Below are 288,358 nucleotides of genomic sequence, written 5' to 3' on the forward strand. Positions count from 1 at the left end.
CCCAGGGCCTCTTTCTCGATGTGAGAGTAATTCCTCTCGGAGGACGTTAAGGTTCGGCTGGCAAAAGCGATGATCAGGCGCTTCCTCTGTCGGTCAACTTGAGTGAGAATGGCGCCCAAGCCGACAGGGCTAGCGTCGGTGTATACTTCGGACGGTAAATTTGGGTTAAAGAAGGCCAGGCTGCGTGCGGAGGTCAGTTCGGCCTTTATTTGCTTAAACGCCTCTATTTGTGGTGTCTTCCACTCGAAGATGGCTTCTGCCTTGGTAAGGCGTCGTAGAGGTTCAGCCAATGTGGAATAATGTGGTAAGAAGCGAGAGCAGAATGTTACCATCCCTAAGAAGCTGCGAACGTCTTTCGCTGTTTTCGGGGGAGCAGCATGGACTAATGCTGTTACTTTGCCAGGATCCAGTTGTAAACCTTGGGCACTGATGATCATGCCAAAAAATGAGAGTGAGGTCTTGTTGAACTCACATTTTTCTGGGTTTAGCGTTATCCCGCTTTCCGAAATAGCCTTTAGGGTGTCATCCAAGGTTTTATCATGAGCGGCCTGATCAGGTCCACCCAAGACAATGTCGTCCGCCAGATTTAGCGTGCGAGGTATGTGTCGTATGACTTCGTGGATGGCATGTTGAAAGACCTCGGCGGCAGATGAGATGCCAAAATTCAAACGCTTGTATCTATAGATTCCGTTGTGAGAGGCGAAGGTGGTTATGTGCCTTGATGATGGGTCTAACTCTAGTTGATGATAACCACTGCGTAGATCCAATTTGGAAAAGACTTTACATCCATTCAGAGTCGCTACTATGTCTTCGATGGTTGGTGTAGGATAGCGTTCACGGATTATTGCAGCGTTCGGTGCTCGCATGTCAACGCAAACTCTTAAGGTATGTCCGCACTAGGCGTAAATTCTCACTCGCTACGCCACGTACGCTACGCTCGCCAAGTACGCCGGCAAAATTCCCTGTCCGCACTAGGCAATATTTGCCGTCGAGTACGCCGGGCGCGAGCGGCGAGAGAGAAAAAAAAGTTAAACCTGTTCAACTTTCTACGCCGAGCAAGCCAGCGTAGCCGGCGTACATCCAATAAGCGAGCTAGGATCCGTCACGTGGGATATTGGCAAATTTCGTCTGCTCCACCAAAATAAAAATAGAGCCAAGGCCCTGTCTATTCTAGTACTCGTAGATTTTCAGTCTTTCGGCTTCTTGATTTTTTATCCATAATGTCTAATTATTTTGAGTTTAATGATGAAGAATTGATTAATGAAGTTTATTTGAGACCAGAATTATGGAATATTTCACTCCAAAGTTATAGAATGGCTAAAATGAAGGAAGTCTCTTGGAGAAGTATCTCGGAAAAGCTGGGAGCCTCTTGTAAGTATTCCTAAATTAAATTATGTATTAATATTTGCTTGTTTATAATATAAGTGATGTTTCTAGTGAATGAGACAAAGGCGCGTTGGAAATCTATAAGGGACAAATACAGCAGAGAAAAAAAAACGACAAAAGGGTCAAAACAAGTGGATCAGGACGATCATTTAAGAAACCATGGGAATTGATGCAATCTCTGTCATTTTTAGATGATACTTTAAAACATAGACCGTAAGTTTATTTGTGTTTCCAATGTAAATAGTGTACATCTATGTTCACAAGCCTTGTTAACATAGAACCTGTAGTAATATGTCACGAGAAAATGATAACGAAGACCATGTGAACAAAAGGGACAATCATAACCAAGAACATGTGATACCAAGAGACGTCCAAGGGCACGAAATATTTGTCACAGACGGTGGAGAGTTTACAATCTCCCAAGAAGATCTGCTTTCGGCATCAAGCTCAAATGAACATGTTAATTGTGATTCACCATCGACCCCACTGGAAACCCCAAGTTTTGGAGGCGAAAAGGAAGGAAGTGGATCTGCCAAATCCAAATATGATGGCAGTGAATCTTCTAGCCCTTCGCTGAATTCTAAAAACAAGGACAGTGACGAAATCAACAGGAAAAAAAGGGGTCGAAAAGATACAACTGAAGCTGTGCTGTTGGAAATGATGAAAACAAACAACGAACTTATTGAGAAGAACGAATGTTCGAATAATAGAGGAGACTCTGATGAACTGTTTTTATTGAGTTTATTAGATGATTTTAAAAGTTTGCCTGCCAAAAAAAAACGTTCTGCTAAAATTTCTTTCATGAATATTTTGAATGAACTACACCATGACACTGAATCAAAATGTACCGGCACTGCCGATTTAAATAAAGAGTAGATTAATTCTACATTTGTTTTGAACGTCTATGAATTGTACCGATCTTGCCATTGCACCTTACCATCACCCATGAAGAAGACCTTCAAATCATCTCTTATTGCAGCCGCATTTCTTTTGTACGTATTTGATCCTTGTTGATTTATTGTACGTAGAACGTTGCCTTGTTCATTGCGCCAACGGCCATTATGTAATATACCTTCACCATCAACATAATCGGCAAAATCCTTAGGACAATAAAGTCTTTCTTCAAGATTTCCATCTTTGATCATCAAGAAATTATGAAGAGTCACAGCTGCTTTCACAACTCCTTCGGCATTTTCAGGTTTAAGAGGGATGCTGTTGCGGAGTACTCTAAATCTTGCGCATAAAATGCCAAATGCGTTCTCTATGCACCTCCTAGCTCGTGACAGTCTATAGTTGAAAATAAATTTATCTTCTGGTAGGTTTCTGCCAGAATATGGTCGCATGAGGTTCGGCTTCAGTGGAAAAGCTTCGTCGCCAACAAAGGTAAATGGAAACTCCACCTGGCTTTTGTCAACTTTTCGTGGTGGTGGGAAAAACTCTGGATTGTCTATTGCATTTCCTAGCTCGGATGCTCCAAAAACACCACCGTCACTGATTCTACCAAAGTTGCCAATATCGACAAATGTGAACACATAGTTGGCATCGCAAGCAGCCATAAGGACGATACTGTGGCACCCTTTGTAATTATAGTAGCGGGATCCACTATTGGAGGGTGCAACAATGTTCACATGTTTCCCATCGATGGCTCCTACGCAATTGGGGAAATTCCACTGCTTGTAGAAATCGTCACCGATGACCTTCATAGTGGACTTCGTTAACGGACGCATGAAAATAGGCATCAACACCTTCCAAATGGCGTTGCATGTTTCAGGAATGATTTCAGCGATAGTAGATTTTCCTAATCGGAACGCTAATGACAGAGATCTATAGCAACAACCTGTTGCCAAGTATCTAAAAAAGACATGGTCTATACTTTCCTGCAATCAACCAAACGAGAAACTTTACCTCAGAGTTACGTAAAGTCGTTCTTCGGGTGATATGCATTCACGAAACTGAGTTGACTCTTTCTGTAGTTCACCCTTAACCAGGTTCAGTAAATATTTGAATTGGGATGGTGTCAACCGGCAGTATTCAACATAGAGCTTGTCACCAAATCGTTCAAAATAGTATTTCAACTTGGGGATAAGATTTGTAAAATCACCGTCTTCATTCCTATCCTGGAAAACTTCTCTTATCCATATGCGTCTTTGTTTTTCTTTTTTCTTTTTATTTCGAATCAATAGCATTGAAATAATTAAATTATTCGCGTGGGCTAATCTCTTCACTTTGGAACATACGGGCGCCATTTTATTTTGGTGGAACAGACGAAATTTGCCAACATCCCACGTGACGGATCCTAGCTCGCTTATTGGATGTACGCCGGCTACGCTGGCTTGCTCGGCGTAGAAAGTTGAACAGGTTTAACTTTTTTTTCCTCTCTCGCCGCTCGCGCCCGGCGTACTCGACGGCAAATATTGCCTAGTGCGGACAGGGAATTTTGCCGGCGTACTTGGCGAGCGTAGCGTACGTGGCGTAGCGAGTGAGAATTTACGCCTAGTGCGGACATACCTTTATGTTTGGTTTTAGGGAATCGTTCCGCTGCGGTTTCGCTGCGATTACCAGTGGCGATATCCAAGAGGTCGGGCCGGTAGCCTTTTCAATGATATCTTGGTGTTCTAGGTTCCAGAGTTCTTCATCCAGAGCATCCCTTAGGTGAAAAGGCACGCGCCGTGCTGGTTGAGCCACGGGCGGTATATTGGGATTAATGTGAAGCGTGATCGGCCTGCACTTGAGCTTCCCTATGCCTTGGAATACTTCCGGATATCGTGACAACAGGATCTTGGTAAAGTCGATGAGCGTATTGTTGTTCACCACAAAGACTAAGCCCAGGTCTACACTGGATTTGTAACCCAGAATTGGTTTGGTATGTGGTCCAACAGTGAAGACGACCATTATCGAGGTTTGAATGGTTCTCTCTTTGTGCGTCAGCCGGGTACCAAAGGAACCTATTATGTTCTAGGCTGTTTAGCACCATAGGCAAAGATCTTGGTAGTCGGTTCGTGTAGAGGTGGTACAGGGTCGAGAGAAAGATAATCAGCTCGATCAAGGATATTAACCGTGGCGCCGGTGTCTACAATCCATTTGATATTGGTGTTTCCGATAGCGATCTTGACTTGTGGTGGATCCCAGATAGGTTCGGGTTCGTTTAGAACTGGTGAGATAGTTGTTTCTGGGGTTTCAAGATAAAAGATGGATTCATCTGAATCTTCTCGGTTGTGGGAGGCGGAAGCGGTTGTTTCCGTAGACGCTGGTAAAACGGATCGAATTTGTCGATGTGGTAGTTGTCGATGTGGTTGCTTTTTCTGATTGGTTCGTGTCGGTGCAGAAACGCTTGCGCTTTGGTACGATGGCGGTTTGCCAGAACGACAGCATTGAGCAAATTGGCCTACTCTCCCACAGGTATGACAAGTCTTGCCATATGCTGGACAGCCTTTTCTGCCGTCTTTGTGTGGATAGGTGCCGCCACACAATCCGCAGACTCAGGTTGGCTGAGCGTTGGTAGGCGATGATTTGTGCTTGGTTTGCGTCAGCGCGAAAAGAGGTTTCTGTGCCGTCTGGTGGAGGAGCGTACTATCTTCGATACCTTTAGATTGGGCAGATGCCAGTTCGTCAGCACCAGCTGTATCGAGTACCTGAGTTAGGGTTAGGCTTGCATCCCGTAAGATTTTGTTTCTGAGAGTTGATGATCGACAACCCTGGATGATTTGGATCTTGAGTTCTCGAGCGATATCCGCAAAATTACACGTGGCAGCTAAATGACGTAAGCGGGTATGATATTGGTCTATGGTTTCGCCTTGTCTTTGTTTAGCCGCACGGAAAACTATGATTTCATAATCATGATTGCAAGCAGGCGCAAAGTGGTTACTTAGCTTTGATTTAGCCTCTGGGTAGGTTTGAGGATCGGTTGGTACGTTGATATTTTCAAAGATCTCCTCGACTTCAGCGCCAGCATAATGGAGTAATAACGCTTTCTGCTGCGAATCATTGGTGACAGCGGTTGCCGTCAACAAATTTTCGAATCGTCGGAGCCATGTTTTCCAATGAGTCGCCGTTTCCGCGGCTGCGCCATAAACGGCGAAGGGCTCAAACAAAGGTAAAGAGACAAAGTCCTTCGGAGGTGGTGGTGGTGGTGGTACAGACATAATTAACTCCGTTAATTATCACGAGGTACGAAAAAAATAAGAGGGCTATCGCGATCCCATCTCCGTCGCCATTAATGTAATATCTACCTTCCGATTAATGAGATATGAAAGAGATATAAAAAACGTATTTATTGATACACTTTGAGAAGGTTTGTCTACATGACTATTGAGATCGCGTGACGATGACTGACTAAAATATTTTCCTCGGGCTTGGCCCTTACAGTTTCTTTTCTTTTACATATCTTTGCCTAAATGGCGGTATAGTACCTATGTTATTGCTTTTGGCGGGTGTTTTAATTTTACTGATTGAAAATGCTACACCGCGTTTCGGACTATAATTTGAACGGTTGACCTCAATTAACGAAGGAGGACGTCGAAATGTAGTTTTATTTCTCCAAGCGAGATGATCTTACAGTAACCCACAATTGCTTGTTACATGGAATGCGTGTCATCGTTCCGGCCAAATGTTGACCACAAGTTTTAGAAGAAATACACAGAAACCACGCGGGTATTTTGAATATGAAATCGATGGCCCGAAGTTACGCCTATTGGAAGGGTATAGACAAAGACCTGGAAGCCTAAGTTAATCTAGCCTGAATGTAAACTTCTACAATGTAAAAAAAACGGTTTTGAATTTCAACCATTAAGGGATATGTCAGTTTTGTCAGAAAATCATACCCCAAATGGTTTTGATTTTCACCGTTAAGGGAGTGTGATAAAACAAAGGGTGTTCATTGAAACCGTGGTAATAGCCTTTTCTTCTTTTCTGTTGTTTATGTTACTCTTTAGGGTTTAATCAGTGGTTGCGGTTAAACCATTTTCGGAGTAAATACGGCACCTTTCCGGTTCTTTATTGAACTCTTTGTGGTTTAAAATCGGGTTGCGAATAAACCTTTTCCGGTTTAAACACGGCGCCTTTCTGGTGCTTTATTCCTCTCCTTTGGGTTTATTCAGGGGTTGCGTTTAAACGATTTCAGTTTTAAACACGGTGCCTTTCTGGTGCTTCATTACACTTTTTGGGGTTTAATCAGGGGTTTCATTTAAACCATTTCAGGTTTAATCACGACGCCTTTCCGGTTCATTATTGAACTCTTTGTGGTTTAAAATTGGGTTGCTAATAAACCTTTTCCGGTTTAAACACGGTGCCTTTCTGGTGCTTTATTCCTCTCTTTTGGATTTATTCAGGGGTTGCATTTAAACCATTTCAGGTTTAAACACGGCTCCTTTTAGGTGCTTTATTCCTCTCTTTGGGGTTTAATCAGGGGTTGCGTTTAAACTATTTTCGGTTTAAATGCTGCAGATTCCCGGTGCTTTATTCCTCTTTTGGGATTTAATCAGGTTTTGAGTTCAAACCATTTCCGGTTTAAGTGCGGCATCTTTTCGGTGCTTTATTGCACTCTTTGGGGTTTAGTCAGGGATAACGTTTAAACTATTTCCGGTTTAAATGCAGCATCTTTCCGGTGCTTTATTCATCTCTTTGGGGTTTAGTCAGGGTTGAGTATAAACCATTTCCGGATAAATGCCGCACCATTTCGTACTTTGATAAAGAAATAGACCTGGAGTCAAAAATTTACCCATAAACATAAATTATTTAATAGATCCTCGTTATTTTTAACATCAATCACATTTTGACTCTTTAATGCATCTGGTGTTTAATTTTTTAACTTGGAAATTGCATATTTTAAGATTTAGTTCCAAAAAGCAAGCTCCTATAAAATTTAAGGTTTTGAAAGATCCAGAGAAATACTGCACATCAAAAATACAATAAGTTGCAATTAGAGTCATCATGGTGTTTGCGATGTTTGAAACCTGTGTCACTTCTGTTCCACCAACAAAAATTTTGTAATCCGAGCAGAACCAAATTTTTGGCCCAGAATGTACAATGAGAGGAATCTTTGGTATTCGTGAAATATCATTCTTGTCAGAAAAAAAAACATTTCATGATTTTCTTTAAGCAGATTAGGTATTAATAATATGGAAAGCCAATTTTTAACACCTAGAGAAACTAGAAAATTGGTACTTAGAAAAGTGTTAAGGTTTAATTAGTATTCATTCAATTACTTCTTTTTTCTCTTCTGCAAGTATTTCAGATTTCATTGGTGCCACTTTCAAAAATTTCCAGATTTTTTCTGAGTATTTCTCTAAATCTGATTCCAATTTTACTTCAATGTTAATTTTGGTAATTCTTTCAAATTCGAGATTATCTATCGGAAAGTTTTTTATAATAAAACTGACCAATTTAAAGAACCGACAATTATGCGTCAAACAACCGGTATACAAAAAAATCCTCACTTTTTTACATGTGATAACTGATTAAATAAAATACATGTACTATATTTAACCAGTTATCACGTGTTTTTTACGTAAAATACCATAATATTTTTTATTCTAAATTAACGCCTTACAAATTAATCATCTTAAACATTTTTTACTTACTTGTCTCATATCAGAAAGTGCAGGATACTCATTTAGTACTCCAGACACACTACTCTTTCCAATTACTTCCCTTCTGCCACTCATTGTTTTATCCATTTTGGAGTCGATTAAGACCCAGTCAATCTCGGATTTTTTCATTTCTAAGGCCATCTGCGATTTATGTGTGGCAATGCTTTCTTCGTCTTCGAATGTTGGAAAATCTGCCGGCTATTTAAGTTCAAGAGAAAATTTTAGATAATTTTTTCTTTTCAATTAGGTGTCTTCACAAATGTGAAAAAGATACATCTAACAGAAAATTTACTTTACCTTAATTCTCACTATGTTCATAATAGAATAATCTTCAGAGCCTTTGCAGCAGGCTCTTTTTTGTATGAGTCTTTCCCGTATTTTTTTTTATGCTCCGCTACGATTGCAACATTAGTCAAACTTTGTCGAAAATTCTTGAATTTGGAGACCAATGTAGTGTGCCATTCTACAACATGAGACAATAAGGCAAATACACAACGTCCATCAAGGATTAACAGCCTGCCTAGCGAGAGCGAAACTTAATGTATATTGGCCTTCAATGACCACGGACATCACAAATTTCGTCCGAAACTGCACCACTTGCAATCAAAGAGCACGTGCCAATACCCCCCAGCCGCTTCGACCACTGGAAATTCCGCCTCATCCTTGGCACACCATTTCGTCGGATTTATTCAAATTCAAAGCAAAGGACTACATTTTGATCATCGATCATTACTCCAAGTATGTTGAAGCCCAACAACTGACCTCAACCACCGCTGAAGCTGTAATAAAGTTCATGACTCCACACTTCTCACGCCACGGCATACCAAGAAGGTTTCTATACGACAACGGTCCACCCTTTTCATCCTACACTTTCACGAAGTTCCTGCAAAATTGGGGCGTCCAGCACCTTACGACGCCGGACTCCTACGTAATTCAAACGGAACAACACCAAATATTCAGACGGACACGAGTTCAACTTCGACCTCGAAACTGTGGTCGAAAGCAACATCAGGAACGGCAGTACAATTATGTGGGAACAAGACACACTCTCAAATGGCAGCCACCAGTACAACAGTGTGACGATAACTCCGGAATGGTTCAGCATTCCGGATTCACTATACGATGCATACCATCAGAGCTCGCATCACTTCCCCGTTAGTCGCAAACTGAGACCGGCTCCACCATTCAACCAAGTCACACACCAAGAAGTTTTGCCCAATCAACATCCGACCAAGAGCCTACTCAAGAAAACTTCTCTCCAGGAGCCACCTTAACCTCAACATCGACTTCAAAGGACATGGCCCCCATAACCCGCGTGTCATCCTTCGGCAGACGACTAATGAAACCAGCATGGTACTCCCCTGCATAAACCACTACAAGTATACCTGGAACTACGAAAGAAAAAAAAAACTTGTTGTATAACAAAAAACTATTTACCTACTAACGATAGCTTTTGTATAAAAAAACTAGATATTTAGATAACGACGATAACGTGCGCTATATAAAGAAAGCCATTTCGTAAAACAAACACATTTTAAACTAGTTGGCAGTTGCTCTTGCTCTGCTGGATTCTCTTAATAAACATTGCTTTTAAAACTATTACGTTCAATCTAAGTATTATAACATAACAGTGTATAAACTTTGCTTGACAAGGCTTCACGGTTTTGTACCGTTGCACGATCACGAAAAGCAGAGAATCTTCTAGCATCAGTTCTGAACCGGAAATGAGAATAGTCCACTCGCTCATGGTTGTTACTCGAGCAGCCAACGTGATCGATTAGACTATGCATTAAAGAAATCGTAGTCTTTCATTCGTTCTGGCGAGATTACTTAGTAAATGACGTCGAGGGCAACATTTTCTCAATAAACTCCTCCTATTTTATAAAACCATCTATTTTTGTCAAAAAAAAAGAGAGAAATAATTCCATATCCAGGTAAATAAGTTTATATTATTTTGGTTTTCTTAACTGGTTTATTTATGTGCAAAAAAGAGCCTTTTTACGTCATCGAGTAACGTACGTCACGGAGATGACGTTGATGCCTGTGCGAGTACTCGATAGGACTCGAAAGCTCGATCGAGCCTCGAGCCGAGTACAGATTTTCTCCCGGTGCCACAGTCCGGAATCGAACCCAGGATCCTCTTGCTGGGAGGTGAGAGCGCTAACCGCTACGCCACCCCACTCTAGCTAGCTATTACTATTACTAGCTATTTACTAGCTTCGAGACGCTGTTCTATGACTGTGATTCTACCCTGGCAGTTGTTATTAGCGTTCTAAGTGACTACGAAGGGTCTGATCACTATCCTCTCCTCGTGTTACAGTTATCCTTGCATAAGAAAAATAAAGTAAAAGCGCAATACATTGAATTATCTAACTGAGCTGGCCCAATTAAATTGGGATTTGATAAATTTTGCAGACACTTGATACTAATTTCACGCATTTCATGGAAACATAACCTATATATAAAACGAATGCTTATCCACAATTGACGTGTTTTGAGAGAAGTTTACACAATTGGATTAATAGTACCATCAAACAAGCCACTAAAATTAATGAAAAACAAAGTACGCTGAACCTAAAAATTAAGGTTTCCCACAGTTCGGTTCAAATCGGTTTTGGACTAAAACTGAAACTGAACTGAAACTTTTCGGTTAAGATTTTCAAGAACTGAAACTGAACTGAAATTATCAGTTCGGATCAGCCAGGAAACCCAATTGATCAGTTCAGTTTTCAGTTATAAATGAACTGAACCGAAAACCCCTTCAGAGATTATCAAGAAGAAAAATACGGTGTCAGAGGCCCAAGATACCCAGATTGTAACTATTAACCGCTAACATTTTCTACTACTACTAAGTATTTTGGAATCGTGAAGTGCCATACCTTAAGATTAAGAGGCATGTTTATTTCATAATTACTAATTACTAATTATTAACATTGATCAATTTAACTTTGACTAATTAACTAATTATGATACCCTTTTTAGTTACTAATTATTGGTTTTCTTTTAGCCTGTGTCTCTCTGCAGAGGGTCCCAGCTAATCACGGGACTTTTTCTATGCATAATAAAATCTACACGACATAAATGATGGAATATACGAGACACTAATAAGGTAACTTTACGCGACACATCCCCCAAAATATCATACAGCATGCAATACTAAACGATGTCTATTTTCTATTGTTCTACTAATGTTTGCGGGAACGTAATGATATCGTTTATCGCGATAGATCGAAAGAGTACTGAACTATCTCTTCAGTTCAGTTTTTATAAGTTCAGTTTAAGAAATAAACCGAACCGAACTGAAAACTGATCAGTTTGGAGATGTGCAAACTGAAACTAAACTGAAGCAATCAAATCATTTTAGTCCCTAAACTGAAAACGAAAATAACTGAACTGAACCGAAAACTGAACTGTTTGAACTTAACTGTGGGAAACCTTACTAAAAATAGCTTCCGAGGCAAGCAAAGAACACTATCAACAAGCCAGCAGCCCCTGCAATAATCTTACCAGACTCTCATATTTAAAGACTCCCTCCTACAGACGCAATCCCAGTTGGGAAAATCAAAATATTACTTCTCCGAGCTGAGAGGAGAGCTATACTTAAAACTTATTTACCAAATTTGCAATTATTGCTCTTTATTAATAAACGATTAAAGAAGCTACAATTAATAAATTATGAAAGCATTAAAAAACTTTGAAGATATTTATTAAACAGACAACATTCTTCCACCAATTAAGTATATGTCTTGTACAGAAGGCAGGCAGGCAGTGGGATAAAAGAGGACATGACCAGCTTAAATTTAAGCGACATATTCTCGAATTCAAGTGTCTACTCCTCAACTATATGATCCTCTATGTTCGCCTGTGCAAATTCTCCTAAGCTCTCATACGCTTTTTTGTGAACATAAACTTTGATTCTATTCTATATTATATTAATATTTAAATTAATATATATCATTTTATTTAAATTTATATATATAATTTTATTTATATTAATGTATATCATTTAATTTATATTAATATATATCATTTTATTTATATTTATATTAACATATATCATTTTATTTATATTAATATATATCATTTTATTTATATTTATATTAACATATATCATTTTATTTATATTAATATATATCATTTTATTTATACTAATATATATCATTTTATTTATATTAATATATATCATTTTATTTATATTAATATATAACATTTTATTTATATTAATATATATAATTTTATTTATACTAATATATATCATTTTATTTATATTAATATATGTCATTTTATTTATATTAAAATATATCATTTTTTATATTAATATGTATCATTTTTTATATTAATATATATCATTTTATTTATATTAATATTCTATCCTATTATTTCTTATTATGCTAATAAAATGTATTTTAAATTATATTAGTTTCCCAGCTTAATAGAACTAAATGAAGATACCCAAGAAGTCTCTGGATTACTTATGGGCATAGTGGGAATTTTTACAGACATGATTAAAAACAGACTTGGGTAAAACACGGTTTTTTAAATATTTCTTTAAATTATAATTAATTGCGAGTTCGCGAGTAAACTTTTAATGATATTAAGTATCATCATCTTTTTTTAGATGGAAGATTCAGTTTAACGCTTCTGAAGTTACAAAAGTGGAAACTATGCTTGGACGTTTAGCCAATAACGTAAGCATAATTTATGTAGCTCCCGCCAGAGAGACAGAAGCATCATAGGCTTGTGAAGTGGGCATTATTTATATCCTTATAAATTAAAGTCCTGACTGACTGATAATCAAGGGCCAGCCCAAACCGCTTACCCTAGAAGGCTAACCATTTGCAAGAACGTGCCTTCGCTCCTAGGGTGCTATAAAAATATTAGTCATCAGTAAAGCCTAACCATACTTTATTTCATTTTGATGGAAGTTCTTATTGCAAGCGAGCGACTCCGCGAGTAATAGCTAGTTGATCAATAACCGTTAAGCGTACTAACGTTTTTCGAAACCACGCTATATAGCCATCCGTTTGACCGCTTTCTTTGGACAGTTAGTTCTAGTGACTTTTTTTCGAATTAAACCCTACTCGTTCTCAACCAAATAGAGGCGCGAGAGATAATAAAATTGTTTAAAATTCTAATTATTAGTAAACGAAGGTTTTTAGGTTGAAAGCAATTCTTGCAATAGTGTGTGCCAAATTGAAGGGTTCTTATAACAGAAATGACCATTTCAACCTCAATCGTGCAAGTTTCAATTTTATGTTTAGCTACAATATTTGTTTAAATATACTTAATTCAAAGGTTTCCGATATTGGAATGATATTTTGTATGCCAATCCCGTCATATTTCAACGTCATTGAATTTTCGAATGCCATGGGTGTCGAGTCAACACATCTTTTTACGGGATCACCTATATCGAGGGAAAAGCGATATTTCGACATATTTCGGTCTTTCAGCAGAGGAGTAAGATTTTAAATCCAATAATTTATCTTACAATCTTTGAATTGCTAAGTTGTCCTATTTGACTGAAGCAACGTTTTTTTTTGGCGGCAATGACTCTTCGACTGAAGCCGCAGCAAACCCTTTGTTTTTCAGGTTTGGATATCAATATGTTTAGCGCTACTAATAACACCATTTGTGCTTGCTGCGTCGTTTGCATTATATTTAAAACAATCACGGTCATTTAAATCATTATACTTCAAATACTTGAAATGTATTTTGAAAACCACAATTAATGTGGGAAGTAAGTTACGCCAAGAATTATTACGTGAATACAAAATCTACAATTTTTATTGGAATTTAGATGATGTTTCAATTTTTCGAAATAAGACTCTTCGGCTATTCTGGGCTTTTTGGATACTTGCAATTTTTAACATATCCATGTCCTTTACTGGTCTGCTGCTATCTAAAATAACAGTACCGGATCGCGTATCGTACGTTGAAGATATCTCAGACATTCTCAAAGTTCCCAATCTTGAACTATATGATGGTAGAGCTCCAGAAGAAGAATGGGTAATTTAAATATGCTTTTAAAACATTTGCCTGAAGGGAAACATAAACCGTTTGAAATTAAAAAGTTACATTATTTTTTAACTTTAGTTTGTTCCAATTAAGTCAGAAGTGTTGCCAAGGAAGAAAAATGTTCACGAATTATATAAATTGGAAAACCAAGTAGATAGTTTGTCGTGCTTGGAAGATTACCTGGAAAAGCTGCCAGTATGCTATCTTCATTATAAAACGATGGTCCAGATATATGTTTATCTATTAGATCTATCCGAAAAAACAAGAAAATACATATATGTTTCGAAAAACCCGTATGGATCCATCACGGCACACGTTCCATTTCGTAAATCTCTACATCCCGAAGCGCGGAAGATATTAAAACATATGTAAGTATTCAAACCATGGCGACTTCCATATTGACTGTGAAAGAGGTGAAGTTGAAACTCAGTAGCTTGACTAGAATGGCTTTAAGGATTCTGGGTTTAAACAAGCCTCAATATTTTTAAACGGAGGCGCGAAACGTAGCTAACGGGAATTTCCATCTCCTAAGCCTGCAACTTAGAGAAAAATTTAAACGTTTGGATCTATGGGATTAAAAATATGGACTACAAAATGTAGGTTTTAATGTGGGTTATGTTTGAAAAAATAATAAGGTATTAGCTAAATTTCAATTAAATATTTATTTTCATATTGACTTTTCAGTTTTGACTTTAATGGCACAATACCTACAGACCCTAAATTAAACTTAACTCTCGCATCCTAAACGTGTTCGATCGATAATAATATCTTCGATTCAAGATCTAATTATAGATGGGCCCCTGTTCTATTATTGAGCTCGCGCAAGATCCCTCATTCAGCATCCCTCATAACTTACACACAAGGACTTAGTATCATAATTCAAGTCACGTTTAGTCTCCGTCCCTGTACCCACATTTTTTTCGTTTTATGGCAAATCTGTCACCAAGAGAGTCCGTCTACCAGATTTACGCCGCCTCGAAATCCCTTCTAACTTTCTATGAAGGTTACCATCGGCATCGTTCGTGTTAATAGCGGTATGAAGAGCGCTAAGCTTATCCTCATTAAAATTATCAACGAAAGCAACGAGGTGTAAAGTTAACAGAAACGAATATAATGAACTAAAGATGTACATGTCTTGATAGGAAAACAGTTACAGAGCGAGGCTAGCTCGCGTTAGAAAAAGTAACTAATTCTAGGAAATAAATGCATTACCAGGAAAATCAGGTGATTGAATTAAATTCTAAAGAGTTGTAAAATACGGATTGTGTTTAAATTTCTTTGGAAAAATAATATCCGCGCTTCAGTCAACTGGAAAAACTCTTATCGTTTTGTTTTTTAGGCTTAGGCAAACCAAGTCTTTTTAATACTGTAATATCAGAGAGGTGAAACAACGCTGCATGCGGGCCAACACGCTCTGATCTGTTACGGGTGTGCTACTTGGGAATCTCATCTGACCTAATTCTATTCGGGTTTCAAAAAGAGATCTTTAGTCACAGTATCCTTGCATAAAAATTGGAAAAAGCACAAAGCCCTGGTCTAATTTGACCAGAAGTTTGAAGTCGATACAGCAAAAATTTACTAAATTAACACTAAAATTAAATAAGGACCAATCTAATGAACTGAAGGAAATGGTTGAGTTAATATCAAATAAATTGCCAGATAAGCTTAACGAAGTTATAAATGAAGCGCCTGATTTTGAAACTAAAGTAGCTTTAAGAAGAACTTGGAAGAAGGACCGCGAAAAACAACATGAAACTGACAAAAAGGAGTTTTTAGAAGATCAAGCTAAAAATGGTAGGTGCAATTAAACGGGTGTACCTCATATGAGCAGTTCCCTGTAGAGCAGTTCTCGAAATAGCAACCGCAATTCCAAAAAACAGCGGAATTTTTCAAAACTGCTGCTTTAAAATAGCAGCTGCTATTTTGGGAAATAGAAGTGTTTGTCTTGAATTTCGAGCTATATTCGTTGGTTTCAAATACTACCTTTTCCGTGATCATTTAATCAGGAATATGACCTACTAACGGATCGTGTTTTTGAAGTACACTTAAATATTGTACTGTTCTTCAGGCTGTATCAGTTTGAAATTCTCATACCAGGATAGAAAAATAATTCGAGAAAGGTTATTTTATTTCAGAAGTAGATATTGTAAACAGTAATTTTTTGGAAAAGGCGTAACATTTTTACACAAATTCCAAAATATTACTAACCTAAGTCTAACCAATCGAAAAAAAACCTAACCTAACCTGACCTAATACTATTTAGTTGAAATAATCAACTTTAACCTAACCAAATTATCCATATCTGACCTAGTTCTTTCTGGGCCAGCTTACACCATAATAAACAACTATAGTTTTTCGCATATCTGTTTTTCCGCTCTTTAGAGAACTGCTGTAACGGTACGCCGCGTTTACGAGAACCGCTGTATCGGTAATTGCTGTAATGGGTAAACTGCCATTTCGGGAACCGCTATTTAGAGAACTGTTGTTATGGAGACCGCTATTATGAAATCCGCTCATGAGGGAACTGCTCTTATGAAGGCTTCCCCAATTAAACTGGGTGGAAGGTCGCTCTGCTCCTCCAGTTTCCTCCTTATAACTGCATTTATAAAAAGGAATGCACAAGCCATGTGTTTCTGATTTGGATCCTTCATTTTCCTACTGAACAGTTTCGCAATTTTTCCCATGACACCTCCAGCTAGTGCTATTAGCCTACTATTAAGAGGGGGAATAACATCGCTAGATTGGGATATAGCTTGTATTGTTTGGTTTTCTATTATAGATATGGAAGTTGTTGGAATCTCTAGGTTTGATGTTTTATTCTTGGCTAAATTAATACTGTCAGAAAAATAGTCGTACAATGTCTTAAAAAAAGCATTGTTGACTCTTATAATATCACAAACATATTTCTCTGCACTAGGCACACAGTGATTGGCAATTGTTTGTGTTTCATAGATGACTGTAGAATGTTCATTTAATTTCTGCAAAGTTCAAATATCAGCTCTTGTATCCGTTCACTTGTGCTTTCAGAGCAAATACATTTGTTTGAGACTAGGAGCCCACTCATTACATAAACATTTTTATTTAGAATATCAAGTAATTCATGCCATTTTCTCAGAAGAAAACAATGAGAATCATACGTATTGGGTTTAGCATCATCTTCATAGATAATTAATTAAATCGTGAGAAATGTATGGCATATTGCGAATTTTAGGCAAGATAACTCTTGTTAAATTTTCATTTGCCAAAGACTTTTGTTCCAATGCAATGTTTCTGTATCCTTTATTCCAAGTTTTTTCTTACTAGTAGTTTCTGTTACTTTGTTCCTAGGTTTCCGTTTTCTGTTTCTGATTCTTTCTTCTTATTAGGCTGTGTCGTTACATTTTTTGCAGGCTCTTTCTTCTCAGGCTTTGGCTTTACTATTGGTTTTGAAATTTTCTTGGACCTTCTTGTTACATTTTCGGCAGCTTTCTTCTCAGGCTTCGGCTTCACTACTGGTTTTAAAACTTTCTTACACTTTGTGACTACATTTTTTGCAGGCTCTTTCTTCTCAGGCTTTCGCTTTACTATTGGTTTTGAAACTATCTTGGACCTCTTTACATTTTCGGCAGCTTTCTTCTCAGGCTGCGGCTTCACTACTGGTTTTAAAACTTTCTTAGACTTTGTGATTACATTTACTGTAGTCTTCTTCTGAGGTTTTGTCTCTTCTGTCCCTTTAACTTTCTTATTGCGACTTTCCTTAACATTTTGGCTACTTTTCTCTATTTTGCCAACAACCTCTTTTGTTATTTTTATAAGCTTTGGCTCTTCTTTACCATTTTCTGAATTTTCCTGGGTTTTCTTTTTAGGGTTGATAATTCTTTCTCTTCCATTATGACTGAATTAGAATTAATATATTAACCTTTCTGAATTTGAATAAAACATTTAGGAGTTACCTGTATCTAAGTCGATCTTATATCATCTGTTGAATCATGGTTCCATGGTTGAATCCTCAAGTTTTTCTCATCTAAGCCTTGGCTGGCCGGCGCTTAATAGCTAGCAGACTAGATTCCTAGAAATGGAAGTGGGAATCGCGAACTCACGTGACGACTGAGGAGAGGCGAAATAGCCCGGCCTCCTTTTACGTCCTCCCTTGTATTTTGAAAGGGGGACTGGGACTATGGCGCGCGAATACAAAGGCATCTTATACCTTCTCTCTGAGATACTGATATAACTTCTTGGTATAATAAGGTAATTGTTTCTTGCAACTTTCAAGGCCACTTCTAAAGTTAAATGATGGATATATACATTGTGTTCAATCAAGTTTGAAAAGTCGAGTAAACTGCGACATTTAGATTCCTGTTGGCATATAGTTATTAAGGGGAAGCTCCTTGGTGGAAACACCTGTTTATTTCACGATTTACCCCCTACTGGCATCGTAAAAGAGAATATGGTTGAATTCGTCTTCGATATATTCTCTATAGCTATGAGTGATAGCAAGATCTCATTCACGTAAACAGGGCTCCCACCAGGTCCCTAAAAGTCCCTAAAGTCCCTATTTTCCTAAAAGGACCTTAATTTACCCTAAAATTGGTATTCGGTCCTTAAATCACCCTATTTTTATAAACCTCAGAAAAAGTATAAGGGTGACCTGAAAATGTCTTGTCTGAGATTTGACCAGAGCCCCAAATTTGCGGAGCTCGCTTCACTCGCTCCGGTTATTTATGATTTACTTAATATTAAATTTAAACGAATTAATTGGCTAATTTTTATAACAATAAGAACTCGTGCAAAAATTATTCGACTGAATTTAGACTGGTTTTCATATATTTTCGCCATGTACGTTATTGCAAATGGTCAGAGAAATTTGTTCAAGCTAGTCAGGGAAAACCTGAAAAAGTCAGGGAATTTCATTCCAAAAATTTTGTACGAACCCTGTAAAGGCCCAAATTCTAGTTCAGTGGATTTTTTTAAAATCCAGTAAACATGATACGAAAATAGTTACTTCTAATCAGAAAACCTTCCTTATACATTAGAGCCAGTATCAAGTCTTAATACCTACCGCTCCCTTAGAATAAGAATATAAACAAAAGAAAGTCAGAAACAATATACTATTTTGTCGAAAAAAAAGAAAAGAGTAATAGGTTCCTAACTGTTTGTGATATTTTCACAGAATAGATATCATTTTGTTTTACCAGTGGTCCCTATTTGGTTCCTACTTTTAGAATTTAGGTCCCTATTTTACACTATTTTTATCGTGAAAAGTCCCTTTTTCCCCTATTTATTTTTGAGATTTTGGTGGGAGCCCTGCGTAAAGAGAAAACGTTCGAGTTTACCTTCACCTTCGCTACCATCAAGTACTAACTAAGCCCCTCCCTAAAAAAAATCCCGCCATTTTATTGATACACTAACACCACCAGGTGGACTATCCATTCATTATTTATTGAAATTGTCGTTCTCAATCTCGATGTGAGGGAGACCGACTTCAGAATTAGTAGAAATGTTTGTTAGAGCAACAGTTGGTTATGTCGATATAAAAATAGACCGAATAGTAAATAGTGAAAAAGACAATATTTATTCGATTATTATAACAAGGAATGGCCACAATTATTTTCCTAAAGTGCCAGAACAACCAAGGCTTACGTTTGAAACTTCAGGTAAATAGCCATATTTTTATATAAAATCCACGTTATTTTTATCTGTCCCTACCCCGATTGATAATAAATATATTTTTCATTAGGCCCATCCGATGTTATTAATCTGGATCTTCTTCTAATACTTAACATTCTTGTCAATATCTCCTTTCGACTTCTCTCCTAGGCCGACTCTCGAGTCGCTACTGGCCGCGTCCATTTTAACATTTTATTGAGTAATTTCTGGTTAGTAGGTGGCGCGCTTAACCATAGCCCACTAGATCAGGCGCGTCACGACGCAAGCTGCCTCCGAGAGCGCGGATCGAAAGGGCTATGGCTAAACCGACTTAAACTAGGCCCCTCCCAGAAAAAAAAGATAACTCTAACTTCATGGAAGCGGATTAGACTGACTCGAACGTTCTGTCTTTACTTGAATGAGATCTTGGTGATAGGAATTATTAAACTGCAGCAATTGAATTTTTAATGCAGGTTTTAGTGAGATTTAAAATTGTCTTATGTATAATAAGGTAGTTGTTTCATGTAACTTTCAAGGCAACTTCTAAAGTTAAATGATGGATATATACATTGCGTGTAATCAAGTTTGAAAAGTCGAGAACACTGCGACATTTAAATTCCTGTTGGCATATAGTTATTAAGGGGAAGCTCCTCGGTGGAAACACCAGTTTATTTCACGATTCGCTTCAATTGCAGATTTTTTTCACTTTGTTGTATGTCGTGTAGCCGATATGAACTGGGAAAAAACCACTTATATTTCCGCTCTGCTAACTTTTTCGATTAATAAAGTTGGTAATTCCGGCAGTTTAATTATTGATCTTACTTAAAGACGCGTTAGATTTATTTTTTCGGAGTAAGTCAAGTCTTGAAACTTACAGGAGTTTTAACTATGTATACATCTTTATTATTCATGCTTTTATCCAAATCATGCGGAGACTACTATTTGCTGCAGCTAAATTGAAGAATAATTTCGCCTAAATTTGTTCATGCAAATCGACACCCTTGAAGTTCCACGATTAAGGCCTACACTCCCAATTCTTTAGATTGTTTCAGTGACGTCGAAAAGTGCGTGTAGTAAAAAAGAAACTTTATGACATGATTCCTTTAAGTAATTTTCATAGAACTTCCGGGCTAAAACACTGCAATTGTCATTTATACCATACACTCTAAGAAATTGGAGTGTCATTTAACACCTTTATAAATACTTTATATGGGTCCAAATTTGACACCGTTACAGGTGTACATTTACACCCCTGAAAGGGTTTAATAACACTTATTTGAGCAATTGGTGGCAAAGATAAGTATAAAATTGTGCAACAGAGGTGCAGTTTAACACCTTTTTAACTCTTATATCGCACTGAAAGTGAATTTTTACTCTCATATTAGAGTTGTGCAACTCCGTAAAGGGTGCGGCATAGCACCTTTCAGAGTGTCGCTTCACACCTTTAAGAGTGGGAGACTTTTTGTAAGTTAGTAGTAGAAATTCTAGTACTTTTCCTAGACTTAAGAGCAAAACCGATGACGTAAAAAACACTATAGTAGCTACATTTTGACCGCTCATGAGACATAACTCAAATATCGAGTATGGTTTTCTTGTTTTATTAAATTTTGATTATCCGCCATTCCGCAGTATTATTAGCAATCAATGCTTTATTCATAGCAGGGTTCCATCTTGAGAGAACTTCATCACCTATCCTATAGGGAGGAAAGTTCTCACTATACCTCTTTAAGCGAGGGTTGTTGCGTATAAAGTCATTTTTACGGGTTTATAAACTTCTGAAAAAAGCAGAAAGTTTTCAATTCGTGCAAATGCATAAGGTATTAAATTAGTTTTGGAGGCTATAATATTCAAGCAGTAGATATAGACGTTCTTGTTAAATTTAATAATCTCTTTTCACTAAGAGTTTTTCGAGCACCAGAAACGCGTTTAATCTAATTTGCGCTACAGATTTTACAAAGAAAATCCATTTAGTACTCTAATTTTTCTCAAAATAATGATAAAACATGTCACAAAAGCAAGTGCCCCACTTTGGCTTCTCAAGCTGGCCCACTGTGAGGCCAGTACCTACTCGTTTTTTAAGAGTATCGCCTTACACTAATAAGAGTGTCGCTTAACACCTGTAAGAGTGTCGCCTAACACGTTTAGCATAGTTTTATGAAGGTACAACACCGCCAGATTATCAATTTCTTTGTTAATTTTATTTAAAGGGTAAAACTGTTTTCTTTCATGAATATCATCTTTAAAAAAAGGTTTAACAAGTACGTTTTTCAATAATTTTTTACTGTTTGTATTGACTTTAATATTAAAACATTAATGAAAAATAAATAAAAGACCTTATTTAAGAAACCAGCAGTATTATAATTTTTCATGTTTAATTTCGAACGGTGTTTTAATAGTTTTATTTTACACCGAATTTGCACTTTAAATTGGCCTCTAAAAACTCAAGGTAATAAAACACTCTTTTGGGTGTTTTTACGGTGTTTACACCGTTTTAACACCTTTTTAACACTTCCATTTCTTAGAGTGTGGGGAATTTTTCCACATTATAGAAGTATAATGCTTCATTCACTTTCTATGCCTATTTTAACTTTGGGCCAATTGGTGCGAATTTTGTAGCATTGCACTTTGTAGCACTTCAGTTTAAAATGTAATTTATCATTTAATTACATATACTTCATTCTTAGGTCTAGGGGGTTGATAAAGTGTAAACATTGGTAACAGATAAAAATATTAATTTAAAGAGTACAGCACATTACGTTGGAGGTCAATATCACCCGGTCAACTTCAACAGACACCGTCACCACATTGCACGTTTTGGAATCATGCGAACGCTAATGACCGACAATGGGTCCTGTTTCACTAGCATTGAGTTCCAGAATTTTGTCACAACGAATGAAGTTGCTCAAATAACCTCTGCTCGATACCATCCCCAATCAAACGGACAAGCTGAAACAGTACTGAAGAAACTTGACCACCTTGTGTTTTATTAGCACGAAAGAATTTGTGAGGCATCCGCCGTCTTTCGTTCAAGGTTTGATGACACCTAAATCACCTATTTTAATATCTCGCTCTCAAAGAACTCATGAGTTTGACAAACACCCTTTAGACGATCGTTATCACTTGCGATAACTCGCTTCAAAAGTTAGAGACTTGCACCAATAAGTCTTTATCTAAATATTATAACACTTTTTTTAATTTCAGGAGAAAAATAGCTCTGCTATTAGTATTACACTCGAAAATTACACTAAGCCTTTTCTAGGTATCAGCGGGTGAGCCTGAGCGGCCGGGCCAGCTGCAGAAGCGAGAAAAAAAGTACCTCGTTAAAAAACAGATAAACGGCTTCTTAAATACTCCAAACAAAAGTTACCCAGATTTGTAAGATGCCTTACTCCAAAATTATCTTTGGTATTGTGAATAATTTTATCTATATAATAGTTTAGACACCCTACTCAGTTTTTATAGTAGTTCTCGAATTTCTTTACCTGATAAATCGGTTCTTAAGGTAGAGACAGAGGGAGGAGCCGCGTTAGCGAATTATTGTCCTCCGAGTGTTGATGTGTTCTTTTCTAGGAGCTTAGAATATATCGTGTATCTCGCCCAGACATATGTTACGCACTTCATGTGTAGAACCTAATCGGCTTCTGATAATAGTAGCCTTTCTCGCCCAGTAGCGACTAAAAAAAACTGGAACAACTCGGTAAAATGAATACAATTAATTTATCCATCTCAATTTATAGTTGACATAACTTATTGGCCAGAATAAAGTCGAAGTTTTCCAAATCTACGTCGAAATGGACTGTTTTCCCAGTGAAAATTCCAAAAAGACACCAAAGATCGAGAAATCTTATGAATCTCACAATGTTGCCCGAAGTTGTACGCTATGTTTTGGATATGTTTCCAGAAGACCCTACCATAACGATGAATGGGAAGGGCATTGCTAAGGTTCCTTAACCCTCTCAGACATGAATTGCTGACTGACCGTGCTAGGCATCGTAAATTTGTAGAAAAAACTCATCAGAAAAAAAGAGGGCCGAGCAAAATTTAGTCGTTGTCTTCAAATTAGGGTGCGGAAAATCATTGATTCGCTTACTTCCCATCTAAAGGCTCGTTTACATGTGAGCGAGAATTAAGCTTAAAGCGGAGAGTAGAAGTTGAAATTCGAATCTTTTTCTCGCGCCTAAAAAAATCGCGTCTGAAAAAAGCGTTTGTTCCCGCTGCTCCACCTGCTCCTTCGTTTACATACGAGCTGGGCGGTAGCATGAGCCTAGATTGCAGAGTTGTCTTTCAGTCGGAAGTAAACAACTAAAATGGCGTCGACTGTCGTTAGTTTACTTCTGCTTAAAAGGAAACTATTGCTTTTGAAAAACATTCGACATTTATAACAAAAAAACAACAGGAAATTAGAACGGAACGTCGTTGGTGGCCACATCCTATATGGAGAAATAGAAACAAAGAAGGCTATTTTCGCCTTTTGGAAGGTTACTTGATGTAATTTGTCAAGATGCATATATTTTCTCTACTTGAGCTTGAGAATAATTTTGATTTAATTGTCGAGCTTGAAAGGATGAGGCAATGTGATTACACGTATTTCAAGAATTTTATCTTGTTCTTTTAAAGACATTCTCAATGGTGGTGCCTAGGCCTATTTCGCGAGATAAACAAACGCAAAAATATCAAACGATATTCGGTCCTTGGATATTATTGGCTTGGAAAATCACGTGACTCTTTGCGAGAAGCAAACACGAGCTGAAGATTCTACTGCGGCAGATCGGAGCTTATTCCGAACACCGGCTTCATCTATGAGCAACAAGCGCGACTTAAAAAGCTTTCGCTTGTTTGTAAACGGTATGCCTAGGGAACGCAAACCCCAATACGCCTCATCTCTCAGCTTTACGCTTCGACTTTTTCCATTTCTCGCGCTCATGTAAACGAGCCTTAAGAGAATACGATCTATCTGCGGGTTTATCGAATATAAGTCCAGGATATTTGGATTTTGTGAAAGTTTACTGTTAGCCACAGTCAAATGTTTGACAGAATTAAAAAAAACTAATGAACAAGAACCTCCAAATCAAACGTTTTAATTTTCCAAGATGAGTGAAAGGAAAATTTGGGTAAACCACCAACAATTAACCCCGCTAAAGATAACGGTTTTGCTTATAACCTGTATAAATACTATTTTTGTTTGGGATACCTTACTCCAACTTTCCCTACTACTCAAGAAGGTATAACGCGCCGATTCCCTTCGCCAAGCTTGTCCCATTAGCAATAAATATACTGCCTATAAGCAGACTAAACTGATTCAAAACAATAAAGTGCCACACTAGGCGATTTTCTTTGGGGGAGATTTAACCGCTTACTTTCCTTCGCCTTCTCCCCAGAGAAAAGTACGCCGTCTGCTCTACGCCTCAACTGTTAACCCTATATCGCTGCATTCACAACTGGTTAGCAGTACAAACACTACTGTTTCGTTTCACCTGAAAAATTTTCTTAGTTTGCCAACATGAGTGTGCCAACGTTAAATATCACCATAGCTGACTTGTGGTTAGACGCACTGAAAGTCAATACGCACCACAATAAGAATGAAAACTTCTAAGCCATAACCCGATAACGATTAGCCCTTTCACTGATCTAATTGCCACCATGATGCTTTCTTCTATTTTAAAATCTAAACCTGATTATTTAAAGGTATAATTAACTTTCGGCTCACTCTGAACGTTAATGCCCCATCATTACAGACACGAAAATTAAAACCCAAAGTTTAGTTCACCTCAGGTCTCAATTATTTTCTTTTTGGTTCTCTAAGCCTGTTGCGGATAATAATTGATTCACCTGACAGGGTCCAGGCTTAGCTTTCTTCTCGAAATCATTAAAGCAAGGATTATTCTATATACAGATGTAGTATAGCTTAAGTAATATATAAACAGCCATTTCAAATAACAATGTTAATAAAATGTCCTTGGAATAGCAAAATGAAACAGAGCTTTAAAGCTGCAGAAGTACTAAATGCATCGTAATTACGAAAAACATTTCAACATATTCACTTTATATTATGGAAAAAGTGACTATTCACTTTATATTATGGAAAAAGTGACTATTCACTTTATATTATGGAAAAAGTGAATATTCACTTTATATTATGGAAAAAGTGAATATTCACTTTATATTATGGAAAAAGTGAATATTCACTTTATATTATGGAAAAAGTGAATATTCACTTTATATTATGGAAAAAGTGAATATTCACTTTATATTATGGAAAAAGTGAATATTCACTTTATATTATGGAAAAAGTGAATATTAAGGTTCTGTAGGATTTCTTTACACATCAAAATAAAGCGAACTGCTAACGCAGCGCAATAGAGTAACAACGGACGGACACGCACAGACAAAAACATAGACTACTTTTTAACTCTTTCCGTATTCATTTTGAATTGAGAAAAAAGATTATCTTAAATATTAAAATAAATATAATTAATATAATTAATATTTAATATGTTCTTCGTTATTTGTTCGCCTTATTGAGCGTTACATCGTTTTAAAAAAGAACAATTAAACATTCTTGAGAGGGGGTCGCATAATAGTATCGAATGGATTAATGTCGAATAGAGAGTTGCTACCTCAATTTACTAATTTAACCTAGAGCCGAAAGGAATTGTATCGAACATCCTTAAAGTCGAAAAAATTCGCTTCCTGAGGATTAGCAGCGAACCACATTTTGACAAATTTGATTAGTATCGAATGGAATGAGGATGAAAATAACAAAATCGGAATACGGTTGACACGGAACTATGTCGAACGTCATTATAGTCGAAACATAGTTTGTGATGGGTTAGTGACGTATTAGGTTTGGTTAAGTTGAGGTTAGGCTTGGTTCGGTTAGTTTCAGATGAGGTGAGGTTAGGTTCAGGTTATTTATACTCAATTATGTAATAGGATGGATAACAACGTAGCTTTTAATGACGTTGAGTCCTCATTAAACCTTAAAAAGTGACGTAATTAGACCAAGAATTGGTAGGATTCTACTTCATTCTGATTAATTGGACCACGAGGAGTACGAAAAACGTAGTGAACAAATTCTAAACCGGCCGAAAGTTGATCAAAAAAGTTTTGAAAATTTCAAAATTGTATGCACTTACCACCATTAAAACCGCTGAGCGCCTAAACGCGTTCTGCACTCAATCTTGGAAAAATTACTAGGGGGTAAACATAATAACAAAAGACTCGCGACGGAAATAAAGCTATGAAATTATTTCGGAACGTAATGAAGACAAAGAGAATATACCAAGAAGAGCGGAAGCTCTAGCATTTTTTGGTAGCCCCGAGTTTTAGGATTCTAGTTCTGGTGAGTGACGTGATCGCGAAATTGGCGTCGTCTATTCCGTAGTCTGCTAAAGTAGGGTTAGCTTCCTTAGATCAGACAACGATGTCGTTAACACTATGGGATGGTTTAAAAAATGTTGAAATAAATTGCTTAAATAACAAAGGTATCTTATTACATAGAAGACAGATTAGGGATTGAATTGTTCTTTGAGGAAGTTAATAAATCAAATGTCTTTAACCACGGTAGTTTAGAACACATTGATGAACAAATATCCTCCTTTAAATTACTCGAAAGCACCTCAGAATCAAGCTACATAAACACTAAGACTCGGCTCTAAAATTTTGTCCATATGCAGACGACATATTCGAACCAATGAGAGGTGTAGCGAATAAGCCAATCACGAGAAACCGGATGTAGTTCCCTAAAACTCAAAGCCACCAATTTTAGAAGCCTTGGCAAAGGCTAAAGCTTCCGCTTCTCTTGGTATATTCTCTTTGATGAAGAAAAACAACAATATTTTGCAAAGGCGTAATATTATTTCGAAAACTAAATGAAGATAAACCAGAAAATATTGAAAAAGGTGTAATTTAATTTGGGAAATTATTTCAGAAAAATGTTTTGTTTACTTCCCAAACAATATTATGCCTTTTCCAAAATATTGATGTTTATCTTAATTTACTTCCCAAATTATGTTTCGCCTATTCCAAAATAATGTTGTTTATCTTCATGTACGTTTCGAAATAATATTACGCCTTTTCCAATATTTTGTTGTTTATCTTCATTTACTTCCCAAATATTGTTATACCTTTTCCAAAACTTTGTTGTTTATCTTCATTTACTTCCCAAATATTGTTATACCTTTTCCAAAATTTTGATTTATTCATTTATTTAGTTTCCCAAATAATATTACACCTTTTCCAAAATATTTTTGTTTATCTTCATATTTCCCAAATAATATTACGCCTTTTCCAAAATATTGTTTACCTTAATTTTATTCCCAAATTATGTTACGCCTTTTCCAAAATATTGTTGTTTATCTTCATGTACGTTTCGAAATAATATTACGCCTTTTCCAAAATTTTGTTTGTTATCTTCATTTACTTCCCAAATAATATTATCCCTTTTCCAAAATTTGATATTTTCATTTATTTAGTTTCCTAAATAATATTACGCCATTTCCAAAATATTTATGTTTATTTTCAAATATTTCTCAAATAACATTACGTCTTTTCCAAAATATTGTTTTTTATCTTTATATATTTCCCAAATAATATACGCCTTTTCCAAAATATTGTTGTTTATTCTCAAATAATATTAGGTCTTTTCCAAAATATTGTTGTTTATCTTCATATATTTCCCAAATAATATTACGCCTTTTCCAAAATATTGTTTACCTTAATTTTCTTCCCAAATTATGTTACGCCTTTTCCAAAATATTGTTGTTTATATTCATGTACGTATCGAAATAATATTACGCCTTTTCCAAAATTTTGTTGTTTATCTTCATTTACTTCCCAATTATTGTTATACCTATTCCAAAACTTTGTTGTTTATCTTCATTTACTTGCCAATTATTGTTATACCTATTCCAAAACTTTGTTGTTTATCTTCATTTACTTCCCAAATATTGTTATACCTTTTCCAAAATTTTGATTTATTCATTTATTTAGTTTCCCAAATAATATTACACCTTTTCCAAAATATTGTTGTTTATCTTCATATATTTCGCAAATAATATTACGCCTTTTCCAAAATATTGTTTACCTTTATTTTATTCCCAAATTATGTTACGCCTTTTCCAAAATATTGTTGTTTATTTTCATGTACGTTTCAAATAATATTACACCTTTTCCAAAATTTTGTTTGTTATCTTCATTTACTTCCCAAATAATATTATCCCTTTTCCAAAATTTGATATTTTCATTTATTTAGTTTCCTAAATAATATTACGTAATTTCCAAAATATTTTTGTTTATTTTCAAATATTTCTCAAATAATATTACGTCTTTTCCAAAATATTGTTGTTTATCTTTATATATTTCCCAAATAATATTACGCCTTTTCCAAAATATTGTTGTTTATTCTCAAATAATATTACATCTTTTCCAAAATATTGTTGTTTATCTTCATATATTTCCCAAATAATATTACGCCTTTTCCAAAATATTGTTTACCTTAATTTTCTTCCCAAATTATGTTACGCCTTTTCCAAAATATTGTTGTTTATATTCATGTACGTTTCGAAATAATATTACGCCTTTTCCAAAATTTTGTTGTTTATCTTCATTTACTTCCCAATTATTGTTAATCCTTTTCCAAAACTTTGTCGTTTATCTTCATTTACTTCTCAAATATTGTTATACCTTTTCCAAAATTGTTATTTATTCATTTATTTAGTTTCCCAAATAATATTACACCTTTTCCAAAATATATTTGTTTATCTTCATATATTTCGCAAATAATATTACACCTTTTCCAAAATATTTTTGTTTATCTTCATATATTTCCCAAATAATATTACGACTTTTCCAAAATATTGATTACCTTAATTTTCTTCCCAAATTATGTTACACCTTTTCCAAAATACTGTTGTTTATATTCATGTACGTTTCGAAATAATATTACGCCTTTTCCAAAATTTTGTTCTTTATCTTCATTTACTTCCCAAATATTATTATACCTTTTCCAAAACTTTGTTGTTTATCTTCATTTACTTCCCAAATATTGTTATACCTTTTCCAAAATTTTGATTTATTCTTTTATTTAGTTTCCCAAATAATATTACACCATTTCCAAAATATTTTTGTTTATCTTTATATATTTCCCAAATAATATTACGCCTTTTTCAAAATATTTTTGTTTATCTTCATTTATTTCCCAAATAATATTATGCCTTTTCCAAAATATTGTTATCTTCAATTACGTTTCGAAATAATATTACTTCTCTCCAAAATATTGTTTACTTTTAAAAGTAGAGCTTTCTTCAAATATTTTTCTATTCTGATATGAGAATTGTAAATGTTTCAGCGGGTGTTCAAAATTGCATTGCTATATTTCCGTCGCGAGCCCTTGTTATTATGTTTTTCCCCTAGTAATTTTTCAAGATTGAGTGCAGAACGCGTTTAGGCGGTCAGCGGTCTCAATAATAATATGCAATTTTCAAATTTTCCAAAAACCTTTGACCAACTTGTGGCGGGTTTAGAATATTTTCACAATTTTTTTCGAACTCCCCGTGGTCTAATTAATCAGAATCAAGTGTTGTTTGGATTAAAATCCTACCAAAGAGTTACAAATTGGTATTCTAAAACTCTGCACAGAGGGAATTTTTACGCTGGAAAATTGAATCGGACAGTGGTCGTGAAAGCTTACTTTTCATTGATGAGCAAATGTCAAGTATTGGCTTACTTAAATACAAATCTTTCCGATACTAATCTCATTCACATAAATTCGACGATATTCCTTTCGCCATTAATCCAAATTTTCCAAAATATTTTCGACACTATTCCAATGGCGGGCTTGACGCCCTCGATGCTATTCCTTTCGACACTATTCTATTCAATGCCAAGATTTTCGATTCACTTCCATTCGGTGCTATTGCTCCAAAATGAAATTTTCCATGCTATCTTCATTCGATGTTAATCTTTTCGACGCTAATAGTACGTCCCCTTGAGAGACTTGACTAATATTAACGTTTGAAATTAAGCATACGCCTGTTGCTTCGCCTTACTCAAATAGGTAGTATGTATAGGATTCACCCAGTATGTACAGACTGGTGTCCATGTGGGATGGACAGGGACCAGAGGCTTGTGGTATTAGACAGGCAATAAAGTAATAGCCTGTAAGTGGAATACAATTTCCGGGAGCTGTACATGCGGTCCGGAAATTGAAAACACCTTTGCTCCGACTTGCAAACTGCGAACGCGGTCACGTGGGTGTAACAACAGACAGACAGACACGTCGAAATTAGAACCTCTCTGTGACATACAAAGTTTTCCACTTTAAACCAGTTAAGCTTTATTATTTTTTAATACACCATGGATTATTTGGTATGAACCTTAGAGACCAGCATCTTCCATGCTTTTAAGGTTGTTTGATTTAAATTAGTTTGATTTAAATCGCTGATTTAAATCATGATTTAAATCAAGCGATTTTTTTAAAAAAAATCATTTGATTGAAATCAAGAATATATTTTTATTTTTAAAAAATGTTTTCTAAGATTCCAAGAAGTAGGTTAAGAAACTCGAGAATAAACTTAACTAGAAAAGACCTAAAATTAAAAACAATCATGGTTTTGGTATATTTCAGTTCAAGTTTTTCCCAGAACTCCAGTTTGTCTTGCTGAAAAGGCTAGGAAATGAAATAGCGGTCAAGCTAGTCTTTTTATACAAACATATGAATAGCAAAAATATTCAATAGCTGCTTAAATGTCATGATTATTTTGCTTTTGGTTAATTTTGACTCAAAAGTTTTCATGTTGGTAATTTACTATCTAGTAGTTCAATAAAAATCAAAAAAATCAAATAAATCAATTAAAATCAAAAAAATCAACAACCCTGTTTAAAACCAAGGGCACAGATTCAGAACAAGTATGTGAATATATATTGAAAATTAAATCTATCTGTTATAGGCATTGGTTTTTTCTGAATCTTTTTATATAGTATAGTTGAAACTTTCGAACTGCTAGGTTTCTGTTGAAAGGGTACATTAGTCACTTTAATTTATTGGATCAGTTATTCACTTATGATATGACCTGTTTCCTATTTAATTGCTACAATCGCTGCGTGCCGTTCTAATAACGAAATTTCCGTCCACCATGGAAAAATTTGACGCGTGAAATAGTTTCTCAATCGATGTGCCTTTCAAAGCCCAGCTAAATAGGTCGATGATTAAATAAAATAATTCAGACAACCAGTCCAAGGTCAAATATTCAGCGCAATTTCAAGTGAATCTTCGTGTTTTGTTGGGCGCTACTTGAGTTACTGCTTGGTAAATAAGTTCGCCAAACGAGATGACGAAACCCGCTACGCATGACGACAGCAAAATTAATGATGGAACAAACAAAGTGTCAAGCGTCAATGGCGGTGTTGTATCTACGGGCTTCTCCCAAACATTACGTCGATATACATTGTACTTGCATTTGAAATGATGGTACTCGTATGGAACCGAATCCAACAAGACCCCCAACCTGCGAATAAAATATTCAATTCGCAACACGACACGCTGTTCAAGCGCAAATTAGGTAAAAGCTAAGAAGATGTATAAGAAGGAAGACATGTTCCGCAAGGATGGAGGTAAATAAAACAACCAGGCAAATACAGCATGCAGTTGTGCGCAAATTCGAGAAACGAGGTACGAGCGCATGCGCGAGAATGTACGCACTATTGCCGTTAGGTGGTAGCGGTAACCATGGTAGCAAGGAACGGCACAGTATCTTCTTAGGAACGGGAACTAGGTGCATTTTTTCTGACTCCAAGTCTCCCCTCTTATACCTCCTCCTTCTTAAAAGCAAGTGCCAAACGCTGGTACACCAAAGTTCAGTACATGATTTGAATTCTAGTGCAATTACGTACTTTTGGTTGATAATTTCTTGAAGGTCTGCGGAAACGTTCCGATAAATCATGAAGAACATGGGCGCTTGTAGAAAAGGCTTCCTGGAAAAATGAAGTTCCACTTTTCCTCGCGGTAGGAATTGCAAGACGTAGCAACATCCATAGAGAAGCAATTTATCGTTGGTCAGCAGGACTATTTTCCTCTTAGACACGTCAGTGTACAAATCTTCATTCAGGATTTCGTCAATCGATTTTAAATAGATTTCATCCAACTTCATCGTGTTGACCAATTTCTTCCCTAGCAAATTGCTTTCAACCTGGTTCGCGATGAAATGGGGAGTTATTCAAACTGATTTACCAATTTGAGGCAGTATTATTCTCCTGTGGTCTCAATCGTTCATCATAACATTCCCTCATAATGGTAGAGTTGGACGCGGTATAATACAAACCTAATTGCTGTTAGTTCAATATTTAGTGAATAATAATTTATTACGAGCGTTTGAAAGAGGCGATGTTCCATGGCATTCTTAAGTAGTCTGGGCTTCACAACTTCCTGTCGTTCCAAATCCGCCAAAGTTTCAATTTTGTCGTAGACATTAGTGGAGGCGTCGGCGCTGTAGTTACTCGAGACATACCACATCAAGATGGTTTGACCAATCAGCCAGGAGAAAAACAAAAGTGTAGAAGGCAAATTTCGAGGCCATAACTGAGGAATGCCTAAACCCGAGGAAAATAATGCATAACTCTATCAATACAGAAGAGATTTGCTAACTTTTCGTAATAAGTGGTGCATTTAATAGAAGTAGATCGGTCAGGAATCGAAAGATGAACCATTTGTTCGTGTTTAATCCAACAAAATTCCGCTCTCCATTACGAGATAACATTCTTTCAATCAAGGTGTTCACGAACCACATTCCAACAGTGGTAATTGCCAAAGCTGTCAAGAGCTACAATTACAATCAAATAGAGGAGGTTAATAGATTAAATACCGTTTTACAATATCTGTAATGTTAAAAATTTTACAGAGATTTAAAATGGCAGAATGGTGTTCGCTGAAAAGACTTGTCGAGCTTGTGGAGCACCGGAAATGATCATACTAGTAGCGCTACTTACTGCTGTGGTAAAACTGTAAGACTTCAGAAATTTGAGTCCCACATTGCCAATCATCATCAGAACGATGTCCGATCTCTATGATTGTCCTCACAAAACATCAATTACTCAAAATATCTGTGGAATTGCAATTAATCCGAAGTATCGAGAGGTGTTACTGACCTCTCCTATGTATCCGGATCCATTGTAGTCGAAAAGATCATCGCTGCTGAACTCGACTAGTTTCTCACTAATAAAAGTTGAAAAATCTTCAAATTTTAATTACAATAACCAATGTTAATTTCAAATTGACAAAATGACCTGATATTTAAGAATTTGCGCAATCTGTCGGCTGTTTCCATGAAAGTTTCACCGATAGTGCCACTCATGCTCGTCTAAATCATTGATCCAAATTTCGAAGCAATTAATTTAAAAGTTTAATTATTTCCCCGAAAAATCAGACCCCTTTCACCAAAAAACCCCAATATTTACTGAACAATAGCAAGTGCCTCGTTAAAAATTACTCCGTAATGTAAAGAATTTTTCTTCTCACCGAGCATCAAAAGTAAACACGAATATTCAAGACCATGATAGCAAAACGAAAGATTCGCTGCCGAGAAAATAGCGGATCTGTGTCAAAGTCTTTGCGCGTCGCGTTTTGAGGCACGTGCTATTATTTTTAAATCAGCATTTTTTTCTGATAAGTTAGATCAACTTTACGTCTAGAACTCCGATTTTGAGAGCCATTTTTGAAGAACTCCTTCTAGAATCCGAGAGAAGAAATAAAACGACTTCACAGTAAAATATTGCATAGCATCGATTCGTTTCAACAGTGAACGCGAACAATTATTAAGAACACGCGAGTTGCGCTTATTGGAAAATATGCGCAACCTAAAAGCCTACATTTATTCTTAATCGAAAACGAAACCAATTTTATTTGCATTAAAAATAAAGACGACGAAAATTGTTTTTCGTGCAAAGGAAATACTAAGGAAGGTCGAAAAACAAAGTAACCTTCTCACAGCCTCGACCATTTTAGCGTTATGTTTTCAACAGTAATAGCATGCCACTGCTTACTGAGAGCTACCTACGTAGGTGAAACATCATAGAATCTCGTTACGCATGGTTAGGCGCTGTCAAAGGCTTAGTACAGACTAAATAGGAACATGGAAGTCCTGCAATGTTAATCGAGTGTAGTGAACTCTCGCTTGTCGTTCTCGAACTAGCTCTCAGTAGCGCTCTAGCAATATAAAGTAAAGGTAGTTTCTTAACGGTCCGTGGCATTTAGGCGCCGCCACTTAGGCGCTGGTTATTTAGGCACCGCCATTTAGCCGCCGTGACAATTAGGCGCCGTGACATTTAGGGGCCACGACATTTAGGAACCGTGACATTTAGGCTCCGCGACATTTAGGCGTCGAGACATTTACGTGCCAATAATTTTTCCATTATTTTTTCTAAAATCCGTAATGACCTCTCAATTTGGCAACCCGTGTATTGTCCCTGTGCGTCACTGCATGACTATGTTCGCAATCCCCATTAAAATACAGGAAACCTTTCTTGTTTTTACAAAACATATCCTAAAATAATAAAAAAAACATAACCCAACCTAAGTTGGGAAGTCAATGAAGATAAACAACAATATTTTGGCAAAGGCATATTATTTTGGGAAGTCAATGAAGATAAACAACAATATTTTGGAAAAGGCATATTATTTGGGAAGTCAATGAAGATAAACAACAATATTTTGGAAAAGGCATATTATTTTGGGAAGTCAATGAAGATAAACAACAATATTTTGGAAAAGGCATATTATTTTGGGAAGTCTATGAAGATAAACAACAATATTTTGGAAAAGGCATATTATTTTGGGAAGTCAATGAAGATAAACAACAATATTTTGCAAAAGGCATATTATTTTGGGAAGTCAATGAAGATAAACAACAATATTTTGGAAAAGGCATATTATTTGGGAAGTCAATGAAGGTAAACAACAATATTTTGGAAAAGGCATATTATTTTGGGAAGTCAAAGAAGATAAACAAAAATATTTTGGAAAAGGCATATTATTTTGGGAAGTCAATGAAGATAAACAGCAATATTTTGGAAAAGGCATATTATTTGGGAAGTCAATGAAGATAAACAACAATATTTTTGAAAAGGCATATTATTTTGGGAAGTCAATGAAGATAAACAACAATATTTTGGAAAAGGCATATTATTTTGGGAAGTCAATGAAGATAAACAACAATATTTTGGAAAAGGCATATTATTTTGGGAAGTCAATGAAGATAAACAACAATATTTTGGAAAAGGCATATTATTTTGGGAAGTCAATGAAGATAAACAACAATATTTTGCAAAAGGCATATTATTTTGGGAAGTCAATGAAGATAAACAACAATATTTTGGAAAAGGCATATTATTTGGGAAGTCAATGAAGATAAACAACAATATTTTGGAAAAGGCATATTATTTTGGGAAGTCAATGAAGATAAACAACAATATTTTGGAAAAGGCATATTATTTTGGGAAGTCTATGAAGATAAACAACAATATTTTGGAAAAGGCATATTATTTTGGGAAGTCAATGAAGATAAACAACAATATTTTGGAAAAGGCATATTATTTGGGAAGTCAATGAAGATAAACAACAATATTTTGGAAAAGGCATATTATTTTGGGAAGTCATAGAAGATAAACAACAATATTTTGGAAAAGGCATATTATTTTGGGAAGTCAATGAAGATAAACAACTATATTTTGGAAAAGGCATATTATTTTGGGAAGTCAATGAAGATAAACAACAATATTTTGGAAAAGGCATATTATTTTGGGAATTAAATGAAGATAAACAACAATATTTTGGAAAAGGCATATTATTTTGGGAAGATAAACAACAATATAGTTGACTTCTGATGTCAGTTGCATAAAAAGAATATAAGCATAAAAGTACTTGTCTTGTTCCTTCATTAAATATCTCAAATCTTTCACGAAAATTATACTGCAATGTCGCGGTGCCTAATTGTCTGGGCGCCTAAATGTCTCGGAGCCTAAATGTCACGGTGCCAATTTGTCGCGGAGCCTAAATGTCTCGGTGCCAAATTGTCGTGGAGCCTAAATGTCGCGGCGCCTAACTGTCCCGGCGCCTAAGTGGCGGTGCCTAAATGACCGGCGCCTTAGTGTCGGCGCCCAATTGTCGGGTTCCGCCAGCCACACGTGAGACGAGTGTAAATTGAGGCAGAAACGATAGGTCACGAAATGATAGAAATTTAAACAAATTTCGAACACGCGCTGAGAAAAAAAAATACGAATTTCCCTCCTACTCAGAAGTGGAAGGGGTTAGAAGCTTAATTTTTCCCAGCTGAACGGACGCTTAAGCGAAATGTCTTGAAGGTCGTAAGGCATAACTAAATGGTCTAGCCCGTAATTAAGCCTCAGAACTAACGATAACCCATTCATCTACCAGTGCCACGTTTGTGAAGTAGAAATAGTCGAAGGTGTTATTGACTCATAAATCAATTAACTGAATGATTAGATTTAGTTTTCCGCCTCAACGAACGAAGGCATACTTCTCTTAACAATATTCTAACACGCTAGTACCTTTTTCAGGTCCGTAAACTTCAACCATAATGCATTTCGCTTTCCGTCAATACACCAGTATAGCTAAATAAATAAAAAACCAGTTAATATTTGAGAGTCATTTTAAATTCTGGCTATTTACTTGACGTTCATCTTCGATGGAGTACTTTCAACCAAAACTTGGTAGTTTCTATCGATATCAGCGGGTTTCATTTCCATCCGGCTACTATACAGTGTTAAAACCTTAACATGTCCGCTGGACTTATATGTCGTTCAGATATATTTGGTACTTTTTATGAGATCTCTGACGTTAAGAATCAGAACAACGCTACTTTAATCGACATGCTACAAAAATCGATTTGCTATTTCGATACTTTTTAAAATATCTATATTTGCACCCGATATCAACACCCTTAATGACAAGAACAAAAACTACGCACTGGCGGTTATCCAATGTATCTCTGTATTTGATCTGTTATAAGGATTTGAGTCCCATATAGAATCTATAACTTTCACTTTTCGGTGACTTATAGAATAAATTATATACTTACGGCCGTATGGTCAATACCGACTTAATGACCAAACGAACAATTCCGGACACGAGCGTCTATAAATTAGAAACAAACATGTTTTTGCCATTGTTCTCTGTTCTCATTGTCACGTGATATTGTCACGTCGATATTTTTAAGGGTTAGTTGGAACAGGCTGATTCCTAAATGAGACGGTTGGTAGGTACGTTTAAAGTTAAATTAATTACTTTAATTTTTAACGTGGCATGAATTTTGATCCGCATCTCCCACATGGAATTATGTCATCAATTCCGGTTTGTGCATTAAAATTAAATTTTTGCAATAATTTTTTCTTAATAGAAAAGCACACTATAAACATATTTGTTTGAAAACTTAGCTTAGCTATCTGGACTAAATATTTAAAGTTTTATAGCGTTATGGAGTTTTTTTTTCAAGTATATACTTCACAATTTATGTACAATTTTAACGAAATATTCCACAGTGTTAAATCATTGATTGCCATAATATCAATTTTCTATAATGTTAGCTTTACCTTTATAAGTACGGTTCATTTTCTCATCAGGAGTTCATACCGGAGTGAAATACATGCCACGCGGGGGGATTCCCATTCAACCGAATCTCAATGGACAGAATCGCATTCGACAGAAAATGTTTGGCTAGAATTTCAAAATCTAGCCCAATGGCTATATTCCCGATGGACCGAAATCCCAATCGTCCGAATATGCCCTAAAAATACATCAATATAACTTGAAACACGATAGCCGTCAGCGATTCGGTGGTGTAGTTTTAAAATATATAAATTAATTGTTTCGTTATACTAATTAAAACGCTCACTTTCATTCCTTTCAAGGCAAGAGATATTTAGAATTAATAAACAAATTGTGCTTAAAATGAAGTATAATCTTAATGGTAGTTCCATCAATTTTTAAGTTTTAAATTAAAATTTTAATATTTTGGTTTCGGGTATGTTAGGTTCGGTTCGGTTAGGTTATTTTCCTATTAATAAGCTACCACCTTTTCCATAACATTCTCCTAATAGTTAGCTGCCACCTTTTCCAAAACAATGGTTCCAATAATTCGTTGCAACCTTTTCCAAAATATTCTCCTATTAATTAGTTGCCACCTTTTCCAAAATATTCTGCTATTAATTAGTTGCCAGCTTTTCCAAAATATTCTCCTACTAATTAGCTGCCACCTTTTCCAAAATATTCTCCTAATAGTTAGCTGCCACCTTTTCCAAAATATTCTCCAAATAGTTAGCTGCCACCTTTTCCAAAATATTCTCCTAATAGTTAGCTGCCACCTTTTCCAAAATATTCTCCTAATAGTTAGCTGCCACCTTTTCCAAAACAATGGTTCCAATAATTCGTTGCCACCTTTTCCAAAATATTCTCCTATTAAATAGTTGCCACCTTTTCCTAAATATTTTCCTATTAATTAGCTGCCACCTTTTTCAAAATATTCTCCTACTAATTAGCTGCCACCTTTTCTCTAATATTCTCCTACTAATTAGCTGCCACCTTTTCTATAATATTCTCCTACTAATTAGCTGCCACCTTTTCTATAATATTCTCCTAATAGTTGGCTGTCACCTTTTCCAAAATATTCTCCTAATAGTTGGCTGTCACCTTTTCCAAAATATTCTCCTACTAATTATCTGCCACCTTTTCCAAAATATTCTCCTAATAGTTAGCTGCCATCTTTTCAAAATATTCTCCTAATAGTTAGCTGCCACCTTTTCCAAAATATTCTCCCATTAATTAGCTGCCACCTTTTCCAAAATATTCTCCTAATAGTTAGCTGCCACCTTTTCCAAAACAATGGTTCCAATAATTCGTTGCCACCTTTTCCGAAATATTCTCGTATTAATTAGTTGCCACCTTTTCCTAAATATTTTCCTATTAATTAGCTGCCACCTTTTCCAAAATATTCTCCTACTAATTAGCTGCCACCTTTTCCAAAACAATGGTTCCAATAATTCGTTGCCACCTTTTCCGAAATATTCTCCTATTAATTAGTTGCCACCTTTTCCTAAATATTTTCCTATTAATTAGCTGCCACCTTTTCCAAAATATTCTCCTACTAATTAGCTGCCACCTTTTCTATAATATTCTCCTAATAGTTGGCTGCCACCTTTTCCAAAATATTCTCCTACTAATTAGCTGCCACCTTTTCCAAAATATTCTCCTAATAGTTAGCTGCCACCTTTTCCAAAATATTCTCCTATTAGTTAGCTGATAACGTGATAAATATGAATTAAAATAATAAAAAAAAACTACAATTCCCTTTAAAAAGTAAATTTTCGGGGATCTGAAGGTATTTGGTTCTTCTAAACTAAAATAGGTACTTAATATTTTACAGAATGTTCGCGTATGGTGCTCAATTTCTTTGACCATTATTGCAATCTTATGATAAGATGCAATCTTTGCGCTCCCGGGAATTAAATTCATTTTAGTTCCATCGGGTGTATATGCGAATGCATTCTTGTCCCCATGGATCGAATCCGAAACCCAGAGAAGTGCGGGTTTTCGCTCCAATGGGACTGTCCCATTGGACCGAATCCACCAAAAGTGCGGGTTTTTCGGTTGATTGGGACTGGTTTCGACCGAATACGATTCGGTCCAATGGGGCAGAGCCCCGGTGCCGCTCCACGGACCACAGTTTGAGAAGCGCTGATAATCAACGCCGAGCCCAAACCGCTTTGCACTAGTAGGCTGAAAATTTGCAGGAACGTTACTCATAATTAGTAGGCGCGTACTAAGATAGATTTCCCCCCAATCCGCCGCCATCTTAAAAAATCGCTCCCAGAAATGTAAAAAATCTTCTTTACGCAACAAAGTCTGCGCGTTTCAACCGATTTCGCAAATATTTAGTTCACTGGTTTCCTTTAACCTATAGACGGGCTGAATTCGGTCTTTCGGGTCTTTTTAAATGGCGGCCAAAAACTAAAAAAAACCTTCTTTATCGAATAATTTCCGCGTAAAAAGTAATAAAAAAATGCATCCCTAGCATGCCTTGGCTCCTAGGGTGCTACCAAAATATTAGTCAGAGTAAAATATACCCATTCTGTATATCACTTTGATTGAAGTTTTTATTACACGCGAGCGACGCCGCGGGAATAACAGCTAGAATCTAACCTTTTCGTTAAAATTTCTGATATTTTGGATATTTGAAAAATGTCCGGAAACTGGGCCAAATGTAAAAATTATGGAATAGAATTCCTGATCCGCATTAGGGAAGATTTTGGCGTTTAATCATGGTAAAACAATTTTCCTATTGGAATTGTGAATAAATTACCCCTTCGACACTAATAGTTGAGTATAGAACTAATTTTGCATGTACAACAAAAAGATGAAATTGAGGACATTTCATTCATTTTAAAATATCGGGAAAATTTGCAAAATATCCGATATGACGATATTTTCAAATCGTACTTACGATTTTATTAATAATCGTGTTAAACCTAATATTACAAATAATTTCATATAAAACTATTAAATTTGTAGACATACTCTAACTTTCTCATATAAAAGTTGTTGTGCTAACTTAGCAAAGAAAATAATTGACGTATCCCTCCGCGTATGAGACGAAAGTCATTCATTTCTCTATTTTCTTCCCCTCTGCACACGTGAACTAATTACGTATGTTAACCAAATCCTTCATTTCTTGTTGAAAGTAAATATCGATTTCTTTTGACCGATCTTAGGTTAACGAAGAAATATTAGGTTTATCTATCATGAAGGATCTGCCACGTTTTTATACATTTGTACATTTACTCCCACCATGGTCAACAAGTTCAATTTATATGATTCGGCTACAGTATCCAATCAATGTATCAGAAACAAATTTACTTCCTATTGGCATAACAGCCTAAGCAACTTAAAGGAAAAGAGCGGGTAAAGGGAAAATATTACATAATAATAGCTGATATTTTATAACAAAATAAATTGCATTTAATTAGTCTTAAAAATACTCAAGGACTACTGCGCCATCCGCCATTGGTTTAGTGCAGGCGTCTGCTAAATCGAACCTACCTTACGCCTACGGGATTGGTTGAATTGTCACAGGCTGAGAGAGGTAAAGGCCAAGGGCTAAGACGTTCAAATTAGCAGACGCCATTAAAGCGATGACTTTGATATTTTTAAGACAAATTAAATGCTATTTATCATTTGTGATATGACATGATTTCTTTTTATATATATATTTAATTCCTTGTATATTTAGAAAAAGGCCATTATTTTAAGGTGTAATCAGTTATGTTATGTGGTCTTTTCCTTTAAACGTTTTGTCAGTCTGTTTAAGGTGTTTAAAATTTCAATAGAGTTTCCTCATCTTTATAAGATATCAGATATTGAACCGATAGATTATGGAGATAATAAAGTTAGGTCTGTCAAGGTAATTGGGCTTTAGCGCCGAAATATTTATTTTGTTGTTTTAAGTTAATATTATCGAGGCATCAATTGGTGAAGCTAGCTTTTCTATCACAGTATTATTTTAAATAATATTCAAATTAGAAATTAAACGTATATTCTTACCTTGAGCGGTGTTAAGCGCAATTATCAGTAAGTTATCGAGGACTAGAATGATTCTAGTCCTGGAGTCCATCGTACCTTGTTAAAAACCAACTTCAGTGAACGGCGAACGAACCTTTGCCCAACTAGAATATATAATCCGAACCCGAAACGCTAAATTCTACGGAGTGGCATTAACAGGCTAGAGTTGCGTTTAAAGGAAAATTCGATGCAATCGTAAGGGGGCTTAGTAATGCAGTGACTAAATAGGAGCTAGATGGAATTCCATTAAAATTAAGCACCGAGTGTAGTCGACTTCAATTGACTCCCTTGCGTTGTTCTCGTTCTCGAACTAGGTATCTCGAGCAGTAAGTCTCTCAGTAGCATTACCAAGTATTTGTAGTGTCATTCTTATGGAACATATAAGCTTATGGTACATTACACATCGTATGTACATTATACATTTTTCACTCAAAATCTCTCACTGAACTCTTGGTACTACGATTCTACCACACTGTCCCTGTATATAGAGCTATCTCAGAAGCCTTAGTGTGACGTCACCCATGCTATTTGCTCATAGAACCAACCAAAGCGGTACCAAACATGGCCACCGCCCACTGCTAATGTTCAGCCCGTGACGTTTTACCTAGGTACTGACGTCACAACTGAGATAGCTCAATATTATTGTATGTATTAGTATCCTTATTTTAATTTATTGGCTGTGCCCCTGACCCATCCCGGGTTCTCATTGCTTATAAAAATTGAGCCAGCTTTTCATTCGCATGAAATTAAAATCGTTTATCAGATTGGATGGGTAGTTGAAGATAGTGTTAGTGTTAGTTGAATCTTCGTATTTTAATTTTGAGTTCATTTCATACTTTTATTTGCTACGCTATTTGTGAGTGATATTATCTTTTTGTCGCTCGATGATCTCGAGGGGAAATCGGGGATCGAATAATCTTTCTCTGTCGTCGTCGTTCGAGTTTGTGCCATCAATTGAAAACACTTTAAGGAACCTCCTTATCTTTAAAGATTTCGAGTATTCGTAAGAAAACCCGAACGCCGTTTTGGTTCGCTTCAATTCTTAAGGCTCTGTCAGACGATCCAACTTTTTGACGCATGAGTTCATGGTATATGTTCCTTGAGTTTATAGCATATGTTTCATGAGTTTATAGCATATGTTTCATGAGTTTATAGTATATGTTCCATGAGTTTATAGTATATGTTCCATGAGTTTATAGTATATGTTCCATGAGTTTATAGTATATGTTCCATGAGTTTAGAGTATATGTTCCATGAGTTTATAGTATATGTCCCAGCCATATTTTCCGTGCTATTTCGTGTCAGTATTTGATTACTTCGGCAGTAATTGGTAACTTGAACTCGCGGGGGCTCACTGCAAGTGGCGTGCATTTCAGGTTAACGGGGTAACGTCAAGCGGGGAAGGGTGGCATTTCATTTATAATCTACGGGGTTATCGAGCCAAATCTAATGGACTTTCCAAATTGATCGCTTATCGATAAATTGAATTATAATACATATATCGAATTCGTCATGCCATGATCTCGTAAAATATAATCCATCAGTTTGATTGCAAAATATAAAATGAATTAAGTGAATCACAAAGGCCTCAATAACTTCCCAAACTTTAAGAGGCTTTATTTGGTGAAAAACATTCTGCGATTTTACCATGGTGACTTATTTTACTTTCGAAAGCCAATAGATCCGTAAGCGAATATGACTTATAATTAAAGAAATAAATAACTACGACTTAAAACAAACTTAATGAATTATAAGCAGGTTGATAATAATTTATATTGCAATTTTATGATTGACTACACTCACTTGCTCATTCAGTCTATTTTAGTGTTCGTATCTCAAACTTGTCTCTTGCGTCTTAACTTGTGACCATTTGGATCCGCTTCCAATTCAGCACTGATATTTCTAATTTAACAAAAGATTTGTTTTTTAAACATTTTGAAAGCAAAGTTTTTATGGTTAACCTTCAATCCTTCGAATAAAAATAGAGCAAATTCTATTATTTTTTATAAAATATCTTAAATAACGTGGATAGATAATAATACCACCACCAGGATTTTTAAAACATAATAGCTTTTAAATTCATTCGAAATTTAACTCAATTATAATAGGTCTTTTCATACATAGGGTTTTTGCTAGAAACGAGATGGACAAGTTTTAGCAATATTGCTTCTTACTATTGGATTTCCCTCACCATGCTTCAAGGAACTTTTGAGGAATAATAAATTTTTTGGTGGAGATCAAGTTCTACTCTAAAACATACCTCCTTTAACAAATTTCATTGAGAGCTTTAATAAATGGCGTTTACCATTATCTGTTAGCAATCTGCCAACATGGAGTAGTATTCAAGGATACATAGCTGCATTGTAATACTTTTCAAGGAAATCGTTTAATCTCTCTACCATAATATTAATCCATGCTAAATGCCAAGAGAAGGTTTGAAATAGGAAACGCAATGAATTTCAAGTCTCCTAATTTCTGTGACCTTCCAACCCTGTCCTGAAATTGTGAACACGTTTACTCCAATTTAAACTGCAAAATCGGTAACAGACACACAGACACGTCCAGTGTAATACCTCTCCTTGATGGTAATATCGGAACACTAAAAATATATTTCTGATCCCAGCTAAAATTTCGCATTAATAGTTTCACGTAAACCGTATTGAAAAAGGAAAAAAACCCTATTAATTGAATTATTATTGAATATTAAATTTAATTAATTTTCTTACGGAAAAAAATTAATTTACGGATATTTTTGTATTAGATAACAAGTTTAATTTTAAAGGAAGTTGCATCATATAAAGAATAAGTATTGTATTGAAATATATTTTGAAAAGAAAGTAAAAACCCTTGATATAAATTTAGAAAAACGTCTATTATAAAAAATTGCACTACGAAAATCTTCAACGCAGTTATGACGTCACCTTGTGGCAATATCCACGCAGCTTTGGACTTATAATAAAAACGAAGACATCTATTATTAGTAAAAGCTACAGACATGTTTTTCACTACACACTTATGACGTAATCCTCCAGCAAATTGGATTATTTCATTTTCAATTTTCGAAACATTTTCGATTTTCAAACAGCAATTTTTTATAAGGACATAATCTTCACATTTTCAAATATTTAAATAATTGTTTTAATAGAATTCTAAGCAAATTTTAATTAATCTTAAAGGTTGCACATTGGATTTTAATTGCAAAGTATTGGCAATTATTGAAGTATTAATTATAATTATAATTTCATAAAACCCCGAGTTATAAACCAGTTGCCCCAAATAGAAATAAAAGATTTCACATTATGTAAATAATTAAGAATAGTTAAGTATCAAGTAGAAAAAAGAGGTCATAATATATATAAAAAACAAGAATGGTTAAGAAAGAAGCGCAAAATTGCCAACCAATTGTCATATGAAGAGATAATTTGCAATATATATCAACAATTAGTTAAAATCAATTTATCCATTTCCCAGAATTATTTTGGAAACCCATACCGTTAACGAATCACCAATACCTTAGTAACAATTCCTCATATTCATCCTAAACATTATTTCTATATTTTTAGTTTCAAATTTGTTCCAGGATTCATTTGAAGTTTTCAATATTTTAAGCTAAATGATTGTCTTTAGTCTTATTAATAGTACTTATGTCAGGTGGTTTAGTGGTTTGAACGCACCGCCACGATTGTTTTTAACTGACTTGGAGTGCGAATGTTGGCTTGGCTCCCGAATTGCCGGTGGCGGTGTTTAATTCCTGATGTAAGGCGAGAGTTTGTGTCCCGAAGGGGCCTCTTATCAGGCCATAATTTTCATGTTTTCAATTATTTTATTTATTATTTTAAATAATATCATCGGTACTACCGTTTTAATAAAACAATTAAGATTAAAATTAAAATTAATGCTTGTGCACGACTCCAATTTCAAAAGTGTATGCTAGATTAAAAAGTAGAAGTTCTAATTTCATGAATAACCCGTTGTGGAGAAACAACGATAGTTAGGAATTTCCTCGCATTTGTCCGAAATCCCATTTGACCTAACTCTAATAGTGAGGTCCCATTCAACCGAAACCCCGCAACAATGGGCGGTTTACGAAAAGTATTAAACTCGGGGACCAATGACAGAATTATTCTTTGAAGAATTTAAGGATTATATAACTTTTTGGGTGAAGCAAAATAAGCCGTACTTCGAAACAGTTTATTCGATATTAGGCTTGCATGGTAATTAAGACGGTTTAAATGTACTACTTTCTAAGCCAATAAATGTACTTCTTTCTAAGCCAATAAATGTAATGAAGAAAGCTGTTGAACTTGTCTCTAATTTTTGTTCGAGACCTTCAATCTTTATAAGGGAAGCACTATCAAGCAAAGATAGCACCGAATGTTCTATATTTTTCTAGATTTAGTGGTATATGCTAACTAAAGCTCCGTATCTTTCATAAATTTAAAATTACTTATTTCACTATGTGTTACGTAACCAAATGTAATTTGAGCTTACCAACCATAACCTAACTAAACTAACCTAGATTATCCAAGATTGGCTAAAACAGCGTCTTTTTGAGGAAGCAAAATTGTGGAAAGGTAGCAATAAACAAGCAAATTAGCAATCATTTCTAAATACTAGAATAATTTTGGTGAAAATCCCATCTTAATGTTTTTAAAAGGTCTCAATTTATTATGTTGATAGCAACACAAACATGCGCGAATTTAGCCGCTCATGATAATTCTACATGAGAACTAAATTATTCTACCCTAGTCTAATCAAAACTAGATTATTCAAACCAGGTCTAACCAAGCCTAGATTAGCCTAACTTAAACTGAACTGACCCAACTCCAATAACAAATTATTTTTCAGAATATGATGATTCAGTTACTTCCGTCCCGGGCGTCACCCTAAATGCTATTCTCGCATGTTCAAAAGAAAGAAACCGATACAAGATCCCATAATACGGTGATTAGTACTACCAGGAGTTCATAATAACCCCCCTTCGGGGGGAAGTACGAAACTGGTTAAAAAGATCGTAACAACAAAAGTTCGCCGTAAAGCTCAGCGGATTTATACACCGCTTAACTCTCAAAGAAATAGTTACCCCAATGTTTAGCGCCCACGCGCATTAATTTCCCATATTCCGGGTTAGCACTATTTTTATCTTGTGATTTTGGGAGCGAAAATAGCTCGCGACGCGAGTCGCGTCTCACGTCTGTCGGCGCGGCGCGCGGGCAGCCGCGGTGTACATTAAGCCTTGGCTAAGAATTGGCTTTGCGATGGTTTCTAGTTTTCTACAAAACAGTTAAACGATAGTCATTATTGTTTTCTTGTGATATTTGTGAGAATTCCGTGGTTAAATTAAAACGGTATGGACAAATTGATTCCCAGTATCTTTAATATAAGAATTCCATCGTGTTTCTACGTCCACATACTCGCCATTTATTTTAACGACGGAGATCCCTGCCAAGTTTTGGAACGAAAACCAAGGAGTATAGATACTACTACAATCTATTGTAAAGTTGTATGTCCATCAACAGGCTAGTCCTTTATATGCGCAACGACAAAATCTTGTTGTTCGCGATTTTTACCATTAGCTCTATGGCAAGTTTCGTACTTCCCCCCGAAGGGGGGTTATTATGAACTCCTGGTACTACCATTAATATCGAATCAATGTTTTAAGTGCATAAATCTCATTCATTCGATTGAGTGGGATTTCTGTCCAATGGAATTCCGAACGATGTGAGGATACCGAAACGATAAATAAATATTTAAAATTATATTGTAATACAGTAGAAGGATATTAGACATACATACGGCCAGAAGAAAATGAGCAGAAGTTTACAGTGTCCCGTAGAGCCCTTTGTGCATGCAAGTACTTTAAGAGAGGAAATATTTTCTCCCCTACCCCTCCCTCGGTGTGTCTCCTCTCTGGTTAAAATTACGCTACCTAGCGGCAGACACGGAAAACAAAGTTTAAAAGCTCGAGCATCTTTTCGCGGCTGGTTCGGTTAAAGATGGCGTCTACCAGTGGTGTTAATTCGGATTTAAGTAAAGTTAACGATGCAGCCACTCAAGTGTAATTTTTATTTAATGAATAGGCCAAAAATAAAACACAAATCAGTAAATTGCAATATTTTAAAAGAAGTAAAACTTCGCGATACTTGTACAAAAACAAAGGTTGATGATAGTAAACCATTGAAGAAAGATTCTTCTACTCAGTGTTATTTGGAATTAGAAGGAATTAATTTTGCAATTAAATCAAATTTAACGAAGTTAAATAAATCTACGAACACCGTACAAAAACCAGTATTTGATTTGTACACTCGGACTGGTCAACTTAAGCCGCTTGCACCGTTTATAGAGGAAGTAAGGCAAATTGTGGAAAAAGATTTTTCCTCCGAATTACAATATGAGGTATAAGTTATATATTATTAATAGTAAATTATGAAAATAATAGTCTTTTCCATTATTGTAATTACAGATTAAAGAATGCCATAACAAAAAGGGACTATTATCCATTAAAAGGATGAAAAATATTGGTTTGATAAATTCTCATTACTATCAAGATCCGATTGAGTTAGTCGTGCATGAAGATGGGCTATGTTATTTGTATGTTATTTTCAAACCAATGAAAATAATTGAACTTAAAAATGACGATAAGATACTTGAAGAAAAAAGCATACGAAATGTTTTACTCATGATTAGTGGTTACTTGGGCCATGTTTTTTGTCCTGGTGTGAATGAAACTAAAGTCAAGGATGCAACCTGTACTTTACCCAAAAGTTTAGTGTCTTATAACTATCCTCATACTCGATACCAGTCAATAAGGTGTGAGATTTTCTACAATCAGGGCGATAAAGGACTTGAGGAAAAACCCAAAATTAAAAGTAAACAATGCAAATTTTGTGCAGTATTGACCAATGAAATATATAGAGCAAAGAAGAGAAAAGCTGAAGAAACCCCAACAAGAATTTTTAAAAGACAGTGTATCCGCAGCAATTTTCCTGTTAAATTCTTAACGCCTAGCAGTAAAAAAAAACGTAACTCTAGAGTTCAAAAGGCCAGATTTATGATGAGGCGTAAAATTGCAAAACTAAGCCAAGAGATTGAAAAGAGACAACTTGACTTGAGATGTTCTGATTCAAAACAACTATCTGAAATAATTTCAAAAATAAATGATAGCTACAGCGAGGAACTAGAAGAAACTCTGAATACCACCAGTGGATTCACTAAAAGCTTACTTAAAGCTTCCTGGGAGCGTGACTCTGAATTAAAACATAAGACCAAACTGAATTTCTTTCCGATCAAGCAAAATCATTGAACAGTAAGAAAAGAGGACAATGGTCTTCGATCACTCTGAGAATCGCTCTAGCTGTAGCTAGCAGAAGCAAGGCTGCTTACAGAGCATTGAGAGGTTTCAAAATCCTCAACCTCCCTAGCGAATCAACTCTAAGAGATAAAACAAAGAAATTTTACCATCCTCCAGGAGTGGTTGAAAAATACCTAGCTGAACAAGAAATTAAATATAATAGTTGGAAAGATGAAAAGGTACAACTGGGTGAAGAAGTTCCTAAAGGGGATGGTATATTAGTATTTGATGAGGTAAAGGTCATTGACAAAGTCATATGGAATTCGAAATCCCATGAATTTGTTGGCTATGCAATGGACGAAGAAGACTACCCACAGCTGACTGATATCTACAAAACTACTCAGAGAACAATAGCACCAGCACAGTATGTCCTTCAATTCCTATGGCGGGATATGACATCAGGATATGATGTTATTGGCCCTTACTTCACATCAAGTTTCCCTTTCCAACAAAAACTACTAGTAGCCTGTCTTTATCAAACTATTGAAGCTTTGCATGCATACGGTTTCAAAACCTTGGGATTGGTCTGCGACGGAGCTAGTGAAAATTTGGCATTAATGAAACTAACTATGGGTGTTAATGGAGCATTTGGATACAAGAAAACTGATGTAGGAGGTTATGATTTCTTAATTGAACCAAAATTTAGGAATCCTTTCTCTGAGGAAGATAGATATATATATTGGATCATTTGTCCCTCACATCAATTAAAAAATATGATTGGCCAGCTGTTCGCTTCTAGAAATGATGGCCCTAAAGAGTTTTCACGTAATGGCACACAATTTGGATGGCGCAAGTTGGAAGAAGTTTCAGAGAGAGATAAGGAAAGAGTAAAAAATGGTCAATTACGAAGAGCTCGGTATTTACTAGATAGTTACCTAATACGAGACTCATGGACCAGACTAAACGTTCCCCCATCCAAAGTAATGCAACAAGAGGATGTTTTGTGCGAACTTTTTGGATACGCCAATGGATCGGTTGGTTCTACAGAAAGTAAACAAAGTGCCTTTGAAGCCTATAAATATCTCCGAGCTTGTAATCAACTTTTTGAAAATGGATTTTTATCACATAAGAGGATTAATTGTGAAGATTCTAGTGTAATGAAATCAATCATAGAGGGTTATAATTACTTTGAAAAATGGGCTGTAGAAATATTAACAGAAAATCCAGAAATCAATTTAAACAACCCAAGACAAGAAGTTTTTCTTTCTTGGCAAACTTGGGACTTGTTAAGAGTGTCAGTTTTTGGTTTAAAAGGATTTGTGGAAGATTTTTTTAAACTTTACCCAAAAAACTTTCTTTCGCCTATTCGAATCAACGGGAGCTCAGTCAAAAGTCTGTTTTCTCAATTAAAATATTCCTCTAATGGAAAACTGTCATCATTAAACTATCCAACTTCGTGCAAAGCTATTTTTACATTAGTGAATGTGCATGGAAGCCATCGCGGCAATAGGCAGTACAGGGATCAACCACTATGTGTTCGAGAATCTAAAATTTAATCTAAGACACCTGGCAATTATAAATATGGAAATTCTGATTTAATGAATGTAAATTTTTCTTTAATGCACTGCACTTCTAAAATAATTGAGCTAATATCTTTATAAAATGACATTTTTCATATTTCAACAGTAAATTGTTTTATTTGATTCAAGGGACTAGTTACAATAAATTGAAAGTTTTAATACTGATTTTGTTATTAGGAATGGGTCGCTTTTTGGTTGGCATATATCACAATCTTATTAACATTCAAATAATTTTAATTTTTTTTTTTTTTTCATTTCAATATCACATTTCACTAGTTTTGGAATAGTAAATTCTTGCCCTTTTTGGTGGTTTTATGCTACTCTTTTTTGGAGACTCCCCTAACACACAACACTCACTACCTTGTGAACTTCTATCTACTTCTGAACCTAAAAACTGACTAGATGTGGAGATATTTTGATGTAAAAGGCCATGAATTTCTTTGGATTTTTTGGTACGAGCTCTTGTTTTACAACCTTGGGGCGACTTAAGAGAGTTTTTAGTATCACATTTCTGACTAATTACATCCGTTTTTGGTTTTCTACGAGTACTTATTTTTGTACTTTTGGTTTGGGACAATTTCCCATCTGATTTTTCTTTAGCTGCCTTTCTTGGCTTTCTTTCTTCCTTTATCAGTGGAAAACATACCGTGTTAATAGTTTTAATGGAATCATTCTGTTTAGCACCGTTATTTGAGGTTCTTTTTTTCTTCGTGGATTGCAACATTTGAAGTTTTGATTGAGATTCGCAAGCAACAGTTTTTCCTTGTTTCTCTTTGGTTTTTCTTGCTTGTTTAATTTTTGGTTTGCGTTCTTGTTTTCCCCGTTCTTTTAGAGCAAAAAGCTGGTCCCTCAAAGTTTGCCCGCCTTTTCTGTTTTTGCGGTTACTGGAAACGAACTCCTGAATTCTTGCATGTACCATTTTACGACTCCACTCTCGGTAAAAATGCTCCAAAACTTCTTTGTCTATAAAGTTTTCTGGAAGAGCTTGATAAAATAGTTTCCTTTGCTGCTCTGATTTTAAAAAGGCAAAACTTTCTTCTGCACACACCTGCGTCAAAATTAAAACTGTAATTAAGATTCCAAAAAACTCATTAAACATGCAGATCACTTCCTTGTTTAACGTCCTCAACGGACTTAATCCTATTTATTCATGTTTAAATTGATTTAATTGCGCTTAGATGGTTTTAATCGTGTTTATATTGAATAAATCATGTTAAGATTGATTAAATGGTTTTACTTTGATTACAACACACCCTAACCAGAAGTGACCTGCCCTGGTTTAATTACCATATTTAAAATGACCATACCTTTATCATTTTTGTCCCATACTTGATTAAAGAATGTTTATTAGCAAAACTAGCCACTATTTTGTTAAGACTTTTGATAAATGGCAAAAAACTGGTTTTTGGGTAACACATATTGCCGTTGTCTCTATTCTTGAGTTCTATAGGCAGATCTTTTTCTTTTTCAGAAGCTGTCATTCTCAACAAAGCCGTGCACTTGTTCAATGCATTGTCTGCTAATTGTTGTTTTAAGTTTCTTTTTTTGTTTTTGTGGCATAACGTTCGTCTATAAATCTCGCCCATGGCACCTCCTCCAAGTAAATATAATCCAGTATCAGGTTCGTTACCCCAGTTTTCATGTAGGTGTTCTGGTATTGGAACTTCATATTGACTCTTCTTTAATTGGGTATTCTCAATGTCATCAAGATTTTGCAGCTTTTCTGGAGATTTTGAGAGAATTTTGCAAAAAATGAATGTGTTGGATGTGATAGTATTAAGGACCTTAAAAGCATCGACATGGTCAAACTGGGTTAATTCTACTTCTTTCTTGAGATTTATTGCTTCTTGAAAATAAGAAACTGTTAAACTGGCCATAGCTTTATTTGTACGCAGTTTTGATAATTGTTCTTCATTCTCTACATTTTCCCCTTCTTTTTCTTGAATTACCTTCCTTTTTCTTGTTTTTGGCTCTGCTGGCTTAAATTCTTCTTTTAATTTATCAAAAAGCGCCGTTAATTTACAAATAAACGTATTAACACTCTCTGACTTAAGCATTGTTGCATGTAAATTAAGTCTATCCTCTGATGATTTTATAAAATTACTGACATTTGTCATTAGGAACACCTTAAGCCTAGGCTTAATCGTTTCATTCATTGTTGGACTAAATTCAGGATAATCTACCAACAGATAAAGAAATAAAATAAATATTAATTAAACACTACAAACTTCAAAAATAATAATTTTTACAACTAAATCATTATAAAATGTTAAACATACCTTAAAAATCGGAAATGACTATCATCACACAACGTCGAAGCAGAATAGCGGACGACAAAATAAAAAAATTGCCCAATACCTTGAAATCTGTAAAACCCATAGACGTGATAGCTAAGCTAAAAGCTTTCATTTAGTCTTTGCCGCGAATTGGAGACGATCGAAAAATGTTTTCCTTTAATCTTGTATTTTCATAGATGGCAACACGCGCAACCCGTCGTGCCTCGCAAATTTCTGTCCTTGAAAGAGAGAGAGAGATACGCTAACCGAATTATAACAAAAACGCGTATCCCCGTTTTCTCTCCGACTGTAAACTTCTGCTCATTTTCTTCTGATACGGCATGTGAAAAGATGATTTACCAAAAATCACTAAATTTTAAATTATCACTCTCCCTGTGACATGTAGACCCGTTAAATGAACGTTAGGGTTCACAAATATAAAATTTGGGAAATTTATTGACCGTTGGTAAATCATACAAAGCTTAAAGGAAAAGTTTCTAAATATGAAAAGGAAAAATAATTAAAAAGAAAATAAATGATCTCTTATTAGAAAAAATTAACATTTAATTAGTCTAAAAAACGTGTAACTGCTCCGCCATTGGTTTAGTGGCCTCTGCAAAACCGAACCTGTTACGCGCGTGATCGAGTGGCCTCTGCAAAACCGAACCTGTTACGCGCGTGATCGAGTGGCCTCTGCAAAACCGAACCTGTTACGCGCGTGATCGAGTGGGCTATGCCCACCCTTACCTCTCACAGGCTTTCAAAATACAGCCAATCCCGTTAGAAAATCAGTTCAAATGGGGCAAGGAAAGGGGTTTTGCAATGTTCGTAAAACCTGTTTCCGTTATTTCAAATGGTTTAAACTTTCAACTCTCCTACTATTTTAGTTAATCTTTCCACTTTCTAAACCATCAACAGCATCAAGGCACCACTGCACATCTCTTTAAAAAAAATAGTTTAGTCCGAGGGCGTTTCACTATGCTTAATCTTGAACAGGCTATGAGGCCAGATTGGGGAACGTCAATGGAGTTCACATTATTATCTAACTCCGATAGCGCTGTGTTTTCCGGGAAGCCTTCATATGAGCAGTTCCCATATGAGCGGATTTCAAAATAGCGGTCCTCATAACAACAGTTCTCTAAATAGCGGTTCCCGAAATGGCAGTTTACCCATTACAGCAATTACCGTTACAGCAGTTCTCTAAAGAGCGGGAAAATAGATATGCGAAAAACCATAGTTGTTTATTATGGTGTAAGCTGGGCCAGCTGGGTTATATGAACTAAAAAAGAACTAGGTCAGATATGGATAATTTGGTTAGGTTAAAGTTGATTATTTCAACTAAATAGTATTAGGTCAGGCTAGGTTAGTAATATTTTGGAAATTGTGTAACAATGTTACGCCTTTTCCAAAAATTACTGTTTACAATTATCTACTTCCGAAATAAAATAACCTTTCTCGAATTATAATATGCCTTTTCCAAAAAATTACTGTTTACAATTATCTACCAAAAAACATGATGTTTTATTAGGTCACATTCCTGATTAAATGATCACGGAAAAGGTAGTATTTGAAACCAACGAATATAAGTGTATTGTTAAGAAATGCTCGAAACTAAGGACAAACACTGCTATTCTCAAAATAGCGGGAGCTATTTCTAAAACAGCAGCCGCTAGTTCTAAAACAGCAGTTTTGAAAAACTCCGCTGTTTTTTTGGAATCGCGGTTGCTATTTCGAGAACTGCTCTACAGGGAACTGCTCATATGAGGTACTCCCGTGTTTTCCTAAAACTTTCGCGATATCAACGTGCCTTTTTAGTTGCAAGAATTATCGGCGTTTCACCATTGATATCCTTTAACTCGTAATTAGCGCCGTGTTCTAGTAACAATTTCACGACTTCGCTGTGGCCCTTCCAGGCGGCGAAGTGCAATGGCGTTCTGTAATGCTCAGCTTTTAATTCGTGATCAGCGCCGGGTTCTAGTAAAAATTTCACGACTTCGTTGTGGCCGTTAGCAGCGGCGAGGTGAATTGGCGTATTGTCATACTTATTCTTTAACTCGTAATTAGCGCCGCGTTCTAGCAACAATTTCACGACTTCAATGTGTCCATTGAAAGCTGCAAAGTGCATTGGCGTTTGATCATCTTTATCCTTTTACTCGTAATTAGCCCCGTTTTCTAGTAACAATTTCACGACTTCAATGTGGCCCTTCCAGGCGGCGAAGTGCAATGGCGTTCTGTCATTCTCAGCTTTTAATTCGTCATCAGCGCCACGTTCTAGTAACAATTTCACGACTTCGTTGTGGCCGCTAGCAGCGGCGAGGTGAATTGGCGTATTGTCATTCTCATTCTTTGACTCGTAATTAGCGCCATGTTCTAGTAACAATTTCACGACTTCAATTTGTCCATTTAAAGTGGCGAGGTGAATTGGTGTATCGTCATTCTCATTCTTTGACTCGTAATTAGCGTCGTGTTCTAGTAACAATTTCACGACTTCAATTTGTCCTTTAAAAGCGGCGAGGTGAATTGGCGTATTGTCATTCTCATTCTTTGACTCGTAATTAGCGCCGTGTTCTAGTAACAATTTCACGACTTCAGTGTGGCCTTCTTTAGCGGCAATGTGCAATGGCGTGAAGTCATTCTTAGCTTTTAATTCGTAATTAGCGCCGCGTTCTAGCAACAATTTCACGACTGCATTGTGTCCATTAAAAGCGGCGAGGTGAATTGGTGTATTGTCATTTTCATCCTTTAACTCGTGATTAGCGCCGCGTTCTAGTAACAATTTCACCTGTTCAGTTTGGCCTATAAAAGCCGCGATGTGCAATGCCGCTAAGTTATTCTTATCTTTAAAATCTTGATTAGCGCCTTGTTCCAGTAACGATTTTACGACTTCGTTGTGGCCGTTAACAGCGGCGATGTGCAATGGCGTTCTGTCATTCTCACCCATTAACTCGTAATTAGCGCCGCGTTCTAGTAACAATTTCACGACTTCGTTGTGGCCGTTAGCAGCGGCGAGGAGAATTGGCGTATAGTCATACTTATTCTTTAACTCGTAATTAGCGCTGCGTTCTAGTAACAATTTCACAACTTCAGTGTGGCCTTTAAAAGCGGAAAGGTGCATTGGCGTACAGTCATACTTATTTTTTAACTCGTAATTAGCGGCGCGTTCTAGCAACAATTTCACGACTTTAGTGTGGCCTTCTTGAGCGGCAATGTGCAATGGTGTGAAGTCATTCTCAGCTTTTAATTCGTAATTAGCGTCGTGTTCTAGCAACAATTTCACGACTGCAATGTGCCCATTAAAAGCGGCGAGGTGAATTGGCGTACAGTCATCCTTATTTTTTAACTCGTAATTAGCGTCGTGTTCTAACAACAATTTCACGACTGCAATGTGCCCATTAAAAGCGGCGAGGTGAATTGGCGTACAGTCATACTTATTTTTTAACTCGTAATTAGCGCCGCGTTCTAGTAATAATTTCACGACTGCAATGTGCCCATTAAAAGCGGCGAGGTGAATTGGCGTACAGTCATACTTATTTTTTAACTCGTAATTAGCGCCGCGTTCTAGTAATAATTTCACGACTTCAATGTGGCCTCCATCAGCGGCGAGGTGAATTGGCGTACAGTCATTCTTATTTTTTAATTCGTAATTAGCACCGCGTTCTAGTAACAATTTCACGATTTGAATGTAGCCTTCTTTAGCCGCAAGATGCAATGGCGTTTCAATATGACGTGATGGAGGATCATTGCCGGTGAAAGTCTGATAATTGACACCATTATAACAGTCTAACAATCTCCAAATGGTTTCTTTTGCACGCGAATTGCAATGGTGTAAAGTTCTTATGATCTATTGCATTAGCGAGAGCTCCACTTTCAATTAAAATAGTTGCGACTTTAAGGTGGCCTTTCTCGGAGACCAGGTGTAACAGCGTTCTATCTTCGCTCGATCCACAAAAATTAACATCTGCACCGGCATTAATTAAATAATGTACTATTTCAGCGGTTTGGTTTGTGGAGGCTTCTTGCATTGAAGTGCAACCTAGTCAAAAATTAGGATTATTAAAATTAGGTATTGTGTACTCAATTGTATTGTCAAAAACACTTGATGGAGTGGATTCAGAGACATTCACCATTACAAAATTTGAGTAATTTCTTATCTCTTCACGGAAAAATAGAACTGACCTTGAAAATCTTTCTCTCCTCGTCACCGGTGGGTAAAAATAGTGGATACTGTAAAGCTCACAATGCTAGGCCTTATTGATTGATTCTTCTAAAGCCACGTTCACACAGACATGGGAAACCGATTCGAAGGTACTCAAAACGTTCCTAAGTTAATTGTGAACAAATCTGACACTCGAGAAGCTAATTACAAACGTGGTTTCTTGAAGTTGCTTCGCGAAACCAATTTAAGGCGGATGCCGGCCGGGGCCGCTCGAAATTTCGCCTTCGCTACAAGGTGACTTTCCTCTTGAACTCCGGGTTTGGCTTGGCAAAGGCTAGTGGGCGAGATTTATATATGCACGTATAAATCCCGCACACAAATGCCTCTAGCTTTGCCAAGCCAAAACTGGAGTTCGTAAGAAAAGTCACCTTGTAGGGGATCGACTGGAGCCGCGCTATGCTTTAAAACGCGTTAGCGCTTATGTAGTTCAAGCCTTTCACGCGACAACCATTCACACTGGAATTTTGCTTCCCGCTGGAGTCGCGCGAAAAAATAAGTGTACTTTTAATTTTGAATGAAACAAGATGACCCAGTCATATAGTTTTTACCGCCTTCTAGTGACAAGAATTAGTATTACTATATGCATTAAAAGATGACCCCAGCTAATTTAGCATTTCGGGTTTTTTTTTTCATTGTTTGTAAAATAGCATTCCTATTATGAATAAAATCAATCTAGTAATAAACTACAGTAACTTACTCATTAGGTTCATTTTAAACTTAACCTACAGAACTTTATCTTAATTAAATTACAGAATAATATTTTTTAAACTAGGGTCGGTACTGGTAAATGTGAACGATTCTATTTTTTCTTTAACATTTTGTAGCTAATTTTTGGGCGGCTTAAATTCCTTTTAAAAGGGCTCTATTTGTAGATTGAATATTGAGGATTACGATAAAAATGGTATGAACATTGTAGGAATACGTGGATGAAAGATACGAACCTATATACACACCTATATATACTCGGACTAATCAACTTAAGTTGATGCCAATTTTAGGTGTTGCTTAATACAATACCATCGGGGAATAAGCTCTAGGAAGAGTTAAAATAATCCCACGATAACAAACCTTTAATCGTTAGATAGATCACGTTTTTCACTATAAAATTGATATTATTATCTGTGGTTTCGATTCGGAATTCGATTTTAGAGTTGGAAAAAACTCTAAAAAAAAAAAAAAAAAAAGCGTGCAAGGTACCAAGGCTTAACAAAAATTGTAGGATAACATATTTATAGAGATAGATAACAACTTTTATAATTAAAATTAGAAAATAACATATCTCTTAAAATTCTCGCGTGATCAACTGGTTTCACGCCAATTAAATAGCTATAGTCCCATAAAGCTATTTGTATTAATTCCTCCATGGTTTTTTCGCCAAGCTGAGAACTACGCGTTTTACGTCACGTTATCCAAAAAGCCGACTGTTTTCTTTGAAGACCACGCTAGCTCAGCGCTAAGCACCGTGACGTCAAAATTCAAAAGCAAAATCCCGTTATGTAGGACACTGCTAGCAGCGCTGGGCTCTACTGAACGCGGCCCAGATTTCCACCATGATTATAAAATCTAAGCCTAATTATTTAAAAGTGTATTTAACTTTCGGCTCACTCTGAACCGTTAATGTCTCTGCATACAAAAACGAAAACCAAACCCAAACGTTTACTTTTTGGTTCACTAGGCCTATTGACAAATAAAAGTTCATTTGACCAACATAGCAGCGTTGTGCTTGTATTCACTGTGACTTTAGAAAGGATTATGCTATAAACAGATGTAGTATAGCTTAAGTAATATATAAACATCCATTTTAAATAATAATATTAAACAAAATCTTTGGAATATCAAAATGAAACGGAGCTTTAAAGCTACAAAAGTACTAAATGCATCATAATTACGAAAAATATTTCCACATATTCATTTTATATTATGGAAAACGGGAATATTAAGGTTCTGAAGGATTTCTTTACACATCAAAACAAAACGAACTTCTAACGCAGCGCACTAGTGTTACAACGGACGGACACATATAGACAAACACATAGACTGCTGTTTTACCCTTTCCGTATTAATTTTGAGTTGAGACACATGATTATCTTAAATATTAAAATAAATATAATTAATATTAAATATTTTCTTCGATAGTTGTTCGCCTTATTGAGCGTTACATCGTTTTGAAAAAGAACAATTAAACATTCTTGAGAGACTTGACTAATATTGGCGTTTGAAATGAAGCATACGCCGGTTGCTTCGCCTTCATCAAATAGGTAGTATATAAGGGTGTCGAATCGCAGCTATGGTTAAGAACAGCGCAATTGCGTGAACCTTTGGTGGAAGCCCCACCATTGGGAGGCCGGACGTTTCTCGTAACCCTGGCCGATCGCCGCGTATGTCTTAACCTTAAGGAGTAGAAGCCAGGTGTACAGACTGGTGTCCATGTGGGATGGACAAAAACAAAGACCAGAAGATGGTGGTGTTAGAAGCCAGGTGTAAAGACTGGTGTCCATGTGGGATGGACAAAAACAAAGACCAGAAGATGGTGGTGTTAGAAGCCAGGTGTACAGACTGGTGTCCATGTGGGATAGACAAAAACAAAGACCAGAAGATGGTGGTGATAGAAGCCAGTAAGTACAGACTGGTGTCTATGTGGAATGGACAAAGACCACAAAATGGTGGTGTTTGAAGCCAATAAGTACAGATTGGTATTCATGTAGAATTGACAATTGACTAGTCAGATGAAGTAATAGTGGCCAGTTGATTTGTGGATAGATTCAAGTTTTGAAATTTCCGGGAACTGTGAATACGGTCCGGAAATAGCGAACACATTTGCTTCAATTCGGAAACTGCGAACACGGTCCCCTGGGGTGTAAGTCAATAACAACAGACAAACACACACACACACACAGACAGACAGACACACACACAGACACGTCCAGTGTAAAACCTCTCCGTGACGTCATCGTCACTCGGAGAGGTAAAAATATACGTGTTCTTATGGTTTGTGTTTAGTTTCAAAGCACGTTTACTTGCGAAATGTTTGGGTTTGAAACGCTTTATCTTGCGAAGTGTTTGGGTTTGAAACGCGTTTTCTGGCGAAGTGTTTAGGTTTGAAACGCGTTTATTTGCCAAATGTTTGTTTTTGACACGCGTGTTCTTGCAAAACGTTTACTTTTAAAACCAGTTTATTTACCCAGTGTTTAGTATCAAAACGCGTATTTTTTCAGAAATGTTTACCTCCCACACGTGTTTAATCTTAACCGTTTAGCTTTTTAAATAAAATATTTAGGCATTTAACACGATTAATGTCTCAGGCGTTTTGGTTTAAAACACGATTAATGATCCAGTAGTATAGGTTGGAAACACGCTTAGTGTCTCAGGCCTATAGGTTGACAACAAGTTACAGACCAAATGAAAAACAATTTTCTTATTTTGATTCAACACAATACTTTATTCAATCTCTTAAAATGTTGAGCTAGTTGTGGAACTCAAAAGTTTCTCATCAATACAGAAGTCTTGAATGAATTTCAAATATTTCAAGGTTTTAACGAAGTATGACTTTGGCGAATTATCTCGTAGGATATATTCTTGCCCAAAGCCGAACACTTGTCCCAAAAGGACAGGATAACTTAAGTCAAACACGTAGTAGAACGCCATCAAATAAAATACGCCATATTTAAGCGGGTACTGGCAGTCAATTTCTACGTTCTTGTATTTTATAAACACTACTTTTTCGTCATTTTTCTCACAAACAACAAGCTGAGGTGCTTCTTCAAGTGATAATGTTGGTCCCTGTTCCAAATTTTAATAATAGGTCATAACCTTCCTATTTCTTTCATGATAGCGAAACTTACTTTCGTCACGTTAATTATAGAGAATGGAGCAAATTTCCTGGCTTTAGACTTTTCACCCTGTATTTATTAACTTTTCAAGACCTTTAATCACAGCGAGTGTATTAAAAAATTCTTCTCCATCTGCATCCTATCATAAACATTGTTGAATAAGTAATTATTTAGAACGTTTTCCCATTACTTTATGAGTTTGAATAAAATATGCATACTGTAGCTAGCTCATTCGCCAAAATTGACGAAAGCTTATCGAAATTTTATAAAAACACTTCTTTTGAATATGGGTGCAACATCAAGTTAAGTGCTTCAAGCTGCGTAGAACAAAGAACAAAACTTACTTCTTATGCTACAACATAAATTACATTATTATACTTACAAATCTTATATCAACGAAATAAGGAAACTCATCAAGAATTTGATCAAACGTAATTGTCGACTTATTAATCCAATTTCTCCTTCTTTGAAACGTTTCCCTGTTTATTTTTAATATTTTTGGGACATCTATGTCAACCTCGTTAAATTCATTTTTCAGAACGCGCAAATTCTCCTCATAAGGGACATCCGTTTCTTCAATAACGACACTGCAGGGCGCCATGCTTTCATTGGCCATTTTTTGGTTGAAAGCCGGTCTGTTAAATGCTTCTGAAACGTATATAGAATGATGAACTGAAATTATAATATTGGGCCCTTTAACTCTGAAATTATGACTCACCCATGGTATCGGATCCTGTTTACCTAGTCTAATGCTTGGATACTTTTGAAACATCAACTGCCCGACTATCTGGTATTCTCGTTGGGTTCGCGTTTGATATTTTGATAGAAGGCCATAAGCTAATTCTTTCATTATCATGGCAAATATTGGCAGTGCTCGCCCTTCTTTCAGCTTATTCTCCACATAGTCAGAAAAAACAGGAAGTGTTGGCAGAATATCTTCCATACTCTAAAAAAATGTAAAATAAGAGCTTTTAGCAGCAAATAAACCTTGAATTCTCCTCAAATGAAAGGTGTGTACTTACCGGTAGACTTTGGCATCGCTGCAATGGCAAAATCAAATTTGACGTTGTTGATGTTTCCGCCGATGACGAGAGAGCAAGTGACTGCGAGGTGGTGGTTATGACATTACAAATTTCTGGCATTGTATCGTTTTCTACACTTAAATCTTTCAGAAGTACTTCCTAAACAACAATAACGGGATGAGTTCAAAAATGTCTTGGGTCAAAGTTTTCTTTTAAAATAATATCAAGAGTTGAGCATTTTTATAGTACCTTCACATCCAGAATTAATTGATTCTAGTGAAGCAGAAACACTGCTTTTGCTTTTTCTAATTTCATTGGAATTGAGAATCATTATGCTTTCTCCTACGAAAGCTCGAAGTATTTCCCAATCGTCGATTTCTGTTCCATCACTCTCTAAGAGTGCCTTCACATCATCATCACTTTGCAAAATGCAAAGTTTAGCACATGCTTAAATAGAAGAACAAAACATTTTAGTGAAATTAAAAATATCAAAAGCTATTTAAAACTAACCAGATCTAATGAAGTCTTCGTAACTTGTCGCTATAACTGCTTTTCGTAATGTTCCATTGCGATTAACTATTTTAAATACCGCCATTTTATTACCAGAGATAATGGTATAGTAAATATCGTATAAAAATTCAAGATATACCTGAAATATCAAAAATTAAGTTTGAAACCTCTCTATCTATAACCTAGAGTTATAGAAAGAGATCTAATGTTAACACTCGTTAACAAAAAGGCTAGCGCTATAGGACCAAACTCAGTTTTTTTTGTTATGAATCAACTTATTATTAAACTTTTAGATTAAATAAGGTATTTAGGACTTATTGCATAGGTATGATTTGCTAATTTAATCTTTCCTAATGCTTATTATCAAGGTGTTTTCTTAGAACCATAAAATTATTAAGTCTGCAACTATGCAACTTCTATGGATGGGGTGTTATAGATCATAACATACAACTTTCCGTTAAGTTTATGGTAAATTTGGGGCCATTTGTACTTCAAATTCTTAATTGGAATCATATGTTTTTGGTCGCAAATAACTTACTTCAAAACATAACAATTTAGATGTCTTTCAAACCGGTCTACCTCGGCACTTACGCAAATAACGTATGAAATGAGGTTTATGCAAACTGCATTAATAACAATTATGAAAGTGGGCCCAAATTCTATGTAGTAGTCTTTAAGTAGCACAGTGTTTTTTTATATACATGACCATAGATAGTTATTGCTAGGCTCACATGCATTGTATTTGCCAGATCTGCATTTTCGTCGTAGTAAAGTAGTAATTCCTTGATATCAGCTTCTATTTCGATGTCGTATCCTTCTTTGACCTGATCAACATTGCCAAGAAAATGCTGGTTCCCCCCCCAGTGCCATTACTATGCTGCAAACATAGCCAGCGCTGATGCCTCAGCACCATAGTTTTTGCCAAAGCCTTGAAACATCTCCATTTTTTCCCTTTAAAATAAGAATGCTTGCTTTCAAATGTCATACATGAATGATATCTCAGGGGCCCTTGTCTGGCTTCTACTCCATCATCATCCTTGAGGTTAAGACATACGCGGCGATCGGCCAGGGTTACGAGAAACGTCTGGCCTCCCTAAGGTGGGGCTTCCACAAAAGGTTCACGCAATTGCGCTGTTCTTATCCAAAGCTGCGATTCGAAACCCTTATATACTACCTATTTGAGTAAGGCGAAAAAACAGTCGTATCCTTCAATTCAAACGTCAATATTAGTAAAGTCTCTCAAGAATGTTTAATTGTTTTTTTTTAAACGATGTAACGTTCAATACGGCGAATAACTAACGAAGAAAATATTTTATATGAATTATATTTATTTTATTATTTAAGATAATCTTGTTTCTCAAATCAAAATTAGTACGGAAAGAGTTCAAAAGCAGTCTTATGTTTTTGTCTGTGTGTCCGTCCGTCCGATGTTACACTAGTGCGCTGCGTTAGCAGTTATTTTCGTTTTGATTTGTAAAGAAATCCTACAGAACCTTAATATTCACTTTTTCCATTATATAAAGTGAATATGTGGAAATCTTTTTCGTAATTACGATGCATTTAGTACTTTTGTAGCTTTAAAGCTCTGTTTCATTTTCATATTCCAAGGACATTTTTTAATATTATTACTTGAAATGGCTGTTTATATATTACTTAAGCTATACTATATCTGTATATAGAATAATCCTTGGTTTAGTGATTTCTTAAAGAAAGCTAAGGCCTGCACTGTGTCGGGTAAATCAAGTAGTATCCGCAATAGGCTTAGTGATCGAAAGAGTAAATAATTGAGACCAGAGGTGAAGTAAACTTTGGGTTTTGATTTTCGTGTCTGAAATGAAGGGACATTAACGGTTCAGAGTGAGCCGAAAGTTAAATTCACGCTTAAATAATCAGGTTTAGATTTTATAATAGAAGAAAGCATCATGGTTGCAATTAGGTCAGTAAAACGTCTAATCGTTATCGGGATATAGCTTCGAAGTTTTCATTGTTGTGATGGTGAGCATTGACTTTCAATGCGTCTTACCACAAGTAAGTATTGGTGATTTTTAACGTTAACACTCATGTTGGCAAACTAAGAATATCGTTGAGGTGAAACGAGACAGAAGTATTTATACTGCAAACCAGCTGTGAATGTAGCTATGAGAATATAGGGTAAACTGCTAAAGCGTAGACAATTCCGCCTTTACAAACACATAAAGGTTATATCTCTCGAAAAATTATATACTTCATTTCCTGTTCTTTTCCCCATTGACTGATTTCCGTGTGTCCAAGATTTAAATTTATTGGATGTAAAATGTCGTCTGCTTTACTGTATATTCGCAATGCTTGGAATACAGCTTCAATAATTCATAAATTTTAACTTCAAATAGAGAAATAATTTTATGTCTAGGTAAATAAATTTGTAGTAGTAGACCTCTTGACTCGGAGAGGTAATATTTTGGTTTTCCTAACTTGTATTACTTTGTCAACGCCATTTATACGATATACGATACCAGATTCCAGTTTCCAAATATCCATCTTTAAGTTATCTAGCATTTATCAGAACCATATTTTTTCACATCCTTTTGTTTTGCAACAGCAAGAAGATATATTAAAGTCAGTTTCGAGCATAAATGAGGAGGAATATTTAGAAGTTGCCAGTAGAAGACAGTTACTTTGTGCTTTTTAGCATGGGCACCAATTGGATTTGCAATTTTTAAGTCATCCAGGTATAGAGAAAATAGGTGTACTCATTTTTCTTTGCTTCAGTGGAATATTTGGCTTTTAATTCAACGCTATTAATGACATCCGTTATGATTTTATTGTGACATTCGCGATTCTCACTACCTTAAATTTCTTGAAGCTCTGGCATTCTTAGAAGTCTTTTGACTGATGTAAGCAAAGGAATATAATAACCCACAGCGGATTTAACTTTCTCATTGTTCAGGCCGGGTTGACTCAAAGACTGTATACAGTTGTTCAAAAACGGAACGGCAACTGGAGCGATATAGCTCATTTCAGTTTCAGAGAATTGTTTCCCTTTTAAAAGGGGTGTCTAGACCCACAAATGGCCGCTTTCTGTTATTATTAGTTTGTTTTGCGAGACTGTATGTTTCTATTACGTCTGCGGTAGTAGTCATGATGTCTTGAATAAGTTCATCCGATAAACCATGCTTTTCTTTTAATTTCAAAATATAAGCAGCTTCCATATATTTTGGCTGTGAGGGCTAGTCATTATTATCCTCATCAGATACGGCTGCTGATGGTTGAAAAATATCATGGATCACATATGCAATAACTACAGCATGTTTTCTAAATCTATGACTCCGGAATGAGTTTTTACTATTGAATACTGCGCCACATGTGTTACATCGAAAAGAGATCTTCACAGAATGTTTATGATTGCGGGCAGTATGATGTAAAAGAGTTTCTTCACGCCTGGTATAAAAACTACAAAACTGACAGACTTTGAAACCTTCACGATCGATGACGAAAAGATTTCCTGTAAATATAAGACAAGAAACTATCTTGTATCTTATATTAGACAAGTTATGCAAATGTATAAACACAAGATGCAAAACATTTTCTCTCAATACATCGGCTGAAGTTTAGTTCCCTTTCTAAGACTGCTAAAATACTTCTTATAGTTCTCTTTCTAAGACTGCTCAAATACTTCTTATATCTTTTAAGAAGCCCAATTTTCAAATATTTAATGCAAAATAGCGATATTATAAAGTTTTTCTTGATTTTATCTTGACTTTTTCTTAAAAGACAGATCTTATTAAGTCTATCTTGAGTTTTTCTTAATAGCACATCGGATGAAGTTCGCTTACCAAGATTGCTTAAATACTAATTATTTCTTTAGAAACCTAATTTTTAATTAATTAAAATAAAACAAAGATCTTACTAAGTCTATTTTGACTTCTTAAAAGCACATTGACCGAAGTTTAGTTCGCAAAATACTAATTATATCTCTTTAGAAGCCCAAATTTTAATTATTTAACGCAAAATATCGATATTATGAAGTTTATCTTGATTTTATTATTAATTGCACATCGGCTGAAGTTCGGTTCCCTTTCCAAGATTGCTTAAATACTAATTATATCTCTTCATTAGCCTAATTTTTAATTAATTGAAACAAAATAGAAATCTTATTAAGCATATCTTGATTGTTTTTCTTAAAAGTACATCGGCTGAAGTTTAGTTCGCTTTCCAAGACTGTTTTAGTACTAACTATCTCTTTCAAAGCGTAATTTTTAAATAATTAAAACAAAATAGAGATCTTACTAGGTCTATCTTCACTTTTTATTATTAGCACGTCCGCTGAAGTTAAGTTCGCGTTCCAAGGCTTAAATACTAATTATATCTCTTTAGAAGCCCAAATTTCAAATTACTTAAATAGAGATCTTACGAAGTTTATCTTGATTTTTTCTCAGTTGCACATCGCTTTCCAAGATTACTTAAAAACTAATTATCTGTTTTTAGAGATTGCTTTCAAAATTGGAATGGAAATAATAGGGCCAAGGCTTAAGTAATGAATTTTGGTTTCTAATGCTTTCTGACTTTAATACTGTTAAGGTTGAAACCAGAGAAATAACAAGAAGAAATAGGAAAATTTAATACTTACGCAAACTTGAATATAATTTTCGATCAGTTTATTTCTCTCAAGTTAACTCGATTAATGTAAAGTGCGGCGACCGGCGTCCACGTTGAGGAAAATGGCGCCCAAGGAAGCTTTCAGACTCGTTTTCAAGATAGCTTTGTTGAAAAACTAAACATCTCGATGCGTAATAGTTAGGATCACTACGCCACCTATATAATTTCTAAACCCCAATGCTAGGGTTCCGTGTAGACCACCTAGCGTTCAAATTTTTTACGTGTTTTCAAACCCTTTACCCCTTGTTGTTTGTGTTAACTTGAATACGTTTAGAATTTAAACGCGTTGGTGTTTCAAAATTAAGCGTCAAACCCAACAGTTTACGTTTTATTTACGTTTTCAGAGAGTTTGGAGTTGAAAACCTAAACGTTAATTTTTCTGTGTAGTGCTAGAAAGTCCAACGGACGATTCCTTGAACTACGACACTGACCTTTCCACAGACGTCTACGATACCGAACTCTTTGAAACTGTAAACAACGAAGATTCGGCCTTTGGCGCAAACCACACGTCCACAGTGTCGTGCAACGGTAACCCTAGTCTTCAAATTGGATACTTTTCGGCCGAATGGCTGGTTCAATATGAGAGGCTCGCCACCCAACTAAAATGGACGGCCGCCGTCTGGGGAGAAAAATGTGCGGACTTCGAGGAATGGAAAAAGAGTTTCCTAGAAGCGTTCCCCGATCGTTTTTCGGAAGAGGAATGGCTCGTACAGATGAGAGCCCGCGGACAGCAGCCGAGCGAAAGCGTTGAAGCCAAAGTCGATCTGTGTAAAAGAAGCGGCCTCGACCCTGACGACCAGGAGAAAATCCGACATGTCGTAATTCGACTCGCAAATCGTAACTACGCGGCGGTTATTAGTTTGTCTAATTCCAAGAGGTCTGGAGAGATTTTGAAGCTTGCCAAGGAACTTGAGAAATCGGACAGTTTTCATAACGTAAATGTAACCACAATAGCTACGCCCTTCCCGTGCCCGCCACGTGGCGTCCCTCTGGCCGCCTCCTTCGCGCCGCACATGGCAGCACCGTATAATTATTGTCAGGCGCCCACGTCTTTCCCATTATATGGCTATCAGCCCTTCCCGATGATGGCCCCTATCGCCCATCCGTAGCTCTTCAGCACCACGAAAGCGGACCCACCAAGCAATCCGCCTGAAGATACGAGAAACAAGCAGTTAACGGAAAAAATTGAAAAGCTAGAAGTTATGATCGAAAATATGGCGTTGAACCAGGAGAAGGAAAGACGGGAAGATGAGTATCACCGGAGCTACTCGCAGTCCAGGAATAACCGGCAAGACCCCTTTCCCCGGGGCCGAGAATGCTATAATTGCGGCAGGCTAGGACACATCTCGCGCGACTGCCGGCAACCCAGGAATACCGACCCGAATAGTGCCGCGCGGAACAACGCTCATAGTTCGGGAAACGAGAGGTCAGCTTCGTAGAGAGCGGCTCGCAGCTGTCGACCGCGTACATACCAGACCCCTCAATAGATGCTAGGAACGAAGCCTCTGTCGTGCCTGTGTTGGACGTTTCAGTTAGAGACATTGGCCTGATTAAAACTCTTTTGGATACAGGCGCCCGGAAATCGGTCATCGATGAGTCTTACGTAGCGCGGAACAATTTACTCGGAAACGTGAAGTCATGGGATGGCCCCCCCTGTCATCGGTTTTGACAAGCGACTCGCGATGCCGAAAGGAATGATAGATATTATAGTTGAAGTAAGCAGGTTTTGACGCGGTGCGCGTAGAATGTTTTTTTTTGGTTCCAAACGCGATCCTACCCGTCGTTCTGGGTGTGGACTGGTTCACGTCAGAACGAGCTGGAATTATATTCGACGGAAGGCAGTTTCGTCTGATTTATCTGGATAATAATCATCAGATGAAATATCTCGACCGCGTTCATCGTAGCGGAAAGACTCATTTATATGCGGACGCCCTCTCAGGAGCCCCAATCCTTCCGCATGATCCCGAGAGTACTGCGGATCAAATCCCCACATGCACCTTGAACTTTGAAGCCATCCCCATTAATGACCTAGCCCTTGCTCAACAAAGCTTACCTAAACTAAAGGAGATGATGATGATACTGTACCGGCAAGAAGAAGAAAACCAAGCCGAACCCCGAATAGCCGAGTACACAATGAAGAACGGAACCCTCTATAGAGATAACCCTTTCGGAGAAGGCCAGGGCAAGCTTCTGGTCGTGCCTCCATCACTTCGAAAAACCATTCTCGACTTGGCCCACGACTCAGAAACTGGAGGACACATGGGAATAGAGAAAACACTCTCTAAAGTCCGACTACGATATTGGTGGCCAAGACAAAGGAAAAGGGTTCAAAGGTACGTCGAGTCATGTCAAACCTGTCAATTCCGTAAAGTACGCCCAGGCACGTCAGACGCGTCCCTACACCCGACAACACTCCCCACCAAACCCATCGAATTAGTCCATGGAAGATTACCGGTTCTGTCAGGCGAAGGAAAAATAATTGGACCACTAGAAGAGCCGGTCAAAGTTGTGACCGTCTCGAAACGTACCGAAGACATCCGGAGTGAAGCGCGGACAACAACAATCGAGAGTCAAGCCCATCAGAAACAGCGTATTGACGAGAAGAACGGCAGAACTGCTACGAAAGTAACGGGACCCGTAAAGCCATTCCAGGTTCGTAACCTTGACGAAGATGGAGACGCGCTCGACGACAGTTGGGATGACGAAAGCGAAAGTGACAGCAGCAACGACGAAACAATTAGTTTCGACCCAACCCATCTAGATGACCATGCGGTCAAGACTAATCCCACTCCAAACTGGCCACAACGACGGAAATCGTTCGCTATGGAAATCCCATTTGCTGGTCAGCCCAAACGCTGATGGTAACGATCTGCGTGGTAATGCTCTTTATGTTACTAAAGTTATGTACAGTCGCCGCAATTAAAAACTTTCTCTCATGCGACGTCTTGTTTCAATCATAAGCCGCAAATTATTGATCTGATACGATGGGTATAAAAAAACGGATCTTATACTGTTGTTTCAATAAATTTTTTACTAAGCGTTTTTTTACACTCTCCGCTTTCCATTTCCAACTGCTAAATAGGGGGTTTTGAATGATTGGGATGATTTTAAAGAGAATGTGAACATTTCAGCATAGCTCGTCCGAATTACCGAATGACATTCCAGTAAGGGGAGAGTGATTTTAATTGCAAGTTTCTGAATACACGTCCCCCACGGAATCAATGCCTTGAGCCATATTCTTACGGATAGAGATACCCTTTAATGTTGCACAAAGATATAATCAACAATTGTGGAATGAAACTTCAAATCTTCCTCCGTTGAAGATATGGCCACGGGTGCGACATTCTGTTCCACTATGGTTCGCAAATGCCAGGGGGTGGACAAAGTTTTCTATCTAGATTAGTGGGCGATTCTTGATGTCAGACTCAACATAAGTCTGCAGGAACGTTTGGTTGAAAACGGCGCATTTCGGAGAGAACCATCTAGAAATTCAATGGCCAACCAATTCCCTCAATATGTCACCCATTGAAAACCGCTTGGTGGAGGAAATAAAGGTTCACTGAAAGGAGAATACCCACATTCAAAGTATAGCATGGGTCACAAAGTGGTGCCTACATTTGAGAAAGTGGTTGTGTTCATTGTCTTCAACTAATTGGGATTCGCCATAATCAAGATGACGAACCTTTCTCAAGAAACCCTTTATTTACAATTCCAAATTAGTATTATACTAAAGTTCCACTTGTCTTAGCAGTGTATCCGATGGCAAATTATGGTCTTTTTGACAATCAATGGAATCTGCTGAGCTGCACGAAGTATTAAATCCTTGAAGGTTAAGTAAGGACGCAATTAATGCAGAGTGTGTTTATATTTTATTGAGAACAACCCAACCAACATAACAAGTTAAATAAAGAATAAAGACACTTTGCTAATTACTATCCAACATTTATTCTTAATTATGAACATGGTTAGGATAAATACATTTATACGTTTTCATTTTTAATTTCATTATGCGATTAAAATTTGATCATTTTCTCGTTGGCGTTTACAACCTGCTGCAATCTCTGCGGCATTGATGAAAACAGATTGCTTATATAATCGGGCCGCTCACCAACCTCTTCCCATGCGACCTGGATGATGGTGAATAGTTCGTCCTTATCATTGGGAATTATAATGTTCTGGGATACAATCCTTTTCATAATCGCCCAGACGTTTTCGATTGGAGATAAGTCGGGTGAATTTCTTGGCCAGTTCATTAGATCTATTTCCGGATGATTCTCATTCAAATACGCCATGGTTGCACGTGACTTGTGTATACTCGAATTATCTTGATGAAATATAAATTTACCGTCCGGAAAATGATTGTCTACGACATGAGGGAAAAACGTATGTTCCAATACATCAATATATTTATCGGAATTAAGGTGCCCTTCTATTCGCGCTAAGGTGCCAATTCCATGTTTTGAAATATAACCCCACAATGGCACAGAAAACCGTCCGCTATTCTGCATTGAATGAATGTTAGTCGCATCATATCGGCTCCCTTTCTCTCTCCACACTCTTACGTGATGGTCCGTAGATGAAAAAATGTTGATTCGTCGCTGATGACAACTTCATTCCATTCGTTCCTCCAGTGAAGGTGAGCGCGCGCAAATGCTAGGCGTTCTTGTTCGTGTTCTGGTTTGAGATATGGCTTCTCCGCGGCGATACGACTGTGTAGCCCAACGTCACGTAATCGGTTTCTAATCGTTGTTTCCGACGCTTCCAATTCCATGATGGATTTTACAGATCGAACAGTGGTGGTAGTATTATTCAAAACAAGAGCAGCAATAACGTCGTCTTCTTCTGCAGTGGTAACGCGTGGAGTTTTAGGTCTTGGTTTTTCTGTCAATCGCCCATTTTCACCATAAGCGGCTAGCCATGACATCACGGTTGGCTTTGAACAGCCCAGTTGCTGCGCAATAAAAGGAATACCCCTACCAGCCTCATGTAACGCAACGAGCCTATTGCGTTCTTCCTGTGATAATCTTGGCATACTGACTGGTGAGAGAGTGAGACAAACTGATAGAACAAATATATGTTAGAATATATTTCTTACCTTAAATTGTTATATAAAGACTATCAGTTTGTCTCACTCTCTCACCAGTCAGTATGCCAAGATTATCACAGGAAGAACGCAACAGGCTCGTTGCGTTACATGAGGCTGGTCGGGGTGTTCCTTTTATTGCGCAGCAACTGGCCTGTTCAAAGCCAACCATGAGGTCATGGCTAGCCACTTATGGTGAAAACGGACGATTGACAGACAAACCAAGACCTGGAACTCCACGCGTTACCACTGCAGAAGAGGATGACGTTATTGCTGCTCTTGTTGTGAATAATCGAAAACGTCTGGGCGATTATGAAAAGTATTGTATCCCAGAACAATATAATTCCCAATGATAAGGACGAACTATTCACCATCATCCAGGCCGCATGGGAAGAGGTTGGTGAGCGGCCCGATTATATAAGTAATCTGTTTTCATCAATGCCGCAGAGAATGCAACAGGTTGTAAACGCCAACGGGAAAACGATCAAATATTAATCGCATAATAAAATTAATATTGAAAACGTATAAATGTATTTATCCTAACCATGTTCATAATTAAGAATAAATGTTGGATAGTAATTAGCAAAGTGTCTTTATTCTTTATTTAACTTGTTAAGTTGGTTGGGTTGTTCTCAATAAAATATATACACACTCTGCATTAATTGCGTCCTTACTTAACCTTCAAGGATTTAATACTTCGTGCAGCTCAGCAGATTCCATTGATTCTCAAAAAGACCATAATTTGCCATCGGATACTGCTAAGACTAGTGGAACTTTAGTATAATGCTAATTTGGAATTGTAAATAAAGGGTTTCTTGAGAAAGGTTCGTCATCTTGATTATGGCGAATCCCAATTAGTTGAAGACAATGAATACAACCACTTTCTCAAATGTAGGCACCACTTTGTGACCCATGCTATACTTTGAATGTGGGTATTCTCCTTTTCAGTGAACCTTTATTTCCTTCACCAAGCGGTTTTCAATGAGTGACATATTGAGGGAATTGGTTGGCCATTGAATTTCGAGATGGTTCTCTCCGAAATGCGCCGTTTTCAACCAAACGTTCGTGCAGACTTATGTTGAATCTGACATCAAGAATCGCCCACTAATCTAGATATAAATCTTTCTCCACCCCTGGCATTTGCGAACCATAGTGGAACAGAATGTCGCATCCGTGGCCATATCTTCAGTTTTCTTCACTCTAGGAAGATTTGAAGTTTCATTCCACAATTGTTGATTATATCTTTGTGCAACATTAAAGGGTATCTCAATCCATAAGAATATGGCTCAGGGCATTGATTCCGTGGAGGACGTGTATTCAGAAAATTGCAATTAACATCACTTTCCCTTTACTGGAATGTCATTCGGTAATTCGGACGAGCTATGCTCAACTGTTCACCTTCTCTTTAAAATCATCCCAATCATTCAAAACCCCCTATTTAGCAGTTGGAAATGGAAAGTGGAGAGTGCAAAAAAAAACACTTAGTAAAAAATTTATTGAAACAACAATATAAGATACGTTTTTTTATACCCATTGTATCAGATCAATAATTTGCGGCTTATGATTGAAACAAGACGTCGCGAGAGAGAAAGTTTTTAATTGCGGCGACTGTACTCAACTAAGAACTGAAAGACTATATACAATTAATGTTCTAATATTTATCTCTAATTATATGTTTTGTATAACCTGTGTGTTTTAATTGATAATCTTGCGAATGAGGGCATTCGTATTACAGGATGGCCGAGAAATGTTACAATAATAATAGATACGCTTCGTATTAGTTAGGCTAGCCTCGACCTTTAACCTCATGGACAATAACAACACCTGCGCTTTTGTCAAGCGAATGAGCTCGTGGAAATGCGAGTTCAACAACACCTAGGATAGCGAGGATAAGAGAGAGGGGAAGGAAGCACGGGACCTCGAGGGGTCAAGAAGAGAAAGGATGAAAAAGGGAAAGAAGGGGAGAAGCGCGCAAGATGTGAAAGTGAAAGGTCGAAGTAGTTTTGAGAGGTTTAGTTTGGCGGGAAAATGGAAAATACGGTCGAATTGTTGTAAACGGAACGGAATAAACTTTATTTTATCTTTAACTTTAAAGAGTTGTCGTATTTTACTAAACTATTACTTACCACACGAAACCCACCCTAACAGTATTTAAGTAAATTCATTGTGAGTTTCTTATAAAAATAACATTGGCCCTTGGGTGATAAAAATAACATAAGGTGCTAATTTTTAATGTTTACTTTGTACGAGAAACGTAGAAAATAAATTCCAGTTCGCGAAACCTCGGTCAATCCGCCTTTTTTGCGTAGGAAAGGTTTCTGATGACCTCATCTCGGAACGCTTCTATTTGCGGTCTGGGAAGCTGGGACTGAGTCGAGTACTTTCCCACCAAATCTGAGAAGGCCCCGAGTTGAAAATGAGGATGGCCGATACTGAAATATTGCGAGCCTATTATCTTAATAACCAAATTAAGATAATTTAACCGTTAATTTTTAATTGTTTTGCGTATTTAGAGTTCATTAGCCTTGTAAACTTAATAATTAATTATGATTTAAACTTTTAGGAGCTATTTTGCTGAACTTAACTTGGGACTTCGAATGAAAAGATTCGGATCGAAATTACTCCAAAAGCACCTTAGACATTATGCACCTAGATTCGGGGTCCCCTGCAAAATGACTATACTTAATTAATAAATGAACAAATTATGTCAAAAAAATTTTCTTAACTTTGATGCGGCAAATTTATCAATTATAGCAGAGAAGTAAATATTTTTGACAAATTCGTGTTCGATACAAATAAGATTAAGCGCGTTATGTCGTTCAATTTCGAAAATGATTTCTCAACTTCACAGACGGCATTGAAAGTTATATTCTAATTGCAATTGAGATATTAGCGAAACAGTTTCCATTCAGTACATCTCTCATAATGCTCAGGATTAACGAGCTTCTTTCAAGTTCATTTAGCCTTTCTGCTCTTGAGCTTCAGGTACTTCCTTCACTTACTCGTGAAAATAGATTATTCCATTTTCGAGCTCTTGACCAAGGTCATTCTTGTACTTTTCAATAAGATCGTGCGACGCCTTTCTCTTGTAAGTCAAGTCATATCTTCACTTAAATAGTCAAACGTAAAGGAAAAATCTTTATGAACAAGCTTGTACGCATGAGCACGTTTGTTTATAAACAATGGGAAAAAAACCGAAAATTTTAAATTTGCCGGGGTCAATGAATATAGTAATACTAATTCTAGTCACTAGAGGGCGCGCAAAAGTGTAATCTGGCCGGAGCCATCTTGTTAATTTTAGAATAATTTTGAGAAGTCAACCTATTTAGAAAGTCCTATTTTGTTACTCTATCTCAAATAGGAACAAAATGGCAGCCAATTGAAAATGTCCAGAAACTTTTGTCCTAGACTGTACCACCTATTTTTATCTTGCAGATAGTGTCCTCTATTCTTTTCCCATGGTTAGAGAAAACAATATATTCTGTTTTTAATTTGTTTAATTCTAGACCGTTTTCCTCTAGCATGAGTTTATAATTTGTAAATACGTGTTTCCTTGCAATATTAGAGCAGGTAAGTGCTTATTTTCCATTAGCAAGACGATGGAGCTCTTTGGGTCGTTTTTCAACTTATTCATTAATATATAGATTGAAAAGCAGTGGGAACAATACCGCACCTTGAGGAAACCGATAGTTATGTCCTGCGAATCTGATATATTATTATTTAATTTGGTTGAGTATTTCCATTTTGAGAGGTAACTTGATATCCATTTCAGAGACCGTCCTCGTATACCTAGTCGATCCAGTTTATCTTATAGTCTTTTATGTGGCACACTATCGAAAGCTTTTTCAAGGTCAAGAAAAATCCCTACTTGTCAAGTGCATTCAAAATTGACTTATATAAGTTAGTAGTGGATAGCTCGGTACTACTATTCTTACGAAACTCAAATTGGTTTGTCGATAAGATATTGTATTTATCACAAAAAGAGCTCAGCCTATTTAAAAAAAATGTTTGTCATAAATTTTAGCAAATGTTGAGAGTACAGATATAGGTCTATAGTTACTAAGGATAAGAGAATCACCTTTTTTTAAAATTGGTGTTATCAATGCATTTTTAGCCGTCCAGGATAAACTCCTGTTGCCAATGAGAGGTTGATAAGGAAGACGAGGGGACCTATTAAATAGTTTGCTACAAACTTTAAGGGTTTTTGGGTGTATTTCATCTTTTCCTGGTGCAGATGATTGAGGTAGACCGTCAATTACATTGTTTACCTCAAGTTCAAAAGTTTTAAATAGGGCAACGGTTGATGGGTTTGATTTAAACATAAGAGGTACCTTAAATTTTCGGGTTGAATCAACAACTGTCGTAAAATGTATAATAATAGCGTAAGGTTTGATACCACCAGGAATCTTTGAATTCGATTTTAGCCTGCCGGTTGCTTCATTTATTATTTTCCACTTGGATTTATTCTATGAGAGCGGTAGCTCTCTTAGATAATACTTCATACTGCTCTTAATTTATAAGGAGGGTTTTTTTTGGATGTAACTTTTTTCCTATTATGTTTACTGTTTTGAAAACTTTTCACAGATCTACAATCCAGGCCCTTAATATGTGGTTGAATTTTCAAAGAGATCCATTAATTAGTTTATTTTATAAAAAATAAAGTTGCTAAGGGTGGTTTTCATTTCCATAAAAAATTAAAAATTCAGTCATTTTGGCAAAAAAAGGGAAATTTTCCCATAGGACTTTGATATAGTTATTAAAGTCGAAAAAATCTGTACCTTGATCGTGATCTTTTGAGAGCTGTACAACACGTTCATGTTTGGTACTTCGAAAACTTAAAATTAACGAACACGTTTTGTTAGGTCTCAATACTAAATATATTCTATCAGTTATCAACGATTTTTATTACATTTTATTCTTCTTGTAGAGCCGAATACTCAAACCTAACTTTACATTTTTAATGGAAAGTATAATGCACATTCCTAATGTTTGTAAAACGATGCAGATATTTTATAAATATTTTTACTAAGGGTATTTTGGTGAAAAACTAAGATAAGAATTTTTTTAAAATATTAAATGTTTTATAATCATGTCTTCAAAAGTCAAAATTTTAATATCTGTGCTTCAGGCAATTAATTTATAAACTTATCTCTTACTTTTTCTAGTCTTTGTCTGCAAAGACAGTTTTTATTAATTCGATGTGGCCTTAGATATCTTATTTCTAATGTACGTACTTCTAGCATTTCGTTTTTGGTTATTTAAAGAATTTTTGTAGGTGGTATATTCCTTATGGTTTTCTAGGGTAGGTTTTTTTCTGTAAATTTTAAACAATTTTCTTTTTATTCTAATAGATTGTTTTATGTTTTCTGTAATCCAGGATTCGGGGGAACATTTTATCGTTTTAATTTTGAAACTGTTATTATAGGTGGCGATTATCTTGTCTTCAAAGAAGTTATAAGCAAGGTTTGAGTCTTTCTGGCTGCACAGATCAGTCCAATTAATATTACTGACAATGTTGGCAAATTTTTAAAGATTTGCTTCACTTAAGTCTCTGATTTGCTGGGATTTCCCGGTTGTGTTTTTATCATAAGTAAGGAGGATGGGTAGGTGGTCTGAGACATCAATATCAGTAATTATTTCAGCATTGGCCTGAGCGCTCGTAAATATATTTTCTATACAGCTCGGGGTATTTAAGGTTACCCTAGTTGCGGCATAAATCATTCTCTTGAGACCGTAGCTAGAATTGAGATCTATTATAGATTGTGGGCAGGGAGTATCTGAATTAAAATCGAAATTACTCCTCAAAACTACACGCTTCTCTAAAATACTCAATTTCTAATGAGTATGCTGATGACTCTGCAAATAAAAATTTAGCCGAGATTATTGATCATATGGAGACCGATATTGGAAATCTTATAAACATATTACATACAAAGGGTCTAATTTTAAGTGAATCAAAAACTAAATTTATGCTCTTTAGCCCGAATAATAATATGAAAAAACAAGCAGCCTACACCCAAACTTTGTACAATGGTACAATTGACAGAGTTGTAACTTTTAAATACTTAGGAATATGGCTGGATGAAAAGTTAACATGGAATTATTTAATTGACTTTGTCATTAAGACACGTATATGGCTCCTAAAACCATCCTCCAGTCACACCTAAATTTTTTTGCAAAGAAATTAGTCTATTGCGATTCTTAAGGCTCGTTTACATGTGCGCGAAAATTAAGATTAAAGCCGATAGTTGAGTCTTTTTCTCGTGCCTAAAAATCACGTCTGCCAAAAGCGTTTGTTCCCGCTGCTCCACCCGCTCCTTCGTTTACATACGAGCTGGGCGATTGGATGAGCCGAAATTGCAGAGTTGCCTTTCAGTCGGAAGTAAACAATTAAAATGGCGTCGACTGTCGTTAGTTTGCTTCTGCTTATTCGGAACACCCGCTTCATCTATGAGCAGCAAGCGCGACTTAAAAAAGTTCTTGCTTGTTTGTAAACGGTACGCTTTGAGAACGCAAACCCCAATACGCCTCATCTCTCAGCTTTACGCTTCGACTTTTTCCATTTCTCGCGCACATGTAAACGAGCCTTTAGATCTCACCTTCTATTTAGATTGTGGAACACTTTTACGATTAATATCTTCCCGATAAAACCCTTTTCGAAGGGATGATTATAGGACCGCTGGGGAAAAGGAAAAAGCGTGGACTTTACTAACCAATAATAAAACCCAGGTTTTTTTTCCTTTTCCTCAATGGAATAGTGAAGAGTTTGTAAAGGACTTAATTAGTTACCTTGAGCACCTAGGATTAGAAAACATAGATAATGGTGTTTCTTCTTTACAAAATAGTATAAAAGCACACTTGACAAGTACGCCCCAGTATTATAAAAAGGCAAATTCATAAATAGCCCATCTTGGCTTTCTAATGAGATAAAACATGTTACGCACCTTATGGATATGGCTAAAAAATATTTTTTAAACAAACAATATTTATAGATAAATATAAAAAATTACTTAATTTGACGAGTAACTTGGTTTAAAGAAGTAAAAAAGATTATTTTCATAATAAATGAAAGGGTGGGGCTAACTTATGAAACGTGGTAAAGCCCTTCATGAAAGCCAAATCTAGATCTATTGTCATGATACGTAATAATGGAATAGAATATACAACTCAATTTGAGATAGCAAATAACTTAAACAGGCATTTCACGAAAAATCCATGTACAATTAATCCACAGTTAATAGTCAAAATGAATGATGTATGCAACTTAAAACTAGTAGAAATATTAGAAAGTATGATATTTACCTATTTGAAGAATCTAAAGTCTTCAAAAGCAACAGGGACAGACGGATTGTCGAGTGACCTGATAAGGGGTCTAGCTATAGTAACTACGCCATACTTAACTAATTAATTTATCCATAAATAGTCACACCTTTCTGTTACTTATTCTTGACTATACATATCCATTCTTGTTCATATATAATTTATCTATAAAAATACTCTACTCTAGATGTCACTAGAGAGTGACTAAAACTAATCTAAAACTTAATAAATGGAGTCTGAATTGGCTTGACGTGTTATTATTGACTCTAAATTTAACCCTGACTTTTAATGATCTAACAAGGACATAACATGGTGTCAGATTGGTTTTCAAACTCTCGTTTTCCGCTTTAGCACTGTTTATTTTCTCTGCTGTCGTCGTTCGTGGGGAAATAGGGCCTTGGAACTCTAAACCATTGCTTCCAATTTACCGGCTCTACAACCTTTTCACGCGGGTTCTAACCCCTCTGAGGCCTGGCGCTAATGGAAACAAGATTATCAAGATTATCTCGCGGCGCTTAAATATACTGGAGAGAACGACTCAACAAAAACTGCCCTTTTTCGGCAAGTCTGCGGCGATGAGCTGAAACAGCAGTCACGTTCGTTTACTCTACAAGCCATAAGTCCAGCCACTACAGTATCATTACAACAATACTTAGATGAGTTTGACAAGTTATATCAAGATTATCAGAATGAAATCTTTGCGGCCTTTATATTCTTGGAGATTAAACAAGCACCAGGTGAGCTTTTCCAAGATTTCTATGCACGATTACGATCAGCAGTCGAAGAATTCAACTACGGTACTATGATAGACCGAATGCTACGTGATAAAATAGAACAAGGCTTACAAGATAAACCATTACAAGAACGTTTACTTCGAGAAACTAGTAAGTAAGCCATGACCTTAGACGCCATAATCAGCGATTGCAAATCAGCCGAGCTTTCTAAGGCACAAGCCAACGCTATGCACGATTCCCAGTCAACTGTCCCTACAATAGGGCGAGGCTACTCCAAGCAAACGAGTTCTAATAGAGATACTAGTGGTAAGGCTCGTACCTTACCAACTAATTACAACTCTAACCAACAAAGCAGCAAAAATGGCAACTGTAAAGCATGTGGTCGAAACCATGAGCCACGAACATGTCCAGCATTTGGCACAGTATGCGCAAAATGTGGCTTTAAAAATCATTGGGCAAGCCAATGTCAGTCAAAGCTTAGACCAGGGAACAAGAAGCAAAAGCATCAATGCGTTCAAGCCGTAACCAATGAAGATGAAAGTGAGGTATACATAGGTGAGCTACAAACCACCAGGCCCACATCTGCTATTGAGGAAGAAAATTACATCTGGTATGACGCGCCTTCACCAGATCTTGTCGTCCACACTGTTGGAAACGAACACAACGATGAATGGTATGAAGATATCAACGTAAATGGCCATAGAGTCACATTTAAACTTGATTCAGGAGCGCAAGTCAACGTCATCCCAAAGGTAATTCTTCAACAGTGGTCAAACAACAAGCCAGTCGTAAAGGCGACAACTCTTATGTCTCGATTATTATTGCAATAATGCCATATCCATTATTGGAGCTTGTAATATGACCTGTTCCGTCGCGTTAACTGGCCACAGTGCAGCTTTTCGCTTTGTCGTTACCAGTGTAACAGCCACACTAGTATAGTGTTTAAAAACCTGCGTAGAACTTGGGTTGCTATCGAGATCTACTTGGATTCACGGCTTACAGTCGCCACAACCTATATCTACGAAACTAGGCACACCTGATGATATTTTGAAAGAATTCTCAGATGTATTTACGGGTCTTTCGTTTGAACCGAAAGGTGAAGATTCGTCTCAAAGAGGGAGCAGTTCCCCATGTTGCAGCTTCTCGGAAAATACCATTAGACTTACATGAATCAGTGAAGGATGAACTTACCCGCATGGAAGGCCTCGGAGTCATTGCTAAGGTGGAAACGCCAACACACTGGGTAAACAGAATGGTCGTAGTTCACAAACCCGATAAAAACCGCATTTGTTTGGAATCAAGACCACTAAATGAAAACGTCCTCACTACCCAATACCGACAACTGATCAACTATTTGTGGATCTTCAGGGATGTACATTGTTTACGTTGTTCGATGCGAAGGATGGCTTCTGGCAGCTACCATTAGATGAAAAGTCAAGCTACCTCACTACATTTAGCACCCCCTGGGAAAGATATCGATTCCTGGTTCTCCCTTTCGGGCTCAATAATGCTCCAGAAGAGTTTCAAATGGCTTTAGACGAAGTCTTCGAGAACGAACTGCAAATTAAACCATATTTTGATGATTGCGCCTTGGGTTCACAAGGAGGTCTATCAGATCATTGCGAACTTCTGCGACGCACCCTAACAATCGCCAGAAAAGCGAATCTGAAATTTAATCCTAAGAAAGTTCAATTGGCGAAAACCAGTATCAAGTACGTAGGACACGTAATATCTGACAAAGGTATAGCGCCTGATCCGAGCAAGATCCAAGCAGTTGTACACTATGCAGTGCCTCAGAGCAAAGATGACCTACATCGATTTCTAGGAATGATAACTTACCTCGCCAAATTCGCACCCCAACTTTCAAATATGACACATTCACTCAGACAACTAATGAAGAAAGACTCTGCCTGGATATGGGATGCTAATGTCCAAAGGGATTTCGACAAAATCAAGGCAACTCTGGCCAATGCCCCTTGTCTCAGGTACTTTGATTAGACGAAACCCGTTATAGTTTCAGTTGACGTCTGTAAAAATGGACTCGGAGCAGTATTGCTTTAAAATGAAGGACCAGTAGCTTTTGGATCAGGGTCGTTGAACGAAACTCAGAAACGGTACGCTTAAATAGAAAAAGACCTGTTAGCGGTAATCTTCGGGCTAGAACACTTTGACTATTACACTTATGGTCGTCCAGTATTAGTGCACACCGACCACAAAGCCTTGATAGGTTTGAGCCAAAAGCCGTATGAAAAGATTACACCCCGTCTGCAAAGGTTTCTATTGAGACTGAACCGTTATGATGTCAGCCTTGAATATGTTCCAGGGAAAGACCTTCTCGTAGCCGATGCATTGTCTCGAGCTCAACTACAGGATGTGAAGATCGATGACAAAGAATTAGCGACCGCCACTGCCAAAGTCTGTCTCTTGGCTCAGGCCTCACAAGGAAAATGGCAAGAATTACGAATCTTGACTGAGCAAGATCCAGAAATACAGGACGTCCTTCATTATGTACGTGAAGGTTGGCCTGATGTCAAAGCGACGACTAGACTTTCAGCAAGACCATATTTTCATTGTAGAGACTAGCTCTATGAAACGGCAGATGGACTGTTGTGTAGGGGTCACCGTCTCGTAGTGCCTCAACAAGGACGAGCTAAGATTCTTCAGACCACCCACATTGCTCATCGCGGAATTGTAGCAAGTAAATCTAAAGAACGCGAATATTTCTCCTGGCCGAGACGTACGTAGAAAAATACAAGTTATGCCAGGAACAACAGAGAAATAACGCACATGAACCACTGTTAGATTGGGACCTTCCAACTAGACCTTGGAAAAAGGTTGGATGCGATTTCTTCGACATACAGGGTAAGCATTATATGCTCATTGTGAACTACTTTTCGAAGTATATCGAAGTCCAGCTAATGCACGGAACTACTGCGGTAGCCGTTATCATGGCTATGAAGGCCATTTATGCCCGACATGGTATCCCGGAAAAAATCGTCAGCGATCGTGGACCGCCATTTGACTCTGAAGCTCTCAGGCAATTTCACAAAGAATGGGACATATTCCATAATATGTCAACTCCCCATTACCCACGTTCAAATGGCCATGTAGAACGATCCATACAAACTCTCAAGCACAGTCTGCCTAAGGCGTTTGAAGAAGGTAAAGACCTACACCTCGTCTTACTTGACTACAGGGTAACACCCTCTCAGGGACTTGCTTCCCCATCCAAACTATTGATGGGAAGAAAACTCAGATCTCTGCTTCCGGGACAGCCGAAAATGTTGGAACCAAATTTTCCGACTAAACACACAGCGTCAGCGCTTAAACTACGTCAATCGACCCAAAAGAAATTCGGCAACCAGCATACAAAACCCCTGGACCCCCTTAAAGAAAAAACCAACGTTTGGTTTAGGTTAAACCCTAAAGAAAAATGGAAACATGGAGTCATTGAGAAAATAGGACCGCAACAAAGATCGTATGGAATCCGTTCAATAGAAGGAAAAATCTACACACGAAACAGGTTTTATATTCGTCCTGATAACACCGACAATCACAATGCTGAGGATCTCCACTCCGTTCCTGACACCCCACATGTGCCAACTACCACTCACTGTCCCCAACCTGGAACACCCATTCAGCTCCCCGTTCCTAACTTACGGCGCAGTGAAAGAATTCGCAACGAACCAATTTGGCTACAAGATTATGAACATTGAAATAAAAACAATAAAAAGCAAGACGTTTAAAAAAACCGGCATGTTACATATTTGAGACTATACATATCTATTCTTGTTCATATATAATTTATCTGTAAAAATACTCTACTCTAGATGTCGCTAGAGAGTGACTAAAACTAAACTAAAACTTAATAAACACAGTCCCAAGATGGAGTCTGAATTGGCTTGACGTGTTATTATTGTCTCTAATTTTAACCCTGACTTTTAATGATCTAACAAGGACATAACATGGTGTCAGATTGGTTTTCGAACTCTCGTTTTCCGCTTTAGTACTGTTTATTTTCTCTGCTGTCGTCGTTCGAGGGGAAATAGGGCCTTGGAACTCTAATTAAGCTAGATTACCGGCTGCTCGTAATTAAGCTAGATTACCGACTGCTCGTAATTAAGCTTGATTACCGACTGCTGGTAAATAAGCCATATTACCGACTGCTGGTAAATAAGCCATATTACCGACTGCTGGTAAATAAGCCAGATTACCGACTGCTGGTAAATAAGCCAGATTACCGACTGCTGGTAAACAAGCCAGACTACCGACTGCTGGTAATTAAAATAGATTACCGACTGCTGGTAATTAAGTTAGAATAGCGACTGCTGGTAATTAGGCTAGATTACCGATTGCTGGTAATCAAGTCAGAATACCGACTGCAGGTAAATAAGCCAGAATACCGACTGCAGGTAAATAAGCCAGAATACTGACTGCTGGTAAATAAGCCAGAATACCGACTGCTGGTAAACAAGCCAGATTACCGACTGCTGGTAAACAGGCCAGATAACCGACTGCTGGTAATCAAGCCAGAATACCGACTGCTGGTAATCAAGCCAGATTTCCGATTGCTGGTAAATAAGCCAGAATACGGACTGCTGGTAAACAAGCGAGATTACCGACTGCTGGTAATAAAGCTATATTACCGACTGCTGGGAATTACGCGATGAAATAATAGCTAAAATTCACCGCCTAGCTAACATAAAAATGCATTAATAAACATTTAAGACTGAAGTTGCAGATATTAATCAAAAATGTCTTGATTAGAACCAAGAATTCAAAAATTATCGATAAGGCGAAGGTTATCACTTGACTTAAGAATCAGATAATAATTTTTCTTTTTAATTGAAACTTAAAGGCATGCTTAAGAAAAAACAACGTTGAAATAACTTATTTTACAGGTAATCAATTTCAAAAATTTACTTATCTCGGGTTTTAGGGCACAATTCCATTCCCCAAAAACATTTTATCATAACATTAATTACTTTTGAGAGAGTACGTGTCAAAATAAGCTTTTAAACAATAAAAGAGTAAAATAGCGGTTCGTTTAGCCATGACCAAAACTTTAAAATAGTGTTGCCAATGTTTGAAAGTGGATTTTCCCACTTCCATTTGAAATATTTTCCACATTTCCTACACCCCCTTTTTAGCCCCGCCCCCAGCTGAAATATGAAAGAAAAGTTAGTCATATTTATCAGGATTTTTTTCCTACTAAGTTTAATATGGAATATCACTCCGCATGGCTTAACAATATGTATAAGTGCGCCAAAATGCTATAAAGCTTTAAAATTCTCAAAATATGCTTCTTTTTTATCAGTGCCAAACCGAATTTATTTCAAAATGCCGCTTGAAATTATTAAACCGGGCAATATGTTCGAAAATGCACTAATTTTAATTGCACAGTCTGCACTATTAATCCTATAACAGGAAAATTTCGACATTTCACCGATTTCGGAAAAATATTACCTTTTTCCCACAGAGCCTAAAACCATACCAAAATTTCCCACTATGTGGGAAAATACCCACACATTATCAACTCTGCTTTAAAAAGTTACAATAAGCACCCTTTCGAGACATGTCCTTAACAAACCCGCTTATAGTACGATCAGGGAGAATTGATGTAAGCTGTAGTTGAAATATCATCATGTCCGACCTTCGGCACTGAATAGTCTTACCATTGTTTGAAACTAGAGAGAGAAATAGGTGAGTAGCATTAATCATGTCCTGAACTATGAGAATGAACAGTATGACGGTTTTCTGAAGTACACTAGACATTACATCAATTAGCGTAACCACTAGTAAAAATCTTACTGTCCCTACTGAATGTTCCGCCATTGTTTTAAAATATTCCACTGCGAAGCATGTTGGGCACAATTGGGGGGAACCTTTTAAAACGCAATGCCATACACGTACTCTCTGAAAAGTAATTAATGTAATAATAAAATGTTTTGGGGGAATGGAATTGTGCCCGAAAACCCGAGATAAGTAAATTTTTGAAATTGATTACCAGTAAAATAAGTTATTTCAACGGAAAACGGTAATGGAACGTTGTTTTTTCTTAAACATGCATTTAAGTTTCAATTAAAAAGAAAAAATAATATGTGACTTTAAGTCAAGTGATAACCTTCGTCTTTTCGATACTTGTCTTGGTTCTAATCAAAACTTTTTGATTAATTAAGGGTTGATCACACACTATCTCCCTCAAAACTAACAAGGAAGTGATCTCTGATGCCAAGGAACTTGCTTCCATTTTCGGCGATCACTTCTCTAGAATTTCCACTTACAGAACTACTTCGAACAGTTCCTACGTCGCTCAGAGCTCTAACCTACCTTACCACTAGCTTTCCTGCTTACAAATAACGCAACAGGATATTGCTAAGGCATTACTGAAACTTCCCAATAAGCTTTCTACGGCTTTCAACAATATTCCAGCTATTATTATCCAAGGTTGCGGTAATGTCCTACTTCCCGCTCTAGAGCATATTTTCAATGTTTCGATTTGGAGGGAAGTATTTCCCAAAATATGGAATAGGGCAATGGTAGTACCAATATTTAAATCTGGTGCTGCCTGCGATATTAAGAACTGTCGTTCAATCTCACTACTATGCACATTGGAAAAGTTGTTCGACTTAGTTGTTCACTCAAAATTTCAGGCGTGGTTTCAGCTCTTCCCTGACGTGCTGTTGCGGGCTAGAAATATCTGGGATTTGAAACTTGCCGTTGGGGGCTGGAAATATCTGGGATTTGATACCTGCCATGGGGCTGGAAATATCTGGGATTTGATACCTGCCGTTGGGTTGGAAATATCTGGGATTTGATACCTGTCGTTGGGTTGGAAATATCTGGAATTTGATACCTGCCGTTGGGGGATTCTTATATCTTGGATATGATCACCCGTTGATTGTGGCTTCTAATATCTGGGATTTGATCACCTGCCGTTGGTGGCTTCTAATATCTGGGATTTGATCACCTGCCGATGGGGGCTTCTAATATCTAGGATTTGATCACCTGCCGTTGGTGGCTTCTAATATCTGGGATTTGATCACCTGCCGTTGGGGGCTTCTAATATCTAGGATTTGATCACCTGCCGTTGGTGGCCTCTAATATCTGGGATTTGATCACCTACCGTGTGTGGCTTCTAATAGCTGGGATTTGATCACCTGCCGTTGGTGGCTTCTAATATCTGGGATTTGATCACCTGCCGTTGGGGGCTTCTAATATCTGGGATTTGATCACCTGCCGTTGGTGGCTTCTAATATCTGGGATTTGATCACCTGCCGTTGGGGGCTTCTAATATCTGGGATTTGATCACCTGCCGTTGGTGGCTTCTAATATCTGGGATTTGATCACCTGCCGTTGGGGGCTTCTAATATCTAGGATTTGATCACCTGCCGTTGGTGGCCTCTAATATCTGGGATTTGATCACCTACCGTTTGTGGCTTCTAATAGCTGGGATTTGATCACCTGCCGTTGGTGGCTTCTAATATCTGGGATTTGATCACCTGCCGTTGGGGGCTTCTGAAATCTGGGATTTGAACACCTGCGGTTGGTGGCTTCTAATATCTGGGATTTGATCACCTACCGTTGGTGGCTTCTAATAGCTGGGATTTGAAACATGCCGTTGGGGGCTAGGAATATCTGAGATTTGAAAGCTGCCATGGGGCTGGAAATATCTGGGATTTGATACCTGCCGTTGGGTTGGAAATATCTGGGATTTGATACCTGTCGTTGGGTTGGAAATATCTGGAATTTGATACCTGCCGTTGGGGGATTCTTATATCTTGGATATGATCACCCGTTGATTGTGGCTTCTAATATCTGGGATTTGATCACCTGCCGTTGGCGGCTTCTAATATCTGGGATTTGATCACCTGCCGTTGGTGGCTTCTAATATCTGGGATTTGATCACCTGCCGATGGGGGCTTCTAATATCTAGGATTTGATCACCTGCCGTTGGTGGCTTCTAATATCTGGGATTTGATCACCTGCCGTTGGGGGCTTCTAATATCTAGGATTTGATCACCTGCCGTTGGTGACCTCTAATATCTGGGATTTGATCACCTACCGTTTGTGGCTTCTAATAGCTGGGATTTGATCACCTGCCGTTGGTGGCTTCTAATATCTGGGATTTGATCACCTGCCGTTGGGGGCTTCTGAAATCTGGGATTTGAACACCTGCGGTTGGTGGCTTCTAATATCTAGGATTTGATCACCTACCGTTTGTGGCTTCTAATAGCTGGGATTTGATCACCTACCGTTGGTGGCTTCTAATAGCTGGGATTTGAAACCTGCCGTTGGGGGCTAGGAATAACTGAGAATTGAAACATGCCGTTGGGTGCTTTGAACATCTGCGATTTGATACCTGCCGCTGGGGGCTGTGAATATCTGGGATTTGAAACCTGCCGTTGGGGGCTGTTGATATCTGAGATTTGAAACATGCGAGTTGGGGGCTGTGAATATCTGGGATTTGATCACCTGCCGTTGGTGGCATCTCATATCTGGGATTTGATAACCTACCGTTTGTGGCTTCAAATAGCTGGGATTTGATACCTGCCGTTGGGGGCTTCTGAAATCTGGGATTTGAACAATTGCGGTTGGTGGCTTCTAATATCTGGGATTTGATCACCTACCGTTGGTGGCTTCTAATAGCTGGGATTTGAAACATGCCGTTGGGGGCTAGGAATATCTGAGATTTGAAAGCTGCTGTTAAGTACTGTGAATATCTGAGATTTGAAACATGCCTTTGGCACTGGGAATATCTGACACTTGAAACGTGCCGTCGGGGGCTGTGAATATCTTGGATTTGATACCTGCCGTTGGGGGCTGTGAATATCTTGGATTTGATACCTGCCGTTGGGGGCTGTGAATATCTGGGATTTGATACCTGACGTTGGGGGCTGTGAATATCTGGGATTTGATACCTGCCGTTGGGGGCTGTGAATATCAGGGATTTGATACCTGCCGTTGGGGGCTGGGAATATAAGGGATTTGATATCTGCCGTTGGGGGCTTGTAGCGAAGTTGTGCGACGATAAAATATTCGCTTAGCATATTGCTAAGATCGCGATTAAAAGGGTTAGGGAAAACCTCACTACAAAGAGGAATAAATATAAATACTTGGTCCGGGCTCGTTACCCTTACTTTCTCTAGCGGGGTAGCGTATAAAAATTAAAATAATAATGGTCAGTATGTGTCTAGGGGATTTTTATAGAGGGAATAATAAACGACATTGAGAGTTACCAAGGTCATAACATTTAATCGTAATCAATCTCTAACAAATTAATAATCACTAAAATATTAAGCATGCACGCGATAAAGAAAATAAAAATATTCATGCACAATGAAATAATAAATTTATAAAAATAAAATGGTCATGACCCATTCTTGGATTTCTCGTTAAGCGAGATAAATTAAAATATTGTATCTCGTTAGGCGAGATACTCTATACGAATTCGTAATAATAAAAAAATAAAGAAATGCATTAAATTTTTGTAACGTTACGGTTTTGGCCATAGTTCGAGGTGGGGTACACCGACGTCGATAAACACGAACAAAGAGCTTTCAATGGTCCATGACGCGTCCGCAGAGAAGACGGAAGGCGCGACTCGTGAGTACGAACGCCGAAAATGTCCGACGACAGTTTATTAAAGTTTTATCCTAACGTACCGCGCCCGAACTTAGTAATTAACGGCCGGTTAGGGCATCATTGTTTCTGGGTAGCTCCAAGGGGCAGCATTTCCAGTGGCTGGAGCATCAGCTGGTAATTCGGGACGGGCAGCGTTTCCTCAGGAAGGTCAGGATACGAGTCTTGCTTTTCAGAAGCCATGGTCGAGCTTTTATAGCCGGCAGGCGGTAGGCTTTTCAGTGCCATGAAGAAAATGACGTGGTGTGGCGCTCTCAGATAGAGTTCGGGGTTTTCGGGGGTTTCACCCTCGCGCCTGGTGACGTGGTGGCGACGGCTTGACAGCGTCGCGTTGGCGGGGTATCCCCGCTCTCGGACCGTTCGCGATGTCGGTAAATTACCGTGGGGTGAACCCCAGTCCGCGCGCGTTCTTAAAATCTATTTACACTAAGTTATACTACAACTATACATTATATACAAAACATAAAAATAAGAAAGACATCGAAAAATAAAAATACCTGGCAACTCTCAATAAGCGAGGGGTAAATAACCTAAAAGGGATGAAGCGAGGGGAACGCTATTTTTCCCAGATAGAGAAGTTCAGAGAACTAGATGGCCGGGGCTTCTTGTGGCCACAAAGAAGCCGGGTTTTAAAGGGTTTTGGGGAAAGCTTCTGAATCGGCAACCAACGCCAGCATTGGGATTGACCTTTTCAGATGTTTCCCCGGGAAATTTATTATTTTCGGTTTAAATATATCAAGTGTTGGAAATTTTCTTTAAGGGATAGTGAATAAAATAAAGGGATAGTGGGGAAATATAAATAATTCAGATTTTATCGTTACAGGCTGGGAATATCAGGGATTTGATACCCACCGTTGGGGGCTGCGAATATCTAGTTTTTGATTCCTGCCGTTGGGGGCTGTGAATATCTAGGATTTGATCACCAGCCGTTGGTGGCTTCTAAAATCTTGGAATTTATCACCTGGCGTTGGTGGCTTCTTATATCCAGGATTTGATCACCTGCCGTTGGTGGCTTCTAAAATCTTGGAATTTATCACCTTCCGTTGGTGGCTTCTAAAATCTCGGAATTTATCCACTGCCGTTGGTGGCTTCTAATATCTGGGATTTGATACCTGCCTTTGGATCTGGGACTATCTGAGACTTCAAACGTGCCGTTGGGGGCTCCTTATAGCTTCGATTTGGAAGCTGCTGTTGGGGGCTGCTTGTATCTTAGATTTGAAACGTGCTGTTGGGGGCTGCTTATATCTTAGATTTGAAACGTTGTTGGGGGCTGCTAATATCAGACATTTGGAACCTGCTGTTTGGGGCTTCTAATATCTTGTATTTGAAACCTGCCGTTGGGGGCTGCATATATCCTCGATTTGATACCTGCCGTTGGGGACTGCTAATATCTGGGATTTGAAACATGCCGTTGGGGGTTGTGAATAACTGGGATTTGATACCTGCCGCTGGGGGCTGTGAATATCTGGGATTTGATCACCTGCCGTTGGTGGCATCTCATATCTGGGATTTGATCACCTACCGTTTGTGGCTTCAAATAGCTGGAATTTGATACCTGTCGTTGGGGGCTTCTGAAATCTGGGATTTGAACACCTGCGGTTGGTGGCTTCTAATATCTGGGATTTGATCACCTACCGTTGGTGGCTTCTCATAGCTGGAATTTGAAACTTGCCGTTGGGGGCTAGGAATATCTGAGATTTGAAAGCTGCTGTTAAGGGCTGTGAATATCTGAGATTTGAAACATGCCTTTGGCGCTGGGAATATCTGAGACTTGAAACATGCCTTTGGCGCTGGGAATATCTGAGACTTGAAACGTGCCGTTGGGGGCTGTGAATATCTTGGATTTGATACCTGCCGTTGGGGTCTGTGAATATCAGGGATTTGATACCTGCCGTTGGGGGCTGTGAATATCAGGGATTTGTTGTTTTCATTTACAATTTCTTCCCAAGGCTTTTATTTTAATATTTCCCATTTTATAGCAGAAAGTTTACAGAACTGTTGATAGGTTGGATTCTGGCCAGAACCAAGGGCTTGCCTGTGGCGGCTAAACTCATTTTCAAGAGGATCTTGGTTAAAGTTAGCAGTTAGGATGAACTTTGCCCCTTTTGATAGCAAAAATGGAATAATTTCTAACATGGCTTTTGCTACAAATAAGATTTTTAAATTTAATATATCAGTTATAGTAAGTCAGATCAGTAGTCAATGTAAAGCTGTATCACGAACTTGTTTGTTTCAATCCAAAAAATGTTTCCTGACTAAGTAACATTTTTTTTCTTTCTTGAGGTTTGAACGGCTAACCCATTCTATTTTTTCTGTTTAGCACATCGTCTTCCCAATCATTAAGATACTTGAGGAAATCATTTTTCAGCCACTGTTAAAAAATAAAACGTTTGAAATAAAATAACATATAAATTATCAAGTTTACTTTTAAAAATTTTCTTACTGTTAGTCTTGGGTCATCTGGTCTTTCAAATGCTTTCGCCCAAGAATTACGCGAATAATGTCCATCTTTGAAGTTTTTACCATTCATACAGTCAAACCAGTGGTTAAAGGTTCTCAGAAATAGTGTCGTTTCTGAAGCCGATTCACCAAACTCTTGCTCGAATGCGTTTGCTACTGACTCGTTCAGTACCTGAGTAGCTAATCTGACCTTCATTTTAGCTTGGGATTGCGGATAAACGTGGTCATCACTTAATTTATGCGCTTTTTTCAGAGTTGATCGGCTTCGCTCAAGCTCATATAACTTCATGATCGTAGTCCACACTAGATTTTGGCCATTTTTAAACATAAACCGGATTTTGCACCCATCTCTACTAATTAAAAGACAACTCCGAACAGTTTTGATTAAATGTGGGGGGTCAAATATAAAATAAATGAACCGCTCTTCATCAAAAGCTTGAATATTAGGACACTTATAAGATTCTCCTCCTCGTTCATGTTTGGTGAAAACCTTTTGATTTGTGGAGGCCCCATCTCCAATAACGGAAATTATTTTGAAGCCCTTAAGTTCAAGCAGGGCAATAGCTCGCCATACGAGAAATTTTCAGTTGGAAAATGAGCCAGAGGAAGCTTTATATTCAAAGTCGTTCCTCGAACCATAAATGCTAATACATGTGTGGCCATCGGTTTTTCTTTTCTATCAAATAACTCTTGACAATTTTATCAATTTTATCAAATGGATCACTTATTTTAGTGTAGCCAATTAAATCTCCTGATTTTTTGTTGTAAATTAAATCTTCTTTTATCTTCATCTCGTCTATCAGTAACGAAAAATATTTTTGGTGGTCTTTGAGCGGGTCTATCTTAATTTCAGATGCAAGTTTCTTAAACATGGCTGGTTGGAAGTTTGGTTTCCTTCCCACATCAGGGAACTTAGTAAAGTTGAATAACTTGGTAAATGAAGAATGCCGGACGACTCTAGAGAATTGTATAAAGTTGGTGATTTGTGATACATGTATTAACACCAATGAACTACCAGTGGATGCCATCGCCTAGTTTTTTTACTTAATAATTTGCTCATTTTCAGCTGAGTTCCTAAGAAAAGCTTTAGAAAGTCCAGGTCTTCAGTAGTTTGATTAAAATTTTTGCTAAGAACATCCAATGGCCAATCGTCAGCTTTTTCACCAGTCAACTCTCCCGTTTTCATAATTAAACGACGTATCTTTCTCTCTTTTCTGCCTAGTTTAACCTTGACCTTTTTTAGCTCTGTTTTAGTCTTTCTCAGTTCACGTATTAGTTCATCATTAGTTAGGTTTTAAACGATGATATTCTCCTTTTTCCCTTTTTGTTTCGAAACATCTCGCAACGAAAGAAACTTCGTAACTTGATGCAGCTTCCACATCTCTTCATTTGTGGAAACATGTCTGATGGAATTAGTAAACCAACAATTTACAGCATTAGGAACGGTTTTCAGTTTATAAATATCTTTATACGCTTCTTCTTGATTACCGGAACACACCTTGAGTTCATCAAGCTTTTTCAATAACTTTGACAAATCTTCTGGGCAATTCATTTTTGTGGGGATTTCCGGTAATAGTACGTGCTCTTTTATGGTATGATTCAAAATTCGAAGGGTTAACATAAAGTCTAAGTTTATAGTAATGGAAACTAGCACCGATCCTATTTCGTGGTTAATTTTTGACATCGTTAAACCGCCAGAATCAAAGACAATAGACCAATCCTTGGGGAAGTCATATGACTTAAACATATCTTTAACAACATTTATACTAATAACTATTTCTTCATGGGCAAAATACTCCATAGGGTTTGAAATGTCTAACATCATGCTATTTGCAACATATGGTTTAACTTGGTTATCTTCTAACTCAACTAACAGCAGTAACCGACTAATTAGACCACGGGGAGTCCGGAAAAAATAGTAAAAAAACTCAAGTTAGTCCGAAAATTTTAAATTTTTTGAAAATTTTAAAATTGCATGTACTTACCGCTATAGACTAAACGCATTATGCACTCAATCTTTCAAAATATGCCGGGAGGAGGGCAGCTATAAGAACTTTAAGGACTCGCAACGGAAGTATAGCTATGGAATTTTTAAGACCTACTGAATTTAGCAAAACCATTAATTTTTAGTACTGTGATCGTAAAGTAATCTGAGAAATTTTCAAAATATTGCGTAAAAAAAAATTAGAAATGCCAAAAATGGCGAAAATTACAATAGCGATATTTAAGTTTCTAAAAATAGCATTAAACTTTTGGGAAGTATTTAAAAGTTAACTAGGCCTAATCGTGAACAGAAATTTTGGAAAAGGTGGTAAATTACCTAATAAGTAACCTAACCTAACCTAACCTTACCTTTAATACCTTTGAAATATGTGGTATTCCTTCCCCGCTGAAACTCTCACTGAATCCGCTGGCCGCCCTTAAACGCCTCCCCTCGATTCGCGCCTCTTCGCGCCTCGCAGGTTGCCATGGAAACGAGAACTTACTGAGCAGAGACTCGTTGATTTTCAACGTGATTAGACGTGTTTTTTTAAAGAGGCTTTCTTGAGAGATAATTATTACTGCTGTCAAATTATATTTTCTGGGGTTTATTAGGTTTAATTTCTAAATGGCTCATGCTAATTTGGAAAACGAGGCGTATGAAAACCCAAATTTTGGGAATGAGGAAAATGTTTTTAAAATGGTTTCCTTGAAGAATTGGGGAGGTTTTTTTTCCCGGGATGGATGATGGCCTAAAGGCGAGGTCAGAGTGGGATGTCATTGCCCTAGTACTTTCTTTGGAGCTTGTCCCGCGTCTTGAATCCTTCAATGAAGGAAAGACACCTTGCGGATGTGGGAATAAAAACGATGATGGGGAATTAAATGGATTTTTTGTTGGGGTTGGCAATGCCCAAAGCCGATTTGGCTATTCGATAAGATGTTCCGCAGCCCAGTCTCGCGCTAACAAGCACAAGGCCTTAAAAGCATCCAAAAAAGGTACCAGCAGAGTATTTGGCGGTCGATTACACGAAGGTTTTCGTCCCCTCAAAAAACACCTGGTTTTACAATCAAAACCTGTTGGTTACCGACAATCTCTTCCTTGTGTTCCTGTGGGTTTCCAAAATGAGCGTATCTGACGCTATAATCCACAGTGAATGTGCCAGCCATACCGTCGTGGACTACATTTCCATGTGTCGCTAGGTGACTGAGATTGTCATTTCGAACAGGGCCGACAAGGTGCAGATAGAGCTCGGAATTTGTATAACTTCTGTTGCTTAGGTACGATCTCTTGAATATCAATCAGATCTATCCATTCAAATAATTTACGCCTATTTATATTTTCCAAAAGCCTTATTCGAAACCAAAACCATAAATGTGTAATTTTGGATTCGTAAAGGAGTTGACATAATCTTTTGCGTACGTTTTTACGAACACATTAATTAACAGATAAAATAATTAAATAATAATCTGCAATTTAAGTAGGTGTATATAGTTTGATAAAAAAACCAGCAACCTTATCCAATCCGATTTTGCAATACAATTTTTTATTCAAAGTTAAGTTAATGCTTTGTAGTTATCCCTTTTTAACCGTTCCTTAATCCGTTATCTGCAAGCTGATGCATTAACACGGATTTTCAACTGTCAGTTTATAATGATATGGCGGGTCACTCGGGTGGTCGTGGACGGTGGTACTAGTGTTTCGGAGTATGAGTGCATGTAGACCCTGGTTAATGGCTATAGGTTGTTCTTCAGAACTCGGTTTACCCGAATTATCGCAACCTGACGTTGCACAAACGTGATGTGACTGTTGGCGGCATTTCAACATCTGTGTGTGATAAGTAAGTACCAACATCTTATTTGATGTATATTATGTGCAAAAATAGTAACTATTTCTTACGAAAGTGCGTCTTATACCCTAGGATCCAAGACCAACTTAAGCACTGGGAACTTAAAATACCACGTTGAGAAGAAACATCCCAAATATATTACTAATCGCGACTATAAATGGTGAGTTGCAATAGCTTATACCTATAGATGAATAGAAATCATACTTTTATATACAGGAGAAATCCATGTCCATGTGCATAAACAGGTTTAAAAAAAGACGTCAGACTTCAAATATGGCAATTTTTTCAACAGCCCGCATATTATCTTCACCTGTTTTTCCGTTTCCGTGGTATCCGTTTTGAGGGTTGTTTTGTTCCTGCAAAAGCGCCTTCAATGTCGCTGTTTATCAGGATCTCATATCTCTTGATCATGCTTCTTGAGCTAATTTTAAGGTGTGTTCTTTCCCTAGTAGCATTTTCTATCCGTTTTGTAGTCGGATTATTGTGGGTGCAGGCGGTTAGTTGTCCGAATTGGTTAATTGTCGGTAAACGTCTTCAAACCACCTTAAGCCAAATACACGACTCAAAACACGACGAGGAATGCACCTTGCCTACTGAATGGCTCTGACATGAATTATTGTAGAACGACAGTCCGATAATTCTTTCGGGCCGTATGATCAGGTTTATTGTCGGCCCGACTAGTTTTCTACTGGGTTCGGTCGAACTGAGTGCAAAACGTCCTAGAACCTGGCGCCTACAATATTTAATTACAAATATACGGGCACCCCAACATAGGTCCCTAAAACAAGGAAAATGTTTCAAACTTGCAGTAATATGTATTAGCCTGCCCATCTTGTTTAGAAGAGAAAGAAGTCTTTGGAAGATGTTAAAACACTGTAACACTTTCATTTAGCTTCATTTTACCTACTCAAGCACACTGCAATCCAATTCTTTCTCCAATATAAAGGTTCAATAACATTGTAGCGAGAGGCGAAAAACGTGACGCTGCTCTTTATAACTACTAGCAAAGGCGCGGTTATAACAAAGACTAGTTTGCAGTGGCCCGCTGTAGCGCAAAAGGTAATATCGAAGTGCTGTATTTCTTCTAAATCAAAAGGCCAGGATGATGTCTTGCTTCACGTCACGGACTATTTCCTTATTTTAAGGGTCAAGGACTTTCTCGTCTCGTTTTAATGAAAATTAAACTAAACTTGACGTACGATGTTCTTTCTACTGTGTTTAATATGTCTGATACCAGTTGCCGTAGATACTTTAAACAAACAGTATTTATTGTTGCTGATGTTTTTAAGTGCGCAATCAACTAGCCCTCTAGGGAAGAAATCATTAATTGCATGCCGAAATGTTTTAAAGGCTTTGAAAAAACTGTGGTGCTATTGGAATGTATCAAAATTACAATAGAAAAACCTAAATGCCTTAAATGTAAAATCTTGTCTCATAAAAAGGGTAACTATATGGTTAAAATTTTTGTCGGCGTATCTCCTGCTGGTTTGATTACATTTTTGAGTAGAGCTTATGGAGGAAGAGCATCTGACAAATTTTTACTTTTCACAGTAAAGTATTGGACAAGTTAACACACTATGTTGACGCATGCATGGTAGATAAAGGATTAAAAATAGAGAACGAATGTTTAGAAAAAGGAATTGAAATTTTTATTCCACCATTTCTGAAAAAGTCTAAACAGTTTGCAGAAACGAAATCACTCAAAAATAGCAAAAGCAAGGGTGCACGCAGAGAGAGCGATAAAAAGATTAAATATTTTTCAATCTTTAATGAAACTCTAGATTGGGAGATGACGTATTTCATTAACCCTTTGTTTTTAATTGCAGCTGGTATTGTAAATATGTCATCACCAATGTAAATTAGATGAAGTTGCATTTTAATAAAATGGATATTTGGTTTTTGAAAAAATTTAAGTGACTCAGTTTTACAATTTCATCACATTAATTTATGTAGCAAAAAGAATAATTTTAACCAATTCCAAAAAAATATCTTTTTTACTACAGTGACTAGTATGTTTTTGTAATTTTTGCTATAAGTGACCATGTGACATTGTTCCAAACTTTGAAGTGCTATCCCCAACTGAATCCGTCCATTAATAACCTTTGTTTTTTCTTAAAAAATTACTTTATTATTTTCTCCTTCCGTTTTTAAATATGGAATCTCCTTAAGTTCAATTAACTCAGGGATTGAAATGGTGGCTCCTTTAGTGGGACACTATTTCCAATAACAAAGTATGTTTACTGATGTCGTGTCATTTCCTAATTGAGAATTTTGGTGCACCTAGAAATTTAACTTTTTAAAAAAATTTCAGTTTATAGTGGCCAGCTGAAGGTTTGCAATGCGGCCTATCTTTGTTATGAAGAGCCATAGCAGAACATGAAGCTCTGACTAAATGTTTCTCTGTTGGTGCCTTATGCACAGGCTTGACTTCTTTAAAATGGGAAAACTCTTGAAATAGTATTGGTTCATGAGATTTTTACTATTCACTATAAGTTTATCCCAAATCAGTTGCAGTTACATCCTCACGAGATTCTACACCATTATTTTTAAGTAGCAAAACAGCTAAACAGTGTTTACATTTTCTGATTAATCCTGCAGCACAAGAAGACTCAATAGTGAATTCTCCTTTCCATCAGAGGTTTCAAAGGTTAACGGTAATAGTATATGCCCTGCACCTACTTTACTCATTGTAAAGGCACCCACCTGTAAACAAGCCACATGCTTAGTGTGGCCATTATTATTATTATTATTCATCTTCATCTTTCAATTGACACATTATTTCATAAGGCTGAGCCCCCTGAAAATCACTTTTTTTTAAACCATCGCTCTCTACGATTGTTAGGCCTCGGTCGTCTCTACTTAGTATGCTGCATAATATGACGTGCTTGCACTTATAAAAATATTCTCCTGACCTTCCATTAGACATCGTTTTCAATCTCCTTCGTTGTAATCCGCGTATTTATAAAATCCAAACAATGATATCTTAAACTTGTCTACTTTTTAAATACTTTATTCTTATAATTGCGCAATTATTGTTATTGATAAACACATCGTACACCGTTGAAGCGGCCATTTTGAAAACCCTACAGCACCCTTACATTCAGTGTCGATACTCGATAGAGAATTAGTTCAGTTCAGATTTTTACCGTTCGTAACCAGATCCTAGTCAAGGACTGTAGAACTGGTTGAACCGAAGTGAACCAAACATTGCAGAAAAATTAGCCCAAGACAAGATTGGGCCAGAGTTCACCTCGTGGATTCACTTTCACGGTTCACCCATCAAATTTGACCAGAAGAACCCTATTTACTTCTGATTTAACCCTCATTTCCGTCCGTATGTTCCGTTGTCCAGTCAAGGACTTTGCGCCGGTTAAAGGTGATCTTCAAGGAAGTTTTATTAATCTTGATTACATTTAAAGCCGTATTTAGGCTTCTCACTTTGCAGGCCTTGGCCTTCGGTGGTTACTAAATAACGTATTATTAGTTTTTGTTATCCATTTTTGTACATAAACTGTACTAATAACTTTCACTTTCATTATGGTATTTTTTCATATAGTAAGAGTATTTCTCATTTTTTATATTATTTAATAGCTTTTTATGTATATTTCAATTAGAGTATCTCATTATTTAGACGTGATTTTTATTTATTTTTGTATATCAAATAAATCTGGATGTACTTTGGATTCGCAGTTCTGCGTGTGAATCGTGTACCCAATTATTTCGTATATTTTGCAGATACAAAGTGTTTGTGTGAATAGTATATCTTTGTGATTTAAATGAGTTCTGTGTGAACCAATCTATTAAATATCTTTGTGATTCCAAAGTGTTCTGCGTGAACCACTATATTGGATATCTTTACGATACCAAAGTCTTCTGTGAGAAAACCTTAATTGGATATCGTTACGATAACTAATTCTTCTAATTGGATTCAATATTTAAAATGGTTTATCAAAAGAGAGCTAAGAGACAAAAAAACCAACAAGGTTGGTTAAAACGGACTCACGGAGTTAAGCTTTGAAAAAAAAGAAGCTAAACAACTTGTGAATATGAAATACTACTTTTTATCATGCCCCGTGCTAAATTTGCGGTAACGTGAAGATTAACAATATAATATGTTGTAACGGGGAGCCCGTTACAAGGGATTATTACAAAGGTTAAAATGTTAATGAATGATGTGATTGCATAGTTTCGCTTAAATACCAGTAACTAAATCAAATACCTAAACAATTCATAGCAATTCTAACAAATAAACAAACGGCAATGAGAACTCAGGAAATAGCGAACGTAACCCTCTTTTTTTTGTTCCTGGGAGGAATGTCGAGCTAGGGTTTTTTGAAAACCTTACAGCTCCGAAGAATATAGAGATAAATATGGGGCCTTATAAGTAGAGGTAATTTTTAAGTGCCGACTTAAATTGAACAATAGATTTTATTGATATAATCTCACGAGGAAGTGAATTCCAAATGGGAACCGTTTTACAGAAAGAAGAGTGCTTTAGCTGGTTTTTACAGCCATGTCTATGAAATAATTTTTGACCGTGACCCCTTGTGGGAGCAATAGAGGAGGCAAGAGAAAAATAAGTTTGATTAGGGGGTTTAGGATTATAAACAAGCTTAAGAGGTCAAACTATTTTCGACGCGTTGTGAGGGAAGACCAACCTAGAATAGATAGTCGAACTTCCCTTGATAGGTGTCGCAGTCTAGGTGGGATACGTGAGAGACAACCCTGGATTCTGTCTAGATTAATAATATTAGTAGCTGAATGGGGGTTCCATATTTGGCAATCAAATTCAAGAATGGAACGAATATAACTTGTCTAAAGTCTAGTAAGAAGGTCAGTTGTGATTCCCGAAAAGTTTGCTTTAATAGTGGCTATCAAGCCATGAGCACGACAACAGATTTTTTTAATATGGGAATGGAATTTTAGGTTCTGGGCTATTTGAACACCTAAGTCACGACATTCATTGACACGTTTTACATTTTGGCCGGAAAGAAAATAAGGGGACGGTAAAGTTAAATCTGACGGGGAATTTTGCAAGGTAAGGACTAACGATATAGATTCATTAAAGAATAGACCTTTACGAGACGACCAAACCTCAAGCTTAAGTATATCTGATTATTTGTGACCCCGTAAGCTTGTAGTTTACCAAGGAGTCTACGGTAGGGGACTGAGTCGAATGCCTTGGCTATATCCAGATAAATTATATCAACTCTTTTGGATTGTTCTATAGCTTCTATTTAGGTGAAAAGGGCTGAAAGTAGATTAGATTCTACTGATTTGTCATTTAGAAAACCATGTTGGAAATTGTTAAAGCGGGGGCGAATTTGGGAAAGTAGGGAGGAGTATAAACATTTCTCAAAAACTTTGCAGACTGCCGAGGTCAAACTGATTGGGCGATAATTTATCCCGTGACATTTACTTTCCTTACCCTTATAAATGGGGGTAACATGGGCTGTGCGCCAGTCGTTAGGAAGGAACCCAGTAGTTAGGGAGGTACAAAGAAGGTAATAGAGGGGAAACATAGGCTTGAAGCACAATTTTTACGCAGACGCTTGGGGATCCCATCAGGTCCTGAGGCACATTTTATATCTAACTTGCGTAGGATCGCACGAATTTCATTAGGATGCGACCTGGGAACCTATTCTTTAACTGCATTTGGATCGTTCCTAATCCAAATGATTTGGATTTGGGGTCGATTCATCCCCAAATGACACTAATCGGTATTCTGTAACTCCAAATCCCTTTTCATTTAGTTCAAACCCTATCCAAACATTTGGCCAGCCAAATGGCCGGCCAAATCGTCATTTGTATAGCTCTTTTCGCCTTTTTCACCCCGTTTGTGGCCGCCAATTTTTTTAAGGGGAAAAAATGTGAGCGTGGGTTCATTTTCGTTGTCGTTTTCCTATTTTTCGAGGATTTGCTTATGGGTGGATTTTAAATATAATATAAAGTAGGTTTCAAGCTTAAATATAAGCCTAGTGTCATAATTTTCCACCTTTTTATTGTCCCACAATCTATTTCTAAACTTGGCACCTTTTAAGGCAGTGAAATTGCGCTAAGCTTTGGCTTACCGTTAATTTTTGCCAGTTAAAAAAATGTTTGCCTCTCGTTGCCCGTTACTTCGCCTTCTCGTCGTATTTTTAAAGTTTGGACTTTGAAAGTGGTGCTTTGTTTTCTTAAATTTAACTGAATTGTATAAGATTTCAATATTAGAATTGCGATAAACGTCGGTATTTACGAATTCAAGGGACGCGCCTTGCATTTGAATTTCGTTCCCTCGAAACTACCCCCTTTAACGGGCCGGAGGCTTATTCTTTATCGCCCTCTGTCAGCCCCGAAAACAGCTGTAGTGAGAAATGTTATTTACTAAAAATGTATGCGATCAGTGTGTTGTTTTGCATTTTAATGCTACTAATCGTGGTGCGCGTCGAGATTTACGAATCCAACGTGTGTTGCGAAATGAAAATCAAGGGTGGATACTATATCATCTACGATTTAAAGAGAATTGGACGGCGACAGTCAAGCAAAACGGTATTAGGCCTTGGCAAAAGTTGACTGAGCTATGGTAAGCCTTTGTCAGATTATCACATGTCAATGATATAAGAAATTGACCCTCGGATATGCTGTGATGAGATGAATGAATGAATGAATTGTTTATTGTATATTACAACAGTACAATCTACCTGATAGGTAATATACATCTTAAATTAAATAATAATATAAATAAAAAGGAAATTAAGTTCTTTCTAATGAAACAGAAAGCGTCAAATTAAAAGTTTTTAAGATTCAAAATACGATCAAACGAATTAATATTGGAGAAAATCACGTTGTAAGTTTTCATAATACGGTTCAATGGGTTTTTTTCAAGATTGATATAAAACAGTAAATAATTACTTGTATTTCTTTGTGGAATGTTAAACTTGTTCAGAAATTTTACATCGAATATGTTTATTTTTCTATTAATGATTTTTGTCAAGAAAATAATATCTATTTTTGAAATTACTAGTGATAATCTGTCCAGTTTAAGAGACTGCAGTAATTCATCATAGTGATACGATTTGAATTTTGCGAAAGAAGTCTTGTATTACAAAATGAACTTTCTTTGTACAGATTCTAGTTTCTCTATGTTAGTTTTACAAGTCTGACTGTAACCAGAAATATATTACTTTACACGAAGTTCACTTCTCCCTACCTCGCGCCGGCCATCATCTATGAAGTATTTTTACAGGCTAGAAACGGTACCGTTTCTCCCGAACAGCGAGGCAGAGAGGTGAAAATAAAAACACTTGAGTCGCGTAGTGAGAAAAATGTGCTTTTTTTACAATCGTATCATGGTTGTATCTTATGCAGCGGCTTCTCACTTGCGCGAAATACAGTTGAATCCCGCCGTTTCTAGGAAACGTCAGATTATCTTGGCAGTGGCCATTTATCACAGTTCTCTCTCGAGAGAAAAAATTTTTCTCTTCGCGACTAGCGCGCGTCGGGAGGGGGAAAAAATTCACGCCTCTTCACTCTTGCAAAGTTTTTTTCGGGTTTTCTCTTCATAGATGATGTCCACGGTACTAACCATTATTGAAGTGAACTTCGTGTAAGGTAATATATTTCTGCTGTAACTTAAAGACAGCGCCAGTTCTGCTTACCAAAAGTGGCCCACTTGGCACTCGCATCCAAGTTGCCATCCGGGCTTCAGTCGTGCATACCAGACTTCTCACCCATTTAAATTTTGAGAATAGGTTGAGGTCTTTTCGACCCCAAGGCCTATAATCATTCGCTTTACCGGATGAGACTGCTTTCTCCGAGTGCCAGCTATCCTGAGCGAAACTTCGGAGGGAACCAGCTTTTAGATGGATCGATTAGAATTTCGCCCCTATGCCCAGGTCTGACGATCGATTTGCACGTCAGAATCGCTGCGGACCTCCACCAGAGTTTCCTCTGGCTTCGTCCTGCCCAGGCATATTTCACCATCTTTCGGGTTCAAACGTGTACGCTCTTGCTCCGCCCCGTCGACGAGGCATCCGGCCGAACCGGTCTTCACTTTCATTTCGCCTTTGGGCCTATTCTAGACCCAATGACATGTTAGACTCCTTGGTCCGTGTTTCAAGACGGGTCGACTGGGTTACCGACCTACTCGCTGCTGACCACCTGAGCATCGACGAGTGCGAACGGAAACCAGCGGAGATCACCGGCAGCCGCTCACGCAAAGGTGAAACGACAAACCGAACGAGAACACCTGTCCCACCGTTTCGTTCCCGGTAATGGGAGTGCTCGGCGTATCCCGCACAGGGCTAAAATCGTCCCAGGCCTGGCGAACGCTCACTCGTGAAACGAGCTGGCTAAAACACCGGGAGAAACAACCGGTCGCAGCGTAGTTCGAACGGAAGGAAATGCGCTAAACGGCCCGCAGCAAAGGCCCGCCCGGCCGAGTAACTTTTATTTTAATAAGAACTCGTAGTCATACAATGGCGCCGGTTAAACCTTTTCGAAACCGCAATTTTTCGATAGTGATCCTTCCGCAGGTTCATCTACGGAAACCTTGTTACGACTTTTACTTCCTCTAAATGATTAAGTTTGGTCATCTTTCCGGTACGTCGGTGCGACCCGAAAGCCGCTCCGAGCACCAGTCCGAAGACCTCACTAAATCATTCAATCGGCAGTAGCGACGGGAGGTGTGTACAAAGGGCAGGGACGTAATCAACACGAGCTTATGACTCGCGCTTACTGGGAATTCCTCGTTCAAGTGGGACAATTACAAGCCCCTATCCCTATCACGAAGGAGGTAAATCGGTTTACCCAGTCCTGCCGGACAGGGGTAAACACACGCTCATTCCTTCAATGTAGCGCGCGTGCGGCCCCGGACATCTAAGGGCATCACACACCTGTTATTGCCCTGTTTCGTGCGGCTAAACGCTAAGAAGGAAGACCGACACAATTGATCGGTCGCCTATTTAGTAGGCTAGAGTCTCGTTCGTTGTCGGAATTAACCAGACAAATCGCTCCACCAACGAAGAACGGCCATGCACTACCACCCACGGAATCATGAAAGAGCTCTTAATCTGTCAATCCTTTCGGTGTCCGGGCCGGGTAAGTTAGTTTAATTTTACCATTTCCAGTAATGATATCTGACCCAAACTTTAAAATTCAGCTTAATTCACTGAAATTAAAATTGCCAGTTTCCGAATGAACCAATCCGCAAAACAGCGCCCAAGTATTATTTTAATACATTTTTTGAAACAAAATGACTTTACTTGTAAGTACGGATTGTTATATTCGGGTGACTAAGAATAAAGTAGTGTTCGAAAACTATCCAGATCGCATGATTACAATGGAAAAGTTAACACTGATTTGGCGGAGACTGATTACACGGAATGTCTCGTGTTTTTGCTTCGATCGTTAATCTTTTTCAATATTATCTCTTAGTCATTCTTCCTCCACCTCGGCGCACTGGGTCGGGGGATGAAGCCCCATATTCCTCGGGGTCATCCCCTCAATCTAGCGCTCGGCGCGTCTGCTTCTTTTCAAACGAACCGTGCCGCGGTTTCCCCTCATCGTCGGAATTAAGAGAGACTGTGTAGGGGAACAATGAAAAAAATCCTCCCTGTGAGGAAATACTCATCCGTTCGTCTCGCCGTTTTCCCCTGTGGACCCTACGGGGACGGGACTGGTCGAACTAACACAAGGCAGGACAACTAAATCGCACCCCTACCTTATTTCTCCTATTCTCCTTGGCATTAGTGGTTAGTTATTAGTGGGAGCGAGAAAAAGTCCCAAGTTTCTACCAATTGAGGGGGAGAAGGTGAAGCTCCTTTGGTAGAAAAACGTCTATCGGTATTATTAATGGGAAAATGCTCCAGTGGAAATGGTAACGCGGATTAATACGTAACGTTAACCTAACGTTGTAGTATATATTTCCTCATTGTTTAAGACAGTAAACCGAGGAAAGCAGTTTTTGAAACATTTGGTTAAACCATACTGTAAGGTTGGATCTACCTACACTATACCTTCGCACTTAAAATATAGTCGCCACACATAAAAGTAGTTCCAAAATGGCTGGTAGGACCAAAGTACTGTAGGTTCTCTGGTTGAATTTGAGTCCAAATGGTTCTTAATTTCCGAGTACTGTTTTCACGATTAATATTTTGGAAGCTCTGTAATTGTTTGACCCCAAATATCAAGACATCATATTGAATATAAATGCTAGATTAGGCATATAATTTCTGCAAAACTGGATATAAATTCCCATTCAATTTATAGCTGACCTTAAATTCAAAACTTCAAAATTTATTTTACAATTAACGTAGATAATTTTTTCTCAATTCGAACCTCGAGGTTGACCGACATCTTTATTAGAACTGATTCAACGTAGTGTTTTTGAGGCATTCGCTGTTAGCTGAGATGGATATTAAATATATGTAGCTTAGTAAGCCTATGGACCTTTAACCCTGAGTAGGTCGGGGCTGGCACCGCTTGATTACGGTCGGCAACTCCTGCTTAGAGAGTGGGAGTGAGATAGATTTCTACATGCACCTCACCCGAGCTGGTATACCTTTAGAAGGATCCTTCGTTATTAGCTCGCTATCGATTATGAGCGACATCCTTTGCAATCAGATGCGCCTCAATTGAAGTTATTTCTCCAAGGAGTGTTAAACGTTTTGAAATCATGTTAAAAATGGTTTTGGGTTCATTTGTTTTGACGTAAAAATTTCCGTTCCGTTTAAGACATGAAGCTCTCATATAATCAGTTCCCGTATTAATAGATCATATATTACCATGGCAATTTACCGATTAAGAACCCTAGATACCCCTGTCAAATACACTTAAGGCTCTTTCAGACGATCCAACTTTTTGACTCAGCTTGATGGGTCAACCCGAGTTTCATGAACTATTTGGATCGTGTGAATAGACGCTGCATGAGTTGAGCCATACAAAATGAATTACAAAAAAGCATTTTTCAAAAAAGTGCCAAGGTAGGTGGCGCTTAAAAAGTTCCATTGGGCGGTAAAAGTTTAGTCGTGTGAAAAGGAAGGATTTACTACACTTTTCCCTTCAAAAGTTGGGCAAGTTGATACAACTTTTTGACCCATCGAGCAGAGTCAAAAAGTTGGATCGTCTGAAAGAGCCTTTAGTGTCTTTACGACTAATTTGAAAGTGTTCCGGGTATCGTGCAAACGGTTTTGCAACCGTGTTTTACATCGATTGATGGTCTTTTGAGTAAATTATATGAACTTATATTATACGTAGCGGCTGCTACCAGAGGCTCTTTAGGATCTGAAGAAGAATCCTCCTGGTCGAAAACCAATTACCCCAGGAGAAAGACTTGCGGTATATCTTAATAATAATTTTAATCGACATTGTATTAATATATAGTGAAGTCCACCCATGTAATAATTTGATTTCAAAATTAGATATTTGGCTACTGGAGATGGATTTGACTCCATGGCATATGCCTTCCGCCTTGGAAAAACTACAACTCACAACATCATTAAAGAAACCTGTCAGGCCCTTTGGGATGTTCTCCAACCTTTGTATTTAGCGGTATACGGACTAAATACCCCGAAGACAAAAGACCCCCGGTCATAATCCCCCCATTTTTAAAAACGTACAAAATCCCCCCTCTCTCAAGACAAAATCCCCCGGTCATTTTCCCCCCATCCAAGTTAAGAGTACAAAATCCCCCACTATCAAGACAAAATCCCCCACTCTGTAGACAAAATCCCCCTACTCTCTAGTCAAAATCCCCCTACGCTCTAGACAAAATTCCCCGGTCATAATCCCCGGTTAGGTTAGGTTAGGTTAGGTTTGGTTAGGTTAGGTTAGGTTTGGTTAGGTTAGGTTAGGTTAGGTTAGGTTTGGTTAGGTTTGGTTAGGTTTGGTTAGGTTGGGTTGGGTTAGGTTAGGTTAGGTTGGGTTGGGTTGGGTTGGGTTCGGTTCGTAATATTTTGGAAATATTGTAACAATGGTACGCCTTTTCCAAAATATTATTTTTTACATTTATTTTCTTCCGAAGAACACAGTTTGGGGGGAATTTGTCCTGGGGCTGGGGGTATTTTGTCTTCGGCATCCATTCGTAGGGAAATTGTCCGGGGGATTTTGTCTCCTACCTGAGGGGATTATGTCCTTTTCTTCTCAAATGGGGGGATTATGTCCGGGGGATTATGTCCTACAATCGTATTTAGCAGTAAGAATAGTTTTGAATATAGAAATCCCTTTTCAAAATTATAATTATAATAAAATCTTTAGCAACCCACGGAAGATATTTGGAAGATGGCCGAAGCCGAGTTTCGCACACGATGGAATTATCCTACATGTTGCGGTGCCGTTGACGGCAAGCATGTAATGATTCAACAACCGTCAAACAGTGGAACCTTGTATTATAATTATAAAGTAAGCCTTTCAAGGTGGTGAAAAGTATATGTAGGCCTATATTCTAAATTTTGTATAATTATTGTGATTCTTTTGGTCAGAGTTTCAACTCCATAGTTTTGATGGCAGTCGTAGATGCTAAATACAGGTTCCTCGTTGTCGATGTTGGTGGATATGGGTCCCATTCTGATGGTGGCATATTTAAATTGTCCTCTTTTGGACAAGCTGTTGAGAATAACGAAGCTGAATTTCCACCGCCAGTCATTTTTCCAAACAACAACATAATTTCTCCTCACGTACTTGTCGGAGATGATGCATTCCAATTATTACCCAATTTCATGAAACCCTATTCTCGAGATGGTCGTCTTTCAAATTCTCAAATGATTTTCAACTATCGGTTAAGTAGAGCTAGGTATATATTATATTAATATTTAAATATTTTAGTTTTGCATTAAATATGTCCACATTTTCAGGTGCAGTGAAAATGCATTTGGCATACTAGCTACACGTTGGAGGGTCTTCCGAAGACCCCTTCTTTTGAAACCAACAAATGTTGATAAAGTTATTCGAGCCTGTGTAGTTTTACACAATTTTTTGCTAATCGAAGAAGAAAAGTTGCAACAAAAACAGTATTGTCCAAATGACTTTGCCGATGTTGTTGATAAAACAGGAAAAATTGTTAAAGGCAAATGGCATGATAAACTGAGAGCTGACCCAGCGAAAGCATTTCAAATGCCAAAGGCTACATCAGCAAGAAATTACAGCAGGAAAGTGGCCGAAATTAGGAATAATTATGCGAAATATTTTGAAGGAGCAGGCAGCGTAGACTGGCAATGGGATTTGAAGGGTGTAAAAAAACCGACTGATGAATGAAATCATAAAATTTTATTAAAATATTTGCTAAACTTAATTGTTGTCTTCAATATAATTTATTATGATGTCAATTACATCTCTTTCACCTCGGCGTCGTTTCCTGGGATCAACATCTCTCAATAAACTTGCCGCATAATCAGCGAATGCTGTTGCTGAATCATCAGGCTTATTCAATTGTCTGAAATTAAACATATATTAATGGACGAAGGAAACTTGTCAATTTCTTTGGGTAATAAATCACTTGGATAAACCCCCATGAAATGCGGCGTGAATCTTAGAAATCGTGTTATCTGTTCGGCATTCATTATATCTCTTAACAAACGATTGACACGTTTCTATTTTTATCTATTTGTAACAAAGCCTGGAATTCGGATAGTACGATGCAGCTTAGTGTAGTGGGCGTGGGTTTTTCAAAACCCAATTCTAATCTTAACTGTCCCTGCTTCGTAGGACTCCAATGATCGGAATGACTCGCGCTACCGTCAGGTGTCAGGTCTAAACAGTATATGGCGTAACCCGAGGCAAAGTCATCCATAGAGATATTGTTCCCCTTGTCGTTGTAGTGACTGTTTGACCCCGAAAATAAAGTGTAGTAGCTTCGGACAAATTGCTTTTTACTGTAGTGGGGTTTTAAGGCTTTCGAGGGGTATTGTTCAGAATTGATGAATGCTGCTAGATGATTGACATTCCAATGTCCAAAGTCAAAGGGGTTACTATCCAACGTTCCATTGTAAGAGGTGTGTTTTACAATAGCGATTGTAACCCGTGAAGGCTGGGTACCTAGATAGATGTTTCCGATTGATGTGTTTAAGATATTTGGCGCAATTGTGAATATTTTAGTTTCCGTTCTAGTGTAACTATATTGGGCGGCTTTAATGCTTAAAGCTTGTTCGTGAGCAAATAGAATTTTAGGAGCTAATTGAAGCTTTAAGACGTATAATACGGCTTCAACGATTACGGGTTTATAACCGTTACCTGACGCGTTAAGTTTACCCATAAGACAAAAACTAGCTTTGCTTCTATGTAATTTTAATTTCATAGAAACGCCGTTTATCAGGTATCGGGGGATATTGAACATATCTACGTAAAGGCTGGAATACATTTCAATTTCCTCGGATAATGCTGCGAGTTTCTGGCGTTTAACAAAACCCATATTTTCTGTAAGCGAATCCATGCTTCCGCCTGTATCCTTGTAAAACAAGGAGGCACCCAAATGGGATTCTTTAGCCGCCGGACCGTATGACGTCATGGCCGAGAGCAAAGCAGTGTACGCGTAGTTACTAGCAGCTGGTGTTGTTGCGCAATCGCCCAACTCCAAATCGACACGCTCAAATTGACTATGCTGAAAATTATTTACGGGTCCAACTGCGTCAGTAGCTGTTAAAGCAGTTCCATCTTCATTTACAATTTTAGTTCTGGTGTACAGCATTGTTAAGGCGGTATCCACGTATTCGCTACCGCTAGACGTTACTTCAAATTCAATAGGTTGGTCGCCTTTCAAAGATGTCAAAGGTTGATAAGGAACCCATTTGGAATTTTCGATGGCTGTTTGAAGGGGAGGGGGAGCGAAAATATCGAAACCCGTGCTGCAAGCTTCAGTCATTTTTTAGGGAGAGAAAATATCACGAACCGTTTTGAATGAAAGTTTACGTTTATCTGATTTAAATTTGTTTGTGTTGTTTTGTTTTATAGATTTCTTTCTCTTTGGTGTTTTTTTCTTTTTAGCTAGTCTTTTCTTTGCAACCCCTCTACCGTATTGTTGTTGCACATCATCCAAAGTTTCGGTGAACCTTCTTTTAGCCGAAGTTTTCAGATCTTTTCCAGAGGCGACGTCGCTTATGATATTTGAAGATGTGCCCAGAAACTGTTTACCAAGGAACTTTGCCCCTTTAATTAAGAAAGGTGATACGTATCTACCGAAAGATTTCAAGAAAGACCCTATTCCCTGTCCATTTTGTCCGTGTCCGTGTTGTCCTTGTTTCCCGACGTAAAAACTCAGACCACCACCTGACTGCGCTTGTTGGGTATAATAATCCGTGTAAACACATCTTTTGTTATCTAACGCGTTGGACTTGCGCATCTTAAATGAACTTTACAGTGCAACAGTCCAAACTGAAATAAAGCCGGTTCACCCATGTGGTCCTTTATATGGATGCCAACCTCGCTAATATAATGTTTTGACAGAGGGACGTAATGGGGTGAGACAAACGTAAGACACACGGTATCCCCGTGTTTCTTGTCTTCGATGGGTATAATACGTAAGAGGGGGGCGTGGGTGTTACCGACAATTTGTCCTTCAACCAGATCGCAATAAATATATAATTGAGATGGTACGTGGTAGTTTAACCTGGCTGGTCTATCGCTCAACCCTTGTATATTGAGAGGGTTTCTATACCCCAAAATTGCAGCTAATGATTCGTGTGTTTTGAAGATAATTTTCGTATCTTCAGTGGCATCGGTTTTTAGTTTTACATGCCCCGTCGTCTCGTTAATATGAAATAAAGAAGCGGTTTTTTCGCATACTTTGGAAGTATTGATAGTTTCCACAATGTGGTTAAGTGATTTGTAATGGCCGGCCGGTATATTATGTAGATGGTAGCTTTCGTAGCTGGTCAGTTTCCCATCTTTTCGTTCAACAAGGTCGGTTACGTCGCATTCCTTGGGGTTTTTAAATTTATTAGAGCTACTTTCTTCGACTAAATCTTCAAGTGTTTTTCTCTTGCTCGCCTACCTCTTACTCGTTTTGTATATAACATTGTAGAAACTGCTTGTATATATTACTTCTACTAAAGAAATTTCCCATTGTCCTTGTAAATTAATAGGATCGGGTAGTTTAGTGATGTAACTACCCATAGTGTTATTAGGGTAGACATCCATACTAGCGTCGCTGGGTAGAGTTAAATAGAATTCAGATTTTCTCGACATTGTCGGCTGTTACCCACGAGTTCTGCGATTTAGGTAGACCGATAAACGATACAAAATATTCTAATTTCCCTTTATGTTTACGTTTCTTGAGTATAGTGTCTATCTTAAACAGTTTGGGTTCCACTGTTCGAATGAGCTGATCAGAGTAAAACAACCCGGTTATATGCTTGCTGTCCAAATCTTTCAAACGATATAATACGGGTTTTCTGAAGTTCAAAATAGAGGAAATGACAAATACTTCCGTTGAAAAATTTGGCTCATAATTTTTAGAAAATGCTGGTTTAAGTTTGCTTATTCTTACGTAATCTCCGACACGAAATTTGACGTCTTTTTTAGTAGGCTTAGTACTCATTTCCGGTTTGTAAATGTTTTTGTACACTTCCAGAACGTTAGAGGGCGAAACATTGTCGGGTGTCATTTTTATTACGGAATGATAAGAGGCATTGTAGCCTTTAACTATGTCTGTCAAATGATCTATATATCTATGAGAATTGAAATGAGTCAACATTTTGAATATTCGATGTTTCAAAGTTTTAATTAAACGTTCTACAAATGGACAGTGGAATTTTTCTGACGTCATAGAGCCATATTTGATTTTATTTTTCTTAAGAAGTTTTTGCGTCTGTGAATTAATAAATTCTTTACCTAAATCAGACCAGATGGCTTTAGGTTTGCTTTGTTCGATGATAACCTCGAGAGCTTTCGTAGCCTCGGTCGCGTGTTTTCTTTTCATGGGTACTACAAAAGCTTTTCGGGAGAAGCAGTCGACGCCCACCATCAGGTATCTGTAGTCGTCATTGTATTTAGCGATTGAACCCAGATCAGCCAGATCTACTTCGACTCTATCCGAGATGTTAAAGACGGGGATTTTACGCCTTTTGAATTTATGTATAGCTGTTTTATGCAGTGTGTAAACGTCAGTGGTTTCTAGAAAGGCTTTGACTTCGTTTCTCGAAATACCTTGAGATTTGACAGCCTTGTACAATGGGTTTAAACCAGTGAACCCTGACCGGTGTTTGGTGTTGAGATAAGTATTCTTTAAAGTTTCTACTTTTTGGAGCTTCGATAAACCTCCCATAATGTATTCTTGGCTTTAAAAGGTTGTTTCTTCGAAATTAAAGGGCTCGTTTTATTGTCAAATGTTAATCTCTTCTTCGCTTTTATATACGTTCGGGGTCGAAGCCGATTCTTCAGCGGTACAGAACTGGGCGATGCCTTGGTTGAGGGGGGCGGTGCTAATGGAGACGTTGATTTGCTTTTTGGCGCTAGAAAGTTTAGCACAAAGGGTTGAAATTCCGTCCACCCCGTCGGTGGAGTACCTACGAGTGAAGGGGCTACTCCGTACTTATTGAAGAAGGTAGGTTGTATAGTAAAATAAACTAGCTGAACTATATCTGAATCTGGGATCTTAAGGCCGTTCACGAAGAGAACCCCCGAGTCATCCCAACGTATACTAGGAGCGTTACTTGCTAAGTGGTCGAATATTTTCTTCGCCGCTCCTCTATATTTCAGGGGAAACATATTAATCCAGCTGTCTTGTTTATTCGATGGGCGGGGCTTGGAGATGTTCAGGTAGCGCTTCATCGCCTCTTCATAAAAAACCCATTTGGTTCTTTCATCTAAAGATTGATTTGAGATAATCGTGCTCATCTCCTTATCCAACTCCGATAACACTGTATTGTTTTTTGAAATCTCATTATTTGATGTTATTAATTGATTTGATGGGCTATGACTTTGTTCAGGTTGTTGTTGCTCCAAGGGTACTAATGTCATTTTATTAGCGTAAACTAGTGTTTTATTCATTTTGAGAATAAACCGCCTAAAAGGCTTGAAATTATTGGAAAGAGGACACTAAAGAAACCACTTCCTGTTTGTTTAGATAATATGGTTCTTTTGGCATTCCAATGAGTATTTTTGCAAGCAATTTTACGAATATGTTTCTTGTGCTTACACAATTTATTATATACGTCGGGTTTCAGATTGACAGCTCCTTGTAAGGCGTTGTGACAACACTCGCTGATTGAATCAATAATTTCTCGATTAGAGTTTTTAAGAATAGCTAATCTTTGAGGTTTTTTTAATTGCCCCAAAGCGGCTATTAAATTGATGTTTTTAGCGGCTAAACTTTTCTTTTTAATACCCGATGTTTTCTTGACCTTTCTCGGTGGTGACATCGTAAAGAATGATTAAATTTTAGTAATGTCGTTTAATTATATCGTTTTCTTCTTGGGAGCATAGATGACTATTTGTTCTCCCGGTAAAATGTTTGTCCTAAACCTTAAATCGGAATGACATTTCTGGGTTAAATCGCAAAGTAAATACCCGTAAGGTTTTTCTGTCGCATCCAGATAACATTCTACAATAAATTTAGAGTTGTTGGGAGCCAATTGTTTAGAGAGAGCCACTAATTGCATAAGATCTCTCACAGTTTTCATAAGAATCATGTAATGCGCGTTTAAAGAGGCTGTTCTCAAGTTTTTTTCAAATATGTTTTGTAAAAGGGTGATGACGAATAATTTCCTATGGTGAGATTGCTAAGTAAATATTTCTGATAAAATATTATTTTTATTTTCTAACATGAGATCATCTAATACGATTAGTATTGTTTTAGAGCCATCGTATATAGTAACGTCGGGTAAACCTTGACGCATTATTACGCCCATTTCTTTCAATTTATCGTAGCAAGGCTGATATATACTATAATGCCAAACAACTAAATCGACTTTAGGTTCAAACATTTTGTCCTTATTTTCAATTATTCGTTTGCATAAAACTGTTTTACCTGATCCCGAAGGACCGAAAATAATCAAATTTCCAGGTGTAGTGAATGGTATCATAGCTAACACTCGAATGAAACTTATTTGTAACTATCATTCGTACTCAAACGTATTCAATTAATACGCGAACGCGCGCAAACCCCGGGTCGCGAACCCCAAACGCGGGGGGGTAGGGGCCCCAAACGACACGCAGGGGGAGGGGGGGAAGCGCGGTTGACGCGGGTAGGCCACCGTGAACGCGTAGAAATAATTTTGAAAAGTAGGGCCATCATGCTGCCTTTCACTATAGGGGTGAAGTTTTTAACATGGACTGTCACTATTTGAGATGGTAAATACGGTTAAACTAAAGACCCTTGTACGGTCAATCGAAGAAACGCTGAAGGGGTTTCTCTAAATGTCCCCCCCAAAAAAAAGTCGCCTGAAATACATTTTTAGTCCAATGGCAAGGTTTCGTATAATTTTGCCCGCGAAAATTTTCTACCCTTGTACGTTCTAAATACCTCGAAGTCATTTGTTTGCTCTCGAACACGCCTTGACCCTAGTAAAAAGTATAAAATGAAGAACTTGAGACCTCAAAGTTATCATTCTCTCTGAACCATGAACCACCACCACCACAGCCAACACGGAGCGATAGACCTCTCCTCAACATGGTAAGAAATACTTTTATTGAAACTTTGTTTTTTTTAAGAAAATACTTAGAAAATCTTTCTCTATAGCTACGTTCACGGGGTTGATACCCCCTATTCCCCCGTCGAGTTTTCGGACTCGACGGTTTCATCCCGCTCTGGGACCCCCGAGTCCCTGGAGCTAGCCCCCTCGCCACCACCTCCAAGACCATTCTACGTGGTAGGGCCTTGGCCCAGAACACCGCCGCCACCGAGACCACTTGGCGTGGTAGGGCCAAGGCCCCGAAACCCGTCACCACCACCGAGCCCACCACCGTGCGCCCCCTCCCCTGAACCTCAACACGAGTATCAACCTCTCCCGGCCATATACTATCCATGGCAGGCTATGCCCAAGCCGGGAGAGGCTGACTTAAACGTCAATGGGGACTTGTAAGTGAATCTTTTGTTTTACGTTACACTACAGTATTATAATTTTTATTTATTTGCAGCTTGGTACATGAAATAATGAACTACCTGGCGGGACTAGCGGAGGTCGTGGCGGATGACGACTTTATGCACGACCTGCTTAATCAAGTAAGGCAGGTCGTGTATAATAACTGCGTTTTTATACCCCACGAGTAAGTTTTCATGCATTATTTAATGATTCGTTTATCTAAATTTTAATTTTTCTTTTTTAGCCTCCTGGCCCTCAACTGTCGCGGGTTCCGGTGAGTTAATTTCTTTATTATTTGTTGTTATCCAATACTTTATTTATTAACGTATAAAATAACTCTCTCTCTCTCTTTCTCTTTCCCAACAGAGTGACGCAGGAGCTCGCCCAGTTGTCGACGTACCGCCGGGTACGTTTTCTCGAAGTCTCCCCGGGCCACGCACGAGTGTACGAGAACCGGGACGACGTGATGTTCGAGGGGGTCCGTACACTCGTGCGAAACCTCTCAATCGATTGAGGTGGGGGAGGGGGGAAGTAAAAAAAAATTGTTGTAAATATTTTAAATAAAATAAATTGTTTTTGCCTTATTTACTTCGTTTTATTTAAAATAAGTTCCTATCAAAAAATCGACAAGTTTTTCCTACACTTTAGTTATATCTACATTTATATTTCTTAGTCTTAAAATTTAAAAACTAGAAATTTATATCATTTCTGTGTTGTATTAGTTATATAAAATGGAACAGTTTTTCAGTTTTAAATTCAATTTATTTTTGAAACATCAATGAAAAAAAAAACAAATTATCAAACAGACATAAATTTAAAAATGCGTTAACATGTGCATTCTCTCTTTTAAAAATGTTATTTGACCCGAAATTACCGAGAATACATTATAGTTATAAAATTTACTTTCAAGATTTTCTTCTTCCAGTACATTATGAAATTTCATTACCACTTGGTACGATGTTACGAAATTGGTGAAGTATCCCACCACTGCATCGAATTTTTCGGGCTGCCCATCTAAACACGGTATGCGATCGTGTTCGCCGTATAAATTATCATAAATATCATTATAAAATTCTATAATAATATCAGCCATGTGCGTGAATACAATTTCATGGTTACTTAACTTAATAAGATGCTCCTTAACGGCGTTCGAAACTCGGTTCAATGCCGCTGTTTCCATACTGTCCAAAACAATGGAGTCCTCATTTAGAAGATCTTTAATGTGACACGTATTATGATACGCCACGACAGTTGTTTTTTCATTTGCGTTATCGATCAAAACGATTTCAAAGTTATTGGTTTCGTGGCCCGCCGTCCAGCCTGCTAATACGGGTAAACGCGGGATCAACTTCTCCCAGGTACTTGTTGAAATGGCGAAACTTTTTACCGACTGCTTCTTACATAAGCAAATCTCGGGATCGAGGGTGCCGTTCACGAAGCCCGTTGTCAGGAACAACTCTCTAGAAATGTGGAATCTACCGTTGATTTTTCGTTCGTTAGTTACGCCAATCTTCCTCTTAACAGCTTCTTGATTTTCCATGTTGCACGTTTAAGGTATTCTCGAATAATGATACTCTCCTCTGTCGTGTTCCACGGTTTTTATACTAAATTTCCTAAGTAGCTATCGCGAAATATCTATTGTCCTTGACTGTTCCGTTGTTAGATTGTAGGCGTATTTTTATGTCAAAGTTCTGAAACCAAATATTAAGGAATTCTAACATTCCCAAAATCAGTAATATAAAGAATACAATAAGTAGTTTTTGAGGGTTAACCTCCAAGATCCGACGAATTCTTGACAACCTTTGTGTACTTGCCTCCATAACAGCTGACGAGTAAGTAAATAACACAATAGTAAACTTGACCTATTTATCTATTATGACCCACATTCCTTAGCTCGACCTGTCAATATTTGATTGACGAAATATTTTCCTAACATCTTCAAAGACCTAAGGTCATTGTTGAAGAACCCTCTCCCCTTCTTCGATTATAAGCGTATTTTTAGGTGCGTTTTTCAAACCAGAGATTAAGGAATTCCAGCACTCTCAAGACCAATAAGATAAATAGCACAATGAGCAGTTTTTAAATCTCCAAGATCCGACGAATTCCTGACAAGCTTTGTGTACCTGACAGTTGAGGAGTAAATAAATTACACAATAGTAAACTTCACCTATTTATCTACTATTCTCAACATTCCTTAAATAGAACTGTCACAATTTGATTGATTGAAGAAATTCTTTCCTAACATTTTCTCAATGTCATTGTTGAAGAAGTCCCCACCTAGTTGAATGTCGTACCAACTCTTTTGTTATAATTATTCCTTTTGTGGAATTATAAAATCTATTGCAAATTCGTTGTTTTGTTATACGACTATTTGACACCCTGTCAAGCCATCGTACGTCTATCTTATATCACCTATTGTTCACTGTCAAACAATGTTAGACGTGTTTAAACATGTCGGAAATCAGCTGCGATGGCCTTTGCTAGTACCCTGTATTGTTAGTCAATAATTTCGAAAAATCAACTGTCCTTGACCCCCTTGAGAGGAGGAAGAGAAGGGGGGGTAGGAATCTAGTATAAAGAACGTGAGAAAATAACAGTACTTCACAGTCGAACATCAATCGTCAAAACCTCAACATGGACGCTGAAGCACTTCGCTGGACACTTGACGAAATGGCCGTAAATAAGCCTTGGAACATAGTCGAAATATACAAGTTTTATTATTTTCTATGCTCTTATTTACACTTAGATCCTGCTAATATACCTTCAACATTACCCGGTTTTATCATAAATGGCGGCTTAAATATTATTCAAACGTTCCTCGATCTAATAGACTATATGAAGAACGTTCCTCGTACACCTGAAACCTGTCAAACACATGACGAATTGGAACATTTATATAATTTAATTCCTACCCCTTTAAAAATTTCTTACTTAGACCGCGTGAAAAGACGGAAGCAAGAAATGGAACGTAATAACCATGAATCTTTGAGACCCAGTTTCGATAATTCACAAACTGGCAGGGAGATTCTAGATAACGCGTGTCAACAAGACGAGACGGAGAACGACCCTTTTGAATATATGTCTCTGAACTTTTCCGATTACGCCCCCAGCGAAAAGAGCTCCATCGTAGATTCGGAGGAGGCCGAGGCGAATGTTTATGATCAATGGGGTGGGGGGTGTCCCCCTTCGCCTATAGAAGATGTACCATCTTGCGAAATTCTAGAGCAGAGCGAGTGATTTTTTGAACATTTTAATATGTATGGCAGGGAAATAACTCTAAATATAACTGATGATCCGGTGGATAGTATATGTTCTATTACGGAACACGTATTAAGCGAATATAGAGCAACAGATTACGTGCAAATAACTTTACGAAGTCTGGGTATAAACTGTCGTTCGGAACTTGAATTATCCTTTAAAAGACTCGATCAAGTAGACCCTTCTATTCTCTTTGATCAACTAGCCGAGTTACTTTATGATGATGAGATCGAACATTTTTTTCAAGGACCTATAAAAATGATATTCAGTATAGTCAGAATACCAGAAGGGTATGGACGGTCTAACCGGCGTCAACTTAAGCCCTTCAGTATTTTTTCAAAGGATCAAAGGGGGATTCGACGAATACCAAACACTGATAATCTCTGTTTAGCGCGTAGCCTTTGTGTGGCTGTCGCTCATCGTGTCCACATGAACAATAAAAACAACACAGAGTTAAAAAACCGTTACATAACCATATCACGAGTAGGACCCCGATACACAATCCAAAAAACAGAGGCTTTAGATCTTTGTCAAATGGCCGGAGTTTCTGTATCCGAATGCGGTACCCCCGCTTCGTTCCAGAAATTTAAAATTTATTTATCCTCCTATTCTATATTCGTCTATAAATTCGAAAACAGAGTACCCATTTTAATTTTAGGCGAAAACGACCCTACAGATACCCGACCACGTCTCTTCCTACTTAACGAGAGTAATCATTATAATGTCATAACAAATTTAAAACCATTGTTTAGTCACGAACACTTTTGTGAGAAGTGCCTCACACCTTACTGGCGTGTTCAATCGCATAAATGCAATGATTTTTGCTTTAAATGTATGCGTCCGACTGTTTGTCATGGACGTGAAAAAACATGCGACTCCTGCCTACGAAAATTCTGGGGTGACGATTGTTATAACAGCCATTTGGTTCCTGTTGGTAACAAAAAAGCCCTTTGCGAGCGGCTTTACCATTGCAAAAGTTGCTTTAAAACAATTGATTTCGGAAAACGTACTACTAGACATAGCTGTGGGGAGATGTTCTGTCCTATATGTGGGAAGCATCAACCCAGCGATCATTTATGCTACATTCAAGTGATCAAAGACAAAACAATCAATGTTAACCCTGCTAAAAAACCACGCCTTAATTTACCAGAACTCATGTATGTTTTCTTCGACATTGAATGTATACAAACGAAAAGATGTACGGACAAGTTGGGAGCGTACGAGCATCAAGCCATCTTATGCGTGAGCATCTCTGTTTGCGGAGACTGCATTGACGAAACGTCCCTCGATTTTAATTGTATTAAATGTAATCAATTTGGGCCTCGCAAACAACGCTTCACAGGTGGCAAACCCATAGCTGCCTTCCTCGACTACTTAGTCCTCTTATTCGACGTGAAGAAAGTCATCGTGGTGTCTCATTTTGGTAGTAACTATGACAACCAACTATTAATTAGAGAAATAATTAATCGTGACGAGAAATTTGTACCAGAATCATTGAAAATTAACGGAACTCGGATTTTAGAAATGAAACTATCAAATATATTATTCCTTGATTCATATAATTTCATCCCAGTCGCTTTATCCAAGTTTCCCGCTACTTTCGGTCTCCCTAATGCCGCTAAAGGGTATTTTCCTCATTTCCTTTTCAACGTAGTGGATCACGAATTCGATATAGATAGACAAGAGGAGACTAACTACGTATTGGAGGACACTCTACCACCGACAGAAGCTTACGGGTGTCAGTATTTCACCAGGAAAAACTTGGACACTTTCTTAAAATGGCACCCTTCAGAAGTCAGTAAGGGTAAAGGCTTTAATTTTTTAAACGAACTGTATTATTATTGCGAGAACGACACTTTACTCTTATTTTTAGGGTGCCTAACTTTTCGGTCGCTCCTACTTAAAGTTACTAGTGTAGACCCATTTAATTGCGGATCAGTTACCCTCCCAGGCGTTTGTTCCTATGTCTATCGTAAAAATTATCTCAAATCCAACACCATTAGCATCATCCCATCAAACTACTACAGACTTGGCGAAAATCAATCTTTCGGCGCTATTGAATGGCTAGAATGGACGTCTCACGAGAGAAACATTCTTATTCTATCCTCTTTTAGAGGTAGGGAGGTTAAAATCCAAACCCTAAAGGTAGATGGTTATTGCCCCACAAACAAAGAAGTGTTCGAGTACATGGGATGCTACTATCATGGCTGTAAAGTTCACTTCCCTATAAATAGGAACATGATTTTACATGGCGACCCCACTCAAACATTAAATACGAGGTACACAAAAACCGAGAAAAAAATTTGTAAACTAGAAGCCCTCCACTACAAAGTGAATGCCAAATGGGAATGCGAGTGGCTACAGGACAAAACAAATAACACCGAAATAAATGATTTTTTAAAACGCAACGACATTCGTATTAAAACAGCCAAAAGATTGCACCCACGTGATGCTTTCTTTGGAGGTCGTTGTAGCACTAACAAACTATATCATAAAACAGCTGGTACAGAAAAAATGCACTACGTTGATTTCACCAGTTTATATCCTTTCGTGAACAAAACGGGTAAAATTCCTATTGGACATCCACAAATTATTTTAGATAATTTTCCTGACATATTTTCTTTCGATGGCCTTCTCAAATGCGACATACTACCGGCTCAAAATCTCATACATCCGGTTTTACCCGCTCGGATAAATGGTAAGCTCACCTTTCCCCTATGTTACACCTGTTGTAAAACTCAATTTCAAGGTGACTGTTCACACACACCTGATCAGAGGGAGCTGCGGGGTACCTGGGTTACCGACGAGTTGAGATACGCCGTAGAGCGAGGATACAAAATCACGCGCATGTACGAAGCCTGGTCCTACAAAATAACGCAATACAACACAGAGACTAAACAAGGCGGTCTTTTTAAAGACTACGTAAACGCCTTTTTAGAGTACAAAACTCTGGCTAGCGGTTTCCCTGCCGATTGTATCACCCAGGAGGACAAAGAAAACTATGTCAGGAACTACAAAGAAGTTGAGGGGATAGATCTAGATATAGATAAAATTGAAAAGAACGAGGGGTTAAGATGCCTCAGTAAGCTTATGCTTAACTCTTTTTGGGGGAAATTTGGACAGAAAACTAGACACGCCTCAACAGACATCATAAAAGACGCCAAGACTCTATACGAATTGATCCTCAACCCCGATAAAGAAGTAAAAAGTCTCATGACTTTAAATGACAACACCATCTTAGTTAAATCAGAAGACATTACCGAGAATGAGATAGCGCATAAGCATACTAATGTGGTAATAGCGTGTTATACAACAACAATAGCGCGACTTCATCTTTTAAAGCATCTTGAGATGGTAGGTGACCTCTGTTTTTATGTGGATACAGATAGCCTTATCTACCTCTCACCAGATGGCGTCCCAATACTCCCGACAGGGGATTACCTTGGGGAATTAAAAAATGAACTAGAACCTTACGGAAAAGACGCATATATTTGTGAGTTCGGAAGTGCTGGGGCTAAAAACTATTCCATGAACATTTACGATCCCGCAACTGATAAAATTACTAACATTATTAAAGTTAAAGGATTCTACTTAAACACATCTACAGAAAATTATGTTAATTTTGATATCATGAAAAAAATATTAGGGGTGAACAACCAGGGGAAACCCGAAATAAACGCTGTGCAGGTACCCATTGGACCCCAAATACGTCGCCTACCTAATCATACTTTAATTACGATAGAACAGACCAAAACATATCAGGTGGTCGTGGATAAAGTTCGCGTTTTCCCCGATTATACTACAGCACCCTATGGTTACATTAAATAATTTTAAATTTGTAAAATTGTATATATTTTAATTGACTGGGGCTTTGTCTGCAGACATTTTTATTAACACAAATTAGTCGTCATTGTTCTTGTGAAATAAATATTTCTCACTTTATATCATGGTCTTTATAAATTCATTCCTACAAATTGAGAACTTATCTTTAATATTAGAACTTTTAAAGAAAATAACTTTTTACATTATATTATGGTCTTTATAAATTTACTCCTACCAAAAATCCTTTAAGCATACAAAATCAATCAAAGATTGACAGGTATTCCTCCCCAAAAAAGAGAGAAAACGTAGAAACTAGGCTCCCCCGCCTTAACAGTGGCCGCCATCTTTGTAGCTCATACTGGCTGCATACTCTCTATTAATTATAAGATAAGATCAAATATATCAAATCAAAAGTCAAGAAAAACTAATTTTTTTCTCAGAAATAGTTTCGGTTCATTCAAAAAATTCAGTGAGAATGGCTTTCAAAATATAAGCATATTTTTAGAGATAAATGCATATACGTCAGTCTGTTCCAAATGTGTTTTGTTTGAAAATTATGGAAAATGTGTTTTGTTTGAAAATTATGGAAAATGTGTTTTGTTTGAAAATTATGGAAAATGTGTTTCATAATTTTCTGCAGAATATTTGCTGATAATTATTTTAAATACTTACTTATTATATTCCGCCAAGGCTTCTAAAACTGAAGAAGGTGGAATGGAATGATATTCCTTCTTTTTTTTCGATTTTTCTGCAGCTCTGTCATACATCTGTTTCCTTTTGGCCACACTAATTTTCTCACTACTGGCTTCTTCCGAACTCTTTGATTCCCCTGAGTTTATTTTTGACGATCCAGGGGTTGGGTTATTGAGGTCCTGAATCTCATTATCGCCTTCGTGATCCGAGATTTCCTCGTTCACAGTGAATTCTTTACCCATGAATGAGCAAGTGAATGTCCCAGAATCTCCACCCGCAGCCTTGGGCAATGTCGAGGAAATTTCTTCCTCCGTACTCTTGGTCGAGTTATCTTCCACATTCAATTTGGCAGTGGAGAAATTGGAGATAGTGCTAACAATAATATACGATAGTACTATTATTAAAAACCTCACAAATATATAACAGGGTTTGGTTCAGGTTAGAATAGTTTGTGTTTGAAAGGACAACGGTGAAAGTGTGGAAAGTTCTAGGCTACTAAATATTATACATACGGTCTCCTTTTAACTATGTCTTTTAGAAACATCAACATTTTAAAATAAGGCCAGGTAATGGAATCTAAAAGTGAATCGTCGGCTTCTTGCCCACTCTTGGAGGTTGTCGCAAGGTGGTAATGATTTCGAAATGTGTCGAAACAAGACTTCCATTTCTTTTTGCAAAGATCCTCTAATGAATAAAGTAACATTACTTAAAACTTATCGTTTAATAGGCAATTAATGTGTGCACTCACTTGACAACCCCAGTTCCATGGAAATTTCCTTCCAAGAGTTTTCTGTTAAGTCCGTATCTTTATACTCAACTAAGCCTCGGTTCCATATATTTGGATGGTTTTGTACTAAAGAAATCAGCGCCTCTTTCACTTCCGCTTCCTTCTTTTTCTCGCATTCTTTTTCTAATTTTAGAAGTTCTTTCAACTCTTTTTTGTTTGGTGCCATTACCGTTTGATATCAAAATAAAATATCTAAAATCCTTTTATAAACCGCTGTCAATCGGAGATTTTCACCCTCGTCGTCCTAAACCCAACTGTGATTGGAGGCCTAGTAGTGACGTCAGAACATTTGTAGCTCCGATCGCGCAAAGATCAAGCAAATATCTATCCTAAATAGATATGAGCTTTAACGAATATTGACGCAAAAGCGTGGTGTAGGAATCTTCACGCTCACGCAAAAGCGAGAATGAAAACGGGTACCATTTTCGCTTACTCGTTTTGCTTGAATTTTTAAAGCAAAAGCGCGCTTTTTTACTGAGAAAAGCTTGATTGAAAACCAGCCTTTATACCTTTTCTGGCGCGTAGGGTTCGCTGGCGCGTGTCTTCAAACTTCACCAGTTTTCGTCTGAAAAGAGACATCAAAACCGAAAGTGTTGGTGCGATAGACCATGCCAATGGGAGTACGAGCGTATATTTCCAAGATTTTATCCAACTAAGAGACGTTATAGGACTTTCTTTATGTATAACAAAACCCGAGGAAGGTCTAAATAGTTGTTAGCTTCTCTATTCGTTTATGTTTATATTTTAATGCAATTTCTTACGGGTTAGTTGTTTTTTACTTCAGATGGAATTCGATTCTAATGGTAAATTCATTTTGAAAACCCAATTTCATTACTATAACAATGCAGTATTTTGGAAAGTCAAAATTTCCTCAGTTAAGTTAAAAAATGTAGAACAATCGAAAAAATATCAAATAATCGGGAAAACATCAAATAGTCGAAAAAATATCAAATAGCCAATAATCGAAAATTAATATAGTTGCTTAATAACATACGGGATTGCTCCTCATCTGACGATCCCATCTACGGAATCGTTGATAGAGTTTGTGGATGTGGCAGTAAGAAAAGTACCATCAAAACTCAAGGTTATTAAGAAATAAATTTTGGTGTCCTATCTTCACGTTTAATTAACCATTTATTTATTATTTTTACAGATTTTTCGAAGCCAAATGGATATTGGTTTATCCTTGGTCGAATACGAAAACCCGACACCCATGGTTCGAGTTTCGTGTCACGGCGTTGACCAAAAATACCAGCTCCACCAGTTTTTGATGGGTTTCGTTCCTGGGGACAATACTAGAGAAACGTTTCGAAAACTAAAAGAAATTCTAGCTGAAGCCGATATCCAATGTCAAACTGTATGCAGCTCCCACATTTTTTTGAAACATTCCATGACGTTATAAATTTTCAAAGATTTCATTCGTCATCTTGGAGAAAGCGGCAAATTTAATTTCGGAGTTAAATATGTCGGTTCTGTTGTCAGAGACATGGTTCTATCGAAGCAGGAAAAACCAGGTCGTTCTTGGTAAGCTTTTTGTAAGTTAAGAAATTTTTATGATGAATTTGGTATAGTCATAATCTCAATAGCGACTGTTCCACAAGCAGAAAAGGAAACCTTGGAACTCGATGTACCTGGCGTGTGGAAAAGGAAGCGATGTTTCCTCTCATCGCTAATGCAAGTGATAAATAATTAATTCACTGTCAACTTGTGAACAGGCTTCGGCGTTGGTGGTGAAGCTAAATTCCTGGGTGACCTTTTTCCACCAATCTCCAACTAAAGCAATTAATTTGAAGTTGTCCGATGATCCGTCCACCAACCAGGCACCCACTTCGCCTGCCACCGGATCGCCAGCACCCACTCGCCTGCCACCGGATCGCCAGCACCCACTACGCCTGCTACCGGATCGCCAGCACCCAGTACGCCTGCTACCGGATCGCCAGCACCCACTACGCCTGCTACCGGATCGCCAGCACCCACTACGCCTGCTACCGGATCGCCAGCACCCACTACGCCTGCTACCGGATGGCCAGCACCCACAACGCCTGCCACCGGATCGCCAGCACCCTCTCCGCCTGCCACAGGATGGCCAGCACCCACAACGCCTGCCACCGGATCGCCAGCACCCTCTCCGCCTGCCACCGGATGGCCAGCACCCACAACGCCTGCCACCGGATCGCCAGCACCCTCTCCGCCTGCCACAGGATGGCCAGCACCCACAACGCCTGCCACCGGATCGCCAGCACCCTCTCCGCCTGCCACCGGATGGCCAGCACCCACAACGCCTGCCACCGGATCGCCGGCACCCTCTCCGCCTGCCACCGGATCGCCAGCACCCTCTCCGCCTGCCACCGGATCGCCAACACCCACTCCGCCTGCCACCGGATCGCCAACACCCACTTCGCCTGCCACCATCGCCAACACCCACTTCGCCTGCCACCGGATCGCCAACACCCACTTCGCCTGCCACCGGATCGCCAGCACCCACTTCGCCTGCCACCCGATCGCCAGCACCCTCCTCACATGCCACCCGATCGCCAGCACCCTCCTACCTGCCACCGGATCGCCAACACCCACTCCGCCTGCCACCGGATCGCCAACACCCACTCCGCCTGCCACCGGATCGCCAACACTCACTTCGCCTGCCACCGGATCGACAGCATGTAGAATCGCGCGAATTTCGGGAATATTAAAGCCTGGAATTAACCACCTTGGGGAAAGAGCGTGCGTGGAGTACGTTCCAAATTTTGTGCAGCGCTTTAAATTTGAGGATCTAAAAATTGAGTTTTCATGTGTTTATAACAGTTCAAAACAGCCAAAAACAGCGTTGTTTAGATAAACAGAAAAACTACTTGTCAAATATAGCTATGGAAGGGTGAGCGACTTTTCAATAAAAAAACTGGCCATCATCCTTGCTCGAACAATAAAAACTATCAATTTAACGCTGTAGTGGTTAAAAAGAGAATAAGAACTACAAGATCGTCTAGAAGAGCTGCAAATAACTAGGACTACAATTAAATCAGTAGAATCAGGTCGATTTATTAGGGTTTTCAAGCTAGAATGCACAAGAGACCAGGAATTAGCTCTACGAAAGAAGAAAAATTGGCCAGTAGGGATCAAAATAAGAAGGGAATTTCCCGACCCTATCACCCCTCAAGAAAAATGTAAATAAATTAAAAAACAGAAAGAAAATATATCTCGCCCAAATTCGACTAACTTAAATATACATTTACTCCGATAGAAACCAAAAATTAATGTCATCCTTAAAAACAGTCGGTAGCATTAAAAGGATGGCCTGTAATTTTCTTTCTAAAAATAATTGTATTGCACTTTTATTAATTGCTATTAAATTTAGATATAAATGTTAACGAGAATGAGATGGAAGCTAATATCCTGCTTACTAATATATTAAAACTATTTGGACTTAAGTTAAATATATTTCTTCCTTCGATAAATCCTGAAACGAATAACCAAGCCTGAGTGAAGTTGTTAAACTAAAATAGTCACTATTAGCCTGTCAATTTTACTCTAAAAATATGAGATCAAATAGGCACAAATTTCAATCAAGACATTACCACTCTCTCTACCTTAAAAAGGCACAGCACCCACTTCCCCTTACACCGGACCGCCAGCACTTATTTCGCCTTACACCGGACTGCCAGCACTTATTTCGCCTTACACCGGACCGCCAGCACTTATTTCGCCTTACACCGGATCGCCAGCACCCACCTCGCCTGCCACCGGATCGCCAGCACCCACCTCGCCTGCCACCGGATCACCAGCACCCACTTCGCTTCCCACCGGATCGCCAGAACCCACTTCGCTTGCCACCTGATCGACAACATTCTCTTCACCTGCCACCGGACCACCAGCACCCACTTCGCCTTACACCGGACCGCCAGCACCCCCTTCTCCTGCCACGGGATCGCCAGCACCCACTTCGCCTTACACCGGACCGCCAGCACTACAATTCGTTGCCAAATTAATCGCTACAAAAAAGGGAAATAAAATCCAAAAATATCGAATTTGCAGGAAGGTGTAAACTACAACAACTATTAATGAAGAGGATGACACTCAAGAAATTGAATTAGAATCCATTTGTAGTCAAACCAATTCTGATGATTCGACAGCAATAACCGAGTCCACAGAAAGGAAAACGTTAACCACTATTGGTGCTTCGACTAACAAAGTCACAAATCACATCGGCGACAAGAATTTTTAGAACACCTCCCTTCCATGAAAATCCTTGAGGAGGGAGCGGGAATCTGCTAGTTGTGAAACTTCTACAGACTTTGCATTCACTTCTAAATTGACATCTAACACCAATAACTATACTAGACTTGAACGAAAGGAAAGAAAGCTTATGAAGGTAAGCAAAGATCCGTCACAATCTAAAAGTTTGGATTTTATTACTACTATTGAACAAATTGGTAACGTGATTAGAGAAAACGAAACTCTTTTCTCCAACATTCGGGTCAATATGAGAATTCAGCTAAATGAGCATGATAAAACTTCAACATCGGTGGACGGTGCTGGTGGTTTTCTAAAACATCTTTGGGAAAATCGCCACTCAACAACTAAAAGACATTCGGAATGTGTAAAGAGATTTAGCGTTGCGCTTTTTTATTTTAGCGGCGTTACTAGCTTACTCATTTATGTCTTAGAACATGGCATCTTCTTTACCTTGGCTTCGACAGGTCAGGCGATACTTATTCGAAGATCGCATATCGATTAAAAGGCGAAATTAGAGTAAAAGCATTATTGGACCATATTAAGCGGTACCATGTGTCACACAAATGTGTCTCTATAAGTGAAGATGGGACGCGGATTTGTGAAAGAATTGATTACGACCAAAGTACAAATAGTTGCGTAGGTTTTGTGAAACCTCTCAAGAGTAACGGCTTCCCCAATAAAAAAAACCATGATTTTTACCTCTCCGAGTGACGTATGTCACGGAGAGGTTCTGTAACGATCGTGTGTGTCTGTGTGTGTTTCCCTATTTTGGCCTCATTCGCGTTGTTGGTACACAATTAGAAAGAGGTTTTCAATTCGCGGCCACCTTTGAAACTTCCACACCTCTGTTCATACTCCTTGGGTGTTTTCAATTTCTTTTCTTAAAGAATTGAGAAGTTGAAACTATATACTTTATTAGTGGCGTATTTAAATATTTTACCGTCGCGAAGCACCACGATGATAAGGAAAAATTTTTTTAAAACATAATCAGACGAATTTGAGTTATAAAGGACTAAAATCCTGTGCATACCTAGGAGTAATGGAGTGAATTTTTACCAATGTCCAGAGATGATAAACATAAGCGGGATTGTTTCATATTTCAATAAAAATACTGTTTCCACTAATGGGTTTATACTCCTTGTTTGTGTAAGAGTAGTGTAGCTGTAGAGTGTAATCATGATAAAAGCTTAAATTAAACTGACATTTTTTAATCCTCTTGATTTATTATTAATAAGAATATTGAAGATTTATTCTTTGTTAAAAAATATTTTATGAGCTTTGATTCTGAACACTTGCTTTAGAAAAATCCGAACTTGTTGGGCAGGGTTAAAAAAGATATTTTTAAGCAAATTGTAGAGATTGAAATTGATATTTATGTTTTGAATAAGACTAAAGCTTCCACTATTGTGTTTACACTCCTTGTTTGTTTGACCTAAAACCATCTAGCTTTAGATAACAGTTCGAAAAAAAAAATCACAAAAATTATATTTTTAATCTAAGTCTAGTTGAAAATTGACCTTTTTAGTCCGCGAAAGCCATTCTTTATGAGAATTTCTATGCTAGTAGGTTGTCAATTAAACTACCGGTATATTATTGTTGTTGGAAGTTGGAGAGTAAGTGAAATTAAGTGGTTGTAAAGAGCCAGCAGGTTTTTGCCGCTTCTTTTTGTGAGTATTTGACTTTTTGTATGTAAAATGGAGGAAGATAATGTTGAGAGTAAGGAGGAAATGCGAAAGCGTAAAGCTAGGGAAAGGATGAGGGCAAAAAGGTCGGATCCAGAGTTTAAAAAGAGAGAAAATGAAAGGAGACGAGTTTTAGCAGCTCAGAAAAAGCTAAGGGTGAAGGTAGCGGTGCTAGAACGTCCAGTCCTAATATGTTTGAGAGATCTATGGCGTCGCCAGTCGGCCACGGTAGTTCTGGTTCAGATCGCTCTTTTGTAAACCCAGAGCTGGTTACTGACGATGAACCTATGAATTTAGTTAGTAATAATGCTAATAGTTCGACAATGGTAGAGAACGATGAACAATTACCTTGTACGTCTCATGGAATTTTGAGACAGAATGAAGAGTATAGAATGAAAGAGGCGCGATCAATGGCCAAAAAGCGGGAGAATGAGTAATATCGTGAAAGGGAACACCAAGTTGGTATACTGACCAAGAGAGTTAAAAGGCTGGATGAATGGTATAGAGCAAGCGAAAGAGTTAAGAACCAGTTAAGTATGGCTAATAAACGGCAAGATTTAGAGTACGTTGAAACTGAACGTGATAAAAATCAGTTGGCTATGGCTAATAAACGTCAAGATTTAGAGTACGTTGAAACTGAACGTGTTAAAAATCAGTTGAGTAAGGCTGCCAGGCGTGAAAATGTAAATGTTAGAAACCCAGAGCGTTCTAGAAATAGATTGTCTATGGCTGAAAGGAGGACAAATCCTTTGTTTATAGAGAGGACTTATTTTGAAAGTATTAAAGAAGGTCCAACGTGGCCATGTGAAGGGTGCTCAGGTCTTTTTGCTTTCGCTGTCTATAGACTGCGGAAGCATTGCAATTACCCCTTGCGGCTGGGCGTCTTCTCTCCCCCTCTTCTCCCCCAATTTTTGGTGTAACCTGAGAGAATCCATCATAAATAAAGTTACTTTCAATTCAAATTTCTCGCTAGAAATATGAATTTCAGTGACATCTATACTCTATGCAACGTACTTTATTTATTTATGAAATTATTTTCCGCCTCGACCGGGTATCGAACCCGCATCATCTCACAGAGTTTGCACTCCACGGATTGACGCCTTTACGCTCTCGGCTGTCTAGACTTACTACTTAAGTCCAGTTATGTTGCCTAAACCTAGTATCTCTAGCGGCGGGCGCGTTACTCTCGCCTCTCCTGTTGGGGGTGGGCCGTTTCCATGGTAGCGCTCGTATACGAGAGGTAAACTAACACGCAGCGCCTCTGAAATGTAAACTCTTGGCGGGAAATTCACGAATGGTAGATTAGCAGTAAACTATGTCGCGTTTTTAGCATTAGAAGGTTTACAAAATTATTTTAGGGATTCTACTCGTCGAAAAGTCTAAAATCTAATTTAAACTAAACACATTTTTAACGTAAGAGATATTTGATTTGTAAACCAAACGAAGTTTATACCGTAGTCTCTAGAGAGTGTATCAGGGAAACTTCTGTAACTTAGCAAGTTTATGATATTACCATCTATTAAGTGTTTATATTTTAAGTTTATTAAATTAACTTGCAAGTGCTTCCAGATAGACACATTTTTGTGGTTAAACTATAGGGAGCTAACAGTTCTGACCCTGAGACGTCACACCCTTCTATCTCTTACTAACTAACGGTTGGAAACAGTATTCTACGCGGAAAAATTCCAACCAGAGAGGGGCTGCGTGACGTCAGAATATCTCTTCCCCCTAGCCAGTTGTTAGCTCCTTATACCTGTACATTTAATTTGGGTGTTGGGATTAGATAAGCTAAAGCCTAGCTAAAACTTTCTTATGATTATTTGATGTTTAATTTTAAGTATTGGCATTCGTAATAAAATCTTTCTATAAAAGTTTGATTACTCAAATAATCCTAATAATAAATTTTACCAAGCACAAGCACTTTCTAAGGTTCTTTTCACTTTTAAGTAGGGTTGTAAGTCGGAAAATTTTCCGGGGAAAATGACCGAGCTATATTTTTCAATTGCCTTTCTTTTCAAAACAGTCATTATTTGGTTTTAGGTGAATTCGGAGGGGTAAAAAATTGTCCAAGGGCACAGAGTCTAGTGACCCCTATTCTCCATAGCAAAAGAAAAGCTCACTCATTGGCTATCGCTTGCATGCATAGGGTTACTGTTTCCTCTTATGACGGTATAAGGCGTTGGAGAGTCGAGACCTAACCGTTAAGAGACCCAAATGAAACTAAAATTATCAGGCATAAAGGATAGTGATCGTCTGCGTCATTGTAAGGGAAACGAGGTGTTATGTTGTTAATGTTATTAAGTTTGTTAACCCTGTTTAAAGTCACAAATTATGGGAAAATCAACCACTAATATTTGGTGGTACTTTAATAAATCTACTAAAGATGGCAAAATAACTGGAGAATGTTCTAAATCTTTAAAAGTTAGATAAATTGACTCAAAGCTCTCATAATTGCTAGTTTTATATTTTTCCGATTAGCGGAAAATTTTCCGCGAAGAGGAAAATTTTCCGGAAAAGTTTCCGGAAAATTTTCCGCGTTTTATTTTTCCGGAAAATTTACAACCCTACTTTTAAGTAACAAGTTTGGACAAAGAAAAATTATCATTTCAAGTTTAAATTTGCCTATAAACGTTAATGATATATCAATATCGTCATCCCATTCTTAAATGCAACAGTTATGAACCAAATTTTAAAATTTGCTCAAACCATCTTCAAATCTACTTCCTTGCAGAACGGAGTGCAGACGCTTTTCTATGCCTACAGGCTACCGGACAGTACCGGCGTTGCCCTATTGTAGCGTCATCTACGTACATACACTACTATTTTTGCAACAATTTCGAAGCAATAATTATTAATTGTTAACTCTATATTAAATTTAGTTTTTTAATTGTAAATTTTATATATGAGCAAAAAGGTTTAAAATAACATTGCCATATGCATTTAAATTAGGCCGACGTGATGGCGCTAAATATAGCCTAGATCTGACCAGGGAGGAGGGAACTTTAGCTCTGCACTGCGAGCGATGTACTGTTTCAAAAATTATAAAAAAACCGTTTTCCAAACCTCTGTTGTTGTGCCACAAGCGAGATTTTCTGATTACCCTGATTAATTCGTGATTTAAATATTTGTCTTCCAGCTAAGTATTATTTTTGTGTTTAAAGGAAAACTACGCTTTTTATATTTAATATTTGATACTTTTTTTAAAATACTTACTTTTTGTTCGTTAAATAAGGGGTTGTATAATTACTTGAAAGCTTAAGCCTTTGCTTGATTTGTGTATCATTGTAATTATATCATAATTCATAGTTAAACTAGTGCATGTTGCTTTTAATTGTTTAGTTTTAGTTCAAGGTAAATTTTAGCCAAAAATCTTGTAACATTATTTGCGGCTTATTAACTCTCATTCAATAGTAATATTAGTAGTAAGACTTCACATAAATTTGTGCATATTTTTTAATATTTTAATATCCAAAGAATATTTTAATCAACAAACTTCATAGTTTTCATCTGTAAAAGAGTCACCGAAAGAAAAAATGAGAAGATTACGTCAAAATCCAGACTTCCGATTAAGAGAAAATGCACGTAAACGAGAAAGATACGCTGAGAAAAAAAGGAGTACCTAGCAGTCCTTTGACGGCTTTTCTGCTGTAGCATGTCAAAGCAATTCAATGTTTCAAGGCATTTCAACAACTGTGAACCCTACATCTTTTGAGGGGTCTTTAGTTAGTCAGGACCCATCACATTTTGAGGGTTCTTCAACAAGTATGAACCCTACAACTTTTGTGGTTCTTTCATCAAGTTTGAATTCCTCACATCTTGAGAGTCCTTCGACATCTTTTCATGGGTCTTTAGCAACTCAGAACCCATCGCATTTTGAGGATTCATCAACGATAAAGGTCCCTACATCTTTTCAGGGGCCTTTAGCAACTCAGAACTCATCGCAATTTGAGGATTCTTCAACGATAGAGGACCCTACATTTTTTGATGGGCCTTTATCAGGTCAGAACCCATCATATTTTGACGGTTCTTCAACATGGGAGGACCCACCAATTTTTGACGGTGCTTCAATGAGTGAGAATCCAACTTTTGAAGCTCATTCAGCTAGTGAGGCTCCTAAAACTAGTCAAAACCTGTCAACTAATAATTCTGCTCAATCCAAATTGATAAGGGATAATGTTTCTAAAAAAAGAAGAAGAGAGAATGAAGACTATGCTAGAAATGAACTACAGCGAGACAATGTTACAAGACAAGTTCCACGACTTGATGAAAATTATGCTCATTTGGAGCTGATAAGAGATAGAGCAAGAAGAAACAGTAATAAACAACATCCACAATATTATGAAAACATCTATCTCCAAAATATATCAGATGGTTTAGATCATAAATGCGAATGTTGTTCTGGATTATTTTTCCGTACTTCTGATAAGAAAACAGAGTCGGTTAAATACTTATCAGTTGAAGGAATAAATCATAGAGTGCTTCCGTCACTTATTTTGTTGTGTTCTTGTTGCTACAACTATGTTTCTTGAAAGAAAGTACCACCGTTGTCCAAAGAAAATGGCTTTTGTTTTCCTGATTTGCCTCTAGAGTTGAAAAATCTAACGGAACTGGAGTGTAGAATGGTTTCTCCTCGATTACCGTTTATGCAAATAAGAAAACTAGGAGTTGATCAGCAAAGAGGCATTCGAGGTAATGTCGTAAATGTACCAGTTTCAATCGACTCTTCGGTTTCTATTTTACCAAGGAGTCCCACTGACACCCAAGTTGTTCAAATTAAACTCATGAGGAAGAAGGAATATCAACACCACTATATGTTTGAAACCGTTCGTCCCAGAAAAATTATGGATGCCTTAAAGTTCCTAATAACAACTCCGCTATATTTAAAACATGAAGTTACAGTTCCAGATGACCTGGCTTTGGAATTCAGTCAATCAAATAGCATAGATTTCCTTATAAATGAAGAAGATATGCCAACTCAAGTAGAGCACACGCCCTCTGTTGGTACAGATGCACGAGAGAGTGCCGTTGCAGAACCTCAACACGTACCTGACAGTGACGAGGAATGGGAAGAAATTTGTGAAGAAACGCAATTAAATAATGGCAATAAAGATACCCTATTGCTTTCGTCTGAAGATCAAATTACACCTCAGATTGGAAGTAAAACTTATGCTCCTGGAGAAGGGCAGACACCACAATCTATTCTTTATGATGAGGACTCCGAATACCTTTCTTTCCCGGGTATTTATGCTGGCCAAGCTTTGAGGCTTCCACCTAAGGCAACGTACACACAGCAAATAAAATGGGAATTCAGATGCAGCGATAGGCGTTGTGCGTCTAGTATTCCGAAAATATTTTATTCCTACGTTAAATTAGTATCGTCCAAACTAAGAAGCGCTACTAATATTTGCATGAGAAAAACCAAGTCCAAAGCTGGCCAATCATACACAGCGGGAGCCTTAACAGCACCTGGAAGTTTGGATTCTCTGGTGAAACACGATGATGGTTACAAAGTTTTGGAAAGCGTCAGATCTTCCCCTGGCTATTTACAACAGCGTGAAAAAGATCTTCTGGCTATGGTTCGCCAACTTGGTAATCCTACATGGTTCCTTACTCTGAGTGCGGCTGAGACGAAATGGGAAGAGCTTTTGGAGTCCTTGTGCGTCATTGCTGGGCACCCTCGAGAAACTGCGAAAGAATATGTGAAAACCTTGGGATTTATGGATATAGCTAAGCTTATCAACGAGGACCCTGTCACCTGCAGCCGATATTTTGATTATCGTTTGAGAGAATTTTTCAAGTTTCTACGAAGCAAGGAGTCACCGATTGGTACCATTGATGATTACTATATTAGAATAGAGTTCCAAATGAGGGGATCACCACACGCTCATATACTCCTCTGGAATAAAAACGCTCCACAATTGAGAACCGATAACTCCAATCTGGAAGAGGTTATCATATTCATTGATACCAACATTACTTGCTCGAAAGGGGATGGAAGTGAAAAATGGAACAACTTGGTCAAGCTGCAAACCCACAAGCATTCCAAAACCTGTCGTAAGAAGAACGATAGTGGACAGTCATCGTGTCGTTTTGGAATACCTTTTCCGCCAATGGGAAGAACCGTTATTTACGACCCTTCAAAACGTGATGGAAACGAAAGTGTTGAAGAGGTTGAAGGCTTAAGCAAATTGGTGCGAAAAGCTATCGAGAATTTGAAAGTTGAAACTGCACCGGAAACATTTGAAGAATTTTTGGGGACTCTGAACATGACGGAAGAGCAATATATTGCAGCTGTAACTTATCCAATTAGAAGGTGCACTGTACTTCTTAAAAGATCGCCAAAAGAAATTAGAATAAATCCATACAACAAGAAGATTTTGGAGTTATGGAACGCTAATATGGATCTTCAATACGTCTTAGACCCGTACGCCTGTCTCATGTATATCGTTTCGTACATTGGTAAAACCCAAAAGGGTATGTCAATGCTCCTTAGAGAAGCTATCAAAGACGCAGAAAATAAAGGCAGTGGTATAAAAGAGAGATTAAAGGTTATTGCTAATAAATTTATCCACTGCGAAGAAATTAGCGCTCAAGAATGCTGCTACATCTTACTTTCCATACCAATTTGTTGAAGCAGTTGTGCTCATATTTACATCAATACTTCACCCCCGGAAGAAAGGGTGCACATTCTGAAAAGACCATCGGAATTGGAATTATTGCCTGATGATAGTACAGACGTTTTTTCTGATGGCATCATCGAGCACTACATTGCGAGACCTGATGACTTGGAAAATCTCAGTCTAGCCGCTTTCGCCTCGTGGTATGAGTTTTCCCGAACCAAACGCAATAGGAGAACCCAAAATTAGAACGAAGATGAAGATGAAGGAAATGACACGATTTCAGTTGAAACGTCTCTTGAACTGAAAGATTCTTCAGGATACGTCAGGAAAAGGATACAGGCCAAAGTAATCAGATTCAAAAAGTACAGTATGGTGAATGATCTCAAAAACTACTGTCGAGTGGAATTAATGTTGTTTTTACCTTGGCGTTGTGAGGAAACTGAATTGCTGGAAGCTAACGTAGAAGAAATCTATGAAACCCGTAAGCTGGAAATATCTCGAGTTAGAAGGGAATTTATAAATCAAGTCGATGATTTGGATCTGGACCAAATGATTCAAGAAATAAGAGAAAACCAACACACAAATAACGTTCAAAATATACAACCTATGATTGAACATCAAAACGAGCGTGATAGAAGTTTCTCATTGGATGATCCGCAATATTTCGTCAACTCTCTTCAAGAAGCCGTTTGTGACATAACTTCAGATATTCAACAGACAAGCGCTGCCAACTTCACTCCAACAGTTACTCTGGTCAACAATGAAGAATATTACAGCATGCTTCGAAAACTTAACTCGAAGCAGCGAGAGATTTTCTATTACGTACTTAATCATTTCAAAACATCTCAAGGACAACCTTTGAGGATTCTGATAACAGGCGGTGCTGGTGTTGGAAAAAGTCTTTTGATTCAAGCCATTTTTGAAGCCGTTTCTAGGCATGAAAAAGACAAGCCTGGTGCCGATCCATCACAATTATCTGTTCTTAGAACGGCTTTCACCGGGAAAGCGGCTTTTAATATTGATGGTGTCACTCTTCACTCTGCCTTTAATTTGCCAACTAACCAATTTTCTGGCAAGATGAACCCAATGGACAACGACACATTAAACAGAAAAAGATGTTCTCTTTTAGGCTTGAAACTTCTGATAATAGATGAAATATCTATGTGTGGAGCCAAAATATTCAATTATATTAAGCTAAGAGCCCAACAAATCTTCGGATCTTCAAAGCATTTTGGTGGTATTTCTGTTATTCTCGTGGGAGACTACAACCAATTACCCCCTGTTGGGGATAACTACACATTCATGCCCTTAAAGGAGAAGAATAACCCCTATGCGGCCCTAATTGGAAGTCCACTGTGGGAAGAATTTAAGCTCTATGAGTTTAGCGAAATTATGAAGCAGAAAGATGACAAAATATTTGCAATGGCTTTAAATCGAATGTCCATGGGAGAGATGACACCCGCTGACGTTGATTTGTTTCGAAGTCTGGAAATATCTATTTCAAGACCTCAACCTTTGGAATCACTTCATTTGTTTGCAACAAATGATGAAGTCAATGCGTTCAATGAATTAAAGTTATGTTCACGGAATGCTGAAAAGATATTCTCAGTCTCATTTGACTCGGCCACTGGTGATGCCAGCAACGAAATAAAAGCAAGAATTCTAGAAGCCGTCAAAACCTTAAAAACCCAAGAAACCAGCGGTTTACCAAGAGAATTAACTCTAATGGTTGGTATCAGGTACATGATCACCAACAATTTGAACACTGCCGATGGTTTGGTAAATGGTGCAACTGGTAGGCTAAGAAAAATACAGTATGGCCAAAATCAAAAAGGTGACCAAGTTCCTGTTCGAGTTTGGATTGAATTTAATGATGAAAAGACTGGAAAAGAGACTAGAGCGCAGGCGCAAGGATTAATGGCAGCCGAGAATATTAATGAATCATGGACGCCTATTGAAAAGATTGTCAGAAGTTTCACTAGACGTTCAGGACAGAAGAACATCTACGTAACAAGAAAGCAATATCCTCTAGTAATTGCCGAAACTATTACTGTACACAAGAGTCAAGGAGACACCTACTCTCAAGTAGTTGTTCATCTTAATCAAAAGCGAACCATGAAAAGATCGCAATTATACGTCGCTTCTAGTAGAGCCAAGACATCAAATGGTTTGTTCATCGTGGGAAAGTTCACAGCGCCTAAACCCGTGATTAAAAATAAAGACGCTGTTGCCTTAGAGATGGAGCGGCTACGAAACGATTGCCCGTTGATTCTACCTTTTTTGGATCAAAAAATGTCTATTTATGTACATAATGTACAGTCTTTAAATTGTCATTTAAAAGATGTGACCTCATACCTGAAAATAATGGAATCAGATATGGTATTCTTAGTTGAAACCTGGGCCAAAGAAACGGATGATTTTAAAGTTGGATTTTCGGAGTTAAATGGTATTCGCCTCCCTCGTGAGTCGCGACGAAAACCATATGGAGTATCAGCTTATATCAAAGAAAATGTAACTAACACCAGGATCCGTGTATACACGGCCGAACCAACAATAACCTCTCATATTGAATGCTTGTGGATGGATGGAACGTTAGGTGATTTACGCCTTTCTGTACTAGCAGTTTACTCTTCCCCATCTTGCAACACTCGCGACATAATATATGGTATTGGGAAATGTGTGGCGGAATATTATGATGATGATATTCCCAGCGTCATAGTTGGTGACTTCAACATTAACCTTCTTGAGACATCATCTCTTAAAACCAAGAAGCTAATTGATTTCTTCTCTGATAATGGGTTTCAACTTTTACAAGGTCTTAGCTTGAAGCAATCAACTGATGGTGGTACTCAACTAGATTTAGCATTTGGCGATGAAGCATTTTCCAACATTTTCAGCGCTACTTATCGAGAATGTTACTATTCTTATCATAAAGGAATATGTTTATATTTTAAATAACCTAGAATCTATGGCATCATCTGACTTTTCAAAACAATTTTTGCAATTGTACCCGGACGAAACCACGAGGTCTACGGTACCCGGACGAAACCACGAGGTCTACGGTACCCGGACGAAACCACGAGATCTACGGTACCCGGACGAAACCACGAGATCTACGGTACCCGGACGAAACCACGAGATCTACGGTACCCGGACGAAACCACGAGATCTACGGTACCCGGACGAAACCACGAGATCTACGGTACCCGGACGAAACCACGAGATCTACGGTACCCGGACGAAACCACGAGATCTACGGTACCCGGACGAAACCACGAGATCTACGGTACCCGGACGAAACCACGAGATCTACGGTACCCGGACGAAACCACGAGATCTACGGTACCCGGACGAAACTACGAGATCTACGGTATCCCGATCAAACTACTCGATATACAATATCCAGATTGCACTACGTACAACTGTCAAGATCAACAGTGGGCTTGGGAACCCAGTAAAAGGAACCCCTATTTGGCTTGGGAACCTAGAATAAGAAACCCATATAAGGCTTTGGATCCTTGAGAAAGACACCCTTTTTAAGTTTCGGATACTAGAAACGGTACCCGGACGAAACCACGAGATCTACGGTACCCGGACGAAACCACGAGATCTACGGTACCCGGACGAAACCACGAGATCTACGGTACCCGGACGAAACCACGAGATCTACGGTACCCGGACGAAACCACGAGATCTACGGTACCCGGACGAAACCACGAGATCTACGGTACCCGGACGAAACCACGAGATCTACGGTACCCGGACGAAACCACGAGATCTACGGTACCCGGACGAAACCACGAGATCTACGGTACCCGGACGAAACCACGAGATCTACGGTACCCGGACGAAACCACGAGATCTACGGTACCCGGACGAAACCACGAGATCTACGGTACCCGGACGAAACCACGAGATCTACGGTACCCGGACGAAACCACGAGATCTACGGTACCCGGACGAAACCACGAGATCTACGGTACCCGGACGAAACCACGAGATCTACGGTACCCGGACGAAACCACGAGATCTACGGTACCCGGACGAAACCACGAGATCTACGGTACCCGGACGAAACCACGAGATCTACGGTTCCCGGACGAAACCACGAGATCTACGGTACCCGGACGAAACCACGAGATCTACGGTACCCGGACGAAACGACGAGATCTACGGTACCCGGACGAAACCACGAGATCTACGGTACCCGGACGAAACCACGAGATCTACGGTACCCGGACGAAACCACGAGATCTACGGTACCCGGACGAAACCACGAGATCTACGGTACCCGGACGAAACCACGAGATCTACGGTACCCGGACGAAACCACGAGATCTACGGTACCCGGACGAAACCACGAGATCTACGGTACCCGGACGAAACCACGAGATCTACGGTACCCGGACGAAACCACGAGATCTACGGTACCCGGACGAAACCACGAGATCTACGGTACCCGGACGAAACCACGAGATCTACGGTACCCGGACGAAACCACGAGATCTACGGTACCCGGACGAAACCACGAGATCTACGGTACCCGGACGAAACCACGAGATCTACGGTACCCGGACGAAACCACGAGATCTACGGTACCCGGACGAAACCACGAGATCTACGGTACCCGGACGAAACCACGAGATCTACGGTACCCGGACGAAACCACGAGATCTACGGTACCCGGACGAAACCACGAGATCTACGGTTCCCGGACGAAACCACGAGATCTACGGTACCCGGACGAAACCACGAGATCTACGGTACCCGGACGAAACGACGAGATCTACGGTACCCGGACGAAACCACGAGATCTACGGTACCCGGACGAAACCACGAGATCTACGGTACCCGGACGAAACCACGAGATCTACGGTACCCGGACGAAACCACGAGATCTACGGTACCCGGACGAAACCACGAGATCTACGGTACCCGGACGAAACCACGAGATCTACGGTACCCGGACGAAACCACGAGATCTACGGTACCCGGACGAAACCACGAGATCTACGGTACCCGGACGAAACCACGAGATCTACGGTACCCGGACGAAACCACGAGATCTACGGTACCCGGACGAAACCACGAGATCTACGGTACCCGGACGAAACCACGAGATCTACGGTACCCGGACGAAACCACGAGATCTACGGTACCCGGACGAAACCACGAGATCTACGGTACCCGGACGAAACCACGAGATCTACGGTACCCGGACGAAACCACGAGATCTACGGTACCCGGACGAAACCACGAGATCTACGGTACCCGGACGAAACCACGAGATCTACGGTACCCGGACGAAACCACGAGATCTACGGTACCCGGACGAAACCACGAGTTCTACGGTACCCGGACGAAACCACGAGTTCTACGGTACCCGGACGAAACCACGAGATCTACGGTACCCAGATAAAACTACTCGATATACAATATCCAGATTACACTACGTACAACTGTCAAGATCAACAGTGGGCTTGGGAACCCAGTAAAAGAAACCCCTATTTGGCTTGGGAACCTAGAATAAGAAACCCATATAAGGCTTGGGATCCTTGAGAAAGACACCCTTTTTAAGTTTCAGATACTAGAAAAAAGAGGCCCACGCGTATTCTGGAACATCAACATTAATCCAGATTAAACAACATAAGCAAGTAAAATTACCTGATCAACAATACATTATACTTGTAAAGGAGCAAACACTGCAAATACACTTTTTTTTTATAAATTAGAGAATCAAGGCCCCCCCAACGAGGGAAGCATTTCAAAACTACTAATTTTTAATTAATTTCAATTAGTAAGAAAATAATCTAAAAATTTTGAAAAAGAAACCTGCTGATATATGATTTTTACACATTAGGTTATATTTTCTACAGCATCAAGTTTCAATACAACATGACTGGGGGCTAACTCTATGCGATGGCTGTATATTGGTTTAAACGTACATTCATTGAATAATTTTATTTCCCAGTTATGTATATTAGCAGCCTACTTTTGTTAGGTTTGCAATAGAAAACTTAAAGTTAATTGTTCCAGTTCATAGGACAGAAATTTGTTACTTATTTCATTAAACTGAAAATCAATCAAATAATCTTGGAAAGTGTTTGGTCAAAATTATCATTAAGTTTTTCAAACGGCAATAAAATATAATGCGAATATAAAAACAAATAACGGTACTTAATTAGTTTTCTTAAAACATTTGTTTTAAAAATAAAGTTATCATTAATGTTTATGTGAAAACAAAATCACACTAAATTAATTTCATTCATAATCGAAAGGATATTTAATAAATAAGAAAAGAATAACGCAAAATAAAATTTCCGGGGTCGTATCAGTTTTAGCCGCTAGAGGGCGCAGCGAAAGCATAATCTGGCCGGGGCCATCTTGTTTTCTAAGGCATCGGGTAGCTTTGTTAAGTCTACAGTGCTTTTGGCTGTTCCTGGGATTCACGGTCGTGAATTAGGTGACAAAGTATTTTTATGTAGTACTTATAATAAAGCTGTGAAAAAGAACGAAATCACCAAGTTTTCCAGAGAAAATGGATTTGAGTTCCCTGAAATTCCGGCAGAACTAGTTAATTTGTCCAATTCGGAGGAAAGAATGATTTCGCCAAGAATACCTTTTATGCAAATAAGAAGGTTAGGTTGTGATCAACAAAGGGGGATTAAGGGAAACGTGGTCAACGTTCCTATAAATGTAGAGTCTACAGTGTCAGTGTTACCACGGTTACCTCGTGAAATAGATACTATTCAAATTGAGTTTATGAGGAGAATGCAATATAATACACCCTATTTGTATGAAACTGTTAGGCCGAAAAAAATGCACGAAGCTCTTAAGGTTTTTGAGGAAACACCGTTGTATATTAAACACGGAATATCTGTAAGAGTTGATATATTAGATCCAATTCCAGAAGAACTTGAATTTATTGATGACGAAAATGACCGTCAGTTAAACCAAGGTGATACATTAAGGGAAGACCCAGTAGGGCCAGTGAATTTAGAGAATGATAATGATAGCGATGATCTGTGGAATGAGCCTAACGAAGTTAATTCAGTCCCTGTTGGGAATCAAGACACGTTGTTAGTGTCACTGTCTGATTTTTTTGCCAACTAATACCATGCATGTTAAGTTTGTTCCTGGTGAAGGTCAAACTCCAATGTCTTTATTCTATGACGAGGACGCGGAGGAATTGTCATTCCCCAGTATTTATGTGGGTCAGAAGAGAGACCTTAAAGTTAAAGGTAGTTTTGGGGACATTGCCAAGTGGGAACTTCGTAATGTTGATAGGCGTTGTGCTAAAAATCCGTCTAAATTGTTTTACACTTTTGTTAAGTTGGAAACTATGAAAGTTAGAGATTCCATACAAGTTTGTATGAGAAAAACCAAGAGAAAAGATGGCTCAAACTACACTTCTGGGTTTTTATCGTCTGCTGGTGCACTCGATTCAATTATTAAGCAGGATGATGGTTTTAGAGTATTGGAAAATTTGCAGTCATCGCCATCATATTGGCAGCATAGGCAGAAAGAGTTGATGGCTATGATTAGGCAGCTTGGTACGGCTACCTTTTTTATAACGTTTTCAGCTGCAGAAGGCAAATGGCCTGAGCTTTTGAACATACTAAGGGTAACTTCTGGTCAGGATCGTTTAGTGAATGACGATATTAGAAATTTAAGTTTTTCGGAAAAGGCAAAGTTGATTCAGGATGATCCTGTTACTTGTGCTAGATATTGTGACCACCGTTTTCGGGCTCTTCTTAAAGCTCTGCAAAAGCTAGGCCCTCTTGGTGTTTTTGAAGATTATTACTTCAGGGTTGAAATACAGCAAAGAGTCTATCCTCATCAACATGGGCTGATATGGGTTAAAGATGCGCCTAAGCTTAAAGATGACTTGTCAAATGTTATAGAGGTAGAGGAATATACTGATAAAGTTATTTCTTGCGCTGGAAAATTGAACGATGATAATGGGGATTTGTTAACGTCATTGCAAATGCATAAACACACGACAACGTGTCGGAAGAAGGTTAATAATAGTTCAGTTTGTCGTTTTGGAATTCCATTTCCTCCCATGCCTAGAACTATTATTTATGATCCGAGTTTAAGAGAACCGGGTAGTCTTGACGAAGAACTTAAGTGTAAGAACAATTCCATTAAATTGCGTGAGCTTTTTCAATCAAAAGAAAAAGAATTATGGGTAGATAGTTTTGAGGAGTTGTTGGAAAAGTTGCGATTTACTGAAGATGAATATATTAAAGCCATTACGTATGACCTTAAAAGGAAAGTGGTTTTATTAAAAGACACCCTAAAGATACTAGAGTTAATCCGTACAACCCGTGTACTTTGCGCCTCTGGCAAGCGAATATGGACATTCAGTTTGTACTTGATCCTTACGCTCTGGTTATGTATATCGTGTCTTATATAGGGAAATCTCAGCGTGGTATGTCAATGCTTCTGCGTGAAGCTGCTAAACGAGCGCAGTCAGATAAATGCACGGTGAAGCAAAATTTGAAGGTGATTGCTACTCAGTTTTTTAACGCGCACGAGGTAAGCGCGCAGGAAGCGGCTTATAGTGCTTTACAAATTCTAGTCTCCAGGTGTAGTCGGGCTTGCATTTATGTTAACACAAATGTGCCCGAAAATCGTGTTCATATTCTCAAATGCAAAGTTGAGCTTGAACAATTGTCCAAAGATAGTATGGATGTTTTCGCTTCTGGAATGTTAGACCACTATGTTCAAAGGCCAGATGATTTAGAGGCAGTACCGTTAGCTCAATTTGCGGCTTGGTATGAATTTTCCAAAAGTCATATTGATGACGGTGAGAGCGATGAAGTTCAATGTGGTAAATGGTTAAAACTGAAAAATGATTCAGGGTTCATTAGAAAACGTGGTCATTCTAAAATTATACGGTATCGTAGATTCAATTTAGTGAAAGATCCTGAGCAGTTTTATCGTGAACAAGTCATGTTATTCTCGCCTTGGCGTGATGAGAGTAGAGATATTTTGACAAAGGATGTAAAATCTGAGTATGAGCTTAGACTTGAGACTATAACGGAATCTAGAAAAGAATTTCATAATGAAATTGACGAAGCAGCTATTGAACAGGCTGTGAGAGACTTGGAAAGTGAAGCGATTGAAGCTGATCTTACTAATATCCAACCTGAATTGGAACATCAAAATGAAATAGATAGGTCTTTAATTGTTGAAGATTCTGAATTTCTAATTAATTCAGTGGAAGAGGCAGTAGGAATTATTAACAGAGATATTCTTGATGGTAATGCGGAAAAAACTGTTGCTCCATCAGTCACGTTAGTTAATGATTCAGAATACAATGCCCTTGTTAGAAAGCTAAATTTGAAACAGAAAGAAATATTTTATGAAGTTCTACACCATTTAAAGTGCAAAGAAACGGCTTTACGGCTATTTGTTACAGGAGGCGCTGGTGTTGGGAAAAGTGTTTTGATAAGTGCCATATTTGAATCTGTTACTAGATTTTACAATAAGCAACCAGGGTCTAATCCCTCGGAGGTTCAAGTTCTGCGATGCGCACCTACGGGCAAGGCTGCCTTTAATATAGGTGGGGCGACTTTGCATAGTACCTTTTGTCTACCCGTTAGTCAATTTGCCGGAAACATTTCCAGATTAGAAAGTGAAACTCTTCACAATTGTAGATAGATGTATGGTCAAGTGAAGTTGTTAATTATTGACGAAATATCAATGGTTGGTGCGAAGGTTTTTAACCGAGTTAACTCGAGAATGCAAGAGATAATGGGTTGCCCAGATTACTTTGGTGGTGTGTCTGTACTTTTAGTTGGAGATTTTAACCAACTTAGACCCGTCCGGGATCATTTCGCTTTTCAAAGTCAAAGTGATAGTGACAATCCATATGCGTCTTTAATTGGTAACCCAATATGGGAGGAATTCCAATTTAGTGAGCTTGAAGAAATTATGAGGCAAAAAGATGATAAGAGGTTTGCGGAAGCTTTGAATAGAATGTCTGTGGGAACTATGAATCAGGATGATATTGACTTATTCGTAAGTTTGGAAGTAAACAGAGAGCGTGTACCGCCAAAAGAAGCGATACATCTTTTCCCTACTAACGTTGAAGTGAACCAATTTAACCAAGAGAGTTTTTCCGTTAAAAATGAGTACGGAAAAGTGTATTTCATTTTCAGTAGATGTTGTAAATGGTGATCTTAGTAGCGAAGTTAAAAGTAACATTCTTTCCCAAATTCAAACGTTAGCAACGTCTGATACGTATGGTCTTCCTAAAGAACTAACACTCGCCTGCGGTGCGAGATATATGATGACTAACAATGTCGATACGTCTGATGGACTTACGAATGGTGCGACAGGTTGGTTAAGGAAGATAGAGTACGGTAAAAATAGGCTCGGGGAACAAATTCCGTTCAGGGTTTGGATTGAGTTTGCTGATGCTAATGTTGGGAAGTGTTTGAGACAAAAGTGTCTTGGATTGTACGAGCAGAATAACTATAACAGGACTTGGTTATTAAGGCATTTAGTAGAAAATGGAGGCAAAATAATGTCTCAAGTCTCTAGGAGACAGTTTCCTTTGGTCATTTCTGAGGCTATTACGATACACAAGAGTCAAGGCGATACATACTCGTCCGTAGTAGTGCATTGTAATCCCAGAAAGAAATTAGAGAGAACTCATTTATATGTTGCTTGCAGTAGGGCGAGAAACGCCTCCGGTTTGAATATTGAGGGTAAATTTCAAGTTCCAAATGCTCCTAAAAACAATCAAGTAGAATTGGAACTTAAAAGATTACGGGATACGTAGAGTATTGTATTACCGTTTTTGAACGAACGGGTTTACATTTATGTTCATAATGTGCAGTCCTTAAACGCGCATTTCGAAGATATTTTAGCAGACACGGTAATAAAAATTGCCCAGTTAATATGCTTTGTTGAAACGTGGAAGAAAGATACCGATGATTTTAGTGTGCCATCCTTTAAGGAAGTGGGCGGTATTTATCTGCCAAGAAGGGCACGTAGAATTGCGTTTGGTTCTTCCATTTATTTAAAAGACACACCCGAAAATGTAGTTAAGGATTTGGATAATAGGGTTTTGCGAATCGATAGACCTTTCAGAAGTTCGCATGTGGAACGTTGCTGGTTGGATGTTTCCATTGAAAATGAACCGATGGCTGTTGTTTTGTTGTACAAATCGCCCGGAGCGAGTTTGAGATCAGTTTTTGAGGATTTTAATCCTTTATTCGATATTAGATACGATGCCTCTGTTCCAACAGTTGTAGTTGGAGATTTTAAAATAAAATTCTAAAAAAGTAAAACGGCCCTGAAAATGTTCTTTGATTCTTTTAACATGTCTCTTCTGCCGGGTCTTGAAGAGAAAATTTCAACTGACTATCATTGCCAGTTAGATTTAGCGTTCGGAAACAAACTTTTTCAAGACAGATTCGAGGCCTCTTACAGAGAATCGTACTATTCGTATCATAAAGGAATATGTTTCGTTAAAAAGAAATAGCTGTAGAAGTTTAGTATATCGTTATGGTTGGTGAACTTCCTAGCTGTAGAAGCTTTGTATTATAACCTTGTGAAAGTCCTAGCTGTAGAAGCTTTGTATTATAACCCTGTGAAAATCCTAGCTGTAGAAGCTTTGTATTATAACCCTGTGAAAGTCCTAGCTGTAGAAGCTTTGAATTATAACCCTGTGAAAGTCCTAGCTCTCGAAGCTTTGTATTATAACCCTGTGAAAGTCCTAGCTCTCGAAGCTTTGTATTATAACCCTGTGAAATCCTAGCTCTCGAAGCTTTGTATTATAACCCTGTAAAAGCCCTAGCTCTCGAAGCTTTGTATTTTAACCCTGTGAAAGCCCTAGCTCTTGAAGCTTTGTATTATAACCCTGTGAAAGCCCTAGCTCTCGAAGCTTTGTATTATAACCCCGTGAAAGCCCTAGCTCTCGAAGATTTGTATTAAAACCCTGTGGAAGTCCTAGCTCTCGAAGCTTTGTATTATAACCCTGTGAAAGTCCTAGCTGTAGAAGCTTTGTATTATAACCCTGTGAAGGTCCTAGCTGTAGAAGCTTTGTATTATAACCCTGTGAAAGTCCTAGCTCTTGAAGCTTTGTATTATAACCCTGTGAAAGCCCTAGCTCTCGAAGCTTTGTATTATAACCCTGTGAAAGCCCTAGCTCTCGAAGCTTTGTATTTTAACCCTGTGAAAGCCCTAGCTCTTTAAGCTTTGTATTATAACCCTGTGAAAGCCCTAGCACTTTAAGCTTTGTATTATAACCCTGTGAAAGCCCTAGCTCTCGAAGATTTGTATTATAACCCCGTGAAAGCCCTAGCTCTCGAAGATTTGTATTATAACCCTGTGGAAGTCCTAGCTCTCGAAGCTTTGTATTATAACCCTGTGAAAGTCCTAGCTGTAGAAACTTTGTATTATAACCCTGTGAAAGTCCTAGCTGTAGAAGCTTTGTATTATAACCCTGTGAAAGTCCTAGCTCTCGAAGCTTTGTATTATAACCCTGTGAAAGCCCTAGCTCTTGAAGCTTTGTATTATAACCCTGTGAAAGCCCTAGCTCTTGAAGCTTTGTATTATAACCCTGTGAAAGCCCTAGCTCTTGAAGCTTTGTATTAAAACCCTGTGAAAGCCCTAGCTCTCGAAGCTTTGTATTATAACCCTGTGAAAGTCCTAGCTCTCGAAGCTTTGTATTATAACCCTGTGAAAGTCCTAGCTCTCGAAGCTTTGTATTATAACCCTGTGAAAGTGCTAGCTCTCGAAGCTTTGTATTATAACCCTGTGAAAGCCCTAGCTCTCGAAGCTTTGTATTATAACCCTGTGAAAGTCCTAGCTCTCGAAGCATTGTATTATAACCCTGTGAAATCCTAGCTCTCGAAGCTTTGTATTATAACCCTGTGAAAGCCCTAGCTCTCGAAGCTTTGTATTTTAACCCTGTGAAAGCCCTAGCTCTCGAAGCTTTGTATTATAACCCCGTGAAAGCCCTAGCTCTCGAAGATTATTATTATAACCCTGTGAAAGTCCTAGCTCTCGAAGCTTTGTATTATAACCCTGTGAAAGTCCTAGCTGTAGAAGCTTTGTATTATAACCCTGTGAAAGTCCTAGCTGTAGAAGCTTTGTATTATAACCCCGTGAAAGTCCTAGCTGTAGAAGCTTTGTATTATAACCCTGTGAAAGTCCTAGCTCTCGAAGCTTTGTATTTTAACCCTGTGAAAGCCCTAGCTCTTGAAGCTTTGTATTATAATCCTGTGAAAGCCCTAGCTCTCGAAGCTTTGTCTTATAACCCTGTGTAAGTCCTACGTCTCGAAGCTTTGTATTATAACCCTGTGAAAGCCCTAGCTCTCGAAGCTTTGTATTATAACCCTGTGAATGTCCTAGCTGTAGAAGCTTTGTATTATAACCCTGTGAAAGTCCTAGCTGTAGAAGCTTTGTATTATAACCCTGTGAAAGTCCTAGCTCTCGAAGCTTTGTATTATAACCCCGTGAAAGCCCTAGCTCTCGAAGCTTTGTATTATAACCCTGTGAATGTCCTAGCTGTAGAAGCTTTGTATTATAACCCTGTGAAAGTCCTAGCTGTAGAAGCTTTGTATTATAACCCTGTGAAAGTCCTAGCTGTAGAAGCTTTGTATTATAACCCTGTGAAAGTCCTAGCTCTCGAAGCTTTGTATTTTAACCCTGTGAAAGCCCTAGCTCTTGAAGCTTTGTATTATAACCCTGTGAAAGACCTAGCTCTCGAAGCTTTGTATTATAACCCTGTGAATGTTCTAGCTGTAGAAGCTTTGTATTATAACCCTGTGAAAGTCCTAGCTGTAGAAGCTTTGTATTATAACCCTGTGAAAGTCCTAGCTGTAGAAGCTTTGTATTATAACCCTGTGAAAGTCCTAGCTCTCGAAGCTTTGTATTTTAACCCTGTGAAAGCCCTAGCTCTCGAAGCTTTGTATTATAACCCTGTGAAAGCCCTTGCTCTCGAAGCTTTGTATTATAACCCTGTGAAAGCCCTAGCTCTTGAAGCTTTGTATTATAACCCTGTGAAAGCCCTAGCTCTTGAAGCTTTGTATTATAACCCTGTGAAAGCCCTAGCTCTCGAAGCTTTGTATTTTAACCCTGTGAAAGCCCTTGCTCTTGAAGCTTTGTATTAAAACCCTGTGAAAGCCCTAGCTCTTGAAGCTTTGTATTATAACCCTGTGAAAGTCCTTGCTCTTGAAGCTTTGTATTTTAACCCTGTGAAATCCTAGCTCTCGAAGCTTTGTATTATTACCCTGTGAAAGCCCTAGCTCTTGAAGCTTTGTATTTTAACCCTGTGAAAGCCCTAGCTCTTGAAGCTTTGTATTATAACCCTGTGAAAGCCCTAGCTCTCGAAGCTTTGTATTATAACCCTGTGAAAGTCCTAGCTGTAGAAGCTTTGTATTATAACCCTGTGAAAGTCCTAGCTGTAGAAGCTTTGTATTATAACCCTGTGAAAGTCCTAGCTCTTGAAGCTTTGTATTATAACCCTGTGAAAGCCCTAGCTCTCGAAGCTTTGTATTATAACCCTGTGAAAGCCCTAGCTCTCGAAGCTTTGTATTTTAACCCTGTGAAAGCCCTAGCTCTTTAAGCTTTGTATTATAACCCTGTGAAAGCCCTAGCACTTTAAGCTTTGTATTATAACCCTGTGAAAGCCCTAGCTCTCGAAGATTTGTATTATAACCCCGTGAAAGCCCTAGCTCTCGAAGATTTGTATTATAACCCTGTGGAAGTCCTAGCTCTCGAAGCTTTGTATTATAACCCTGTGAAAGTCCTAGCTGTAGAAACTTTGTATTATAACCCTGTGAAAGTCCTAGCTGTGGAAGCTTTGTATTATAACCCTGTGAAAGTCCTAGCTCTCGAAGCTTTGTATTTTAACCCTGTGAAAGTCCTAGCTCTTGAAGCTTTGTATTATAACCCTGTGAAAGCCCTAGCTCTTGAAGCTTTGTATTATAACCCTGTGAAAGCCCTAGCTCTTGAAGCTTTGTATTAAAACCCTGTGAAAGCCCTAGCTCTCGAAGCTTTGTATTATAACCCTGTGAAAATGCTAGCTCTCGAAGCTTTGTATTATAACCCTGTGAAAGCCCTAGCTCTCGAAGCTTTGTATTATAACCCTGTGAAAGTCCTAGCTCTCGAAGCATTGTATTATAACCCTGTGAAATCCTAGCTCTCGAAGCTTTGTATTATAACCCTGTGAAAGCCCTAGCTCTCGAAGCTTTGTATTTTAACCCTGTGAAAGCCCTAGCTCTCGAAGCTTTGTATTATAACCCCGTGAAAGCCCTAGCTCTCGAAGATTATTATTATAACCCTGTGAAAGTCCTAGCTGTAGAAGCTTTGTATTATAACCCTATGAAAGTCCTAGCTGTAGAAGCTTTGTATTATAACCCCGTGAAAGTCCTAGCTGTAGAAGCTTTGTATTATAACCCTGTGAAAGTCCTAGCTCTCGAAGCTTTGTATTTTAACCCTGTGAAAGCCCTAGCTCTTGAAGCTTTGTATTATAATCCTGTGAAAGCCCTAGCTCTCGAAGCTTTGTCTTATAACCCTGTGTAAGTCCTACGTCTCGAAGCTTTGTATTATAACCCTGTGAAAGCCCTAGCTCTCGAAGCTTTGTATTATAACCCTGTGAATGTCCTAGCTGTAGAAGCTTTGTATTATAACCCTGTGAAAGTCCTAGCTGTAGAAGCTTTGTATTATAACCCTGTGAAAGTCCTAGCTGTAGAAGCTTTGTATTATAACCCTGTGAAAGTCCTAGCTCTCGAAGCTTTGTATTTTAACCCTGTGAAAGCCCTAGCTCTTGAAGCTTTGTATTATAACCCTGTGAAAGACCTAGCTCTCGAAGCTTTGTATTATAACCCTGTGAATGTTCTAGCTGTAGAAGCTTTGTATTATAACCCTGTGAAAGTCCTAGCTGTAGAAGCTTTGTATTATAACCCTGTGAAAGTCCTAGCTGTAGAAGCTTTGTATTATAACCCTGTGAAAGTCCTAGCTCTCGAAGCTTTGTATTTTAACCCTGTGAAAGCCCTAGCTCTCGAAGCTTTGTATTATAACCCTGTGAAAGATCTTGCTCTCGAAGCTTTGTATTATAACCCTGTGAAAGCCCTAGCTCTTGAAGCTTTGTATTATAACCCTGTGAAAGCCCTAGCTCTTGAAGCTTTGTATTATAACCCTGTGAAAGCCCTAGCTCTCGAAGCTTTGTATTTTAACCCTGTGAAAGCCCTTGCTCTTGAAGCTTTGTATTAAAACCCTGTGAAAGCCCTAGCTCTCGAAGCTTTGTATTTTAACCCTGTGAAATCCTAGCTCTCGAAGCTTTGTATTATTACCCTGTGAAAGCCCTAGCTCTTGAAGCTTTGTATTATAACCCTGTGAAAGCCCTAGCTCTCGAAGCTTTGTATTATAACCCCGTGAAAGCCCTAGCTCTCGAAGATTTGTATTATAACCCTGTGAAAGTCCTAGCTGTAGAAGCTTTGTATTATAACCCTGTGAAAGTCCTAGCTGTAGAAGCTTTGTATTATAACCCCGTGAAAGTCCTAGCTGTAGAAGCTTTGTATTATAACCCTGTGAAAGTCCTAGCTCTCGAAGCTTTGTATTTTAACCCTGTGAAAGCCCTAGCTCTTGAAGCTTTGTATTATAATCCTGTGAAAGCCCTAGCTCTCGAAGCTTTGTATTATAACCCTGTGAATGTCCTAGCTGTAGAAGCTTTGTATTATAACCCTGTGAAAGTCCTAGCTGTAGAAGCTTTGTATTATAACCCTGTGAAAGTCCTAGCTCTCGAAGCTTTGTATTATAACCCCGTGAAAGCCCTAGCTCTCGAAGCTTTGTATTATAACCCTGTGAATGTCCTAGCTGTAGAAGCTTTGTATTATAACCCTGTGAAAGTCCTAGCTGTAGAAGCTTTGTATTATAACCCTGTGAAAGTCCTAGCTGTAGAAGCTTTGTATTATAACCCTGTGAAAGTCCTAGCTCTCGAAGCTTTGTATTTTAACCCTGTGAAAGCCCTAGCTCTTGAAGCTTTGTATTATAACCCTGTGAAAGACCTAGCTCTCGAAGCTTTGTATTATAACCCTGTGAATGTTCTAGCTGTAGAAGCTTTGTATTATAACCCTGTGAAAGTCCTAGCTGTAGAAGCTTTGTATTATAACCCTGTGAAAGTCCTAGCTGTAGAAGCTTTGTATTATAACCCTGTGAAAGTCCTAGCTCTCGAAGCTTTGTATTTTAACCCTGTGAAAGCCCTAGCTCTCGAAGCTTTGTATTATAACCCTGTGAAAGCCCTTGCTCTCGAAGCTTTGTATTATAACCCTGTGAAAGCCCTAGCTCTTGAAGCTTTGTATTATAACCCTGTGAAAGCCCTAGCTCTTGAAGCTTTGTATTATAACCCTGTGAAAGCCCTAGCTCTCGAAGCTTTGTATTTTAACCCTGTGAAAGCCCTTGCTCTTGAAGCTTTGTATTAAAACCCTGTGAAAGCCCTAGCTCTTGAAGCTTTGTATTATAACCCTGTGAAAGTCCTTGCTCTTGAAGCTTTGTATTTTAACCCTGTGAAATCCTAGCTCTCGAAGCTTTGTATTATTACCCTGTGAAAGCCCTAGCTCTTGAAGCTTTGTATTTTAACCCTGTGAAAGCCCTAGCTCTTGAAGCTTTGTATTATAACCCTGTGAAAGCCCTAGCTCTCGAAGCTTTGTATTATAACCCTGTGAAAGTCCTAGCTGTAGAAGCTTTGTATTATAACCCTGTGAAAGTCCTAGCTGTAGAAGCTTTGTATTATAACCCTGTGAAAGTCCTAGCTCTTGAAGCTTTGTATTATAACCCTGTGAAAGCCCTAGCTCTCGAAGCTTTGTATTATAACCCTGTGAAAGCCCTAGCTCTCGAAGCTTTGTATTTTAACCCTGTGAAAGCCCTAGCTCTTTAAGCTTTGTATTATAACCCTGTGAAAGCCCTAGCACTTTAAGCTTTGTATTATAACCCTGTGAAAGCCCTAGCTCTCGAAGATTTGTATTATAACCCCGTGAAAGCCCTAGCTCTCGAAGATTTGTATTATAACCCTGTGGAAGTCCTAGCTCTCGAAGCTTTGTATTATAACCCTGTGAAAGTCCTAGCTGTAGAAACTTTGTATTATAACCCTGTGAAAGTCCTAGCTGTGGAAGCTTTGTATTATAACCCTGTGAAAGTCCTAGCTCTCGAAGCTTTGTATTTTAACCCTGTGAAAGTCCTAGCTCTTGAAGCTTTGTATTATAACCCTGTGAAAGCCCTAGCTCTTGAAGCTTTGTATTATAACCCTGTGAAAGCCCTAGCTCTTGAAGCTTTGTATTAAAACCCTGTGAAAGCCCTAGCTCTCGAAGCTTTGTATTATAACCCTGTGAAAGTCCTAGCTCTCGAAGCTTTGTATTATAACCCTGTGAAAATGCTAGCTCTCGAAGCTTTGTATTATAACCCTGTGAAAGCCCTAGCTCTCGAAGCTTTGTATTATAACCCTGTGAAAGTCCTAGCTCTCGAAGCATTGTATTATAACCCTGTGAAATCCTAGCTCTCGAAGCTTTGTATTATAACCCTGTGAAAGCCCTAGCTCTCGAAGCTTTGTATTTTAACCCTGTGAAAGCCCTAGCTCTCGAAGCTTTGTATTATAACCCCGTGAAAGCCCTAGCTCTCGAAGATTATTATTATAACCCTGTGAAAGTCCTAGCTGTAGAAGCTTTGTATTATAACCCTGTGAAAGTCCTAGCTGTAGAAGCTTTGTATTATAACCCCGTGAAAGTCCTAGCTGTAGAAGCTTTGTATTATAACCCTGTGAAAGTCCTAGCTCTCGAAGCTTTGTATTTTAACCCTGTGAAAGCCCTAGCTCTTGAAGCTTTGTATTATAATCCTGTGAAAGCCCTAGCTCTCGAAGCTTTGTCTTATAACCCTGTGTAAGTCCTACGTCTCGAAGCTTTGTATTATAACCCTGTGAAAGCCCTAGCTCTCGAAGCTTTGTATTATAACCCTGTGAATGTCCTAGCTGTAGAAGCTTTGTATTATAACCCTGTGAAAGTCCTAGCTGTAGAAGCTTTGTATTATAACCCTGTGAAAGTCCTAGCTGTAGAAGCTTTGTATTATAACCCTGTGAAAGTCCTAGCTCTCGAAGCTTTGTATTTTAACCCTGTGAAAGCCCTAGCTCTTGAAGCTTTGTATTATAACCCTGTGAAAGACCTAGCTCTCGAAGCTTTGTATTATAACCCTGTGAATGTTCTAGCTGTAGAAGCTTTGTATTATAACCCTGTGAAAGTCCTAGCTGTAGAAGCTTTGTATTATAACCCTGTGAAAGTCCTAGCTGTAGAAGCTTTGTATTATAACCCTGTGAAAGTCCTAGCTCTCGAAGCTTTGTATTTTAACCCTGTGAAAGCCCTAGCTCTCGAAGCTTTGTATTATAACCCTGTGAAAGATCTTGCTCTCGAAGCTTTGTATTATAACCCTGTGAAAGCCCTAGCTCTTGAAGCTTTGTATTATAACCCTGTGAAAGCCCTAGCTCTTGAAGCTTTGTATTATAACCCTGTGAAAGCCCTAGCTCTCGAAGCTTTGTATTTTAACCCTGTGAAAGCCCTTGCTCTTGAAGCTTTGTATTAAAACCCTGTGAAAGCCCTAGCTCTCGAAGCTTTGTATTTTAACCCTGTGAAATCCTAGCTCTCGAAGCTTTGTATTATTACCCTGTGAAAGCCCTAGCTCTTGAAGCTTTGTATTATAACCCTGTGAAAGCCCTAGCTCTCGAAGCTTTGTATTATAACCCCGTGAAAGCCCTAGCTCTCGAAGATTTGTATTATAACCCTGTGAAAGTCCTAGCTGTAGAAGCTTTGTATTATAACCCTGTGAAAGTCCTAGCTGTAGAAGCTTTGTATTATAACCCCGTGAAAGTCCTAGCTGTAGAAGCTTTGTATTATAACCCTGTGAAAGTCCTAGCTCTCGAAGCTTTGTATTTTAACCCTGTGAAAGCCCTAGCTCTTGAAGCTTTGTATTATAATCCTGTGAAAGCCCTAGCTCTCGAAGCTTTGTATTATAACCCTGTGTAAGTCCTACGTCTCGAAGCTTTGTATTATAACCCTGTGAAAGCCCTAGCTCTCGAAGCTTTGTATTATAACCCTGTGAATGTCCTAGCTGTAGAAGCTTTGTATTATAACCCTGTGAAAGTCCTAGCTGTAGAAGCTTTGTATTATAACCCTGTGAAAGTCCTAGCTGTAGAAGCTTTGTATTATAACCCTGTGAAAGTCCTAGCTCTCGAAGCTTTGTATTTTAACCCTGTGAAAGCGCTAGCTCTTGAAGCTTTGTATTATAACCCTGTGAAAGACCTAGCTCTCGAAGCTTTGTATTATAACCCTGTGAATGTTCTAGCTGTAGAAGCTTTGTATTATAACACTGTGAAAGTCCTAGCTGTAGAAGCTTTGTATTATAACTCTGTGAAAGTCCTAGCTGTAGAAGCTTTGTATTATAACCCTGTGAAAGTCCTAGCTCTCGAAGCTTTGTATTTTAACCCTGTGAAAGCCCTAGCTCTCGAAGCTTTGTATTATAACCCTGTGAAAGCCCTTGCTCTCGAAGCTTTGTATTATAACCCTGTGAAAGCCCTAGCTCTTGAAGCTTTGTATTATAACCCTGTGAAAGCCCTAGCTCTTGAAGCTTTGTATTATAACCCTGTGAAAGCCCTAGCTCTCGAAGCTTTGTATTTTAACCCTGTGAAAGCCCTTGCTCTTGAAGCTTTGTATTAAAACCCTGTGAAAGCCCTAGCTCTCGAAGCTTTGTATTTTAACCCTGTGAAATCCTAGCTCTCGAAGCTTTGTATTATTACCCTGTGAAAGCCCTAGCTCTTGAAGCTTTGTATTTTAACCCTGTGAAAGCCCTAGCTCTTGAAGCTTTGTATTATAACCCTGTGAAAGCCCTAGCTCTCGAAGCTTTGTATTATAACCCTGTGAAAGTCCTAGCTGTAGAAGCTTTGTATTATAACCCTGTGAAAGTCCTAGCTGTAGAAGCTTTGTATTATAACCCTGTGAAAGTCCTAGCTCTTGAAGCTTTGTATTATAACCCTGTGAAAGCCCTAGCTCTCGAAGCTTTGTATTATAACCCTGTGAAAGCCCTAGCTCTCGAAGCTTTGTATTTTAACCCTGTGAAAGCCCTAGCTCTTTAAGCTTTGTATTATAACCCTGTGAAAGCCCTAGCACTTTAAGCTTTGTATTATAACCCTGTGAAAGCCCTAGCTCTCGAAGATTTGTATTATAACCCCGTGAAAGCCCTAGCTCTCGAAGATTTGTATTATAACCCTGTGGAAGTCCTAGCTCTCGAAGCTTTGTATTATAACCCTGTGAGAGTCCTAGCTGTAGAAACTTTGTATTATAACCCTGTGAAAGTCCTAGCTGTAGAAGCTTTGTATTATAACCCTGTGAAAGTCCTAGCTCTCGAAGCTTTGTATTTTAACCCTGTGAAAGTCCTAGCTCTTGAAGCTTTGTATTATAACCCTGTGAAAGCCCTAGCTCTTGAAGCTTTGTATTATAACCCTGTGAAAGCCCTAGCTCTTGAAGCTTTGTATTAAAACCCTGTGAAAGCCCTAGCTCTGGAAGCTTTGTATTATAACCCTGTGAAAGTCCTAGCTCTCGAAGCTTTGTATTATAACCCTGTGAAAGTCCTAGCTCTCGAAGCTTTGTATTATAACCCTGTGAAAGTCCTAGCTCTCGAAGCTTTGTATTATAACCCTGTGAAAGCCCTAGCTCTCGAAGCTTTGTATTATAACCCTGTGAAAGTCCTAGCTCTCGAAGCATTGTATTATAACCCTGTGAAATCCTAGCTCTCGAAGCTTTGTATTATAACCCTGTGAAAGCCCTAGCTCTCGAAGCTTTGTATTTTAACCCTGTGAAAGCCCTAGCTCTCGAAGCTTTGTATTATAACCCCGTGAAAGCCCTAGCTCTCGAAGATTATTATTATAACCCTGTGAAAGTCCTATCTCTCGAAGCTTTGTATTATAACCCTGTGAAAGTCCTAGCTGTAGAAGCTTTGTATTATAACCCTGTGAAAGTCCTAGCTGTAGAAGCTTTGTATTATAACCCCGTGAAAGTCCTAGCTGTAGAAGCTTTGTATTATAACCCTGTGAAAGTCCTAGCTCTCGAAGCTTTGTATTTTAACCCTGTGAAAGCCCTAGCTCTTGAAGCTTTGTATTATAATCCTGTGAAAGCCCTAGCTCTCGAAGCTTTGTCTTATAACCCTGTGTAAGTCCTACGTCTCGAAGCTTTGTATTATAACCCTGTGAAAGCCCTAGCTCTCGAAGCTTTGTATTATAACCCTGTGAATGTCCTAGCTGTAGAAGCTTTGTATTATAACCCTGTGAAAGTCCTAGCTGTAGAAGCTTTGTATTATAACCCTGTGAAAGTCCTAGCTGTAGAAGCTTTGTATTATAACCCTGTGAAAGTCCTAGCTCTCGAAGCTTTGTATTTTAACCCTGTGAAAGCCCTAGCTCTTGAAGCTTTGTATTATAACCCTGTGAAAGACCTAGCTCTCGAAGCTTTGTATTATAACCCTGTGAATGTTCTAGCTGTAGAAGCTTTGTATTATAACCCTGTGAAAGTCCTAGCTGTAGAAGCTTTGTATTATAACCCTGTGAAAGTCCTAGCTGTAGAAGCTTTGTATTATAACCCTGTGAAAGTCCTAGCTCTCGAAGCTTTGTATTTTAACCCTGTGAAAGCCCTAGCTCTCGAAGCTTTGTATTATAACCCTGTGAAAGATCTTGCTCTCGAAGCTTTGTATTATAACCCTGTGAAAGCCCTAGCTCTTGAAGCTTTGTATTATAACCCTGTGAAAGCCCTAGCTCTTGAAGCTTTGTATTATAACCCTGTGAAAGCCCTAGCTCTCGAAGCTTTGTATTTTAACCCTGTGAAAGCCCTTGCTCTTGAAGCTTTGTATTAAAACCCTGTGAAAGCCCTAGCTCTCGAAGCTTTGTATTTTAACCCTGTGAAATCCTAGCTCTCGAAGCTTTGTATTATTACCCTGTGAAAGCCCTAGCTCTTGAAGCTTTGTATTTTAACCCTGTGAAAGCCCTAGCTCTTGAAGCTTTGTATTATAACCCTGTGAAAGCCCTAGCTCTCGAAGCTTTGTATTATAACCCCGTGAAAGCCCTAGCTCTCGAAGATTTGTATTATAACCCTGTGAAAGTCCTAGCTCTCGAAGCTTTGTATTATAACCCTGTGAATGTCCTAGCTGTAGAAGCTTTGTATTTTAACCCTGTGAAAGCGCTAGCTCTTGAAGCTTTGTATTATAACCCTGTGAAAGCCCTAGCTCTCGAAGCTTTGTATTTTAACCCTGTGAAAGCCCTAGCTCTCGAAGCTTTGTATTATAACCCGAAAGGGTTAGTGAAAACCCTAGCTCTCGAAGCTTTGTATTTTAACCCTGTGAAAGCCCTAGCTCTTGAAGCTTTGTATTATAACCCTGTGAAAGCCCTAGCTCTCGAAGCTTTGTATTATAACCCTGTGAAAGCCCTAGCTCTCGAAGCTTTGTATTAAAACCCTGTGAAAGTCCTAGCTCTCGAAGCTTTGTATTATAACCCTGTGAAAGACCTAGCTCTCGAAGCTTTGTATTATAACCCTGTGAAAGCCCTAGCTCTCGAAGCTTTGTATTATAACCCTGTGAAAGTCCTAGCTCTCGAAGCTCTGTATTATAACTCTGTGAAAGTCCTAGCTCTCGAAGCTTTGTATTATAACCCTGTGAAAGTCCTAGCTCTCGAAGCTTTGTATTATAACCCTGTGAAAGTCCTAGCTCTCGAAGCTTTGTATTAAAACCCTGTGAAAGCCCTAGCTCTTGAAGCTTTGTATTATAACCCTGTGAAAGCCCTAGCTCTTGAAGCTTTGTATTATAACCCTGTGAAAGCCCTAGCTCTTGAAGCTTTGTATTAAAACCCTGTGAAAGCCCTAGCTCTCGAAGCTTTGTATTATAACCCTGTGAAACTCCTAGCTCTCGAAGCTTTGTATTATAACCCTGTGAAAGTCCTAGCTCTCGAAGCTTTGTATTATAACCCTGTGAAAGTCCTAGCTCTCGAAGCTTTGTATTATAACCCTGTGAAAGCCCTAGCTCTCGAAGATTTGTATTATAACCCTGTGAAAGTCCTAGCTCTCGAAGCATTGTATTATAACCCTGTGAAATCCTAGCTCTCGAAGCTTTGTATTATAACCCTGTGAAAGCCCTAGCTCTCGAAGCTTTGTATTATAACCCTGTGAAAGCCCTAGCTCTTGAAGCTTTGTATTAAAACCCTGTGAAAGCCCTAGCTCTCGAAGCTTTGTATTATAACCCTGTGAAAGTCCTAGCTCTCGAAGCTTTGTATTATAACCCTGTGAAAGCCCTAGCTCTCGAAGCTTTGTATTATAACCCTGTGAAAGTCCTAGCTCTCGAAGCATTGTATTATAACCCTGTGAAATCCTAGCTCTCGAAGCTTTGTATTATAACCCTGTGAAAGTCCTAGCTGTAGAAGCTTTGTATTATAACCCCGTGAAAGTCCTAGCTGTAGAAGCTTTGTATTATAACCCTGTGAAAGTCCTAGCTCTCGAAGCTTTGTATTTTAACCCTGTGAAAGCCCTAGCTCTTGAAGCTTTGTATTATAATCCTGTGAAAGCCCTAGCTCTCGAAGCTTTGTCTTATAACCCTGTGTAAGTCCTACGTCTCGAAGCTTTGTATTATAACCCTGTGAAAGCCCTAGCTTTCGAAGCTTTGTATTATAACCCTGTGAATGTCCTAGCTGTAGAAGCTTTGTATTATAACCCTGTGAAAGTCCTAGCTGTAGAAGCTTTGTATTATAACCCTGTGAAAGTCCTAGCTGTAGAAGCTTTGTATTATAACCCTGTGAAAGTCCTAGCTCTCGAAGCTTTGTATTATAACCCGAAAGGGTTAGTGAAAACCCTAGCTCTCGAAGCTTTGTATTTTAACCCTGTGAAAGCCCTAGCTCTTGAAGCTTTGTATTATAACCCTGTGAAAGCCCTAGCTCTCGAAGCTTTGTATTATAACCCTGTGAAAGCCCTAGCTCTCGAAGCTTTGTATTAAAACCCTGTGAAAGTCCTAGCTCTTGAAGCTTTGTATTATAACCCTGTGAAAGCCCTAGCTCTTGAAGCTTTGTATTATAACCCTGTGAAAGCCCTAGCTCTTGAAGCTTTGTATTAAAACCCTGTGAAAGCCCTAGCTCTCGAAGCTTTGTATTATAACCCTGTGAAAGTCCTAGCTCTCGAAGCTTTGTATTATAACCCTGTGAAAGTCCTAGCTCTCGAAGCTTTGTATTATAACCCTGTGAAAGTCCTAGCTCTCGAAGCTTTGTATTATAACCCTGTGAAAGCCCTAGCTCTCGAAGCTTTGTATTATAACCCTGTGAAAGTCCTAGCTCTCGAAGCATTGTATTATAACCCTGTGAAATCCTAGCTCTCGAAGCTTTGTATTATAACCCTGTGAAAGCCCTAGCTCTCGAAGCTTTGTATTTTAACCCTGTGAAAGCCCTAGCTCTCGAAGCTTTGTATTATAACCCCGTGAAAGCCCTAGCTCTCGAAGATTATTATTATAACCCTGTGAAAGTCCTAGCTCTCGAAGCTTTGTATTATAACCCTGTGAAAGTCCTAGCTGTAGAAGCTTTGTATTATAACCCTGTGAAAGTCCTAGCTGTAGAAGCTTTGTATTATAACCCCGTGAAAGTCCTAGCTGTAGAAGCTTTGTATTATAACCCTGTGAAAGTCCTAGCTCTCGAAGCTTTGTATTTTAACCCTGTGAAAGCCCTAGCTCTTGAAGCTTTGTATTATAATCCTGTGAAAGCCCTAGCTCTCGAAGCTTTGTCTTATAACCCTGTGTAAGTCCTACGTCTTGAAGCTTTGTATTATAACCCTGTGAAAGCCCTAGCTCTCGAAGCTTTGTATTATAACCCTGTGAATGTCCTAGCTGTAGAAGCTTTGTATTATAACCCTGTGAAAGTCCTAGCTGTAGAAGCTTTGTATTATAACCCTGTGAAAGTCCTAGCTGTAGAAGCTTTGTATTATAACCCTGTGAAAGTCCTAGCTCTCGAAGCTTTGTATTTTAACCCTGTGAAAGCCCTAGCTCTTGAAGCTTTGTATTATAACCCTGTGAAAGACCTAGCTCTCGAAGCTTTGTATTATAACCCTGTGAATGTTCTAGCTGTAGAAGCTTTGTATTATAACCCTGTGAAAGTCCTAGCTGTAGAAGCTTTGTATTATAACCCTGTGAAAGTCCTAGCTGTAGAAGCTTTGTATTATAACCCTGTGAAAGTCCTAGCTCTCGAAGCTTTGTATTTTAACCCTGTGAAAGCCCTAGCTCTCGAAGCTTTGTATTATAACCCTGTGAAAGATCTTGCTCTCGAAGCTTTGTATTATAACCCTGTGAAAGCCCTAGCTCTTGAAGCTTTGTATTATAACCCTGTGAAAGCCCTAGCTCTTGAAGCTTTGTATTATAACCCTGTGAAAGCCCTAGCTCTCGAAGCTTTGTATTTTAACCCTGTGAAAGCCCTTGCTCTTGAAGCTTTGTATTAAAACCCTGTGAAAGCCCTAGCTCTCGAAGCTTTGTATTTTAACCCTGTGAAATCCTAGCTCTCGAAGCTTTGTATTATTACCCTGTGAAAGCCCTAGCTCTTGAAGCTTTGTATTTTAACCCTGTGAAAGCCCTAGCTCTTGAAGCTTTGTATTATAACCCTGTGAAAGCCCTAGCTCTCGAAGCTTTGTATTATAACCCCGTGAAAGCCCTAGCTCTCGAAGATTTGTATTATAACCCTGTGAAAGTCCTAGCTCTCGAAGCTTTGTATTATAACCCTGTGAATGTCCTAGCTGTAGAAGCTTTGTATTTTAACCCTGTGAAAGCGCTAGCTCTTGAAGCTTTGTATTATAACCCTGTGAAAGCCCTAGCTCTCGAAGCTTTGTATTTTAACCCTGTGAAAGCCCTAGCTCTCGAAGCTTTGTATTATAACCCGAAAGGGTTAGTGAAAACCCTAGCTCTCGAAGCTTTGTATTTTAACCCTGTGAAAGCCCTAGCTCTTGAAGCTTTGTATTATAACCCTGTGAAAGTCCTAGCTCTCGAAGCTTTGTATTTTAACCCTGTGAAAGCCCTAGCTCTTGAAGCTTTGTATTATAACCCTGTGAAAGACCTAGCTCTCGAAGCTTTGTATTATAACCCTGTGAATGTTCTAGCTGTAGAAGCTTTGTATTATAACCCTGTGAAAGTCCTAGCTGTAGAAGCTTTGTATTATAACCCTGTGAAAGTCCTAGCTGTAGAAGCTTTGTATTATAACCCTGTGAAAGTCCTAGCTCTCGAAGCTTTGTATTTTAACCCTGTGAAAGCCCTAGCTCTCGAAGCTTTGTATTATAACCCTGTGAAAGATCTTGCTCTCGAAGCTTTGTATTATAACCCTGTGAAAGCCCTAGCTCTTGAAGCTTTGTATTATAACCCTGTGAAAGCCCTAGCTCTTGAAGCTTTGTATTATAACCCTGTGAAAGCCCTAGCTCTCGAAGCTTTGTATTTTAACCCTGTGAAAGCCCTTGCTCTTGAAGCTTTGTATTAAAACCCTGTGAAAGCCCTAGCTCTCGAAGCTTTGTATTTTAACCCTGTGAAATCCTAGCTCTCGAAGCTTTGTATTATTACCCTGTGAAAGCCCTAGCTCTTGAAGCTTTGTATTTTAACCCTGTGAAAGCCCTAGCTCTTGAAGCTTTGTATTATAACCCTGTGAAAGCCCTAGCTCTCGAAGCTTTGTATTATAACCCCGTGAAAGCCCTAGCTCTCGAAGATTTGTATTATAACCCTGTGAAAGTCCTAGCTCTCGAAGCTTTGTATTATAACCCTGTGAATGTCCTAGCTGTAGAAGCTTTGTATTTTAACCCTGTGAAAGCGCTAGCTCTTGAAGCTTTGTATTATAACCCTGTGAAAGCCCTAGCTCTCGAAGCTTTGTATTTTAACCCTGTGAAAGCCCTAGCTCTCGAAGCTTTGTATTATAACCCGAAAGGGTTAGTGAAAACCCTAGCTCTCGAAGCTTTGTATTTTAACCCTGTGAAAGCCCTAGCTCTTGAAGCTTTGTATTATAACCCTGTGAAAGCCCTAGCTCTCGAAGCTTTGTATTATAACCCTGTGAAAGCCCTAGCTCTCGAAGCTTTGTATTAAAACCCTGTGAAAGTCCTAGCTCTCGAAGCTTTGTATTATAACCCTGTGAAAGACCTAGCTCTCGAAGCTTTGTATTATAACCCTGTGAAAGCCCTAGCTCTCGAAGCTTTGTATTATAACCCTGTGAAAGTCCTAGCTCTCGAAGCTCTGTATTATAACCCTGTGAAAGCCCTAGCTCTCGAAGCTTTGTATTATAACCCTGTGAAAGTCCTAGCTCTCGAAGCTTTGTATTATAACCCTGTGAAAGTCCTAGCTCTCGAAGCTTTGTATTATAACCCTGTGAAATCCTAGCTCTCGAAGCTTTGTATTATAACCCTGTGAAAGCCCTAGCTCTCGAAGCTTTGTATTTTGACCCTGTGAAAGCCCTAGCTCTCGAAGCTTTGTATTATAACCCCGTGAAAGCCCTAGCTCTCGAAACTTTGTACTATAACCCTGTGAAAGTCCTAGCTCTCGAAGCTTTGTATTATAACCCCGTGAAAGTCCTAGCTCTCGATGCTTTGTATTATAACCCTGTGAAAGTCCTAGCTCTCGAAGCTTTGTATTTTAACCCTGTGAAAGCCCTAGCTCTTGAAGCTTTGTATTATAATCCTGTGAAAGCCCTAGCTCTCGAAGCTTTGTCTTATAACCCTGTGTAAGTCCTACGTCTCGAAGCTTTGTATTATAACCCTGTGAAAGCCCTAGCTCTCGAAGCTTTGTATTATAACCCTGTGAATGTCCTAGCTGTAGAAGCTTTGTATTATAACCCTGTGAAAGTCCTAGCTGTAGAAGCTTTGTATTATAACCCTGTGAAAGTCCTAGCTGTAGAAGCTTTGTATTATAACCCTGTGAAAGTCCTAGCTCTCGAAGCTTTGTATTTTAACCCTGTGAAAGCCCTAGCTCTTGAAGCTTTGTATTATAACCCTGTGAAAGACCTAGCTCTCGAAGCTTTGTATTATAACCCTGTGAATGTTCTTGCTGTAGAAGCTTTGTATTATAACCCTGTGAAAGTCCTAGCTGTAGAAGCTTTGTATTATAACCCTGTGAAAGTCCTAGCTGTAGAAGCTTTGTATTATAACCCTGTGAAAGTCCTAGCTCTCGAAGCTTTGTATTTTAACCCTGTGAAAGCCCTAGCTCTCGAAGCTTTGTATTATAACCCTGTGAAAGCCCTTGCTCTCGAAGCTTTGTATTATAACCCTGTGAAAGCCCTAGCTCTTGAAGCTTTGTATTATAACCCTGTGAAAGCCCTAGCTCTCGAAGCTTTGTATTTTAACCCTGTGAAAGCCCTAGCTCTCGAAGCTTTGTATTATAACCCGAAAGGGTTAGTGAAAACCCTAGCTCTCGAAGCTTTGTATTTTAACCCTGTGAAAGCCCTAGCTCTTGAAGCTTTGTATTATAACCCTGTGAAAGCCCTAGCTCTTGAAGCTTTGTATTATAACCCTGTGAAAGCCCTAGCTCTCGAAGCTTTGTATTTTAACCCTGTGAAAGCCCTTGCTCTTGAAGCTTTGTATTAAAACCCTGTGAAAGCCCTAGCTCTCGAAGCTTTGTATTTTAACCCTGTGAAATCCTAGCTCTCGAAGCTTTGTATTATTACCCTGTGAAAGCCCTAGCTCTTGAAGCTTTGTATTTTAACCCTGTGAAAGCCCTAGCTCTTGAAGCTTTGTATTATAACCCTGTGAAAGCCCTAGCTCTCGAAGCTTTGTATTATAACCCCGTGAAAGCCCTAGCTCTCGAAGATTTGTATTATAACCCTGTGAAAGTCCTAGCTCTCGAAGCTTTGTATTATAACCCTGTGAATGTCCTAGCTGTAGAAGCTTTGTATTTTAACCCTGTGAAAGCGCTAGCTCTTGAAGCTTTGTATTATAACCCTGTGAAAGCCCTAGCTCTCGAAGCTTTGTATTTTAACCCTGTGAAAGCCCTAGCTCTCGAAGCTTTGTATTATACCCGAAAGGGTTAGTGAAAGCCCTAGCTCTCGAAGCTTTGTATTTTAACCCTGTGAAAGCCCTAGCTCTTGAAGCTTTGTATTATAACCCTGTGAAAGCCCTAGCTCTCGAAGCTTTGTATTATAACCCTGTGAAAGCCCTAGCTCTCGAAGCTTTGTATTAAAACCCTGTGAAAGTCCTAGCTCTCGAAGCTTTGTATTATAACCCTGTGAAAGACCTAGCTCTCGAAGCTTTGTATTATAACCCTGTGAAAGCCCTAGCTCTCGAAGCTTTGTATTATAACCCTGTGAAAGTCCTAGCTCTCGAAGCTCTGTATTATAACCCTGTGAAAGCCCTAGCTCTCGAAGCTTTGTATTATAACCCTGTGAAAGTCCTAGCTCTCGAAGCATTGTATTATAAACCTGTGAAAGTCCTAGCTCTCGAAGCTTTGTATTATAACCCTGTGAAATCCTAGCTCTCGAAGCTTTGTATTATAACCCTGTGAAAGCCCTAGCTCTCGAAGCTTTGTATTTTGACCCTGTGAAAGCCCTAGCTCTCGAAGCTTTGTATTATAACCCCGTGAAAGCCCTAGCTCTCGAAGATTTGTATTATAACCCTGTGAAAGTCCTAGCTGTAGAAGCTTTGTATTATAACCCTGTGAAAGCCCTAGCTCTCGAAACTTTGTACTATAACCCTGTGAAAGTCCTAGCTCTCGAAGCTTTGTATTATAACCCGAAAGGGTTAGTGAAAGTCCTAGCTCTCGAAGCTTTGTAAAGTCAGCCGTAATCAATGGTTGATGGAAATCCTAGCTCTCGAAGCTTTGTATTATAACCCGAAAGGGTTAGAGATAGTCCTAGCTCTCGAAGATTTGTATTATAACCCGAAAGGGTTAGTGATAATCCTAGCTCTCGAAGCTTTGTAAAATCAGCCGTAATCAATGGTTGATGGAAATCCTAGCTCTATAGGAGCTTTGAATGATGAAAGAGGTATCTTTGAAAGTTAAGCATAATTTAGTGGCGTAGCGTGAGGGGGTGAAAGGATGTCTATTCTACTGTTTAGTCGAAACTTGAAAGCGGTTACCTAACATTGTAATGCTGATAATATTCATCAAAGCTGCATTAAGTATGCGAGTTGAGAGAAGATTCTCGGAATTGAAATTGATCAAATGTATTAGTCTTCAATGTCCAAGTCGAGATTAACAAATCTCCTTATCTTGACAATCGAACAATAGGTATAAATAAACTTTTGTCACCATACTAAAGACTTTGCTTTGGAAAAAACACGCAAAATGAAAGTTTTTTTTAATGAAATACGTTTTATTTTAATCCTTTAGAAAACAGTGAAACATTATCACAGCTTTTACAAAACTTAATAAGCATAATTGCGAAAAAATGGAGGGCGGAAAGTCCATGGTTGGCCTCGGGTGGGATAAGCTCACGCTACGCCACTGCTATAGTAAGGGTTGCTCAAATTTAGTAGAAGTGCTAGCTGTAGAAGCTTTGCATAGTAACTTGGAAGGGTTAGTGATAGTCCTAGCTCTCGAAGCTTTGTATTATAACCCGAAAGGGTCAGTGATAGTCCTAGCTCTCGGAGCTTTGTAAAATCAGCCGTAATCGATGGTTGATGGATATCCTAGCTCTAGGAGCTTTGTAAAATGAACTTATAACCCAGATGGGTTAGAAGCTTTACCTTTTTAAGTTGTTGAAAACCCTAGCTGTAGAAGCTTTGTATTATAACCCTAAAGGGTTGGTGAAAGTCCTAGCTCTCGGAGCTTTGTATGATCAGCCGTAATTAATGGTTGGTGGAAATTCTAGCTCTAGGAGCTTTGTAAAATGAACTCACCCGAAAGGGTTGCTTGAACTGGAAACTTATCACCCGAAAGGGTCGTTCTAATTAGAAACCTATTGCCCGAAAGGGTCGCTCAATTTAGAAACTTATTGCCCGAAAGGGTCGTTCAAATTAGAAACTTATTACCCGAAAAGGTCGTTCAAATTGGAAACCTATTGCACGAAATGGTCGTTCAAATTGGAAACCTATTGCCCGAAAAGGTCGCTCAAATTGGAAACCTACTGCCCAAATTGGTCGTTCAAATTGGAAACCTACTGCCCGAAATGGTCGTTCAAATTGGAAACCTACTGCCCGAAATGGTCGTTCAAATTGGAAACCTACTGCCCGAAATGGTCGTTCAAATTGGAAACCTATTGCCCGAAAAGGTCGTTCAAATTGGAAACCTATTGCACGAAATGGTCGTTCAAATTGGAAACCTATTGCCCGAAAAGGTCGCTCAAATTGGAAACCTACTGCCCAAATTGGTCGTTCAAATTGGAAACCTACTGCCCGAAATGGTCGTTCAAATTGGAAACCTACTGCCCGAAATGGTCGTTCAAATTGGAAACCTACTGCCCGAAATGGTCGTTCAAATTGGAAACCTATTGCCCGAAAGGGTCGCTCAAATTGGAAACCTACTGCCCGAAATGGTCGTTCAAATTGGAAACCTACTGCCCGAAATGGTCGTTCAAATTGGAAACCTACTGCCCGAAATGGTCGTTCAAATTGGAAACCTACTGCTCAAACTGGTCGTTCAAATAGGAAACCTACTGCCCGAAATGGTCGTTCAAATTGGAAACCTACTGCCGGAAATGGTCGCTCAAATTGGAAACTGTGGAAGTGGTATCTGTGATATCTAGATATGAAGGGTTGCTGAAACTGGTATGTTCAGTTGGTAGAGTTACTATTTCTCATCAGATATGATTGGTAAGTTAAATAAAATCACTTTTGATAATAAATAGAGGAGGTAGCCTATCGTTAAATATAAAAAAAAATCACTTCTGTGTTACGTATAGTGAACAAGTTTATTTACATGAAGATGCGTTTGTACAAAGCGCAATACCAGTCGTATCCATATTAGTTATTACTAATGTTTATATAAAAACAGGTGAATAAAGTTAAGTTCACAATTTAACAAGAAGTGTTTTTATCTTTAACATTATCACCTTTGATGGGGTTTAAAACGTTTTTTTTTACCATCGTAGAAAAAGGACGCTAACCATTATTGTATTGTGTGGTTGCAATCAAGAGTACAACGGGAATTGCAACGCATGCAACAGTTAGGCATCATGGTGCCCGTCACGGAGCTCACCGATTGGGTCCACCCAACGGAAGTAGTGGAAAAAGCAAAAGGGAGGTCACACACGAAACCCTACTATCCAATGCCTACCGCTCAACAAATCTACGCTGATCTACACCGTCCTGGACGCGCAAAGTGCGTTCTGGCACATAGAGCTGGATGAACCAAGCTCTTAATTGTGTACAGTCGCAACACCTTACGGACGATACAGATTCCTCCGGCTACCTTATGGTCTCTCCTCAGCGTCAGAATTATTTTCAGCAACTAGCGGTAGACAAGATAGAATACTAGGGCAACATCCTGTCCTCCAAAGGCCTCGAAATTTCACCAACAAAAGTTCAAGCGATTCAATGAATACCGTCCCCAACAGACAAAAAATCACTACAAAGATTCCTTGGCATGGTGAAGTATTTGGTAAAATTCCCGCCCCAACACTTAACAATTACAGCTCCACTACGCGAGCTCCAGAAGAAAGAGGTCTCATTCATGTGGGACGCAAAGAGGAAAGCTGTCTTCCTAAAACCTAAACGTCTCATCTCCTCGTCCTCAATACTGGCCTATTACAATTCGCAAGCCACCAGGACAATATCAGTAGAAAGCAGCCTAATAGGCGTCGGTGCAGTACTACTACAAAATGGTAAACCTGTTGAGTATGCTTCAACCTCTTTCACCCGCACTCAACTAAACTACGCGCCAATAGAACGTGAACTTCTAGGCATGGTCTATGCGTGCGAAAGATTCCACTATTATGTCATTGGCGTCCCCTTTATCGTACAGGCCGATCATAAACCTTTAATTGTTTAACACTCTCACCACGCATCCAGCGCTTAGTTCTTCGCCTTCTCAGATACCAAATAATGATAGTCTACATACCTTGCACTCATTTACAAGTGGCCGTCACGTTGTCACGTGCTCCTCAATCCACGACAGAAATTGACTCATCCTACTTAGAAACCGATGAGCCGGGAGTGTGGCTCTGTTGCAAGGAAAGCAAATTCAATTCAACAACGCTAACGCATCTGAGCCACCTGCACAAACGATACTGTTCTTTATAAAAGGATAGCGATCTGCATGCGAAAAATTTCACAGCGAGTTAAAGCCGTTCTGGGCGATAAAAGAAGAACTTCATGCATCAGAAGGCCTAATTTACCGAGGGGATGCGCTTTACGTTTCGAAGTGCTCCGCCGTGATGTAATGACCCAAATTCACTCGGTTCATCAAGGAATAACCGCGTGCCTATCTAAAGCCAAGCTGTATCTCTACTGGTCACAAATGAAAAGAGGCATCACAAAGTATGTCCAGAACTGTACAACTTGCCGAAAAAAGGGTCCGTTCCAACACGCTATGCGCTTACGCCTCACGATGTACCTCAGCTACCCTCGCACAATGTTGGTGCGGATCTCTTCCACATCAATAATACAAATCTTATCATTCTTGTTGACTATTACTCCAAATGCGTAGAAGGTGAAGAGTTACGAAGCACTAATGATAAAGCGATAATAAAGTTCCTAAATCCACAATTCTGTCGATATGGTGCTCCGCAGAAATTGGTGTCTGATAATGGTCCTCCCTTTAACTCGAGCTTTTTCAAGGGTTTACTCCAACAATGGGCAGTAGAACACGTATCCAGCGCATATCATTCTTAAAAAGCAACGGTATGACAGAACGAACCATTCAAACAATAAAAAACCTGGCAATCAAAGCGCAACAGGAAGTTCGTGACCTACAGTATGTTCTTATGGAATATCGTTCGACGCCCATTGGAAAGCTACCGTCACCCAGCGAGATGTTAAAAGGACGCCGTACCAGAACACCGTTAACTATAAACAAATCAAACACTTCGAACGCACTTCTCAACTTGTCATATTCGCAAACCTTACTGGATTAAAAAACCCAATTATTAAACGTCAAAATCACGCGCACCGCACAATACCTGAAACCCTAATGGCCGGGAGACCAGCATATTACCATGTCGGATCACGGTAATGGAAACCTGCAGAAGTACTACACGGAACCAAATAGCCCTTGTCGTCTATCCTGAAGATAAATGACGGAAAATGATGGCGGAGAACTCGCTACCAAATACGTCCGACACACATACACAGTACAGTACCTCAAAGCGACTACGCTGAACCCAACACGGCGCAAGAAGTACAACAGGTAGAGGGCAATTGTGTTAAGCATTTGCGGCAAACTATAACCAATCTACCCGATCCTGCGGCCAATACTTACCGAACCACTTCAAGAGTCAGACTATGAAGATTACCACCACCCATACAAAAACAAACTTCAATTTCAACAACTCAAATTAATTCACTGACCTCGGCAACGCAGAACACATCTCCAACACCACGACCCTTGCAAAATCAAACTTCAGTCTTAACAACTCAAACTCATTCACCGATTTCAGCAACACAGATCCGATCTCCTACTATACTTCAAACGTCAAAACCAGACCAATAGCAAATAGTGGTATTAATTACACCGCGTAAACTCGAACCGCCACGTACAACATCAATATCAAACATTAGGACTTTAAGTCCTTCTGGCACGACGACTGCTCAGACGCTGAACGACGACTGCTCAGACGCTGAACGAGGACTTCTCAGACGCTGGACAAAACCAGAACAGCGCTACTCGAATTTCTCCGGGAAGTTCCCCATTTCCCAAGACAATTTCTGTCTCCGCCATACCCAGCACACGAGCACCACTTACACATTTACAGCAAGTACACAACAACCAAGGTCAACCCGAACAAGAACTAATATTTTCAATCCAAAACGTTTTCGTAATACTTAAATTTTTTAAGAATGAAAGATGTTATATACTCCTGTTATATACTTTCGTAATACACTTGATATATACTCTTGCTATATACTCTTAATAACATTATCATATATTGTTGGTCTCACCACTAGTATACCCTGATCTATTCCACTAGTGCGCGTCACCTATAGCGAATAACGAGGATTCCTCATAAAGGAGCTAGCTACTTTGTAGTCAGTTTACATTGGACACTTGATGAGCACAATCAATAAATATTTTATTATAATTAATTCTGTCGACTTACTAAACATAAGTGGGTTTTCCCAGAACCTTGTTTTAGACGTACGAGTGGTTTTTTTGGTTCGAATTAGCCATTAGTATTTTTGCATAAATTGGTAGTAATGAAAATTAGAGATACGTTTAGGACATATCATGTTGTTTTAATTAGGGAGACCAGAGATTAAAAAAAGATTTATGATTTGAAATTGAACTTTAAAATTACCGAGATAAACGCTAAGGTAAAAGAAACCCCTTCAGTTCTATAACCTTGAAAAACTGATAAAAAAAGTTCAGTTTTTCCTTAAAAAGGAAACAAGATCTTCTCGTTAAGGTATGTTCTAATGGAAATCGTGTCTTACAGATTTTATTCTGAATTAAACGTTATATAAGGCAAAGCTAGTGGCAAGCATCAGAGAATAAAATTTAACATAGAACTTATATATTCTTTGTAAGTAATGATTTGAAACCTAGGATTAGCGATTAGGATTTCTATATTGAGTCGTATACTAGTCTTTTCCCCGACTCGGAGAGGTAATATTTTGGTTTTCCCAACTTGTTACTACACTAGTATTTTCTATGATTATTGTAAAAACTTATTTTAGACAAGTTCGTTTTTTATAAATACTATAAAAGGGGATTATTTTGTTATTTTTGTTCATTTACGGTGCAAACATGGAACGTTTTAGGTAGTAGCATAAGTCAAGGCCGACTAATATGTCGCCCTCAATCCAAAATCCTAATGTTCAACTCTATGAAGCTTAACATTATGAGGTGGAAAAATTTTCGCGACCAAGGGGGTGCACTTTTTTCACAGCCTAACTTTACAGCACTAGCAAAGTCTAAAAGGTATAGTATCTCATTTCTCGTAGAGTAAGGTTAACTAGGCGTTTTTGTATAGGTTTCAAAGAAAATATTTAAACCACGATGCATTTCAATAAAAGTTTCAATTCAAATCTCGCGCTTAATTTCACCATTCTAATTAAGTTCACTAGATTTTTTTATTTAACTTTTTGGGCCTATTTTTTGTCTTTCTAAGCCTAAGGTTAAATGATCACAAAGAAATAGTAGGAGAATTTTTATAATTTTCACATGGTTTCAACGAATATTTAGCATAGTGTGTTTTTATGCGGTGCATTGTATTATCCGACCATTCTAATTTCCAAATGTAAGTTACGATTTAGTGAAATACTATATAATTAGTCTTAAAAAATTGGACGATTGAGTTTGACTATTCCAGAACTAATTTATTCCCAAATAACGTTTCTCCCCAAGAAGGGACAGATATTATGCAAAAACGAGTTTTGCTTCGCAGTCCTTAAAAAACTGCATTTATACACAATCCGCCACACTTTTCAAACCCACAAAGGGCCAGAAACTAGAAATTATTATATGTATTGCAATTTGAAATGGAGTTTAATCGATATGACAAATTTGCTTTCAATTGCGTAGTTCAAACATTTGTTATGATTTGAAATTTTACAACAAACACGGGTATAAATGCCGCGTTTCGGAACCATGAGAGAGCTTAATCAAGGACGATTATGACTCCAGTTCGAACTGAAGTTTAAAACTTATACAAGATGTAACAACACACATATGAACACCTTTTCTGAATGTATGATAAATGTCAGAAATACGACACTGCTTTTAAAGCCACAAATCAGAATGAGGGACCTCATTTTAGAAGTAGTAAAGCGACATTTTACTCGAAATAAATGTTCTTCTTATCTCTTCCACCCTGAAAAATTAAAATGCTAAAAGCTCATTTTGTATTTTTTCGCCTTAATTATTTGACATGGATAAGTTTTTATGGGAACAGATTCTAAATAATTTCGTACGTGAAAATGTAAGTTCCCTGTATCTCGAAACGCGACATTTATACCCGTTTGCAATACATATAATCATAAGTTTATAAGATATGTTCCATAAGTATGACACTTCCTATACTTCGTAATGCTAGAGACTTACTGAGAGCTAGTTCGAAAACGACGCGAGAATTGACAACACTCGGTTTTGCAGTCCATCTTCCTAATTAGTCTGTCCTTAGCCTTTGACAGCGCCTCACTAGGCGTCGCTTTACGAGAATCTATGACGTTTCGGCTACGTCACTTCGTGACAAGCTCTCATTAACCAAAGACACACTTATGGAACATATCTTGTAAACTTATGATATAATAATTTCTATTTTCTGGCCCTTTGTGGGTTTGAAAAAGTGTGGCGGATTGTGTATAAATGCAGTTTTTTAAGGACTACGAAGCAAAACTCGTTTTTGTATAATTGCATTAATATTTATAAGTCAGCCTGATCAATTTATTTTTACTTGTAAGCTTACTAATTATAGTTAGTGGCTAAGGTATATAAACTTGATTCATACCCTCTGATTTAGAGTATGATTAAAGTGCTTGCTCAACATAGTAGAGCGGTGAGTCAAGTATGTTGACGAGAGACATCTGACACACTCTTATTAAACAGAATAAATGACTTTATTCATTGGAAACTTAATGTTATAATGAATGGTTTTATTCGAAGTACATTGGGCTGAAGCGTGACGTAGCAGTCACGCAAAACGGCACAAACTAATGCTTAAAGTATTTATCTTAGGGCTTTGTGTGTTCGTTTATATGTGGTAGTGAACGGATTAATCATACCCGGTCACGTGACATGACGTCATATCCGGTGACGTGTCATGACGTCATATCCGGTGACGTGTCATGACGTCATATACGGTGACGTATCATGACGTCATATCCGGTGACGTATCATGACGTCATATCCGGTGACGTGCCATGACGTCATATCCGGTGACGTGCCATGACGTCATATCCGCTGACGTATCATGACGTCATAACCGGTGACGTCAACGAGGTAATTGACTTGTGACGTCACGACAGATGTTAATGGTAATAGGTAATGACTATCCATTCAGTTGGGCCTAGCGTTCATTCATTTAGGCCTAGCGGTGTTCAGCTATTTGAACTTCGTGCCTGGGGTATGGCGCACCCGAATCCGGGCATAGGAGCTTTTAGCGCCCACCTAGCGTTGGAAATTTACTTAGTTACGGGTCAACCGGCTCTGATCGTTGCTATTGCTTGGAAGCCGTCGGCCCGTCGAGGGAAGTCGCTTGGAAAAAATCTCTCCCGCTCAGCTGATCGTTACGCGCCAGCCGGCTCATTCGTTGCTTGGAAAGCGGTCGAGGACTCGATCACTCAGGGAAGTAGTCGCTTGGAAAAACCTCTCCCGCTCAGCTTGTTCATTCATTCGTTGCCTGGAAGCAGTCGAGGTCGCTTGGAAAAACCTTTCCAGCTCAGCTGATCATGATCCCGGGTTTTGAAGTTGATTCTTGATCGTTTCGCCATTTCGCTGATCGTTTTTGCCATAGACGCAAGCTGAATTAGAAGCAGTTCAACTTACTTGGCAGCCATTGCTTGGCCTCGTGGTGCTTCAACAGTCGGTAAGCCTAACTTTACAATAATCAAAACTCATCTAGCCCCCCTTAAATTATTTATTAATTAGTATTAAGTATTTAAATTAATTAGACTGTGTTAAATGTTAGTAAATTTTATTTATTTATTGAAAATCAAGTACCACAAATAAAATTTTACAACGAGATGCTGTACAAGAGAGAATCCCTTAATAATTAGTTTAGGGCCTATTATTATTAGCTATTAAGCGGGGTACGTAATTAATTTAGATATAAATCGAGTGAATTTTAGAACACGAGGCCAGTTGCCCTAAGCCTTGTCCCATTTCTTTATTAAACCATAGCCCACTTGATAACAGTTATTTACGGGGTCTGTCTGTGCAGCCAGCGTGCGTGATCAAGTGGGCTATGGTTTAATAAAGAAAGGTCTTCGCAAATTTTTTAAAACGTTTTCTTACTATCCGCGACGGTCGTGGTCGTATTTCAGAAAGTTTAAATTTTTTGGCAAGTCTCTCTCAATTTTCTCAATGAAAATGTTTGTTTTTAAATTTGAAGATTTCATCGCGAATTAAATATCTTTATACATTTAAGTAAGTGTAGGGATGGTACTGGTAATTGTGAACACTTTTTACAAATCTTTGAATAACTTCCGTGGCGCTAACGTTAGACACCTGAAACTTTCAGGACATGAAATATGATTCTTTATACACAATTCGCTATGTTTTCAGCTTTTTAACTCTCTTAAATTTTTCACAATATCCTATTTCCAAAACCCCTTAGAGGACCCCAAATGTGAACAATCGCTGGTAAGTGTAAACACCCTGACCCTAAATAGTGAACGCGGGACCCAAATGTGAACACCAATGCTAATCAAATGGGAGGTATAAAAAGGCCATTGGAAAAAAAGCTACCAATACGTAGGGCCTAAATTCATGCAACTGGATTAAAGTTTACGCATATTTCATAAGTGATAATAGGATAATATAATTAAAAACATTACCTGAGTCAAAATGGGCAATAATTTGTTGAGAAGTCACATTTTATTCAGTCCCTAGCATAATAGCTGACTCGCGAATTCGCGATCCCGCTTTCCCGCCCAATAATTAGTGGTAGCTACGGCCCTCTTACGGCTGAATTGAAAACTTTACTAAAGGCGCGAAATTTGAGTCTTTTTTGGGTCAATGATGTATTTTAAAGTTAATATTACCCGAAAGTAGCTTGTTTACAACACTGTTACGTTTAATCTTTTAGTAAAATAGCTTAATAAGGATTCTAATTAACCTTGAAACGTCGTGTTCACATTTGCAATTTTTACTTGGTTTTTTCCAACTCTATTTTTGAATCGAATTCCGAATCGAAACCAGAGATTTTAATATCAATTTTATAGCAAAAACCGTGATCTATCTAATGGTTAAAGGTTTGTTATCGTGGGATTATTGTAACTCTCGCTAAAGCTTATTCCCCGATGGTATTGTATTAAGAAACACCTAAAATTGGCATCAACTTAAGTTGATTAGTCCGAGTTCTTGTATATATTGGTCCGTATCTTTCTTCCACGTATTCCTACAATATTCTAACCATTTGTATCGTAATCCTCGATATTCAATCTACAAATTGAGCTCTTTTAAAAGGAATTTGAGCCGCCCAAAACTTTGTTACAAAACTTTAAAGAAAAAGTGTTCACAATAGAATCGTTCACAATTACCGGTACCAACCCTACTACTGTACTTCAATTAAAATTATTAATGTATATGTATAATTTAGAAATTTAATGTACTTTAGGTAAGCCTTGGTCACACTGGTTAGTGTGGTAAAAGTTCATAGATTGTTTATATCTTTGAATTTTTGGTGTTAGTGCAATTTGCAAAATTGCAACACATAGTTAAGTTGCGTATTGTGAAGTTGCTACTCTGCTGGGTCTGGTAGGCTGCTGTTAGCACTATCCATAAGGACTAAAAACTAACAACACCAACTGTTCCCCGCAAATAGACCCAGAATTATTTCAAAAATGGAATAACATTCCAAAAAATTGGGCCGTGAAGTATGTAGAGTGGACCCGTTGGTAAGGCAAGACAGAAAATTTGTCACTACTCGCAAGAAGAAAATTCTTCCATTATATACCATTCCAATTTCACCACCAAAGAAGGAGAAGTAAGTAGAAAATCAATCGTGAAAGTAGACCAACATCATGATGAAACACGTTTACCCGTGAGTCCTAAGGCTAAACAACGCAGGAAAGCGTGGACTGGGGACGAGGAAGAACGTTTGTTTATTGGTGTTGAGAAATATGGTGCTGGTGAGTGGTATAAAATTGGCGAAGAATTCGGGATTCAAAGGTCGAGCCAGCAGATGAGTGGTATGAGATTCATACGGGAAATAGTCCGCCCATGGAATCTCAGCCTTATCGTGTAAATGATCAGAGGAACAGAGTAATCGAACAACATGTTAGGGACATGTTCCAACAATTCACTACGATCACGACGTTCAATCATTCTCAACTTCTACAGAAGCAAGTTTAATTACTTGGCTTATCTCTATGGGACATTCCCTAAAGAGAAGACACTACAGTCAGCAATCAACGCCTACAGAGGACGATTCTGAGTCAAGTTCTTCAACGCATGGTGATAGAGCGCTCCACCAGCCTGAAGAGACTTCCTCAACCACATCGTCTGATACGGCAGCTCAAGATCTGACTAGCCTCCCCCAGGAAGCGTAAGACGCATCTAACCTGGGAGGACGAAAGCTAGGACGAGCCATCCGATGCCATAGTTCCTGCTTTCATCGAATTCCTTATATCTTAAATAATTAACCTAGTATGATAGTTAACTGGAGTCTTTTAATTATCTGTTACATTATTTAAAGTTAATTACTATTATTATGTTATGTTTAACTTAGAATATTTATGTATTTGAATTTTCTGCCGATGAAGTCCAAATCTTGTCGTCTGGGGGGATGTAACCTTCCGTAGCAATTAGGGAACCTCTTGAGTTTCTACTCCAGGGGTGTAAGGTTACATGGAGGATTAACACCCTGTGTTACCTCTGACCTTTCCCGTACTATATAAGCATCGACTGCTTATCCTATTAAGTCAGTCATTCTCCACTTCTAGAATGTAGTAGTATGCTCGAGCATAGGGCGCCTTGCCCTGGTATTGGACTTCATCCGTCAACAGTAATTATGTTTAAATTCTTTAGTTGTAATAAATGCAAGTTGGCATTAGTTTATAATTTAGTTAGTTAATAAAGTATGATTGAGTCTAAGGAACAGTGTAGTTATTCTTAGTAGTAGCCAAAGCTTTTATGGCCACGTGGGGCGACTTTAGAAATCTCGCAAGCGTGGTTACACTACGTTATTATTTTTTTTATTCCTATAGGTTAGATCATTGATTACTTCCAGGTTTTTTTTTTGGGATTGGTACTGGACATATCTAAGGCTGCTTTGCCGTAATTGTTTCGCGCATTTCAGGTGAGATTATTGCAATGGTTACGGGAGACTTTATAGTTGTAAATATTAACATCCGTAGGTCTACGTTTTGCCAGCGTCCCGAATCGATTTCTAGTTCTTGGGACTTTAATAATTTCACCTGCTATCCATTTGTGTGAGTCATTAATATTTACTGTGTTGTAGGGAAGAACTTTCATTATATCCTTGTATAAAGAGTTGAGAGAATGTATTAAAGGCTTTGTTACAGTCGTCTTTTTGTAGGATTTTGATCCATTACATGGGTCTTAGATAGTTCATAAAATTGACTATATTGAGTCTGGAGAAGTTGCGTGTTTGCATTAAAGGTTTTCTTGAATTTGCTATTTGGACATTAAATTGTATTGGAAAATGATCGGAGGAATCAATGTTATCCAGGACTTTTGGTTTGGCTGTAGCAATGGTTAATAAGAGTCGCTGATAGTCCTGATATCCTGGTCGGTTTTGTAACTGTTTTAAGCCGTAGCTCTGGGTTAGATCTAGGATTTTTGTTGTAGATGGGTATTTTTCTAGGAGATTAAATTTAAAGTCTCCTATAATATTTTTTTTACTTGACGGGTTTCCCCGGTCTCTTATGACGGCCTTGTATTCATCAAGAAAATCTTCTAGATTATTATCTGGTCTGTAGATAACTGAGATATACACGTCCTTTATCTTGATTGAAAACACTTCACACCCTTCCTTCATTATACAGGCTTTTGTTACTACTTCAAAACTGATGATGAAGCCTACGCCACCGCCTGTTCTCTGCATGCGACGACATCCCGCAAAAGTGTAGTTCGGGACGTGTTCCGAATTTAAACCAAGTTTTTGCAAGGGCATAACTATCAGGTTCTTCACTGTTTCTGTCATGACAAGCTAACATTAGGTCAAAAAAGTTGGCGGTAACACTTCTAATATTGTTAAAGATTACTGTTAACATACGAAAAATCTCTACAGCTCAAGGTACTTGTGGTTTATGGAGACTAGGAGGTTAAATTGTTGTCCTTAGCTGAAACTTTATTAAATTTCTCGTTGTAGTAGAGTCAAAGGCAAGTCTTTATTTTTAACACTAACCGCACTAGTTTAGATTTAAACGGCTAAGGCATAAGTTTAACTGTTTCTATGCGATAAAATATTTCGAACACTGAACACAGAGGGAGTTAAAAAAAGCCCCAATACGGAGTGGTAAAAAATTGCGACCGGTCGCTTCAACTGACTATCACAATGGTTTAGAAGAAAAAGATTATGTAAACATAGCGGATTTACTGTTAACATGATAATGAACAAACTAAGTATCTGTCTGTAATTTACATCTATTGGAAAAATGTTCACTCTTTAGAATTTCTTATGCTGAGGCCTCCATAAAATTCCAGATTTGATGCAGGGAAAAAAATTCCGGGGTTTCTTAAAACATAGTAATAGCAGAAGTAGATACGGGAAAGTAGGTATGCGTACCTTTAGCTAGTGCAAGTCGTCCCTCTCTCCTAAAAAACCACTTCGCGCCACAATATATTTAAATGAGCCAATGAGCGAGAGGCAGAGAACCTAGAGAAATATTTCCCGGTGCGACACCATACCGTGATATACCGAACTACGAACATAAACAAACAAAAAAATCCCTCTGGCTGCCGCCCATGCTGAAGTTGTTTTTTTCATGTTCGTGTACATATTATTTTAGATTTATTTATATTATAAGATGGATACCCTTGATCAATGCAATTTAATGTATCGTGAAACAAGTGATAAAAAAGTCAGAAAAATTTTAAGGGCAAAACTAAAGGCATTCAAGTAGATCTTTTGCCAACTAACCCAACTTCAAATGAAAACCAAGCCTTGGCATTGTTCCTGTTTCTCAAGAAAACCTTAACATTAACAGTGATAGGGACAACTTGGACCTAAAAAGGACAACATCTCATAGTGTATTAACAATAGGAGTCGTCAGGGCTCTACAACAACCAAATGTGAGTAGTCCTAGTTTTACAGTGTCAGTCACTGAATCAGATTCATCTGAAACGTTAAGTGTAAACCCTGGTAAACATAAAACTATGGAGCCCTCTAACCTATTGTTTGGCCCTGACCCTGTATTCAAGATCGCCAGCATCATACCGAGCACTAAAATCTCTGCAGATTTTTAATTTACCAAGTGTACACACTTTTAAAAATAAGGTTCAGATAATGAAATGTGGCGCGGGCATAGATATAGAATATCTTTTTAGAGAGACTGGAAAGTTTCAAACATATCCAGAAGGTGAAAGACCACCTCAAGAGGGTATTTTAGTATTGGATTAGGTGAAAGTAATCGGTAAAATGATATGGAATGCAAATATCAATGAATTCATTGGATTAGCCATGTATAAAAATGAGATTCCGTCGCTTCATAACTTTCATAAAAATAAGTCTGTAAATTAGTGCTTATCTGCTCAGTATGTTCTCCAATTTATTTGGAGATGTGCCGGACAAAAATTCGATGTCATTGGAGCTTCTTTTCCCAACCACGTTCCCTTCACCCAGAAGTGCGTATTCGTTTTCTAATCTGTTGGATTTATTATATCAACTATTGTTTGCGATGGTGCTAGATGGAACCTGCAATTTTGAAGTTCAACCACGATTTCGAAACCCGTTATTACCGGAACGCTGGATCTATTGGATCATATGCCCTAGTCACCAGTTGAAAAATCTCATAAATGGGCTCAGTCATCTAAAGATGGTGGTACAAGAGCATTTAAATAGGAGGACATTGACTTTGGCTGGAAAAAAATCGAAGACGTGGAGGCCAGGGAAGATGAAAGGAAGAAAAACTTTGAACTGGGTCAAGTAAAAGGTTTACACGACGCTTACATTGAGAGGGACGCATGACCACAGTTAAATAACACACCTGCTAAAATACTTCAATAACTACCATTTTTAAATGAACTTTTCAACTATACTCACCCAAATGGAACTTTTCTGTCCGTTGAGGCTAATTCGGATGATAAGATCGTAGTAGAGCCACCCCATGATTGGAAGGAAGTCTTGGCGTGCTACGACTTTCTGCAAGCATGCCCTTACATATTTGAAGCTGGCTTTCTTTCGCAAAAAAAGGTGTATCCCGTTGAAAGTGAACCAGCCCAAAACATTTTGAAAGATTTCAAATATCTTGAAAACTGGGCGACAGAAACTATTAAAAGTGGGAAACCCTTGTCAGGAAAAGAAGGAAATTCTTTCTTAGCGTGGCAAACTTGGGATCTCTCACGTGTGATGGTATTTGGATTCCTCGGATTTATTAGAGACTTTCATCAAAGAAATTCTAATTTTTATATCTATCCCGTCAAAGTAAATGGTAGTGTAGTAGAGTCCTTTTTCAGCCTGTTACGTTTTGTAACAGCTAGCAAACTTACTAGCATTAGTTACAAAACCGCTCGACGATCCCTTCTTATAAATACTGACATGAAAAGCCCCGTGAAAAATGTAGTGAAAACTGGCGAGAATGATTATAGAAACATCGACTTAAATGTGTCGTCTATATTAGATTTGACAAGCGAAGGTCAATGAACTATTGAGTAGGCTTATTAGTCATAATAGATATATTTTATTGAAGAGACTGATAATTTTTGACTGATATGTTTAATTGAATATCACAAATTTCTTGACGCATTTGAAATAATCTTAGTATTTTACAATATCGCAAGAATCAAAGTTTATCACATTTCAAATGACTTACCTATTAAAAATATTTTTGTTGCCTTAAATTGAAGTATTTGGTTTTGAATACTTCTATTGAAGCTAGGAACATATATAACGATAGCAGGTTCTGTAGGCCTAATAAAGGAAATCCTTTAAAATTGTTTTTTGAATTCTTCCTCTACTTGAGGCACTTATGGGAAAACTAGGTTCTGGTTCTATTGAGCCAGATTGGGAGGAGGTGCAGTCTTTGGGGTTTTCTTTGCTAGAGTTTTCTTGGGTTGCCTTACTTTTAAAAAAAGGTTGGTTGGGTTTTGTCGGGCTAAACGGCCTTCATTTTACTTGATATAGGTGGAAGAACTCTTGAATTAATCTCTTCTCATTTGAGAGGTTTTGATTTGCTTAAGAAAGGTCAGGTATTCTTGGTAGCTTGGAGGCTAAGGATTTTTTCGCGATCTTTTTCATGATTTTCTGCCACATTTTTGTGAAACTTTCAGATGCAACTAAGAGAAGAACTATGGCACTACTTGATTCAGTTTTGATAACCTCTACAAAAAATAGGTTAAATTAGTAGAATTACTCTTGTTAAAACGTGAAAAATAATTCATTAATTATTACCAACTAATTTTTCACTTTAAAATATTTTTCCCCACTTTCTTGAACTCATTGACAAAGGTTTGAGTGTTTTTGTTATTAAAACTTTTAGATATTGAAGTGTCCATTTCCTTTAATGAAACCACGTTAATAACTTCTCGATGTACAATGGAATTCAGGAAACGCATTTGGTCCTGACAAGGTTGCAATTTCTTCTTGTTGATTGCTAGATTTACAAATTTATTAGAATTAGAACGGAAATTAGTTTTAGCAAAGCTTTTTACCCTTTAAATTTTTTTAAGTTTTTCAGAACACCTAACATGGCTCTACAAAGTTATAAATTGAAGTTTAGTATTTTTACAAATTGTTATAAAATTATTCAAATTTACTTACATCAAGATCAACTCAACATTTTTTTCCTTTCCACTTGAAGGAATTTTTTTTAATTTAATTATTTTTTAAATTTCAATTAATGTTTTTTATTTCAATTAAATGTAAAAGTTAATTTTATTTTTTACCTTTTTAATCAAAATCTTTCTTTATCCGATATTCAGTGAATTTAACATGCATTGATGTTCTTTCCTTGGAAATTAAGTTTGGAATTACTTACCTAATTCTCACAAAATATTATAATAATAAATAAAATTAATCTTACTTTGTCAACCATTTTAGGGTATCCTTCCTCCGTGAAGCTTGGGTTTAGATTTAGCACTACTCTCCTTATCCATTTTGTATGCTGCTCTCCTTTAAATTCTATTTTATGTTGCGTTTTCGAAAGTGCCAAAGGTTCACTGGAAGTAGACTCCTTGGAAGTTGTTTCTTTTTCTGAGACACAAGAACCACTTGGTTCATCGGAAAGAAGTTTGTCTATTTTATCAATAAAACATGAAATTATAGATACTGCCCTTATAAATGAGTGAATTTTTGAATATGCTGCCAAAATTTCAACTTTACTCTCAAAGTATTTCTTTGCTTAAAAATTTATCTCTTCAATTACCTTCTTCTATCTCTTGTAAGTTTATTTTTTCTAGCCCCGCCTTCAAGTGGTTGGCGGTAATTTTTTCTTTTTTCGAATATTGGTTTAGTTTTACAACTGGCTTTAATCGATTTGATAAAAATTTCGTTATTATTTTTGGCAGCTCCTTATAATCCGGATCACCGTTTCTAAAGAAATGTTTGGAATGGTTAATATAACATGCTTGAAGTTAGTGTAGTGTACGGTGTTCAATGAGAAAGGCGATTTCGACTGCCTGCTCTTATAATTTTTGGCCTCTGGGAATGGTTGGTTCGATATCCCATATATGTCCATTTATCTCTCTTAAATGGGCCGTCGAATAAGTCTTACCCTTGTTACTTACTTTTTTATAATTTCATCTATAGAAATCATGTGAAATGCTAAAATTAAAACAAAACCAATTCAATTATATTAATGAAACTCTTGACCAAGCACCCATAAATTTGTTTCTTATCGAAGCGCTTCATACTTACAGGGAAAACCCTGTACGGTCTGTTTGATGAAATTAATCAACACATCTTGACCAGGAGATGGGAGAGGCATGATTAGAATAACTTCTCTGTGTTCAAGATTTGAGAGTAGCGGAAGGCAATACATTTTAAGGTTGGTTAGAATTGATGATTTATTTGTTCGAGCGTACTGTAAAAAATTCCACATTCTATGTTAAGTTTCATTAGCAACACTTGGAACAATGTCTACCTTTTCTAACTCCTGGTTCCCGACAGAGAGAATTATTCTTTTTCCGGGTATTTGGCCAATCACTCTAGACAATTCTTCCAATTTTGAGTGTTTTCTGGCGTATCCAATTATTTCATTTGTAACAATTCCACGGTGGTTTGTGTGTACAGCTTCATAAATAATAATTATATTAAAAAATTTCCATATTAACCTTTATAACTTGTTAGTTAAATAATTATAAAAGTTTCCAATTTTAATTTTACAATGATAAAAACTAGTGCGGCTTCTTAGTGGTCCTTAACAAGCTGGTTAATTATATACACAATAATTTTACCTTGCGAATGACACGAACCAATTATAAGCCTGAAAGCTCTAAAGCACTGCTCTCTCAAAACTATCTAAATTGTGCTTGTTGCACCATCGATTTACTTTTAAATTTTCTAGGAACAAGTTCAGATTACCCGGCGCTTGTAAAAGTTCAAATAAGTATATATTCGTGTTCAAGACAATTAAAAAAAATGTAAATTAAGCCCAGGGTTAACTTTACATAATTTTTAAATAGCTTAAACATTAATTTGAAGTTGCAGAACAAGAATGTCGACTTCATTTTGTTTATAAGTGCGTGGTAACCCGCGCTTATACCACTTTCTAACATTTGGAATGTCATTGATCATTTCAGAAAAACGAAAGGGGTTCTGAAGGGGAAAAAAATACCGCGATAGCAAGAGGCTGTGCTTCAAGGCCCAATATCGTGCTTATCATGCAATGCTATTACTAAAGCAACAACGAGACCTCATAACTGTGTCGTTTCCTTCAGCATATAGGCAAACATTATGTAAAATGTTACTTTTATTTTTTTTTATTTATTTCCAGAATGCTAACGGACGATTGTTACGCTATTACCCCCTTGAACTACAGCTTACTCATGCATTTTTAAATAAAGAAATGGTTTTCTACTCAAAACTATTTACTTTCTTTATAGCCCAGACACTTGAGCAATCCAAGGGATATGTAGTCTCCCACCACCACAAAGCCCAGGAAATTTGGAATGTCACCTAAATAATCAAAAATGAATGCAAGCAAGTCAATATCATTGTTTACCTCTTGCTCAAATATGTACAATTTCTCTGTTGTGTCATAACACTCAAATTTATAATTTATAAAAAGCAAGCTTAAAGTGACAAAAAAAAGAAATGTCCTTGACGAATACAATTTTTTCAGACATGAAACAGGTTTTCATAATTGTTCTTTACATGAATAAACTTCTTTTAGAATCTCGAATCCGAATGCAAAAACAAACAATTCGTTTCAATCTAATTATTACGAAATGAAAACTTAAAAAAAAAATTTATAGAGCAAAGTTGTGTTCACTATTTTTTGGGTTTGATCAAATGTGATGTCACTATTTTGCGTTAAAACCGTCCGGCAGCTTAGTGATAGAAATATAATACGTTGTTGTTGAGGAAAAAAACAATCTATAGCGATAAATAGTAAGTACTTTCCGTATAAGTGACTTTCACGTGAAAAAAAACCTAACATAAAAATCAAGGTTGGAATCGGGGTCGTGGGGTTTTACTTTTTAGTGAAAAAGTCACACGGTATCAGCCCTTCATCTCTAAGTACTAAAAATTAGCTTCAATGATAACAGTACATTTCTTACTGAACATGTATTTAAAACCCACGACTCTGATATCTCCAATATCTTCACAAAATCTGCCATTTTTCAATGAGAGTAAATAATTTCAATCTTTCATGGTCCCATGCCCATCAAACTAAGAAGCTTGCAAAGGCAAATTACGCCTCGTTATATTAAATTTAATACATGCTGCTGCATGATGAAAAAGAGACAATAATTCTTACTTGCGCTTTCCATTTCATTTTGTTCATTTTTTTTAAAACATTTCCTTCAAAAATTCATAGAAATCAAATTATTAGTATAGGTCGTTTACAGACATGGAGGATTCAAAACATTTACACTTGAAGGTCGGGCTCCCTGGAGGACAATAGCAGACCGGCTTTTGTCCTCTAGTTAGCCAGGCTTCACTGTGCTAATCATATGAATTCTCCATGCGAGTAAACCATCTTTTCAAAAATATATCCAACGTTACTCCTCGAAAGTATATACATAGTTTACAGGCATGTAGGATTCCTGACATTAACACAAGGCAGACGATTTTACACACTTAAGTTGCCTGGTCTCCTTGTGCAAATGGTATGAATCCTCCTTGCGTGTAAACTATGCATTCATTAAAAGTTTCAAAAACAAAATTGGAATGGCTTTAAACGAACGTCATGTCCACAGTTCCTACTATTTATTTCCATAATCATTACTCCTTGTAACTTTTTAGGCCCATATTTTTAAATCAATGTATGACTATTTATGAAAATAGTGACACAAAAGCCGACAGTAGGCCTTACTCTCTTATTAAGTGGTCACAGGCTTATTTTAAGTGATACATTTAAAATACAACAAACTTGAGCCCTTCTAAACCGATACATCACTAAGCAGAATTACATAACTAAACATTTTCAGACGAACTTAGGCGTTAAAGTTCAAACTTAATTAGTCTAAACGTCACTCTTCTTCCCCAACCAGATTACATGACGAACTTTAAAATAACAAAGCACCTTCTCTGCATCATAAATTCAACTCCAAAATGTCATGTGGTTCTGTGAAACTTCGTTTTAACCAATATTGTTGTAGTGTCAGTTAAAACCAACATATGCGCCAAGTCTCCAATTTTTCTACTAAGGGATATACGTACTAATACTGTGGCTCATTTATTGCGTAGATGTATTAGTGATGTGTTGCCCCTCTGTGTAAACCTCAAATAGTATTGTATAAAAAAGATTAACCAGGTAAGACCGAAGAGAAACACTTATTTAACAAATGGCGTAAGGGGATCTAATCTGAAACCCTCTTGCTTATTGGCGAAACAAATAATCGGTTATTATCTTGTTCATTGTCATATTTACACTATTAGCGCCCTTTAATTTTCATTTTAGCGTAAAAGTTGGCCACTCATTCTTTGTCGCTAGATATACGGTATTTTTATGGGTCTAAACCCCAGTTTAAAGCAAACCACAACGGATATTACTGACACTGAAGCAAACAAATACTATAGGTAGTTTTCACACGTGGAGGATTCATACCATTTACATCGGGAGGCCGGGCTATCTGGCGGACAACAACCCGTCTGCTTTTTTCCTACAGATAGCCCGGCTTCCTGCTGTAAATGGTATGAGTCCTCCACGTGTGAAAACTATCTATCGTTAGAGAAAATACGTGGCAGTATACCCCAGAGATCTGGATTTACATAAAAAATATTTTAGAATAAGTCGGTATCAATTAATTCGAATTAGGGCAATCGAAAGATTACTTTAATTAAAATAAATAAGCTTAATTTGACGGATAATCACTTTTGGAGGTTTGGCGACCCACGTGCATGCAGCCCTGCCCAAGCCCAACCCCAACAGTCACACGATCTCAATGCAAAGGCCCAACGAAATTTTCAATGAACTCACTATCGTTTTCCTTCGAAGGCGAAGTACTTCTTTCTCTAGAATTATCTTGTCTCCTATCTCTAGAATTATCTTGTCTCCTATCTCTAGAATTATCTTGTCTCCTATCTCTATAATGTTCTCGCCTCCTCTCTCTGGAATTAGAGCTCCTCCTTTGTCTTGAATTAGACCGCCTCCTTTGTCTTGAATTAGACCGCCTCCTCTTTCTATATCTCGACGACATATTAATTAAATTTTAATTTTAATTTTAAAAATTTCGACCAAATGAAAAGCGTAGTTAGAACAAAGCGAACAAAGGAATGAAATTGCGGTGACTGCCGTCTCGAGTCAAGTTTCACAAAGTTGCGCTACAGAATGGATCTACGGGGGTTCAACAGTACCTTAAAAACCAAAGGACGTTAGCAGAGCTGTAAATAAGTATATTCTATTAGTGGGGAACAGAGGCTCGATGAGGGTGCTGAATTTTTTTTAAACTAGTCCTCGGGACCAGTGACCCCCGCGTATACAATATTAAACTGCTCCTTTATTTTTTACTAATCCTGATAAAAAATGAAGGGAGTATTTCGTTGACGCACAGTCCACTCGATCACGCTTTGGCTAATTCATAGGCTATATAAGCGAAATACACATTTTGAATAAAAAATCATTCAGCTTTTAGCATGGCCGTCTATAGGACGAACCGAGGGGACCGTCATTACGCATCAAAGCGTACGAGATTTGAAATCACAATCGATTTTGATGATTTCAATGGTTTAAGAATGATTTTTAGGCGATTTGAATGCTTTGAGAGCGATTTTCACCATTTTACGAAGATTTCGGAGCGATTTATGTGATTTAAAGGATTTAGAATTGATTTGAATGATTTGTACGATTTGAATGACTGGTGACTTAACGAGGGAATGATTTGCTAGTTATTTGAATGACTTGCTAGTGATTCGGTATTGATTTGATAGTGATTTTAACGATTTGATGATTTCCTGATTTTAACGATTTGATGATTTCTTGATTTGACTGCTTTGTATAGTGATTTCACTGATTTTTAAAGAGATTCAAAGAATTTTTCTTAAAATGAAATTCAAAGAATTTTATTTTGAAATGAAATTCAAGGAATTTTTTTTAAATGAAATTCAAAGAATTTTTTTTAAATGAAATTCAAATAATTTTTTTTTTAAATGAAATTCAAATAATTTTTTTTTAAATGAAATTCAAATAATTTTTTTTTAAATGAAATTCAAATAATTTTTTTTTAAATGAAATTCAAATAATTTTTTTTTTAAATGAAATTCAAATAATTTTTTTAAATGAAATTCAAATAATTTTTTTAAATGAAATTCAACGATTTTTTTTAAACTAAACTCAAAGAATTTTTTTTAAAATAAAATTCAAATAATTTAAACTAAACTCAAAGAATTTTTTTAAAATAAAATTCAAATAATTTAAACTAATTTCAATGATTTTTTCGAATTATTTTTAAAATTAGTAATTGTAAAACTCTGCCTTCAATTTCGCATTTTAGCGCCTGCGCTGTAGACGTTTTGGAGCTGAGAGTGCGCACACATGGCACTGGAGCAACCCCCTTATTATCTCCCAGGGAGCACAAAAATAGAGGAGAGTCAAAGATAGAAGGGGTGAGGCAAGCTATAATGGCCGGGCAACATGGCTCTCACGCTGTAGACGTTTTGGAGCTGAGAGTGCGCAAACATGGCACTGGAGCAACTCCATTGTTATCTCCCAGGGAGCACAAAAATAGAGGAGAGTCAAAGATAGAAGGGGTGAGGCAAGCTATAATGGCCGGGCACCATGGCTCTCACGCTGTAGACGTTTGGAGCTGAGAGTGCGCACACATGGCACTGGAGCAACCCCATTGTTATCTCCCAGGGAGCACAAAAATAGAGGAGAGTCAAAGATAGAGGGGGTGAGGCAAGCTATAATGGCCGGGCACCATGGCTCTCACGCGCACCTACCTCCGCGCACAGCCGAGGAATAAGACGTTACGTGATCCTTTGAGAAGGAAATTCAAAAAGGGTAAACACGAAAATATGCAGAAGCAAAATTAAAAAAAAATTTGTGAAATTTCACGTAATAAAATGTTTTAACAACTTGCTAATTAATTAGTGTCAATTTTAGTCAACAAAATAAATTTATTTTAAAAATAGTTGTTTCTTTTAGTATGGTCTTTGAGCGTCTATAGCTGTTTTTCTTCATGTTAGTTTTTACTTCCAGGCGAACTGGTGGAGTTTTTTACTCTGCATTCTGCAACGCCTTCCACGTTGATGCTTCGTTTTCTTTTTTGTTCTAGCTCGCTTTAATTATCTTCTTACTTTATTATTTACTTTTAACCTTATTCCTGAAGCAATTTCAGTGGTATTTCCAGCAGGAATAAATTTTTTTGGTAATTATTCTATTCTTGTTCAAAATTTTAATTATTAACTTTTACCCCTCTGTACCCCATAGGTTTTTTGTAGGCCTAAATAGTAATAAATTAAAACTATCCATGAAGAATGTTTACACCACGTACCTCAATTTATTATACAATCTAAATTGAAGTTAAATAAGTCGATTGAAAAACCCGAAGCCCTCGGAAATATTTTGTTAATTAATAGAATTTCAGTATCTAGGGTCCATAGTGTGTTACTACGAACTTTGTAGTGACGTCACATGCTCTTATCTCTTACCTTATTTTCAGGCGACCATATTGGAAGTCGCGAGACGTCGTCAGCTTGGGCAATACAAATTCGGGACCCAATATTGACGTCACAGTTTCCTCCCCCCCCCCCAGCTTCGCGGTAGCACACTATTACTGTGAATTTGAAGGTTTGTCCTATAGAGCTATTTCAGTTGGGGAAAAATTTCGTCGCACCGTAAGGTGAATTCTATAATTGTTTGGCATTAAATCATCAGCAATCATCCCACGAACCTCGTCTTGACGAGGGACAAAAATTTACAAGCGGGTCTTGCCAAATATTTAAACGCTAATAGAGTAATGATGAGGGAACTATTTATTGTGTATGTGATTCGGTTTAGTAACCTTGCTCTAAATGCTCCGATGTTGGGAAGAATGACGTTACAATTGCCCCGCTTTGTGGTACACTTCTCTCGAAGAGAACTATTATATACGTCTGGTTTGGCCTATGTATATTTTTTTTAAAATTGAGCAAAATACAGGAATGATTTTTCGATAGAATTGGTACTTCTACATTTAAGTATTATTTTGTATTTTTGTAACAGGTTTTCCGCTATTTCATCAACTAATAGAATGGAGGACCAAAAGTATGACGGAATGGCCAAGCCAACCGTCTTGAACTTTCAAAATGGGAGTGGTACGGAAGAACCGATCACTTATCCCACAAACGTCCAACCCATAGAAAATATGGGTATGGCTCATCATAATTACGACGTAATCGTCAAGCCAACAGTCGTAAAGACTGGTAATGGGCGTGGTACGGAACAACCGACTACAGACCCGACAAATGTCCAACCCATAGAAAATATGGGTATGGTTCATCAGAACTACGAAGGAATGGTCAAGCCAACAGTCGTAAAGACTGGTAATGGGCGTGGTACGGAACAAACGACCACAGACCCGACAACTGTCCAACCCATAGAAAATATGGGTATGGTTCATCAGAACTACGAAGGAATGGTCAAGCCAACAGTCGTACAGACTGGTAATGGGCGTGGTACGGAACAAACGACCACAGACCCGACAACTGTCCAACCCATTGAAAATATGGGTATGGTTCAACAGGACTACGACGGATTGGTCAAGCCAACCGTCAAAAACACTGCCAATGGGCGTGGTAAGGAAAAAACGAACACAGACCCGACAACTGTCCGACCCATAGAGAATATGGGCACGGTTCATCGAAATAGTCATGTGATTCATAAGGCAGCTTCACATACTGACAATGAGATTGGTACGGAACAAACGACCACTAGCCACGAAAACGGCAAATTCATACAAAACATTGAAAAAAATTATGGTTCATTGAAAAAATACGATTCGAGCGCAGTTATCCCTGAAAATAAAGGATCATGTGAAAACGATACTTTGAATGTTTTAAAGACACCTTATGCACACCGTAAAAAGGCAGGAGCTCCACTTCGCGAATATGACATTAACCATAGAGCTTCTGAAATAAAGCATGAATTGATGTCGAAAGAATCTGAAAAAAAACGTATAATCAGTGATAAAATTTTGCGCCAAATTAATATGAAAGCTAATAAACTAGCTACTGAAGAAACACTTTCCCAGCCATCTGATACCATTGTAATAGATATTGATTATGAAAACTTAATTAAGAGGCCAATGATACAATCTGAAGGATCAAGATTTATAGATTCACTGAAATATAAAGTGCCGATATTAGATAAATTCTTTGTGCAGCTGTTTGAAAAGTTTTTGGAAGAATTGGACGTCGAACTATTCCTAGAAGCATTTGGATCGTGTATTTACGATACTGAAGTCCTTATGAAACAAAAACATTTTAAAACTGATAGCCCTGTTAATAAAGTTGTTGGCGTTGATCCAAAAATTGTTGAAATTATGCGATTGATATTCCAGTGTTTAATTCCACTCTTTCATGCAAAAACCAATGTATTATTGGAATCTGACCACGTTAAAAAATTTGCACATAACGATGTTTTGATTTCAATCGTCTGTAAATATCTCAATAAGAAATGTGAATATAATTCAAATGAATATAGAAATAAAAGTCGAGGTTTTCAAAGACAGTTGTTTGAAATTATGGACAAAGAAGCGGTAACTTTGAGTAAGAATAAACATGAATTCGAGAAAACGACCGACAAAAAGACAAATTTTACAATATTGAAGGAACAAAATTCCAATTCTAAGTTTCAGTTATACCAAGAAGTTATATCAGTATCTCAGAGAGAAGATATAAGATGCCTTTGTATTCGCGCGCCATAGTCCCAGTCCCCTTTCAAAATACAAGGGGGGACGTAAAAGGAGGCGCCGGGCTATTTCGCTCTCGTCAGTCGGAAATTTTCCTCACTCGCGTCGTCGCGCTGACGTGAGTTTTCAAGAACCAATGAGATGCTGGTTGTAATTTAGAGACGGGGATTGACTGCGGACCTACGTTATGACTGGAGATAAAGCTGGAAATCTGGCGAATTTATATCTTCTCTCTGAGATACTGATATAACTTCTTGGTTATACGTAGATAGTATTGCAGAATCAACCTTCACTTCATGGTTGCTGAAAATAGATGTCCAAGAGACTTTGGATATGTACGGACCAGACGTGCTTGCTAATGTCGCGATAATGAGAAAGTGGCGCAATTGTATAATATTCGTACCGAATCAAAACAAGAATATTTCTATGGTTGCTGTTGCATTTTACGACATTTTGTCTGAAAGATTTGGGGACGAAACACAAATAGTGTTAGATCCATTGTATTTCAATAACTTTGCTTATAACGAAACACTAATTTCGCTTGCCACTAGATTTATTACAAATGAACAAACGTATGATACGTTTGAAGCTAAAGATAAAGTAAAAGAAATGAAACGGCAATACATGGAAAAACGTAAAATATTACGATCTACTCAGATCTATGATAATAGAGCTTTTGAAAATGCTACACAAGATAAATGTATCATTGTATCCGAAACCCAGATCGGTGAAAATGAAGTCATTGGGAATGCTGCACCAGACTGTGGTATATACCGTAGAAATATCCATGGTAAGCTGAAGAACGTAGAGTTAAATGACATTCTTACCACTCTACAAAACATTAAGCACACAGTCTCAAAATCTGAAGGAACCATTGAAAAATGGGTACCTCTAATGACACAAAAGCCATGGGTGGTATACAAAAAGTAACCACACCACTTATTGAGACCACAATCTCAAAATCCCAAGGACCCATTGAAAAAATGGGTACCTCTAAAGGCACGGGTGGAATACAAAAAGTAACCACTACAGTAAAAAACTTTGGCCTGGTAAAAATCTTCACGAAAACGTTATTGTCAGCAATTTAATAGCATCTGATGAAAGCTTACCAGAGGGCCAAAAAAGGCCTTAATTACTCATTATTTCCCAAAAATTAAAATATTACCAAAGGTTACAGCTAACAAATACAACTCTTCTGAAAAGGAAGGAAGTGGTGGAACTAAATTGGTTTTACTAGGTGAAAATATTTCTAAGGAAACATTAGGAGTAGATCATTGTGATACCATAAAATCAGTGGAATCTGTTTGTGAAACTGATAGCAATAAAGAGTCTAGCATAGAAATGGTAATTAGAAATGATAACAAAAAACTGGATGAACTTTTCAAGTTTTTTGACTCAGATTCAAAATGTTCCATAAATAACCGTGGTGCTTATCGAACAAATTTTTGCAGTAAACTGGACAACAATGAATTAACAGAAATTCTTGAGTCTGCTCTTTGCGGACAATTAGATGGTAATGTTTACACAACTTCGTTCCCACTAAATGTTGACCCAAAAGGAGGGGACCTTTTTATCTTTAAAGTGGAAAAGGACATAGTAAACGAAGTTATACGATCAGACAGGATTATGTGGAGAAAATTCTCAAAATCAAAAAAAGTAACGAAGAGGTAAACAGATGTTATTATTATCTGAGGCCTGGGAAAGGTTTAAAATACGATCCAAAGTTTTCCAAGACCACTTATGAGTTAAACAACTCTTCTATTAAAGAATTTGCGGCTATTGTGGTACATGAAAAATTAGTCCCACGCAAAAAGCACGGAGTAAAAGTCAGTAACAATATTACTGCGCCACAATCAACAACAAATGTTACTCATTTCCCAGAGAATGAAGTTTGTTCGCCGAAAATGCAAAGTGAAGTTCAAGAAATGAATGAAGATGTTTTGTCCATGATAAATAGCACTAGTTCTACAGGAAGAGCGCGTACAAATGCTGTTTCTGCCAATTGTTTTGCCAATGTTATTGGCTTAGCTATGGGACCATTGAAGGACTTTATTAAAGAAGTTACATATTATGAAGGACAACTTATGATAATTTTTGGGTTTTAGGGTGCTCTTGATAAAGCCAAAACATTGCTTAGAACTACAAGTTCTTCTATTATAAATCAAATTGTCCTTAGTACAATGTGTGAGATGGAAGATTTCGTAATATCAGGTATTTCCATGAGAAACACAGAATTGCCAAGAAACCCTCAGTTCCCAGTGTTATTTATGCTCCATCGAGGCTGACCAACTATTTCTCGAAAATTTTGTTATACCTTTGTTGGGTCTAAAAAGCGTTTGGAAAAAATTTACAATAGTTCACTGTAGAAACAGCTTATCTGACTGCATGACGGCCATTTGCGAAGGTATAAAAATAGAACAGCGCAAGAATCAAGACTTTGACTCTTATGAATTGAACGCCAATTTTAAAAATGATTTGCAGAGTTTTGTAAAAACTCTTAGATTTGACGGTATTATCTTGAGTTGCATAATTTTTCAAATAGATATAATGGTTACATTTAATAAAGGTTATGAGAAGTTGGGACAGACCAAACAATCAATAAATCTTCCCCAGTATGATAGTTTTCCAAGTGAAAATATAGTGGACTTCGTTGTCTCTGGAAAATATCCTAAACTTTTCAAAGCTGTTAAAAACCTAAAAGAAAATACAACAGCTGACGATATGGCCTTGCTGTGCATTGAAAACAATACAGTTAGCTATGAAGGAGTTAGCAAATGCTATTTGGTACGTAATCCCATCGGTGATAAGGTGTACTTAGTGAACTTGGAACAAGATTATTGTACGTGCAATCACTCGCCAAGTGAGAGCAGCGGAACTCTTTCAAGATGAAAATAGGAAACGTTGCGAAACAATAGAGGAAAAAATGTTCATTACAACCCGAACGAATTGATACGAAAAAGGAAACGGTCAGAGAACAAAAAAACTGGAACATTTCTTGTAAAAAGAAAAAAACATGCATGCAGTCAACTCCAGTTAAAAATTCTAATCTTGAAAATTTTACTTTTGAAGACTCTTTTACAGATTGCATTTTGAAGGATGCAGATTTAAAAGTTGACCTGGAAAGTAAAGATTATTACGAGATCACAACTAATGTTATGAAATCAAATTTAAAGGAGAATATAAATAAGGACGAAAAAAATGTTTCCTTGTTTACTGTCATAATGTGACTATTGATTTGGAATTATTTGAATGTGAATCAATTTGCCAGGATAACTTCAAAAGCAATTATTTTTGGAAACTCTTTTACCTTAGAAATACATAGACGGTGGCTACTTAGCCAAATCAGTGTTTGTTTTACTGAGATTCATGGGCAGAGAAGATGACTATGTACTTGTAATATCTACTATTTATCAGTATATGTTTTTGCCAGAAATTCAAGAAGACGACAATCTCGTTTTTAATTTCCTTAAAAAACATAATGTACCTGGGTCTCGCAAAAGAGATATAGCAATTTTGTTGCCCCGATGCCCTGGACGCCACGACCGCTGGATGTTAGGACTAATTAAGTGTGATTCTCTGGAAATATATGATTCTATACCCCTAACCGAAAATGATAAAGGCACTAAAAGTGAAACACTCGCTATGCACTTCAACAAAATGAGAGAAATAAGTAATGAACATTTTGGAAACGAGGCTTATAGAAAAGAAAAATACATTCATGAAATACTGCCCCTTCAGAATAACAGCTGGGATTGCGGTTTGTATGTGCTAGTATATTTTTATTACATTTTGAAAAGGGAACCGCTAGAAAAATGGCGCAGTATAAAAAGTAACAAGGGCCGTAGTTGGATATATCACATGGTTGAAAAATATAAGCAGCGCGCCCCAACTATACCAGAAGATCAAATATAAATTGAAAGACTGATTTTTTTTTAAATAATAACAAAAAGAGGGAAATGTAGCAATTGAAAATTATTCCTATGAATTGGAAAATTTACTCAAACTAGGAATATGAAAGTACAACGTGACCATCAAACAAGTGGTCTGGTGGAAGATTTTTATAAATACGCATGGCTGGATACTTTCAAACATTTACAAAAGAAATTTAAAATTGGATTAAAATTTTATATTTTAAAGAACATAGGCCTGCATTGACGCAAATGGATTAACCAGAAATTGAACCTTGTGAAAAGGAAGAACCAATTAAACTAGGCGAAATCTAAAAGTGGCCTTACCCAGCCTAGCTCTCCTTTACAGTCTGGTGCTCTGGCGTTGGCTTAAAAGGCACTTGCAAATTCCTCTACCTCCAACCGCAAAATAATGGTTATGCTTATCCTTTGCCGAGTAATTTTGATAATTGGAAAGCGGAAAAGATCAAAACATAACAAAACACCACCCTTTTTTACCCAGCCTCATGAAACGCCCTTTACATGGTCTAAGTTTTTTCCATAATCGTTTTTGTTATTTTATTTTATTTTTTATCATTGTAACACTGTAATAACTTTAGGAAATCTTTACGGTGCAACTTCACTCTTTTCAACAGAAACCCGGTATCGTTTTCTGTTTCCACGATCATCCATGAAGCCTCGTCCACCCGGACTCTGGTCTACTGGCACACAACAAATTTTGGCTTTGAGAAAAGCGTCGATAAGTTTGCCAGTGTTTTCTCGATCATCTCATCTTGCACTGATTACTCTATGAAGAACACCTACCATGGCATACGTCACTCGGAGAGGTAAAAACACATCAGCTAGTCAAAACTGAGTTTATGTATGTTTATAGGCATATTTATTGTAAGATTGATTTTTAATGCCATTGTCTCTTTATCTCTCGTGCAAGAAGATTGGTCCCCCTTACAATTGCAATTGAAACCTACTAATCTAGGCTTTAGACAAAGATCATTATAAGGCTATCACTAAAGTGTTTTTACCAATTGCTATCCAAAATGTGTCGACATTCGAAGCAGCCTTGTAACTTTGCAGCTTGTCTCTTGCAACTCCGCAAACCTCTTGAAAAACCGAGCCTTGGGACTCTTTATTCAACTTATCTAAAAGCCAGTGATACGCAGGCATAACCATTGATATGATGGGATAATTTGCGGATGAAATTAGATTTGTGGTCACATAAAACTCCTAAAACGTTTAACAATGTTAACAACGTTTCAGAATTATAGTGAATTGAACCTTAAAAATAAAACGTAGGATAAGAAAAGAAATCAAGCAAAAAAGAACGATGTCCATATCTCAAAAGTGAGAAGGCGCACGTTCTATATTTCAGTGCTTTCAAAACGGTAGTATATATGATTTAGAACTTGGCATTAGAGCTAGAAGTTTTTCGCGAGAACTAGAGGTTTTGTGCGGTAAATTGTTTTCGTCGGATATGAACACCTTTAGTACACTTAATAACCCTGTCAAGGTTTCCCATTCAGATTAAGTTATGGCAATTATCCGCTAATCTTTATCCGTCTGTGTCAAAGCATCTAACGACTTCAAATGACATTGGATATAATAAATGTTACACGGAGGCTGCTCCAAGATATGTCAATTTTTTCCCCACCTGTTTCAAATATAATGCACGGAAAGCATAGCGTAAGTCAAATTGCAACGAGTTTTCACGCCCAGGGACCCTATTCTCTAAGGTCATTTTGGAGAAATTTCGGAGTCATTTCTCCGAATGAAAATAAAACATACTCTGTAAGTACCTCATTCTAATAATCATACGGTGATAACTAGTGTTCGTAAGGGGTAAAAATTTAATCGGGGTCGGGGGCAGGTTATCCCCGAAAAAAACAAGTCGGGGTAAGACATCGCATGCTGAAAAATTTTGGAAAAATTAAAAAAAAAATCGTTAAATTTCATTGTGTTTGGAAAGAAGCTTTATTAATATACAAATATTTGACGCAAAATTTTCGTATCGCACTTACCTAGTGACTCTTAGCTAGTAGGCAAGAAACTGTAAAAAAGCCTAATAAATTCCGACTTTCCGAGCTACGCAGCTACGATTACGATTCCCACGAAAGACCACTGCCATTACAAAAGACGGGAGAGGGCCGCCGATCCACGAGAGGGTGGATGGTGAACTTTGGAATTTTGGTGACTGTTTTTACTGTATTTTGTTTGTTGTTAGTTACCCCCTTGCCCTTTTTTTCATAAAGGAGAAGCGGAGCACTTATTTGAGACGAATGAGATGATTTTTTTAGCGCAGGACAAAAAATAATTTGCAAAAAATAACCTAACCAAAATCTAACCCCGAAAAAAACCCCGACTACATTTTACATGTTAGGTACCGGGGTCGGGGTCGGGGGCGGGGTCCCCGTACGAACACTAGTGATAACCTCTCCGAATCATTCGGCGGCCGAAAGGGACGGCCGAATCGAGCATTCGGAGTTTTTACCGCCTCTCTTCCCTCCATCAATATTAGATTCGCGGAACTTCCCCCAGAGTTTTATAGTTTTTTCCCATACCTCTTTCTTGGCACCTTGGCTGCGGTTCATATTTTTATTTAGTATCGCTGTTCAGTATTTTCAAACTCGAGCCTCATCACTTGCGATTTTAAGATGGTATTCGCATTGCGATTTACGAGTTCAAAGGGTTTTTCGAGACTTAAATCAAGCGAGGGAAATGGATTATCTCCGTTTAAGGCTAAGTTTTAGGTTAACGCGGGAAATAGTTCTGGAAAGATTTTGTTAAAATTCTGTTTGTATTTGTCCACTAGTCTGGCCAAAGTTCTATGGGTACGTCAATATACGCCATATAAGAGGGGCTATCGACTTTCAGGATGTTTCAGAAATTCTTTAGTGGCTATCTCCTAGACTATATTCCATATAACTTATAAGTTAAGCAGTCCTGAAATTACTAATGCTTCGGAGGACGAGGACGACGGAAATAGCGGCTCTGATCTTCAGTCTTTACCTCGGAAATAGTTAAACCATTTGCTTTGAAATTCAAAGAGAGTGGTGTGGGAGTGCGCACCACTGCGATTATGGGTGACATATTTTAAGCTATACTGGTGCTGTGAGGAAATATATCGTGGTGTAGTAAAGTCTAGCAAAGCACTGCAGCTAACTTGGAACGTCATGTCCAGGTAATGTAATATCCATTATTAATATTGTAACCCTCAATTGAAATTAACTAAATATGGAGATTCTCCCGAGGGCCATAAAAATTAATTAAAGACAACTTACAGTTTTGATTCCAAAACTTAGAAGAAGAATCTTCTAGAAACTTTATTCAAAAGGGATAAACCCGAACTTATCATTACAGTTCTTAGTAGAGTTAAACAAAACAAAGCGCTCTCCGCGAGGCGACTACGGAATGAATATATAAGTTGAAAAAATCACAGAAGTGTGGGAAGGGAGGAGGAGCATGTAACATGGAGGCATATATACCCTGCCAGATCCAAAGAGTAGAAACTCCAAGGAATCTGGCAGCCATATTACAATATATTTTCAGATTTATCATTTCCTTTAAAATTTTGATTTATTCGAAAAGAAAACGCACCAAGGCATTTTGAGGAAAAAAGATGGCAGAAAGGTCCGGCGAGCAGCTGATGGCTCCAGTCAAGAAAGTAATCAAGTTCAAGGCTGGATCGCCGAATCAATTGAACTACGAAAACGCTCTGAGGACCATGGTGGCCAATGACAGTCTACCCTTTTCCACGGTGGACCTACCGGGATTTCAAGAGGTCGTCACAAGAGGAGGGCCTCATGTTACCGTGCCATCTTCGTCGTCGTTGTTACCCGGAGTCAAAAAACTGGTGAAAAACAAACAACCCAAAATTTCTGGTATTTCACATATTTTTGGTCATTCTAGTTTAATAAGGACGAAAAACAACTTGCAGACGTTCGTTGTGGCCAGATTGTCGAACTTATATGCAATTAATCATACTTGAAAATTCGCAGCACCACACCATTGCAATTGGACTTAAAAACGTAGACGAAATGCAGGCACTTTCGTCTGAAAGCAATTGGGCGAAGATTAAGAAGATCCTGGAAGAAAGTGGACTGAAAACGGTTGAAGTAAGTAGAATAAGATCACCACATTCACATGACAGAGCAGGCTAAAAGTCGTGATTGGGTTTCTCAAAGAGCGGGAAGAATTACAGCATCAAAGTAAAAATCAACAAGCAACACCAATGCTTTAAACAATTCTGAATCTATACTAAAATCTATTTGCCACCCTGATGTTAGTTTTTGGTCAGCAGCCACCCAATGGGGAACTGAAAACGAAGAAAATTCTGTAAAACAATATGATTAGTTTATTATATATAAAATAAAGTTGCTATGGGTGGTTTGCATTTCCGTAAAATTAATCATAGATTTTGACGAAAAACTGGAAATATTCCCATAGGAATAACATGGGAAAAATTTGGACCATTTCTCGACCATTTTTTAAAGACTTTTTGTTTGATAGGTCTGAAAACGGTTTTAAATGAAAGGTTGAACATCAAAATGGTGTCTTTTGAAGTTTCATTAAAATCAATTAAGTCTTAGTATGGTTTTTCATAGTTTTAATTACATGCTCTGATTTACGTGGTTTACCCTGAAACTATGGAACTTGCGACGTTTTAGCATGAGTTATGTAGTGTATGAAGCCACTCTTGGACTTTGGTCGTTTTACCGCGGATATAGTCAAATTCTTAGAAAAAATGGGTAGTTTAATGCACATTCTAACTCTTCCCTGTACAGATTAAAGCTAATTAAACTGGATATCAATAAAAGAATATTAAACTTCATTACCTTTTAAAGATAATTAAACAAGATTATCATTTAAAATTAATTAAACTAGATTCTAAAAGAAAGATAAATAAACTAGGTTAGGACTTTAAGATGTTTAAACTAAATTAAGAATTTACGGTAATCAAACAAGATTACCAATTAAACGTACCTAAAATAATTTATCAATTAGAAGTAATTAAACTAGACTACCAATTGAAGGTTATTAAACTAGATTACCAATTAGAGGGAATTAATTTAGATCATAATTTAATGGTAATTAATCTAGATTACCAATTAAGAGTAAATAATCTACATTACCAATTAGGGGTAGATAATCTAGATTACCAATTAGGGGTAATTAATCTAGATTACCAATTAATGGTAAATAATCTAGATTGATTACCAATTAGGGGTAATTAATCTAGATTACCAATTAAGGGTAAATAATCTAGATTACCAATTAAGGGTAATTAATCTAGATTACCAATTAAGGGTAATTAATCTAGATTACCAATTAAGGGTAATTAATCTAGATTACCAATTAGGGGTAATTAATCTAGATTACCAATTAAAGGTAATTAAACTAGATTACTGACCACTGATAATTAAGCTAAATTACCGACGATGGGTAATTAAGCTAAATTACCGACGATGGGTAATTAAGCTAAATTACCGACGACTGGTAATTAAGCTTAATTACCGACAACTGGTAATTAAGCTAAATTACTGACGACTGGTAATTAAGCTAAATTACTGACGACTGGTAATTAAGCTAAATTACCGACGACTGGTAGAAAAATCGGATTACAGACGATTGGTTATTAAGCTATGTTAGCGACGACTGGTAATTAAGCTAGGTAAGCGACGACTGGTAATTAAGCTAGGTAAGCGACGACTGGTAGTTAAGGTAGATTACCGATGACTGGTAATTAAGATAGATTACCGACGACTGGTAATTAAGATAGATTACCGACGACTGGTAATTAAGATAGATTACCGACGACTGGTAATTTAGCCGGATTACCGACAGCTGGTAATTTAGCCGGATTCTCGACGGCTGGTAATTAAGCTAGATTACCGACGACTGGTAATCAGGTAAGATTACCGACGACTAGTAACCCAAAGCCTGTGAAAGACCGACGACTAGTAACCCAAAGCCTGTGAAAGAATCAAATTCAACTGATCCTAATACAAAGTCTGTACAAGAAGAAATTCAAACATTTTCAAGCAAAGGCCTGTGAAAACATAAAGATCAAGTATATCCAAGTTAAATATTGTGAAAAAATGCGACTCAAATGCATCTAATCTAGTCAAAGACCTCAATCAAAGTTTAAAAACTAAGGATGTAGACAATGATTTTCCATCTGATGAACCTGAAAGTTATGGTAAACATTGAGATAAAACCAAACGGATTCTTAAGACATCAAAAGGAAGATCTTGTAGAACAAGAGGTGGCAAAAGTACTCCGAGTCTGATGTCAACTTGTTATCCAGCGTCATTTAGTAGGTCTGGACACAATGAAAGTGCGAAAAGGGGAAATAGGGGGAGATATAGTCAAGTTTTACAACGATCATTATCAGCACTGCCCACACTTTCAAAACCTAGTTCTAGTTCCCACATTAATAAACCAGCTTTGAATATTACCTTTGAAAAGAACGTGACTTGCGCCAAAGATGAACCTGACAACGCAGAGAAATATGATTCGCAGGAAACTATGTGCGCTAAAGAAGTAGAAAATATTTCTAAAACAGAACCAAATCGCGAATCTGATAGTGATTTTCAGATACTGGTGAAAATCGTGAAATGATGCACGAAAAAGTGAAACTAGCTACGTGTATCGTTCCTGAAGTCGAAAAAGCTTTCACTTCGCAACACATTGGCCAAAGATATAACTGGATTCGCTTTATAAAGAAGTTCTATACTTATGTAGGAAATAAACTAGTCGATGCAAAGGTATCTAAGATAATTGTTCTAAAGTGCATTCATTGCAAAGAACTTAAACAAGGATGCAAACTGTTCAACTTTGAACGCCACATAATGGTAAGTTAAAGCCTCCTAAAAAGTAACAGTAAGGCTCACAATTTAATCTTTATGGTGACTCTTTGAAGATTCAATATGAAGCTCTGAAGTACGATAAGGAAAAACAAGCACCGACTCCGAAAATTGATACTTTTTTATCAACACAAAGAAAACGGAAAAGATAGACATACATAGCCCAAGACAAAAGATGTTCAAAACGTTTATGGTAGATATGGCTGCGGTGGATGGCCTACCTCTTTCTTTCACGGATGGTACAGCTTTCCGGTGTTTCATGAATTACTTCCTCCCAGATGTAAATGTGCAGTCACGTTTCACAGTTGGTCGAGATATATCTAAATATTACACAGAAGCTATTGTCCCTCAACTAAACCAGAAACTGAAAAACCTACCAAGGAAAACAATTCATATTATGATGGATATCTGGACAAGTCGAACTGGGGATGGAATTCTGGGAATTCGGTGCCAGTATGTTTCTAATAAGTGGATAGTGCAATCTTTTACTCTAAAATTTGCCCATTTTCCTTCCCGACATACGGGGGAAGCGATAGCGAAAAAGGTTATTGAGGCTGTTAATGAAAGAAAATTGGAGAGTTACCAGGTAAAAAGCTGAAAAATATGTGCAGTATATGTGTGTTAAAACGATTTTATTCGTAGATTGGCATTATAATGGCCTCAAACATGACAAAAGCGTGCAATATGATAAACATTTTTGACGATCTGAAAGTGGCCGAGGTTCTTGAAGAGCAGAAAGATGCTGAAGAAATGGTTTCTAATGACGATGAACTCGACATTTCGAATGAAGGAGACGCTAGCGATTACTTGGATTACGAACTTTCAGGCAAGTTAACGAACTCAAATTAATAATAGTTGTGAATTTGTGATCAGTAAAAATATTAAAAAGTACTCTAAATTTTAGATATTGAAGTCCAAGAAGCCACGGAACATTTCATGATACATGTCGGAGCGTCAAAACTTGAGCGATTGGGTTGTTAAGCCCACTCTATCCAACTATGTGTAAATGCGGCTTTAAAAGCTGACGAACATTCAAAGAAAATTATAAAATATTGCAACACTATAGTAGTGTTTTTCCGGAAAAAAATACACTGGGGTCAGAAATTGAAAGAAAGAGCTAAAAAACGCCAATTTACCAGCACCAACTCGATGGGATGGTCTTTGTTACGAACTAGAACGACTTCAGGATGTAAGTTACATCAGTGTCAAATTTTGTTAACTTATAGAATCATCATTATCTTTCCTTATTCGCAGAGCACATTCTTCTTTCATGTTCAGAAAATCCTCCTCGAGGCTTCTTCTGTAGGTGAATCTATACAGCCACCAACATATTTCACCTTGACGAAAATCCGTGACTTATTGGCCATTCTCAAACCTATTCAACTTACAACTTCTATTTTGCAAGGAAATTATCCAACCTCCAATTTGGTTATTATGAGGATTATGCAAACTTTCGAAGCAGTGTATATAGTACCCAGCACAACAAGCTTCCCAGATTTAAGAGACTTCTTACTTCATGAAATAGCAGAAAGGCTAAGCCCCATCATATCGAACAAAAACCTCCTGATGGCCTCTATTTTAGATCCAAATCAAAAACAGAATATTCAATGGTATGTTTATAAACGAACTTGATCGGGTGCAATTACATTGTCTATTTTGAACATGACAGATAAATTTACAAAACAGATGTGGAAAGATGAATACAACTTTAGAACAATAGACGAAAAATCGGCAATTGATATAATGGAAAAAGAGTACTTAACATTTAAGGAAGCAAATAATGAAAAGAGCTATAAAACTTTCATGAGCACTTCTTCGAGGGAAAAAAATGATTTCGAATACAGCTATGACTATGAGTATTTAGATGAAAAGCTTCCCTTAAAAAACCTTTACCTTACTTCGGAGGCAAACATACTCAATATTAATACAATTTTATGAAATAATTTTATTAAACACATATTGCTGTAGGAAACCCAGTATGTTCACGGCGTAGATCTGCCAGTTAGAAAAGAATATGCGAAAAATGCTCTTCTTGAATATTGCAAAACAAATTAGTCAAGATTTCCAATTTTTTCAAAAATGGCTCAAGTGTATCTTGGCATTCCAGCAACAATTGTGAGAGGATGTTTTCAAGTGCATCGGGAATTCAAAGATCAAAACGAGCATCATTATCACCGAGAAGATTGGAGGAACTTCTTCTAATAAAAGAACATCGTCGACCCGAGTTGGAAAAAATGTTGACCAAACTCTAAATAAGTTCATTATGTATTTTTGAAATTTTTGAAAAATTAAAAACGTTGAACAAAGTTTATGTAAATTTTTTGGAGTAAGAGTTAAGAAATAAAAACTTAACATGGATATTTTAAAATGCCAACGCGCACTGTAACCTAAGCGACTTAGCTGAGTTAACAATGAATTTGAGCCAAGACCGATGTGAGCTCTAAGTTAAATATTGAGCTCGAACTCTTTAAAACGATGAGCCTGAGCTTAGCCCCATTTTTTAAATTATCAAATTTGAGCCCGAACTGAACTTGAAATATTTAAAGCGATGAGCCCAAGCTGAGCTTGAAATTTTTAAAGCGATGGGCCTGAGCCCGAGCTGGGCTCCATTATTTAAATTACCAAATTTAAGCCCGAGCTAAGACCGGCTCAATAAAAAGTAGATCTCGCGAGCCCGAGCTGAGCTAGGGGACCCTCGATATAAAAAACGAGAGGTGAGCTGAGCCTTATCCTTGGCACTCAGCTATGCTCCCCTCTCTTCTGAAACTACTCTATAAGATAGGCCCGAATGAGAGCCTATACTTTAGACAGACCATTCGGTTAACCTGTGAAATGACGAGGATTCCACTCTTAAGAAAGAGTCAAAATTACCCTTTCACACCAAACGGGACTATCACGCTGCAGTAATAAGCCTATTCTAATTGATAATTTTCTATGATGTATTACATTTATCCTGGTATTTTCATTTTCAAAGTTTATGGGATTTATGTCAGATAGTGGGCTAGTGGCCTTTTTGCGTAAAATAGTTTCGGGATACCGGCCAGACGTTCCCATCCTATAGGTATGGAGGGGTTTGTCTAGACCTTTGGTCGTCTTACGTTTCCAGGGATGGGCATATAGCTCAAAAGTTTGGTTCGAATACGATTCGTATAGAAAATCACTATTCGAAGCCCGATTCGATTAATTGATTAATCGATAAATCAAATATTTTTGAAATAATTGAAAAATACCTCGATTAATTGAAACATTTTTTCACTCTGTCTTATGGAACTTATATGTAAAACTACCGAGATATAGTGGTCCATTAAAATCAATAAAGTCTAGGGGGAAATAATTAGGATTGCAGAGGGAGAATCGTTGTAATTGGGTGTTGGTTAATGAAATCGACATGTGTAGAACTGTTTAGAAGATATTTAATTACGTAACGTAAGGTTAGTAAAAACAAATGGCTATTCGTCTTTTACATACGTAAACCTCATGGTGCACCTCATGGGACTATTTATTAACTATTAAAGTTAATTATAAATGGGGTTGCTGGTACCCTTGTTAACGAATCGTTCAAGCTCAAGTCGTATAGCGTCCATCTCGAGAACGGAAGAATTTCTCCTGACAGTGCGTTGTTAAAGTGGGAGTGTAGTGACCGTACTTAAAACTTTTTATAATTTCGCATCTCGCGAGCGTTTATGTAAGAGAGGGCCAGAAAGATCCTCTTCTCCCCGGTGCTACTATTCAGCTCCCGTTTCAACTCTCAACTGCTTTTCTTGAAATTTTGGTGTCTCGACCATACAGGGCGGAACACACACACTGGAGCAATTATATCCCAACACTTGTCAAAATGTTATTTAAGGGGACACTCTGACGTCCAGGTTTCCTGGCGCCCATTTTTGGGTACCAGCATTTACATTTATAAGGAAGGTTCCTCTCTGTAGCGCCGCCTATGCGGTCCACGCAGAGAGAGAACGGACTATATAGTTGATGAGAGCCAAGATAAAATCAGTTCTAAGAACATGCATGAGAAAGTTTTAAAAAGTGGTTCATGACATGGGAACACAATTTAACGGCTTGAAAAGTATTTGCTATTCTGACAAGAGTTGCCCTCTATAATAAAAAATAGAGAGAATGGGTTATTCTCTAGAAGAGCCGGTAGAATATAGTTCATATATAGTTTTTCTGAACCAACTTTCTTCGCGCTCGGTTTGGCTAGAGCTCAAATGTGCGTCGCGTCAACTAGTAGTATATAAATAAGAGAACGGGATGGGTATGAATTTGCCATAGAGATAACATGGGGTATGATACCCTATGAGAAAATTAACATTGGGTCTCGAATTATCCGAAGCGGCGGTTTTGTGCACCTTGGACGGCACGGAGAGTACGAAAGTTTCACGGTAAAATGAGAACAGAGCGGGGCGGGTATGGACCATAGAAATAACATTGGGTGTATTAATTTTGTCGCCTCATAGTACGGTAGAGGCTGACAAGGGGAGTACGGAGGGTCCGTACATAAATCGACGAAGGGGATTGGATTCTTACCGTTTCAGAGTACGGGGGAAGACCGATCTAATTGTATGAAAATTATTTGCCTAATCATCGGTGCTTTCCCTGGTATATTACGGGAGTCATGGTGTCGAGACAGAACGAAGCGTTCTCAAATTTCCCTTCTGAGAGAGAGAACGTTTTCAGTGTGCTTAAAGTATAAAAGAGCGTGCAATATAAATTCTCCATAGGGATTGTACATACAACATTGACTATAGGGCATATAATGTTTCTGAACAATGGAAAATGAGGATTGTTTTTAATTTCACCGATCCAAGGGTACGGGAGAGGCCGACTAAATATTACGGTTAGTTATTTAGGTACAGTTTTCAAGAACGATATAAGCTGTATTTTTTAATAACGAAGTATTATATATTGGGTGATGCTAATTATTTAATTTCATTCCTACACATCTCGGAAAACAACTAAAAATGTAAGCGATAATCGTATTAATGTTTTTCCGGAGGCAGTCATTACAAATGTATGTTATAAAATTAAGGTTGGAAGGAAACTCCTGCATAGTTGAAGCAAGCTTTATGAGAGCCAACAACGAATACGTCCTTAAAGAATTGGAGTTTCCCGTTATTAAAACGGGTGAAAGTGGTGTTTATACATTTAGGTCACCTGTCCCCTACAACAAGAACGAGATAAATGTGAAAGACAAGGCTATAAACTCCTGGATCTCTAGACAAAATTGCGGGATGCTATGGGACGATGGTGAATACGAATTGGATGACTTAGCTGGAATAGTCGCAAGCATATCGAAGAAAGCACCAATCCTTTAAACTAAAGGGCCAGAAAAACAAGTATATCTTTCCGGAATTTTTGGAAAAACAATAATAAACGTCGAAGATTAAGGGTGTCCCAAGTACAAAGATTTGTCTAATCTGTGTTCAGTAGAGTGTAAATATCACTCTGATAATAAAAATTGCACATTATTCAAAGCGCACCTAATGAAACTATGAAATGTGTAATTTTTGGTTTAAACCAATTGTTTTTCTTATTTCACAACATGGATTTTCTAAATAGGAATTAATACTTAAACCTATTGTTGGAATGGAAGAAGGGGTTTTATTAGAAAGTGCCTCAACAATTTAAATCGGATTCTTATTCTTTAATTTCAATATGCCGAAAATCAATTTAAAATTTGTCACTATGACGTACACTTATGATAACAAAATCCTTGAAAGGTTTCAAATCCTAACTCCAACACCACCTAAAATTGATTTGGTACCTAATTATATATTTATTTAAATACCGTGAGAATGTCTAGACTGATTGACCTTTACGTCATCACTGACGTAATTGATCAGTTCTAATTAACGTCATAACAAGAGCGAGAAGCCTCACTTTATCGTAGATCGTATTTCATGACTACAGAGTGAGTCACGTCTTTCACATATATAGAGGATTAGGTATGAAATTTCAGACCTAGCCAATTATCAGTCGCGACGAACAAGTAGACAATGTTTTCATGCATTTTATGCTCGAGAGAATTTTCGTTCAAGTTCCTTTTAAATCGCCACGTTCGTGAACAACATGGAAAAACAAAATATGTCTGCCGTGTCTGTAATAACAGTTTTGCCAGATGGTACAGACCAATTCAGCATTCGCGAATTCATCGGAGTTGTCCAGTTTCCCCCACGCCAGGACCATCTTACCTACAACCCATAGACCCCGACTTAGCCACCAACAACCAGGTGGATGACTTTCTTCAAAATCTCTAAGAAGTCGCGGTTCTCGAAGACGCCATCGTAAGTTTGCGATATACCCCGCAAACGGCTGAAACGGATCCAGAATTAATAAATAAAAAAATAAAATCATTAATTAAATACTTGGAAAACAATTTAAGTAAGAAGCGGGGTATAAAGTGGAACGCTTTTTTTACGTGTGAGATACGTTCGCGAACTGAACGACGGATCGGAAGTCGAAGCATTACCCTATTTCCGAACCCGAACTCTTCCTTACTATCACATTTAATATCTAACCAAATAGACTCGTGTGTGAAACAAATGGTACAGGCGATGGAGGAATTTCAAGATATGGGCAGTGGATGGACCATAGATCGTATCTTGTTTTTTTCAAGTGGATATTATTAGATACATGCCACTGGTTGGTGGTACCTATATATAGCTTCCGCCTGAACTGAATAATCCCGGAAAAGGACTCTTAAATATAAAAACTAATGATCAAAAGTGTTTCTTGTGGTGCATTCTCGCGAAATTACATCCACAACCTCCAAAATCACATCGCGATGATCAAAATAAATACGTAGCTTTTGAAACGGATTTAGACTGCACCGACATTTGTTTTCCGTTTGAATTAAATCCACTCAAACTAAAAAGGTTTGAAAATAAAAACCATCTGTCAATCAATGTTTTTGGTTACGAAGTTTTTCCTCTCCACGTCAGCGAAAATAAAGCTCCCGAGGATCGACAAATAGACCTACTTTATCTAAAATCCAAAGAAAAGCAACATTTTTGTCTAATTACTGATATTAGCCGACTATTAAGTCATTTCAGAAACTATGCCAAATATATTACCGATATATTAATTTTTTTCAATATTTTTTATTGAGTAGATGATTTTCATGAACGTATTAAATGTCGTAAAATTAACTATCTTCGAGTCTAAATTTTTGACCCATCTTCAAAAATGGTCGCTGAAATATTACTATCTAAAATCTGAAAAAAAGGAATGCCATATTACTCGGATTTTGGTTAGGAAAAACCATTTTATATGGGGTGTAAACATTCTAGTGTCGTTAAGGATTAGATTTACGACACATTTTTAACATTTCGTTCATATTTCTCTACATCCTGAAGATTTTTTTATTACGGCTAATACCTTGCCAATGACCACACTTTGCCCAGCAAGCTAATCCAGATCGTCTACATACACAGTTCTTTATACAAGATGTTCTGCAGACTGCAGGTACAAATAATGAGTGTTATAAGTTCATCTGATGCCGAAAGGAGAATGGTGTGAATGGGTCTTCGACTTTCGCGATCGCGAACCAATCCCCACTGTTCGGGATTAAATCGTTTCCCAGCTATTGTTGGACTTGAAGATACGCTCGGAAAAAATGCAGTTTTGCGGCGTCTGTTGTTGGATGAAACTTAGCGAGATCAAATGACAGTATGTGTGGCAAGGGTTCCATTATAAGTCTAATATCTACATAGTTGAAGCTTGGACGTGTCAATTATCACCCTAAGAAAAGCGAAAAGAAATCTCTCTTCGGCAGCAATGGCTTCCTTAGATGCAATATGGTCATTTAAAAAGCCCAATAAATTAGTAAAATGTTGATTATCTGTCATTACTTTAAACCACGCCTTATCATAACCAAACCCAGTTACAGCACGTAAATGAAAGAAGTGTTCTTTTAACCTTTTTAACTCAAAGGACTTGTCGTGGCGGAGGGGGCCTGAGTTCGGTGTGACAGTTCGGGAGTTCCTTGGGTTCGCTCTTGGTTCAGACCGTTCCTTGCCCCCATTCCGTGAAGGTTTTGCCCGTCCGCTTTTCCCCCGCCCAGGTGTTGCCTCGGCTCGCCCCCGCTATTGGCAACCCTCTAGGGGTCGCGCATACACAATTTGTTTGGGCCGTATGGCACTGTTGTGCTTGGAGAGAACTCCCCCGTCTCCTCGAGTCTTCTGCTGCCTTAATCCTTCCCTGTCACCGACCACCTTATGACTGGGCTCGACGTTGACGGTGTCCAGCTTCTGTCACTTTCTCAAGTGGCGTTTGTCGGGCCCACTGGCTGATCCCGTGTGCCATGACGGCGGTTCCGCGGGTTCAATTTGGAATATGATAAGGCCCCCAGCTAAGTGTAGCGCCTAATCAAGGGTTCTGACATGCAATTATTATGAAAAATCTTCAGGATGACGATGAATATGAATGAAATATTAGAGATTGGACTAAAATCTAATCTTAAAGAACACTAGAATGTATAAACCATATATTAAAGAATATTCTCTAATCAACATGTTGAGAATAACAGCTTTGAATAACTTTTCTTTCTTTCAGAATTTAGGGCAATAATTTTCGTGTGGCCATTTTTAAAGATGGCGTCGATAATTTCAACTTCGAGATATCTATTTTTTGTTGTTTATTACGTTAATAAAAATCATCTATTCAAAATAGGAATTTCAAAAAGATTTACATATTTGAAATATATTTAGCATTTCCAGAAGTCATTTTCGAAGATGGCGCCCAAACTAACAGTAGCACGTCTTCAATATTCAAGTATGATGTTTAAACGGTCTTCATCATAATTATTACCAATTTTTATAATTTTTGAACCATATACAGTATCTAAATGACATTGATGGCGGCCATTTTCCAACATGGCGGCCAAACTATCTGACAAATGGCTTCAATATTTTAGTATGAGGTTCACACAGTTCTCATTATAATACCTATCAATTTTCATAATTTTCCAACAACATGGTGAAATATACTGTACCTAGCATTCACGGCGGCCATTTTCCAATATGGCGACCAAACTATTGAACACAGAGCTGTAAAATTTTTCCATGATGTTCATGTGTGTCCAATCATTATGTGTACCAATTTTCATAATTTTTGAAGAAGAACGTGGAATACATTGTAGCTGTAATCCCGGCGGCCATTTTCCAAGATGGCGGCGAAAGCTCGCGCTCTACAGCAGGGGACTTTTAGTATATTTTTTGTTGGGTCAAAAACAACACATGTACCAATTTTCATCTTTATGTTCAAATGTTCTAGGTCAAACCCTAAAAGTCCTGGGCTTTTCAATATTAATCAAGTTTCTCAAGAATGTTTAATTGTTCTATTTCAAACGATGTAATGTTCAATAAGGCGAATAACTAACGAAGAAAATAGTTTATATTAAATATATTTATTTTACTATTTAAGATAATCTTGTTTCTCAACTCAAAATTAATACGGAAAGAGTTAAAAAGCAGTCTGTGTTTGTCTGTGTGTGTCCGTCCGTTGTTACACGAGTGCGCTGCGTTAGCAGTTCGCCTAGTGTTGATGTGTAAAGAAGTCCTACAAAACCTTAATATTCAATTTTTCCATAATATAAAGTGAATATGTGGAAATCTTTTTCGTAATTTCGATGCTTTTTGTAGTTTTGTAGCTTGAAAACTCTATATATTTTTATATTCCAAGGACATATTTTAATATTATTATTTGAAATTGCTGTTTATATATTACTTAAGCTATACTACATCTGTTAGTAGAACAATCCTTGCTTTAGTGATTACAAGAAGAACGTTAAGGCTTACACTCTGTCGGTTTAATCTAGTATTATCCGTAACAGGCCAAGTAACTAAATAGTAAATAATTGAGGCCCGATGAGTAGCAAACTATGGGTTTTGATTTTCGTGTCTTTAATGACGAGACATTAACGTTTCAGAGTGAGCCGATAGTTAAATACACGTTTAACTAATCAGGTTTAGATTTTATTAAAGAAGGAAAGATCCCGGTGGCAACATAGATTAAAAAAAACCCTCAGGATGCTACTTAAGCTGAAATACGACCATATTTACCTTGATTCGTTCTCAAGAATTCGCGTCAAACTCGCTACCCAGGTCTTAAGCTCTAGCGTTGCTAACGCGATGGAGCAATATCTTGGAGATAGTGTCAATGAAACTGTTAAATTCATTAGATATATGAATAAATGGTTTGACATAATGAATGTCAGCAGCTTGAACCAAGGCCATCGCCAGAGAAATCCAGATCTACTACCCTTTACAAGTGTTGATGATGATAGACTCAAAGTATGGATACTGATATATTTCAGATTTTTGTTATATTTTCCTGGGTAATTATAAGTAATTTTTCAGTGGATCGAAGAAGATTTTTAACGTATCTTGATGATTGGGGACGGGAGGTGAAAGAACGAGAGGGCATACTTTCTGACACAGAAAGGAAAATGATGTTACTGAGCTCAGAAACAGTTGAAGGGTTACGGTTTAGCAATGAGTTCATTTGAGAAAGAAGTGTCTTGTATAAATGAATCCTTATTCAAAGTATTGAATAACCAATAGGACGGTCAGTTGTGAGCGTTGTGAGGTTCATGCTAAGAAAGGAGGCAAAATTTGTTTTTACAAGCCGTCTCAACCAGAATTTCTTAGAACAACATTTCAGTAAGATCCGAGGCATGGGAGGTGCCAGTTTTGAACCCAAATACCAAGGATTATGGGGAGCGGAACCGTAAAACCTATGATCTTCGCCAGTACTTTAAACCGCCAGTTAGCGGTAATTCAGGATCAGTTATCGTGTCACCGGTCAATATCTCAAGCCCAAGTAAACAAAATGTACCAAAAAAAAGAGGAAAAGGTACCATTCCTCCCAAGAAAATACTTTAAAATTCATTGGAATATTTGAAATTTTTATTTAAAATATTGCTAAACTTTAACAAACATTAAATTTTACATAAACGACTAGTACTTAAAAAGTTATTGCATTTTCAAGAAACATTAGTATCATTAATATTTAGGAACCTTTTATCACAGTATCAATAAACACTATTAATTTCAATCTAAGTTTCTTCTCCTTTGCCAACTTTTTACTTTGAGTTTGATGCATTTGCATTAGGCTAGTTTGCAAACCATTTCCTTGGGTATTTTAAGCCGCATTTATAAATTTTTCGATGACAGTTTTTAAGCTTGAGAGTTTTTTGTCGCTGGTCAAATCTCCCCAAATTAAGTCCCATTTTTTAAAACTTCTTCGTTGTGTAGGATTTCATTTATTGCAAGCTGCTTAATCCCTTTTGGGAATCTCAAATTGTTTGCGGAAAAGTATTTATGAGATACTGACAAAAGGAGCGTGAAAAAATCACACAGTTCGTTGCTAATATCAATTAAACCGCCTCTATATGGTTTTTGTTTCAACTCTGTAATTGTTGCTTGATAGATTTGTCATCAGAAAAACGTTTTCAGGTAGTTGTTCCTGAACGGTTACGAATGAGTCAAACTTTTCAGTAAATTCAGAGAGTTGTTCCTGAACGGTTACGAATGAGTCAAACTTTTCAGTAAATTCAGATAGTTGTTCCTGAACGGTTACGAATGAGTCAAACTTTTCAGTAAATGCTAACTCCTTAAGTGCAGTAGCCACACCATCTTCGAAATTTAACTCTGTTAGTTCTCTTAAATTAACAAGAGCATTGTTTTGATACTGTTTCTAAATGAAAAATTGTTTGATTTATAATTTCTAAGATACTATCAGTAGAGAATTCTTACGTGTTACAACTTCCCAAAAACATTTTCGTGGCACCTCAATATCAGCTTGCATTGTATATCCTATAATTTAATTAATATTTATAACTAACTCCGTAACCAGTTTACCTAACATTGTGAATTAACCCTCAATCTAGATTAACCTTAAACCTTGGATAAATAACGACTACGTAGTTGTGATTTATCTAAGCTAAAACAAGTAAACGACTATGTAATTTTAGCCAAGGCTTGATTATATATCTCTATATCTCACCATGAAGCTTTCATAATATGTTTATTACTCGTTCAACATCTACGTAAATTTGAAAATAATAGTAACTTTTAACTCACCTTAATATAATTATTTAATTATAATCCTCCTTCGCTAAATTTCATCCCAATGTTCATTCTTGAGGCTCGTATTAGTTTGAGCTCATTGAGGCGAGAACTGACCTAAATCACAGCCTACATAACCGTGTTTACTACTGTTTAGAGGTACGTGCATTTGTTAGAGTTCGAAATATTCCAAAGTCGCCACCGCGGCGCTGCAATAAGGCGTTGCTCTATTCTAACCTAGCCTCCTATTAAGATGACTGTCCTTATATTAGTGGTCTGAGGGTCAAGTAAATATTTTGTAGGGCTGTGCGAATAGTGGTTTTTCGAACCGAATCGAATACGAATCGAATAGAAAATCTCCTATTCGAAATCCGAATCGAGTACTCGTTTAAACGAATATTATTCGTTTTTAAAGAAATGCAGTTCGAGCATAGGGAAGTGTGTTGTAGAACGATTAGAGACTCGTGGCTTCCCCTCTACTAAAAAGCTAGACCTTATTTGTCCATAAAAAGGGGTATGCGTTTTGATCCTCCCTCCGTAACTAGACGAGCCCTTGTAAACATGAAAGATGACCGCGAGCCACTGACGTTGAAACCGGTTTTCGGTTAACCGATTAATTTAAATGGCCGTTTTAACCGCTCCAAAAAACTGGACAAAAAACTGGTTTGTCAGAAAACCGGTTTTATCCGGCCGTTTATGATAGATGTTGAAAAATGCTATATTCCAACATAGACCCGAAGACCGAATATTAGTACGAGTAGGTAGTACTAATAGGCGATAACTAGTGCCGTTTTCCATTGGCATTCTAGAATATACCAATGGAAAATTACTCCACAGATTTTTCTTGGAGTGAGAACGAAAGTTCCTTTAAAATTGATATGTGTCCATGGTGGTAGATTGCTAGTAGTAAACAGAAGGTAAGTAACAAGTGTCGAAAAACTAAAACTTTTAATTTTGTGAATTGAAAAAACCGATTAAAACCTAAGAATTGAAAAAACGGTGGCGTCAGAGATTGTAGGTTCGGTATGCGCAAAAATTATGCGAGGAACACTAAATGACTGGTACGCTTATGTCTCGGCCCTAGAGACCCAGTCTCTACTCCTTCTTCAACACACCTCCGTGCTAAGACTGAGTATTTCGTGAAGGAAAAACAAAACACCGGGAACTGCGCATTCGCGTTGAAATTCGAAAAGGAAAAAAAAGAAACCGCTTTATATATGTTATTTGACCATACTAGTCCTTAACATTTTCAATCGAATACTCGTTTACTATTGGAATTTAGCACCTAGGAAACGATTACTCGGTCTATGGAACTATATTTGTTTTTAAAACGGTTATTCGAATTTCTTTTCGAATAACCGTTTTGTGAATCGAATACTCGTTTTTGTCAAAATGGCAAATTCGATTCGAATTAAACGAATATTATTCGAAAATTCGAGTATTTGCACAGCCCTAATATTTTGCTTAGAAATGTTAATAATTTTAACACAGCTTATTTAATAATTTATTTTGTACAAAGGACTAAAGCAACGTTATTACTGTCGCCTGTATTTAATTAAGTTTGCTATAGATCCTATATCGAAATCTTTTTTTCTATTCATTAAAAGATTCCGTGAGTGTGTTGAATATGATATACCGTGTTATAGAAATACTTATTCTATCGTTTCTGCATATATCATTCCTGTAATGCCATAGGAAAAGCAAACAACACAGGGACCGGACAGTTATAAGGGTCTATCTCCATCGTACAAAGAAGCACCGCAAGGTGGCAGTGCAAGTCGGTTAGTCTCCCGCGTGTAGCGAAAGCGGTCTCCGTCTGCCGTTGCCTGTTGCCGAGACTGAAGAATTAAGGCTCTTATGGAGGTCACACCCCTGTGCGCTTGTTTCTCTGCTTATAATTAATGGAACGGTCTATTTGGAGATATATTGAATAAATATGTATCCCAAAACTATCTGGAATGATCTCTAGAGATGTTTTCATAGTTTATAGAAATTGATCGAAAATGTGTTGCATGATAGACCTAAGTATGAATCGAGAAAAACGAAACCACGCTTATTTTACAATTTTCATATTCAAATTACGATTAATATCTGAGTGAATACATAACAAGCTTTACGTTGATACGTAACTTTCTTGCTCTTAATTGGCCAAATGATGTTCTTATTTGAACTTGTTTAATTAATTTTAGACACATTTAAAATTACACCTTTTAAAGCTATCATTTTAATGTTGTATATACGAAAAGGTGCTTGATTACACAAGACATCTGTCTTTGCTGCCAAAGGATTTTTGATAAAATGGTAATGCTTTATTATCGTCGTTAAATTTTTTCATGGTTCTTATAAACCCATAGGACAAAGAAATAATGCGAGATTTGTCTATAGAACAATCCCGGTGTGCACGAGCAAAGTGGGTATTAGAATTGTAGTATATCAAGCTCATTCTAAATTTAATTTCAAAAATCTTGTGAGCTTTAAAATATAATTCTTTGAAAAGCCTTTCTTGATTTTGCTTTCTTATCTTACAGAAACGTTTAAACTCCAGTTATTTTTTTTTTTGGTATTTTCAATCACAGTTCAATAACGTTTAGGACAAGTTCCTAAAATTCATCCTGCCTGAAATTTAGGGTCTCGAACCCGGCTCCGTTTTAAAAGTCTCTCGTCTAACTGGAACAAAGTTTTAAATTTTTTTTCTAGCATAGACAATGCGGTTCTGATTCATGTTCAATATTCAAAATTGTTGAAGGGCGTGTTTCTTCCAATGTCGTCTGTTACTTTTACGATAGTTTCTGAAAGTAGCCATTTCGAAAACCAGACGAAATATCTAGATGATAGTTGCAATGCCGTAAAAAATGAAGATGAAGTAGAGGTTGTCAATTGTCAAAGGCGTTGTTTTTTCCTCGTGATTATGTATCATGCACAATTCTCCAACCGCAACCAATATATTGATTTTTGAATCGAGTGCCTTGGATTCGATGGTAGCCAGAACGCTAAAACGCAAATAAATTTTTAATGATTATCGTTATCTATCAGAAGTGACGTAGGTGAAACGTCATGCATTCTCGTAAAGTGACGCCTGTCGAGGCACTGTCAAACGCTTATTACAGATATATTAGAAAAATTTACTGCAAAACCAAGTTAGGTCCAAAAACTGGTCTGTACCATTACTGTAATAGCTAAGTAATTAACATTACGTTTTTTTGATGATGTTCTTCAAATTTTCTGGAAGATCTTTTCTCATGTAAACACTGTTAAAAATAAAGGTATTTTGAAGGTACTATAAAACACCTCCGCGACCTTTTTAGTAGCCATGAACGTATTCTATTAGTTGTCCCACAGTGCGGGTATTAAATGATTCCGAAAGAGGTACTTTGGAAATATAAGGTATATAATGAAACCTTTTAGAGTTTCAGCGCTTCTGAAGTTATGTTATCGTACCCTGGAAGTAGAAAAGGACTTAACATTCTCCTTTAGAGGGATTTTTTAGCTCCGGCGTGCTGGTTATAACTAACACGACTAAAGTAAAATACATGATATAATACTTCAAGCCCAAATTCTCTAACACTAACTGTTTACTTCGCCAGTAGCACTAGTAATGGCAGCGTAGAAGAAATCTCTATTGGAATATTATTAATAAAGATAAAGAATAGGTTCGGTAGGGTTCAATAGGGTAGTGGTTTTCTACCCGAGATTGCAATTTCAATCTCAAGTTTCCTAGCTAGTGGTTTTTCTTAAATACTTAATTACATATAATTAATATTAAGTATTTTCTTTGACAGCTATGTACACTTGCATACGTTACATCATTTAAAGGCAATACAATTATGATATAAGGCATACATAATTAATATAAAGGTTTGAATCCGAGCTTACGCCTTCAGTCGCCATTCAGAAAATATCCATGTATATGTGACCCTGAATTATCTTCACACTTTAACAGTATCACACCTTCCTTAACAAGGAAAGCAAAATTTAGTATCGGGAAATCTAGAGTGGTTGATCCCTTGCTTACTATGCGAACTCTCACGATCCCGCAAGCCTACGGCGCAGACACTTAAAGGCGAGATGGAAGGCAAAATGGTACCCTCATCCCGGTAGCCCACAACACAGACACTAAAAGTTGAGATGGAAGGAAAATTTTACTCTCGTGTCTTTCCGTCTCTTATACTTCGAAGTGGTGTATTGCTTACCTTGTCTGAAATATGATTCAAGCTCGGGGAAAAGTTTACCAGTTTCAAATGTGCCGCAAATATTTTAGACGGCGCGAAAGTAAAAATTTAGACCTTTTTGTGGGTTTTATTTGACACCTAATTCGGTAGCACAAAATACCTTTAAAAGTATATTTTCGAACCTTTTTGGGTGTTAACAGGTACCCCTTTCGGTACTAAGGAGTACCTTTCACAATTTTAAAGTTTTATTCCGACCTTTGTTGAGGTTTAAATGATACCCATTACGGGTTCACAAAATACCTTGTAGTCCTCAAAAGTACCTTCTTCAAGAGGTATTTCAGAGTACCTTTACACAACGGTATTTTGTAGTACCTTTATAGGTACGTCTGGGGATGCATCGAAAAATACCTTTAAAGGTACTAGACAGTACGGTTATTTTTTACAGTGAAGTGTGAACATTGTCATCATAACTGGTTCCTTAGATATGTAAAGATTGTTCAATGTACCACAAATGAAAGAGGATGTGGCCAGAATAGCGCGTCTCAACAAAATCAGCGCGAATTCGCCCAATGAGAGATCAATAAGTCCCTGAACTGGATGAAAATCTTCGATTTCTTTCGCAGTTCCATCGTCCATCAGCTTTTTCCAAAGAGCTACAATTGTTGGGTGTTTCGAGTCCTAGAAAATGTATTTTTGGTTTAGATAGAACTTATCGCTTGGGCACAGCTCGGTAAAGATTTCGAGCGGGGGAGGGGTAGTAGTCTTTTTGAATCATGAGAGTCCGCTGAGACCGATGGCAAGTATGTCCCGATACTAAGGGTTGCGTACCCCATTTTTTACATCAAAAAGGTCTATACGTCCACATTTCTTCTTATCACTGGGTTTACAGTCAAATGCTGTGTGTTGTTATCTATTTACCCTGATTTCATCAAACGGTAGGGTGTTTTCTAATACACCCAATTGCGTTTCTGGATGAGTTAAGAAGTCTTCAAGTTTCTCGTATCTAAATGGATCGGCTTTCGCTGCTAACTTGGCTAACATGTTTCCGGTAAAGGACCATGACAAATTCAAATAAGCGATTAATCAACATATTAGGCACAGGCGTTCGTAAAAATGATAGCATCTAACATTTATGTCTGAATGAAAGAAAAAATTACATTTCATTAAGTTATCATCTTCAAATAGAAGTTCCGATATATACCTTGGTTTATTAGAGATTTGAAGGAATCGAAAAGAGAGTTTTGAAATTCTTGCTTGAATGTCTTCTTTTTAAGAGCTTCATTAAATTTTATCGTAAATAATAAACTCCGTACCAAGGAGTATAAAAATAAAGCACATATGACTGCAATCCAAAACTGTTGGAATAAATAATTAAATATTAAAAATACAGTTTGTTAAATTAAAAAGCGAAAGTTTCTCAACTGATTTAGGTTACTAATATTTCACAAAAAACTAAAATGCTACGCCTTTCCAAAATATTGAAGGTTATCTTCATTGGCTTTCCAAATTAGTGTGTCTTTTCCAAAGATTAGGTTAGATTACTAATATTTTACAAAAAACTAAAATGCTACGCCTTTTCCAAAATTATTAAGTTTTATTCATTGACTTTCCAAATTAGTATGCCTTTTCCAAAGATTAGGTTAGGTTACTAATATTTTACAAAAAACTAAAATGCTACGCCTTTGCCAAAATATTGAAGTTTATCTTCATTGACTTTCCAAATTAATTTGCCTTTTCCAAAGATTATAGGTTAGGTTCAAGGGGGGCCCATACGCGCTTTTCGCGCGTCGAGTTCTCGATTTTCCAGACAACCAGCACGTTGGTTTACAAAGCTAGCACAGAGAGGCTTATAAAATATCTTACGTATGTCTGTCAGCCATCCAGTCTTTTCAGAAACAGCGTTATAGTGTAAATGTTGTAGAAATAATTTTTGTTCGAGTATTTTTACCTCTCCGAGTGACGTATGTCACGGAGAGGTTCTAATTTCGACGTGTCGGTCTGTGTGTCTGTCTGTCTGTCCGTTGTTACACCCACGTGACCGCGTTCGCAGTTTGCAAATCGGAGCAAACGTGTATTCAATTTACAGACCGCATTTACAGTCCCGGAAATTGTTTTCCACTTACAGGCTATTACTTTATTGCCTGTTTAACAACTCTGTTCATTTGTCTACCCCACATGGACACCAGTCTGAACTTACTAGCTTCTAAACACCACCATCTTCTGGTCCTTCGCCCATTCCACATGGACGCCAGTCTGTTCTTACTGGCTTCTAAACACCACCACCTTGTCGTCTTTGTCCATTCCACATGGACACCAGTCTGTACTTACTGGCTTCTAAACACCACACCTTGTCGTCTTTGTCCATTCCACATGGACACCAGTCTGTACACCTGGCTTCTAACACCACCATCTTCTGGTCTTTGTTTTTGTCCATCCCACATGACACCAGTCTGTACACCTGGCTTCTAACACCACCATCATCCTTAAGGTTAAGACATAGGCGGCGATCGGCTAGGGTTACGAGAAACGTCTAGCCTTCCAATGGAGGGGTCTTCCTCCAAGGTTCACGCAATTGCGATGTTCTTATCTACAGCTGCGATTCGAATCCTTTATATACTACCTATTTGAATAAGGCGAAACAACAGTCATATCCTTCAATTCAAACGTCAATGTTAGTCAAGGTTGTTTAATTATTCTTTTTTAAAACGATGTAACTCTCAATAAGGCGAACAACTAACGAAGAAAATATTAAATATTAATTATATTTATTTTAATATTTAAGATAACCTCTTTTCTCAATTCAAAATTAACACTGAAAGAGTTAAAAAGCAGTCTATTTTTTGTCTGTGTGTGTCTGTCCGTTATCACACTAGTGCGCCGAGTTAGCAGTTCGCTTTGTTTTGATGTGTTAATAATATAAAGTGAATATGTGGAAATCGTTTTCGTAATTACGATGCATTTAGTACTTTTGTAGCTTTAAAGCTCTGTTTCATTTTGATATTCCAAAGATTTTTTTAATATTGTTATTTGAAATGGCTGTTTATATATTACTTAAGCTATACTACATCTGTATATAGAATAATCCTTGGTTTAGTGATTTCATGAAGAAAACTAAGACCTAGACTCCGGCGGGTATATCAAGTTTAATCCGCAATAGGCTTAGTGAAACAAAGAGTAAATAATTGAGGCCTGAGGTGAAGCAAACTTTGGGCTTTGATTTTCGTGTCTGAAATGAAGAGACAACAACGGTTCAAAGTGAACCGAAAGTTAAATACACTCTTAAATTATCAGGTTAAGATTTTATAATAGAAGAAAAGATCGTGGTGGCAATTAAAATAGTAAAAGGGCTAATGGTAAACGGGTAGTAGCTACAGGCTTTTTATTCTCTTTATGGTGCGCATTGACTATTATTGCGTCTAGCTAATTTAGCTTTGGTGTTATTTAACGTTAAAATTCATGTTGGCAAACTAAGCATATTGTTGAGGTGAGACGAGACGATAGTGTTTACACTGCAAACCAATTGTGAATGTAGCTATCAGAATATAGGGTAAACAGCTGAAGCGTAAACTTCATTTTCTGTTCTTTTCCCCATTGACTGATTTCCATGTGTCCAAGATTTATCCTTATTGGATGTGAAATGTCGTCTGCTTTACTGTACATTCGCTATGTTTGGAATACTGCTTCAATATTTCGTAAATAAACTTCAAAAAAGTGAAATAATTCCATATCTAGGAAAATAAGTTTGTAGTAGTAGACCTCTTGACTCGGAGAGGTAATATTTTGGTTTTCCCAACTTGTTTAATTATGAATTTTAGTTGATCGGTTAATGTGTTTATAAGAGTAAAAATAAACATAAATATAGGCACAGTAAATTTCATAAAATCCATTTATTTCACAGACAAGTTTTATTTCAGGTGCCTGCACATGGTACAAAATAACAATAACTATTCTAGTATATTAATTAGTGCAAACTATTGATTATAATAATTATAATTGATTATTATTAAGATTATAATTATTATTTCTCGTGAAACTTGACAAGCTGAATCGACCTGTGCCAAAGCTGAAGCCGAGACTTACCGGATATTTTAATACGTGACAAATTATAGTCAAAACAAAATCGCTGGCCGTTAGCTTCAAAGCCAAAAATAATATTAATGGTAGTCTTAAATAACTATTATATTATTTACTTGAGATTCTCGTGTATATTTACCCGGAACAACTTTTACCGACCAGGGCCGTGACTCACTCACCCGACTCCCGAAGTATGTTGTCGGAGCCTCGGACTCTAGATCTCCAGGAGGATATTTGCCGTTTCGCGCCCAAAAGTATCGGCCAGGAACCGTTAACCGTTTAGCGAAAGATTTCTCTCTCCCCACTTTCATCACAAGCGGTACGCGTCGCCTTGTTTCGAATGTTTGAGATATTTCTACCTCTCGCGCTTAGCTCCGAAAAACCGAGATTTTTTGGGGTCTGTACGAGCCAACCTAATAGTGCAATTTTTTTGCGCATTTACAGACCTTGGGTTAGGTTACTAATATTTTACAAAAAAACTAAAATGGTACGCCTTTTTCAAAATATTGAAGTTTATCTTCATTGACTTTCCAAATTAATATGCCTTTTCCAAAAAATTACATTTTATATTCACTTCCGATATAACGTTACTCCTTTTTGAATAATATTGTTCTTTATTTTTGTACTAAGATATTCGCATTACAAATGAAACCATTAGCTCTGATCATACGAATAAATACTAACTTAAAAACAACAATTTAAAAAAAACACAAATTAAAGGAAAATTCATGATTGGAAATCCGCCCAAATTGCGGTATACGGTCTAACGGGATTCGGTCGAACAAGATGTTCGATCCAATGGGATTCGACCCAATGGTAGACAATCGAAAATATGTTCGGAGGTCCAGATAATATTATCCAGTCTTCTTGCCCTATAACCGCAGTGTAGTCCAGATATTGCACGCCTAGTTGGTCCAAATACTGGGGTATTACACTAAATTGAGTTTCCTATAAAATTTCCTTTAGTTAGTTCAGGATTAATTACATTCTCCGTAATCATGGTTGCCTCCCAATACTCCTGGGCCAAAGGATAAACGCTCATAGGAAATATCCTTTCAACCCATACTTATGGAGAGTAATGTAGGTGTATGATTAAACAAAGTAAAGTTACGTTTCTCAGTAAGGATCCCATTATTCTGGTTCCGTCAGAACTGATTGTTACTCGTCCCACTGCCAGTTGACCTAAGAAATCTACATTCACGCTGTCAAGAAAATATATTTTATTAAATATAATGCCAGTTTAAATAACTAAGGAAGGAAATTGTTCAAACCTCATGTTAAGTTGTTGGCATAAAGTTTCCCATATGAATTTAAAAGGGCCTTTAACACCACCATTAGCGCTGGCTGGTTGTACGTAAAAAGGCACCTAACATAGAAGATTTGCCATTTAATAATTACTTAAAGTCAATTTAGCTACCAAAAACGTTAATTATCACGATAATGAAACAGACTGAATGTATGTTAAACTTGTTTTGTTATTGTCTTAACTTTGCGTTAATATAGCCGAAGCAAAACAAGTTTAACATGCATTCATTCTATTTCATAATCGTGATTATTTACAAGTAACTTCAAGTGCCGTACTTTACAAAGACTTCTCTCCTCATCCCGGAATTAACCTCAATTAATCACAAAACAACCCTGATAACAAGCAAGCAAGATATATTTTACTAAATCTAAACTGATTATACATTTCCGCTGTTCATTCTTTTATTCATCATAGGGGCTTCAATTGATCTGCATTTGGGAGTTTCTTTATTATTTCTACCAAAGAAATTCAGAGAAAAATTATAATTGAATGTTTATTGTGTATAAAAAAGAGTTGTAAAATAACTCACGATATTATAAACTTGGTACATATTTTCAATACAAAATATCAAGAGAATAACGCATAAATGAAATAGTCACGCGTAAAAATTTAAATTGGAAAAAAGAAAGTAGTAAATCAGTGATTTTTTTTTCTCTCTCTCTTCTTTTAACATTCAGTAACATTCAATAAGTTGCAGCCGAATTATTTATGTACATCAGATAAGATGTTCGAACAAAGATCAAAAACGCAAGTTAAGGAATTGCATTTGCATCTTCATTGTTATACTGCGATTGTAAAATGTATTTTGGGCTGCGCTAATGTTTAGGAACAGAAAAATTAAGAGCATTTAATAGAGTCGAGAGCTGGAGAATGCTATGAACTAACTTGTGAATAAAAGTAACATGATTCAATCATGAATTTTGAGGAGATCCAAGATTGTCAATAATAGTCCATAATTATAAGTAGCTTTAGGTAAAACGTATTTATGACTGAACTCTATAAAACTACGCTGAACTGCTTCTACTGTTTTTTTAGGAAAAATTCGCTACAGCTACCCCAGGCAACCCAACCAAACAGCAACATGGAACGACTTAGGCTTAAATATAAGATTCGGAAATGATGCAGAGATTTCAATAGTCTTGGTGACGTGCCTACAAAAACGAAACTTAGCGTCGAATATAGTACCCAAATCTTTAGTTTGAGTTGCTGTTCGGATGTTTTTAGAATCAATTAAGTAGGAGTTCAGCAACATTCAAACGAATTGGTTATTAGAAAACTATTATTCTTTCATTGATAGAACAAGACACCATGCAAAGACGGAAGTGCCGGTACTCTCCTTTTAAGCCATCATTGCTCGGTCCACTGATAAATTTCCTAATGTTGGGATTATTTGGAAAATGTACATTCCTTTTTGTGCTTCTAAAACTTGAAAATGGCTATTTACAACCCATTTTTATTTAGAAATAATAAATTTAAATCCTAAAAACAAACTACTCCCATTATTATACATTTAATATTGCAAAACTCATGAACTGAAACATATTTACTTTTGTTTAGTAGTAAACAATGTGTATGTTGTGTTTAAAACATGGTGCGAAATATATTTTAAAATCTATATTTTAACACAAATATTCACCTTTTTATTAATATTTGAACTAACATTATCTATATCAATACCAATGCTGTAAAACGAAGCATTTTAAATTTCGCGCCAAAGTGTAGATTTTACCGCCATCTACATGTTGCTGTTGAAAGTAAAACATCCAGTGGTTAACTCGCATGTCAATGGGCGGGGCTTTATCCCCACTCGGTCTATATCCCACTCTAGGAATAACATCTTTTGTTATGGTTCGATCCCCTTTTAAGGTCATAAACCACCCGGAATGCCCCAATTAAGGAAAGGATAAAATAAATTCAAATGTATCTAAGAAACAGATGAAAGGCGATAAATTCTTTTGTTATGAACCAAGTTCGACCCCTCCTCCCCCTTAATTTCATATAACCTACACCTGGTGGGTGGCCAAAAGCGGATTTTGTAAACATAAAGTGTCATTTCACTTCCGAGAAAGGTTGGTGGGCAGGATTTATACATGTACGTATAAATCCCGCCCACAAATGGCTCTAGCTTCGCCAAGCCAAAACTGGAGTTCGTAAGGAAAGTCAACAGAGCCGCGCTAAGATTTAAGAGCCAATGTTGACCGGATGTTGAAAGAAACCGGAAAGTCTAACTTGGAAGATTTCCTTACCTATCTCTCCGCTAACAACACTTAATATTTTTAGAGCCCACCTCTATGAAACATCTTCAAGAAAGTGGTTTTTAACTAACTACCCTTCAAATTCAATAAAACTTGTGAAATCCAAAATGTTACGGGTCCGGAATACGACGTTCCTATGTGCCTTAAAATCTTGGGTTTCGACGATCCAATCTTGAGGAATTCTATTTAACCACTTTCCCCAGTTTTCGTGATATCAACCGTGCACATTTGTCAAATAAGCGATTTTATGACAATATTCCTTTTGTCAGAATTAATATATCTGTTCGTAATGTTTTTACGTGAAAAGCGAGAAACCTTTGAAATAAATTATTTAACCATAAAAGATTATTTTTTGATAGTATACATACATGTTAGTTATGACAACTTATTATAAACTAATTGCGATAACTACCAATTTTGGAAAAAGTTTCGTTAAAATCTGGTAAGAGACTCTGAGACTGGACAGCGGCGAATGTTTTCACCCTCTATAATTTCAAGTCGTGGCCGCATAAATGTATTTTTAAGGAATGGATCCCCATATTTTTATGCTATAATCCCTTCTGTTAAACCCAAAACGAAGTTTTCTAGTTTAAATTATAACTTTTTTGAAAGTTTTTATATTAAATCGGTAGAACTTTTTCCATCGAGGGCCTTTTTTTCCTAAACATTCTTAGCCAAGGCCTCATAGGCTAGCGTTCTTATCGGGTATAAAGCTTATTCCCCACTAGATTTAACAATTCACGTTCCTTTAGAATGCATTTTCAGAGAATTAATTTTGATTCTATTAAAATAAATTCTATAAATTATCATTGATTGATAAGAATACATCTTCGCAGTGACGTTTAGAGGCAGATGAAGGTGGTGATGTCGATATGAAATATATTTTTAAGTGAAAAATTAAAAATATTATTAAGAATTTAATTTCAGCCATAACATTAACTTTACGAAAGTACTCTTAACCTTTTCTGGTAAAAATAAATTAATGGGTATCCTATTCCTTTAATCAACTTCACCTTCATGTCTCTATTATTATTGCTGAATAACATTATTTATTTTGTCACGGCACGAATTTAGCAAAATTACCTTGGAGCAATTGTTAGAAAACAGATCAAAGCCTTCATAGTTTTCAAAACATTTACTCTTGGCAACCAACTTAATCGGTCCGACATTTTGGAGAGAGTTTCCTTTTCGCGACTTAATCAAAATTATATAAAAAAGGACTTGGTTTGCCCAAGCCTAAAAAACAAAACGTTAAGAGTTTTTTCCAGTTGACTGAAGCGCGGATATTTTATTTTTCTATATAATTTTAAAGACAATCTGTATTTTACTACTCTTTAATTCAATCTCCTCATTTTACTGGTAATGGATTTATTTCCTATAAATTAATTGAAATAAAATATCTTATCTCAGATTTTTCAACAACAATTCCATTTTCGTAAAAATTTTAGCATGAAAAATCTGAGATAATTAATATTTTATTTCAATTAATTTATAGGAAATAAATCCATTACCAGTAAAATCAGGAGATTGAATTAAAGAGTAGTAAAATACAGATTGTCTTTAAAATTATATAGAAAAATAAAATATCCGCGCTTCAGTCAACTGGAAAAAAACTCTTATCGTTTTGTTTTTTAGGCTTGGGCAAACCAAGTCCTTTTTTTATATAATATCTGTTCCTTCAGTCTTTATTTGTATTAATCTATTATAAAATAATATTTGCCTGAAATGCGAAATTTTTCACTTCTAGGACGAGGTTAAAAATGGTTCTACACTTCTACTAATTCTTATATGATACGGCTCACAATTTGTTTTGGAACCCGAGCTTTATAGTCAACTTCAAAACAAACCTGCCACGATTTTAAACTATCAAAGCCGTATCTTTTACAGTCCACTTTACGATTGCAATTATCCATGACATTGCGTGCACTGCTCTTGTACGTTTACAGTGATTGGCACCGTGGACAGTTATTTTAATTAAAATACCTAGGCCACAGATCCAGTTTTAAAAATATCCTTATTTCCAACACTGATCCATCTATCCTTCCAGCTTTTACAATCACCCATTGCATAGACTCACTCAATAGTCTGCCTAAGCATGGATTTATAATAGAAGCTTACGCTTCCTGGATATTTGACTCACCTTAAAACGCGCACAACATTTATTCCTCGTCTGAAATAGTACCAGCCTGGCACGCGTGTTTGTGACGTAGAATTTGAGGCAAATTCAGAGGGGGGGGGAGGTTGAAGTTTTTCACGTGATCGTGTTCTAATTTTGAATAGCGCCTGCGCGGCAAAAGAAAAAAGTTTGCCTCAATTTCTACGTCATCAGCCCCCCAGTCCCCACCCGCGCGAATTTTTGTGACATAAATGTGTTTAAAATCAAAATGCCTTACTGAAGGCTACAGGGAAATATCCATGAAGCGTAAGCTTCTATTATAAATCCATGGCCTAAGTAAGGCAACTTAAGCCTTGGTCGAAACTAACATCAAAATATAAATTAAAAAGGTATCTTAAGTATAGAATTTCAACCGAGACACATAATTAAACGAAAATTAGACCCGCCAGAGAAGTTTTTAATAAATATAGTGTTATGTTTATTGAAATATATCAAGTTAAAGTTTCAAGGCGGTGAAATGGCAAATTAGCGTCGTCTACTGTAGAGTAACGAACAATTAGCGTCGTCTGCTGTAGAATAATCTTTTGAGGTACTTCCATTTTTAATTAAATTAACATACTTAGACTTAATTAAATTTGATGAAACTTGAAAAAGGCACACCTTGAATAGTTACTTGTTAATTTAAAAGTATTCCGAAAGCTAACTTCCATGTAGTTTTTAAATGATTCGATGTACAGGAGCACCAAAAACCCCATGTTGTTCCTATGGGAAAATCGGCGAAAATCTGTGAATTTTCATTTAACATTACGGGAGGGTGTGGGATCTTATCTAGAAGGGCCTACCGGCCCTCTAGAATATGCAACTACATTTGGTAAGTCAGCGAGGTGTAATTAGTTAAATTCGTAATTCAATTATATAAAAAGGCTGCAGTTTCTATTTTAAAATGTATCTATTATATTAATTTCGAACTCAGGACAACAAAACTGAAGAAGCTATCGAAATATCTTCAAAAGTTTGATAAATTGACTCAAGGCTCACTTAATTGCTAGTTTTATATTTTTCCGATTAGAGGAAAATTTTCCTCTTCGCGGAAAATTTTCCGCGTTTTATTTTTCCGGAAAATTTACAACACTAGTTTTATCCTTATCTTTAGACATAATTGCACGCTTCCTGCCTTCGAAACAGTCGAAAAACGATACAGACCCCCCTCCAATATGGCGGCTTGAAAGCCGCGAGATTTAAATTTAAAAGCAACGTTTCATGTCCCAAAAGATGGCGCTACATCTTCAATTGCCTACGTCACGTATTTCAACCCCCTTCCCCAAATGAAAGCTCTCTATAGTTGTTATTCCTGAATGATGTGTTATTATAAATTAACAAAGCTTATAATCATTAAGCCTTGGTTCTTTTCCTTTCCCATTGGAAAAGATGAGTAAGGGGATGAATATGGGTTTTTTATATTTCACTTTGAAAGACCTTTATCCTGCCAAACTGTACGAATAACAATAATAAAACTTAGCTCCATGTTTAAAATAGTAACAAAATTATAACAGCGCTATATAAAACCACAAAGCCTACAGTTAAACTTAACGAATATCTTTTACAAGTCAAGTATTACGTTTACCCAGCATCGCCAGCCTTAACGGCAAATGGGGGAACGCTATATTACCCCAAAACCCATAACTAACATATTCCCGAATTACCTCAAATTCTAAAATTGGAGAATTCATCCTATACGTCGTCTGCTAAAATATTCTAAATGACTTCGAGCTTCGGCTTCGGCTTTTCGGGGTAAAATAGTGTCAGAGGGGATAATAGAACCTTTACAGTTCTATGGCGATAACTGACTCACGGGCAGGGCCGGAAATAAGAAACATTTCTTATGGGACAAGTGTCCAGTGACCCCCCGTTTGAATAGAAAATTTATAGGATTTTGTCCACTGAAGTGTGCAAAAATTGAGTCGCTTCTCCATGACCAAGATATCAAAACTTCGGAAACTTTATTGGTCAAACTGTCCAGTGACCCCCCTAAATTAAAAAAAAATTATGGCACATATTAAAATTTTATTGGACAGTGTCCTGCGATTATTTCCTGCCCTGCTCACGGGCCGTTATGGGGAAATTATTCGTTTGTAGTCGGATATGTTATCTTCCCGGGAGTTTTCATATTAATTTATTATAAAAGAATCAAAGAACTGAGAAATGTATAGAAACTATAATTTTTTTGAAACATGCATCGAAAACCGCCAAAATATGTCAGTAGCAATTAAACCCAAAATCCAAAAGGCACAAGAGACGAGAAGTGTAATGATTTCTAGGCAATGTGTCTTATCCCTTCTATAGTACCCCTGCTTTGGTAAGCACGCTGACAAGATCGCCACTCCCCGATTCTCGCCTCTCTCTCTCTAGTCTCTACGTTACTTGGCAATAAGCTCCAGTGATGCCAGATTGAGGGAAATTTCCCATATCTGGGGAAATTTTGACTCCTAAAAACGGTAAAAAGGGAAAAGGGAAATTCCACCAAAAATTTGCTAAATCTAGGGAAATTCCATGGGAAGAAATATTTTATTCAAAACCTACAATCTCAGCATAGAAAATTAAACAACTTCATCAAATTGACCTATTAATTACGTTGGATTCTTATTAGATGGCAACCCTGCTACTGTTTTTAGTAATTTCCAAAAATTGAATTACCGATAGTCGTCTGCTAAACAACTGACCCATTGTAATCGTTACGAAAATACATCGCCAAAAACAGTTGTCAAGCTATAATTCTATCATTTTCTATGCGCAGAATCTGGCAACCCTGAACTAGGGAAATTTTGGTCCAAAAAGGGAAATTTTAAGGGCTAGAAAGGGAAATTCCATTTTCCCCACCTGGCATCACTGATAAGCTCTTCGTTTTCACATTTCACTTCTTCGAGGACCGCGAAGCAAGGTGGTACTCGATAGTCACCGTGCCGCTTAGCATGGGTTGAAATAAGGTTATAATTTAATAAAGTGTCTTTCAATTGAAGTAAAAGAATGAAGTTCCGAGAGAAGTGCGGACTTCTCTGAGGAGCCTTAATGCGCTCTCGGAACGTAAAAACGGCTTTCTTAGTTAGAACAGAGAAACCTTTGTTGCCCGAAGTTGTCGATGAAAGATTAAATATCTCAAAATTATGTGTAAAAACATTGACTACTGTAGAACGAATAGGAGGCTGTGAAACAAGGAAAGTTTTTTCGTAAGGACTTATGCTATTAATGCTTAATATTTTTTTAATATTTCAATATCGTGGTATGGAAGGTTTGGCTTTGTATGCCACGCCAGAGGTAACATCTCCCTTCCAATTTGTTTGAAAAATATAAATTGCGGTTTGAAATCTTTGTTTCGTGGCAATGTTTATTATGAGTTGACATGTTCGAGATATATGGATTAGAATAGTTTTTGATATTGCGAATAGGAATTTAACCTAGTTTAGATATATCTTGAATTGGAATTAATAGAAATATCTATGATTCAAAATCGGTTTTGAAAAAAGGAAATATGCATATGGGATTTGAAGCAAGGTTAAATTTACGTTAATATTACAGACCAATTTCTGGTTCTCCATTTAAAACATCAAGACCTGTATTAATTGGATGTCTTGCATGACGTAAGTACTGTTGAACATTTATCTCATCACGAGCTAGCTGTTCAGTTACTATTGCTAGGGGACTATAAAATTCGGATTGGTTTAAGTTTATCATTACCAAAGTATTTACATTGTTTGTGTTATCCCGACTTGTTATTTAGATGGGACGCGTTATGCCCTGTTCGAATGTCTCTTCTGCTATATCAAAGTCTCTACGCTCTCTGTCTTCAATTGCTCTCAGATTTTTTGTTTTATATACACAACGTTAGCTTAAGAATCGAAATTGAAAGTTTTCTACGTATTTACTTGTAACAGAAGAAAATAGGGGAAGTGGGTAGCTTGGGCAACTTCGCGAGGCGTCCCGTTTACGGATTTTTCGCGCCATTTCCCTCCCCGTGGGGGTGAAGAGCGATAGGATTTTTACGCGCATTAACACACGAGTGACGTGATTCTGTGGACAGTACGGTCCTACGCCTTCCAACTGACTAGAGGCGTCTGCTAGAGGCAGTGAGGCACTCAGGCAGAATGGCAGAGGCTGGAATCGAGTGGTAAGTACTAAATTCATAACTTATTTTAAAATATGTCTTTATTTTTAAATACAATTGTATTTCGAAGTTCCAGGGAAAAAATTAACTTGTCCGAAGTTTTAAACTGTGATAGGGAAGAGTTCAAAGTAATAAAGTTGTATCCAAGTTGTTGTAGTTTGATTTTTAACATTGGGATTGGTTTGGGTAGATCTTACTTTTCCTTTCAACACAGCCTGAGTTTTCTTATCGGTAGTTTCCTTGTACGTTAAATCACACTGCGTACTCTTAACGACATTCATTTTATTAAATAACCGAATTTTCGTCCTTAATTAAACCAATATCCGCATTAACCCGTTGCCTGACGTAACCCTAACTCAAACTGAAGCACAGCAGAAATATAAGCAGACTACACAGGTTAGTTCCACAGTTCGCTACATGGTGGCGTTCGCAATAAAATCTGGTACTATTTTATGCTTCGCGCCGATTGGCCAGATTCAAATTTTAAGGGTGGTAGGGGAATCGACCATTGTAAGTGAGAATCACTGGACGACTTGTATGGCTCAAGGCTACGGCTACCCACTTCCCCTATTTTCTTCTGCTTGTAAATAACCATATGCATGGAAAATTTGCCCTGAAGTCCCTGCTCAACTGAGCGTTGAAAGACTCCAAATCGTTGTTTTTTCGTTTCGAACCCCGTGGACGGAAATAACGAAGGTGTCACAGTATCTATCAAATAATCTTGAACGTAGCGACCCAATGTATTGATACTATTCAGGTCAACTAATTTCAACTAGAAAAATGAAACATTTGTCAAAAGATGGCAATAAAGCTCGACCGAAAACGTTCTGTAAATTTTTACCGCATGGTCACGAAAGGGTCTACCAATGCCATACCATATTACGTCCATTCCCTCTTGAATTTGGACAGCTGGCAAAAGAGGCAACGCCATTGTAATATCTACCTTCCGATTAATGAGATATGAAAGAGATATAAAAACGTATTTATTGATACACTTTGAAAAGGATTGTCTACATGACTATTGAGATCGCGTGATGATGACTGACTAAAAATATTTTCCTCGGGCGTGGCCCTTACAGTTTCTTTTCTTTTACATATCTTTTCCTAGATGGCGGTATAGTACTTATGTTATTGCTTTTGGCGGGTGTTTTAACTTTACTGATTCAAAATGCTACAATCCTCCCCTTGGGATATTTACTTATTATAAGATTTTAATCCGTAACCAAACTAAGGTAACGCGAAAAAACAAAAAATTCACGATTGAGCAGAATTAATCGAAATGGTTAAATGTTCAGGAGTTGTAAAAATGTCACATTTCATCTATCAAGTAACGAGGGGGACGTCGATGTTCTCGCTGGGGATAGCGACGTTCTCGGATAGGTGGATCAGGATTTGATTCTTGTGGAATCTCTCGAGAGGGGTTGATATGGTCTGTGCTATCTGTGATAGGAACATCCCTTGGACATGCCTCTTGGCTGGGCAAGGTCGTGGTCGGTTGTGGCAGAGGCACGGGAGTGTCCTTGTTAGGTTGACTCCAACGTTGATCGGATACTCCTTTATAGGACTTGTAGAAGCTTTGGTTACGCGTTATCGTGCGATGGTTATTAGTAGCTGTGATCATTGAACTTTTTATTTTCGTGACCACCAGAATCTCTGGATCATACGTCGGATAAAGTTTTCCTTTCTTTCGGGTCCGGACTAATACTGAATCGCCTATTGAGAAAGGTGTCGCATGTATAATGAAACGTTTATCAGCGTGAAATTTCATTTTCGCCTTAGCTGCGGCGACGTTTTCTTGAATATTGTTGGACGGTATTTCGATCTGTTTTGGAGATTGAGTAACTTGCATTGTAAATCGCGACCAAACATCACCGTCGCTGGTGCAAGGTTTGTTGACGAGTGTGGTGTCTCGCGGTAGTTTAGTAGAAATGTATTCAAGGCGTCTTGCCATTTAGATCGTTCGATTGAAGACGTTTGGAGCGATTTCTTCAAGGTTCTGTTCATCCTTTCTACTAGACCATTAGCTTGTGGCCAGAGAGGAGTTACGCGACGATGCGTGAAACCGATTTCCTTCGCTAAATCCGAAAACTGATAGCCGTTAAAGGGGGGTCCGTTATCGGAGCGAACCGTGGTCGGAATACCGAATGTGCAGAAGAGACGTTGTAAGATGGGAATAACGTATCCTCCTGCTGTGGTGCGGACCAGTTCCACAAGGGGAAAACGCGAATAGTCATCCACCAAGACGAGAAGGTATTCGCCTGTAGGAAGTGGACCGGCAAAGTCAATTGATAGTGACTTCCACGGCGCTTCTGGTAAGGGCGAAGGATTGAGGGGTCCACGATTGCTTGGTAGTGTGGTGGTTTGGCAAGCGAGACAGTCTTGGACCATCTTGTCCACCATTAGATCCATCCCAGGGAACCACACCTTTTCTTGTAGCTAATCCATTGGGCATTGCCCGCGTGGGTTCGAATCCCATCTCCGTCGCCATTAATGTAATATCTACCTTCCGATTAATGAGATATGAAAGAGATATAAAAAACGTATTTATTGATACACTTTGAAAAGGTTTGTCTACATGACTATTGAGATCGCGTGATGATGACTGACTAAAAATATTTTCGTCGGGCGTGGCCCTTACAGTTTCTTTTCTTTTACATATCTTTTCCTAGATGGCGGTATAGTACTTATGTTATTGCTTTTGGCGGGTGTTTTAACTTTACTGATTCAAAATCCTACAGCCATCATCATTTTGATTAAATCGCGTATGTTGTTCTGTTCCCGTGGCAAGTCCCTCTCTGTCCTATAATGACGGTGAAGTTCAGGGCTCGCGGCGACTCTGCGATAAATCGCCTGAAGAAATTTTCACGGGGTTGGAATTTTTCTATTTTTTTTTAAACGGAATTTAAAAATGATAACCTGTGTGTAGTGGCTAGGCCATTGAACTATTTTTGATGCACGATAGTTTTGACGTAGCACGCTCACTCTCGTTACTTATATAAATTGTTAGACCTCCGACATCCTCTACGCCCTCTAGGGTTCCCAACTGGATGAGGTTCTGGTTCTTGAGGTCCGCGTTGTTGAGGTTCACCTATTATCCTACTTTCTCTAGGACGTTCGGCTAAACGTTGGGGTAATCCAATTGCCACACGGCCTCTGCCTCTAGGCCTGCCGACGGCCCTTCGGACAGCAGGCTGCGCAATTTCGGGGGGGGGGGGTCAGCTGCCCCTGGGGCTGGCTGCTGAACAAATGCAACGCGGGCACGGGGGGTTGACTTCTACAGGGGCTTGCTGTTTAACAAATGCAGCGCGGGCACGGGGGGGGGGGGGTTGACTTCTACAGGGACTGGGCACTGAATTAATTAAGCGCCGCCGATATCGTGTCCTTTTTCCCAGCCGATATCGTGTCCATTCGCCTGCCATCACGGTGTCCATTCGCCAGCCATCATGGTGTCCATTCGCCAGCCGTCATGGTGTCCATCCGCAAGCCGATTTTGCTTGTATTCACCTTGCGATTTCATAACCGTTTACCAGTTGATTTCGTGCCCATCCGCTTTCCGATTTTCTGACCGTTTGCTTGATAATTTCGTGTCCTCTAGACTACCAATTTCGTGTCCACTAGACTACCAATTTTGAGTCCTTTCGCCAGCTGATTTTCTGACCGTTTGATTGCAAATTTCTTGTCCATTCGCTTATTGATTTCGTATCCATTAAGTGTATTTTGCAATCAACCGTAGTAAAGGTCCGTAGATACTAGGATAGAAAGACACTTATCTGGGCGGACATTTCGCACTGTAGGGTACGGTCTATGGTCATAAATCAGGTTATCCTAAAAAGCGTCCAGCTATTTAAAATTCAGTACTGTCCCCGCAGTTGATTTTTGTTGCAGGGGTTGTTTTCGTTTAAACTTACGTAGCCAATTAGATATATCACGGTGAAAAATATCCTCAAGCCGGGACTGAATCGCATACCAATATACTGAAATTTGAATTCGATTTATAAATAATTCATAAAAATGAAAATGAAAAAACATATTTTCGTGTTGAAAAAACAAAAAACAATTGTTAATTCAGTTTGAGTTTTGCAATGGCATCGGGTATTTTGGTTAAAATTTGTCAATATATTAAATAACTAGTAATTAAGTTGCCTATACCTAGTATGGCGCACATGTATAATTTAACCGTAACATTTATCAGAGTGCAATTTAAACCCAACGTACTATTCTTAATTATTTCTACTTTTTTATGATGCACTATGATCATGTTTCCAGATCTAAACGCTTTCCTAGCGTTACTAACTGACAGATAGACAGATTAAGCTTGTTATCTAAATGAATGTCTGCATGTTTCTTTGTTTGTGCCTTGTGCAACGCCGACTGGGTTTCTTATAATAATAACAGGACACATAACAGCTTAATTGACGTCAAAGGATGGCAAATCTGGAAAGAATTCTTACCTCTTTAAGCGTAATAAAAGGGTATTGGAAGAAAACAGGCACTAGAAGATACAGCGCGACGATACAGGACAATGAAGCGCCGACTTTGAGCAAAAAATACTGCAAACCGTATAGGTAAATCTCTCCAACACCACCGGACATGGCTACGGCCGGCAAAGTCGTGGCCACCAAGGAAAATCCAACGGGAATGGGTGACATGACGCGTTGACCCAAAATGTAATTGTCCAGGGTATTATCCTTGGGTCCTTTACCACCGAGTAATAAACCCCCACCGGCGCAAAGTATTTGCATACCAATAACGACGATATAGTCATAAATTGTCAATTTCGCGATTTTCGCCATAATAAATTTTTAAAAAAAATAAAATATATTTTAAAATAATTCGGGTTTTTAACTATTCGGGTAAATTAACTATTAACGGTTAAAATTCGAGGAACACTAAATTGACGTCCGTGTTGGTCGGAACAGAGTCAAAATAGTTATGATATAAATTTTGGTATCAAAAAGTCGAAGAGTATTTGATAAATTTTACTAATCACGACGATGGAAAATTTTTTACCTTCTCAACAATAAAACAATACAAACAAATTTCTATCTCTCCTTGGTTCGAGTTGTAATTCGATTAAACGGCTTCATTACGAGGTTGTTTGGTAATGAGGGCTTGAATTGCGTTTTATTTCTTCTATTTTAACGGAGAGTTAATATCGTTTCATGGATTAACCGTCATTAAGACCAAATATCCGATGATTTTTCTGACTCTAACCTTTATATATACTGAGTAGAGATTTGTATTATATATATATATATATTTATTTAATGCCGTTGGCGCCTCCCCCTTACAAGTATAATGAATACAATATGGTTTTAATATGCCGTACGCGTAAATACCAACAAGATATCCATATCCGTTAGGAATTTGACTAAATTACCCATGAATCTACATGCTAATTTTCTATAGAGGTCTTCTTAATTTTTACAAATTAGGAGTCAATTGAAAGCTTTGAACAAATGCAGCGCGGGCACGGGGGGTTGACTTCTACAGGGGCTTGCTGTTGAACAAATGCAGCGCGGGCACGGGGGGGTTGACTTCTATAGGTGCTGGACGCTGAATTAATTCAGCGCCTCGGCCTGTTGGCCGACGCCTTCTTGCCGCTTGTGCTCCACGTCCTCTCCCTCTTGCACCTTCTTCATAAAATACGTTCATCGTTATGGTGCAGTTGTTTGAAATTGAAACGAGCTTCTCCATATCGTTGACTAGATTTTGAAATAAAGACATTTGTTATTTTGGTATTAACCTTTGTTTTACTTAAGGACTATTTTCACATTAATGGAGGCTGATTCTAATGGAGAAAAATATTAAAGTTACTGAAAAACAGGCTGAAGAAAAGGGTAAGACTATGGTAAATTTCATCCTGTATTGCTTACATACCTAGGAGGATTCATACCATTTACATAAGGAGGCCTGGTTTTAGACTCATTCAGTGAGTCAGGCCTCCTTGCGTAACACCTTAAGCCTGGCCTCCCGTGTAAATGGTATGAATCGTCCTAGTCTGTAAACTATGTATAAACTGAGACTGCACTATCCCTTTAAATTTTAGGCGGTGGAAAAATTGGAAAAATTAGGGTGCCATAGCCGAGGGTAGAGTATGGAATTGGTACACCGAGCATGGATAACTCATAAGTTCATAAGACATGTTCACCATAAGTTTGTAACTGGAGCTTGTCATGAAGTGACAACGCAGGTTGTAGATTCTCATAAAGCGAATATACGCCTATTGAGGCGCTGTCAAAGGCTTAGTACTGTAACGGCCATATCGCAAACGCGAAATGGCGTTAACCCTGGTAGGCCGTTGCTCTTCATAACGTTAAAAATAGCGAGCTTGGGGTGGCAGCGGAACGAGCATATGCTTGTAAAACTATCAGGGGGTCTAAGAAAGTCCTATTGCACCGCGCAACTGTCCTCGTCGGAATCCCGACAGAGACTTAACCCCTTGACCAAAAGTCAAGGGGGAAGGAACTCTTAGTCCCGACTCGAGACCCTGTGTCTATAAAAGGAGGGGCCGCGGACCAGGAGGTGATCTTTTGGCTGCTGACGGATTAGAGGAAGCTCACCTTTTTATTTGTATTTTTTGTTACGTTTTACTTTTTTACTTTAAACGATGACTGGGTGAGTGAGAATAAATTATAGTATTGAAAACAGTGCTGTATTACTCTAGGGTAAGCCTACCAGTTTTGAGGGGCTTACAGTTATCAGAGTCACCCATGGCATCTCTAACAAGGTCAAGAATTTTGAATTCCAAACGTTTCCTTTTTTTGGCAGGTATTTCATCAAGCAAATCAGCTAAATAATCTCCAAACTTCTGGGAATTTGAGCTGTTTCCTAATTCCCTAAAACGTATAATACAAATAAATTAAAACACTCATTAAAACGTTCAAACTTGATTATTACTTGTTAATAAGGTACATTTCTTTTAACAATTCCTCATCGACATTTCTCTTGCTCACAAATTTTTTCGCTGGTGGTAATGTTCGGTTACTTGAAGTTGAACTGCCGTTCTTTGAAGTACTACAGCCTGGATTCTATAGGAGTTGGTTTAGTGAACCAATAATATTACGGGCAGGTTGGGTAGCTGGGCCATCCATGATATCATCATTCTCCAAATCTTGTACGATGTATTCTTGCCCATTTAAATCAGCAATTGTAGTCTAAAGTCGTTAATTTAATTAGTAAACTAAACATGATCATATTTTTACTAGGGATTTTATCTTACTTCTTGGGAACTGCCTTCTAAACCAGTCTTATCCAGTTCATCTGTTTTCTCATTTATAGGAGTATCAATTTCTTCATAATTGGTTGTGGTACTAGAAATAAAATATTAGTTGAATTGTTTATGCAATCATCACAATCAGTAATTATCAATTAGTGCTTACTCTCTCCTAGCAATAACATCTTTTAAAAAAAGGAGCTGTTTGAAAAAATCCACTTGACATTTTGGTAATCTTTCTCCATTTTGTATTCGTCCCCGCTGCATTTAATTGATATTGCTTGAAATAAATTTCGAAACTGATCCATAAGGCCTTTCCATATTTTCTTGCATTCTTCCTCTGTGAAAGTAAATTTGTTAATTTAATATTTAAATAAAATGAAAATAGATAAAGAATCAAACTTACTAGATAAAGAAAGGGCAAATGCCACCTCTTCTCATAGAGAATCTACAAAATCTCTATTTCTATAATCTTCTAGTTTCCAGTTCCAAAGAGGTTCCCTACTACAAATTTCCCTTACTAACTTTTCTTTTCTTTCATTTTCTACTCTTTTTGCCTTTTCCCTTTGTTCTTTCAACTCGTGCTTTGTCTTTTTGGTAACTGTAGGAGCCATTGTCAACCTAAAATCTGGTCGAAAAAACCCAAGTTCCTTGATATTTGGTGCTACCAGGTACCACTGTGATGTTAGTCGATGATTGGTCAAATTTGAAACCACGTGACCCTCTAGACGCGTGCTCGCTTCTCTTCAGCGAGAAATATCTGTTCAAAGCTGATACGATTGTAGCGCGAGTTTACCGCTTTAGCAATGAATTTTCTCGCTTAATATAGTAGTTGTAGCTTCAATGAAAATATTCACGCTATAGCGAAAGCGGGTTTTTTCGCGAGCGTTACCGATTTCGCTTGAAATGTTAACGCTACCCGCTTCAATGAAAATGAGGCTTAATGGTTGAAGCTTCCGCGTTGTCGTGATTAGTCCTTTCTTGGTTTGTCGTTGCTGAGGTTCTATCCGCGTTCGTCGGATGTGTTACTGAGGCAGATGATGACCGTGTGTTGCTGGTGTTGTTAGTTGTCGGTGTAGGAATCCATATAGATTTGGTCGATGTCGCAGATGAATGATCAAGTGTCGCCGGGTCAGTTTTAGGGTTGACGAATCTCCTCCTTATTTGATTTTGGTGTCTTCGTATATCCTAACGAAATTTCCCATTGTCCTTGAAAATTAATAGGATCCGGTAGTTAAGTGATGTAACTACCCATAGTGTTATTAGGGTAGTTATCCATACTAGCGTCGCTAAGTAGAGGTAAATAGAATTCAGATTTTGTCGACATTTTCAGCTGTCACCCACCAGTTCTGTGATTAAGGTAAACCGATAAACGATACAAAATATTCCAATTTCCGTTTACGCTTACGTTTCTTAAGTATAGAGTCTATCTTAAACTGTAAGCTAACACTTTTAAAGATAAGGCGTAAAACCGCGATTTTTTAATACTCCTATGACACTTTGACCCCCACTCGTTCGGACAAAAAATAAAGAACAAAGTTGTAAACTATTGGAAGAGGGCAAAGCCTCTTCAGTTGGATTTTAATTTTGATAGAAGCGACAACGCTTTCTAACGGGTCCCACTAAGGGAAAGCTATTTTTTAATTTATGTATGAACTCGACGCATTTGTAACCTTAGACATTTTTACTATAACAATTAAACTCAGTTTTTAATTTCGTTATTTGATTGAAAGTTGTTTTTAGTAAAATAGATAACTATACTAGTGGTTTTCCCCAACACCTACTTTTGTTACGTCTAATAGAAGGGAGGTAATTGACCTCACGCTAGCCACAGAAAACCTCGCGTCTTCCGTGTCTAACTGGCATGTGTCTAATGAGCCGTCTCTGTCGGATCATAGGCACATCTGCTTCACTGTCGCGACTACATCTGTCCCGGTGGGGACAAAGATACACAATCCAAAACGGACCAATTGGACCGCCTATAGGAAAGACCTAATTCTACGCTACGGAGATGGTCACACCCCTAAACTTACTTCACCTAAGGATTTTGATAGGGCTGCTGGTGACTTACAGTCCTCCATCATTGAGTCGTTTCACTGGAATCGCCCACTTAAGACCGTTAACCATTCGAGGCTTGTCCCTTGGTGGAACGCGGATCTCAGCCGGCTTCGGAAATACACGCGCAGGCTCTTTAACAAAGCCAAGCGCACGGGTGACTGGACTGGATATAGGCAGTCCCTTAATACCTACAACAGGGCCATTAGAGCTGCTAAGAAGGACTCCTGGCGGACCTTCTGTGAGCAAGTCTCCAATGTCCCTGCCACGGCTAGGGTCATGAAGATCCTTGCGCACGATAACACACATCCACTTAATACTATTAAGTTGCAGGAGGGTGTGTACACTAAGTCTGGGGCTGAGACTCTCAAGCATATGCTGGGGTTCCATTTTGCTGAATCTACTTTAATTAAACAAACAAGACCTGACTATCTCTACCCTGTTCCGTCTGGGCGAAGAGGACTGGCTTGTAGCCACGCAGGTTGTTACGATTCCTAGGCTTCGTTGGGCTCTCAACTGTTTTGAGTTCTACAAGTCTCCAGGAGCCGATGGTGTCCTCCCTCTTCTTTTGCAGGCGGGCTCATCTCTCCGTTATGCACGATCTATAGACTTTGTATACCTTGTGACTCTAAGGTCATCTTTATTCCTAAGCCTGGGAAATGTTGTTATCTCTAGGCGAAGGCATTCAGACCCAAATGCCTGACCTCCTCCTTCATCAAAATTCTAGAGTGGGTGTTGGCGATCCAGTGGCAGGCGAAGTGGGTGTTGGCGATCCGGTGGCAGGCGAAGTGGGTGTTGGCGATCCGGTGGCAGGCGAAGTGGGTGTTGGCGATCCGGTGGCAGGCGAAGTGGGTGTTGGCGATCCGGTGGCAGGCGAAGTGGGTGCTGGCGATCCGGTGGCAGGCGCAGAGTGGGCTGGCGATTTGGTGGCAGGCGGAGAGGGTGCTGGCGATCCGGTGGCAGGCGAAGAGGGTGCTGGCGATTATTAGTAATTATTAGTAACTCTTAACAATGTTCGAGGTTGCTATACGAAATACTTCTTTCAATTCGACTGCGGTGAAGTCTTGAAATTGGTTGAAGCCAGTCACAAGTACCATGGAAATACCAATCTAATAATAATTTAAAAATATTGTAACAAATTTCTTAACTGGCCGCGTATCTTTGGCTTCGGCACGCGGGTGCGGTTAAGGCTTAACGCGAGTAATATGGTGAAGTATTGTTCTTTTTATAAATGTAGGAGTAATTCGAGATACAGAAAGGATGTTAGCTTTTATCATGTGCCTAAACATCGATGTATGGGAAAGATGGGTTCCAGTAATTAATAGAGAAACAATAACTGTAAGGAGTTAAAACCTCATCACTATGTTTGCAACCTGCACATTGATAAATAAGGGCCTACGAAGGAAAATCCATATCCGTTAGTAGATGAAAAAATTCACCAAAGTAGCTGGCTAAAAACTTTAAAGGAACTTGAAGTCAACAAATTTCGAAGTAGGTTTTTCAAAAGAGTTGATTGCGACTGATGAATCCTTTAAAATGGATTTAAATTTTACATCATTGACAGACGCAAGACTTTTTTATTTTGCTATTTAGAACCAGTAAATCATATTTATGTTATGTTTTAGGATAATATTCCACAGCATGATTGCCAAAACCCTACTGATGGGTTAAGTTATTCCGAAGCCTTAAACTCTTTCCCCGGTCAAGTATCTGTGAATTAAAACGGTGGTGTTAGCAATGAATTACCCTAGATTTCATGAACCCTGCTGATGACATAACAAATTGTGAAGTAGTCGATTTGAACTCTTGCTTCGGTCAAGTAACTATGGATGGCAAATGTGGTATAGCTGAATTGCCTTTAAATTTCAAAGATTCAAGGTCAAGCTTTCTGAATACCAAGAAAGCGAGAGACAATTTTCGTGGTCAGTTTCATTTGAATCTGACAAATTAGTTTTATACAAACGTCGCCTGATTATTCCCATAGTAAGACTGGAAATTTTCAAACAACAAGATTATTGTTTTTGACAAGGAATTGGATACGCAACATTCCTTGTATGCCACTTTTGGTACAAGAATTTGTACTTATAACGGGTTGAAAAACATACTAAACTAGTTAGATTTGAGATATCGCGTATACTAGGGTATAATTGGTTCAAAATTTGAACCATAATTTCATTCTAGCCACCGTAGTGCTTAATATTACAATCAATCAAACAGCCTCCGTTCAAATAATTGTCTACTTTTGACCGAGAAAGCTAAAGACTGGTGTCCAAGGTGGAATTTGGTACGAATACAATTGTTGAGGCGTGTCAAACGCAAGAAAGCTAACGTCATTATGGCGAACAAACAACCCTACGTAATTGGATAGGGAGAAAATAAGGGCTAAGCAAGCAGCTTTAAATATAAGGAACAAAGTTCCGAACCTTAAAAAACCAATCATTGTTGAGGAAAATTAACGGCTCTATTAAAAAAATGGTGTTGAATTAAGCGGTGAAGAGAATGAAGAAATAATAGAAACAATAGCAGAAAATCCTTTTAAAACTCCTGGAAAGTGCCAAAGATTTTTCCTTCATCAGCAGCTGCTCTTTGCTAGTTCCAAAAGCTCCAAACCCAAAAAGTGACACCTCTTTATTATTCATTGCTGAATTTTTCTTAGAAGTAAAACAGCCAGTACATACGAGTCGTTACGAGAGGTTTTTAGGCTTCCAGCTCGAACGACCTTATACAACTATTCAAAAGATCTAAGGGCTGACAGTGGATTTAAGAACGAGACCATTCAAAAAATGAGAGACGCAATGAAGTATGAAACAATTGAAGACCACCAAAAATACTTCTCGATTATGATCGATGAAATGAGTAATTAACAGGACCTTATTTATCGTGTTAGCACAGGAGAGATTGTTGTCTTACTAATTCCAATGATACTCAGAACAAGATAAGAAAGTTAGTTGAATAATTTAATGATAGCCAAGGAAAAGCACCAAAATTAGCCACGCACGTTATGTAAATAATGATTAGAAGTTTAACTGGGAACTTCAAGTATCCTTACGCATATTTATCTTCTGATAAAATGAAAGCTGATGAGCTATATAGTGGCTACATTCAGTAACTGGAAATCGGAAAAAGCCGTTACCGCTACCGATGTGTATTTTTCCGAACGCTACGTCAGAGTGACGTCAGACGTCACTGAACGATTTTTTTCTCTCTCTGTTGTGTTTGATGATGGCTTCCATGATGGCGTCTGCTAGAGATCTTGGATTGAATCGAAAACTGTTATTTTTGTTATTAAATGAATTAACCTTAATGGCAGTTGAATCGTAAAGATCCAAAAAAGAAAAATGTGTTATTGTTTCGCTAGTGGCTTTGGACTGGATTACTCGCCATGTTAAACTTCATTTTATGACGACATAAATCCTATTCGCATCGAAAAAACCTGCTCTTCCAGCCGCTGCGATCGGTGTCACATCGATGCGTAATAATTTAAAGGCTGTGCTTAAACATGACTACCGATATTTCCATAACTTCACAAGTATGTCACTAGTGTTCGTACGGGGTAAAAATTTAATCGGGGTCGGGGGCAGGTTATCCCCGAAAAAAACAAGTCGGGGTCGGGGTAAGACATGATCGCATGCTGAAAAATTTTGGTAAAATGATAAAAAAATCGTTAGATTTCTGGGTGTTTGGAAAGAAGCTTTAATTTCGTATCGCACTTAGCTAGTGACTCTTAGCTAGTAGGCAAGAATGAAGAAACTGTAAAAAAGCCCAATAAATTCCGACTTTCCGAGCTACGCAGCTACGATTGAATGGATGGTGAACTTTGGAATTTTGGTGACTGTTTTTACTTTTTACTGTATTTTGTTTGTTGGTAGTTACCCCCTTGCCCTTTTTTTCATAAAGGAGAAGCGGAGCACTTATTTGAGACGAATGAGATGATTGTTTTTGGCGCAGGACAAAAAATAATTTGCTAAAAATAACCTAACCAAAATCTAACCCCGAAAAAAACCCCGACTACATTTTACATGTTAGGTACCAGGGTCGGGGTCGGGGATCCCCGGTTTTCGGGATCGGGGTCCCCGTACGAACACTATATGTCACACAAAAAGGTAGTGGGTACATCCAATTGTAGAAATCGGAAAACGAAAGGACATTTTAACACAATTGTGGGTCGATTTTCCTTAAGCCTTGGTCCTTAACAGTGAAAATTTATCTTTAAATCATGTCGTAATAATTTAAAGGCTGTGCTTAAACATGACTACCATAACTTCACAAGTATGTCACCAACGAAGATTGATTTCCTTCTATCATTGATAAGTCCGAAATTACACTCATTGTTAAGGAATGGCATCATTTTATGCAGAATTACGTTTAACACTGACACTCCGGTATTGATTTCATATTATGGTATTTGGATGAAATATTCTTTTAAAACCGACTATTATTTATGTAGAGCAAAATTTAATTAGCATTGCTTACGCCATTCGTGTTGGTATAACAACGGCATCAAACATAGTAAAGCAGACACTTAAAGCTATTTGGTTAACACCTAATTCGATATACGTTCTGGTAAGATAACGTATTTAAAACAGTTATCTTTAGAAAATTAATTTTCGTTTGAAGACAACAACCAAATTAACATGTGTGAAATCATCCTGTGTGTTGGTGCAGTAGACTGAAAACAAGTCTTAATTTTTAATCCAAAAAAACTGGCTTTGTTTTCTATAACTACAAACTAAATGGAAAAATTTCTTAATAGTAATGGAATTTCAATTGTTATTTAAAAAATATCCACTAATTCTGTTGTCCTTATGGCAATAGTAGATGGGAATTATAGATTGAGAACCCTTCATGTTGGGGGATTTGGATAGATAATGAAAATAGAAAAGTTGATTTCCCAGCCCCGTTAATCAACCTGGTACTGACATCATTGTACCTCACAATTTACTGGGAGACGAAGCCTTCCAGCTTTTACCATCATTCATGAGACCCTTCGCTGGATCAATTCTATGTAACGTGATACGCGTTTATAACTAAAGATTGAGTACATTGAGGTATGCTGATTATGAATTTTTTGCATCCATAAGGTAGCTAGTTTTACGTTTTTAATGGGCTGAAAAAATTAACAATTACTGTCCTATGACACCTCATTCAACTGCTTAGATGCTTACGTTTCGACATTCGTTATGAAAAGAACGTTAATAAACAAAAATTAAATTTTTGGGGTTATGTTTATGCCACACGACTGAAAGGTTCACAACGTACACGATTCATTTTTCCATGTTGCAAATCGACCCTAGCGGCTGGACGTTTTGGAAACAAATTGACCCAGGCCAACCTTATCTTCTGTCACAATCACATAATGAGAGGTACGTTACACTTCTTTGGCACTTGTGACGGGAGAACTAGCGTAAATTTTAGTGCTTTGGAAAAAGAAGTTCAGTGTTTTTTTTTTATTTAGAAACAGAAGATGAGTTCCAAATGTTCTAAAAAAATTGAAGTGAAACATAGAAATTTTGAAAGATTAGTCTGAGCAAAGAGTTACGTCTTCAATCATTAGTGACGATGCTACTGTAATATGCAATTAAACGTTTTGCACAACTTTGAATTAGCATTCACTGCATCTGGATATATGGTATTAAAAGAACACTTTGATATGTTGTACCATTTCTGTACCAAAGCACTTGCCGTAACCGCATGAGCAAATTATGAAACACTTAAAGGCAACGTGAAAAATTCAGAAGACAACATTGAAATAAGTAACGATAATTTACACCTAAAAAGTAAGATTATTTTGCAAACCTCACGTGCAACCAAAACTAGGTTTTAATTTTATCTGCATTTAGCGCCTTCATTGTAAACCACCCGTTTAATAACAACATATACTCTTATTGAAAGCTATAAACGTATCAAATTACAATAAATTTGTGAAAGCACTGGCAGTGGCGGTGCTGCATTAACGCCAAGTAGGCTATATCCTACCTCACAATTTGACAAGACCCCAAAATTGGTACACGCAAAACTGAGCATGCAGATAATAATAATTTAGTAATCTTCTATCTATATAAATCAAAGTCCTGACTGATTGATAATAAACGCCCACCCTAAACCGCTTGCCCTACAAGGCTGAAAATTTTCAGGAATGTTACTCATAAGTAGTAGGCGCGTACTAAGATAGATTTTTACAATCCGCAGTCATCCTAATAAATGCCGCCCAGAAATAAAAAAAATCTTCTCTATGCAGCAAAATCCGCGCGTTTCAACAGATTTCGCAAATATTTAGTACAGGTTTTCTTTAACCTATAGACGGGCTGAATGGTCTTTCGGGCTCTTTTTGTTGCCATCTTTTTAAATGACGGCTGGATTAAAAAACCCCTTTTTTATGGAATAATATCCGCGTGAAAAGTAATAAATATGTCCCGATGGGCTGACAGGCAAGGCCGAGTGCCATTGCTCCTAGGGTGCTACAAAAATATTAGTCATCAGTAAAATCTACCCATCCTTTATATCATTTTGATGGAAGTTCTTATTACACGCGAGCGACGCCGCGGGCAACCGCTAGTTTACAATGATGATGTGATGAGTGAATGATAAATAAACCATGGATTAAAATGAGGGGAAAGAAGTTCATGAAATACCTAAGAAAAATACAATATTTAAGAATGAAAGGAGTTCTACTTGAACATAAGCTAATAAAATAACGCCACGAAAACGTTCATGGGAAATTTACAGAAACGTTAAATGCTTCGCTTGAGCATGCCGTAAAAACTACTCTTGATTGTTTTCAGGAACCCTCCCTTTGTCGGCTGTCTTTACGCTTCAGCCATGTTATTTGCTTGAATCCTTTCGGTTTCGAGCCTAAACCTTTCATTCTCCAGCCTAAGCGTCTCTCATTTTCTTGCTAGCCTTGTCAAAGTCCGGCATTACTTACCAAGTGGACGCGAACAAGGCTAAAGCCTCCTCTATTTTCTGCTCTTCCTCCAAACATTCATTACGGTAATGCTCTTTTCCTGCTTTACTTAGGCTGTGGCTCAGCTATAAGAAAGTTTACAAGTGTTATCAATCCGACACAAAGGAAGGCCGTGCATAGCGAAACAATAGCAATAAAGGATGTAATATAGAAAAAACTCAAGTAAAGAATGAAAAGGTAACGGCAGAAATAATATAGAAAGTCTGATTGGAAATCTGACTAAGCAATTGCAATCACCCCTCTTAACTTAAAATTTCAAAGTTAGACTTCAATACACTAAGTCAAATAAAAGGATGAGAATATTTTGTTTTTACTTCTACCTTTTAAAAACGACTGTTATAACCATGTTTATGCAGCACTTACAAGTGGCAGGCGGTTGAGACTATCTTCATCGAGAAGAGGAGGAACACTGTTTGAGCAGCTTTCTTCTGCATCTTCACTGAAAACCGTTGGAGCACTGTTTGAGCAGCATGCTCCTGGATCTAATTCTAAAGGAAAATGACATGGTAAATACATTACGAGACATTAGCATCTTTTCACCTGAACAAAATGTGGAAAACGCCAAGCTATGTCACTTGCTGTAGATGCTTCCAGATCTTTACTGAAAAAAGAAGGACCGCTGTTTGAGCAGCTTGTTCCTGGATCTGAAACTGTAAGAAATAATGTCAGTGACATTATCAATACATTACTAGACATTAGAAACATTCCATCTTACCATAATTTGCAGAGGCGTCAGTAGGTAGCCTGCAATTGTTTTAGAACATAATGCACACTCCAGTTTGTAACAATTTCTCAGGCCATGGGGAAATTCTGTAGCTCTTTTAGCGTGTTATCACAAGTGATAACTATCGATTGAGAAGGTCAGCATAAATAGGCAATTAGTGGTGGATGGCTCGCGTTTCCGCTCGTGCTGATGAAAACATTTAAATTTTACTACCACGACAGCGGTCACTTAACCCTTTTGTTAAGTTACCACTCGTGAAAATGAAAAACGATAAACGTCAACTTTGACAATCTTGTTGTTTTTAGAAGAACGAACGTAATCGCGACACAACACCGCTTTTTGTTTGAGTTTTTGGGTATTAACATTACATTATTACATGATAACTCACTGAAAACGTTACAGATTTTCCCCATATCCGTTATGGTTTATTATATGACGACAAAATAAGTACTTACATTTTAGGGACAGTTACCCCAAACTGAGATGCAGCGAAATAGAAAGTATTCGGAATGCCTTCCATCGACATCCCTTCGGAATCAAAGAGGCAACCCTCGACTCAATGGGTATCAGTGGCTGCGTTTTATTTGTCCCCCCACCAGTTTTACGGGACTCCCTTGTAATGTAATGGTTGCGACCTCCTTTCTAACCTCAACCTTTAAGTTGCTCCATGTTTTTTATTTCTTCGGGAGTTCTGTTTTGCTGGTGGACTTCATTTATTTGGTGCCACATCGTTCTCTTCTCTGCGGGCGTCTTTCCAAAGTCGTTCAGTACCAACGAACGTACGAACTCCAGATGAGTCAGTAAGGTTTCTATCTCATCTTGAGAATGTGGCGCCTTTTTCAGTTTTTTTGCCATGTTTCTTTACTATGTATAATTACAAGTAAATCTTAACAACGTTAGTACATGTAAATATCATTTTTATTACAACCTGTATAGTTGAACATAAATTACGAAGGAATAACAAGACAAAAAAATCTTCGCTAAGCCACTCAATTAAAAAGTAAATTGAAATTGCACGTTTGCATTTCGACCCCCAGTCATAACCTTTATTTCTCAACGCGGCCCACTTATATAACTCTTTATCTCTTGTTTTAGTTTGTACTGGTTCATTTTAATTTTGTTTTCAATTCATTCCATTATCATTTGGAGCTGTGTGGCCATCAATGTCCTAGCTCGAGAAATAAACGGAGAAACAAAAACCACTGACAGTCTGACACAGACATCTCAGGGTGCCATTCAGGTAATGTAATAATTATGCCTTAAATTAGATTAGGTAGTTGTGGTTCGCGGAAAACTCGATATTATCAAGGTGAGTAACAACATGGAAACAGGGAAAGATTAGACGTTAAATACAAAATTCAATTACAATTAGATTTCATACAAAGGTTTCAAGCACATTAATAAAAGGTGAGTAACAACATGGAAACAGGGAAAGATTAGACGTTAAATACAAAATTCAATTACAATTAGATTTCATACAAAGGTTTCAAGCACATTAATAAAATGATAATATCTGGGAGCAGCCAAGTCTAGCACAGACATCCTTTTCTCGAAGCAACTCGTGGCACTTTTAAGCCCACTGTAACTTCGTGATGGATACAGGTAAAAGTCTGAAATTTTGCTTGCCGCGAGCACTGTCAATCGTTGCTATAGTTTCCAAATTTGAAGTTCCTCCCCTATATATTTTTCGAAATATCGCAGGTGAAATTTACCTTATTTTGTCACTCACTCACTCACTCACCGATCATCAAAATTCTAAGGTACTTCTAGAGGAGATAGAAACTTAAAATTCAGGATTTAGTTTTCATTTATTTTACAAAGCACAGAAAAATTAAAATATCCCAAAATTTTTATAAAATTGTTCTTTAGTTCTTTATTTTTAAACTAGATGGCGCTGCCGTCTTTTCAACAGAAATAGTGTGTGTTCTTGATGAAAGGACGTAATGGTCCAAAGTTAACCGAAAGTTAAACATATATTAAAGCTAATAGGAGTAGTAGTTTAATAGAAATGTGTCGTAACTGATGCTACATTCTTTTATTAGGATATCGCGTACAATCTTTATTGCATATTCTCTGCGGGTCGAAAGGGGTAATTCAGCGTAAATATGGACAAGCGTTAGCGATTATATTGGCAAACGAAGTACCACGAGAGGGTCTTGTTTTAATATAACTACCGAAGTATAACGAGAGAGTCTACAAAAAGAAATGAGAGCCTATGAAAAACATTAACATGTACAAAAATGGGCCAAGCCTCGCTTCGTGCCCTCTCCGCCGTAAAACGTTCTGAGATCCCATGTAGAGCCAAGTCTGCCTTTTGTTCTCATTAAATTTCCAATTGAACAATTATGTTATAATTTAAGTCCTTTTCCTAATTAATAACCAATATTCTTTGACTCTATCATTATTATACATCTTTGTTCGTATCAAAAATATCGTAACTTGGCAAGCGCAGGTAATTACCTTGTAAACGTAATATGCAGCTGGAATTCCTTGTAATAGAAAAAATTGGACAGGTAAGCAATCTATGGGTGATTTTTTTTTAATCAAGACACATTGCTCCTCTTATCAGTGTAGGTATTTTATCCCTTTCTTTGACCCTCCCAGCGTGTAACTTTAAACCATTCCTAGGTATTTTGTAGCAAGGTAACCGTGTATGAAAATATTTCACTCCTCCCTCTTAGGGTTATTCGCGAGTCTTTCGCCGCTAAAAGAGAAAGAAAGTAAATTACTCCGAAAAAAAAAACTGGTTTTCTGTAGTGGAAAAAAAGGAGAATCAATGCGAATTAAAGACTAGAGGTAAAAAAGGGTGTGGTGACTTAATTTTTTGCTGGTATATATACTGGTTTTTTTAAATGTTAACAATTTAAACTCTTTGAAACCGTGAATGCGTGTCTCTTTACAATCGGTGAGTAACGGGGTAAAATCTCTTATCTTTGCGCGCAAGTTAAAGAAATATATTTGATAGGCTTAGCAATAAATATTTGTGAGAAAATTTTCTTGATTATTTAAGTTGAATTCGACGGCCGAGCATTACGATCTTGTTGGTGGTACTTTAACGCCATCGTTAACCCGAAAAAAGCGATAAAGAGGGGCTCGTCACTTCTAAAATTATGGATTCGCAGCCAAATATTTTCTATATTAAAAGTTTTCAAAAAAACAGGGATCATTTGATGGCTAAGTTCCGAAGCGTGACTCGGTATGTACAGCCACTTGGTATGTACCAGACTTTAGCTAATTTCTTCTTTTTGTTGCAGCCCGCTTTTTGAGGATTATTAATATTTTGTCGAGATGTGGCTCGGATTTTTTCTCCGGGAATTACGCGCGCCCCCAATGGGTTATCATTAACCTTTAATCTATGAGTTTCAATAGGCAAGCAAGCGAGTTTCTTGCCACATAATGGGGTTTTTCTGTAAAAGCTTTACAGGAAATCGTTTTATATGTGACAAAAAACCCGCTTGTTTACTTGTCGAGATTCATTAACCAGGGGCCCGATGAGGGTTCTTTGGTGGCTCTCGTAAAGTAATTAAGGAATGCTAAAATTACTATTTACGGGGGGATCCTGCTCTGCACTACGCATTCTTGATGCAGATTAAATGTTTTGAGTTTTCGAGGTGTGGACCAGGATTTTCCCTTAAAGATCGTATTAATTGGCTAATATTTGAGTTTTTTTTTCGCCTTACAAAAGGATGAAAATATTAGTTTCCCCGTCTTATTTGTCGTTGTTAAAGCTAAAAAATGTATAAAGATTTATTCTGTATCTAGGTTAAAACTCTAGTCTCGTTAAAATTGGTAAAACGCTTCCGGATATGTCTCTCACTGAAAGCGCGAAGAATGACCTTAGGTATTTAGAAATGAATTCTTTTGTATAAATATATGGACACTTTAAGAACACAAATAACGCCTTTGTTTGGCTACTCATTTGTTTATTCTGTATTTAATTTTTGTACAAGACGTAAGAGTAAATATCTTTTGTTTTTTAAAATGTGTGTCTGTTTTTTCATTAACTTTTGACTTAGAAGGAAACAAAGTTGATTTGTCTCAAAATCAAGTTTTTTTTTGCCGGCGAATAATAAAAGGCAATAAATTGCTGGCGGGAAAATTTAAACAGCGACGATCTGTACGTGTTCGAGTTAAGGCAAACGTAGTTAAATTGGTTACGCGTATTAATGGCGTAGTCAGGGTAAATAGTCCAATCTACGTACAATTAATTAAACAGTTACACCCTGTATACGAATCCAGGTTAATCCGAGCTTGTTTATTTGTACACCGGGATTCGAACTCGCTACCTCTTTGTTTACCGCATTAAAAAAACCTTGCTTTTCGTCAACTTACCACTGAGAACGTTTATTTTCGCTAAACCAACGGGGCACCCTAATTAAAACATCATCCTCGGAACCTCTACATGGGTAAGTAATCAAACGGTAGTAAGTACATTAGTAACCCACCCATTATTAGTCCAATCAAAGGGGGGTAAATCTATACTTGGACGAAACTTAGTTGGCCTAGACTAGTTTAGGCTAGTTTTGACTTGTTCGGACGAAACTTGGTTGGCCCAGACAAGTTTGGGCTTGTTTTCACTTGTTCAGAAACCCTTTAAAGGGTGACGCCTATTGAAAGTACAGTCAAAGGCATAAAATAGCACGCTGAAAGGCAGGGATTGAACTTGTTTTGGGTTTTTTCGTCGGTTACAACCTCTACATCGATAAGCCTAGATTGATCCGGGCTAGTTTTGATTTGTTCAATGGGTAAATTCCCTTAATAGTTACTAAAATAGCCCGGTAGAAGGCGGGGCTCGAGGTCATGTATAATTTAGTTTTGGTTTGAGTCTGGAGGATTACGTCATAGTCACCCAGGTTGAAAGCACCCTCTATGACCAGGTCTGGTCCGGACTTGTTTTAATTGATTCTATGGGTAAATTCCCTTAGTAGTTACTAAAATAGCCCGCTAGAAGGCGGGGCTGGAAGTAAGTTTTTTTAAATATGGCCTCCTTTACCAGTAGGGCTAGTCCGGACTTGCTTGAGGTGTCATTATAGCCCGCTAGAAGGCAGGGCTGGAAGTAAGTTTTTTTTTAAATATGGTACCAATAATTTAATATTAGTTGAGAGGATGACGTCATAGTTGGCCAGGGTAAAAGCATCCTTTACTAGTAGGGATGGTCCGAACTTGTTTAAGTCCATTGAACGGGTTACGGCTATTAATGGTTACTAAAATAGTCCGCTAGAAGTCGGGGATGGAGAAAAGTTTTTTTAAATATGGCGCCAATAATTTCATATTAGTTTGAGTTGGGAGGATGATGTCATGGATGCCCAGGTTGAAAGCATCCGTAGGGCTGGTAGTCCGGGTTTGTTTGTGGGTTATTAAATAGGTCATTTCCCCTTAATAGCACGCTGGAAGGTAGGGCTGGTTCGGGTTCATTAAAGAGGTACCGCCCATTTCAAGCACCCTAGAAGGCAGGGTAAGATTAGGGGTTAACATCAAAGTTGAATATAGCTTGTTTTGTTTTGGCTTGAGTTAAGAAGATGAAGACATGGGCGTTGAAAATAACACGCCGGAGCTCGTGGTAGTCTGGCGGCTCTTAAAAGCGGGTTAAACCCCCTGAATAGTCCTAGCACGCTGGAAGGCAGGTAAGATTTTCCTATTAAAGAACACAATTTTTAGTTGTAAGTTTGGTTGAAGTTTGGTGGATGGCGGCCATCTTGGGGTGGCGGCCATCTTGGATGTCTGCATATCTGTATAGTCCCTACTACTAGTATCGTAATTTACCTCGAAAAGTAAGCCCTTATAAACTACATCGAAATTTTGTCACGGGTGTTCTTATCTAGTTATAATTATGGTACTTAAGTGACAACTCTAAAGTCGTTCTGAATTTTTGAAATAATACTAATACTAATTTTAATTTTAAGAGACCGTTACCGCCTGTACCTCCTACGACATTAGATCCTTAACATGCCAAAAATTCTAACCTTGGAATCTTAATACAAATGGTAAAAATCATTACCAAGTGGTAGGTTGTAAGTTCAGTCTAGTTGCACGTTCAATGTAAGAATAAGGTTTCAGTCAAAACGTACGTGCATGGAACAAATCTTCCTTAAGAAATTTAGCAATGGGACGATATGACATACTTATTGTTATTTATTATTTACAGGATTGCTATAAAATTGTTTAGTTATGAGAAATACTAAATGACTAATTTTACGTAATTACTTTCAGAACAGTAATTAAAAAAATCTATTGGGTAAAAGCCAAGTAATTCAACTTACAGGGATACTAATACGTGCCATTCGTATGGACATTTTTAACAATTAATACTAATTACGACGTACGCGAACTAAACGATGGTTTGAACTGTCGCGAAAACAGAATGAAAGACAATTTTTGCGTAGATGTAGATTTGAATGTGCGACACGACCGTTCGTTATTCGTTCGGACTTGACAAGTTACATTATGACGAAGAAACGTCGAATGGCGCGACAAAAATAAACTAATTGAACTTCAACATATTTTACAACTTAATTAATTAAACGAATTGTACGCTGTTTTCCAATTGGCCGCTAGATGGAGCGATATTTACCGAAACCTAGCTACAATGTAATGTACTTTTAAAAGAAATGTTTTATTTTCACTGCGCGGTGGAAAAATACCAAATGGAAAAGGGTATTAGTTTTTAGCTTTTGGGTTTAAAAAGAGATGTCTTTGTTTATCAAGAATTACCTAAACAACAAAAATAATCATGTTTAACTTATATCGGTGTATTTTCTATCTTTACTCGTCACCATAATTTTTATTGTAAATTTGTTCTTGACAAAGATCATGTCCTCTGATGACGGTTATTTGACTTTAGGTAAATGAAATGGCATCAAGTGTTTTCAATGTTCCGTTGAAAGTTGTAAGAATTTATGTCGTTGTAAATATTTGTCATTATTTCGAAATCAATAAGGTGTACCTTTTTGTAAAACGTTTTGATTGATTGATTTTCTCTTTATTCGATTCTATATTTCTTCCAGCCGAGGATTATTTCAACGAACAACAAGGCGACGCAAAAGGATAAAGCCGATAAAGTGAGGTAAAAGACGCTAGAAACGGCGAATAAAGTTAGGTCCGACGCGGTCTTCAATGGACGTTCCCATTTGACGAAATCAAAGGCGTAATCCGCTGAGAAATCCAAATTTCTAAATACTTTTGTCTCGAAAAACAAGAGCATTCTAAATTAAAATTAAAACCAAATTAATTTGGCCTAAACGATTTATGAAAGGAGCGGTGTAAATTACGCTTTTTCGTAATTGTCACGAAAGATCGGGTTGCTAAAAATGGATGAATTGGCAGGCAAGACCACGCAGTCGCTTTTAAGCGCTTTGGAAAAATAGAATCCATATAATTTGGTTTTCCATATGCTGGTGATGTCCATATCTTCCATAAGAATGTAGCCCAACCAAGCAGACAATAATAGCTTGTTCAAAATCAATGCTTTATGGCCATTTATAATTTTCTCGTACAGTTCTGGCGAAACCAGGTCGTAAGGATCGCAAAAATTCTCCTCGTTCAAGTGATTCTTCACCCAGTTATCCAGCCCTTCCTCTTGCTTGGCCTTAATAGACAATTCCATTATTTCATAAGAGAAGCAAACACCACGGGGGCAAGACCGCCATTAGGGTATTCAAGAAAACGCTTACTCTATTGCTTAGAAATCGGTGAACCAATCCGTCTTCGATCATAAGTGGTTGAACATTCTCCTTACTCTGCATGTATTGAAGATCTTCGATAGTTTCGATGAATAAATATTTTTCACTGAAGAACTCGGACTTGAGGAAACAACTCATGAGGAACCCGATAAAGGTGACGCCAATTACCCAAAACGCGTACGCTAGACGCTCGGATATGTGATCCAATTGACCAGGGTACGCTGCGTGACACGAGAGACAAAACGAGTTTCCCAAATTACGGCGATTTTTGAGAGGTGAAATTACTTACGTTCAAAGAAAAATACAGAAAGGACATCCCATAAAACTATCAGATATCGCTTGATTATTTGATTTAATTTAATTCTTGACTTTGTTAGGATGGCGTTCCAAAATTTGTGAGTCAATAACAGTGATGTGACAATGGCGAAAAAGCAAATGCCGACACCTGACTGGAAATGTAATAGATTAGACGTTTTTGGAGTTACACGATACGCCGATCTTGACCAGATTTACCATGAAATCCATTGACAAGAACGAGAGCGAAGATGACAGTGACAATTTTGGTGCTGCTGACAATATGATCGTCTCAGTGAAGTCGTAAAAACCACTGGAAATAAACCCTTTCACATTGCTTAAAGTGGAAACATCCACTGGAGCAAGTACGACGTCCACACTCTGAAAATACCTCAGAAAACTGAAAACTAACTAATGACCACAATGTGTTATGCCATGTTCTAAAGGGTAGGATTAACTCCGTACAATCTAGTGGGATTTCCCCCACGCTGGTGTTGAAAACTGAATTCTTAGTTACTAACTAATGACCACAATGTGTTTTAGCATTGATCTAGCCTAGATGTCCTCTAAGGGGTAGGATCAACCCTTTACAATTTTGTAAGATGTTGAAACTCTGTGGCTTACGGTTGATAATTCTCCACCCTTGGAAAGGTCTCTGAGATCCGAGACTGTTATAGTTTCATAAAGAGCGCTATTGAAAGAAATATTATCTTGAAAACGTCAATTATTTTTCAAACCATTTTAACCAATTACGTAAGATTGTGAATCTTAGTTCCGAATTCTACGGCATCATAACATCTTTTCTGTTGTTGCGGAAGTAATTCAATTTCCTAGTGAGAATAATTTTATAAAACCAGATATATTATTTTAGTTTCAGAGATTGTTCAAAACCTAATTCGAATCTTAAATTAATTTTTATATTCACCTGAAGAATTCCATATGTCAGATAAACTTGTTCCGTAAATCTTTTGGAAGAGAAAATAATGATTAAAGGAACTGATATTCTCGATTACGTCCAGTAAATACGCACTTGTATTTGAAGTACCTATCAGGAAACACATTTTCATATTTAGCAGTGGCGACCGACATCTTTGAATTCCTTCTACGCAATAAATGGTTCGCTCGCCAATAAACTCACGCAAAGAGACAAGTGTATTATCCTAATGTTAATATTGATCTGTTTAAATGTACGCTTTTGAAAAACGAATTATCGTTGTAGTTATCAAATGTAGGATAAATATATAAATCAAATTCCTGACTGACTGATCGGTTCGGAAGGAAACGAAACAGCGCTTTGTCTCTTTGGCAAAAGATTTATACTACACAAGTTGTAACCCGCGACGTCGCTTGCGTGTAATAAGAACTTCCATCAAAATGATATCAAGAATGGGTAGATTTTACTGATGACTTATATTTTAGAAGCACCCTAGGAGAGAAGGCACTCGGCGTTGCCCGTCAGCCCGTCGGGGCATTTTTTATTACTTTTCATGCGGACATTATTCCATAAAGAAGGGTTTTTAAGTTTCTGGCCACCATTTAAAAAGATGGCAACAAATCGAACCCATAGTACCGTTCAGCCCGTCTATAGGTTAATGGAATCCAGTGTACTAAATATTTGTGAAATCGGTTGAAAGCGCGGACTTTGTTGCATAGAGAAGATTTTTTATATTTCGGGGCGCCATTTATTAAGAGTAACGTTCCTGCAAATTTTCAGCCTTCTAGGGCAAGAGGTTTGGGCTGGGCGTTTATTATCAGTCAGTCTGTTTTAAGCACCACGTGAACACGGTGGTTTATCGTAACTCAGCCGCTACTTTTTACAGCAATATTGCCAATTACCCTAAACCATAGATGCGGCAAGAATGTTTTGTAGGAAACGCTTTTCATTTTCTGTATTACCACACTTCGCGTTTCGCTTACTTTTGCGCTAGACGTGACTTGTTTCATTCAAAACTAAACATTGGAGGAAAACTTCGTATGATTTCCCTCGAGGTATCTCCGAAACTAATTAAGCTCATTGTCTTTCGTGATAAAAAGTTGTTGCGTTTGTTTTGGTTTCAGGGGCGGACTGACAAGCTGCACAGCCATCTGTCACCGTTTTAAAAAGGGCCCCCAAGCCGATACCTAAAATGAGAGGGGAGTATGTCGTTATAATGCACAGGGTCGGCGAGAGAGGGGGGCAGTTCGGTCCTTTTTCCCGGGCCCGTACCTCTCGGGGGGGTGTTATGGCGCGTTCCCACTATCCAACTTTAGTCAGCTGACAACGCCAACTTGACAAGTCGGGCCGACTGGTCAGGTAGTGTGAACGCCACACCTGACTTGACTATTGACTGTTTCGAGACACGATTTTTGTCGGGGAAGTACCCGATCGGAGTCAGGCCGACATTTGTCTTGGAGTTTAATAGCCAATAAAATCGCGAGGTGTACTCACGTGGTTAATGACGTCCTTTCGAGATATTTTCCTCTCTTGGATGCTAAATTTATCGCGACAGCCGCGGCCATAAGGAGAGCCGAGTCTTAAGTTTAATAGCGTGTGCCAACTTGCCAAGTATAATTATAAAATATATTTTCTGAGTAAAAAATAGCTAAGCCTTGTCATGGCTTCAAAAAAGAACACTGAGGTAAAAACTCGTCTCATAAATATGCCTAGTCTGTACATTATTTGAAAAGTTAAATGCTGATTTAATAAATGTTTGTTTAGAAATTTAATTGGACCTCGGTTAAAACAAGGAAATTAATTGATTATGTGAAGGAAAAAGAACATATACATAACCCCAAACATAATGACTACAAGAAAAAGTGGGCTCAGAGAAAAAGCCTTTCAGGAATTTGCAGAAAGCATTGGGTGTTCAGGTAATTAATGGCATCTATTCAATAAATAAGCAGTGTTTGATGCTTGTTGCATAATAAATAATGTAAATAATATGAGCGGCTGGTCTGAAATTATGCATTCGAATGTTTAGTTTCTGATGTGAAGTCTAGATGGGAAGGGCTCAGGACATATTTTCAACGGGAGTTCGCCAAAGTATCGCAATCAAAAACCAGCGGTGCTGGCACCGATGATATTTATACTCCGAAATGGGAGTTTTTTTCAGATATGGAATTTTTGAAAAGTTCAACCCAGCCTCGAAAAGGGCGTATAAATTTGGATTTAGAAGTTCCCGAAGAGGTATGTAATATATTCCAAGGGCTCAAATGTATCAAGACGCATAAAGAAGCTCTTTTTGAAATTTACAGTTCACAAAAGACATAGATGCACCCTCTACGTCGTCAGGTGTATTTTTCCTGATGAAATTATTGAACCATCTGAGGATGATGAGTCTTCAGTTACGGATGAGTTGAAGTGTGCGTCTCGTTCCTCGGGAATTAGCACAAGCTCAAGTGGTGGTAAACCAAAAACAACCACTCCAAGAAGAAAACGAAAGAGTGATGAAGGCCCATTGGAAAATGAATTTCTGGAGGAAGCATTGAAATGTCTTAAAACACCACAAACCACAATTGAAACAAAAGATGAACATGATATGTTTGAAGCCTTTTTAGCTTCACAACTAAGGGTTTTAACGCCACAAGATTCTGATGAACTTAAATTAAAATTTATGCAACTTATTTTTGAAAAAAAAACATCAAAGAAGTGATCTCAATCAATAAAATTATATTTCGTTAATCATTAATTCAATAAACATTTTGTTTTAATTACATGTAATTTATAACTAATAATCATATAATCGGTTCCATTGTTTTTCGAAAGCTCCTTCATTACAGAAAAACTCCATAAATTCATTTCTTATGGCTTTCGCAGCGTCAGATGCGTGAGATCCTTGGTGATCTAGCGGCGTTAATTTCGTCCCATTATTTATTTCCTTTTTCTTTTCGTTATCTTCATCGTCATCATTACCATCGTTCTCCGAATTTGATTGATCTCTCAAAATATTATGAAGTGTACATATGCACAACACTATTTTTTCAATATGTTCTGGAATAGCTTGTATGGTGCCTAACAGAATTCGAAAGCGACTAGCGAGGATTCCAAAATAATTTTCGGAAATCCTTCTGGCTCGTGAAAGTCTAAAATTAAAATAAATAGAAATAGTTTTCTATATGTAAATCAGAATATAAACCGATAATAAAAGTTAGGCTTAATTTTAGATAGGACAGTGACGAAATATATTTTAAACATAATCTAGCAAAATCACCCTCATCTTTGGGAAGTGTCTGAACTATGTCCTAGATCAAACGTTCTCAACTCTATCAGCTTTTAGGTGCTAGTTTACCTGTAGTTAAACACTCTTCTATGGAAGTTCAACTCATTTTTGGAGAAAGGTCTCATAACGTGTGTTTTTAAGGTAAATGCCTCATCCCCAACTATAACATATGGCACAGATTTCTGACGGCCTGGTAAAGGTTCGGATCTTGGTAGCTGGTTTTCATTGACGGTCAGGAATTCGTAAAGCTTGGAATTTGTGAATGTCGCACTGTCATGGCACCGTCCATTACTACCAACTTCCACAAAAATGCCCTAAAGATACGAACACAATTATATATTGTTAATTACTCAAATACAACCTTTATTGATAAATACTTTAGCGTTTGCAACAACAAGAGCCAACAGCACTACGCTAAATGTGCCCTTATAGTTATAATAATATGAGCCAGAGTTTGGTGGCGCTGTAACATTAATGTGTTTCCCATCAAGGGCTCCAATGCAATGATTAAATTGCCATTTATCTTCAAAATCCATAGCAACTTTATGCCAATCGTCTCTTGATTGTGGAAAGTGAATGTGCCTGTCATAGAATTAAAAGAAAGTTACGATGGAAAACTGCGTCCATTAGTTATACATACTTTGTTGCTAACTCTTCGTAAATTGCTTCGCAGGTTTCATAAATTATTCTGTGGATGGTACTGAGACCCATACGAAACTGGTACCTTAAAGAGCGCATTGACTCGCCTATAATAGTATAATGAATCATTCATTATTAAAATAAACCCAGATTTCAAAATAAAAACTTACCTGTAGCTAAAAACCTCAGTGTCACTGCCAATCTTTCATCTGGTGGTATTGCTTCCCGGAATAAAGTATCATTTTTCGTAATCCTATTCTTTACAGCGTTAAGAATGTAGGTAAAAGTATCGTGGGACATCCGAAGATAACCCCTATAATCCTGGGAGTCCTCTAGCCTTAGCTCTTTCACTAAATTGTGAAACACTCCTTTCTCGTTTCGTCTTTTGATCCACGATTTCACCCAAACCTTACGTTTCTTCGCTTTCACTTTCTTCTTGGAATTGGCCAATGCCAAAATCCCCACTAGAGCTATAGCCTTTTTTCGTTTAATATCAATTTCCATTTTTTAATTTTTTTCAAACGCCGCTAATGAAAAATCCTAGAGTATACCAGTAGCAGACGACTATTCAGTGAAATTATCATTAAATTCAGATCAGTTCAGTTCATTTGGAGACGCCGAGAAAAATAAATCGGCCTGACAAGTCAGATAATGTGAACGGTGTCAGCTGACTCGAGACTGACATGACCAGTCGGTATGACTAGTCCGTGGACATGTCAGCTGACTAAAGTTGGATAGTGGGAACGCGCCATTACTCGTATCAGCAATTCTCGGAAGAGCAGTTCTCTAAATAGCAACCTCGATTCCAAAAAAACAGCGGCGTTAATCAAAACTGCTCTTTAAGAAATAGCAGCTGCTGTTTTAGAAATAGCGGCTACTATTTTGGGAAATTGCGGCTGCTATTTTGGGAAATTTGAGCATTTCTTAACAATACAGTTATGTTCATTCGTTTTTTATGTTAGTTTATTCAGTGATCATTTAATCAGTAATGTGACCTAATTTTTTTAAAAATTCATATTATTATTTGGGAAGTCAATGAAGATTAACATGATATTTTGGAAAAGGCGTAACATTGGTAATGTGACATTTTTTTGGAAAAGGCATATTATTATTTGGGAAGTCAATGAAGAAAAACAAAAATATTTTGGAAAAGGCATATTATTATTTGGGAAGTCAATGAAGAAAAACGAAAATATTTTGGAAATGGCGTAACATTGGTAAAGTGACCAAATTTTTTGGAAAAGGCATATTATTAATTGGAAAGTCAATGATGATAAACAACAATATTTTGGAAAAGGCGTAACATTGTTACACTATTTCCAAAATATAACTAACCTAACTCAAACCAAACGAAAAAAACCCCCTTAAAATCCGATCCCAACCCAACCTGACCTGACCTAATACTATTGAGTTCAAATAATCAACTTTAACCAAACCAAATTATCCGTATCTGACCTAGTTCTATTTGAGTTCATATAATCCAGCGTACACCATAATAAATAACTATAGTTTTATATATATATATTAATAAAGCTGTTATGAGGACCGCTATTTAGGGAACCGCTGTTATGAGGACCGCTATTTAGGGAACCGCTAGATTGGAATCCGCTCATACGGGAACCGCTCATGTGAGGGCTTCCCTCTCTCGAGGGCCCGGCCGAGCCTCGACCTTTGTTAATTCTAGTGGGTAATGGTTGAGAAAATATGAATATAAATATAAATATAAAACTTAAAAATATATTTATCTTCAACTAGAGCTTAAACAGTAAAAATAAAAAGTGATGAAGAGTAGTAGTTTTATAACTTGAGCCTTCTCTTAATGTGCTCTTAGTCCCTTATTTTCCCCTTTTCTCACTAAGCATGAAAGTAAAATATCAAGAATTAATTTACTAAAATATAAACCGATTTTAAGTTTTGTTTCTCGCGGGATAGGCCAAGGTATAAAAGTTCAGTCGAAAACAATAAGACTAAAAAACTAGGGTCAGCTGCCCTAATTTGGAACAGCTCTAATTTGGAACACTTTTCTTAAAATCTTCATAACTTAAGTTTGAGAGCTTCAAATGAATATTTTAAGGGATCATTTGGAAGAATGAACATCATTCTATCCATAAAATACGGCCTCAAGACTCTGTCATAAATTCCAGAGAAGATACAAGCATAATTAGACAACCTCATATTTTGCATAATTTATTTTTTCCAAAATGAAGGGAAAGTTCTCCCATGGGTCTCGGGAAATGAGCTTTCACGGCCAATGGGAAAAACATAGGCTTACGAAAATAATTCCATTGAAAACGTCGGATCTTTCTCTTCAAATTAAACACCTTAAACGCAAGGTTAGGCCCAAAGATTATTGAGAAAACTCGAATAGAAAATATGTCCTCATTTGCCTAAAATGGAACACCCCGATACACGAAAATTTACTCTTTCTTTTTACATCCATAACTAATGTTTTACTCACTAAAGGACAACAAAAAAGACCTTAGAAGATGCGTTGATTCATTACCTGTCCAATAATTTTGGTCCCGTAAGCGTAGATTAAGATGCGGAAAAAATACGGGAATTATTAGCCCAGTATCCAGATTTAGTCATAAACGTGATGCCAATTTAAGCTGATTTAGCATGTTTGGCCGAGTGATGTTGGGTTTAACTATACTTCCAAACACCGTATCATGACTCACTTGATGTGAAATGTAGATTCGACACAATTACGCCACAAAAACATAACAGTGTAGGTTACTTTGATCTAACTTGGTAATTATTTCATTCGAAATACCGTTAGAGTGCATTTAATTTACAATGTTTAACTGTAATGAACTGACAGCACGCCAATTTTTGAAGCTTTAAGCAGATGACACTCAGTGCCCTTTAAAATATAAGTAGAGGTATAAAATGACAAGCGTTGGTCGCTAGATGGTCGTAGCATCGCTATCAAATTATATTTGCTTATTACTAGTTGCAAAAACTCGGATATTTTCGTATTTAAATTAGGGTGTTCCAAATTAGGACGGGGTGTTCCAATTTATGACGGGGGCGTTCCAATTTAGGACGGACCGTTCCAAGTTAGGGCTGAAACCGACCTTTTTTAAAACCCATTTTGCAGGAAAAGTACGCGTCTTAGCAATCTGAAAATGGGTGCAATTGATCGGCAATAGTTCAAACTTATTGTATTGGTCTGCTTGTTCACTTCAGAAACTTATTTGGTACTGAAAAATCTGACTTTCCAAAGAGCCTGAGAAAGAGTTCCAAGATAGGGCTACTGACCATATACGACTACAAAACGATCTCTTTCCGCTTTATAAATTATTAAATGAACATTATCTTATGAGATGCCATTTACCAATGTCCGATTTATGGATACGTAACCATTTTGAGTTAGTGAAGGACCAATTTTGAAATATGCAAACCCCGAAAAAGAGGGCCCCATTGACTGGGGCCCCACTGCCAGTGGCAGTTGGGGCCCTATGGCCAGTCCGCCCCTGTTTGGTTTTGTCGAAAATCGTTAAACGTACCATTTAGTTACACGGTTTAAGGCTATATTAGCTGATTGATAATCCGAAAGTACTCAAGTACTCAAACGGAAAAATAATGATGAACTTAATTGTGTTTACGTGCGAAGAAAAGAAGAAACTAATCATGATGCTCGATACGAATCTACTTAACCAAGGGAAATTAAACCTAGCTTTGAAACGCTATGGAATTGATTGACAACATTGCATCTTTAAATACATTTCTATGGAGGTAGCGATATAGTCTCCGGACAAAGACAGGCATCGTAACTATTATAGACATAGAACCATCTCTGTGGGTTCAGTAAATTACCGTATTACTTCAACTCCTTCATTGTTCGAAAGATTTATTAGTCTTCAATAATCGCATCCCCGTAATTAAGGCTACGCGGAGCCTCCGAGATATCTAGGCCCATGCATGTCGATTTTTACGTGGGGAAATATCCAGTTTCATAGGGGAAATATTTTTACCCTTTGTGTGTACGAGGTGGCGCTTTAATGACCGTTGCGACCGGGGTCTTCCATAAATTATCGATGACATTTTAGGGGCCAATTATAAACCTTTAATGAAAGAAAGGTTTCACCTTTAAATTAACGTAATTTTTTAGGGGCTATTCACTTTTTATTGAATCTATTGGTTAGATTGTATGGACAAAAAAGTAATTATGAGATTTTAACATCGTTGTTTTTTTAGTAAAACAAAACTTCTTGAAGTTGCTAATTCACAGTTTTCATATACCATTAGAGGATTTTTTACCCCTTCAAAACCTTTCATTTTTTTAACCTTAACATTTTTATCCTTTCCTTCTTTGGAATGATTGTTTAATAAAGCTCTTCGGAAATTTTCAAAAACATTTTTTAACTATCCGCGAGCTCGGCTTCACCGCTCTACGTCTATACCTTGCCCTAATATTGTAGCAGTCGACGGGGTCATGAAGCTGAACTTGTTTATTTTACGATGCTGAAAGCGCCACCAAGCGGGAAAACACGGCGAACTAAATTAGTCAAAAAAATATTCTCGCTTCGCTACATGCATGGGCCTAGATATCTCGGAGGCTCCGGGCTACGTTTTATTGCTGAGATAAAAGCTACGAGACATTTTAAACAGGTTTAATGTAATTAAATTTAATTATCAAGAATTACCTAAACAACAAGAACAAAAAAATTTCAATGTTCGGTTGAAAGTTGTAAGACTATATGTCGTAAGACTATATGTCGTTTGTAAATTTCGAAATCAATAAGGTATACTTTTTGTAAAACGTCTTTATTGAGTGATTTTCCCTTTAATTGATTCTATATTTCTTCCAGCCGAGGATTATTTCAACGAACAACATGGCGACGCAAAAGGATAAAGCCGATAAAGTGAGGTAAAACACGCTACAAACGGCGAATAACGTTGGGTCAGACACGGTCTTCATTGGACGTTCCCATTTGACAAAATCCATGGCGTAATCCGCTGAGAAATCCAAATTTCTAAACGCTTTCGTCTCGAAAAAGAGGACCATTCTGAATAAAAACCAAATTAGTTCGCGCTTAAAGCATAGCGCCGCTCCAGTAGATCTCCTAAAAGTTGACTTTCCTTACGTACTCCAGTTTTGGCTTGGCAAAGCTAGAGGCATTTGAGGGTGGGATTTATACGTGCATATATAAATCCGGCCCACTATCCTTTGCCAAGCCAAACCCGGAGTTCGTAAGGAAAGTCAACTTGTAGGGGATCCACTGCAGCCGCGCTATGCATTTAAAAAAGGAGCGGTAATCAATTACGCTTTTTCGTAATTTTCACGAAAATCCGGGTTTCTGAAAATGGATTTATTGGCAGGAAAGACGATGTAATCGCTTTTAACCGATTTGGAAAAATAGAATCCATCTAATTTGGTTTTCCATTCGCTGATGATGTCCATGCGCTCCATAAGAACGTAACCCAACGTAGCGGACAATAATATATTCTTGAAAATCAATGCTTTGTGCCCACCCAGAATTTTCTCATACACTTGCGTCGAAAACAGGTCGAAAGGATCGCAAAAATTCTCCTCGTTCAAGTGATTCTTCATCCAGTTATCCAGCCCTTCCTCTTGATTGGCCTAATAAATAGACAGCGCGCGTTAGTTTTGAGAGGACCCAACTGGGTTTAGCAAACGCTTACTCTATTGCTTAGAAAGTGGTAAACCAAACCGTCTTTGACCATCGGTGGTTGAAAATTGGCGTGACGTTGCATGTATTGAAGATCTTCCATCGTTTCGATGAATAAATATTTTTCACTGAAGGGGGGAACTCGGACTTGAGTAAACAACTCATGAGGAACCCGATAAAGGTGACGCCAACTACCCAAAACGCGTAGGCGAGACGCTCGGAAATCCAATTGACGAGGGTACGCTGCGTGACAAGAGAGACAAAATGTGTTTCCCAAATTACTGCGATTTATGAGAGTTAAATTTACTTACGTTCAAAGAAAAGTACAGAAACAATATCCCATAAAACTATGAGATATCGCTTGATTACTTGATTGAAGTTACTTCTTGACTTTGTTAGGATGGAGTACCACAATTTGTGAGTCAATAACAGTGATGTAACAATGGCGAAAGACAAATGCCGACACCAGACTGGTAATGTTATCGATTAGAAGTTTTTGAAATAAAACGATACGCCGATCTTGACCAGATGTACCATGAAATCCATTGACTAGAACGAGAGCGAAGATGACAGTGACAATTTTGGTGCAGCTGACAATATGATCGTCTCGGTGAAGTCGTAAAAACCACTGGAAATAAATCCTTTCACATTACTTACAATGAAAATATCCAATGGAGCAACGATGACGTCCAAACTCTGAAAATACCTCAGAAAACTGAAAACTATCTAATGACCACAATGTTTTTTAGCAGTGATCTAGATAATGCCTTCTAAAGGGTATGATCAACAATCTACTTGGAAGTTGAATCTGTAACTTACGGTTGGTAATTCTCCACAGGTTCGTAAATAGGGCTATTGAACGAAATATTATCTTGAAAACGTCAACTATTTTTCAAACCATTTTAACCATTTACGTAAAATTGTGAATGATAGTCCCGTATCCGATGGCATCGTAAACTTTTTTTTCTTTTGTAGCGGAAGTGAATCGAACTCCTAGGAAAGATAATTTTTTTAAAAAACCAGAATTATTAAAACGTCATTTTAATCTTAAATTAATTTTTTATATATACCTCAAGAATTCCGAACTTTATAATAGCTGGTTCGGTAAATATGTTGTAAGAGAAAATATTGCTTAAAGGAACTGTTATTCTCACCTGTACTTGAAGTATCTATCGGAGAACGGTTTTTCATATTTAGCAGTGGCGGTCGACATCTTTGAATTCCTTCTACGCAACTATTGATTTGCTCGCCAATCAACTCTCGCGAAACTTAACGCAAAGAGACAAATGAATTTTTCTAATTACTTTTATTGATCTCTTTGAGGAGATTAAAAATATACGCGTTTGAAAAGTGAATTATCTCTGCAGTTATCAAATTTAACCAAAATTCATTGTCAAAGCGATATGGCTTTATTTGTTCTTCTTCGGAAACAAGCGCCACATGAATACGGTTGTTAACCGTAAATCAGTTGCTAAATTTTACGAAATTAATAACAATTACCCTAAATCATAATTTAGGCAGGAAATGTTTTGTTGAAAACACCTTTCATTATGTGTATTACCACACTTCGCCTTTCGCTTACTTTTGCACACGTGACGTGACTAGTCTTCGTAGCCTAAACGAAACCATAGAAAACAACGTCGTATGATTGCCTTTGAAGTTATATACCTCGAAGGCTTATTTAATGGTTCTCAGTGTCTTTCATGAAAAAAAAAAGGAATTTGGTTTGTGTTGGTTTGTCGAAAATCGTTAAACGCACCATTTAGTTACAAGGTTTATGACTTTATTAGTTCATAATTCGAAAGTAATCTAGCGAAAAAATAATGAATTTAATTGCGTTTAGCGTGCGAAGAAGAGAAACTAATCATGAGGCTCGACACAAATCTACTTAACCAAGGGAAATTAGACCCAGCTATGAAACGCTATGGAATTGACTGATTACATTAGGATCTCTAAATACATTTCTACGTAGGTAGAATTCGGGTAAACGATAGTCCTTTAAAACCACCACCGGGCAAAGACATGTGTCTTAATCATCTCTACGGATTCAGATAACTCCTTCATTTTTCGAAAGATAATTTTGTCTTCAATAATCACATCATCGTAGTTAAGGTTACGTTTTATTGATGAGATAAAAGCTATGAGATGTTTAAACCTTGTTTAATGTAATGTGTTTGTTTACAAGAATTACCAAAGCAACAACAACAAAATAATCATGGTTAAATTATATCGGTGTATTTTCTATCTTTACTCGAGTCTTCACTATAAATTTTACTGTAGATTTGTGCTTGACATAGATCATGTCCTCTGATGACGGACATTTGAATTGTAGCATAATGAAATTGAGTCAATTGTTTTCAATATTCGGTTGAAAGCTGTAAGATTTTATGTCGTTTGTAAATATTTGTCATTATTTCGAAATCAATTAGGTGTACTTTTTGTAAAGTGTTTTGATTGATTGATTTTCCCTTTAATCGATTCTATATTTCTTCCAGCCGAGGATTATTTCAACGAACAACATGGCGACGCAAACGGATAAAGCCGATAAAGTGAGGTAAAACACGCTAGAAACGGCGAATAACGTCAGGTCTGACGCGGTCTTCATTGGACGTTCCCATTTGATGAAATTCATGGTGTAATCCCCGGGGAAATCAAAATATCTATACGCTTTCGTCTCGAAAAACAAGAGCATTCTAAATAAAAGTTAAAGCCAAATTAGTTTGCGCTTAGCAATTTAAGAAAGGATCAATTACCCTTTTTCGTAATTTTCACGAAAGATCGGGTTGCTGAAAAAGGATGAATTGGCAGGCAAGACGATGTAATCGCTATTAAGCGATTTCGAAAAATAGAATACATCTAGTTTGGTTTTCCATTCGCTGATTATGTCATCGTCTTGCATAAGAACGTAACCCAACGTAGCAGACAAAAAATTTTGGTTCAAAATCAAAGCTTTATGGCCGTCCACAATTTTCTCGTACAGTTTTGGCGAAACCAGGTCGTAAGGATCGCAAAAATTCTCCTCGTTCAAGTGATTCTTCATCCAGTTATCGAGATTCTCCTCCTTTTTGGCCTAGTAAATTGACACCTTTAGGTTTGAGAGGACCCAACTGGGTTAATAACAACCGAACGCTTACTCTATTGCTTAGAATGTTGTGAACCAATCCGTCTTTCATCATAAGTGGTTGGACATTGGCGTGACTCTGCATGTATTGAAGATCTTCGATCGTTTCGATGATTAAATATTTTTCACTGAAGAACTCGGACTTGAGGAAACAACTCATGAGGAAACCGACAAAGGTGACGCCAACTACCCAAAAAGCGTAGGCGAGACGCTCGGAAATATGATCCAATTGACGAGGGTACGCTGATTGACACGAGAGACAAAATGTGTTTCCCAAATTACTGCGATTTATGAGAGATGAAATTACTTACGTTCAAAGAAAAATACGGAAAATACATCCCATAAAACTATCAGATAACGCGTAGTTACTTGATTGAAGTTACTTCTTGACTTTGTTAGGATGGCGTGCCACAATTTATGAGTCAATAACAGTGATGTAAGAATGGCGAAAAAGCAAATACCGACACCAGACTGGAAATGTAATCGATTATAAGTTTGGAGTTACAAGAACGCGAATCTTGACATGACGTACCATCAAATCCATTGACAAGAATGAGAGCGAAGTTGACAGGGACAATTTTGGTGCCCCTGACAATATGATCGTCTCGGTGAAGTCGTAAAAACCACTGGAAATAAACCCTTTCACCTTGCTTAAAGTGAACATATCCAATGGAGCAAGTATAATATCCAAACTCTGAAAATACCTCAGAAAATTTAACACTAATGACCACAATGTTTTATAGCAGTGATCTAGATAAAGCCTTCTAAAGGGTGTGATCAACCCCCTACAATCTGGTGGGGATGTTGAAACTGTAACTTACGGTTGGTAATTCTCCACCCTTGGTTATGTCTACGACATCCATTGCGCTGATCGGTTCGTAAACAGGGCTATTGGACAAAATATTATCTTGAAAACGTCAACTACTTTTCACACCTTTTGAACCAGTTACGTAAAATTATGAATGATAGTCCCGTATCCGATACCATCGTAAACATTTTTCTCTTGTAGCGGAAGTTCTTCCATCTCCTGGGAAAGATAATTTTATAAAACCAGAATTATTAAAACGTCACTTTGGTCTTAAATAAATTTTTTATATATACCTCAAGAATTCCGAACTTGATACAAGCTGGTTCCGTAAATCTGTTGTAATAGAAAATATTGTTTTAAGGACCTGATATTCTCGGTTACGTCCATTATATACTCACCTGTACTTGAAGTATCTATCGGGAAACACTTTTTCATATTTAGCAGTGGCGGCCGACATCTGTGAATTCCTTCTAAGCAACGAATGATTCTCTCGCCAATAAACTCTCGCTAGACTTAACGCAAAGAGACAATTGAATTTTCCTAATTATTTTTATTCATCTCCTTGAGGATATTAAAAATATACGCTTTTGAAAAACGAATTATCGTTGTAGTTGTCAAATGAAGTCTAAATCTCTTGTCAAAGCGACAAAACGTTGTTTGGTCTTTTAGCGCCACGTAAACACGGTTGTTTGCCGTAACTTAGTCGCTAATGTTTACAGCAATAATGCCAATTACCCTAAATAATAATTTCGGCAAGAAATGTTTTATCGAAAGCACCTTTCATTATGTGTATTACCACACTTCGCGTTTCGCTTACTTTTGTGCTATAGACTTGACAAGTTTTAATAGCCGAAACGAAACGGTAGAGGAGAAGGTCGTATGATTTACCTTGGCTTAATACACATCTAATACTTATTTAATGGTTCTCAAAGTCTTTCATGATAAAAATAAATCTCGAAAATCGTTAAACGCGCCATATCTAGAAATACAGTTAATTACCGTATTGTTCCAACTCCTATATTTCGCGAAAGACTATTTAGTCTTTAAAAGGTACACCACCTTAGTTAAGGTTACGTTTTATTACTGAGATAAAAGTTACGAGATATTGACTGAAGAGGTATGATTTTATTGCATTCAAAATTTTATATACATTATCATTTTTATGTATTTACAACCGTTTTCTAGTCTGTCTAATTTGACTCTAGATGCGACTTATTTGTTGTTTGAAAGCCGGACAATATCTAGGCCTAATATGGGATGCAAAAACAGCAAAGAAAGCATTGACGCGCAGTGTTTCGTAAGCCGTTTTAACGAAGATGAGCAATATCATGTACGACGAGTTTTTTGCGCCATATCCAATTGCCCCGAGGAGAAACTCCTGTCCAAGTACTTTGTTTTGCACGAGTTCCTGGTAAGCCATATTCTAACCCTGTTCATATCTACCATTCCATCAATTACTTGCCTAGAAACGCGCAGGACGGTAGGGCGCCCTCCTAGGTTACTTCCCTCGCGCCAAGGGGCAACACCAGACGAAACCCGAGTTCACTAGACGCTGAAGGGAGGCTAGCCGACTAACACTGCCTCTGGCGGTGCTCTTGGCGCCAGGGAAATAACCCATAAAGGCGGCATTAGGTGTTACGTATTCTTTAGGGAATACATTCAACCACGCCCAGGGTTGTACAGTTTTTACAAACAACCCAGATAAAACGAATCTGACAACCTCAGTCTTAATATAGCGATTGGTTCCTTGGGAGTTACGCTAATTGTCATAATATTTCTCTTGAAATATATGTATCATTAACTAGGCTAATATATTCTGTAACAATCCAAAAGAATTTGGTAAAGTTTAAATTTTGACTGCTCACATATTGTGGACTCCTGTTACTAGGGAATGGCTCGTTTCTTCCAAACTTCAAAGCCTAACTATGATAGGGTAGGTGAGGTTTGCTTTGTTTCCCAATTGGCTCAATCTTTTTCGAAGTAACAAGCTGTGAAAGTAATGATAGAAACCCCTGTTAATCTCTCAATAATGATGAACAGGTGATGATGGAGTCTATTGTCTGAGCAACCAATAGAATATTACATTTATTTTCTATTTCCTATTGCTCTTCAATGTTAACCAGAAAGAGAAAAAGATGGTACATGCTGGCAAGGAGCCCCTCCCTAAACTCAAGAAAACCTTAACTAAACTTGACCAAAGCTAACCCGTGTATGATCCACATCTTATTCCCAAAAGCTTTTGAAGGAAGTAAAATTTATAAAGAGATGTAAAATATTTACTCTGAACATCAGATTCTTGGCGTTGAGGTGTATGTCTTTCATCTATGAAAAATAAAACATTTCCTTAAAACATGGTTCCTAATATAATTAGAAATATTTTGTGCTATGTAAAGTTCATCACAGTCAACAGGCATAAAAGTTCAAATAAGTCGGCACAAAAAAAACATATCTTTCCTGATGTGCCGTATAGAGTAGTTTCAGTGCTACATATAGCAACATCACTCCCTTCTATCTCTAAGCTTGCGTATACCATTCTTTATTAGAAAACCATGCATAGAGGGAGAGATACACTGTCGTCTCCCCTCTCTACTTAAATTACTCATTGACATAAAATAGGCAAGGAACATTAAACCTAATTTAGTCTAAATTTGAAGTATCCTGACCTTGTAATTCAGATCGCGTCTGTGATCTATAAATATAAAACCAATTATATTATTTTTACACATGCCTACAAAAGTGACATAAATAAATTGTGTTAAAGTTAAGAGCATCTGCGTTTAAAGCACAGCGCGTCTCCATTGGCGCCCCAAGTATGCTGCCTAATCTTCTAGGCACCGATTATACCTTGGCAAAGGCAAGAACCAATGGGGGGACTTTCTCTTTCACGAAGGGGGATGGGCAGGCCCAGTTAAAACTAAGCCTTTGTCAAGCTTATGTTGCTATGCAGTGTGCAGCAGAAAAGTCACTTTCAAGGGACATAAACGGGGCCACGCTTTGCTTTTCTAGAACTCAGCGTTTCTAATGCAGATCAACTTGGTCAAGGCCTGGTATAATAAAACAATGTCACGGTATTGTGAAAATATGTCTTACCACTTTTTCGAATGGGAAAAGGCTCATATCTATTGTTACTGTGAGCTTCATATCTATTTTTATCACGATAAGTCTCGGATCTATTTTCGTTCCGATAACATGTATTTTGATCGTGATAATTTCTTGTCCTTGTTGGCCTGGCCACAGTTTCTTCTTCGTTTCCTAAGGTCACCAAAAAATGTATTGAAGTTTATAAATTCAAATTCTCTACATATATCATGAATCCCCCTCCCCCACAAAAAACTAAACATGTAATACTTACCATATCTTGAACTCATTCAATATAACATTTCATATATATGTGCAAATAGATTGAATATCCTTAAAAATTCACCAAAAACGCAAAATGAAGAAAATCTGTAAATAAAACAAATTTTAATTCTAACAAAATGAAGGGAATTACGTAATAGTCACAGAAAAATGCCTAAAATTAATTTGCCAAAGTTTAAAAATAAAGTCCACAGTTTCATCTACCAATACAAATAAAATTACGGCCAGTTACATAATCAAACCTTTTACAACCAAACATAACCTAACCAAACCAAACTTACAGGGTTTCCAAAAAATTTTAAGAATACAATTCCCAGACCTTTTCTACGATTTTCTATCACCTTTTTAGGCGAAAACTTGTTTTATTATGATAACATTTCCTTTTTTTTAAGTTGCTCTATAGTTTACATATGAATTTACGTTGCGGATCGTTTACACAATCCACCCCTCTTAGAGGAAGACCGTTTAGACTACTAAATCTCCTCGAAGTTCTCGACATAATGATGAAATTAATTGTTAAATATAGCTATTTAAAAAATATCATCGGTAGATCCTCCAAAATTCCGTGTCCTCTCATTCTCAAATCATCGGTGCAATCCACCCTGACATCCAGAATTAGATACGCGTACGGCGACAAACTAGTCGCATCCTCATACGCCAACAGTAGTTTATTTGACCATGTCACTTGTTAGCAATACTGCTGGTGCGGCTATAAGCAGAGCAATTAAAAATGGCTAGAAAGATGATATTGGTACCTGAAGAGGTTTACCGCCGATTAAACTCACAACCAAAAGTTGAACATAGTGAAAATTTGGATACGAAGACTGTTTTGGTAGACAACAAATTGAACCAGACGCAAAAAGTTAACATGTACAATCATTTACTAACGAGTGCTATTAACAAAAGATAAAAGAAGAACCCTGTTAAACAACTAGAAAAGAAAGATTGGTAATCTGAAATAGCCATGACAATACCAGATTCACACCTCAAACCAGCCATTGCATTATAGAAGTGGATTGATATCAACTCCAAGGTTAATTGGTCTCCCAACGGGGAACAACCAATCGTCGGGTCGAATATTATGGATATTTTACACGAATCCGTTAAAGGTTATAAAAGTAAACCGAAACACACTGTCGTTGGAATAAATCAGTTTTACGAAATGTTAATTAAAGAAAATGTACCAAAAACTATCGTGAGAAACAAATTCCCCTTTGGAGACTATACGAGTGTTGTACCAAATACCTATCTCGATGTATCTAAAAGCGATTTACCGAAAATTGATTATTATCCCCCAACCCCGGATTCCCACTATGGTAATGGTCTCCACACCTGGATAAACTTGAAATAAAGAATATATATCAATACCACGTTTCATTTCTTTCACAAATTACTTACACGTTATCATGGAAGGATGTAACGACCCTTCTCCCACAGGGCTTCTAGCCTCCCTGTCCGTTTCAGTTTTAAATAATCCCAAAGTTATTACGGCGCTTTTGATATTATTTGTAATTATAATTATCGAGTTATCTGATTTCGCTTATTGGTATACTCAAAAAACCTTAAACTGCACGGGTAATGGATAAACTAGAAGAAATATACTTCAATTAAAAAGATCCGGGGAGTTTCGGAGGTGTACAAGGACTATATAGGGCTGCGAGAGAAAAGGGGATTAACGTTGCCTTAAATGATGTTATTGAGTTCCTACAACGTCAAGATACGTATACACTGCACAAACCCGCGAGGCAGTATACACTGCACAAACCCGCGAGGCACAACTTCAGAAGGAACAAGACTATTGTGTACGGTATAGATGAACAATGGTAACTTGATCTGGCAGACATGCAAAACATTAAGCGTCATAATGACGGATATAGATTTCAATTGTGCTGTATTGACGTATTCAGTAAATTTTCTTTCGTCGTGGCTATTAAAGACAAGAAAGGACCTACGATGGTTGCGGCGTTTAGATCCGTTTTAGAGTCTGGTAGAAAACCCAAGATTGTTCAGTCGGATCATGGGAATGAATTTCTAAATAAAGAATTGCAAAGTGAATTGAAACGTTTGGATATCAAGTTTTTCGCCACACATTCGGAAGTGAAATGTAGTATAGTTGAACGATTTAATCGAACCTTGAAGGAGCGAATGTACCGCTATTTTACACAAAACGACACCTACAAATACATTGACGTATTACCCGACTTATTGGAATCGTATAATAACAACTACCACAAATCAATTAAATGCAAACCCACTGAAGTGACCGAGGAAAATTCGAAACAAATCTGGTTAAATTTGTACGGGAAAGTTAACTTTTTGCCGCCAGTTTCATACCCCTTTGAAATTGACGATTTAGTTAGAATAAGCAAAAATAAAAGAACGTTTGAAAAAGGGTATTTGGCCAATTATACCGAAGAACTATTCAAAGTAACAGAACGGATCACGAGAGATCCACCCGTATATAAACTGAAGGATTTGAACTCCGAGCTCAATTCTGGCGTGTTCGACAAAGAGGAAATACAGAAAGTTGGCAAGGACCTAGAAAACTGTAAATTTAAAATTGAAAAAGTATTACGAAAACGTAAAAAACCCGACGGTTCTAAGGAACTTCTCGTACGGTGGAGATTGTATAGTTCCGAATTTGATTCCTGGGTGCAAGAAATCGACGTAAAATGAGTTTCTACATCACACTACCCTCTGACTCGTCAACGCAATATTTCAAAGGAAATACTATAAGCAAGTTCAGAACGTATCTACCAGAATCTATAACACTAGAGGGATCTCACGAGGTTGCTCTGGCTGAAATAAGCTATCCCAGAACATGGAATAATGTAAAAAGGGAGTGCATAGTTCGCATTTGGGATAATTCGTTCGTAGGTGTTGTTTCGGATGCGATGGATTAATTCCCAGAGGAAGGTTCCGGCTTAGGTGAATCCGAAAAGATAATTAACGGAGTGAATGAAAACCGGGATATAGCCATAGTTATACCTCCCGGATATTACGGTTCCGTAGAGGAATTACTCGAAATATTGTCAATCGACGATGCTGGTGCTACTGAAAAAATAAAATCTAGGGTTGAGTTTTTATACAACAAACCAAATCGACGGGTGATGGTTGAGTTAAAAGGGACGAACCAACTTTATATCCCAAGCGAAATTGCCTTTATATTGGGGTTCACTAGGAAACCAAAGAAAGACGTTATCGTGGTCACTTCCATGACAGCCCCATTCAGTTGCGATATGGATGCTGGAATGCACTCCTTATTCGTATACTCTGATATAATTCAGTCTCGATCAGAAGAGGATTCTGACGTCCCTCTCTTAAGAATTATAAGTATCAACGGGAAGGATGGAGACACGGTGGAAAAAGAGTTTGCTAAACCTCATTATATGCCCATAGCGAAAAACAAGTTTCAGACAATTGAAATTAACATTATGAGTGAAATGGGTGAACCGGTTAAGTTCGAACGTGGGAAAGTTCACGTCACTCTACATTTCAGACCCAGAAGAACTTGGCACTTGTTATAAGAACTACGTTGAATTCAATCCCCGCCCCATTTATGACGTGATTGTCAAAGTGTAAGGATGTCTCCATATAATACGGGTCACGTTTCTGTTAAGGATTATGAGGATTATTATCTAAATCAAATTGGACATGGATCCATCCCAGTATATAGAGGTTTGGCCGTGCAACGTGGTTATGGCCTGGGGTCAATTATCTCCTCAGCGTTCAGATCAGCCATGCCATTACTTAAAAGGGGTGCCACGTTCCTAGGTCGAAAGTTTTTAAACTCTGGCGCGAAAATTGCGACGGATTATACAAGCGGTGTACCCATTAAACAAGCATTGAAAACTAGGGGTAAAGAGGCGGGTAAGGAAACATTGAGAAGGGCGGCCGAAGAAGTGACCAAGCTAACTGGAAACGGACGTAAAAGTAAACGCAAGGTGTCACCCATCATCAGTTCTGTTCGAGCTAAGAAGAAGAGAAGGTCGTCATCTTCACATACGGATATATTTTCATAATGTCGCTCGCACACCCAAACTCTATGAATAGCGTCTCGGAACTAAATGTTTTTCACGTACCCTATACCCAAACTGGGATAATAGGAAGTCAATGGGTGGAGTATAACTCTACCTCCAACGTAGATGAAAATCAGGCTATTATATTTCCCGTCACCGGGAACTCCGAGTCATACATGGACTTGAAAAATACGCTCCTGCATTTACAAGTAAAAGTGGTTAAAGCGGATGGGTCTCTACCTAAAGCCGCTGTGTACGATGCGAATGGTGATTTAACTACTCAGTTGCGTGTATTCCTGTTAGGCTCGGAGTAATGGGTAAAGTAGCGGTAGAAGTAGAAACCACCGGGGTAGAAGGTAGCGCTGGATAAGTTGTAGGAGGTGCCGATACAGTTTTTACGGTAATGGGTTGTACTAGTTTCTTCATATTTAAATATTTTTGCAGGGTTTCCAAGTATTCTCTAAGTTTAGTTTCTGTAGACCCGGACTTTCGAAGAATGTTATGCATTTCTTGATCTAGCTCAGATAATTCTTTATCCACCGGATCCAAAATGGTATTGGCAGGCACCAAAACCATTTTCTTCATGTTAAACTTTTTATAGCTGAGATAGCACTAGGGATAATACTAGCCAGTAACATTGGCCAAAAGGCTCCGCCTGATTGATTAATCATCAACTGACCCTTCTTACTTAATGGCAAAGACTTTTGAGCCAATAGCCTTATAACTCTCCTGTGACGTTTTAAATGATTTTTTAGTTTGGAGGTCAAAGGTATCCCTCCGTGTGTAATGCTAAAACAAATATTACAAAGCGTCTTTAATTGATCTTTGCTACGGTTTTTTAGAATGTGTTTTCTTTGAATTTTATTGCTTCGTTTAAGCAAAGTTAGGTAGGGGTATTTCTTACGAAGTGAGACAAGCAGCATCATTGTATTAAATAGATTAAAAATGCACCGTCACTCTTTCTTATTCGTCGATAAATACGTACATATTTCCATCTGGAGGGAGGACATTTGTTCTAACGCGTAGGCATTCATCCGTGGCTTGATGACAGTCAATCAAAATGTACGAGTGCGGCTTTTCAGTAGCAATGGCGTAGGCCTTCACTATAAACTGACTTTTTCTAGGAAAAACTTGCCTACTTAAAAATTGTATTGGCGATGAATCTCTGGGACATTTGAATATTAAAATATAAACGCAATTTAGGTTAATCAATCTGAACTCTTTATTTTTACTAAATAAGCTCTGTGTAATTAAAATTATGCTGGTAATATAGTGGTGACTCCCCTTAATAAACATATCAGCTATTTCTTTACTGTTACCACATTCTGAAGCTAAATCATCCAACACCAGGAGGGTATTTTGATTTCTATTCCAAAATTCTTCGTTATTCGGAGGTAACCCTTCCATAAATTCTATTTCGGGGATATCCCTTTTCAAATCATCAAATTTATTTTGGTAAATTGAATAGCAATAAACTATCCGATCTGGTTTTGGACTAATCATGCATGTTCTATATCTTAATAAATTAAAAACCCACGATGATTTACCACACATGCTAGAGCCTGCGCATAACATCTGAAAGGGCGCCACAAATTTTATTCGACACGCCATGGTTAATAAATGTAATTAAAATGACACAAAAAATTCAACACTTGAATATTTTATTGCTCAGTTCGAATTTCAAATATTTTGAGTAACATTTTTTCCACCTTTTGAATACGATCTTTAAACCTTAGCGCATTGTAAAGGGCGTAATTACGTCTATCTTCGATAGGTATTTCAAACACAGTAACATTTGGTGAAAAATGTACATTCTTTTTAGATCTACTCATCCTAAGTTGTCTCTGTTAAGTAACCATATGCAAATGTATTGAAACCCTTAACTACGCGCTTCTTAAATGTATATCCAAATGTCTTTTCCCTTTTTTATTTATTATTGTTGCTGTATATTTATCTCTATGTACATTAAAAGGAACGGCTACTTTAATTCTTTTTGATTGATTATGAATACTTTCAATGGAGCATTGCAAACAAATTCTAAAATTGATTCCTCTCCCAGTTCGTTTACCCAACACCCCAAGTTAATACCGGTAGGAGGTAGTCCCCCTCTTTTGCAACAAAGATTACGCTATCAGTAGCCATATAAAGTTCACGCTCATTCAACTTTGCAAGTGTTTCATAAAGAGTTAATCTACCATAACATGAAACAAAGCTGGCAACATATGGGATCCCCTTATAATATGTGGGTTGAAACTCGTCCTTAAAACTATACGTTAACAAACATAGCTCTTCGTTTAGGGGCCTTAAATCTATAAGTTCTTTTGTGTCGTCTACTAAACTGCCAATTAGATCTTTATAATCGTTTATTATGATAGACTTTGGTTTGATAGTATTTAATCCAAATTTTCCCCATAGTGAGTTCAAACAAATTTTTGAGATTGCTCTCATAGCAGGGTTTTTAGTTACCTCATCCATTTCGATTTTGATTCCTTCAGTCTCATAAATTGAATCTAAATATTCCCTCTTTTCTTCGAAGGTTTTAACTGAGGAGGGGAACCCCGAGTTGGCCTGCTTAATCTTTAAAAATTTATTTACGTAACCACCGAAAAGTCCGTCGCTTACACCTTTTTCATATTTGAAAGTTTCTTTATAATGATGCACTTCTGATATTTTTAAAAGTTTGTAACCCATTTCCATAGCTTTATAAATTTCTGGGATACACCACACGCCCGAAATTGACCTTTCACCATCGCTATGACTACAAAGTTCAGTTTTTTCTTCGATTACACAAGATTTACATAAAGGAAAATACAATCGCCCATTATGTCTGTAGGGTAATACAGGAATGTACAGACCATATGGGGGTAACAATGTCGCCGACATGATTCCAAAATAAGCGTCTTTCCGATAATCAAAATTAAATTGAATTACCTCAGGGAAATGCTTCGGGTAAATACCATATTTATTTTGACTAGGGTATAAAGACATAATGTCAAAATATAAAATACGTTAATTTTTACTTGGATCTGCTTTATAGTATAACTTTAGGGGTTCGCATCGTCCTCCGTAAAGCGCTGATCTTGATAAGATAGGGTCACACACCTCGACTGAATTACAAAATTCCCTAAATCTGAATTTTCAGCCATCAGTTTATCGTAATTCCCACATAGTAATGATCTCAGCCCTAGGATGAAGCTCTTTAATGTATTGTATTCTATCAAGTCCCTTTTCGTAAATAACTTTATTGGTTTCCTTAACTACGCTATTCCACTCACTTCCTTTGTAACACTTTTTACACGCGTGATATAAACAGCCCATGAATTCTAAAATTATTTCCGGGTCTCTACAATAACCATCAACTGCATATGGTCCAATTTTGTTTTCTCCTGATGCTGACATTACAGTTTGAATCTCGGCCTTTCTTTCCTTACTTACCCATGCCATCCATTTTATGGATACCATATTTATTTTGACTAGGGTATAAAGACATAATGTCAAAATATAAAATACGTTCATTTTTACTTGGATCTGCTTGATAGTATAACTTTAGGGGTTCGCATCGTCCTCCGTAAAGCGATGATCTTGATAAGATAGGGTCACACACTTCGACTGAATTACAAAATTCCCTAAAATCTGAATTTTCAGCCATCAGTTTATCGTAATCACATTCCCACATAGTAATGATCTCAACCCTAGGATGAAGCTCTTTAATGTATTGTATTCTATCAATTCCTTTTTCGTAAATAACTTTATTAGTTTCCTTAACTACGCTATTCCACTCACTTCCTTTGTAACACTTTATACACGCGTGATATAAACAGCCCATGAATTCTAAAATTATTTCCGGGTCTCTACAATAACCATCAACAGCATATGGTCCAATTTTCTTTTATCCTGATGCGTACATTACAGTTTGAATCTCGACCTTTCTTCCCTTACTTACCCATGCCATCCATTTTATGGCTTTCTTGCTCTGGTTACCTGAACCACGGAATCCAGGGTTTGGAACGACACCAAGTGTATTCTTCTGTAAGTATGTGTGAAGATACACCGAAGTACAAGCTCCCGCTATGGTTATCGCACCGCAATTCATTGGGTCTAAACCCGTTACTGTTTTGAAATGGTTACGAAAACAGTCTACACCCCTCTGAAGGACTTGGATATCAGCCACGCAATATTCTTGTAACTCTAACATGGCATTATAAACGGGTTGTTTTGACTTTTCACTATACCACTTTTCAAAAGCTATGTTATCATCTTTTTCATAAACTCTGGCTGAAAATAAGATTTATCGGGAATTTTTCCACAATAATCTAAATTGTTTTTGTTTCAAAAGATATATGGGAAAAACTGCTTGCACGTTGAACCCAACTGAAATGTCTCCGAAAAAGCCCTTAATGGTATAGCCAGAAAGGAAAAACTACATATAAATTTTAAATTTTGGTTTTTAACAAACATTGCTAGCAGTTTTGCTCCATCGAATATAATTTCTATTTTTCCATAATTATGGATTAACCATTGTAAAATGAAAAACCCGTCATACGCTCTCATGTTATGAGCAACAATAGTAACATTTTCAAACCTAGGTTTGGTTACTCTACGTCTTTTTGTTGTCTCTAGTAAAAACAATTTTTTCATCTACTCTGGTTAGGTATTGCATAAATTTGTCTACGCAATCTAGTCCTCTAAAAATGTTATAATCGTAAACATTTTCCTCTATTTGCATAGCAGAAACTAGAAGTATTGGAGTATGAAGGGAATTATCTACTATACATTCGGTATCGAAATAACAATAAGTTGTTTCCTTATACTTTTTAGTAAGGGGTTGGACATAACAAAGCCTAGGCGGGTGTTCAATTTTACATTTTGGGCATACTTTACTATATTTGTGATTTTTTTCTATTTCCTCGCAGCAAATTTTGCATCTTTTCACTTTTTCACAAATTTTATTAGTTCTATGTATTTGGAAACATTCGTGACCTTTAAAATACCTGTTACAATCTGGACATGTTAAAGTGCACATTTCAAAAACTAGGCACCCCAAAACTAATTTAAATATAGCAAAAAATGTTACCTTTCCATGTGAATATATGTATTCCTTATTTAAGTTGATGATCACAAAAACAAACGTGGTTTTTACTCGAAAATTACACGCTTGAAACCACTATACCCACACAAATTATATTTTGCACTCGTACTTAAAATCATTTTCATCAAAAACTTTAAACCAAGTTGAAAACAAAAAGCCTTTTTAAAAAAATTTTGACCATTTTTCTATTGAAATTTTAGATAACTTGTAAGACCACTAAATGACCGTCTTTAACTGATTTCTAAGAAACTTCCGATTCCAAGAAGTGCTTGTAACAGTAAAATCACGTGCTATAAACGTTCTAGTACACAATTTGTAATTGGTTAGTTTTTTAAACCTTCTACCCAAATGGTTAAGTCAGCCAGTAAGCTTAGCACTTCTTAATACAAACATAGGTCTTTCGATTTATATTTTATATAGCTGACTTCCATAAGA

At 37.7% G+C, this 288,358-nt stretch overlaps 4 protein-coding genes and 2 long non-coding RNA genes across 6 annotated transcripts; 3 read left to right on the plus strand and 3 right to left on the minus strand.

Annotated features, from left to right (window-relative positions):
• The first annotated feature begins 879 nt into the window (after positions 1 to 879).
• Positions 880 to 2,289, plus strand: LOC149623017 (uncharacterized). Its single transcript, XM_089853491.1, has 3 exons — positions 880 to 1,371; positions 1,438 to 1,599; positions 1,665 to 2,289. Exons 2-3 carry the CDS (start codon positions 1,556 to 1,558, stop codon positions 2,260 to 2,262), a joined length of 642 nt encoding a protein of 213 aa, XP_089709617.1. The 5' UTR covers positions 880 to 1,371; positions 1,438 to 1,555; the 3' UTR covers positions 2,263 to 2,289.
• Positions 2,290 to 4,830: 2,541 nt separating this feature from the next.
• On the minus strand, positions 4,831 to 237,125 carry LOC149623018 (uncharacterized). The gene is made up of 2 exons (XM_089853497.1): positions 237,064 to 237,125; positions 4,831 to 5,615 (listed from the first exon to the last, which is right to left on the minus strand). The coding sequence occupies exon 2, from the start codon at positions 5,526 to 5,528 to the stop codon at positions 4,866 to 4,868; it is 663 nt and encodes a 220-aa protein (XP_089709623.1). The 5' UTR covers positions 5,529 to 5,615; positions 237,064 to 237,125; the 3' UTR covers positions 4,831 to 4,865.
• Positions 50,917 to 53,039, minus strand: LOC149623019 (uncharacterized). The gene is made up of 2 exons (XM_089853492.1): positions 52,413 to 53,039; positions 50,917 to 52,153 (listed from the first exon to the last, which is right to left on the minus strand). Exons 1-2 carry the CDS (start codon positions 52,980 to 52,982, stop codon positions 51,368 to 51,370), a joined length of 1,356 nt encoding a protein of 451 aa, XP_089709618.1. The 5' UTR covers positions 52,983 to 53,039; the 3' UTR covers positions 50,917 to 51,367.
• On the minus strand, positions 105,123 to 125,781 carry LOC149623020 (uncharacterized). The gene is made up of 2 exons (XR_016374962.1): positions 125,724 to 125,781; positions 105,123 to 106,304 (listed from the first exon to the last, which is right to left on the minus strand). It is a non-coding gene; the product is annotated as an uncharacterized LOC149623020 (long non-coding RNA).
• On the plus strand, positions 126,383 to 141,268 carry LOC149623021 (uncharacterized). The gene is made up of 7 exons (XM_089853516.1): positions 126,383 to 126,571; positions 126,627 to 126,749; positions 135,041 to 135,565; positions 135,659 to 137,654; positions 137,802 to 137,969; positions 138,030 to 140,660; positions 141,153 to 141,268. Exons 1-7 carry the CDS (start codon positions 126,383 to 126,385, stop codon positions 141,266 to 141,268), a joined length of 5,748 nt encoding a protein of 1,915 aa, XP_089709642.1.
• Positions 235,906 to 236,690, plus strand: LOC149623022 (uncharacterized). The gene is made up of 2 exons (XR_016374965.1): positions 235,906 to 236,123; positions 236,191 to 236,690. It is a non-coding gene; the product is annotated as an uncharacterized LOC149623022 (long non-coding RNA).
• Positions 237,126 to 288,358: the final 51,233 nt, after the last annotated feature.

This window comes from Phalangium opilio, unplaced genomic scaffold (genome assembly GCF_054372755.1).
Source record: "Phalangium opilio isolate 3A_F unplaced genomic scaffold, DU_Popi_V2 ptg000118l_1, whole genome shotgun sequence".
Taxonomy (NCBI): Eukaryota; Metazoa; Arthropoda; class Arachnida; order Opiliones; family Phalangiidae; genus Phalangium; species Phalangium opilio.

Bases quoted from the DNA above. Each gene is read 5' to 3' on its own strand.
- LOC149623017 (XM_089853491.1), top strand. From the start codon at position 1,556: ATGCAATCTCTGTCATTTTTAGATGATACTTTAAAACATAGACC. The intron at 1,600-1,664 runs GTAAGTTTATTT...TTGTTAACATAG, and splicing joins GATACTTTAAAACATAGACC to AACCTGTAGTAATATGTCAC.
- LOC149623018 (XM_089853497.1), bottom strand. From the start codon at position 5,528: ATGTCTGTACCACCACCACCACCACCTCCGAAGGACTTTGTCTCTTTA.
- LOC149623019 (XM_089853492.1), bottom strand. From the start codon at position 52,982: ATGGCCAGTTTAACAGTTTCTTATTTTCAAGAAGCAATAAATCTCAAG. The intron at 52,154-52,412 runs GTATGGTCATTT...ATTTTGACGCAG, and splicing joins ATGGGACAAAAATGATAAAG to GTGTGTGCAGAAGAAAGTTT.
- LOC149623021 (XM_089853516.1), top strand. From the start codon at position 126,383: ATGGATATTGGTTTATCCTTGGTCGAATACGAAAACCCGACACCCATG. The intron at 135,566-135,658 runs GTTAAATACTTA...GTTTCTTGAAAG, and splicing joins CTGATAAGAAAACAGAGTCG to AAAGTACCACCGTTGTCCAA. The intron at 137,655-137,801 runs GTATAAAAGAGA...CACCCCCGGAAG, and splicing joins CGCAGAAAATAAAGGCAGTG to AAAGGGTGCACATTCTGAAA.